Source organism: Balaenoptera borealis (assembly GCF_965194805.1).
Source record: "Balaenoptera borealis genome assembly, chromosome: 17".
Taxonomy (NCBI): domain Eukaryota; kingdom Metazoa; phylum Chordata; class Mammalia; order Artiodactyla; family Balaenopteridae; genus Balaenoptera; species Balaenoptera borealis.
This window is the reverse complement of record NC_138876.1, coordinates 77234510-77522867: the sequence shown is the minus strand read 5'-3', so window position 1 is coordinate 77522867 and position 288358 is coordinate 77234510. Positions and strand designations below refer to the sequence as shown.

The following is a 288358-nucleotide window of genomic DNA, read 5'->3' as shown; positions in this document are numbered from 1 at the left end:
GTACAATCAGGAAATTATCAAAAAAGTTAATTATACTGCCCAAGGTCATATGTCATAGGGGTCAGAGACCTGGAATTAAAGATGGGTTTTGAGATCCCATTCTTTGTTCGATCCACTACACTGTTTATCTTGATAATAGAATTTTCTATCTAGGGTAGTGGCAACTCTCGAGAATCTACTAGGAGTCCTGCAAGGACATGTGGAAGAAAGGAGAGTTCTTGACTGCGGAGCTCTCGCCTTCCAGTAGACAGAGCACAGGGAAGCCCTGTATGACAAGGGGAGCATATACTGAAAAGACCAACGAGCAGTATGACCCCCAGGTGCTGCAAGAACTCAGGAAAGGGGAAAATTACAGGCTGCATGAAGAAAAGCTTCACGCAGGAGATAGGACCTGACCAGGGCTTTGAAGAGTGAAGGTTTAAGTACGGAGAAGCAGAAGGAGGCATTCCAGGCAGGGACAGACAGCATGAGGAAAAGCTGAGAAGCAAGAATGAAAAAGCAACACACCGTTGGAGACAACAGTCATGTCCTGGCCCAAAGTCGAGGGACAGGAGGAAAATCACAGTGTTCATTCTATTGCTATGCTTCAAAACACACATACCTGTGTTATATATACTCTTTTGCATGCAAATGTTACACAATAAAACTTAAGATGATTCAGCAAGATATATTGAGGGACCAAGTAACAGCACCTTCTGGAGTTGCAGTGCCTGTAGCTTGAGGAGAGGGAGAGAAGATTTGGCCAAGATGGATTGGGGTCAAAAGGAAAACTGACTTGAATACAACAGGGAAACAATTACCAGTTCAGGATGATGGATACCATTGAGAAAAATAAAAAGTTCCATGTTACAAAATCATTTTCATATCTTTGCAAACATCAAAACACTCTTCCGTTCACTGATGGCAACAAACTGTATTTAGTGAATAATCCTGGGTAATCCTACACACTTCTCTGCTTCTTGCCCACACTGTAGTCACTGGCAGTGCCCATTAAATGGTGCCAAAACCAGGGAAGCTCTACGCAGGCACTAGGATGTATTTATGAGGCATCAACTTTCTTATCGCCAGCATGCCACTTCCCCACATCTTGTAGACACATCACCATCTAACACACAAAGTGATTTAAACTAGTCGGTGTTCCAGAGGCCAGAGATGATGCTTGTCTACTTCACCGCTATAGCTCTAGAGCCCAGGATTCGAACTGATAGAGTCACTCACTTAATATTTGTCAAATACACAAATGAAGAGAGAAAGGGAGGGAATGAAGGAGGGGACACTTACCCTCCACTTGCTTTTCCCAAGTATATCTTTTCATTTTTCTACTTAAGTCATTCAACCAATACTTCCTGAGTGCCCTTTATGTGCTAGTCACTGTTTTACATGCTGAAGATACAGCAGTGATCAAAACAGACACAAAAATCCCTGCCCCCATGGAACACTTTCCAATAAACGCACACTCGGGAAAAAGATCTTTTTCATCCCTGCAGAATGTGATTTCCTTGTAATAAGCTTTTATTTTAATTAAACAATGTGTCTGTGTTTATAAAAGGATTTTACTAGTTTCAAGTATTAAAAAAAATGTCCCAGGTTAATCAGATCTTCCTTAACTCTGGCAATTAAAAGCTGCCATAGATAATATTGATAATATTGCTCTGGTAACATAGTAACATAGACAACATTGTTGTTAACATAGATAACATTGTTGGTAACATAAATAATATGGCTCTGGTTTTGGAGTGGTGAGTTTGGGTAAAGGAATCAAAAAATAAATCCATTTTGTAATGATATTTTCATATTTTACATGGTTCCAATACAGAAATGATAACGTTAACTCTTTAAAATAATTAGAAATGACCTACAGTGGTTTCAGCCTAACAAGGCCAGGTGAAAACTAAGTTGCAGCCCTGATTTCCCCTTCCTGGAGGTGGTTCCTTTGTGCAGACCTCTGGTTTCTTTGCAGCAGAGATCGAGTGGGAGGGGTTTTGGAGGTGTGCTCAAGAACCTGATGCAATCCTTCAGCAATCACACTCAAACTCTTGTTTTCTTGATGAAAAGAAAAGGGATTCTTGGAAAAAGTGATTCAAAGTTATACATGGAGCCAGACTCCAACAAATGGCGCCACGTATAACCAGCATGCATCTACCAAAGGCCATTCAGAACTCTGGTTACAGATTTGCTTAACGATTCATGAAACGCCAAGACACGATTTCATGAATCTTATTTCTCTCTCCATTCCAAGGGATCCCTGTGCTGTCAAAGAGGACGACCCCCAAGAAAGAGCAAGTCTAGGAAGCAGAGTAGACAACATCCGCACCTATAATCCTCAGGCATCTCTTTATCTCACAATAGCACACGTGCGCTGATACCCTTTACCACCGGGGCTCCATAGCTTAACTTGGGCTTTTTCTTTAAACCGCTTTCTTCAAAATCCTAACTGGATTTTTATTCCTGGATTTGTTTTCCTTTTGCTAGATTACCAAGAAGAAAGTACTTTGCTCCCATATTTGTCTTAATTCCTAAGATAATTTTATTAGTAATCTAATAGATGAGTTTCAGTTCAAACAAAAGCACTCAGATAGGATCCCCATAGGATCCCCATATCTCCCATTAGAGAATTTTTTCCTGGAGGCATGAAGGATGAATGTTTAAAAGCTCACTCAATGCTAGTCAAAATAAATCCTAAAAAAAGGTACTTTAATCACATAGAAAGTCCGAATGGTTTTCTAACCAAAAACACATCCTGTACTCCTGCATCATATTATTCATCACACATCACAGCAAAGTTTGTAAATTAACGCTATAAATTCTATGATGACAGGGCACACCTGTCCTATCTCCATACCCCAAAACCTCTCCAACGCTGGGCACATGGTCCATGCTGAGCAAATTTATGTCCCAAGACTAACATTTTACTAATTTGTATTGAAATCATAATTCCAAGTAAAGAATATATGAATATGTAAATATATATACCACTCTGTATAAAAATGCAAATATATACATGTATAATGGAAGAGAAAATGAAGCTATTGTTCTGCTGGAAAAAGCAAACGGCACCTCATTTTTCAAACCTTTCGCTGTTTGACAAGGCTGCGGCAGTCTCTCAAGCATCCAAAAAAGGACAGTTTATTTTGTTAGATAGGATGGTTTGCAGAGAAGGCAGGGGAGGAGCATAGATCAAGCAAAAGCCAATGTTTCCTAGGACTCGGGTGACATAAGAACCTTCTCCATCAAGGAATGAAGAGGAAGACACCGATGGTTCCTCCTCCCTCCCATCTTTCATCAGGGGAGCAAGGGGATTTGTCTTGCAAGCCTCTTTGTTTCACCAATTAGCCCAGTGTTACTGTTGATGGGCAGGGGAGGTAGGTCCCTAACATAATGTTGCCAGATTTAGCAAATAACAGCACAAGAAGCTTGGATATATTTGCATTTTAGATAACTGTTCTTAAATCTATGTCCCAACTGTTCTATTTGGGAGTCCTATATTTTCTTCTGGCAATTCTACCCCCATAGCAGGGTAATTTCAATCCATACTTTCCAAGAAGGAACTTTCAAATTGATTTTAACCTTCCTAGAGTTCCTTTTCTTTCTTTTTATGCTACTCCTGTCACATTTTACCTGTCTCAGGACTGAATGACTGACTACACTGGGAATTTTTTTTAAATTTGATTATGTCATGATGACTTCCCAGATTTTCCAGAAAGAAAAGGGTCCACTCACTGGTCAGCATCGTCTTCCCGTGGGCTCAGGATAGTAGCTGCAGTTTCCCAAATACTGGCGTAAAGACAAACCCTGTTGACACTGTTTCTCACACTAGATCAAATAGACTTCCTGCCCCCAAAGAAGTCTGCATGGACTTGTGTCTTTTGACATAAAACTGTAGGAAGAATAAGAGGCAGCTGCTAGGCTTCAGGAAACCTGGACTTCACTCCTGGCTCTCACAATGACTCTCTGTAGAGACATCAAGCAAGACATTTCAAGATTTTTGTGGCCCCAGGCATTTCAACATCTGGGGACTGGTAGTTCCAGATAGATCGCCTAACTAAAAAGAATATTACAAGACTAAGATGAAAATTCTTTGAAAAAAAGTAAAAGCTTGAAAAATGGTAACATCACTTGTTTAGAAGATGCCTGCTTCTCAGAAGGACTTAGCATGGCATAGAAAATGTATAAATATAAACTCTTTTAAAATAAATCAATGTCTCATTTCCCTGGTGTTTTCAGAGAGTGTTCCACGTGAAGCCAAGACTTTAGAAAACTATGCCTGAATCTCACATCTCTGAGCATACTGAAAAAAATGTCTTGCATTTTCTTGATGATTCTAGGGCAACGTTAACAATATTGGTTATTGAGCTCTGTCCCACCAAACAAGAAACAAATGCACTAAAAATATTTATACTTTTGAGAGCTCCCAGGGCCACTGCAACAAGGAGGATGGTTTGCCTTGTCCTAAGTGGCCCCAGCTGCCTGCCAGCCTGCTGGCATTTCTCATCCAGACCTCAGGCCATGCTGTTTCACACCTTCTCCCTTACTTCACAAGCAATTTTACCACAAAAGGCACATATCTTATGACAAAGCATGAGGGATTTGCCACCCAGAGGCATTTTTCCTTACTTCTGTATTGCTGCCTATATTCCAAGGGGTTGAGATTGTCAGTTTCTGTAGGGCTCTGTTATATACCTTCATGTCATTCACAAGTCCTGTGTACATACAATATATTTAACAATCGTAGATATTTATTTCAAGTGTTGAATGTTTACTATACCTCCCAATACATTAAGAACTATTGTATGGGGCTTCCCTGGTGGCACAGTGGTTGAGAATCTGCTTGCTAATGCAGGGGACACGGGTTCGAGCCCTGGTCTGGGAAGATCCCACATGACGCGGAGCAACTGGGCCCGTGAGCCACAACTACTGAGCCTAAGCGTCTGGAGCCTCTGCTCCGCAACAAGAGAGGCCGCGACAGTGAGAGGCCCGCGCACCACGATGAAGAGTGGCCCCCGCTTGCTGCAACTAGAGAAAGCCCTAGCACAGAAACGAAGACCCAACATAGCAATCAATCAATCAATCAATCAATCTTTAAAAAAAAAAAAAGAACTATTGTATTTTTTTTTAAGATTTTTTTTTGATGTGGACCATTTTTAAAGTCTTTATTGAATTTGTTACAATATTGCTTCTGATTTACGTTTTGCTTGTTGGCTGCAAGGCAGGTGGGATCTTAACTCCCTGACTAGGGATTGAACCCACACCCCCTGCATTGGAAGGCGAGGTCTTAACCACTGGACTGCCAGGGAAATCCCTAGAACTACTGTATTATTTTTTAAATCAGATATCTATTATCAAAAAGTACTGAAATTTTATGCCTAACAGCTGCGAAACCATCCCAGTCAGCTGAATTATCATATTCCTTCATTGTGAGCACACCTGATAAACATTTTAATGTTTCTGAACATTAGGAGTTAAGTCTTACAATTGATATTCATGTTTAATGTGATAATGTTCCTTTGATTCCAGAAAAGCTGCTGTTAAGAATGATGCATCTTTAACTGAATTTGTAGAGTAAATAAAAAGAAAACTTTTTAGAGTTTTTCTAATAAAATTCGAAGAGGCTAAGAGGTGATACTGTCAGAAAAGAAGTAATATTACCGGTATTAATTTAGCCTTTAATCATCACACACACACACACACACACATATACACGCGCGCGCACACACACACACTTATACCATTATCTCCTCACTCCAAAGGCAAATATAACTTTGATATTTAACCTTCTATTCCATTTTTCCATTTTTGTATATATATATGAAATTTAAAATATCTGTTATTATATTGTTTTTTATAGAATGATATAATAATACTGCTGTGTAATTTGTCTGTATCACTCCACACTATGTTTTGAGAACTATCCAATATGTGTAGATAGAGTTCTGTAGTCATATATGTAGAAATAGTTCACTGCTTTTTTTTTTTTTTTTTTTTTTTAGTTCACTGCTTTTAACTTCAATATGACCTTATCACAACTTATCAGAGTTTATATATTCATTCCCCTACTGATGGAGATTTACTCTGCTTTAAATTTTTACTGCTACCAACCATCTTCCGTGAACATATTCGTGTCTCTTGAGCTCGTGTACCAAGTGTGCTGGACCCGCCTCTGATGACCATGAGAGCCGATGGTGCACATCTTTCCTACTCTGCCTTCAGTGATGTAATGTCAGTAGCTTAAATATGAGAATTTACATTATGGGAAATGGCAAACCTACAAATCAAACTCACAACTCCCTCCCCAACTGGAAAGACAGTCTGCCAGCACAGCACTGGATGTATACTTTCTGAGGTGGAATTGCCAAATATTCTGGAGTGCTTGTTTCCATTTTTTCTGGATGCAACCAAAGATGCTGTGCCACCATCTACTTCCACCAGACAGTATATGAAAGTATTGCTTCTAAAATATCTTTACCAAGGCTTGACATTGCCAGGTATGTTATTTGTGCCTACATGATAAATAAAAATTGGCCTCCCATTACTGGCTTCATCTGCATTTTCTCACTAGCCAGTGAAGTTGAGTATATTTTCATATACATAGGGAACATTTGGATTTCCTTGCCTTTTAATTGCTTTGCCCATTTTTAAATTGGCCAGCCTTTTTCTTATTGACTTATAGGAGTTCTTTACATTAGTCTGGAAAATTAATCTTTGTCTGTTACACAATTTGCAAATATCTTTTGTCAATCTATTGCTTGTCTTTTAACCTTGCTTATGGTGTTTGCCATGTACTAGCTATGTGACCTTGAGACAGTTACATACACTTATATATCTTATATTTTTTATCTGTAAAACTTAAACTATAATTGGTTAACCCATCTTATTGGTTGAGTCGATACATGTACATCGGTCAGTACATAGCAATTATTATTATTGTTGTTGTTCTTATTCTTGCTGTTATTATTACTATTATCATCATTACATTATTCTATGGAAGTTCTTGGTTTTCATACAGTTTTTTTTCCTTTACGGTTGTTTGTTGAAGAAATCTTTCCCAAATCCAAGAAGTGGGGGAGACAGACTACTCTATTTTCTTTTTGTACTTTTAGAATTTTTGTTTAGGTCACCTATACATTTGACTCTGCTTTCTTTCTTCCCTTTATTCTGAGCACCTAGCCAAAATTCCTGGAGCCAGTAGGTGCTCAACAGATGTTTACAGAAAGAAGACAGGGGGAGAGGGAGAGAGGAATTAGTATTCATTTTTATAAGTGATCCCGCTAAGAAACTCAAGGGGGAGAGAGATGAAGGACGAGCTAGAGGGATAAATTACTATTAACTATACTTACAACCTATTAAAATGGAAATTCCTTATTCCCTTGTCATATTTATGTCAAATCTTACAGAAGCTTTAAAAATTGATAACTTCCAAGACAAGCAAGGGCACTTGGTATCCAGGTCTTGAGATGTTTTATCTTATACATAATAATGAGCACTGCCTTTATTCCAGTGCTCATTCCAGATAATGTCTGTGTAATTCTTAGACCATAAACTGTCCCTCCCTGAATCATGTTCGTTTTCTACCTAATCCTGGGATTCATCAGAAATCCAATTCAAATTTACAGTTGAAAAGCAGAATGGGAGAACATACTGGCCCTCCAGCCGCTGCTATTTCATTCCCCAGAGGCCCCTCCGCTGACAGGTATGGCCCATGTGGAGGAGCATAGAACTAGTACCCAAAATCCTCAAACCTAGAAGTTCCATACTAAGTCGTGTCTATAGACTGCAGAGTAAATACTAGTATCATCACTAGCAACTGGGGAGTCTTCATTCTCAAAAGTTTGGCAACCAGAAAACTACATGATGGGCAATAGGAAAGATGGACTTCCATATGTTTACCTGGAGCCAAAAATTTCAAGTTCATGCCAAGCTGGGACACGGAGAAGTTCACAATCAGGTGATTTTAACCTACTGGTACCTTCTATTGGCACAGCTGCTTTTATTCCATCATCAACCAAATAAGTTATTCAAATGTTAAATTTCTTGGTATTAGGGGTTTTATCTTTTTCTAATAACATTTCCGCATTCCCATGAGTTAGGCAATGCACACTTCTAATGCCCAGCTTACCACGTTGCGCTAAACTAAAATGATCTGATTTACAGGTAGCCCTTCAAATTACTAGTCTTTCTTACCACCAGAATTTTTGTGATTGGACATTGTTGTGCCTAGAACACTTTTTTTTTGGCACCAATTTGGGTTTTCGTACACCAGCTCCTTAACACACAGTTCAAGCCACCGTGCAGGACAGAATCTCTCAGAAAACATTTGCACTTTTGCAAGATTACTACCTTGATCAGTCAGCAGGCTGAGATGCAATTTCCGGAATATTGCTTTGAAGTTTATAAGAATGGATGGAAATGAAGAAAATAAAAGTGATGAAACTATGGAAAAGATAATTGTGACAAGCGTGAAATTACTATCATGCTGAAATTAAAATACAGAAAACCTAAATTGGATGCTCATGTGTCTTAAACTGGCCATTTACGTATTCAGTTTTCAATAGAAAAATAAATGTAAATGTGTAGAAAATGTCAGAAATATATATAGGGAATTGTGTTCCCTATACATATAAAAGGTGCTATGTAATTATGGATTTGAAGAAAGTATTATATATACAACTGGAAGATAGCATTCTGACTGCATTTGTCCCCTGCTCCTTATGAGGGGAGGTCTGCTTAATGGGTCTTTATACCCCAGAGCCAAGTACAGTGCTGTCTCCAATAGACACTCAAGAGACGTGTGTTGAACCAACTCACTAACTGTGTATGATTTACTTCTATTTACTCCTAGGCCACTCTCATTATATAAAAACTCTAAGTCCTTCTTAGTGGTTAGAGTTTTCCTTTGTTTCTGTCCATCCCCAAGAAAGCTCTCCCCGCTAAACTCCATGGATAATCCCCACCAAGATAAGCCACTTGTATGGTCCAGACAGATGCTGATTCATATGTAAGCGCCAAGATTCAGCCTTACACTATTCCCACTTCTAGCTCAACTATTTCACTAACCAGCCATCTCAGTGACAAAATTAATGGATGCAGTTTTTACATATGTACAAAGTGACTCCATTTCAATGAAGTGCAGTCCTTCTGTCTCTTTTGTGCAAGATTTTCACTGGTGCCAGTGAGAGCTTAGCAAGAGGAAGCCTGAAGGGGTTGATCCATTGTTGGAGGATGGAGAGGAAGGAGCATTTTATGAAAGTGGGGATCATTATAATGCTTCCCACTAGAACATTTTTAGTGCTCACATTTCAAGCTTTATACAGCCGACCCCCCTGATTTGGCGATATCCCAGACCCGAGGCCCAATAAGGTCCTTGGTGCTTCCTGAGGCTTCTCAAGCAATGAGGCAGGCAGCGCTTTCTCTTTTTTGATCACCATCAAAAGAATAAATTATGAAACAATAGACAATCCTGCTTCATTTAAAACATATGAACCACTTCACAATAGCATTGCCATCTTTTGGGTCAAATGGAACAGCTGTTTGAAGGCATAGCATTAGACCTTAAAACTTACCAATCTAACTTTTAATGATTTAACCTAATAAAATACACACTTCACACTAAGTGCAGGCTGTCTATTTCAATGAAGTTATAAAGTCGCCTTACAAATATGGTCTTAGAAGAATCTATTTCTTTGTGATATTGTGACAAGTTCTTTCAGATTGTCAAAAACCTTGCTAAATAAATATATTTTCTTAAAGCAAACTGATCTTCATCTTTAAATAACAGTGGACAGAGACTCACTATAAACATAACCCTACTCTGAATGCTTATGGGGCTGTATTCTCATCCTGTAAAGTTTTTCTCCATTGTGAAGTTACCTGTTCAATCATAACCTTGGTTTATCATCTTTACTGTGTATTTTTGCTGCTATCGCTGGGCTGAGCAATTTCCGTCAGTCAGTGCAACAAAGGCCAAATTTATCTTTTGTTCCTGAAGTTTCATTTATTCTGCAACCTCAAAAAAACAAATGACGAATTTCGCTTTACCCTTGCTGTTAAGCTAGTGGTTAGCAATTTCTAACAACTTAAAAAGAGGTTGAAACCCATGGTTTCAAATTCAGATTAATAGATGGTTATTTAAGCCACAAAGGAAATAATGCCATCAGGATATTCTTGCAGTTAGGAGAGAGCCTGCTTCTAATCAGTAATCCTGTACACCTAAACATTTTCTGAGAAGTACATTTATAGATGTATTTTTGAACTTCCTGTGTGTCTTGCTATGAGAAGAAAAACATCCCTAAAAGTACAATTCTTCAAAAAAGAAAAGGACAAGAGAGCTGGTGATACACATGGTGTACATGACCCTCCAAGACTCCCTTTTAGGTAGAAGTTAGCAATATTGTGTCACACTTGATCTGGCAAAATTGGAAGTCACAAAATCTAATGTGTCAGCAAAGATACCTGACAAGAACACAAAAAAGATGTGTGGTGTGTGTGAACATAATAAAAGAAACTACAGCCTATTGGTAAAATTTTACACTAGGGGATTCGATGACCAAAAGTTACTAAGTTTTAATCAGTTAATATTTTTTGAGTACCTACTTTACATGAAAAATTGATCTAGACACCATAAGACATACAAGAGAAGGAATTTACTGAGACCCACCTTCAAGGAGCTTATCACTCAGTTGTGCCAAAAAGACCAACACATAGGAAGATGACAGCTCTAAGAGGCAGAATATAAATGACCAAGAAGTGGCAGAGGCGATAAGTGCTGTGCATCAGAGGATCACTTTGGGCCAAGGAGGTCAGTAAATATTCCAAGAAGAGGGAGTGACAAGTGACCCTGGGCCTTGTCCGTCAGAAGCTAATCCTTTACATTCTAGTATGTACCCTTGGGTAAAGTCCTTGCTCATGAATATGATTTTTTTTTTTAATCAATTAATAGGCTACTCATTTCACATGTCTTCAATGTCTCCCTCTTCCTTTTGTAGGGGCCAAGTGAAAATCTCATTCAATAAAACACAGTATTGATACTTCTGAAAAGATGTTGAAATAATAATCATAGTGCCTATTCTGAGCTAATCCAACAACAAATATAAGAAAAGCAACAAAGTTTGACTGTTTTAACAACCATGACTACTTTTTCAAAATAATAAACCAACCAAGATTCCATTCAAATGTTTCCCTCCTGAGGTAAAGAGCAAAAGATCAGGAAATAAGTGAAGATACTCTCATTAGTAGAATACAGTTGTCACCACTCATCTGCGAGGGCTACGTTCCAAGACCCCCAGTGGATGCCTGAAACCACAGATAGTACCAAACTGTATATATACTATGTTTTTTCCTATACATACATAACTAGGATAAAGTTTAATTTATAATTAGGCACAGTAAGAAATTAATAATAGTAACTAATAATGAAATAGAACAACTATAACAATATACTATTAAAAAGTTATGTGAATGTGATCTCTCTCCCTCTGTCTCTCTCTTTCTCTCAAAAATATCTTATCATACTAATTTAATGCTTTTTCCATCTTAACTAAGCACTTATCCCACATTGTGGTCATACCTTTTGCAGTTTGAGGCATAACAGCAAAACTAGCGCAAATTTCTTTTTCCTTCTTCACAACTTCATGGATAGAAGATTCATTCTTATTATAGATCTTAACCACCTCAGCATACAATTTTTTTCCTTTTGTTATTAATTCAAGAGCTTTCATCTTTTCACTTAAAGGAAGCCCTTTACGGCTTCTCTTTGCCATATTTGAACTGCCGGCGTCACTGCTCTTGCATTTGGGGGCCATTATTGAGTAAAATCAGGGTCACTTGAACACAAGCACTGAGATACCACGACTGCCGATCTGATAACCCGGACAGCCTCTACGTGACTTGCAGGCGGGATACACCCGACAAGGGATGACCCACATCCCCAGCAGCACGATATTTCATCAGGCTACTGAGAACGGCATGTAATTTCAAACTGATGGATTGTTTACATCTGGAGTTTTCCAGTTAATATTTTTGGATCACGGTTGATCATGTGCAACTGAAACTACAGAAAACGAAACTGCAGATAAGGGGGTTCAACTGTAGTGCTTGAGATACACCTGAGCAGGACGTCCCTGGTGGTCTAGTGGTTAAGAATCCACCTTCCAATACAGGGGACGCTGGTTCGATCCCTGATCGGGGAAGTAAGATCCCACATGCTGTGGCGCAGCTAAGTCCGTGCGCCGCGACTACTGAGCGCAAGCACTCTAGAGCCCGCGAGCCACAGCTAGAGAGAAGCCCACGCGCCACAACGAAGAGCCCGTGCACCACAACGAAGGATCCCACATGCCACTATGAGGATCCCCCATGCTGCAACTGAGACCTGATGCAGCCAAATAAATAAACAAATATTAAAAAAAAAAAAAAGATGACACCCAAGCACAACCAAGTCAACTGCCAGCTGAGGACACAAGCAGATGATGGGGGGAGGGGAATGGGGTAATCTAACCACCAAATAATAGAGATACTAGGGGAAACAGAGTCAGCAGCACTAAAACCATACTCAAGGAAATAAAGTTCAACTGCGTAGAAAGAAAATCCCAGTAGAGACATTATTAACAAACCATCAATTCTATGAGAATAGTGCAGGTTTTGAGAGAACAAATGACATGAACAATTAGCTAGACATAATTCTAAAAACAAACAAATAAAGCAAGGCCAATGAGGGAAAAATCACTGTCAATGAAATGTCTGGAGTACTGGATGTCAGTACAAAGAAGGAATAAATTAGGTCCAAATGTCACATCATACGCCATAATACATTCTAAGTGAGTTAAAGTGTAAAACACACACTAAAACTATGTATGTCAGAAAAAAATAGAAAGATGTGTAAAATGACACGGGTAAATGTTTTAAAAAGAAAGCAACGAAATTCCCAAACTGACAACATAACTAATAAAAGTTTCATATTCTGAATATATACAGAACTGGTACAAATAATGCCAGTGCTCACATTTCACTGGAGGCAGGAAAGAAATATAAATCAAATAAATTTCAGTTACCACGACACAGCTGTGAGACCAACCATAATAAAAAGAAATAATAAGAGTCAATGTTAAAGACAAAAACTCTGCAGGAAAGGAAAGATATTCACAGTAAACCACTTGACTTAACGTCAAGCAATATTTACAAAGTCATAACACACAACGTCTACTGACACGAGCACGGGGGAACATGGGGGTGAGGGGTGTACAAAACCTAAGTCTGTGCAGTAGTTAATTTTTAAAATTACTGCTAAAGAAATAGCAATTTAAGCATTTTTTTAAAAAAATAATATGGACCTAATTACCTGAAGAAACAGACAAAAAGTGTGGAAAGTCACAGCTCTGTTGGCCAAACTTCTGGAGTAGAAATAGTAGAACAGAAGACTGCTGTTTTCTATAAGCCTTCCTTTTTTTTTTTTTTTAATAAATTTGTTCATTTATTTATTAATTTTTGGCTGCGTTGGGTCTTCGTTGCTGCGCGGGCTTTCTTTAGTTGCGGCGAGCGGGGGCTACTCTTCGTTGCAGTGCGCGGGCTTCTCATTGTGGTGGCTTCTCTTGCTGCAGAGCATGGGCTCTAGGCATGCGGGCTTCAGGAGTTGTGGCACGTGGGCTCAGTAGTTGTGGCGCACGGGCTTAGTTGCTCCGTGGCATGTGGGATCTTCCCAGACCAGGGCTCGAACCCGTGTCCCCTGCATTGGCAGGCGGATTCTTAACCACTGCACTACCAGGGAAGTCCCTCTATAAGCCTTTTAATACTACACTCCCTTCTGTTACAATGCTTGCTTTGAGAATCAAATTTTTTCTAGCACAAGTAATTAGTTATTTAATTTGAGAACAATTTGAGCATAATGCAAATTTCCCATTTCCTTATGTGTGATTTTTGTCTGTAAGAAGCACTAGAAATACTGCACCCAGCTAAACTGGGTAGGAAAACACGAAACACATATACTCCCGTCAGTTATGTACCAGCTAACTCCATGTACCAGGTAAACAAGACACACACATCCACATCCCTAGTTATGTACACACATTACTCATGAAGATGAGCAGCAATAAATACGTCCAACTGTTTCTTCTTTGTCACACCAACATTGACAATTTTAGTGTTTTTTAAAACTGTGCTTAATGTATTAAAAATATTATTTCTAAATTATTATCTGTCAAATTCATGCATATCATTCATGAAGTATTTGAGTGTCACGTCCCTAATCCCATTTTTGCCCTGTGGTGTTTATTTGTTGCTTTGTTTGCTTGGTTTTTAATTAATAGACTTTATTTTTTAGAGCAATTTTACGTTTACAGAAAAACTGAGCAAAAAGCACAGAGTCCCAAACACACAACTGCCCTATTATTAGCATCTAATGTAAGTGTGGTATGCTTGTCACATTTGATGAGCCAGCATTGGTACATTATTATTAACTGAAGTCCATAGTTCACTCTTTGTGTTGTATATTCTATGGGTTTTGACAGATGTATAATGACATGTATCCCCCATTACAGTGTCATACAGAATAGTTTCATTGCTCTAAAAATCCCCTGAGCTCCACGTATTCATTCCTGCCTCCCCCGAGCCCCTAGCAACCACTAATCTCTTTACTGTCTCCAGAGTTTTGCCATTTACAGAATGCTATATAGTTGGATTCATACAGTGTGTAGCTTTTTCGGATTATACTCTTTCACTTAGCATTTAAGATTCTGCCATGTATTTCTGTGACTTGGTAGCTCATTTCATTTTACTGCTGAATGATACTCCATGGCATGAATGTACCACAGTTTGTTTATCCATTCACCTACTGAAGGACATCTTGGTAGCTTGCAAGTTTGGGTAATTATGAATAAAGCTGCTATAAATATTTGTGTGCAGGTTTTCTTTGTGGGTGGACATAAATTTTCAGTTCATTTGAGTGCAATTAACTTTTCAACTCAAGGAGCACTATTGCTGTATCACGTGGTAAGAGCACGTTTAATTTTGTAAGAAACGGCCAGACTGCCTTCCAAAGTGGCTATACCACTTTGCATTCCCCTCAGAAGTAAATGAGAGTTCCTGTTGCTCCACACCCTCGCCAGCATTGGATGCTGTCAGTGTTTTGGATTTTAGGCATTCTCATTGGCATGTAGTAGTATCTTGTTGTTTTAATTCCAATTCCCTAATAACATACGATGTTGAGCATCTTTTCATATGCTTATTTGCTATCTGTATATCTTCTTTGGTGAGGTGTCTGTTCAGATCTTTTGCCCATTTTTTAACTGGGTTGCTTCTTTTCTTATTGTTGAGTTTTAAGAATTCTTTGTATATTTTTGTGAAATCTGGCTTGTCTTTTCATTCTCTCAACAGCGTCTTTCACAGAGCAGAAATTTTTAATTTTAGTAAAGTCCAACTTACCATTTTTTTCTTTAGTGGGTCATGTTTTTTATCACACAGTTTTGCACAATGCAGTGATTTTTAGGAATTCACAGAGTGCGTGATAGCCATTGACCACATTTATCCTTTTCAACCGTTCATTTATTTGACCACATAATTCATTTTGAATAAAGCCCCCAAAATAATTGGTACAGAGGTACTAAGAAGCATAACTTATGGTGAAAAATTGGAAACTTAATGCCAGAGAGTTGAGATTTGATAAGTAAATACAAGAGAATATTACCAATATGAAATATGAATATGGTGTTAAAGATGGTTAGCATGTCAACATTCTTTACATACGAAAAGAAGTTCATGGAAATGTTAAGCAAAGAAAGTAGCATTCAAAATATCAATCGTACATTAATTTCAACTAAGAAAAAATGTAATTTAATAAAATTAAAATAAAAATAAATAAAAATCCAGTAATATGTATTAGTTAGAAAAAGTAGCACTTGCTGCCGTAAAACAAATCCCCGAATCTCATTTTTACTGTGAGATTTTTCATTCATGCAAAGTTGAATATAAATATTCCAGGGAAGCATCAGCTAAGGGACCAGCCTCCTTCCATGTGTGGTTCTACACATCCCCCAGGCCATGGAGCCCTTGGCCAATTCCTTCCTCTGCACTTGGCGGGGAGGCGGGGGAAGAGTGCGAGGGGCCACACAGGAGGTTTTGACTGGCTGGCTTGAAAGGCTGAACAGACTCCCACACACGTGGCCACACAGGAGGTTTTGACTGGCTGGCTTGAAAGGCTGAACAGACTCCCACCCACGTGGCCACACCCACCTGAGGGCAGGCTGGGAGAAGTGGTCCAGCTGTGTGCCCAGGACACAGAGGAACGCTTTTGTGCCTGCACAGACCTCTCTGCACTTAACAAAATTAGACTATGGTTTTCTTAGGCTCCTTTCTCCTTTCCGTTTTGCTCAAATCTGTGATAATATGTAAGTATCCCTTATTATCTTTACCTATTTAGTTCCTGGGTCCAGATTATGAGAGTTCAGATACACTTACCCAAGTCTATTGGATTCCGGTGTTCAGACAGGAAGGGTTTTGAGAGTTAGGATTTATTCATTCTGTAAGAGAAGAAAATTGAAATTTACAGTCTCTATCTCATCCCCATCCTTCATTTCAGGTAATACCTCCTAAATCAACTCAGTATTGCCGTCCTACTTTAAAATTTTACAGTAAGATTACACGTTTTGCTAAAGAAACAGTGTGTAACAATTCTTTCTGTGATTCCTCATTCTTAACCTAAATCTTTTTTTTTAAAGATAAAGCAAAAAGAGTCATGTACCAAAATGTTCATTGCAGCTCTATTTACAATAGCCAGGACATGGAAGCAACCTAAGTGTCCATCATTGGATGAATGGATAAAGAAGATGTGGCACATATATACAATGGAATATTACTCAGCCATAAAAAGAAATGGAGGTATTTGTAGTGAGGTGGATGGAGTTAGAGTCTGTCATACAGAGTGAAGTAAGTCAGAAAGAGAAAAACAAATACAGTATGCTAACACATATATATGGAATCTAAGGAAAAAAAAAAAAAGGTCATGAAGAACCTAGTGGCAAGACGAGAATAAAGACACAGACCTACTAGAGAATGGACTTGAGGATATGGGGAGGGGGAGTGGTGAGATGTGACAGGGTGAGAGAGTGGCATGGACATATATACACTACCAAATGTAAAATAGATAGCTAGTGGGAAGCAGCCGCATAGCACAGGGAGATCAGCTCGGTGCTTTGTGACCACCTAGAGGGGTGGGATAGGGAGGGTGGGAGGGAGGGAGATGCAAGAGGGAAGAGATATGGGAACATATGTATATGTATAACTGATTCACTTTGTTATAAAGCAGAAACTAACACACCATTGTAAAGCAATCATACTCCAATAAAAATGTTTAAAAAAAAAAAATTTCAAAGATTTTCTTCTAAGTACCACACAATGACTCTAGGTCTTCTAACCTACATATTAAGAACCAGTGTTGGTTATTTATCAGTGGCATTCAGCAGGGTCAATTCTTGTAGAAGTGTTTTGTATTAACATAGATATTTTTATATGATATAAGGATCTGTAAGCATGCTACATTTGGGAAATAAAACAGCTTTATCGTAATCATTTCTAAATCTTTTTTTATTTCCATGATCACTTTTAACATTATTCTCCAGTTACTATTTAATTTTGACAAAAGTTTCGTAAAGTGTTTAAAAATTTTACAGAGTAGGTCTATTATTATGATCTTAAAAAAAATATTTTATCTACTTGCTTGCTGATTTTTCCAAAAGATTTTCACTATTAACTTGTCAAGTTGTATAAAATGTTCCATACAGGCTCTTAACAAATATTTATATTTAATCTATGTTTAACTTAGAATAGTATTTTCATGTTTACTATATTTAATCTCTATAATTATGTGTCTTCCTTTATTTTTCCCAATAAGGTTTTACTGTATTTCTTTAATATATATTTTATGTTAAAAGATAAATCACTATCCATTTATGCAAAGCTTTTGTTGCTGTTATTACATAACATATTGACATTTTATTTTCTGTTTAACTCTATGTCATTAATGTATGTATGAAATTGATTTTTTAAAAAATTATGCTAAAATCTTGCAACTCTGGTGAAATTTCAGTTTTTGGTTTGATGTCCTTGATTTTCTGTATAATTATACAATTAGTAAATGTTGACCTTCTAAAAAGATATCCAGAGACCTTATTTGAGGCTCTCCTTCAAATAACTTCTTATACAGTATTTTTACAGTTTCAGTAAAATAAAAAGTTCAATCTATATCAACTCTTAGTCTTCTAACTAAATGGATTAATTAAAACTGAAACTATTTATAAAATTAACTGAATTAAATAAACTGTAACAGATTGGAAGTCATGTCTGAGGTAATTAGATTTGGAGTCTGATTTTATAGACATTAAAAGAACAAATTAACAATCGATTGATACCCTAAGTAAATATATTAAATGTAACATAATAAATTTTATAAATGTACTCTTTGTATATAACATTAAAATTTTACTACAGTGGCAAAGAATATTTCTAAAATGAATCCTAAGGGGAGAATTGCAGTTAGTTACTAGATCAGTAACTATTTTGAATGTTATAATATCACCACCTACTGGAGAAATAGGATAGGAAAATTTCTCATTTTGGAAATCCTCATCAATAGCATTATTTATTCAATTTAGACATTCCTAAATTCACATTTTTTAAGGTCTCAAGATCCTAACCCTATTCTTTACACACACGAGGAAATAGACACAGAAGGGCTAAACAGTTCAATGATTTGCCCCAATCACGCTACTAATTATACAAAAGATAATGATATGAGACCAATTACATATATATAACTATTCTCCAGGTCTCCTAGTTCTCAGTCCCGTGATCTGAGTTCTATAACTTGGTCTTCCAGCATGACAGGCACCACGTTCATTGTCAGCGTCCATTACAATAATGGCTAAAACACTCTTGAAGTAAAAGCAAAGTTGGTTTTCCTATCAAACGTATTTATCATAATTTCCTTTTTTTTTTTTTTTTTTTTTTACTGACTCATAGAACAATTAAGAGCTAAATCTCTCTGAAGTTCTTATGTTATCTCCTACAGGTGACTGTTGACTGAATTATTTAGTATGAGCAATCTAATTTCTCATTTCTCCCTTTTATTTTCTCACCTATAATTAAAGAAAGAAAAGACACAGCACTTTCCATCTCTCAGATCAACCATTTAAAAAGACTGTTGGAAACCGGGTGGGAAAACAGGCCCCCCCTTAAACTGTGAGAGTGTAAATTGGTGCCAACGTTTGCTGGTAATTTCAAAGCTCACCCGTCCCCCCTCATGCGTGCCTTCACTTTCCGGGTCAACTGCAGTCCAAAAATACTAAATAAACTATTCATCAGTTTTAAATTGAAAGCCGTTTTGATTAACATTATGAAATCTCACGCTGCTCCGTCTTATGCAGGAGCCCCAACAGTCAACATCGTCTACACCTGACATCCAACCACCAACAGCATCACAGCTCAATGATTCTCCTTCTGATGTACTGGCAGAAGGTTGGTAGTAGCCCAACGCTACGTCACTATGCCTATGGTCACTCACTTCACTTCATCTCATCATGTAGGCATTTTATCACCTCACATCATCACAAGAAGAGGGGTGAATACAGGACGATAAGATATTTTGAGAGAGAAAGACCATATTCGCATAACTTGTATTACAGTGCATTGTTATAATTGTTCTATTTTATTATTAGTTATAATTTTACATTGTTATTGTTAATTCTTTACTCTGCCTAATTTATAAACTAAACTTTATCATCAGTACGTATGTATAAGATAAAGCACACTGTATACGGGGTTTGGTACTATCTGTGGTTTCAGACATCCTCTGAGGGTCTTGGAATGTATCCCCTGTGGGTAAGGGGAGACTACTGCATCCATCAAAAATTTAAATCACATAGTTTTTGATGACACAATTCCACTCCTAGGGATTTATAATGATATTTCTACACAAATAATCATTGCAGCATTATTGGTGATAGCAAAAATGAAATAAATTTGGAAACAACCTATATGTTATTAATAGGAGACTGACAAAATAAATTATAGGGCACTGATACAGCTATACCATATGGAACATTGTGCAGCCACTTTTTAAAATAACATAGTTCTATGCATACTTATAAGAAAAGATAACTAGAGATTGGTTCAAGATGGCGGAGTAGAAGGACATGTTCTCACTCCCTCTTTCGAGAACACCGGAATCACAACTAACTGCTGAACGATCATTGACTGGAAGACACAGGAACTCAGCAAAAGATACCCCACATGCAAAGACAAAGGAGAAGCCACAATGAGACGGTAGGAGGGGCAAAATCACAATAAAATCAAATACCATAACTGCTGGGTGGATGACTCACAAACTGGAGAACACTTATACCACAGAAGTCCACCCACTGGAGTGAAAGTTCTGAGCCACACGTCAGGCTTCTGAACCTGGACGTCCGGCAACGGCAGGAGGAATTCCTAGATAATCAGACTTTGAAGGCTAGTGGGATTTGATTACAGGACTTCAACAGGACTGGGGAAAACAGAGAGTCTACTCTTGGAGGGCACACACAAAGTAGTGTGCACATTGGGATCCAGGGAAAGGAGCAGTGACCCCATAGGAGACTGAACCAGACCTACCTGCTAGTGTTGGAGGGTCTCCTGCAGAGGCAGGAAGTGGCTGTGCCTCACCATGAGGACAAGGACACTGGCAGCAGAAGTTCTGGGAAGTACTCCTTGGCATGAGCCCTCCCACAGTCTGCCATTAGCCCCGCCAAAGAGCCCGGGTAGGCTCCAGTGCTGGGTCGCCTCAGGCCAAACAAACAACAGGGAGGGAACCCAGCCCCAGCCATCAGCGGACAAGTGGACTAAAGTTTTACTGAGCTCTGCCCACTAGAGCAACAGCCAGCTCTACCCACCACCAGTTCCTCCCATCAGGAAACTTCCACAAGCCTCTTAAATAGCCTCATCCACCAGAGGGCAGACAGCAGAAGCAAGAAGAACTACAGTCCTGAAGCCTGTGGAACAAAAACCACATTCACAGAAAGACAGACAAGATGAAAAGGCAGAGGGCTATGTACCAGATGAAGGAACAAGATAAAACCCCAGAAAAACAACTAAATGAAGTGGAGATAGGCAACCTTCCAGAAAAGGAATTCAGAATAGTGATAGTGAAGATGATCCAGGACCTCGGAAAAAGAATGGAGGCAAAGATCGAGAAGATGCAAGAAATGTTTAACAAAGATCTAGAAGAATTAAAGAACAAACAAACAGAGATGAACAATACAATAACTGAAATGAAAAATACACTAGAAGGAATCAATAGCAGAATAACTGAGGCAGAAGAATGGAAAAGTGACCTGGAAGACAGAATGGTGGAATTCACTGCTGTGGAACAGACTAAAGAAAAAAGAATGAAAAGAAATTAACACAGACTAAGAGACCTCTGGGACAACATTAAATGCGACAACATTAAATGCGACAACATTCACATTATAGGGGTCCCAGAAGGAGAAGAGAGAGAGAAAGGACCCGAGAAAATATTTGAGGAGATTATAGTTGAAAACTTCCCTAACATCGGAAAGGAAATAGCCACCCAAGTCCAGGAAGCACAGAGAGTCCCATACAGGATAAACCAAAGGAGAAACATGCCGAGACACATAGCAATCAGACTGGCAAAAATTAAAGACAAAGAAAAATTATTGAAAGCAGCAAGGGAAAAACGACAAATAACATACAAGGGAACTCCCATAAGGTTAACAGCTGATTTCTCAGCAGAAACTCTACAAGTCAGAAGGGAGTGGCATGATATACTTAAAGTGATGAAAGGGATGAACCTACAACCAAGATTACTCTACCCGGCAAGGATCTCATTCAGATTCGATGGAGAAATCAAAAGCTTTACAGACAAGCAAAAGCTAAGAGAACTCAGCACCAACAAACAAGCTCTACAACAAATGCTAAAGGAACTTCTCTAAGTGGGAAACACAAGAAAAGAACAGGACCTACAAAAACAAACCCAAAACAATTAAGAAAATGGTCATAGGAACATACATATTGAAAATTACCTTAAACGTGAATGGATTAAATGCTCCAACCAAAAGACACAGGCTTGCTGAATGGATACAGAAACAAGACCCATGTATTTGCTGTCTACAAGAGACTCACTTCAGACCTAGGGACACATACAGACTGAAAGTGAGGGGATGGAAAAAATATTTCATGCAAATGGTAATCAAAAGAAAGCTGGAGTAGCTATACTCATATCAGATAAAATAGACTTTAAAATAAAGAATGTTACAAGAGACAAGGAAGGACACTACATAATGATCAAGGGATCTATCCAAGAAGAAGATATAACAATTATAAATATATATGCACCCAACATAGGAGCACCTCAATACATAAGGCAACTGCTAACAGCTCTAAAAGAGGAAACTGACAGTAACACAATAATAGTGGGGGACTTCAACACCTCACACCAATGGACAGATCATCTAAACAGAAAATTAATAAGGAAACGCAAGCTTTAAATGACACAATAGACCAGATAGATTTAGATATTTATAGGACATTCCATCCAAAAACCGCAGATTACAGTTTCTTCTCAAGTGCGCATGGAACATTCTCCAGGATAGATCAAATCTTGGGTCACAAATCAGGCCTCAGTAAATTTAAGAAAACTGAAATCATATCAAGCATCTTTTCTGACCACAACGCTATGAGATTAGAAATCAATTACAGGGAAAAAAAGGTAAAAAGCACAAACACATGGAGGCTAAGCAATACGTTACTAAATAACCAAGAGATCACTGAAGAAATCAAAGAGGAAATAAAAAATATCTAGAGACAAATGACAATGAAAACACAACAATCCAAAACCTATGGGATGCAGCAAAAGCAATTCTAAGAGGGAAGTTTATAGCTATACAAGCCTACCTCAAGAAAAAAAAAAATCTTAAGTAAACAATCTAACGTTACACCTAAAGGAACTAGAGAAAGAACAAACAAAACCCAAAGTTAGCAGAAGGAAAGAAATCATAAAGATCAGATAAGAAAAAAATGAAAAAGAAATGAAGGAAACTGTAGCAAAGATCAATAAAACTAAAAGCTGGTTCTTTGAGAAGATAAACGAAATCAATAAACCATTAGCCAGACTCATCAAGAAAAAAATGGAAGAGACTCAAATCAATAGAATTAGAAATGAAAAAGGAGAAGTAACAACTGACACTGCAGAAATACAAAAGATCATGAGAGATTACTACAAGCAACTATATGCCAATAAAATGGACAACCTGGAAGAAATGGACAAATTCTTAGAAAGGTATAACCTTCCAAGACTGAACCAGGAAGAAACAGAAAATATGAACAGACCAATCACAAGTAATGAAATTGAAACTGTGATTAAAAATCTTCCAACAAACAAAAGTCCAGGACCAGATGGCTTCACAGGTGAATTCTATCAAACATTTAGAGAAGAGCTAACACCCATCCTTCTCAAACTCTTCCAAAAAACTGCAGAGGAAGGAAAACTCCCAAACTCGTTCTACAAGGCCAACATCACCCTGATACCAAAACCAGACAAAGATACTACAAAAAAAGAAAATTACAGACCAATATCATTGATGAATATAGATGCAAAAATCCTCAATAAAATATTAGCAAACAGAATCCAACAACACATTAAAAGGATCATACACCATGATCAAGTGGGATTTATCCCAGGGATGCAAGGATTCTTCAATACGCAAATCAATCAACATGATACACCATATTAACAAATTGAAGAATAAAAACCATATGATCATCTCAATAGATGCAGAAAAAGCTTTTGACAAAATTCAACACCCATTTATGATAAAAACTCTCCAGGAAGTGGGCATAGAGGGAACCTACCTCAACATAATAAAGGCCATATACAACAAACCCACAGTAAACATCATTCTCAATGGTGAAAAACTGAAAGCATTTCCTCTAAGATCAGGAACAAGACAAGGATGTCCACTCTCACCACTATTATTCAACATAGTTTTGGAAGTCCTAGCCACAGCAATCAGAGAAGAAAAAGAAATAAAAGGAATACAAATTGGAAAAGAAGAGGTAAAACTGTCACTGTTTGCAGATGGCATGATACTATACATAGAGAATCCTAAAGATGCCACCAGAAAACTACTAGAGCTAATCAGTGAATTTGGTAAAGTTGCAGGATACAAAATTAATGCTCAGAAATCTCTTGCATTCCTATACACTAATGATGAAAAATCTGAAAGAGAAATTAAGGAAACACTCCCATTTACCACTGCAACAAAAAGAATAAAATACCTAGGCATAAACCTACCTAGGGAGACAAAAGACCTGTATGCAGAAAACTATAAGACACTGATGAAAGAAATTAAAGATGATACCAACAGATGGAGAGATATACCATGTTCTTGGCTTGGAAGAATCAATATTGTGAAAATGACTATACTACCCAAAGCAATCAACAGATTCAAATGCAGTCCCTATCAAATTACCAATGGCATTTTTTACAGAACTAGAACAAAAAATCTTAAAATTTGTATGGAGACAAAAAAGACCCTGAATAGCCAAAGCATTTTTGAGGGAAAAAAATGGAGCTGGAGGAATCAGACTCCCTGACTTCAGACTATACTACAAAGCTACAGTCATCAAGACAATATGGTATTGGCACAAAAACAGAAATATAGATCAATGGAACAAGATAGAAAGCCCAGAGATAAACCCACGCACCTATGGTCAACTAATCTATGACAAAGGAGGCAAGGATATACAATGGAGAAAAGACAGCCTCTTCAATAAGTGGTGCTGGGAAAACTGGACAGCTACATGTAAAAGAATGAAATTAGAACACTCCCTAACACCATACACAAAAATAAACTCAAAATGGATTAGAGACCTAAATGTAAGACCGGGCACTATAAAACTCTTAGAGGAAAACATAGGAAGAATACTCTTTGACATAAATCACAGCAAGATATTTTTTGATTCACCTCCTAGAGTAATGGAAACAAAAACAAAAATAAACAAATGGGACCTAATGAAATTTCAAAGCTTTTGCACAGCAAAGGAAACCATAAACAAGAAGAAAAGACAACCCTCAGAATGGGAGAAAATATTTGCAAATGCATCAGCAGACAAAGGATTAATCTCCAAAATATATAAACAGCTCATGCAGCTCAATATTAAAAAAACAAACAACCCAATCCAAAAATGGGCAGAAGACCTAAATAGACATTTCTCCAAAGAGGACATACAGATGGCCAAGAAGCACATGAAAAGCTGCTCAACATCACTAATTATTAGAGAAATGCAAATCAAAACTACGGTGAGGTATCACCTCACACCAGTTAGAATGGGCATCATCAGAAAATCTACAAACAACAAATGCTGGAGAGGGTGTGGAGAAAAGGGAACCCTCTTGCACTGTTGGTGGGAATGTAAATTGATACAGCCAGTATGGAGGTTTCTTAAAAAACTAAACATAGAATTACCATATGATCCAGCAATCCCACTACTGGGCATATACCCAGAGAAAACCATAATTCAAAAAGAGACATGCACCCCAATGTTCACTGCAGCACTATTTACAATAGCCAGGTCATGGAAGCAACCTAAATGCCCATCGACAGACAAATGGATAAAGAAGATGTGGTACATATATACAATGGAATATTACTCAGTCATAAAAAGGAACGCAATTGGGTCATTTGTAGAGATGTGGATGCATCTAGAGATTGTCATACAGAGTGAAGTAAGGCAGAAAGAGAAAAACAAATATCGTATATTAATGCATATATGTGGAATGTAGAAAATGGTACAGATGAACCGGTTTGCAGGGCAGAAATTGAGACACAGACGTAGAGAACAAACGTATGGACACCAAGGGGTGAAGTGGAGGGGGTGGTGGTTGTGGGATAAATTGGGAGATTGGGATTGACATGTATACACTGACGTGTATAAAATGGATGACTAATAAGAACATGCTGTATAAAAAATAAATTTAAAAAAAAGAAAAGATAACTAAATTTTCTGTTTAAAGAAAAAGGGCCAGTTTTTGCATTATATGTGTACTATCATTCCACTCGTGTAAACATGTAGACTTTTATAAATGTTTATAATACAAAATATATTAATGTATGGTTTTACATAAATATAATTTTATAAATATATATGCTAAATGTATGTTATATATGTATACACATGAACAAATACATGCATTTGCTTATGCATAGAAAGTTCTCAAGGCGATGTATTACATATTTTTCAAGTTATGACTCACATAGCAAAAAAATTGTCCTATACTCTGAGATAAACTAGAGAGGATTTAGAAGCATCTATGTGGAAGTTGGTAAAAAAAAAAATCATGATGTCTTCTTTATAGTACAAAATTATTATAAAATCTATACAGTATTTGGAATGACATTAAATACTAAATTTAAGCTTCAAAAAGTATTTTCAAATATTTAATGTATTTCTAAGTTTTTTCTTGCTAATACAATTTTTTAATACATGACTTCATACTTGAAATATCTACATGCAATCCCTGATCAAGACCTTTAAAAATGACTGAAGCTAATTCTTGATGACCATCATTGATAAAAAACATATTTGCACTAATATACAATAAAATTTTTATTGCTTTACAACTGTGCACAAATTTTAACATAAATGAAAGTCTGTTTTCAATTTTAATGTCTTTTTCTTTTCTTTCATTGATAAGTGTAATGACAGAATTTCTTTGGTGACATGAATGGATTTCCAACTTAAACATTTCCGTAACAAGTATTTCACAATCTAAATAATCTCAAGTTTGCAGAAAAGTGTGGGCCTTGTTAGAGCAATCATCCTCAAAGTGCTTTGGATGCCCCTAAGAGGGCATGTCGGCCCCAGGCAGGCAGAATTATATATGTGGTGTACTGGGTTGAATAATGTCCCCCCAAAATTCATGTCCACCCTGAACCTCAGAATGTGACTTTATTTGGAATAAGGGTCTTTGCAGATGTAATTAATGTGAGGTTCAAGATAAGATCATCCTGGATTAGGTGGTCCCACAATCCAGTGAGAGTATCCTTAGAAGAGACAGAAAAGGAGAGGACACAGGGACACAGAGAAGAAGGTGATGTGAGTACAAAGGCAGGGATTGGAGTGATGCATCTACAAGGCAAGGGACAGAGAGGACGGAGGGCCACTGTCGGAAGCTGGGAGAGAGGCGGGGAGTGGATTCTCCCTCAGGGCCGCCGGAAGGAACAACCCTGGGGACACCTTGATTTCTGGGCTCCAGAACCATGAGAATACATTTCTGTGATCGTAGGCCACTCAATTTGCAGTAATTTGTCATGGCAGCCCTGCGACACTGATGTATACGGGTGCCCACCGAGTGCCCCCCACTGGGATGGGACGGCACCTGGCCAGGCTGCCCCCCAGCTCTCTGAGCTCCGGGGAGGATGGGATGCTGAGAAAAGCAGCCTGGAGGACTGAGAGCTGGACTCCCCCCCCCCGGGAGCTGGGGCTGTAGAGGAGGAAGCTCCCTTCCCTCGAGGTGAACCAAGACTGCAGTTTCAAGATGGAAAGTCCATGGGATTCAGCTGTGACTCAGCACCGCCCAGGCCTGAGCCGATCGACCTACGCCCCCAGCAGCAGTTCAGAAAGCGCCCTGTCACAGCACTGTAAATCAGCTCTACTCCAATTTTTTAAATAAATAAATAAGAAAAAAAGGGAAAAAAAAAAAGAAAGAAAGAAAACACCCTGCGAGTGAACACTTGGAGGACCACCGAGGAAAACAAGGTCCTCGCTTCACACTCCTGTTACGGTGCCAGTAAAACATCTCACACTCAAGAATGAAGAAAGCAATCAGACCTTTTCAGAGACACCAGCATCTTCAACAGAGAAAAGTGTGTGAATTTCAAGAAAATGTTAAACACACAGTGAATGTGAAGAAAGGATATATTTGAAAAATACCTTCAAGAGTATCAGTGCATGACAATCTCAGTCACTTGAAACTGGTCAGACCGTGGGCTCCAAAATGACTTTGTGTGAGAATCTTCCCAAACAAGGAGTAATTAATGAAGAAGTAGAACAGCTGGTACCTCAGGCGTTGCAGTCAGGTATTCTGAGGAAACAAGAGACTCAGCCTTACTCACTTGATAGACCCCTGTGGGTTAGATGATAAATGCTACATCATAACAGAAAGGAAGATGAAGTTATAGGTGTTTAATTCATAATTGTTTCTCCAGAAGATCTTTGAGAATGACAGTTTAATTAAAAGATACTTACACATTTTAAAGGGAAGATATAAACCTGGGGCTTAGAGAAGGGTATCAATTTAGGGCACTCTGTAATATAAGTATAAACTAAGTTCTAAAATGAAATTTTGGTATCTGGGGTAAACTTGCCCTCTCCCCAAATTGACAGTTAAAGAAATGTAGGGGAAATTATATGTTTAAAAAATAATTTGGACAATACTGGAAGTCAGTTTTAATACACTGCTTTGTTCTTGTGGTAAAAAGTTTTATGTTAAATATTAAAAAATAGTCCAATCTGGTGAATGTCTAAACCTAAACTGGTCCACAAGTGTCTGCCTTGCTTCTAAGTTTACAACCCTTGTTTCCATTCCTTCACTGTGTTTTTCCATCTGGATGGTCTAGCAGGTAATTAAACTCCTCTGCCCAAAACTGTAGTAGTAGTAGTAGCAGTAATAATAATAATATACATGGAGACAAAATTGGGGGCCACAGCATGAGCCAAAAGCCTTCGCCTGCCCACCCACCCCTGCTCTGCATATCCTGCATGAGGCCCTTTGGAAACAACTGCTGCAAATGTCACATCAGCAATTCTCTCTCTTTCTTTTACTAAACTCAACTTTATATTCCACATAAAAAATAACCACAATGATGTATTTAACCTTCTCTTACTGTATATTTTATGTAACACTTGTATCCCTGAGAATTCCACCTTCTTTTGTTCAACAAAGATTGAGAGGAAGCTGGAGCCGGAATCTCAAGTTACAGCTCAAGTCTGTGGGCTGGTGCTCCCTCTGATGGACATTTTTCACATTACACGTGCTTTTTTGTTTGGGGGTGTTTTTTGTGCTGTTTTTTTTTTTTAACGCAGGAGCACTTCATTTGCAGGCCAAGAAACATCTCGTAAAGCCAAGAACAATCAGGAAGTCACCTCAAATGATCCCTGAATGATCCAAAACACACGAATCTTATTTAGCTGACTGTGTTCACCAGAGTTCTTGTCAGGGAACTTGTTTAACAGAGGTGGCTTGAAAATAACTTGGAGTGGCAGATAAACTGCAAGGGACTGATCAGCAATAATTGTTTTTTAAAATGTTTGTTCTGATTGATAAAGGATGGGGAGTTTGCATTTGGGAACTGGAGGGAGAAATTGCACCCTCACCCTGGGGACAGGGTAGCATGGTAGACCAGAGGCCACAGAAAATACACGCGAAGTAAGGAGAGTTCGCTTTGAGCAATCTAAGATGCTGAGCCCCGACCCGGACCCTCCAAATCTTCAGCAAAGAAGACTGGTCGGCCTCTCGCGGAAAACAGTAAAGAAGCTGAATTCTATGTCCTGGGTGATTTGGGGGGCGGAGCGGGGCAGGAGCCTGCGAGACACAGACCCAGAGTCTGAAGGGACAGGTGAATGTAGAAACCCAGTGATCCAGGAGAAGCACACCGTGGTCCTTCACTGGAGGGCTGCGTAAATTCACAAAGCTCAAACATCTCCGAGTCAACACGACAGCAGTGGTTGAAAAGAGACAGAAGCAGGGCTTCCCTGGTGGCGCAGTGGTTGAGAATCCGCCTGCCGATGCAGGGGACACGGGTTCGAGCCCTGGTCTGGGAGGATCCCACATGCCGCGGAGCAACTGGGCCCGTGAGCCACAACTGCTGAGCCTGCGCATCTGGAACCTGTGCTCCGCAACAAGAGAGGCCGCGATAGTGAGAGGCCCGCGCACCGCGATGAAGAGTGGCCCCCGCTCGCCGCAACTGGAGAAAGCCCTCGCACAGAAACGAAGACCCAACACAGCCAAAAATAAATAAATAAGTTAATTAATTAATTAATTAATTAATAAAAAAGAAAAGTAGGTAAACATATATATTAAAAAAAAAAGAGAAAAGCAGAGCTACAGGTCAGTGTTTCCCAGCAAGGTAAGCACAGGAAGTAGCGACATGTGTGTAGCTGGCTGACAGAGGTGCAAGGCCTCTGGCCACCCCAGAGCTTGGGTTGTTTCCCAAGAGTTCAGAGGTGTCAGTACCTCAACACCTGTGTGGCCTCCCGAGGGCCCGCGGAGGAGGCCCTGCTGTAGGTAGGCTGCATATGGGCTGCGGAAGTGCCCAAGACTGGTCAACAGGAGTGCCAACCACCCCCAGACAAGGCCAAGGTCTCAGGCCTGCACCTGGTCCTCCACGACAGCTAAGATCGATCCCTCTGGTCCTCCTGTCCTGCGTCGTCAGGTCATACTGGAATCTAGGCCTCTATTGAACGCTCCCTGGCTAGCCTCCGCAGAGCTGCTAAATTCTGTGCATTTGCTCAACTGTTCTATTTTTAGGCGCAGGTGAACAGAGCTTCACTGCTGCCATTTTGGTGGCTGTTACTCTTTATTTTTATCCTTGCTCTACCTGGTGATGTTTCCCTGTCTATATACTTCACTAACAAACAAAGACAGTAACACATTACAGAGCTGAGAACCAGGAAGGAAGCAGGAAGGGGGAAATGCCTGTGAAGGGCAGAGCCCGTGTATGAGTGATGCTCTGTTCACACACTTCTGAAGCCACCGTCTGAGAACAGGTCTAACTTCTCTTACTGCGATGACACAGGGAAGACCTCGGTGGCTTTAGACATAAAAAGAACAGCTTTGGGGGAATCGTGTAGTGATTACTACACTACTGCATTTTCTTAGTTACACTTCTGAGTCCACTGTACTGTATCTGTTACAATTTCAGAATGAAGTGAAAGGGACTGTTTACTCCCAGGACCAGTGCTTTAGAACCAGTGCAGGAAAGCCTTGAATGCTTCCCTGCTCTTAACTTGTGAATCACACTGAAATAGTCATTCGTGTGATCACATCTCCAGCTCTCCTGCATCCCCCAAGTCCTGGACAGTCAGGCAGGGCCTCCGGATTCGCTGTGGCCAAGGACACATGAATGGGGGCATCACATGCCAGGTCCAGTCAAAAGCTTTAAGACCTGAGCATGATTTGCCAAATGTCCTTCCCCCTGTGTGACAGCAGAGGTTGTCCCAGAAGGTAGAGGTGGCATCAGTCTGGGTCTCTGAGCGAAGCTAACATGAGACAGAGACCGTCCCCATCGACTCATTGTCACCCCGTGGTCTGTAAGCATCACTGAGACGTGTGGACACTTTGTCACCAGAGCAGTGCCTTTCCTGACTGATGCGTACACACACGCTAATTGTACATATAGAAGAACCCCCATATCAATGGGTATTTTATCTTACACATAGTCATAAGAACTTAGATTATCTAATACTCAAGATTACAATAAAATAAAAGGTTGTTACTTCTATAGTAACACCGCGATGAAGAGTGGCCCCCGCTCGCCGCAACTAGAGAAAAATAAAAGGTTGTTACTTCTATAGGTAGATCTAATATTTGTCTTTAAAAGGAACAGCTGGGGGGGAAAAAAAGAAACAGCTGGTAGATAAAGAGAATACAGTTGACCCTTGAACAACACAGCTTGAACTGCCCAGGACTGAACTTAGACGTGCATTTTTTTCAGTAAATATGTACTACAGTACTACACAATCTATGGTTGGTGCTCAGATTCAGAACCACAGATACAGAGAGCTGACTGTAAACTTCTGGCAGGTTTTCGACTATGCGGAGGGTCGGCGCCCCAGCTCCCATGTTGTTCAAGCATCAATTATACATATAAACATAAAAAGCAGAGGAGAAGCAATGATATGATCAGGAGTTATTATCAGAGGGCCACCAGCCCCATCTACCACAGTCGTCTCCAAGGTGATCAGTGATGTCAACGTGCTGCTCCTGGACCATCTGAACCCAAAACCTCCCATCAGCAAGACCTGTAGAGGTGACTTTACTTCTGTATTCTTTTATGTCAACCACAAATATTTAGATTCCAGAATATGTAAATGTCCAGTCATGCTTTTTGGAGATAATTTTTAGAAGATGCTCAACTTTGGGAACAGAAAAGAAAAGCAAATCGAATGACAGAAAAATAGAGGCCTTTACAATAAACCGAAGGAAACGTAACAGACATACACTTAGAGCTTCAATGTGCACCTTCCTGACATTCTTGAGGAGAGGGGAGGGTGAGGTTAAGTCAAAGAGGCCGGCAGCATCTGCTTTGCATAAAGTCATTGTGGCATTTAGAAAAAATCTTTTTATGTTTCTACAGAGTTGAAGCCTTCCTGAATACATTTAGTTGAAAAGATTGGATCCTGGGCTAAGAGTAAGTCTGGGAAGTGAATTTACAACTCTGTAGATGGTGAGAGATCCAGAGAGACAAGTCCGGAGGATCTCATGGTACCTGTCTACACAGCAAGGGAAACTGAGGTCCAGGACTGGGGAGACAGCTCTGTGATCTGTAATTTGAAAACTTTCCATAAAGAAAAGTCTAACCCCAAATGCCTTAACTAATAAGTTCTACTCAAATTTAAAGAAGAAAAAACCACCAGCGTAGGAGAAACTCCTCCATGGAATTTTAAAAAGTGGGAATACTTCTCCATACACTCAGTGAGGTCAGAATAAATTTGATCCCCAAACTTAACAAGGACATTACAAGAAAGAAATTATAGGCTAATATCATTCATGAACATAAATGCAAAATTCCAAACAATATTAGCAAATTGAGGTTCCATTTCCAGCAGTGACAGAATAGGTTGTATCAGACTGATCTCCTCCTAATAATAGTTAGAATTTCTGGACACAAGCATGACCAAACACAGGCGGATGTCATAGGCGATCTCAGCCTTAAAAGAGGGGAAGCGGGCTGGGTTGATCTAAATTTACTGACTACTCACCTAACGGCTCCACTACCTGTGTTGCACGCAGGAAATGGAGCTCAAGTAGAAAGGGACAGGTTCATCGGGCCAAGGATTCAGAGGTCAGAGTTCGGGGCTGGGAATTAAGAGGAGGAATCCTAGCAAAGAGGTAGCCAGAGGAAGGGGTCCCCAAATCTGTGCAAAACTCCTCTCAAATCCTTGACTAGCTCCCTAACTGTGCAGACCTAAGGTGAGAGTCCAAGAAACAGAGCAGAAAGCAGCAGAAGGTGGAGCCTAAACAAGCTGGGCAGAGATTTCAGCATCTTTCTCTTCTTGAGAGGCAGCGTTTGGAGTTCAAGTCATGCCAAATGAGAGGGAATTGGTAAACACTTTGGGTTTTCCACTGAGTACCAGAAGAGTCACCATACAATAAAGGGCCACATTTAAAACTAATGGCTATGTCTTAGGGCTTACTGCCTACAACAAAAAAAACAACACTTTTCAGAGAAAGATGAAAGAATTCAGAGCTCCTATAATGTATCCTTTACAATATTCAATATACAAATTAAAAATATTAGCTATACAAAGAAGCAAGAAAATGTGACCCGAAATTTCTAAAAAGTTAAAAAGTAGTTATTATAAACAGGCCCTGCAATGACCAGATGTTAGAATCAGCAGTCAGGGATTCTTAAATAAATAAAAGAAATATGCTAAAGAATCTATAGGAAAAGAGAGATCTAATGGGTGAAGAGGTTTGGAATTTCAGAGAGAAACGGACATTCTACAAGTAAAGCGATGGAGAGTTCCGGTCCAAGATGGCAACATGGGAGGTTCCTGAATTCACCTCCTCCCATGGACACCTCGAATCTGCAGCTCCACACAGAACAATTCCCTCTGAAAGAAATGCAAAAACTAGCTGGACAACTCCTCCACATCAGGCAAATGAGAAAAAAATCCACATCAAAACGGGTAGGAAAGGTTGAAACTTTCATCATAAACCCCACCTCCGGTGCAGTGACATACAGTCAGGAGGGAACTCAACTCCCAGCTTCTCCCTGAGGAGCAAGGGGTTTTGACCCAACATTCAGTGCCCTAGCTTTTAAAACGTCCACCTAAGGGATGGGCCCCCAAAACACCTAGCTCTAAAAGCCAACAGGGCTTAGGGTCCGTGAAACCTACAAAGCTAAAGCAAAGAAAGAAAGAGTTGTTAATGGGCTTGTGAGGACTCCTCATGGCTGCCCCCCAGTGCTAAGTGCGGAAGCAGCAGACAGAAATGCCCACCTCCTAGTTTTTATCTAAAAGAGGTCTCTTTGCGTTCCTTAAAATCTGCAGCCTGAGGGGCAGGCCCCTAATTTAGCACATGCCTAGGGGCCACCTGCTGCCCCCCAGGGAGACTGGGGGGTTTGGTAGGAGCCATCTCCACCAACTCCCTACGTCTGCCTCCAAGTCACAGTTTTCTCCCTGGAAGGAGCCTGTACGCACATCTGATGCCCGGCTTTTGCGGATGCAACCCAGGAGATGCACCCCTTGATCGCCTGGCTCTGGTGGCCAGTGGGGCTTGCATTTGTAGGCCCTATCAGACCGTAGCAAACAAAGAAACAGCTCCTAATTGGCTGTCACCCCAGGGCTCAGGGCAGAGAGAGCAGACAGAAATGCCCATCTCCCAGGCTTTTCCCAGAAGGAGGTCTACTTGCAGACTTTCAATTATAAGATAAGGTCTGAGGATCTAATGTAAAATATGATGACTGTAGTTGACTGTGTTGCATAATTGAAATTTGAGACTTGAAGTTCTGCTTTAAGAGAGTAGAAGTTAACTGTTCTCACCAAAAAAAAAAAGGAAATATGCGAGGTGATGGGTATGTTAAGTAACCAGATGGGGGGATCCTTTCACAAGGTGCACATATATCAAATCCTCACACTGTACACTTTAAATCTATTACAATTTTATTTCAATTAAAAGAAAAAGAATTTGTACCACATCAGTGCAATGAGGGTGAAGAAGAGATATTTTGGAGGAGAAATCAAAAGATTTGGTAAACAATAAACTGTGAGGTTAAAGGAAAAAGAGGAATTAAAAATGACTCTGGGGACTTTCCTGGTGGCACAGCGGTTAAGAATCCACCTGCCAATGCAGGGGACACGGGTTCGAGCCCTGGTCCAGGAGAATCCCACAAGCCACGGAGCAACTAAGCCCGTGCGCCACAATTACTGAGCCTGCGCTCTAGAGCCCGTGAGTCACAACTACTGAGCCCATGTGCCACAACTACTGAAGCCCGCGCGCCTAGAGCCCGTGCTCCGCAACAAGAGAAGCCACCGCAATGAGAAGCCCGCGCACCGCAACGAAGAGTAGCCCCCACTCGCCGCAACTAGAGAAAGGCCGTGCGCAACAACAAAGACCCAACGCAGCCAAAAATAAATAAATTAATAAATAAAAAAGACTGATTTGTAAGAATGGTAAGAAACTATAGAATGAATAAGTTCCATGATTCTCGAACCCCCTCAACCATTTTGAGAATATAAAATAGTAAGAAATGCAGGGGAAGTGAGGTACTTGTGATCATTTCTTTGAAGAAGAATGGGAAGAGGTACTATAGCTTCCATCACAAGCTAAAAAGAGAGGGACTGCCTGTCATGAATGTCACCAATGTCGGCTGATACTTTCATTCAAGTTAAGATGTGAGTGAAACAACACAATATACATAGTAACTCAATGACATGACACGAGCAACTACTTCTTTCCTGTATCAGTCATTCATTTTCAAATACTGAAAGAATGCCCCTTTTTCTTCCCTTTTGCTATTCCCAATACAGCAGCTACAGACACAGCACACTTTTAAGTCTTAACTGACTTGTAAACATTTTCTCCACCACATTCTTAAATTCAGAGTAGGCAATGAACAAAACAATAAATCAAGGTCTTAAGTGTGGCATTTGCCAATTTCTGAGTTGTGAATACTCCCACCATGGTGAATTTCAAGCTACCAACATGTTGTCACTGAATGTGGAGTTGGGAAGAGGTGTACCATAGCATGCCATTACATGGTATTTCCACCATGTAGATACAATAGATGTATAGATAATAATAAAATATATTTAGAATAGGTAATAGATAATAAAATGTATGGCATAATTATAAAATGTATTTAAATAATTTGGAAATGATTTTTAGTATTTATTACATTGGTTTTTAATATGATTTCATTGCAAGCTTATGTAACTTAATTTTTTCTTTTTTTTACTTTTTTATTGAAGTATAGTTGATTTACAATATTGTGTTAGTTTCAGGTGTACAGCAAAGTGATTCGGTCATACATATACGTATGTATATAGCTATATCCTTTTTTTAAAACTTCTTTTCCACTGTAGGTTATTACAAGATAGTGAATATAGTTCCCTATGCTATACAGTAAATTCCTGTTGCTTATGTATATGGTAGTGTGTATCTGTTAATCCCATACTCCTAATTTATCCTTTCCCCCTTCCCCTCAATTTTTAATAATGGCTGTGTTTAACAACTACCTGTAAAATTCCTGAATATTTAACCACAGGCTCTCCCGAGCCACGATAACCCACCTCCTGCACACCTCTGACTTTAAGTACATTGAAAGCACAGCTTTACTGTCCTAGCTGTCATTCTCAAACTGCTAAAATGTGGATTTTCCTCTCTATGAAATTCCTAGTAAACTTGGTACAGCAATCTCTTCTCTTAATCCAGTGGACACATTCCAGTCCTAATTTTTTTTTTTTTTTTTTGCCATACGCGAGGCTTGTGGGATCTTAATTCCCCGACCAGGGGTTGAACCCAGGCCCACGGCAGTGAAAACACTGAATCCTAACCACTAGCCCACCAGGGAATCCTAACCTTGATTATCCATAGGAAACGACACTGTTGGTCTCCTGCTTGAAACCACCATGTCGCTGGTTTGTCCAGTCTCTTGCCTTCACCCTCCCTCTCTGACTATTCCCTAGGTCTAGTCTGAATGTTCTCCTTTCCCCACTGAGCCCTTCAGTGTTGGTTTTTCTGAGTATTCTCCGTCCTCACATCTTATCACATCTCACACTGACCCAGGAAGCCTCATCTACCCTGTTATCGCTCATGGGCAGTCATCATCAAACCTATATCTCCAAACCAAGATTCTCTCACCTCCTTATATCTAGACCCACATTTGCAATTGCTCTGTGATGTATTTTCCCTCTAGTGCCCCACATAAATTTCAAATTCAAAATGTCGTAACACTCTCTTCCCTTGTGATTGGATGACGATACTTAGTGTTACGTTTGGAGTCCTTTCTCTTTGTGTGTGTGTTTATCTATTGCAGAGTGCTGGTTCCCATGAGGTTTATATACAGCAACCTATAAATATACAGGATTATTTCAAGTTGATGATCTCCTAAATGACCTCTTTTATTATATTTTGTATCTATACCATTTGATGGATGTTCGCTAAACCTACTGGGGTAAACATTTCATGATGTATGTAAGTCAAATCATTATGCTGTACCCCTTAAACTTATATAGTGCTGTATGTCAGTTATAGCTCAATAAAACTGGAAGGAAATAAAGCTAAACGAAACCACAGAATGTCCACAACAAACTCATTTCTGTCTTTTCAAGTCTGCTTCTCCCTTTCAACTCAATAATTTATAGGAGGCACCATTTGCCAAATCACCTAACCAAAACCCTGAATGTCATTCTTTATTCCTCCTTCTTTCATATATTCCCCATGTAAGACTTCAGCACCAATTGGCTCTGGTCCTAATATCTCTACCAATTATTGCTTCTCTCTTTACCCACTGTCACTGATAAAACTTTATTCCTGGGAATTCCCTGGTGGTCCACTGGTTAGGACTTGGTGCTTTCACTGCCATGGGCCTAGGTTCAATCCCTGGCTGGGGAACTAAGGTTCCGCAAGCTGCACAGCAAAGGCGAAAGAAAAAAAAAAAACTTTAATCCTAATCACCCCACATTGTTGTAATAACCTTCTAATTTTGTAACTCTGATTCATCTTACACACTAATGCCTCTGTTATCTTTCTAAATTACAAATCACTTAATGGCTCCCAATTGCCTTAGACCAGTGGTTCTCAACCATGGCTGCACAACAGAATTACCTGGGGAGGGTTTTTTTCAACTAATTTTATAAATGTATGATTTACATATAATAAAGTACACCCATTTTAAGTATATAGCTCAATGTGTTTTTAACACATACATACACACACACACAAAGTGTGTAATTATCACCATCAATAACGATATACAACATTTTCATCACTTCAAAAAGTTCCCACATATCCTTTTTCAAATTCCCCAAGCTTATCCTTCCCCCAAAGAGTTGACTCTAAGCAACCGCTGTCAGTAAAGATAAGTTTTGCCTGCTCTAGAATCTCATATAAACTGAATCAGACAATATTTACTCTTTGACATCTGGCTTCTTTTACTCAAGATAATGTCTTTGAGATTCAGCCATGGTGTGTGAATCAGTAATTTCTTCCTTTTTACTGTTGAGTAGTATTCTGTGGTATGAATTTCTCGAAATGTTATCCATTCATTTGTTGATGGATATTTGGATTGTTTCCAGTTTGGGGCTATTATGAATAAAGCTTCTATGAACATTTGGGTACAAATATTTTTGTAAACATATGTTTTCATTCCTCTTGGGTCAGTATTTAGGAGTGTTATTGCTGGATCTTATTATAACTGAATATTTAACTTTAGAAGAAACTGTCTACTTTCCAAAGTAGCTGTACCATTCTCCATTCCCACCAGCATTGTAGGAGAGTTCCAGGCAGAAAGCCAGGACAAACATAGCTCATTTTGCTTGTTTCCCTTCTCTGGCATAGCACAGATCTGTACTGCCTGTAGTTCAATGTCTGAAAATAATCGTTTCACATATTTTGTCTAGTTTTTTCATTGTTGGGAGTGGAAGGGCAAATCCAGTACCAGGTACACTGTCATGGCCAGAAGCAAAGTCCACGTGGGGAGCGGCTTATAAAAACATGATGCTTGAGTGCAACCCCATACTAATTAAATCTGAGTTCCTGCAGTGAGAGGATGGGAGGGGAGTTCTAATGTGCATCAGCCTTGAGAATCACTGGCCTGGAGCGTAATATTCAATCTCTTCACTAAGGCAAGACCGTTCAGCATCTGTCCTAAGCCTACATCTCCAGTCTAGATCCGCACCCACACTCTCCAACCCCCGACCATCTTTCGTCATTTCTCCTAAGGTTCAGCCATGCAGTACTTTATCAGGATAAACATGGTATTTCAAATCCTTGTCATTCCCTGTGGTCCCTTTTGGTCCAAAGTTTACCAGGGGTACTTATCCTTCAAGATTCCGCCAAAATGCCTTTGGCTTTATGGGTTATAAAGAAGAGCCAGGGATTTCTAGGGCAGAATGTTGTACTCAAAAGAATATCTGGACAACCAACAAATGCGAGGCTTAGGATCTGGTACCACCATTTACAACAGGGTGAGTTTAGTCGTTATTTGTCATCTGCTTTCCTCAGGTATAACACGGTAATAACCATACTTACCTGGCAGAGATTACACATACAATCGAACGCACCTGGCATGGCGCACATATCAGGTGCCGACAGAATACTCCCCTTCACACCCCACATTCCACGCATAACGTTTCCTGCAAAGCTCTACTGCAAATGGCACTTTATTATCTGTTTATACCTCTCTTTCGGGCTTCCCTGGTGGCGCAGTGGTTCAGAATCTGCCTGCCAATGCAGGGGACGCGGGTTCGAGCCCTGGTCTGGGAAGATCCCACATGCCGCGGAGCAACTAGGCCCGTGAGCCACAACTACTGAGCCTGCGCGTCTGGAGCCTGTGCTCCGCAACAAGAGAGGCCGCGATAGTGAGAGGCCCGCGCACCGCGATGAAGAGTGGCCCCAGCTTGCCACAGCTGGAGAAAGCCCTCGCACAGAAACGAAGACACAACATAGCAATCAATCAATTAAAAAAAAAAAAAAAAAGACTCCTTATACCTCTCCCTCTCCCAAAAGATTGTGAGTTTTATAATGACCAGGACTACTTCTTTTTACCTTTGCATCCGGGGGCATAAAAGTGCTTGGGATAAGACAGGAGTTTGAATAAATCTCAGATGAATTTAGAAGTCTCTAGTTCTGATCGCAAAGAAAGTTTACAGGGTTCTTCCTCCTCAACATCAATTCACGCTTTGGGGGCGACGTACCCCCCAGTCCTTGGCAGGGAAATGAGAGAATGTGACCGAGACTGGAAAAGGACGGTGGCACTTTTCATCAGATGAAACATCCAGAGGACGTTTTCACTGTGGGGTTAAAAGAACACGCAAGTCCGAGCTGCCCTCCGGGGCGGCGCCCAGCAGCCTCCGGGTTTACGCAGAGGCTTCTTGGCGGGGAAATTCTGAGCCAACTTCCTTTAAGGAAAGAAGCGGGACCGCACAGGTAGGCGGGCGCCGGAAGAAGGGCGCGCCGGGGCTGGGGGAGGCGGGGGCTTGCAGGGACCGCCCCGCCCCGCGGTTGCCAGGCAACCGGCCCCGGAAGTCGCGGGAGACGCTGCGGCGGCGGCGGCGGCGGCGGCGGCGGCGGCGGCGGCGGCGGCGGCGGCGGCGGCGGCGGCGGCGGCGGCGGTGCCGGGAGCGGGTGAAAGATGGCGGAGGGCGGCGGCGGCAGCGAGGCGGGAGAGGAGGGGCCGAGGGCGGCGGGGCCGCGGCCCCCGAGCGCGCGGGACTTGCAGGTGCGGCGAGCGGCGGGGCGGGGGCGCGGCGTCGGGGACGGCGCGGCCGGGGGCGTGTGGAACCGCCCTGGCCGCGGCCGAGCTTCCCCAGACCGGCCCGGGGACCGAACTGTGATTCCGGCGCCGCGGGTCCGCCCCAGGCGGCACGCCGGGCATTGGCGTCGGTGGAAACAAGTGTCCGAGCCCGGCTGTCAGTGGTGCCCCTGCCTCGTTTCCCCTCCACCCCACTTGCAGTTTAAGAAGCAGCTGCTGATGTCGAATGGCGTTTGGGAGGTTAGGGGTCAGTTGAGTGCTTCGCCGGTTGATGCTCTGGTCAGACTCACTGCAGAAGCTCTGCGGTGGCCGTGGGGAAATCGAGTCACAGCGTGGGCTGGTTTGATCTTGTTTGTCTTGCATGCTGTTTGTGGCTCGATTACTTAACGTGTAAAAAGGGTTCCTTTTTATCAGATAACTTTTCCCTTTTAAAGGGGTGAACTAAAAAGTATTTCATCCTACGGCTTGCGCAGCCTAGTTGTAACAGCTTAGAGTCTAGAAAACATTGCGCATAAGAAACAGAGAAATAAAACTTCGTAATGAAACAGGACATTGACATTAGTTAGCTAAATACCAGCGCACCAAATCTTGCTCCGTCAGATGCTTCACACTACTCATTTTAGAGGGTTGTTTTTTTTTTAACTCTCTTTGTAACATCATTGATAAAATTCAAAAAGTAAACATCTGTAGGGAGCTATAATTAAAAATAAATGACACTCAATCCACAAGCCTTGATAGAAAAGTTCTATTACTTCATTGTTACACCTTAATTCTGTTTCTTTGAACAAACATATATTGACCACCTGCCATGTAACATACTGCTAAGCTCAGGAATGCAGAGATAAATAGGACCTCAAATCCACAGTTGGTGCTGGACACTGTTGAAGGGCATAGAAGTATAAAAGACATTTCTACCTATTTTTTGCAGAAATAAGATACGCATATATTTAACAGAACATTTTGAGATGGAGTATGAATTAGTGCCAAAATAAGCAGTGCATAAAATGACAAATTTGGAGAATGGAGAGGTGGGTGTCAGGTTAGGAGATGAACTCAATGTAGAAGAGTTCCAGTGTTCGTAAGTCAGTTCAGTAGCAGTAAACAGAATCAAGGGGCAGGAAGGTCTCATCCACCTCGTATTTTCTGTTGAAGACCGGTATCACTACGAGGCAGCGTGGACTGTCAGGGAAAAAATGGAGTTTCTGGTCAGAACAACTTCGGTTTGCATCTTGACCCTGACACTTAGTAGTTATGTGAATATCGGAAAAATGTCTTAACCTCTCTGATCCTCAGTGTCTTTATCTGTAAACTGGAGGTGATGGTGGTGTCAAGGATGAAATAAAGAAATGTCTATAAAGTGTCTGTTCAGTCCCGTATTATCCTGGATCAGACTTGCTTAGTAAATATTTGGTTCTTTTTCCCTTAAAGGAGAAAAATACTATAACTTTCACTGGTTAGTCCATGCTAATGCTATTAAACTTAAAACTATGTGACTTAATATCCTTTCTCTAATTTAAATCTATTTCTTCTTTTTATTTGAAAAATGAGAACAGCTTGGTTAATGATCACCTGATACTTGACAAATTTATACTTCATCCACTGGATTAAGATATGATAAATTGTTGGAGATATTGTGGTAGATGTCGCCAATTGTGAGAATTCCTTCCCTTCCACCATCAATTAGAAAATAGGGGTTTTGGGGTTGTTTTTTTTTTCCATCCCCTGTCTACCTTCTGGTAGGTAGGTTCAAGTAGATAACTAATTTTTTATGAATGTGATTTGGAATATCAAATACACTAAGTATTCATAGTGTTTCCCTTAGAATTTAATAAGAATGTGAAGAATTTGCAAAGAAACCTGAAAACAACCAAGTGATGGCATATGAAGAAACAGAGTATGTATCAAAGATTTAAAAGAATTGGATAATGTTGTCTCCCCAGCTGGTTTCTTGGTTATTGATTATTTGGGGGATTATTTTATTGTTTAATCTAGCCATGCTTATTTTAAGAGTTACCCATTTGGTTCAGTTTTCAGTAGGTACTCCTTAACTTTCCTGACAACTCGCTCTAAGAGCCTTTCACAGTATAATTGGAAATAGCAAAAGTACCACTAAGTGCCCATTTCTTAGCTGCCACGCAGTGTAGGGTTTGCCGGCATCTACATTAGGAGAGAGTCCCTCATTCACCGCAAGAGGAAAGGTGGATCGTCGTCTCCCAGAAAGCCTCCCAGCACCGTGAGCCTCTGACTCACAAATTCAGAAATCTCCCATGGATCTCATACTGAGAGTAGATCTTAGGTCCTTTCCTCCTCCAAAATTGGGAACATTCAGTGGGAAAGTTTGGGATAGGATTGTTAGTGACAGTACTCACCCCCAAAACCTCAGTGTTCATCAGTGTTTGTGAACATTTTCAGAGCCCTTTGTCTCTTCTCATGCCCCTCAGTCCATCCACACAACGGCGTTAACAGTTAAGGCATTTGATCCTATGCTTCTGTCCCAGGTTTCCTCCAGAATGATATCAGAAGAAAAAGATTTCTGTTTTTCTTTCTTTGTTTCCATATAGGTTGGAGTTGAGGAGAACTGGGGCTAATAACTTCAGTACTTCCTAGGGTTCCGAGTGGGCTTTGGATGGGGCAAAGAGGGGAGTTCCGTCAGTAAGAAAAGTGTACAGATGTCTGGCACTGTGTTGCACTTGTCACAGGTACCCTCGTCCTATTGATGTCAGTGTCCCGTATCGTTGGTTCTCAGTTTTAACATACATCAGTCACCTGGAAGACTTGTTTAAGCATGGACACCGGACCCCAGCCCTGAGTTTCTAAGTCACTTGGTCTAGGTTGGGGTTTGAGCATCTGCCGTTTTCAAGGGTCCCCAGGTGGTGCTGATGTTGCTATTCTAGATTGAAACATCTGTGTTATCCCTCCTGGCAGTTGTCCCTCTAAGACTGGGAATTCCAGTACTTTTCATCCTTTGCTATGTATTTGATGTTCTCACCCACAATTTCAGGTTCTTTTCTCACATTCTTCACATTTCAAATTCTAGAGGAAAGATTATCAGGGCTTACATACTTTATTCTCTCTGTGTAATTGAAATATCTTCATAATCTAGTTGTTTAGCTCATGGAAGTCTGTCCTGATAATTCACCGTGCATCTTTACTTCACAATGCACACATTTTTATCTCTTTATTTGACGGAGATTTTGTTGTTGTTTTCTACTGGTTTTAACCAGTGCATCAGTTAATGTTCTCTTCTGATGTGGTGTCATTTGCTATGTCAAATAATATACATTAACTTTGTTTAAAATATTTGCTTATGAACTTATGCCATATGATGTTTCAGGTACATCATGGATCCTGGCATTAATTCCCTCTAAATATCATTCATTTTCCTCTAAGTTAATGATGTACTGGTGATAACTTGGACCTTTCAGCTCGGTGGACTCCCTGCTGTAATGTAATTTTCTCCATATTCCTATATTGTTAATATATATTCCACATTACATGGAGTCAAAAGGCATTGTTTGCATTATTCATTTATTTTATAGAAGAAGATTATTTGATTGACAGGGTTTATTCAAACCTTCTTAAAACAAAAAATAAGGTACAAAACTATAGCAAATATAATCTCAGTTTTTAAATCTATAACATTATCTATTTGTGTCTCTTTATGATTCATGTTGAGTTGTAGTCTACGTAATTCAACAAGAATTTGTTGGGTGCTTATCATGTGCTATGTTAGAAACAATTTGGGAAACCTAAATTATAGTAGGGGGGATGAAATAGTAAGAAAAGTACACAAGTGATGACAATGTAATGTTTAATATAAATGTGCTATAAGGATTTGGAAAAGAAATACCACTTTAGTTAAGAAAATTAGAAAAGGCTTCATGAAGGATGCCTGAAATGGGCCTCTGACATACAGATAACATTTTCATTGATGGGAATAGGAATAGCATAAAAGTAATTCATAGAGCAATATTATCAGCTCATGAGGGAATCCATAAAGGAATACGGTTTTGAAGAAATTTCAGGGAGGTAAAAACTTCTGAAAACTTTGGGCCCAAGTAGTCAGAGTGTCTGTCTGTCTCTGTCTCTGTCTCTCTCGTTTGTTTTGTGGTGGGTTTTTTGTTTTGTTTTGTTTTCTCCTTTTGGAGAGGATAAGTAGGAAAAGACCGTAGAAGATATATAGATAACACTGCAGGAAGAAAAGAAACCTTGGGGGAAATGAAACACTGACACAATCATTGCTGAGCATTTCTTAATAATATCTTCTGGTAATGGAGCACTTGCCTTGTGCTTCACATACATTATATAATACCTCTAAGGGATTTTTTTAATAGGCATTAAAAGATGAGGGAACTAAGGCTCAGAGAAGTTAAATAATTTGCCCAAGCTCACACAGTAAGAGCCTAAGTTAGGATTTTAATAAGTCTTTTAGGCTACACAGCACTTTTATAATTAGGATTTCCTGCAAAATTTCCATGTTAAAAATATGAAAGTTGACATATGTGTATGGGGTGGAAGTAAAAAATTAGGTGGGAAAAATAAAGACTTTCATTTTTGTTTTCTTGTGTGCATATTTTAAAGGTTGATTAATGGAATCTTCAGAGAATTAACTTTGCCCCAGTTCCCTATTTTTTTTTTTCCTACTGAGGAAAGAATCCCTGGAGATAGTTTTCATATTTCTCATGTTTCTAGAAGGGGAACTTCATCTGGGTTTTGGGGGAATTTGGGGATTTTTTTTGTCTTTTTTTTTTAAATTTTCCAAAGATTATGGTCATGCCAATTATAAATAGCCACAAGGGGCGTAAAGGAAAGTTTTTGAGTTGTCCAAGGAAGTCAGAAGTGGGAACAAAATTACTTATATGATAATGAAATATTTTGATAACTTCTTAAAATTCCAGTTTCAAAAACCATGCTTTATTTCATTTTGAACATGTCCAGCCATATATCTATAAAGCATAATTTGGTAATATTGCTTTCTAAAAGTTTTATAAACTGTATATATCATTCATTGAAAAGAAGCTCCTTTTCCTAAACTTGATGAAATTTATATGTCTGGTAAACTTTTAAGTAGAATAATTTTGGAATTGTTTTATGTACTCAGATTTTGAAAACTTGAACAGCTAAGTGAAATATTTTTATGGGATCTGATGAGAGCAAACTGACATTAGCGTGAAACATCTTCGAGTATTTTTAAAAGAATTGTAGGTCCAACTTTGAAAATGATCTGTTACCAAATAGTTTTTGAAACTGTTGAATAGTTCATTGAAAGTAATTAAACAATTATGGTAACTTTAATTTATTCTACTATATGTGGCATTTTGGTTCGTTTTATAAATGAGAGATGCAGTGGTTTTATTTTGGAAGGGAGTTATCTTCTGAAGCGGCAGCCTTCATTTTTCATTAGACATCTTTACTACTCAATTACAAGTTAATTTTCTACTCATAACTTGTCATTGTGTAGAAGGGTTTATTTCTAGTGTTTTTATACTTTATAACAAATCTGTTATTCTGTAGTTGGCCTTGGCAGAATTATATGAAGATGAAGTGAAATGTAAAGCTTCCAAATCTGATAGACCTCACGCTACAGCCTTTAAAAGCCCACGAACACCACCTCAAAGGTAAGTTTTGTTTTGTTTTTTAAACTTGTATCCCTTTTTAGTTCACTAATCCCACATTATTTTAAATGGCCCTGGGAATTTATTTTTAACTATAACTTCTTAAAATAAATGTTTTTTAGATACTATTTCTGAAACTTTAATAGTCAGAAAGCCAGAAGAAACTTATGGGAAAATTATATTAAATACTTAATATTTTGATAGACATCACATAGCATAGTATACTGAATAGTATTTTTCTTGGGCACCGTGGTTCTTTTTTGAGTCATTGGACTCATTGAGGATCTGATGAAAGCTATACCCCCTCTCCCCCAGAACAAGACTTATGTACAATTCTGTCAGTCGTTTTTAAGGGTTTTTGTGTTTCTTAAAGCCCATCCATGGAGCCCCTCTGTGTCTTCTGTCCTTCACTTAAGAATCTATAACTTCAGGAATCTGTCTTTCCTTCTGTTGGGTGACGACCCATCTAATAGTGATCTTCTAGGTAGTATTTGCTATTGTTAAAATCCCTGAACTATAAAAACCACCAACAGTGAAGTTTTAAGAGATGAGAACCAGGTATATTTTATTGTCATGAGTTTTCTTGTTTCCAGGAATGTTTTCCTTAATGTCCTTTTAGTACTGAAAATCTCATTACTGGGGAGAAACTTGAATTTTCCCATTATATCTCATTTTCAGAAAGTCTGTTCTTTTATCAAAAGTTGAAAAATTCACTGGCAGTTATTCTTTCTTTTTTGTTTGTCACTAGTCTACCTTCTTTCTTTCTGTAGGGGAGGTAAAATGACATCCCTTTCTGGACCTGAATGGAAAGAAAGAATAATATTTATAATTTTCACCCCAACTTTTTATTTTACAAATTTTAAAATCCATAGATAATCAAAGATAAGGACAATGAACATATGCTGTGTCTGCTCCGGTATTCACCAGTTGTTAACATGTTATATACAGCAGTACATTGGTGCACACGCTGTCTTTTACTCAACCATCTGGAAGTAAATTGCAGCCATCATAGCACTTCATCCATAGCGGCTTCAGCCTGCACCCCCTAAGAAGAAGCCCACACTCCTTTATAACCTTGATAACACATCACACCTTAGAAAATGAACACTAATTGCATCAATCATTTAAGCCGTAGTCTACAGTCAGATACTCTTAGAGCCTTTCGGGTTTAGGATCCAGCCAAGGACCTTGCATTCCACTGATGATGCCTGTTTGGTATCTGAATCCAGAGCATTTTTCCCAACCTTTCTGTTGTCTGCTTTTAGCTCATCTATATAATCTAAAGCTTATTACATTGACTTTGAAGAGCCGGGGCCAGATGTCTTTTAAAATGTCCCACATTCAAGGTCATTGTTTCCTCACGATTAGATTCTTGTTAAACGTATTTGTTAAGAACACTAGTTAGTGATGTTTTCTGCTGTGTATTATATCACATCAGGAGCCATATGGTTTCAGGTTTTCCCACTATTGGTGCTATGTTCACTTGGTTAAGGTGCTGACCACCACACCACTCCATCGGAAGGTACAGTTTTTCCTTTATAATCTGCAGGTTGGTATCTTGGCACTGTTTGAATATCCTTCCCTTTCATTTAATTCTTATTTAATATGTATGTTTATGTATGTGTGTATGCCTATATACACATACATAGACATATATATATAATATATATAGAAAATATTATATATTTTAACTGCTTCCTTAATCTATACAGCCTCTGAAATTTTGAAAGCGCTCAAAATAATGTACCAAAGTTTTACTCATTAACTATTTGGCCACTGTTCCCCAGTTTGAACAGATTTTGAATGACTTAATTTGTTGGTATAACAAATCAAAATATTTGACTTCTTAAAACAAGGTTAGTGTATTAATATTTTCCTTGCTATTCGAATATAATCCTTAAGATACTTCAATGAGTGGTTTTTTTCTCTTTTATGCTATCTGAAACAGTGTTGCCGTTAACAGTTATAATTTGATAATGCAATTTTTAAGGACTTTGTGCCTCAGGTTTGATTTCTAGAATTATTTACATATCCAAAGAGAGGAGCTGCCTTAAATATATTGGTTGATGCTTTTACTGTGTTTAATCTGCTTAAAATACAATGTGAAGCAAATTATTGGCAATGTTTTCTTCTTGCGAAGTGTGATATTTTCGAATACTAAGTATGCAGTTCTCTTGACTACATATTCAGCATTGACATCTGCCGGGTTTCATTGCATGTCTACCGCTTTACCTGGTACAGAAGACAGTCTTAATTAATGGTCCACCTTCTTGGACAACGTTAGATATCAAAACATTCATCTGTTCATTGTCATTTTAAGCCAGTATGTTTTCACTGTGTACATAACGTGAAACTTAAGTACTCTAGACGTCGTGTGATCTATTTTTAATTTACAAGAGGAGGGGCAGGATCTACAGAAAAACTCACAGAAGTTAGCCTGACACCTGCTTTTACATATTCATCCACAAAAGCTTCTCTGTCACAAATAGAACTTTAAAAATGTGAGTCTCCTTGTTCAAAAATGTAAGAACTTAAAAAACATGTCCCCTACAAGTCATGAGACACTAGTATGGTTTTGAGAATTCAATAAGTGTATAAGATGTCTAGCACAGTGTTGGTACCTAGCTGGGCCTTAAAAGATTATTAGGATGTGGATGAGCACAGAAGACAAGGAACGAGATAGGCCCAGAAGAAAAAATAATAAAGATGCCAAGAGCGAGCCAGAAGGGAGCAGCAGAGCTTGAGTAGACTCGTGGCAGGTGAGGCTGGGTGGGCGGGGTGCTGCCGTGTGCGCTTCGTGGACGGGGGGCCTCGGCGTTCACCCAGAGCCCCTGTCCGGGAGGGGCCGCGAGCTTGGTTTGACGCTTTGTATGACTGTCTTGAAATTCTCAGTACACCCTGAGCAAGGAGACTCCTACTTCATTTTGCCGCCGGCCCACACGTTGAGCATCCAGCCCTGATGCAGCCACATCGCGGCCAGCCTTGCCGGCCGGGGAGGACTGCTCTTGTGCGCAAGGCAGGGGGAAGCCAGTGTAGGTTGTTCACTGTAGCTTTTACCGTAAAAACTATAGTAGAGCGATAAAGCTTTGATTCTAGACAGAGACACTCCTCAGTTTTCTATCTTTTTTTCCTCTCTGTTCTGATAAGGTTTTGCCCGTGGACAAGTTTTTTTTAATTCCCTAAGCTTCAGTTTTCTAATTTGGAAAGTGGGGATAATGCCATTGTTATGAGGATTAAATGAGCAGTTGATAACAGTTATTATTATTATACTTTTGGGAAAGTAGGTCTGGCAGTACCATATAAGGTAAATTGTAATGGGAAGAACAAGATAAGGAGACAAATCAAGAAGAAGACAGCTGCAGTAATCCAAAGAATGTGGTCATAAAATTTGAGGTTAGGATGGTGTCAGTGGAATGGAGCAGAAAGGGGTGAAATTGGTGTGGGATACTTCCAAAGAATTTATTGTAGAAACGTGATGACGTGGAATATAGAGAGTGAGTGAACGGGAAAGAGGGAAGACTGAAAGCTTCTTAATCTGGTATCCAGGGAAAATGTGATCGTTAATGGGAAGAGATGAACCGGATTCAAGTAGGTGCTTTTCAGTTCAGCACCGGGCCGTTAAGTAAGAAGGTCTAAAGACATGTATTTGAGAGTCCTCTGTATAGAGGAGGTTGCTATCTATGGGAGTGGACAAACGTTGATGATCAGATGAATTTAAATAGAGAAGGAGAGTCAAGTATGTAGGTATACTTATAAAAGAGGAGAAGGATGGGTTGTGGAAAACAATAAAACTTCTAGAAGAAAATAGACCCTGAGGTAGGCAAAGATTTCTTATACCGGTAATAAAAAATCAGTGACTGTAAAGAAGTTAGTAAATCTTTTCCTAAGTCAGATTTTTCCTGTAAGGTCTTTCTGACCAAGGCTGAGAAAAAGGAACTCTATCGTTGTACTTTGCCAGATTAGGGACAGGAGACAGGAGGGAAGGGGCTACAACAGGAGTAGCTGCAGCAGGAAGCTTTGCTTCCCTTTCCCCTTCCCCGCTCCCCTTCCCTCCCTTCCCTTCCCTTCCTTTCCTTTCTCAGTGCTGCCATTTAAGGCATCTGCTATCAAGCGCCTTCTAACACTGACCCCTGACCCCTGTCGTAAGAGCCCGCCGTGGCAGCGTTCGGCCTTGCTTGTCTGTACCGGGCCCTCTGAGCATCAGCTGGGCAGGAAGGCTTCCGTAGGCCCCTGCTCTGGGTGACTTAGTCCTCAGTGTACTTGACCAGAGCACTAGCAGCTTGGAGCCCACCCCAACCCCCTCTCAGTAGCTGTGAGCTGGCCTTGTTAGTGGCGTTCTGCTGGTGTCCACTGTTCTCCGTGTAGATCTTTCTTCCACTTGCAGTGACTTGAGAGCTGGGCTGCCCTTCCCTTTGCTGCTTAGTTCTGCGTATACGAATTTCGGGAAAGTCCCGAACGTGACTTCTATTCCTAGACTCCAGTGCTGATATAATTTTCCCGCTTTGTTTTGTGAGTCAGTTCAGTGCAAATTGGGAACTGAATTGGAGGGTATGGGTAGTCAAGGATATGAGCTTTGATTGTCACCTTATTCTGGAAGTCTCCATGTTGATATTTCATTGGTTATATTTTCTGATATTCTTGATTGTAAAAAATCTTGAAAGATAAAATAGGGTACTAATTTATGCGAAGGAAATGTTTATATTCCCTAGGACCACTATGAAATAGAAAAGAAAGGAGAAATTATTCACTACATAGTTAACACTGAGAAAATTGTTTGTGGTCTAAGTTATTTACCTTTAACACAGGGAGGTTATAACTTTTCAATCAGAACTCTCTGAGGAGTAAACTGTATGTGTAGCCCTGTGGTCTAGATGTAGATATTTACAGCATCTAAATATAGAAGTCTCTTCACTGACCAGGTCCTACTGAATGTGGATTCCTCGGGGGAAGAGGCTTAGCTTCTGGTTGTCAGCTGTCAAAGAGATGCGTGTGATAGATAAGCAGTTACAGAGGGTAAGTGAGGAAGAAACAAACTAGTTAGTTCTCAGGCGGGATGCTGAACTTGCTACCAGAATCTCTGCAAACTACTGATACTACTTAATTCCTTAATCCCGTTTTTTAAAATTAAATATTTCCACAAAGGCCTTAGAAATGGCTCTCTTTAAATAAAAGTCATTTCCTAAGACTGTGTAGCTTTTTGCCTTAAAGCAGTTTATGTTTGTATTCTGTTTTTATTCATGAACTGTAATGTTTAAAGGTTCTATTCAAGTGAACATGAATGCAGTGGATTACATATAGTTCGACCTTCAACTGGGAAAATTGTGAATGAGCTTTTCAAAGAGGCAAGGGACCATGGGGCTGTCCCTCTGAATGAAGCCACAAGAGCTTCGGGTGATGACAAATCTAAGGTAAGGGCTGAATTTTTAAAACTAAATATGCTATTGGGACTTCCCTGGTGGTCCAATGGTTGACTCCAAGCGTCCACTGCAGGGGGCGTGGTCAGGGAACTAAGTTCCCACATGCCACCCAGCGCTGCCAAGCAATAAAATAAATAACTAAATAATAAAAGATAAAAGCAATGTAACATTAAAGTTTAAAAAAAAAACTAAATTTGCTGTTTATATATTTGATCTCCTAAAGATTTCTATATTAGTTGCAAACATTGTTTTTCTAACTGTATATTTGTTTCAAATATTTGCTTTATTTTTATAAGTCTATATAATGTTTCTACAAATGGTCAAAAGTTGAGGCGGTTTCTTAACATTTCTATGAAACTTCTCTGTTTACCTTTTTATCTTGAAATAATTATAGAGTCACAGTAATTTGCCAAAGAATGCAGAGAGGTCTTACGCACCTTTCACCCAGTTTCCCCCAGCGGTTGTTACATAATTATAGTTCAGTGGCAAAGGAGGAATTTGACCTTGGTGCAGGGTTTGTGTGTAGGTCTGTGCCATTTTATCACAGGTGCAGATTTGCGTGGTGACCTCCTCCATCTGGATGCTGTCCATCATCACGACAGTCTCCTCTTGGTGGCCCCCTTTAGAGTCACTGCCACCGCCCCCGCCCTCAGTAGACCTCTGGCCACCACTAATCTGTTCTCCATCTCTGTAATTTTGTAATATCGAGAATGTCATACAAATGGAATCGTACAGTATGTGACCTTTTAGGAGTAGCTTTTTTTCACTCTGCTTAAGCCCTTGAGATCCATCAGTTATCGAGTGTATCTGAGTGTATCAGTAGATCCTTCTTTATTCCTGAGTAGCGCTCATGGTGTGGATGTACCACCGTTTGTTAACTCTTCACTTACTGAGGGAAATTTTAGGTGTTTCTAGTTTTGGGCCATTAGAAATATAGCTACTGGGACTTCCCTGGTGGCGCGGTGGTCAGGACTCCGTGCTCCCAATGCAGGGGGCCCGGGTTCAGTCCCTGGCTAGGAACTAGATCCCACATGCATGCCGCAACTAAGAGATCGCATGCCTCAACTAAGGAGCTGGCGAGCCGCAACTAAGGAGCCCACCTGCCACAACTGAGACCCGGCACAACTAATGAAATGAATAGAAAGAAAGAGAGAGAGAGAGAAAAGGAAGGAAGGAAGGAAGACATATAGCTAGTGTGAGCAGTTGTGTTTTTGTATGTAAATTAGTTTTTATTTCTTTAGGATAAATGCCCAGGAGTGCAGCTGCCTGGTCGAAGGGTAGGTGTATGTTTAGGTTTTTAAGAAGCTGCCAAACCGTTTTCCACCGTGTGTGAGGGATCTGGTTTCTCCGCGTCCTCGCCAGCATTTGGTAACATCACTGTTGACAATTTTAGCCATTTTGATAGGTGTGTAGTGATAACTCACTGTGGTTTAGATTTGCGTTTTCTTAATGGCTACTCAATCGTGTTCAGTTGCATTTTCCTAATGGCTAGTGATAGTGAACATCTTTTCATGTGCTTATTTGCCATTATCTTTATTATCCTCTTCAGTAAACTGACTTTTGCCCATTTTCTAATTGGATTGTTTGTTTTGTTACTGTTGACTTTTGAGAGTTCTGTATATATTTTAATAGGTATGAGTCCTTGGTCAGATATATGGTCTGCGGATAGTTTCTCCTGGACTGTAGCTTGTCTTTTCATCCTCTTACCAGGATTTGTCACGGGGCAAAAGTTTTCATTTTGATAAAGTCCAGTTTATCCTTTTTTTTTCCTTTTATGTATTTGATATCTTGTCTAAGAACTCTTCATCTAACTGTAGGTCCCGAAGATTTTCTTTCATGTTATCTAGAACATTTTTTATCGTTTTTCTTTTTACGTTTAAACTTATGATTCATTTTGAGTTAATTTTCTATAAGGTTTACATCGAGGTTCATTATTCTCCTTGTGGAGGTCCAAGTGCTTCACCGTTGTGTGTTGAAAGGCTCTCCTTTCTCCACTAAGTTCTTTTTGTGCCTTAAATTCCTATAAAACTTTTATACAGCTTTTATAACTATGTCAGCTGGCAGAGTACTGGTATATCAAAGAAGACTTCAAGTATCTTTTTATGTATAATTGTCATACATTCTTATAATTATCATTTCCCAACCTGAGTTCCCTCATCAGAATCATTTGGGAGGTTTTCTAAACCAGCATGTGGCCTCAGGGATTATGGCTCAGGAGGTGTCCAGTGTGCCTAGGGGGCCTGTCTGGTACTTGTGAGAGTCTTCCGCTGCTCAGAACCGCTTTTGTTAAACGAAACTTAACTTTTAGTTTTCATTTCGTTCTTTACCCACAGTGTGAAATTCTCTTTCAGTTAAGTCTCAGGTAATTTTGGTTCTTGCAAGTTCTCCAATTCTGTAAGAAAAATATAGGATTGATACAATTTAGTCTATAGAAGGGAAAGCAATGTGATGATTAATAGCTCATTTATGATACGAATGGTGATTAAAACAAACAGCAGTTTTACCTCATAAGCTATCTTACCTGAAAAATAGAAGAGCTTGTAATTAGTATAACAAAACAAAAAGTACAGTCTAGTTGATTTGTTACAGTTGAATCAAAGCAGCTTGTAAGTATGGAGCTTTTCTTCAGGGTGATTTATACTCATTTATAAAATTCTTCCTTTCTCTATGAAACTCTTATTTACTTTGTGAAATATTCAAGAACTATAATTATTATAAGACTTGTCATAAAATATTAAAGGTGGGTTTTTAAAGTCTGTTTCTACTTGAAAATATTATTTCAGTGTATAAATGCATTTCTTAGTTTAAGGTTGGCCTAAGTTATTTCAGCTTCTGAGTCACTAATGTTTTTGTGGGAAGAAACATAATTTCTTACTAGAGTATACCTCTCTGTAATATAAGACCTTTATTTTAATATAAAAATTTCCTGGAAAATATAAACCAGTTTGGCTAATTATAATTGATATACTTTTAAAATATATTATCACACATTATCATACCATTTTGCTTGATAAGCCTCAGTGAATTTTTAGCTCATTTGCTATGTGTGTGTTTTAGTCTTTTACAGGTGGAGGGTACAGATTGGGTAATTCCTTTTGTAAGCGGTCTGAATACATCTATGGAGAAACTCAGTTGCAAGATGTACGTACAGAAAGAAAATGAAAAATTGTAGATTTTTGCCTCTAGTTACTACCGTCTGTTATAAAATTAAAAATTGATAATATAATCTCTTTTTGTTCTGTTATTTTTTGAAGCATGGATTAAGAAGACTTAAAATTATATGTAAGTTTTCATACTTAAATTTTGTATTTTATATCTCAGTTGTGCCTTGCACTTAGAGATACGTAACTATTTGTTGAAAGAATGTATGACTCACTGTCAAAATGAGCTTACATATATGTTATAATAACTATTATAAATGACATACCATCATGATATAGAATTAGCTGAGTTATAAACATAGAAATGCCTAAAGTCATTCTTTGTTTTCACCTTTTGAAATTTTGGAGTTATGTTTCATTTTAAACATGTATAGTTTAGCCTTAGAGGGTCTCTGGAGGTTCTGTCTGGCCCCCTGGCATAAATAGTTTAGCTCTGCGGCAGAGAAGAAGACGGGTAGACCAGCAATCCACTACTGGGCATTTACCCTGAGAAAACCATAATTCAAAAAGAGTCATGTACCACAATGTTCATTGCAGCTCTATTTACAATAGCCAGGACATGGAAGCAACCTAAGTGTCCATCAACACATGAATGGATAAAGAAGATGTGGCACATATATACAATGGAATATTACTCAGCCATAAAAAGAAACGAAATTGAGTTATTTGTAGTGAGGTAGATGGACCTAGAGTCTGTCATACAGAGTGAAGTAAGTCAGAAAGAGAAAAACAAATACTGAATGCTAACACATATATATGGAATCTAAGGGGAAAAAATGGTTCTGAAGAACCTAGGGGCAGGACAGGAATAAAGACGCAGACGTAGAGAATGGACTTGAGGACACGGGGAGGGGGAAGGGTAAGCTGGGACGAAGTGAGAGAGTGGCATGGACGTATATACACTACCAAATGTAAAATAAATAGCTAGTGGGAAGCAGCCGCATAGCACAGGGAGGTCAGCTCGGTGCTTTGTGACCACCTAGAGGGGTGGGATAGGGAGGGCGGGAGGGAGACACAAGAGGGAGGGGATACGGGGATATATGTATACGTATAACTGATTCACTTTGTTATACAGCAGAAACTAACACCACTGTAAAGCAATTATACCCAATAAAGATGTTAAAAAGAAAAGAAGGTAGAGATGATGGGGAAGGGTGGGTGTGGAGGGGCAGCTGGATGCTCTCAGGACTTTGGTCTTCTCACTGAACCGGAAATAATTGTACTTCAAGGCCAGGGTCCAGCGATGGGACCTTTGCTATTTCAGCCATTGTCAGTTCATTAAGCTAAGTATAGATCTCACACGTGGCTTCGTTTATATCTTTATTTCAGCTGAATAAAGAATAGTACAAATAAAGTAAATCATAAATATCACATTTGAAAGTTAAAATTGTTTAATGCAGACGCGTTCTTGTATTTTTTTCCTACGCCCAAAAGGTTCAGATCTTGCTTAAACTGTGGAGCAATGGTTTCAGCTTAGACGATGGAGAATTGAGACCTTACAGTGACCCAACAAATGCTCAGTTTCTGGAGTCCGTTAAGAGAGGGTAAGATGTGTTACTTGGATTCTATTTGTTACTGAGGGTGGAACTTCTTTTTCTTGTAAACAGAACGCCGTTCAGTAGTGCTCTACTGGTTTTTAAGAGTGAGATACTGGAATATATTCTGTAAGTGGTTGCTGGGGGGAAGGGTATTTTTAAGTATATAAAGGACATGTTGCTATCTGTAAGCCAGTGGTTCTTAACTTGGTGGGGGGGAGCAGTGGTCATTGGTCCCTTTCAAAATCCAGTGAAGCTGTGGTCCCAATTCTGAGCAGAGGTATCGTAATGTAATAAATCAGTGAATTGATTAGCAGGTAGCTGCTCATCCACTAAGCCACTGTCCTGCTTACTGTTGACAGGGTGACTCATTGCATGTATGCCTGAATTTCAGCACCTTACATTAGAAAGCTTTTAAAGTGGCATTACTGCTGGCAGAAGATTTCAGAAGGTTAGTTTGAAGTTACACCTTGTGAAAGTAAACCAGATTTACAGTGCTCCGACCCATCTAAAGAACATCATAACTCACCAGGCCTTCTGGCTAAAGGATGAGGGATCAAGTGATTTTGTTACGATTATGTAAAGCTTTTCTGCATTGTGCTTTCACTAGCTGACAGTGTGATCATCCCTAAGTAGAAATACAACTGAAGAAAGGCGTCAGGCTGGTCATGAACTGGGAGGTGTAAGTAGCAGTGAAGGGGCTGGAGCAGGAGGTTACACTCCATCCAGGAATTGAAGGTGGGGCTTTTCCAAGTGATGAAATCTGTCCAAGGAGAGTGGCTGAAGTGGAGTGGAGATGGGAACTCATCGGAGTTGAGGTGGTCAAGGAACTCTAAAGGAAAGGCATTTTAGAACTAATGAGCATGGATTTTGTATTTGAATTCTACGAAGGTAATGTCAGAATACCAAAGAAAAGCAAGAAGTGCTGTAAGCGGGAGGGAGGTCACGGAGAAAGGTGGGAAGCTGACCCGGGAGGCAGTGTGTGCTGGTGGTAAACAGAAGGGTAAGAGTTGAAGTCAGTGCTGTGGACTTGGAGACCTGCAGAGTCACTGGGCAGAGCTTGGGAGCCACTGGGTGGGGGAAGTGCTCGTCTGCTGAGTAAAGGTCAACATGACTGCTGAAATGACGCTTGCTTCCAGATGGAAGAAGAAAAGAACATGATGATGAATGTGCTATAACATAGATCAAAACTAATTTATTATTAAATGAAAATACTCGACGGACGTTGTAGGCTAGTGGTCAGTCATGGTATACTAAGAGGATTTTTTTCATTTGAGCTACACCATATCCTCAAGTACAAATTATGATCAAGAACAATTTTAGAAAAGACCCCTTGAAAAAAATGATTGTCAGATAGTGGTTGTCAGCTGCATAATCATTGTCCCTTTTTTGTAACAGATATTTTGTAACACTATCTTCACCATCCTCAAAGAAGAATTTATAGATAACATAATCTATGCATGTTATTTCTAAAAACATTCATATAAAATTTATCTTAAATATCGTGAGGAAGTAAAGGAAGGTAATTTATCATAAAACTAAACATATTTCAACGTCTAATGCCTAGGTATGATTACACCAGAAGACATAACAGAGTAGACAGATAGACTGACCTAGACTGCACCTGTGTGCAGTCTAGCACTTTTCATGTAGATGCGACACACAAAAAACAGAATAATGAGGTGTGTGACTTTGGCAACTTAATTACTATAAGTGGCATTGCAGTCAGGCACTTGGTACAGTTCCAAACAAAGCAAAGTGCAATGTTCCTTCTGTTTATATGGCAGATGAGTTCCTGAAAAGTTCAAAGCATATTTATACAATACCAAAAAAAAAAAAAAATTTTTTTTTTGCTTATATGTAAGATAGAGCCTAAGCCTTAGGTTTTAGGCTCAGGTGTTATAAACAGCCTTGTCATCCATGTGACCCCCTGGTGGGGCCCTCAGTGGTTCTGTGGAACCCCCGACAAGTCTTCATCGTGTAAGTTGAGACCCCGAGACAGAGCATCTCCTGCCCCGATCCTGACCCTAAAGGAGGGCAGCATGCATGAATCACATGACAATCAAAATCACCCCTGTCAAATTTCCAAACTTCCTCCAGGGTGTTTAGAAATAAATATCCACATTAACTGTTATGTCCTCATCGGGATTTTCTAATGCCGACTTAGGTGTAAATTGCCGCCCTACAATCTGGCCTTCTGTCAGAAGCACTCCAGCCTCCCTGTGACAACAAAATCCCTATGTTGAGAATCACTAAGGAATAACGTGATGCACCTTTAAGAAAGAAATATCTACTAGAACTAGTCAATCATCACGGAAATTTTTAAATTATAAATTAAGCAAAAATTGCTGTTTTCAAGTTCACAACTTAACTATCACAATCTCAACAGTGTAGACTCATTTTTCGAAAAGTTTACTAAAACATTTTTCCTTTTTTAAAATTTTTATTTTATTTTTATACAATTTTTAAAGGTTACCTTCCATTCACAGTTACTCCAAAATATTGCCTATATTCCCTGTGTTGTACAATACCTCCTTGTAGCCTGTCTTACATCTAATAGTTTGTACCTCCCACTCCCCTAGCTCAATATTCCCCCCCACCCCACTGGTAACTGCTAGTTTGTTCTGTGTATCTGTGAGTCTGCTTCTTTTTTTGTTGTTATATTCACTAGATTGTTGTATTTTTTTAGATTACACATGTAAGTGATATCATACAGTATTTGTCTTTCTCTGACTTACTTCATTTAGCATAATGCCCTCTAAGTCCATGCGTATTGCTGCAAATGGCAAAATTTTATTCTTTTTTATGGCTGAAGAGTATTCCATTGTATATATGTACCACATCTTCTTTATCCATTCATCTGTTGATGGACACTGAGGTTGCTTCCATATCTTGGCAATTGTAAATAATGCTGCTGTGAACCTTGGGGTGGATGCATCTTTTGGAATTAGTGCTTTTGTGTTTTTTTGGATATATACTCAAGAGTGGAATTGCTGGGTCATTTGGTAGCTCTATTTTTAGTTTTTTGAGAAACCTCCATACTGTTTTCCACAGTGGCTGCACCAATTTACATTCCCACCAACAGTGTACAGGGGTTCTCTTTTCTTCACATCCTCGCCAACGTTTGTTATTTGTGTTCTTTTTGATTAATGCCATTCTGACAGGTGTGAGGTGGTATCTCACTGTGGTTTTTCTTCTTTTAAGAGAGATTCCCCCGGAGCTTCAGCACCTGGTTCACAGAGGCCACGTGAATCTGGATATGGAGGATCATCAGGATCAAGAATACGTAAAACCTAGACTGAGGTTCAAGGCTTTTAGTGGAGAAGGACAGAAACTTGGGAGGTAAAACCCTAAAATGCGAAAAGTACTTGTCTTTGTTCAACATGAATTTTCTTTGAGAATAAGAAAAGCAAATTAACCTGGAAAGTAAAAACTAAAATATAAACTATGAAGACCTTGCTGATGGAATTAGATGTGCCAATCTGGTGATAACATTAGTAGGTGATACTTAGATAGCAGTTACCACATTCCCGGCCCTCAAAGCACTTTTACAGTCATTACCTCATTTCATCTTTACAACTGCTCCTTGACGTAGATCCTGTTAATCACTCCATTTGCAGATGCAGCAGTTTGCCCAGGGTGATTGAGCGAGGAAGTGGTTAGCGTGTGAGCTTCAAACTGGGCACTCTGGCCCCCGAGTCTGTGCTTTTTACCACTGTGCCATCCTGCCTCTTTCTGATTACGATTACGTGGGTTCACAGGGGGAATTGTTGATAAAACAGTAGGTATCTTAGATCACAGCTGTAAGCATCTCTGTCTGCCGTAGGTAATTGTTAAGCTCTTGAAGCCAAAGCAATGTGCTTAAGTTGGTTATTTTCGATATATCTTAAGCAGCCAAACTCTTTCTTCAAGTTATGGACACACATAGAGAACTCCTCTTGTTGCAGGAAGAGGGAATTGTCTCAGACATTTCCAAAGAACCCTAAGACTTTGCCGAGCACAATTTAGAAACCAGTGTGCATGGTGTAATGTACGAGTGGACACCTTTACAATAGCTACGGCTTGCCTCTTCATAAAGCTTGTTACGTGTGCTGGTAAACATGACCCTCCATTTGTCCACACGTTACTGCAGGTGGCATGTTGAATTGCGGTCTTAGCCATGTTTCCAAGATACCCTTTTGTGCACCCTTTGTTCCTTTTCACGTGATTCCTTCCCTTCCGAGTTCTTTTCAGTTGCCTTGTGCACACCGGTTCTCTCTTCCCCTCTCATTTCTCAACATAGGAAAGAATTCAGTATCAGCTCTCTGCACCTGCCTTTCATTTCTCAAGTCTCCCTTTCTGCATCCTTTTCTCCGATTAGAGGCTGATTTCTGAGACATGTAGAGAATACAGGAACACGTGTTGACCTGGCTTTTTTAAGGACAGGTCTACTTGGAAATTTTCTCCCTCATCTCTCTTTACTTTCAACACAGTCAGGCTTCTCCTGAATTGTCCTATTTCTTCCCTCCTTTTTTTTTTTATAGCTACGACCCCCAGATATTTTTTTAATATTTTCTAGCACTTCTCATTTTTTACTTAATATTTATTGAGATTATGATTTTTAATTAAAACACAGGTTAAATGCCCAGTCATCTCTTTGTTTCATATACTTTCTTTTTCTATTATTTAAGTGTATGACCAAGAATTAAAGTTAGAATGCATATCTTTGTTAGTAGAAGTACAGTTGACCCTTGAAAAACACGGGGGTTCGGGGCGCCGACCCTCCAAGCGGTCGAAACTCCTCTTATAATTGGCTCTCTGTATCCACGATTCCCCATCCTCGGATCGTGTAGTACTCTATATTATAGATCATGTAATAGTGTTTGCTGTTGAAGAAAATCCACGCATAAGTGGACCTGCCCAGTTCAAACCTGTGTTTTTCAAGGGTCAGTTGTATAGTAAACCTAGAATTGAAATTGAAGAAGGTTGCCTAAAGGGAAGATAGCTAAGAAGACCCAGTGATTATAATTGGCAGTTTGAACTCATGAAAATAACGATTTATCATCTGATTGATTATATATCTTACAAAGGCCAGCCTTTTTACTTATAAGGGAAATAACTAGAGAAAATGACATTTAAAAAAGGAGAAAATGATGAAGGAAGAATGGCAAAGATAAGTGGTGATAATGCTGTGTTCATCATTAGCCATATTGGTCAGGGTTTTTGATTATAGAAAACAGAATCCATTTGCTAGATTAAATGGTAAGGGTTTTCTTACAGAGCCTTGAATAATTTATAGAATTTCTGGAAGAGATAGCAAACCAAGCTTCCCTTAGATGGGAGAAGCAAACAGAACTTTCTAGAGAAAACACCTCCTGTGCCCCATCGGTTGCTCAGAGCCTGTGGAGCTGGGGCCCAGAGCTAGGACACCCCATCGTGACTGCACTGGGAGAGTCAGATGCCTCCAGGACCCTGGGGACCAGAAGAGCTGCATCATCTCCACGCCACGGTCTTAACTTTCACCGTACAAGTATGTATTTGTTTGCTTGATGGAAGGGTGAAATCCTACAAAATCCTAGCTACAAGGGAGTCTGAGAAATGTAGTCTTCAGAATTTCCAGCTTCTCATACATGGGAAATTTACACAGGAGATGAGCGTGGTGGTGTGAGCCTGTATGATGTACGTGGATCCAGGTGCGGAATAGTTGGCTATGTATATTCTAAGAAGGTGAAGGGTTGCATAGAGCATTTTAGAGGGCTTCAGGTCAAGAAATATATTAAAACATAAAAGTTCTAACAGTCAGCCTTTTTCTATTCAGAAAGTAACTTTCTAAAATGGCTTATTTCCCAAGAGTTTCAGACAACTATTTACTGAACAGAGAAGTAATTAAAAAGAAGCAAATGAAACAGAATGAGAAATGATTCCATTGTCTTCCATAGTTGGCAGTCTAATTGCAAACAGAACTTTACATAGATGGAAATTGACTTAATTATTTGTAGACCACAATAAAATGGGGTAAACCTAAATGCGATAGAAATATTACCCAGTACCTTCACGTAATATTATAGGAGCAAGCAAACCGTAGATGTAAAACTACAAATTTTTGTAGTAGAACAATACAATTATTTAATAAAAATGAGCTTGGTGAGCCAGGTAGAGCTAGAAAACCTCAGAATCATTTTTGACGGGCAGGGCTAGCATTTCTGACAGACATTCACGGTAGGCTTTTGAGCTGGCGTGTATGATGATACAGATCGTGATTTGAAGTAAATCTCCCTCTGCGTCAGGACAGTCGCCGCCTGTCTGGCACACTGTGCATCCAGAAGCTTCCGTTTGCCGTTTGGCCCGAGCCCGGCCACTGCACCAGAGGTGTGCCTTCGCCTTGGTCCCTGGACCCTGGAGGGCCCTCTTCTCTAACGTCTCACAGCCCCTTCCTTCCTGCCTCCGCTTCGTTCTCGGGCCAGCGGTTCTGCGGCCCCTTGCCTGACTGCACAGCCACTGGATCTGTCTGCCGTGCGCGGTCACTGCCGCCGGGGGCGCCCGCGCGCCCGTGCTGGACAGGCGGGCCGCCCCTCTCCCGCCCCCGGACGGCCGAGCCCGCACGTTCCCGGCTTTCCCACAGCGCCCGTGCTACCCCCGCCCCTCACTCGCAGCAGCTCTGCTGGCAAAACAGAGCCGGACGAGAATCAGCTTTCTTAATACATGCCTCTTAGCCTCTGAGTTTATTACATCCATCCTCACCACCCTCTTTCAAGTCCGAAGAAGATGGGTCTGACGGAACCACTCCGCTTACAAGCTACATCCTTTCCTCCAGTTTGCCTAGAAAGCTTGTTTCATCAATTAACTTTCTTCTTTTCCTTTTTAAAAAATTTTTCTTTTTAATGTAAATTCTTGAAGCATACATACAATGTATTAAAAATGTCACTATGGCTTGATAAATTGAATGATGAGGAGAAAGTTTGAAATAACATGCAGCCGTGAGTTTGAGAGCTAAATGTTAAAGTTAATATGACTTTTTTTTTTTCATTATTCCAAATTTTTTTTTATTTCAAATTCATTGAAAGAAATAAAATTATATTTAAAAAAATGGAGTGATCTCACCAACCGAGGAAAGCCAGGGACAAAAAGAACAGGTTAAGTACTTTTTCCTGAGAGGCAGATCTAACAGCTATAGAATGGTCTTTCTTCCTTCCTAGCTTTTGTCAACACACTGACCAGCTTGTTCACTGCCTGTCTCTGTCACTCTGAGGGTATCTTTCAATCTCTGGGACTCAGTTTTCCTTTCCTGTAAAATGGTGTGGTTGGCCTTAATTATCTCGAAAGGCCATTCCAGCCCTCAACTATTATTCCATGTAATTTCACGTTGACACACACACATCCTACAAAGAAATGCATGAAAGCTTTTCTTCCCTAGAGCCCCTGCCCTGTACTTTATTTTTATGTTTTAAGAAGTAGCTTACCTGGGAGTTCCCCAGTGGTCTGATGGTTAGGATTGCGGCCTTTCACTGACGTGGCCCGAGTTCAATCCCTGGTCAGGGAACTGAGATCCTGCAAGCCACTCGGCCCAGCCAACAAAAAAAAAAGGAAGAAGTAAAGAAGTAGCTTACCTGGTCAGAATCTGTAGAAAGCATTAAAGTACAGAAGCAGCAATACGAGGCAACTTGATGTCGTGGGAAGAACCTGGGAGGAACCTGAGCTTTCTCATCTGTCGGTGGGGTAACAGGGGTAACTTTTCCTCCCCTCGTTGTTGTTAGGGTAATAGTTACAATGCTAATAGCTAACTTGGAGGCAGTGCCAACCATATAAAAGCACTGTTTGACGTGCTTATATGTCTAATTAATTGAAACAGTGCTACTGTTGTCTCTCTTTTACAAATAGACATCAAATCTTAATCCTCTCTCAGTCATCCTAAGGGATTCTTTGATCGTCTTTGATGTTGATTCTCTCAAATACTGAGACTTAGATGGCTCCCTATAAATGACCTTCTTTTGAAAAACATAAAATAAATATATATTTATTAGTATAAAAGTCCTATGAGCGTTTGTGCTTTAGTCTAGTGTAAACCTAGCTCATCGTGACTCCAATTCCCACCCACCAACTTCCTCAGCGTATCTGGCAAAGTGGGAAAATTAACTGGCACTTACTGCCAACACTTCGCCTTTCCTTGGGCACAAAGAGGTTAAGTGACTTGCCCAGAGTCACACGTCTAGTAAGTGGCAGAGTCAGTCCCGGAGTCGGGCCCCTGTATCCGTGCTGTTGCCCACTAAGCAACAGTGCCTCCCTCGCTCCAGGATCTAAATGAAATAGCAAATGCTGCAGCGGCTGTGCTGGTGGTGGTGATGACAGTGTGTAGACCTGGTTATAAGGGTGCAGAGGGAGAGGGAAGAGGCCCTCTGTGCTCACTGACTCCCGTCCACGCTTTGGGTTTCGTCCCCCTCCCTGTGTGAGGGACGCTGGACTGTTGCAGAGTAACCCACCTTGGCGGTGCAGCTGTTTCAGTCCTCAGTTCCCAACTTGAAAGGAAATCCCTTAATACTACCTGAGCAGTGACTGCAGATCATCATTTTCTCCTCTTCCATCTCTTTATCATACACACTCTGAAATTAGTTCTAAAATATGTGTCAGGAAGTAGCTAAGGAAAGGCGAAGTGTTAGCAGTAAGTACCAGTTAATTTTCCCACTTTGCCAGATATGCTGAGAAAGTTTTTGGGTGGGGATTGGAGTCACGATGAGCTAGGTTTACACCAGACTAAAGCACAAACGCTCATAGGACTTTTATACTAATAAATATATATTTATTTTATGTTTTTCAAAAGACACTCATTTATAGGGAGCCATCTAAGTCCCAGTATTTGAGAGAATCAACATCAAGACTATCAAAGAATCCCGCAGGATGACTGAAAGAGGATTAAGATTTGATGCCTCTGAAGAATTTCTAAATTTCTTTTCATTTGTTTTAATTGCTTAATCAAAAGAGCACTCTATTTTTGAGATTCGCTTTCGGCTTACAATGATGGGTCATCCTGCTAGCGTTAGAAGGCACCGTGGTCACTAGTAACCAAGGTCCAGTGGTAAGAGATTGTATCACACAAGGTTCATTATAAATTCATCACCATATATTAAATTTCATTTCTCACTCACACTTAGGAACTACTCTTTTGTAAAGCAGTAACTACTTAAAGCAGATTTTTAAAGTAATATCAACGAAGTTTACGTTAATAGCTTAGTGCTTATGATATGTACAAATGTGGCTGATATCTCTTGAAACACTGTTCCAAGCACTATATGAAGGACTTACTATAACAGACCTACATGACATATTATTGTTTCCCCCCCATTTTATAAATGATAGAACTGGGATTCAGAGAGATTAATTTAGGTACTCGAGTTCACACAATTGACAAAGCTGGGATCTGAAACCAAGTCTGTCTGTGCTCATGGTCAGTCCTGGACGTTAACTCCAAGTTGCTCAGGTTTCTGACTGAAGACCATTGTGCTGAAGAGTCTCATGAAATGTCAAAGGGATTGGGGAGGAAGGAATACAGAGTTAGGCTTTCAAAAGAGGCTGGATAAACTAAATCAGAATCATAGGACCCAAAGTAATTTTAATATAGTGAAAGAAGTTGGAAGAAGAATAGGAGACCCCGAGGAAGCCGTGTTCTCACTGGGGCAGAAGCCATGGCGGGATGACTGGAGGTCAGGTGAAAGTCTGAGTGGTTGTTCTACTGTCTTCAGGTTGTCGTGCATCTTACGTATTCAGATTTACATTCTGATTCTTTAGTTCTTCTTTCTTAGCCTCACACCTGAAATAGTCAGTACGCCTTCCTCCCCAGAAGAAGAGGAGAAGTCACTACTTAATGCAGTTGTTCTTATTGATGATTCCGTGCCAACGACCAAAATTCAGATCAGGTTAGCAGACGGGAGCCGTTTGATACAAAGATTCAATAGTACACACAGGTAAGCTTGGGGTGACTTATCTTTGTAAAACTGGATGCAGCTTGAGTCATGAAGAATACGAAATTCTTTACATTTACTTTTGAAGTAAGTTTTTGACAGAAAACAAAAACTTTAAAAGAATAATAGCTGTGTGTGAGAAGTGAAACATTTAGTACTTAAACATCCTCTGTAAACTGTCCCAATACTAGTGCAAATGCAGATACCACTCAAAAATAAAGAAAATTGTTAAAAGCTGTGGTTTTGCACCCTTGCTAAAACCATGAGAAGTTGAATCAGATTTGATTTGCTTTAGTACAACCTGATTTGGACTTTACTCCTTTAAAAATTTATGATAACCCTGATTAGGATTAACTTTCTACATAGCAAATTCTTTATAACATAAATTTATAGTGTAAATAAAGTTTAATTGTGCTCTTATCAAGCACTTCAAATAAACAGTTTTAAATGTCATTTTAACATTCATTGTACATTTGTTGTGCTAATAAGATATTATTTTTATTTGTTCATTGTATCCCTCTAAGAGATACATTTATGATCTTAGTTGAGCTACTGTATATATGTGAGCGTAATTTTTTTCATTATTTTTATAACTTACACTTTTCATAGTTATAGACTCACACTGACACAGGCTCATCTGAGGTACCTTTTTCTGGGTCATGTGCTGCTAAGATATTTTATACTCTGAAAAAATAGGCCCTGTAGTGTAGTAACATTGTTGACATTTCTCTGATGCATAACTCACCTAAAGATTGTGTCTGTTTACAGTGAGAGTAAATGTCAGGTGCGCTCCAAAGTTAATCCTCACGTTTTACCATAAAGCCAAGGTAAATCCATCCATTGAAATTAAATTAAAGAAGGTTACAACACATTTAAATAAGGATAGGAATTGTGTGATTTTTTTTTTATTATCTAGTTTTAGCTAAAAGCTTAATTGACAATAAAACCTTTGTATCACAAATTATTTTTATCTTATTTCTTCAGGATCCTGGATGTTCGGGACTTTATTGTACAGTCCCGTCCTGAATTTGCAACTCTTGACTTTATTCTTGTGACTTCATTTCCAAACAAAGAGCTAACAGATGAAAGCCTGACACTACAAGAAGCAGATATTCTTAACACTGTGATACTCCAGCAACTAAAATGATATTCCTCCTACCCATGCAAGTAGCATGTAGGAACGATAATGTGCCATATTAGTGAGGAAAACACTTAGACTGTAAAAAGTTATTTTTATTATTTATACAGATAAATTTTGGTTTTATTCTTATTCTGTCTTCCAGCGTTAGTCTAGGCAAATTTGGACTAGGAATAGATCTTGAGAAATATGTTGGAGGTTTTAGCTGCAAGGGCTGGCTTCTGTTGATAGCTTTTAAATATTCAGGCAAACCAATTTGATACATGATCAGCGTTAATGCAACAACATTTGTTTTCAGAGAAAATGAACAAAACCCCATTTTGATAAATGCATTTGGTAAAATCTGCACTAAAGTTTCTTGATGCTGCATTGATCAACAGCCATTAAGAAATCTTCTGATCAAATACTTTGAAAATTTTTCTGTAATGTATACTGAAAAGTATCTGTATCTGATTTTGAAATACTTTGATCATACGATAATTATTTCTCCTATTAAGATTTTACACATCCTTTTTCCTTGCTGATTTAGCTGTTTACTCATGTCAGAAAATACAGTTTAGCCTTGTATTTTACAGGACTCTGACCATCCTAAACTAGAAACAAAGACAAAGGTCAGCAGTTCCTGAGATGTGTCCACCAGCACTTTAGCTAACTCCAGTCCCTCGCAGAGCCTGCCGTGATCACATTCATTTATTCATCCGACGCGTTGTTCCAGAGGACCCACTACATACACTAAACACTGTTCTAAGTGTTCGACCCAGAATGTAGTTTACTGCAAGACAAAATGAGTGTAGACATACAGGAATGTGAATTCTGTCAGCCAGGCTGGATCTGAAGAGTTACCAGCGTAAATGTCTGCGTTTCTCCTGACGCCAGCTATTTCCTGAGTAAGGGAGGCTACAGCAGGATGGGAGAAAAGCTTTTCCTTCTTCCCAGACACCATTTCATCTTTGGTCACCCCTCCTGGTTAGTCTTTTATTGTCGTCTTTTATTGCTGCTGTAACAAATTACTACAAATTTAGTGGCTTAAAACAGCCTAGGTTTCTTCTATAGGTGAGATGTCTCACGTGGGTCTCACTGGGCTAAAGTCAGGTGTCAACAAGGCAGCATTCCCTGGGGAGGCTCTAGGGGGAGAAACGTTTCCTTGCCTTTCCAACTTCGAGAGGCCACCTGCATTCCTTGGCCTGTGGCCCTCTTCCATCTTCACAACCAGCAATACTGTATGTCTCTGGCTCCAGTGTCATCACATCTCCTTGAGAACAGCCGGGAAAGAGTCTCTGCTTCTAAGGACCCGTGTGATTAGATTGGTCTGCCAGATAATCCAGGATGACCTCCCCATCATAAGGTCCACAGTAACCTTAACCAAATCCTTGAAATCCCTTTTGTCATGTAAGGTGACATATCACCGGTTCCTTCTGCAGGCACCAGGGGTGGTCTCTTCTTTGCCTCTTCCAACTTGTAGAGGCGGATGGCATCCCTTCCCTTATGGCTGTATCCCTCCACGTCTCTGCTTCTGTCCTTACATCATTTACTTCCGACTTTGATTCTCCTGCTTTCTTCTTACAAGCACCCTAGTGCTTACATTTGGTTCACACAGATAATCCAGGATAATCTCCTCATCTGAAGTATGAGTGAGCATCTGGGTGTGTGTCCTGGGACACAGTTTCTCTCCATCTGTGAACCTAGAAACCCAGGTATCTGCTCCCAAATATAAGGGTAAGACAGGCATAGAATAATCGTTATAAACCTTCCTGTTCAAAAAAATAGAAACTGGAAGGGGAAAAGGAGCCAGCAGTGCCAAGCAATTTAGAAGTTCAGCCAGGCACGCTCCGTTAGGTTTCGGGGCCTGGGAATAATCTCCTGTGGCTCACAGCAGCGGCCCATAGACGTGTGACTTTCCCTCAGGGTCTTTCCTTATACATGAGAGGTAGCAGGTGTTTGCAGCTGAGTAGTTTTATCAGCTTGTTTCTTGCCTGTGGAATCGTGGGAGGTTCAGCCACCTTTTTTCATTTCATTCTGTCTCTGTCCCTTTTAGTTTAAGACGGCAATGTCTGTGGGTCTTCTGTGCATGTTACAGAAGTTGCTCCATTAGACCAGAGGCTCCTCCCCAGAGCTTTCCTAGATAATCCAGCTCTCTTTTTGGCCTTTTCTGAGATGGCTGAGGGGCTCTGTGAGTCACACTCTTAATCTCTTTAAAGAGCCTTTGATGTGACCTTTTTTTTTTAAATCTTTCTCAGGTATTAGCAAAAAGTTATAGGCCACAATCTCATGTCTTTCCTTAGAGCCATCTTTCCTGACAGTGAATCTCTTAATGTCTTTGCCGTTCGCTCGGGTAAACTAAGAATTTCCAAGTCATCAAGTCCTGTTTCCTTCTTTTTTACCATTCCTTCCCTCAATTTATCTGCTTCCTCTCACGTTTTACCGTCATCAGTAGGGAGGAAGCAGGCTGCGCCTTCCCCGCCTTGCTTGGAAGTCTTTTCAGCTCGGTGTCCCGAGTCTCCCTCAGGCCTCTTGCTTTCCACGCGGCTGCAGCCAAGCCTCCTGCCGCCGTGTCCCCGGCATCTCGTTTCCTTCCGCTTCCCGCAGCGCGCTCCGCGTCCCCTCCTGAGCCCTCCCTGGCCGCGCCTCTCGGGTCCCTGTCGCTGGTAGGCGTGTCCTCGCAGCAGCCGCACGCACCCCTTGCCTCCTCGGAGCCGTCCGCGTCCACGTGTCTGCCGCAGGGCTCAAGGCAGCCTCGGCTCTCTCTGTCGCGCTCCTAAAACCTCTCCCAGCCTCTAGCCGCTGCCCAGGCGCAGAGCCACCTCCGCACTTGTAGGTCTTTGTTGCAGCAGCGCTCACTTCAGGGTGTCTAGAAAAGCCCACTGTGCCTCCTCACTGCCACTTGACTGGAATGTGCCAGTAGGAGCTTTGGACGTGACCTTTCTCTGGGGCTCCCATCGCTTCCAGGAGCTGAACTTACCCGTGTGAGGGGCGGATAGTGGCAGGGCTGCCAGACCTGCCCACCGCGCAAGTGTTGATCTCACCACCACAGAGAAAACTCGTTCTCGGTGTCGTAATCCAGAAGAAGAAGCGTAGTCCTAAGTCTTCTCCTCAGCATGGGAAGCTCTGTTCCTTTCCACTAACTGAAAACAACCTGGAGAATATACAAATGACAATTCAAAAAGTCAGCCTCTGTTCAGAAAGGTTACCAGGGATAAACTACATTTTCAAGGAGCAAAATCGTATTCCTGCAGAAATAATCTATTGAAACAAATTAACATTTCAAATAAACGGGCATTGCCCTGTTTTGGATTAACAAAATGGAGAAAACAATTAACCAGACCCTGTAAAATTATTTGAAACGTTATCCTTGTAGTTTCTTTTTAGTCAATTAGATGGAGTGCCTGTAGACACACATACAAAAACGACTGCCATTTCTGTATATAATGGTTCCAAAATAGATTCACATCTGGAGGGCGGATCAAACATCCAGAGGGATGAACAGTACTTTCGTGTGTTCTACAAAGTGTTTTGCTTCATTTAGAGTTTTCCTGAATTCTTTGTACTGTTGCAGTCGCTGTAACTTTTAAAATTTATAATCCTCTCAGAAGAGATTGTGTGACGTCAATTGTTTTGCATGACGTGTGTGTAAGGACGTTTTCACTTACCAATAAAGAATGTTTTCACTGAAAGTCATTGAAAATCCTTTTCAGAATGTCCTTTGATTTGCAGTTTTATTTGAGTGGCCTAGTGGAGTATTGTAAGGGTAACATTTCCCGTGGTACGTCTTTCTGACGGGCAGAGGGATCTGAGCTGTAGCGATGTGATCTGTTTCCATTACTGGTTCTGTTTTTATTCCACCAAAATAAAGGGGCAAATTTTTCTTCACTTCGGCCACACTGGATCTCTTGAAAACCTTGTCACGACATGTGTTGTTGATAAAGTGCCTCATGTTTTCCATTAAGAGTTTTTGTCCCTGATCAGCAATGCACATAAATACATATGTGTCCAGTGTTGTCATAAAGGCTAAGAAACACTTTCTATAATCCTCTATCTAATTTTTTTTAAATAAGGATATGCCCTGTCAGTTTTGTTTTTTGTTTTTTTAAGTATTAGTTTAATTATTTATTTATGGCTGTGTTGGGTCTTCGTTTCTGTGCGAGGGCTTTCTCCAGTTGCGGCAAGCGGGGGCCACTCTTCATCGCAGTGCGGGGGCAACTCACTGTCGCGGCCTCTCTTGTTGAGGAGCACAGGCTCCAGATGCGCAGGCTCAGTAACTGTGGCTCACGGGCCCAGTTGCTCTGCGGCATGTGGGATCTTCCCGGACTAGGGCTCGAACCCGTGTCCCCTGCATTGGCAGGCAGATTCTCAACCACTGCGCCACCAGGGAAGCCCTATCTAATTTTAAAGTATCTTTTAACTCCAAGTAAATGTCTTGTAAAAGGAGCCCCATTGCATATGTATAACAGTGTGCGTGGTGTTTGTACAGCACATATAAATTACTCATGTGGCCCAGAACTAACAGCTAGCTATATAGTCTACTTAGCTTATACTTAACAATTTGGCCTCTTTAGAATTTAGAGCTATGACCTAAGTTTCTGAAAAAATAGGAGGGCGGGGAGCTTTTTTTAGAAACTTTGAACTTGATGATTTATTTTCTTTTAGATAAATGTTTCTATATTGTTAAAAACAAGACTGTAGCCCAAAATGGAGCCCCTAAATGCCAAGGCCCACATCACCAAACCCTGACTTGACTTAATTACAGTGTGGGCTCTCCCAGAAATGGAATCTTAAACCAGTCAATCGATAATCTGATCAGCACTAATTAGGTCATCTGTCTGATAAACCCTTGCCACCCCCTAAAGGAAAGTGACCTTTGCCATAACCAACCTGCTTTTCTGCCGGTGTATCTTTCTGTTCCCACCCTCTTCTGCCTAAAAAAGTCTCAGCTTGAACAGCTACTGGGAGCTCGTTTCTATTTGCTAGATTGGCTGCTGCCCATTCGTGAATTGTTCAATAAATTCAGCAAGATGTTTAAAATTTATTCATTTGAATTTTTTGTTTTTTCACACTATGAAGCAAGAGACTTGCAGAATCATTCTGGGGAGCTGCAACCTTACAACTTCCTGAGTCCTGACTAGGTGATCTCAGATGGCTTCTTAGGCTGCTCAGAGGAAAGCTACAGTAGGAAAGGTGGAAATAAGTCCATTCTGTTGAGTATATCACAACATTTCTTGCCTTTTTTGGAGATAATTACCAACTTATTAGCATGGACTTAGAGACGTCATACAATCAGCAATACAATCATTTTTCAATTGGCTCCTGTGGACTGAAAAAAAAATGCACAACATGAGAGTTACGAGTTAAGTTTTATTTGGGGCAAAATGAGGACTATAGCCCTGGAGACAGCGTCTCAGATAGCTCTGAGGAACTGCTCCAAGGAGATGGGGGAAGGTCAGCGCTGTATAGGATTTTAGTGAACGGCGGACATGCAGTCCAGCACACGTGTTGCCAGAGGCTTGCTGGTAGTCACGAGGAACAGATGTCACCGTTAGTGGTTCTAGTGCTCTTCTAGATATGGGGAGATGCAAGAATTGGAGCTCATAAAATCTTCTCTTGAAAATATCTAACTATCTGAAGCCCTGTTCTGCCAGTTTTTCCCGGAGCACAGAGGTCTCACTCCTGATCTCCACCCTGAACTCCTTTCAGGGGGCGTTGAAGGTCAGTAGCTGCGCTGGCTACTGACTTCATCCTTGTAGAGCCAGGTGGCGAGCGACAAGTTTTAGTTGGCGCTTCTCTTGAATGAAGTTATGTGTGTTAATTAGGCACCAACAAAAGAGGTCCATGAGATTAAAGGCAACTGCCTTTTTTCCTCCAAAAATTCTCTTCTGCCCTTTACCTTCTTGAGTGTAAACTCTCTTAGCCCTGCTGTTTATTTGTGTAGATGTCAACACAGACGTATGTACAACAGTGACTTTCCTTGCTCTAACCCTGGGGATAGAAGAGTACTTAAAATGAGTGGCTGTCCTTTGATTTTATGCCTCTGTGTCTGCTTTTTGGTTTGTATTTTCCTTGTCTGCATAGGGCACCTTTCAGTGTCCTTTTTAGAACATTGTTAATTGTAAAAGGTCCGACATGGTAGTTTCTGTAGTTAACATTTTTCCCGCTTTGTTTTTCATTTTTGTCCCTGTGGGAAAGGCTTGTTTCTTCTGTTGTCAACAGATTTTATCATTTTTAATCATAGGATCAAGAATGGTAGAAAGTATAAGTTTTAGTTTTCTATCAGAATCTATGTTGATTAGGAAGTAGCAACAATAAATACTACAAATACTCAGAACATCAGTAGGCTTGGAAGTGAAAGCACGAACATAGCTGATACAAGTGGGCGGTCCTGCCCCCAGCCTGGGATTTTTAACTGGGTCTGGGCTTTTGAGCACAGGAGGGCATAGGATGAAGTAACATCTTCTAGAAAGAAATGTTCATCCTTCCTACAGATCAATGTCAGATTTAACGTCCCCTGAGCTGAAGAGATCACTCTTATGAATGTAGTGAACTTATATGCAAATAAAAGTTTCATATATGCATGTTATAAATACATGATAATAACACCAAGGCTGAGAGGTGGGTTTTGTTTCCCTTGAAAACCTATTATAAATGTTTGTAATGGAAGTAAATGTTACTGTTTTTTGAGGGTTTTTAAAATTTATTTATTTTTGGCTGCATTGGGTCTTGGTTGCTGCGTGCGGGCTTTCTCTAGTTGCGGCGAGCGGGGGCTACCCTTCCCTTCGTTGTGGTGCGCGGGCTTCTCACTGTGGTGGCTTCTCTTGTTGCGGAGCACGGGCTCTAGGCACGTGGGCTTCAGTAGTCGTGGCACGTGGGCTCAGTAGTTGTGGCTCGCGGGCTCTAGAGCTCAGGCTCAGTAGTTGTGGCGCACGGGCTTAGTTGCTCTGCGGCATGTGGGATCTTCCCGGACCAGGGCTCGAACCCGTATACCCTGCATTGGCAGACGGAGTCTTAGCCACTGCGCCACCAGGGAGGTCCCAAATGTTACTGTTTGAAACACTGTGTACAAAGGTGTTCTACGGCTATTCAAACTAATCTGACTTTCCATTCTTTAACAGGAAGCATGTGTGTGGTTCATTTGCGATAAAGATACATGTGTTGGCGATCGCTGCTTGGGTTCAGCATTTATCGAGGGCTCACTCAGAGCAGAATCCTGTGTTTGGCGGGCAGCGTGTCACTTGCGGTCAGTGTCACTCTGACCCCAGCCTGGATGTGATTTCTCCGGAGAGCCCCCCGCCCCCCAGCCCCACTCATGCTTTGGTCTAACATCCTCCCTTGTCCACAGCTCTCAGTCCCACTACCCTGTTTACTACAGCGTTCGCAATACCAACATTTCCTTGTCCATTTATTTGATTTTATCCCTACATCCTAATGTTCAGGCACTCTTTCCTGTTCCCCCTGACAATTATAAAACTAAAACAATTTGGTGATGAGTTTGATGTCCTTTATCCAAGAGAAAACCATCCACGGAGTGGGGAGTACAGGGTCCTACAAGCAGTGAGGGAGGTTTGGGGGCAAGAGTGAGTTCACAGAGCTCAGAAGAGGCAACCTGGAAACAGGGCCTGACTGGCTAGGAGGCGGGGGTTTCCTTACGAGGCTGGCAGGGCCCATTTTCTAGGGTGAGGTGAGCTCACTAAAGCTGAATTGGAGGATTGTGATTGGTGGGTGTTAGGATTCCTTGTCAGGTGTTTCCCAGAAATGCAGGCTGGATGAGGTTTAGATCTGTGGCATGGGCAAGCCCCTGGGACGGCCTCCATTATTACGTGGGTCTCCCTAAACGAATTAACTTTATCACCCCAGATTCTCAGAATGTGAGTTTGTGAGAGCAGGGTTGTTTTTAACCTATTGCTGTGTCCTTAGGGCCTAAAACAATAACCTGGATATAGGAGTCACTCAGTAAGTGGTCCATAAGTAACAAATCAGTGAATTAAGATTAGGACCCTCTGAACGTTGGAAGAATATTTGCATTTACGTTTTAAAAAGGAGATTCCAAATAGTGCCAGTAGAGTCGATACTGGTGACAGAAAACATTTGTATATTTTGTTTGGGTTTAAAGGAAGGAGAAGGAGAAAAGTGATCTAGAAGTGGTGGCCTCGACTCATCCCAAGAGTGGAAGCACCTGTATCTGTGAGCAGTGGTCCAGGCGTTTCCCCAGGTAGAACTGGGGCGAAGAGGGCTGAAGAATGTGCTCCGGAGAAGCCTGCAGGAGGTGAGATGCCTGGGACTGTCTGAAAGCCAGTAGCAGGGCCTGTGATTCTAGTTTAGAGATAAGGAAGAACACTGCTCTATAAAGACGTGGTAGAAACCCCTCAGTGGGCTCAGTTCTTTTTTCTTTTTTATTTTTTGATGGTTACTTCTTTAATATGATAAAATGTATTTCAACCCAAAAGCCAGCATTTTTTAAGGACATATACTGGAAAGATGTCCACTATCACCACTATGTTTTTAATCAATTCATATTTATATTTTAATAATTAGCAATGAAAGGACTTACATTTTGGCATTCTGAGTTACAAAGGAATGGAGAAAATAACCCCCCTTAAAATGAAACTGACTAAGGTTAAAGACGTTTTGCAACTTTTTCAGGAAGGAGAATATAAATATAAACAATCCTTTTAAATGTTCTTCAAGGTGAGTTTTTCCTAGAAAAAAATAACATGGGACCATGGAAGGCCACTACTAGCTGTTGCTCGGGGCAAGTCAAAGGAACAAAGATGGCCTTGTGGCCACATCGCCAATATATTTTTTCTTTTGAATTTTATTTTATTTATTTTTTTATACAGCAGGTTCTTCTTAGTTATCCATTTTATATATATTTGTGTCTATGTATCAATCCCAATCTCAGTGGGCTCTGTTCTATTTGCTTACTCTAAGTACGGTTGTTCTTATAGATTTGATCTTCATGTCAGAGTTAAAATATTGCTAGTCTTATAATAGTCTTTAATTTATTAATAGCACATAATTTATTTAAAATGTTTAGCCCTTGATATTTTATTTTTGAATGTAATACCCCATCCTCATTTGTTACTTTAATACTGATACCCCAAAATGTGAAAGTTGATTTAATGAAATTTAATCACAATAAATTGGGAGTGTGCTAAAATATATGGCAACACTCTGGTTAACTGAAAAGCTGCAGAAACTCAGATGACACTAAAGGCCATAACCACACATTGCTTGTGCCTTTGAAATCAGACTAGTTTGTGGAGCTGTTGACTTTGGCTACGCTCTCAATTTGGCTGAACTTATAAAGAAAACTCACTAGTCATTATATATTGTTCTTGTTCTCCAGATTAACCCCATTACCCAATCTTCCACGCAAGCAAAGAAGGCAGAAATGACCTGGAGTTACAGATTTCCAAATAACCTTTATAAACAGAAAAGGATGATCTCTGCAAACATGTATGAGTTTCAATGTTCTTCTTGAAATTATTTCACAGAAAGAATGATTTTATAAAATTCTCTTAATTTTGATACTCCTGAATAGCACACTTTTAGGTAGGTTAAAATACTCAACCAGTACTTATTTAATTTGCATGTTTCTCTTTTTTAACATAAGTACAAAATCTTAAGTATTTATATTTGACATGAGAAATGGCACTAAAGCTTATAATGGTAAGTGAAGTAGGTTCTCTATGTGCAGTCCTGGAAATAAGAAATGACTTTTAACAAGGAATGGTATCCATAGGCATCTTAAACCTTTGGTTTTAGATGTAATGAAAACAGCAAAAAGGCTAGATTTGATTCCAAGTCACACCCGTGCCTCGGTGAGTGTGCGGCACCCAATTCATCTGATCTCATCTCCCCAGGTGCAAAGGACCATGGGGCGATTCACAAACTGTATTTTTTCTTCCTCTAAATTATTTTTTAAAATAAGAGGATCTCCCTTAATCTATTAATGAAAATAAAATTGTAAGAGATGTTTGCATTTCTAGAGGTTTTTATATTTTATGACAAGTTTTTGTTTTATACCTACAAATTGATCCCCTAACTCCACTTTTAAGTGGATTGTTGTCCAATCGAGGCTAAGATTTTACCTAAATAATTGCATTTAAGTGTATGCAAAAGTGTGAGTATTCAGCACTTTAAGTAATTTTCAGCATATGAAGTAATATTCTAAAGGATATTGAGCTAATATGGTAACTCTTAGTTTCGCCACCAGAAACATCCTCAGGTGAAATGTTAATTTATGATGATTTGGTAATTTTGGTTCCATTTAGCTCTTGTGTGGAGTACTCTAATGCAGTTCAATGTTTTGTTATATTTTTCCTCAATGTTTGCCGTCTTCCTAGCAATTTTGTTACATCAAGACTGATGTAACAGAAAAAGCAGACTATTTGAAAGGGTCTGACACTTTCTAAAAGAATATTATGTCTTTATTTTAAACTGGAGATATAAATATCAAATTCTTTTTTGTATTGATCTAGTACAAGAATCTAGTATTCTTATACAACTATAAGCCAGAATATCTTGAAAGAAATCCAAAAAGATTAATAAACTTAGAACTCTGAAAAGTTCTTAAAGCAGCCTTTCAAAAATCTAATGTATTAAAACATGGGGGAGCGGGGGCAGAGAGACAACGTTTGCTACAGTAGGTATCATTGCCTAGCAGCATTTAACGATATCAAAAATGCTATTGTTGATTACAATTTAACTTCTTTCACGAGGTGACTCCAATCTTAAAATTAACAGCCCAGGATGTCAGAGGAGAAAGAACTGCATTTCTTCCCACCAATGGAGAGGAGCCACATGGGGTCAAGGAGTGAGTGAAGAAAAAAAATTTTTCATATGTCATCATCTGGCAATAAATGTCTAAGGCCACAGGCCCTGTTAACCTTTACAAAGATCAAGGTGTTACTGATAGTAAAACAGAACCTTTTAGTTGCCTTTGAGAAGGTAACATTAGGACATCCGTGTGCGAGATGTTGGCTACTTATTCCTCCACCAGACGGCGTGCGGGCCCTGTAAAAGAATCTCATCATTATCTTTCCCTCAGCTGGTTGGTCTGTTGGTTTATTTACTGATGTATAGTTGCCTTAAAATATTGTATTAGTTTCAGGTGTACAACATAGTGATTTGATATTTTAATAAAATAAAGAGAGGATGAAAGTTAGTTGTTAAAATAAAAACTAGGAATTATGCCAACATCAGTATCATTTAGCACTGTTTTTTTCTGACCTTTTGCAGTATAGATAAGGAATACTTGGCTAAATATAATTAGCATCTTTAGAAATGTAACAGTGTTGAATCGTAAAAATATTGCTCGTGTCAATGTATTGGGCCTTGGGTTATTCAGTGCAAGATTGCCCATTACACGTGGCCCAGATGTCCATCACTGGTATCTTACCCACTGACCATTCTCCCTGGAAAGCATTTAAAATGCCCCGCTAAGGTCTCAACTCTTGATAAGACACTCTCTGTTTTAATGCACTGCCATAAACTGACTTCTTAACTCTTTTCCTGTGTTAATTTTATCTGCAGTCACCAGCTCTCACCACGGTAAATTCTATTTTGATCTTTGCCTTTCCCTCTTACAAAACTGTGCGTGCACGTTCACAATCCGCAAGGCCACTAGCAGAGACGTGAGTAGCAGAATCGTAAATGAAAATGGAGAGAATTGGCATAAAGGTGGACGTCCTAAATTCCTCATCACGCCTCCACCGCAAACTCTGTGAGTCCCAATTTTCTCATCTCCAGAACCAGGAGATCAGAACACCATCCTTCAGTTCTTAATTCTGATTCTTTTCCACAAAATTAAGCACTGACCAACATAACATGCCTACAGATGTTACGATGGAAGTGAAGATGGACAAATGATGCCAAAAACGGAAACCAACAAGTAAATCCAGAGAAAATATAACGTGTTGTTTATTCTCTTCCTTTTGGATTGCTTTTCTGGGACTGTCTACTGGTAAGAGAATTTGAGAATTCTTATTAAAAACATTTTAGTCTAATAATATCTGTGGAAGCATTAAGCAACAGGTTAAAGACAGTGAAAGTTTTGCCGGCCAATACAATTTTCCTGGGCCTAATGCTTAATAGCCTTTAAAAAAAAATTGTTAGAATCTAACGGCATAGACCTGTTCAACAAAAATTATGGTTCCTTCATAGGACACTATTCAGTCTTTTGAAAAATGTCTAGTAAAATAATGATGTGAAAAAATTTACGATAAGAAAAAAGCTGTTAGAAAAGATTTGCCACGGGATTACAGTGTAGTTGAGGGGTGGAGGGGGGGCACTGCTTACCATTTCTAGCCCAAATTTTGGTCTCTCGTATTATTCCCGACTAAAAATAGCCAGAGCCCCTTGAAGAAATGGTTGACTCCAGGTTAGGGAAAGGGAAATACAAGGTGAGCCCAGGTTATCTGGGGACTAAAAGTAAAGAAGCTTTCAAAGACCAATGGGGTCATGTCGAAAGGGCCCAAAAGCCAGATTGATGTAGTTCTGACCGGCCTAATTTGACACCATTTGAGCCAAATTATCAAGATCGTAGACCTGTTTGTCTTCTATTCTACATTTTTAAAACTCTCTTCTTTGTTCCTCGCTGTTTTAAGCTTTTGCTTGATTTCATTATTTCCACTCATGATTCTTTCGACCTCTCTGTATACTAGGAGCACTCAGTGTGAAATTATCCCTTGTTATCTCTGTGCTGTTGAGTACTTTGATTACATAATTATCCACTTCTCTTAGGTCTTTGGTCACTAAAAAATTCAACAATCTGTGCCATGTTGTCACTTTGTGACTCAGTCTTCACTTAGGACAATATCTGTTTTTCTTGACTCTTCATAATCTGCTTCAGTGTTTATTTCCTAAAATAACACTCCTTCCCTCCCTCCCTTCCTCCTTCCCTCCCTCCCTCCCTTCCTCCTTCCCTCCCTCCCTTCCTTCCTTCCTTCCTTCTTCCTCCTTTCTTCCCTCCCTCCCTCCTTCCCTCCCTCCCTTCCTGCTTCCCTCCCTCCCTCCTTCCCTTCCTTCCTTCCTTCCCTCCTACTCTCTCCCGCTTTGCCTCTCCCTCCCCCTCTCTCTCTCTCATTAGAGATAACAGGGAGAACGCCTTTTCTCCCTGCATGTTCCTGCACTTTGGATGTCTCCACGTCTCCTGTATCTCGCTCTTCGGTGGAGTCTGAGCCAAGGTTGCCCCTGACGTGCTCTGCTGACCCCTGAGCTGCTTCCGTGCCCACCCTCCAATTCTCCAGTTCCCGCTCTGACCTCTGTCACCCTCACTTGTCAGAAACAGCTGTGCTAAGGTCTTCCTTAACCTCCTCCTTCTAAACTAAATCCAGAATCCTCATTGTGATTGTTAATGCTCAAATTTTTCAGCTGCTCGTGATTAGCATCTGATCTCACCTGTAACTATTTACATTTAACCGTCTTTCTTACTTTTCCAGTAATTTATTGAACTCTCACATTTAATTGCAGCCTACTTGTCCCTTATTTGCACATAATGAATTCTTTCCCATGTTTTCATCATATGTACTTTCCAATTCCTACAATTTCTGTAAAAAAGAACAGAAGCATTCTATTTTCTGGAGCAAATTCACCCAAGAAGACTGACTCTGTTGAAGAACCAATGTTGAAAGATAAAATGAAAATGACAATAGGGCAAAGGTCATTTGTTCCTTTTAAATCTCCTGCCTGTCTCCTTAGGGATCTGAATATACGGATCAATAAACAGAGTCACTAATATACAGACAACGAGCTTTTTAGAGCAGAAGTCAGCAGAGGTCCTCCCCACCCCCAGGGTAAGTAAGTATGCTTCCCAGCAGTTCCAGGGGTCCTTGTCACCTTCGTGTAGCCTGGTGGAATAAACATTGCCCTGGAGCCAGATCTCAGTTTAATCCCTGAGTGGCCCTGGAAAAGTGACTCAGAGCTCTCATGTCTTCATCTATACAATTAAATGCACGGTTTAATCTTAACATCTCCCAAAGGTGAGAAAATTAAAAGTTGTGTCAGGATTCCTACCTATTTGTTAACTACCCGCTTCCCAAAGAGAGAGAGAAATACAGGCAAAGAAGTACTTCTCCCAGTAGTAGCTATGGTTTCCCTTCCTTCTGAGTTCTGGAGGAAATTGGCTCTAACTTCCATTCTGTGTCCGTGAAGTAAGAATCCCTTGCCCCAAGCTCCTTGCTTCCATTTAACTAGTTGGATTTATGAACAGTCACCTGACTGCCCCTCATGTGAGGTTCCTGTCCTGTACTACATTGACACCGATGTCAAATTAGACAGTGGCTTCCTCACCCACCCAAACCTCCCAAAAAGCAAAGCTCAGCAAAAACAGAGCTCCCCACACAAGGCCTTCTTTTTTCGGCAGCTGACACTAATAAAAGGAGATCACAGGGAAAGGAGAATGAAATATTACAGCAACACAAGCAACTTCAGTCGAACACTCAACAATTCTATCTTCGAAACTCCTTTCCCCGTCATCCCTAGGGGTTTTTTCTTTGGCCACCTTGTTCCATGCTGCACCCCCAGGCTGAGGCCATCAGGCCAGCTACGTGCTCCCTGTTTGGAGGTCAGTGCTCCCTGGAACTCTAAATTCTCTCTCCAGTAAGTGGAGCCAGTTACCTCTTCTCTCTCATCCTAAGCTTAGCCCCTCAGCTGGACCTGTGGAGGTCCTCTGCAGGAAACGGTGGGCAGCTTATTCAGTCGGATTTGACTTCCTTAGAAGTTGTGAACAGCATGCTCCCCATCATTACATAATGGTTTGGGTTCTCATGAAAGTGTGGCTATAGTATCTCAGTTTATTTATTTATTTTTTAACGCCATTTACCTAGAGTTCATAGAGCTAAGAATAGAGAGCTACCTCAGCGTAAACGTAAGAAGTCAAGGCTTGACCATAAATGGTCAAGGCTACGTGCAAGTGCAGTTTGGGTTCGGTGTTCCCAAAGAGCTGTAGTGCTTAAAAAAAAAGGCCTTACTAAATACTGTTCAAGGTCTCCTGTTATCAGTAAATGGCCTTGATCTTGGCTATTGGGTTCAGAGTTGAGCAGTCTCCATCTATAACGTCCCGACTCCTGTTGATTTTGGAGGTTTTACAGTTCAGGGCCAACGCTTGCCATCTCTGAGCTTTCTAACCTACACGCAAATGCACGCTCCACCTCTACTGTGATTTCTCTGTCCTTCATAGATATAGTTATGAGTTTACCTCTTTGTGTCAACCTATTATTTATAAGCTTTGAAAAGTGTGCCATGTCAAGGTGAACCAAAACAAAGAGAAGAAAATAATTCTAAATTAATGAACACATCTCAATAGAACCAACTTTGCATCCTCCTGCTTTATTTGCGATCGGTTTTTTTTTTTTAATTAATTAATTTATTTATTTATTTTTGGCTGTGTTGGGTCTTCGTTTCTGTGCGAGGGCTTTCTCCAGTTGTGGCAAGCAGGGGCCACTCTTCATCGCGGTGCGCGGGCCTCTCACTATCGTGGCCTCTCTTGTTGCGGAGCCCAGGCTCCAGACGCGCAGGCTCAGTTATTGTGGCTCACGGGCCCAGCTGCTCCACGGCATGTGGGATCCTCCCAGACCAGGGCTCGAACCCGTGTCCCCTGCATTAGCAGGCAGATTCTCAACCACTGCGCCACCAGGGAAGCCCGAGATAGGTATTTTTAAACACTTGTGGCACCTAGTGTGTGGCCCATCTAAGATGAACCCGGTGTGAACCGGAGGCTGGCGCGTGGAGAAAGTTCTTTCTTTCTTTGCGCTTCGGTTAAGCAGCAAACAAAAACAGCATCTCCCCTGATTTCATTCAGGTGCTTGAACCAGCTTTCCAATTAAGTTTTCATAGATTAACATCATGGCAATGGGCTCACCGGATTACATGTTTGAATTTGTGTATTTCTCAAATGTCTGTGTCTCCTATGTGTTTCCACAGGAGCTGGGTGGTGTACAGAGGCAGCATGGCTTAGAGGAGAGAAAGTGACTATAACCTGAATTCTAGTCTTTATTCCCCACTTACCATCAGTGAGACCTTAGACGAATCACTTCCCTCCTGCAAAATGTTATACAACATAATAACTTTATGTTGCATCTACCATCTATTGATTTAAGGCTTCCTTGCTTTGCTCATTACTACCTGTAAAGTAGGGATTATACCTTTTAGTTGTTCTAACATTTGTTTGTCATAAGGGCTCTGTACTTTTTAAATAATCTGGAATTTGATGAAAAACAAAGTCACACTCTTGGTAGCTGTCATGATCTTATTGTCATCCCCCAAACTCCTCTCAACATATGATCATAATAATCACAAGATGACTCAGAAGCCTGCTTATTTCTCCCAAAACAGGAAATCAGTGTTGATCAGTTCTTGGAAGATTATTTCAACTTTCAAATGCTTTCAAGATTTCTTGAGGATTGTGACCATAATGGAAAGAGATAAAATATAGATGTAACATATTAGTCATTTATGCCCTTAGTTAAGTATTATTTGAAATTTCTTTGGATGAATTAACTTACATTTAGCTTAGGTTAACTCCATCCATGCTTTTCTCCCCATTTTGCTAGCTTTGTCAGAAAAGTCTGAATTTTTTTTTTCCTGTTCTAGTTTCGAACTCTAGACAAAATTCTCCAGAAGTCAGTTTGGTTTATGCATATCCAAGCTCACAGATGGACTTAACTGGTTGTACGCAGAAAGCAGGATTTCTGAGAGCAAAACTTCTTCTAACCCAGCATTTTTTAATGAGCATCACTTCTAATCAGACAAATCCCGGAGCCCACCCAGACCAAAGGGAGGGAAAATCAACCCTACTTCGCAAAGACTGGAATATCACTTTTAGTCTGCCATATTTCATTTTCCAGAAACATCCATCTCAAACATTTTTACCTAAAGTGTCATTTCAAAAGGTCAAAATGGATTCTAAGAGTGACAGAGGCACTATTTGACCTAAGATACAGAGAACTTTTTCTTTGTTTTTGAAATAAGTATACCCACATGTAATGTAATGTGTAATGATATAGCACAATGCCAATGACCTATTTGGGGGATTTATTGATATTTTCCTTGTTATATGGCTTCAGAAAATACCCACTCCAGGCTAGGATAAGTTATTTCAATAGAATTTGTGGCTAGGGAGAAGAAATCATTCTTACAAAAGCAATTAATATTAATATTTGTATTCAAAAGTAATACTGAACCCTAAAAATAATGTCTCAGGGTCTGGTAGTTGTGCTTTATCTACCTTAATAAACAAGTAACACTTGTTCTTATTTTCAATCCAGTATCTCTCAATTAACATCTGAGGACCAGCTAATAGCAGCTAATCAGCTGCTAGTGAGTACACATCGCCTGTGGTATTCAAGGCTTTGCAGATAAACTCAGCTACAAAACAAGAACCTGAGCAAAACTGCTCCACCTTTTCAGACTATAGGTTACGCCACTTGCTTTGTCAGCTTTGGAATCAAGCCATTGACTGAGGTAACGATATCACATGAACAGACCCAGTGGATGGGAGCTTCCCAGCAGGTGTGCGTGAACAGATGACTGGAGGACAGAGAGGGCCAGCACCTGGTGAGTTGGTTGGGTCCTGGGACCATTGGAATCCCTAGACCAACGACCCCCAGCTTCAAGCAGGCCCTCCAGTTACCCCCGTGTGCCAAAATAGAATGATTTTCCATGTGTCCATGATGGGAGAAAAATAATGGATAATAAATACAAATTTTTAAGTATTTGGGGTGGAAGGTCATCTAGTCTAACATCTAGACTAATTTATCTAACAACAGCAAGGTTTCACAGCATTGATTTTACCAGCTGATTTTTTTTCTTGTGGTGGTAAGTACACATAAAATCTACCATCCTAACCATTTTTAAGTGCACAGTTCAGTAGTATTAAGGACATTCACACTGCTGTGCAGCCGATCTCCAGAACTCCTTTCATGTGACAAAACTGAAATTCTGTACCCCTTAAACAACAACAATTTCCCAATCCCCCTGCTCCAAGTCCCTGGCAACCACTGTTCTCCTTTCCATCTCTACAGATTAGACTAAGTACCTCATGTAAGTGGAGTCATACAGCATTTGTCTTTTTGTGACTGGCTTATTCACTTAGCTTAATGTCCTGAAGGTGCATGTGTGTTGTAGCAGGTGTCAGAGTTTCCTTCCTTTTCAAGACTGAATAATATCCCATTGGGTGCAGCTACCACATTTTGTTTAACCCATTGATGGTTCTGGATGTTTTTATCATTGATACAAACTTACTTGACCTTCTGGAACAAAATCAGGGTATCTAGAAGGCGTTCATTATGATCCACTTTCATTTACTATGCCTACAAATTAAATGCATCTGCTCATAAATCAGCCACAACATTTGATCTATTTGCCTTGAATGTTATGTACCCAAAATGGGGCAAAAACGATTAGAACTCTAGTCTGGGCCAAAGCACTTGTGTGTGACATTGAATGGAATACCTCTGATGCTTGGATTCATCACACGACTGTAGGCTCTTGGTTGCCAGGATTCAGCCGGAATCTCACGGAATCTAAAGAGAATCTAAGGTGTAGGAAGGGCTAAAGCTGCTGCTGTTCGGGTTCTGAGAATTTTGTCTTCCAGGACTCTTCGCGGTGAGATGTTGGCTTTTTCCATCCAGTCCAGCACTGCCTCTCATGTGAGGCCCTTCCCGTGAGAGGCGGAGTCTGTGCTCTGCCATTCTTGATGTTGAACCATCTTATTTTTCCTTCAGTACCATCTCTCTGTGGATAATGCGCTTAAATATATTGCCTACTATGTAAACTAACACAGAAAGTTCTCATTTATATCCCCAGAACACTCTGAAACCAAGGGTATTAAGCAAACCCTTGTAATAATAACTAAAACTTCTGTAAGGCTTCCTTAGGGCTATGCAGTGTTTTAGACACTCATTCACTCCTCATAGCAGCTCTATAAGGTTGGCGCTTTATTATCACCTTTTTAAAGATAAGGAAATTGAGGCACAGAGAGATCAAGATTATAAGGCAAGTAAGTAGAAGAGCGGAGAAGTGAATGCGGCATCCTGGTTCCAGAATCCAGGCTCCTGGCATCTGCGGTAGGCACCCTCTAAGATGGGCCCAATGAGCCCTGCCTTCTGGTATTCATGTCCTTGTGTGTGGGCTGAAATTTTTTTTTAATTCAGATATAGGTGAAGTACAATATTATATAAGTTACATGTGTACAACATAGCGATTCCCAATTTTTAAAGGTTATACCCGATTTATAGTTACTCTAAAATATTGGCTATATTCCCTGTGCTGTAAAATACATCCTTGTAGCTTATTTATTTTATACATAATAGTTTGTATCTCTTAATCCTCTACCCCTATCTTGCCCCTCCCCCTTTCCCTCTCCCCACTGGTAGCCACTAGTTTGTTGTCTGCACCTGTGAGTCTGTTTCCTTTTTGTTATATTCACTAGTTTGTTGTGTTTTTTAGATTCCACATATAAGTGATTTCATAGAGCTCTTTCTATCTGACTTATTTCACTTAGCATAATACCCTCCAAGTCTATCTATGTTGCTGCAAATGGCAAAGTTTCCATTCTTTTTTATGGCTGAGTAGTATTCCATTGTGTGTGTGTATGTGTGTGTGTGTGTGTGTGTGTGTGTGTGTATATATATATATATATGCTACATCTTCTTTATCCATTCATCTGTTGACAGACACTTAGGTTGCTTCCATACCTTGGCAATTGTAAATAATGCTGCTATGAACATTGGGGTGCATGTATCATTTTGAATTAGTGTTTTGGGGGTTTTTATGGATATATACCCAGGAGTGGAATTGCTGGGTCATATGGTAGTTTTATTTTTACTTTTTTGAGAAACCTCCACAGTGTTTTCCACAGTGGCTGCATCAATTTATATTCCCACCAACAGTGTACAAGGTTCCCTTTACTCCACGTCCTCGCCAGCATTTGTTATTTGTGGTCTTTCTGATAATGGCCATTATGACAGGTGTGAGATGATATCTCATTGTGGTTTTAATTTGCATTTCTCTGATGATTAACGATGTTGAGCATCTTTTCAGGTGCCTGTTGGCCATCTGTATGTCTTCTTTGGAAAAAAAGCCTATTGAAGTCTTCTGCCCATTTTTTAATTGAGTTGTTTGGGTTTTGATGTTGAGTTGTATGGACTGTTTATATATTTTGGATATTAACTCCTTATCGGTCATATCATTAGTAAATGTTTTCTCCCATTCAGTAGGTTGTCTTTTCTCTTTGTTGATGGTTTCCTTTGCTATGCAAAAGCTTTAAGTCTAATTAGGTCTCATTTGTTTATTTTTGCTTTTATTTCCTTTGCTTTAGGAGACAGATCCAAAAAAATATTGCTACAATTTATGTCAAAGAGTGTTCTGCCTATGTTTTCTTCTAGGAGTTTTATGGTTTCTGGTCTTACCTTTAGGTGTTTAACCCATTTTGAGTTTACTTTTGTATATGGTATGAGAAAATGTTCTAATTTCATTCTTTTACATGTAGCTTTCCAGTTTTCCCAGCACCACTTATTGAAGAGACTCGTTTCCCATTTTATATCCTTACCTCCTTTGTCATAAATTCTCCCTTCCTTCCTTCCTTCCTCCCTTCCTTTCTTCTTCATCTGTGTGTGAGTGTGTCTTTGTGTGCCTGCATATAGAAAACCCACTTGCAATCTTCTCATCTGGCACAAATACACATTCTGACCAGAAACTTTTTTCTTAGATTCCCACAAAATTATAAAATTATTTTCATCCGGGTTCAGTATCTTTTTTCCAATATTTTTCAGTTTAGCTTAGAAATACTGAGGAACTACACCCAACTTGTACATTTTATGAATAAATTTGAGCATAAGAACCTCTTTAACAAATTGGTCAATAAAAATAGAGGCCAAGCATGTATTTGATCTGTGAGTCAGCACCCTTTCTTCCTCAAGCTTTGGCCCTATCATCATGAGAGTGTTCCTTAGAATCCTCCTTTGAGGAGCCATCACAGTTTGGGACATTCAGGAAGGTCCAGATCATTTACTAATTTGTGGGTTTTGCCACGTGATATTTGTGCACAGGATTGAGACTCTCACCTCGCGAGTAGACACCTGATCGTCATCCCAACATCAGCATCTTAACTTACTTCTTTGTGGCAGGCATATTTTATGGAGGAGTTATATGTTACAGTGGTATTTATAAATTTAGGTGGTCTTAAAAATACATCTCTAAGTGCCGAGAGGCCGCTTAATCTGTTTGTTTTTATTTTGTTTCTTCTCAGAGCTCTTTGGCTTGCATCATTTTTAGTTTGCCATCTGGTTTCGAGTTACTTCATGATTTAAAAATACTTTTTCCCTGCCCTTATTTTATATAAATGCAAAGTATTACTTAACTCTGTGTGTGTGTGTGTGTGTGTGTGTGTGTGTGTGTGTGTGTGTGTGTGCGCGCGCGCGCATTTTAACCAGGCCCTATTTGGGCAAGAGTTCGGTTTTCTACGCTTACCAATCAGCCTTGCCACTGCCCTTAAACGACTTTAGATTCAAAGGCTACCTGACGTACCAAAGATACAGCGATGTTTACATCATTTCACCAGAGGTAACCAAGGTGAATACTTTGCAAACAACTATTGACCGTAGGTCCCCTGCCAAAGTTTCAAACACCATGAGACAGCATTGGAAGAGACCCAATGAGAGTTTTTAGTTTGGAGCACTGAGCCCCAAGGTTGTTTTGCAGGATTTATAATGGCACACAAAGGTTGATAAGGGCAAAAGAATTTTGATGAATTAAGCAAACAGCTTCCCAGAAACCAACCCCTTAGTGTTTTGTAAGTGAGCAGTCAGATAGAAGAGGCAACCATATTGTCCCTGAAACAGGGCCAGTGCCAAAGAGCGTTGTCTCCAGGCCTGACGGCATGATTTGGGGAAGACACCTTCACCCTTCTGGGACAGTGGCCACCCGTCTGCCACTTCATCCTCTAACATAGGCTGGAGTCTGTTCCTTCTGCGAGTAGAGGTGACACTTTAAATATCTCCCCACCCCCCCAAAAAAAGTACCATGTTATTTTAAATCCACCCTTAGGTATGTGTGGTGTTCGAATTAGATCCATCAGGGCTTCTGACATGATTGGACTAGACTCCGAACTCCTTGCGGGCAGGAACTGAGCCTTTTCATCTCTGTAAATCACCATTCCTGATGCCGTGGGTGGCGCAGGCTGAGCCCAGCAGCCCTTAACTCTTTCATGCATGAAAGATGGATACTGTGAGATGAGGAAGGGGCCACCAAAGATATGCTCACTTCATAATTTTGCTTTGCCTTGTTTTCAAGTGTCAGACTCGAATAATGTTGGGTTAGTCCAGCAGTTCAATAGGGGTCATTCTGGTTGCATGAATGCTATAGGCTCTGGGTAGTTACAATGTTTGTTATCTGTTAGCACCTAAGGGTCCCACCACCTGCATGTAAATACAAGGTACCAGGGGAGGCTGAGGCTTGGTCTGTGGTCCCTTTAGTCCTGCAATCACCTGCTTACCCAGTGGAAACGGGAGTGGGGAGGGGCCTGCATGTGTATAGGTGCTTATGCTCTGTTTCTCAGTCTTGGGCTGGAGTGAATGAAGGGGTAAGTTGACCACACAGCAACAAGGACCGGGATCAGACCAAATCCATGTTCTCACAGAAGAGCTAAGCTCCAAGCGCGAGAAAGGGCTGTTACCAGTGGTTCTCAGCCTCTGCTTTCTCATCCCAAGCAGACCAGCTGGGTCTCAGCGCTGTAAGCCTCTTTCCTCAGGAAGCAGTTGAGCAGGCGCCAGCCGCTTCCGGAATGTGCCCTCCTCGTACCTGCATCACGAACAGCTTGTCAGAGCATTCCTGAGAGAAGTTCTGGTAAATACGACTTTCCTCCCTCAATTGCATTGCAACCCTCAAGGGCTGGCTCCCAGGGCAGAGCTCAGCCAAGCCACCCCTAGTCTGACTTTGATTCTGATGAAGCTGCACACAACACGGGAGAGCAGGCTGAGGTCTAGGAAGCAAAACCTCGGATCAGCTGCTTGAGAAGTGGTCCAGGCTTTTGACGAGCAAGCTGTGGAAGGGACTGTGAGGGGTGAGTTAGCACGTGGGACGGGCTGGAATTTCAAATACAAAATCTTTTCGAAAGTAAATATCAAGGAAGATCTGAAGGGAAGTAAACCAGGAAAGAAAAATAAAAATAGTGAGGCAACGTCAGCGTTAGAAAGGCTGGGCTGTGCCAGCGTTTCAGTGACTTAGCATGATGCCGATTTCTTGCTCACGGAGGCAACCTCTAGGTGGCTTTTCTCCATCATGTGCTTGTCTCTAACGCACCACCTGAGGTCACCATGGCAAGAGGAAAGAGCACCGTGGATTTTGAAGAAGGTTTTTAAAGGCCAGGCTGGGAGTGTCCTACAGCACTGTGGCCTTGTGCTGCTGGCCAGAACCCAGACGTGTGGCCCCAACCTAACTGCAAGAGAAGCAGGACTTGATAGGAAGAGGATGATGAGATGGAATTGGATGAACCCATATCATTGTCTCTGCAGCAATCCGCCCTTCTGGTCACCTCAGAACAATTCCCTTCTTCTCCTCCATGGAGCGTCCTCAGCCCCTTCCTGAAGGATTCCCCCCCGCCCGACAGAGCCATCAGTCTCTGGCAGAGACCCCATCAAGTCAGAGGTGCTTCCTCTTGATCTGGAGACCCATGAACTAAAGAGCCATGCACTTGGCTGAGGGACCAGGGCGGGGAAGGGGCAGGGCAAGGGCAAGGAAACGCTCCCGTTCAGCATGGGGAAGGGTGGTGGGACACAGACAGTGGTCCCTGCTCTGGGGACATCCGGAAACTCCCCCGTGAGACGCAGTGAAGACCTTCCAGCACAGGGTGAGGCGGTCCTTGGCTCGTCCTGGGTCACGCTGTTTAAGAGGGATCCCTTGGCCATGGTTCTCCGCTCACCGTGCCTGAAATGGGCGCCGGGAGGGGAGTCCTCCTTGGGGCCTGCACAGCCATCTCAGCCAGCGTCCTGTTCACGACCTTGAAGATGGGATGAAAGTGCCCTTGATGGAGCCTGTGTGTGATGGCGTCGGCATTTAGGGCCCCAAAGGCAACAGTAAAATTCATGGGGATGAGAATCGAGGCCCCTAAGTCACCCCCTAATCCACACACACACACACACACACACACACACACACACAAGGAAGGGTGGTTGAGGCTGACCCGGGAGCCCTGCCCCTCTCCCCCTCCGGGTGAAAGCCCCCAGCTCTGTCCATCCCAGCCAGGGCTCCGTGGGCCCCCCCACCCCGGTCCATCTGGCCATGGGCAGCACTAGGGCCTCTCTAACTTTCTTCTTGCTTCTTCTCCTTTCTCTGCTTGTGTGAGCTGAACCACGTCCTCTCAAAATTCACACGTTGAAGCCCTAACCCCCAGTACCTCAGGTTGTGACTGTATTTGGAAATGGAGATTTTAAAGAGGTGAATAGGGTTAAATGAGGTCATGGGGTGGGGGAACCTAATCCAGTATGACTGGTTCCTTATAGGCACAGGATGTGACCACACAGAGGAAAGGCCACATGAGGACACAGAGAAGATGGCCGTCTGCAGGCCAAGGAGAGGCCTGAGGGGAAACCAGAGCTGCCCACGCCTGGATCTCGGACGTCCAGCCTCCAAGAGGTTAAGCCACCCAGTCTGTATTATTTTGTTGCAGCAGGTCTAGAAAATGAATACCCTAGTCTGTCCCATTTCTCAAATTCTTCTTTACGTCCCGTCCGCCTTCTCCCCTCCACCTCCCCACCATCAGTGACACAGCTAAATGAAAAGAAAAGAAAATGGATAAGCCTTGAGGTAAAATTAGAAATACCCTCCCAATACCCTCCTGCCTCTTGTTTTCCTCAGCTACGAGCTGAGTGAGTATCCCTAACTTGGAGACGCCGTGATTCCGAACCACCTCCTGTAAAAGCACCTCCTTCGAAAGCACTGAGATGACCCCCTCAGAATCGTCGTGTTCCATCTCCCATCCTCTTCTTGAGACATCTGTTTTCAAGGTAAATTAATACCATTTCCTAGTTGATTTGAAATATTCATCTTTCAACAGCATTTCCCCCTCTTTTCTCTTGCATTGAAAAATTATGCAGAGCAGAATGACTCATGTGATGTGATGGATTAAATTAGGTTTTGTGCATTTCTCTGGGAATTTAAGTCCCACTTCTAACATATTTTCTTCAATAAAATATGTTCAGAGTTCCAAACATTCTATTCACAAGTGCATATTTGGAACATACTGCTTATAAACTGGGACTGTCTAAACATAGTTGAACGAAAGAAGTCATAAATCTCGACTTATTTTTTGGCAATAAGCTTTTATCATTATGAGACAAGCAGCTTGACCTAATTATGATAAGAGTAGAAATCTAAGAGGTGGCTGGCATTACGGCTTCTTCCTCCCGCCTAGAAAACTGTACAACGTGTGGGTTACCTCACCAGGCCACGAGCAAAGGCCTGATTATAACCCAAAATAGGCCTAGCCCCTCAGCAGGCTGAACACCTCTGAAACTTCACTGAATAACAAAATAGAGTATTCATATGGCGCATTCAGTAAATTAATGACTGACACGGAGGACAAAAAGTTCTGTCCGATTCCCACCTGGCCTCTGCTCCACTTCTGTCTCTGATGCTGCTGGTGGGGCCCCCCGGCCCCTCTGACACCTCCACTGGATTTCAGCAAAAAGCAAACTGCCTTATCACACAGCGTGGGCCTGAGCGCAGGCCAGCTGTGTTCTCAGTTCTGTGCGTAACTCTTTCCCAATATTTTAATAGACGGGCGATCAATAGAGAGAAGCAGAAAGGTCTGCTCTCAAAGCAGCCAAATAAAGCATTTGCAGCTTGTTGGTGCCTGGGCTCAGAAAAGCAGAGACACTGGAGTACACACCACCTCCACACAAATCATTCCTTCCCTTCGTCACCATCTTCAAACGTGTGTGCTCCTACTATGTGTGAGACGCTGGCTAGGAGCTTCTGTGAGCTGTACAGTTGAGCAAAATAGAACTACTCTCCATGTGGGGCTGGCATTCCCTGGAATCACTCCCAAAAAGTGATGAAGCAAAGGTACTTATGGCCAAATTTCTGAGAAACTGCTGACTCTGCTTGATGGTCAAGTTTCCATGGCCAAAGCACTCCCAGGAGCACCTGCCCTCACTCGTCAGCAACATAGCCAGGTCCCTCACTCCCAGGGACAGCCCTTGATGACAGGCTGTGTTACCTGGAGCGCTGGATACTCAAGGGGATGCTGTCACCAAGCTCTCTGGACCTCCTCCCTAATCACATTCTCAGCGACACTCTAAGACAAACTCTGAAGAAAAATAGTTTCCTGTACATATTTCCATATATATATATATAGTTTTTAAACTATGGAAAACATTTATTAGAAAACAATGATAAAGTGATAATTGAGTGTTATGTGAGTTTATTTTCCAGGTTCATGCTTTGAGCTAATGACAGTCATCTTGAATTTTCCCAGTTTGGGGAAAGGAGAGAGCAGATCTAGTCATGGCTCTGCCATCACTTAACAATCGATGTCAATGACCTTGGGAGTGTCAGAGCCTCTAGAACTGCTGTTGGTCTGTAAGGCAAAAGGATGAAGTTAAGTTATTGCCATGGTCCTTCCTAATTTTATTACTAATTATGGAGAGAATGAGTTAAAGAAGCAGTCAGAAATAATGGTGAGATTGCCAACATGGACGTCAATTAGGTCAGTTTGGAGCACTGGGCTCTGTGTGAAGTTGGGGCAAGAATTTGACAAGCCGGCTGTACATTCAATGAGATTAGATACTGGAGACGTGCTTAGTACAGAGTAAGGACTTAAGTACGAAATGCATCGGCTGAACTGACCCGCAGAAGTCACTGACTCCGCTCTCTCTGGTTTGGATGGCGGGTTCCTTAATAGTAAATGTAAATGGGTTAATTTAGTGGATGCAGTATTTGCTGTGCAAACAGGAGGTTTCAGACCCAAGCCTGCCCTGTAACTTGCTGTGCAGCCTTCTTCACAAAATCACTTCTCCTTCACCAGATGTCAATTTCTAACTAAAATGAGAGCTTAAACTGGTGACTTTGAATCATCTACGGTGCTCTATGAAGCATCAGTGCCATGGTTTTGATGTCACTTTCTAGGTTTGAGCCTCTGACTTGGTATCAACTAAGGTGGATGGAGAAGGGGCTGGTGAGTATGGTGTTGGCATTTCATCCTCTATTAATGAGACTAAGGCCTTAATCCCAACTGCCTTGGAAATGTCTCACACTGATCCTGAGAGGAACAACGTGAGATTCCACAGTTAGCAAGTCCAAGATGTTGGTGAGTGGGAGGAAGACCTTCCTGTGCAAAGGGGAGCAGAGTTTAACACTGCGATACTGTACTGGATCGTGCTTAGAGTCTGTTGCAAGGTGTGTGTGTAGGGGGGTGGCACTCAGCATCCTGGCAACCCTGGACCAGTTGAGCATGGCAGCTGCAGTGTCCTCACGCTCTAGCCAGATGATGCTCCAACCCGTGGAGACATTAGGACAGAAATGACATCGTTGTTCACATGACCTATCTTCAATGACCTGAGTCAAGACAGTCTGCCACTGGGACTTGGGCAGCGTGGAGAACGCCAGCTCCAGAGTGGGGACCAAACAGCCTTGTATTGGAAGAAGATGCCATCTGGGGTTTTCAAGATGCCGTAGGACTTTCAAATCCCAATACTCTGCTACTCTGACACTTGCCAGCCCTGTCACCCTGGGTCAGAACTTACCCTGCCTGGAGTTCCCTTCCTCCCCTGTAATATAGGAGCAAGAGTACCAGGCACCTCACAGGACTCTTATGAGGATCAAGTGACATTTCACGTGTGAAGTGTGTGAGGCTGGACCTAGACCACAGTGACCCTGAATAAATTTAGCCATTAATATCTCTGTTAGGCTTATTTGATCTTTTTATTTTTTATTTATTTATTTATTTTTTAACATCTTTATTGGAGTATAATTGCTTTACAATGATGTGTTAGTTCCTGCTTTATAACAAAGTGAATCAGCTATACATATACATATATCCCCATATCTCCTCCCTCTTGTGTCTCCCTCCCGCCCTCCCTATCCCACCCCTCTAGGTGGTCACAAAGCACCGAGCTGATCTCCCTGTGCTATGCAGCTGCTTCCCACTAGCTATCTATTTTATGTTTGGTAGTGTATATATGTCCATGCCACTTTCTCACTTCATGCCAGCTGACCCTTCCCCCTCCCCTTGTCCTCAAGTCCATTCTCTATGTCTGCGTCTTTATTCCTGTCCTGCCCCTCGGTTCTTCAGAAGCTTTTTTTTTTTTTAGATTCCACATATATGTGTTAGCATATGGTATATGTTTTTCTCTTTCTGACTTGCTTCACTCTGTATGACAGACTCTAGGTCCATCTGCCACACTACAAATAACTCAATTTCGTTTCTTTTTATGGCTGAGTAATATTCCATTGTATATATGTGCCACATCTTCTTTATCCATTCATCTGTCGATGGACACTTAGGTTGCTTCCATGTTCTGGCTATTGTAAATAGAGCTGCAATGAACATTGTGGTACGTGACTCTTTTTGAATTATGGTTTTCTCAGGGTATATGCCCAATAGTGGGATTGCTGGGTCGTATAGTTCTATTTTTAGTTTTTTTAAGGAAGCTCCATACTGTTCTCCATAATGGTTGTATCAATTTACTTTCCTACCAACAGTGCAAGAGGGTTCCCTTTTCTCCACACCCTCTCCAGCATTTATTGTTTGTAGATTTTTTGATGATGGCCATTCTGACTGGTGTGAGGTGATACCTCATTGTAGTTTTGATTTGCATTTCTCTAGTGATCAGTGATGTTGAGCATCCTTTCATGTGTTTGTTGGCAATCTGTATATCTTCTTTGGAGAAATGTCTATTTAGGTCTTCTGCCCATTTTTGGATTGGGTTGTTTTTTTTTTTTTTTATATTGAGCTGCATGAGCTGCTTGCAAATTTTGGAGATTAATCCTTTGCCAGTTGCTTCATTTGCAAATATTTTCTCCCATTCTAAGGGCTGTCTTTTCATCTTGTTTATGGTTTCCTTGGCTGTGCAAAAGCTTTTAAGATTCATTAGGTCTCATTGGTTTATTTTTGTTTTTATTTCCATTTCTCTAGGAGGTGGGTCAAAAAGGATCTTGCTGTGATTTATGTCATAGAGTGTTCTGCCTATGTTTTCCTCTAAGAGTTTTAGAGTGTCTGGCATTACATTTAGGTCTTTAATCTATTGGGAGTTCACTTTTGTGTATGCTGTTAGGGAGTGTTCTAATTTCATTCTTTTACATGTAGCTGTCCAGTTTTCCCAGCACCACTTACTGAAGAGGCTGTCTTTTCTCCATTGTGTATTCTTGCCTCCTTTATCAAAGATAAGGTGACCATATGTGTGTGGGTTTATCTCTGGGCTTTCTATCCTGTTCCATTGATATATATTTCTGTTTTTGTGCCAGTGCCATACTGTCTTGATACTGTAGCTTTGTAGTATAGTCTAAAGTCCAGGAGCCTGATTCCTCCAGCTCCATTTTTCTTTCTCAATATTCCTTTGGCTATTCAGTGTCTTTTGTGTTTCCATACAAATTGTGAAATTTTTTGTTCTACTTCTGTGAAAAATGCCATTGGTAGTTTGATAGGGATTGCATTGAATCGGTAGATTGCTTTTGGTATTATAGTCATTTTTCACAATGTTGATTCTTCCAATCCAAGAACATGGTATATCTCTCCATCTGTTTGTATCGTCTTTAATTATATCATCAGTGTCTTATAGTTTTCTGCATACAGGTCTTTTGTCTCTTTATGTAGGTTTATTCCTAGGTATTTTATTCTTTTTGTTGCAATGGTAAATGGGAGTGTTTCCTGAATTTCTCTTTCAGATTTTTCATCATTAGTGTATAGGAATGCAAGAGATTTCTGTGCATTAATTTTGTATCCTGCTACTTTACCAAATTCATTGATAAGCTCCAGTAGTTTTCTGGTAGCATCATTAGGATTCTCTATGTATAGTATCATGTCATCTGCAAACAATGACAACTTTACTTCTTCTTTTCCGATTTGGATTCCTTTTATTTCTTTTTCTTCTCTGATTTCTGTGGCTAAAACTTCCAAAACTATGTTGAATAATAGTGGTGAGAGTGGACAACCTTGTCTTGTTCCTGATCTTAGAGGAAATGGTTTCAGTTTTTCACCATTGAGAACAATGTTGGCTGTGGGTTTGTCATATATGGCCTTTATTATGTTGAGGTAAGTTCTCTCTATGCCTACTTTCTGGAGAGTTTTTATCATAGGTGGGTGTTGAATTTTGTTGAAAGCTTTTTCTGCATCTATTGAGATGATCATATGGTTTTTATCCTTCAATTTGTTAATATGGTTTATCACACTGATTGATTTGCGTATATTGATGAATCCTTGCATTCCTGGGATAAACCCCACTTGATCATGGTTCTGATCTGATTCTTTTAATGTGCTCTTGGATTCTGTTTGCTAGTATTTTGTTGAGGATTTTTGCATCTGTGTTCATCAGTGATATTGGCCTGTAGTTTTCTTTCTTTGTGACATCTTTGTCTGGTTTTGGTATCAGGGTGATAGTGCCCTCATAGAATGAGTTTGGAAGTGTTCCTCCCTCTACTATATTTTGGAAGAGTTTGAGAAGGATAGTGTTAGCTCTTGTCTAAATGTTTGATAGAATTTGCCTGTGAAGCCATCTGGTCCTGGGCTTTTGTTTGTTGGAAGATTTTTAATCACAGTCTCAATTTCAGTGCTTGTGATTGGTCTGCTTATATTTTCTATTTCTTCCTGGTTCAGTCTCAGAAGGTGGTGCTTTTCTAAGAATTTGCCCATTTCTTCCAGGTTGTCCATTTTTTTGGCATATAGCTGCTTGTAGTAATCTCTCATGATCCTTTGTATTTCTGCAGTGTCAGTTGTTACTTCTCCTTTTTCATTTCTAATTCTGTTGATTTGAGACTTCTCCCTTTACTCCTGATGTGTCTGGCTAATGGTTTATCAATTATGTTTATCTTCTCAAAGAACCAGCCTTTAGTTTTATTGATCTTTGCTATTGTTTCCTTCATTTCTTTTTCATTCATTTCTGATCTGATCTTTATGATTTCTTTCCTTCTGCTAACTTTAGGGGTTTTTTTGTTCTTCTTTCTCTAATTGCTTTACATGTAAGGTTAGGTTGTTTATTTGAGATGTTTCTTGTTTCTTGAGGTAGGATAGTTTTGCTATAAACTTCCCTCTTAGAACTGCTTTTGCTGCATCCCATAGGTTTTGCCTCGTCGTGTTTTCATTGTCATTGTTTCTAGGTATTTTTTGATTTCCTCTTTGATTTCTTCAGTGATCTCTTGTTTAGTAGCATATTGTTTAGCCTTCATGTGTTTGTATTTTTTACAGCTTTTTTCCTGTAATTGATATCTAGTCTCATAGCACTGTGGTCAGAAAAGATACTTGATATGATTTCAGTTTTCTTAAATTTACCAAGGCTTGATTTGTGACCCAAGATATGATCTATCCTGGAGAATGTTCCATGAGCACTTGAGAAAAAAGTGTGTTCTGTTGTTTTTGGATGGAATGTCCTATAAATATCAATTAAGTCCATCTTGTATAATATATCATTTAAGGGTTGTGTTTCCTTATTTATTTTCATTTTGGATGATCTGTCCATTGGTGAAAGTGGGGTGTTAAAGTCCCCTACTATGATTGTGTTACTGTCGATTTCCCCTTTTATGGCTGTTAGCACTTGCCTTATGTATTGAGGTGCTCCTATGTTGGGTGCATAAATATTTACAATTGTTATATCTTTGTCTTGGATTGATCCCTTGATCATTATGTAGTGTCCTTCTTTGTCTTTTGTAATAGTCTTTATTTAAAGTCTATTTGGTCTGATATGAGAATTGCTACTCCAGCTTTCTTTGATTTCCATTTGCATGGAGTATCTTTTTCCATCCCCTCACTTTCAGTCTGTATGTGTCCCTAAGTCTGAAGTGGGTCTCTTGTAGACAGCATATATATGGGTCTTGTTTTTGTATCCATTCAGCCAGTCTATGTCTTTTGGTTGGAGCATTTAGTCCATTTACATTTAAGGTAATTATCTATACGTATGTTCCTATTACCATTTTCTTAATTGTTTTGGGTTTGTTATTGTAGTTCTTCTCCTTCTCTTGTGCTTGCTGCCTAGAGAAGTTCCTTTAGTATTTGTTGTAAAGCTGGTTTGGTGGTGCTGAATTCTCTTAGCTTTTGCTCGTCTGTAAAGCTTTTAATTTCTCCATCGAATCTGAATGAGATCCTTGCTGGGTAGAGTAATCTTGGTTGTAGATTTTTCCCTTTCATCACTTTAAATATGTCCTGCCACTCTCTTCTGGCTTGCAGCCTTTCTGCTGAAAGATCAGCTGTTAACTTTATGGGAGTTCCCTTGTATGTTATTTGTTGCTTTTCCCTTGCTGCTTTTAATTTTTTTTCTTTGTATTTAATTTTTGATAGTTTGATTAATATGTGTCTTGGCATGTTTCTCCTTGGATTTATGCTGTATGGAACTCTATGTGCTTCCTGGATTTTATTGACTATTTCCTTTCCCATATTAGGGAAGTTTTCAACTATAATCTCTTCAAATATTTTCTCAGTCCCTTTCTTTTTCTCTTCTTCTTCTGGGACCCCTATAATTTGAATGTTGGTGCATTTAATGTTGTCCCAGAAGTCTCTGAGACTGTCCTCAATTCTTTTCATTCTTTTTCTTTATTCTGCTCTGTGGTAGTTATGTCCACTATTTTATCTTCCAGGTCACTTATCCGTTCTTCTGACTCAGTTATTCTGTTATTGATTCCTTCTAGAGAATTTTTAATTTCATTTATTGTGTTGTTCATCATTGTTTGTTTGCTCTTTAGTTCTTGTAGGTCCTTGTTAAACGTTTCTTGTATTTTCTCCATTCTATTTCCAAGATTTTGGGTCATCTTTGCTTTCATTGCTCTGAACTTTTTTTCAGGTAGACTGCCTATTTCCTCTTCATTTGTTTGGTCTGGTGGCATTTTACATTGCTCCTTCATCTGCTGTGTGTTTCTCTGTCTTCTCATTTTGCTGAACTTACTGTGTTTGGGGTCTCCTTTTCGCAGGCTGCAGGATCGTAGTTCCCATTGTTTTTGGTGTCTGCCCCCAATGGCTAAGGTTAGTTCAGTGGGTTGTGTAGGCTTCCTGGTGGAGGGGGCTGGTGCCTGTGTTCTGGTGGATGAGGCTGGATCTTGTCTTTCTGGTGGGCAGGACCATGTCCAGTGGTGTGTTTTGGGGGTGTCTGTGGCCTTGTTATGATTTTAGGCAGCCTCTCTGCTGATGGGTGGTGTTGTGTTCCTGTCTTGCTAGTTGTTTGGCATAGGGTGTCCAGCACTTCAACCTGCTGGTCATTGAGTGGAGCTGGGTCTTAGTGTTGAGACGGAGATCTCTGGGAGAACTACTGCCATTTGATATTACGTGGAGCTGGGAGGTCTCTGGTGGACCAATGTCCTGATCTCAGCTCTCCCACCTCAGAGGCACAGGGCTGACACCCGGCCGGAGCACCAAGACCCTGTCAGCCACACAGCTCAGAAGAAAAGGGAGAGAAAAAGAAAGAAAGAAAAAATAAAATAAATTTAAAATAAAAAATTTTTAAAAATTTAAAAAATTAAAAAGTAAAAAAAAAAAAAGGTTCTGAAGAACCTAGGGGCAGGACAGGAAGAAAGATGCAGACGTAGAGAATGGACTTGAGAACACAGGGAGGGGGAAGGGTAAGCTGGGACAAAGTGAGAGAGTGGACATATATACACTACCAAATGTAAAATAGATAGCTAGTGGGAAGCAACCACATAGCACAGGGACATCAGCTCAGTGCTTTGTGTCCACCTAGAGTGGCGGGATAGGGAGGGTGGAAGGGAGACGCAAGAGGGAGGAGATATGGGGATATATGTATATGTATAGCTGATTCACTTTGTTATACAGCAGAAACTAACACATCATTGTAATGCAATTATACTCCAATAAAGATGTTAAAAAAAGAAAGAAGAAAGCAGCCAAACCAAAAAATAAATCTACCAATGATAACAAGAGCTTAAAAACTATACTAAAAAAAAGGACAGACAGAAACATAGGACAAATGGTAAAAGCAAAGCTATACAGAAAAAAATCACACAAATAAGTATACACATACACACTACCAAAAAGAGAAAAAGGAAAAAAAAAATATATCTATATATTAAAAAAAAAAAGGAAGAGAGCAACCAAATCAATAAACAAATCTACCAATGATAATAAACTCTAAATACTAAACTAAGATAAACATAAAACGAGAAACAAATTAGATGCAGAAAGCAAACCCCAAGTCTACAGCTGCTCCCAAAGTCCACCTCCTCAATTTGGGATGATTCGTTGTCTATTCAGGTATTCCACAGATGCAGGCACATCAAGTTGATTGTGGAGATTTAGTCCGCTGCTCCTGAGGCTGCTGGCAGAGATTTCCCTTTCTCTTCTTTGTTCGCACAGCTCCCGGGGTTAAGCTTTGGATTTGGCCCCTCCTCTGCGTGTAGGTCACCTGAGGACTTCTGTTCTTCGCTCAGACAGGACGGGGTTAAAGGAGCAGCTGCTTCGGGGGCTCTGGCTCACTCAGGCCGGGGGAGGGAGGGGTACGGAGGAGGCGGGGTGAGCCTGCGGCGTCAGAGGCGTCGTGACGTTGCACCAGCCCGAGGCGTGCCGTGCATTCTCCCAGGGAAGTTGGTCCTGGATCATGGGACCCTGGCCGTGGCGAGCTGCACAGGATCCCGGGAGGGGCGGTGTGGAGAGTGACCTGTGCTCGCGCACAGGCTTCTCGGTAGTGGCAGCAGCAGCCTTAGCGTCTCATGCCCGTGTCTGGGGTCCGCGCTGATTGCCGCGGCTCGCGCCCGTCTCTGGAGCTCGTTTAGGCGGCACTCTGAATCCCCTCTCCTCGCGCACCAGGAAACAAGGAGGTAAGAAAAAGTCTCTTGCCTCTTCGGCAGCTGCAGACTTTTTCCCGGACTCCCTCCCGGCTAGCCGTGGTGCACTAGCCCCTACAGGCTGTGTTCACGCCGCCAACCCCAGTCCTCTCCCTGGGATCCGACCGCAGCCCGAGCCTCAGCTCCCAGCCCCGCCCGCCCCGGCGGGGGAGCAGACAAGCCTCTCGGGCTGGTGAGTGCTGCTCGGCGCCGATCCTCCGTGCGGGAATCTCTCCGCTTTGCCCTCCGCACCCCTGTGGCTGCGCTCTCCTCCGTGGCTCCGAAGCTCCCCCCTCCGCCACCCACAGTCTCTGCCCGCGAAGGGGCTTCCTAGTGTGTGGACACCTTTCCTCCTTCACAGCTCCCTCCCACTGGTGCAGGTCCCGTCCCTATTCTTTTGTCTCTGTTATTTCTTTTTTCTTTCGCCCTACCCAGGTACGTGGGGAGTTTCTTGCCTTTTGGGAGGTCTGAGGTCTTCTGCCAGCGTTCAGTAGGTGTTCTGTAGGAGGTGTTCCACATGTAGATGTATTTCTGATTTATTTGTGGGGAGGAAGGTGATCTCCATGTCTCACTCCTCCGCCATCTTGAAGGTGTCTCCTAGGCTTATTTGACCTTACAACTGGTTACTATAATTTTTTTTTTTTAATTTTAGGCCCCTGTTTCAAATAAAGATCTTGGCTAAATGGGATGATTTAGCCTTCAAGAAAGTTCTAAATTAAGGTTGTTTCCCAAAAAAATTATATCTGGGTTTTGTTTTGATGTAGTCCCCTCACATGCTTTCTTTTTTAAAGTGAAAAAAAATCTCATATACTAGTGCATTTTTTAAAAGGTAATAAAATTATAGAACGAAATAGCCTGTGGGATTGCTCTACGACAGGAGTTGGCAAATGTTTTCTGTAAAGGCCCAGATAGTAAATATTGTTGGCTTTGCAACCACGTGGTCTTTGTTGCAACTACTCAGTCCTGCAACTGCACTGTAAGATCAGCCCTGGGCAAGAGCTCAAATAAAGGGGCACGCTGTGTCTCAAGAAAACTTCACTTATGGACATGGAAATCTGAGCTTCGTGTGATTTCTATATGTCATGAAAGATTATTCTTATTTTGATTCTTTTCCAACCAATAAACAATGTAAAAACCACTCTTAGCTTCCAATCTATACAAAAACAGGACACCTTTGGCCCACAGTGCTATGGACTAGTAACCCCTGCTGTATAAGAATAAAGATGTGGAAAGATGTGTGGACACATTCAGCAAGTGACAGGCACTTCCCTTTATTCTGCTTCACAGATGTTGCATTTTTTTTTACAGATTGAAGGTTTGTGTCAACCCTGCATCGATCAAGTGTATCAGCACCATTTTTCCAACAGCATTTTCTCACTTTGTGTCTCTGTGTCACATTTTGGTAATTCTTGCACTTTTCAGATTTTTTTCGTTATTATTATATTTGCTATGGTCGATCTGTGATCTTGGATGTTGCTATTGTAATCGTTTTAGAGCATCATGAACCATGCCCATATAAGACGGCAAAGTTAGTAAATGTGCGTGTTCTGACTGCCCCACCTACAGGCCGTTCTCCTCTCTCCCTGTCCTCGGGCCTCCCTATTCCCGAGACACAACAGTATTGAAATTAGGCCAATTAATAATCCCACAATGGCCTCTAAGTGTTCAAGTGAAAGGAGGAGTCCCACGTCTCTCATTTTAAATCAAAAGCTAGAAATGATGAAGCTTAGTGAGGAAGGCATGTCCAAGTTGAGATACGCTGAAAGCCAGGCCTCTGGTACCAGTTAGCCAAGATGTAAATGCAAAGGAAAAGTTCTTGAAGGAAATTAAAAGTGCTACTCCCTGGGACTTCCCTGGTGGCCCAGTGGTTAAGAATCCACCTGCTAATGCAGGCGACACGAGTTCGAGCCCTGATCCGGGAAGATCCCACATGCTGCGGAGCATCTAAGCCCGTGAGCCACAACTACAGGGCCTGTGCTCTAGAGCCCGTGAGACACAACTAGCCCACGTGCAGCAATGAAGACCCCACGCAGCCAAAAATAAATAAATAAATAAAGTGCTACTCCCATGAACACAGGAGCAGTAAGAGAGTGAAACAGCCTTATTGTTGATATGGAGAAAGTCTCAGGGGTCTGGACAGAAGATCAAACCAGCCACAACATTCCCTTAAGCTAAAGCCTAATCCAGAGCAAGGCCCTACCTCTCTTCAATACTATGAAGGTTGAGAGAGGTAAGGAAGCTGCAGAAGAAAAGTTTGGAGCCAGCAGAGGTTGGTTCATGAGGTTTAAGGAAAGAAGCCGTCTTCATAACATCAAAGTGCAAAGTGAAGCAGCAAGTGCTGATGTAGAAGCTGCAGCAAGTTATCCAGAAGATCTGGCTAAGATATTCATGATGGTGGCTACACTAAACAACAGATTTTCAATGTAGAAGAAACAGCCCTATATTGGAAGAAGATGCCATCTAGGAGTTTCCTAGCTAGAGAGGAGAAGTCAATGCCTGGCTTCAAAGCTTCGAAGGACAGTCTGACCCTCTTCTGTTAGGATGATGAGTTCTTCTTATGGATGAGCAAAGAAAGTGGTATCTTGGGATGGAATCTACTCCTGGCGAAGATACTGTGAAGGTTATTGAAGTGACAACAAAAAATTTAGAATATATACATTTAGTTGATATAGCAGTGGCAGGATTTGAGAGGACTGACTCCAATTTTCAAAGAAGTTGAAACCATCAGATGATTAGCACTTTTTAGCAATAAAGTATTTTTTAATTAAGGTATGTACTTTTTTTTTAGATATAATGCTATTGCACACTTAATAGACTAAAATATAGTGTAAAAACATAACTTTTATTTGCACTGGGAAACCAAAAAATTCATGTGACTTGCTTTATAGGGGAGATCTGGAACCAAACCTGCAATATCTCCAAGAGGTGCCTATATAAAACATATTAGTAAAGGAAACCACGTTAGAAATTTAGCTTAAAACAAATTTTCTGTAAAAGAATTTTGTTCATCTTGAGCCACATCTAAATAAGTTTAGTTTTCTTGGTATGAAAAATAACCTATGTAGGAGATAATTCCATGATAATATTATTAATAAATTTAGTTATTAATAAATTTAATAAATAGCAAGATTAAAAATCTTTAATGAATTTTATGAAGTGTGCAGATTTTTGAGTGAATAATTATTTTGCTTTTTCTAAGAAATGAATAATGAACAAAATTGTTGCAGCTTATCAGTAGGTAAATGCTTTAAACATTCGGAATATTTAAAAATTTAAAACATACAATTTCACACTTTTATTTCTGAAAGGTGAATCATTTCAACATTATCAAATGTTATAATATGTTCTTAGTATTTGTAGTACAAGGAAAAAGTTAAATATAATTTACATATAAATACATAGAGAAATATCAATAAAAATATTATAGCTGATAACTCCAGCACTTAAAATATTTTAAAAGAAATTATTCTTTTCATAGATGTATATTTAGTAATATCAGAAAAAAAAACTGCCTTTTCTGAAAAAAAAACTTCCAATTAATATGAAATCTAATGATAGACAAGATCATTGAAACCTGACACAGACATTAGAGTTTCCAGCAAAAATAAATTAAACCCTAAAGAGAATATATTAAAACCATCTTTAATGTTCTCAGGACATCAAGATCGTCATTTTAAAAGCCATGAATACTGGATATAAGGAAAGCTGAAAACATTTTCTTTTTATTAGAAGGCATGGATATAATCCTTTAAAATATCCTTTATAATATACATCTACACCCGTACGGCCCCATATCTGGTCAAAAAGTCATGCAGTTTCACTAAAACGTGAATGTGTATGTTTTGCATAACTGTTGGGTGGTTTTTATAAAAATAAAGCAGTTTCCTTAGGAAAAAAAAGAAATTTTGCCAATTGGAATATCTTCATTCTGGAAAAAAAAAAAAAAAAAAGACTTTTTCCTCTGAAAATAATGAAGTTCAGTCCGTGGCTATATGAACATTCACTGATGTATTGAAATGAAAACAAATAATTGTGCTTCTAGGAACTAGTTTTTTTTTCACTTGCAGGGTCTGAAATAGCCTCTGCAAACCATCAACAAGATGTTAAGATTCACAAGCAAGCGCTGGTGAACAGAACTGGACCTGCTGCATCCATTCTACCACCACTAAGCATGTCTGTCCAAAGGGACTGGTAAATGATGGTGCTCTGCAGTCTTGTAACAGCATCAGGGGTCCTCTTTTCCAAGCATATGTTCACAGATGTTTGAATTTATATCTAAACTCAATATCATTTAATGGTGGTAAAATGCCCAGGCCTGCACGGGACTGGTCCAAAGGGGGACATTGAACACAGCTCTCCACAAGCTCCAGTTCAAAATAGGAAAGCATCAGAATCAAAAACTGCTTGATTTCCTGGACAGCAAATAATCTTCCAGGACATATAGTTGCCCCTGACCCAAAGGGCATGTAGTAATACTTTAACTTGAGTCCATTACTATAGAAGGCGGTCTTTGTCTTCCCATTTTCATCAAGATAGCGATCATATTTAAATGTCTGCAATAAAGATACAAAGAAAACAAATGTATAAGCTGGTTTAAAAGGAATTTATCTCTTTCTTAACCTGGAAGTTCCAAAGAGTAATTTTCTTTTTTAATCCAATCTATGAGTAATTTAGCAAATACCCCACCTTGAATCAGAAAGTAATAAGAAGCTGGAACTTAAGGAGAACTGGTGGGAAAGAGAAACCTTTATACCTCCTATCCCGCCTGGGCAACTAGTTCCTCCCTCTGTTAGGCAGAACTAGAAAGAAGGATTCAAATCAGGAGCTAGAGGAGTCAGTATATTAGCCCCTAATTTCCTGGATTTGGGAGCAGGCACTTTTTAAAGAAGAAGAAGGGCAGCAGCTTTATTATCACAACTGCAGATATAATCTAGTAGAGATTATGTGATGACCAATACCAGGAATAAAGATTAAAATTTCAAGCTGTCATCCAAATTCTCCAAATTAGATAAATATTTGACATTAATAAAAGAGACAGTCCCTGTGGTTTCAATGATCAAATGAATTCTGCAATGGTAAATTTCTTCTTTATTTCAATCTGGGTAGACATCACCTGGATACTGAAATTTTTTTTTTTTTTTCTGGATTCTGAACTTTGATGAACAGTCACTTACCAAAGGGTCTGGGTAGATTTCTGGATCTAAATGCATTAACTGCGGATAAAGAGCTATGATGTCATCTTTGCGGATATTATAGGAACCATCCTGGAGGTGCAAAGTGAAATCCTCTTTAGCAGTCCGGATGTTGAGGGAAGCACTGGAAAGCCTCAGAGACTCCTTGATGATACTGTCTAAAGATTTTAAAAGGAAGAAAGGAGGAGAGGGAAGGGAGAAGGAAGAACAAAGTATTTATAAAGGCCACGTTATGCAGAGTCTGAAATACTTCCAGCAGCCTATAACACAAACCTAAAGAGACTGGGGGAAGCTGACCAGATAAAAATTTCTCAAACTTTTTCTGTGCTATGATCAATGATTCAGTTGTGTCTGAATGTATTTTTAATCTGATAATCTGAGTTAATAATCTTTTGGTAAAGATATGATCTTCTTGGTCATCAATGGGAGCTGGACTTTCATAATTTTATGGAAAAATAATCTTATTTCTACAAGACACTAGACATCTAATGCAACTGGAAAAAATCAGTAAATCACTTTCATGTGAATTATTCAAAGTTTATCACTTTTGAGATTTAATATACTAACACTTTTACATAGAAATAGTTTTCCAGATGTTTAATGCAGCTTCACTTCGGTGTTTACAAGAACCCAATTTTATCGTTACGCTATCTGATGTTGTGTGATTATGCCCTGCATTCTGGTAAGGGCATAAATGGACACAAAGAACACGCGGAGGATAGCTGAAATATAGGATGAGAAAGTCTCGCCTGACCTTCCGGTCTCTGTCCTTTTAATTGTCATGCGTTAAGTACTCGTCACATGACTGTGCATAAAATCATAGCATGTTAGCAATTTATTTCGCAAGTGAGAAAATAAGACCCCCAAAAGTGAAATGACACGTCCGTGGTTTCTACGGCAGGCGGAGTCCCACGTGGAGCCTGTGCTCCTTGCCGCCCTAGTCCCTTCCGCTGAGACACACTGCCCCTGAAAGCATACGTTGGCTTATTTCCTCTAGAGAAACATAACAAAAACAAAGAGAAAACCCTTTCTTACTCTAAAAATATGGTACTTTTGTATTTCTATAAAATCCACAGAAGCCAACATTTTTTCAATGAAATAACCTTCCGCCCCACCACCCAACCCATGCAGCTAATTGTGGTTTCATGATGGTACTTTTCCCCCTTTCATTTCATGAAAATGAGTAGCCCATTAACTATAAGATGACTGGTCAGAGCAGTAACAAATGAGGCAGAGCAGGGCAGCACAGAGAAGAGGTTGAAAGTGCAGAGTCAAGAGGTCCACGTTATTGCTGTCATTGGTTCCACCATCCAATCCCGGGCAGTGACGTAACCTCTAAGTGCCCATTTCCTCACTTGTTATACACAAATATTGAGTTGGCCAAAAAAGTTCGGGTTTTTCCGAACAAGTAAGTAAGTATGCAACAAGTAAGTGCGTGATGTGTACTGACAATTCCTGTTAGGAGGATGCAGCAAATGACATGTAACAACACAGCAAACACACCTAGCACGGGCATGTCATCCAGTTGTATCCGGTTCAAATAAATTGGATTGTCTTCAAAGCTAATTTTTTGACCAGCGTTCTCTAGCATTTTATTCACTTCTTCAGTGGCCGCTTTCATTGCCTCCGGGTTCCTATGAAAGGTTAAGAGAAAAGAAAAGATGTACAGAACAGCCTTTTCTCTACCAAAAGGTCTGCAAACGAATAGGCGGTTTCCCCTTCTTTTAACCAGGTGGTCAAGATACAGAGAAGGTGGGAAAGGGACATTCCCATTTATTTTTTACTCTATTTTATAGTTGTGTTTTAAGTCCTTGGATGTTAGCAAGAACTGTTGCCTTAAACGTGTCCCGTGGGCTTCCCTGGTGGTGCAGTGGTTGAGAATCCGCCTGCCAATGCAGGGGACACCTGTTCGAGCTCTGGTCCGGGAAGATCCCACATGCCGCAGAGCAACTAAGCCTGCGAGCCACAACTACTGAGCCCTCATGCTGCAACTACTGAAGCCTGCGTGCCTAGAGCTCGTGCTCCGCAGTAAGAGAAGCCACTGCAATGAGAAGCCTGTGCACCACAACGAAGAGTAGCCCCCGCTCGCCGCAACTAGAGAAAGCCTGCGCGCAGCAATGAAGACCCAATGCAGCCAAAAATAAATAAATAAAATAAATAAATTTATAAAAAATAAAAGGGTCCTGCTACATAGAAGTAAAACTTTGACCAGACTTTTATAAATAAATGTTTCTAATAAGGATTAAATGGTTAAATTAGTCATATGCATGGCAATTGAGAAAGAAAATTGCATCCAAGATAACAATTCTAAAGTACTGGCTAAAATGCCAAAGGAAATTTAAATTTACTCTTAACATGCATGTGATTCCACGTAGAACAGCTTTTCCATTTATATAATAATTTATTGTTCTAACACTTTGACTGGTGAAATGAATGCTACTTCACTTTAGTGCATTGACGTTTACTGGATCCTCAGTGCCATGGTAATGTAGCCATATAACATGATCACAGTAAACTGAGTCTCAGAAATGTTTGACTGGTAAGTCTTTGCGTGCTTATCGTGAAATGGCTACTATTACCTATAGGATAGAAAACTGATGTTGTAACCTCACTGTAAATATGTGAATTTATTCCAGAAAGAGCTTTCTCAAGTAAAAACTTCAGAAGGCATTTAAACTTTGAGAAAGATTAGTAATGGTTTTTTATATCTGAAATTGTTTAAAAAATATTTTTATATTAAAGACATAAAATTATCAGCCTTCAATGGAACTTTGGCATTCCCAATCCTATGGAATAATAATTTTGTGTCTATGTGACACAATTTTGTGTCTATGGGACACTCAACATCCAATTGAACTGGAATAGTTCAATAAACCATTTGAATGTCAAATTCCCAAAAGACTATCACTCTGGGAAGACATCACATTATGCAAAATATATGTTACATACAGGTTTTTTTTTAATATACAGTTTTAAAAGGCAAACTCTAGCTAAATCCCATCAATAATAATATATTATGATTCTTATTCACAGCTATCAGAGTTGGTCGAATAGTATGACAGCAATCACTAACAGTGAAAAAACAGTTAATGCACAGACGAATAAGATACAGGCACTGTTCTTTTCACTGACAAAACGTCAGCAATCACACAAGGATATTTTTATGATTATAAAGACCAAATTCATGGACTTTAGGAGGTGTCATGAAGAACAGCTTGTAGTTAAGAGCAAGGGCTCTGGTGCAGACAGCCTACATTGACCCTGTACCAGCACGTTCCTTTCCCTGGGACGGTCTCTGCTTCTACAAGATGTGTTTACCAGTCACAGCTGTTTTTGGAGGGTTGGATGAACTGATACATGTTAAACTTTTACAAGGGTAAATACCACATTCTTGATTGACAGCATGAGAAGGTACCACGTCTTTTTTTTATTTTAGTTAAAATGGTTGAATTTCTGCTTTCACCTAAAATGAAGAAATAAATGGATAATTTGCTAATTACCTAATCATCTGAAATAAGCTCCAGAAAGTCGCTGGAATGGTGTTTGCTTGCGAGGCCCAGAGGACAGCGAGGAGTGACTTGGCTTTCTCCGTGTCGTCCAAGGTGGAGAGCGTGTCGTTCAGAAACCTGACCAGTTCCGAGATGTGGTCTCTCTTTCTGAGTTTCTGGAGCCGCAAGCCCTCCGCCAGTTTCTCTCGGGCGTAGTGGCCCGTCTTGAACACGTGAATGGGGAAGCCTGCTACCAGGGCTGGAAAGATTTTGTCAAATTGCTTGAAGTGGTCCAGGTGATTTAGAATGAGTGCTTTTTGTGCATCTTGCCCTGTGAGATCTTTGCCAAAGAGCGTGAAATACCCAGCTTCGAACATCACTCGGTAGCAAAAGGCATACATCCCCTCTGACATCCAGGCGGGCGTCTTGGGCTTGGGAACCACCTGGGATCTCAGGACAAGTTGGAGGTTTTCCATCATGGCTTCTGTGAGGGAATTCAAGGCATCGCCCTGCAGAGTCTTGATGATAGTTTTACTTATGTTGTCGGTGGTATTTCCATCACTGGGGTCAATACTTCTGTGTCCAAATGCCTGACCGTAAATGAAATGTGTGAAAAAAGAAATTAAACCTGACCTAGGACTAGTAAATGTCTGAAACACAGATTAGATGCTTTCATGATTCTCTACTTGTTAAAAAAAAAAAAAGGAAAACCGGCCTTCCCACATGCAATTTCATAGCACTTTACAAACGGCCAAATCACGCCCTTCCTTCAAGGCCAAGTTTGAGTCCCAGATTATCAGTGACACTTCCCTCACAACCACTCTGGTCTTCTATTTCTTATTTTTCTTATGCTTCTGCATTTATTTGCACATAATTTGGTACTAATCAAGAATGTTTTTAATCATTAGTTCCCTTTTATATTCTTTGTAGATGCATCTTAACCAGACTTTAAGCTACTTAGTAGCAGAGACCAGTTCTAATATTTCTTCGCAGAGACTCACTTAATATTGATTAATTTTTTCTCTATAAAAGAGCCTCTTAGATCTCATCTAAGTGATGCCAAAATATCTGGTCAATTCCTTAACAAAATTAAACAATTGTGTGGCATGAGTGTGGTAAAACAATTGTTGAACGTTAAGTTTCCAACTTGCACTCTGGGTCTTGTGTAGAAATTGTTGACATGAGTGAGTTTGTACCTGTCTTATTCATACCATGCCATCCGGTTCAGTAAAACGTTTAATTTTTATTTCACCCTCATAAGCTGATTAAGAAATGACAAAGCTATACCGATTTTGACTTTTTAAATGATTAATACCAAGAGATTATGTCTAATTTGGTTTATTGTGTTTCTAAGAATCTCCATGTAAGGGTAACTCTCTTCAGCATCTCCGTCTTTACATCTGAGTATGTCAAAATGATTAAATAGATTGACATAGAAAAAGGTAGAAAATAAAAAAGCCGAATGCTATATAAATGCAAACCTGGTTACCTTTGCAGAAGCAGTGAAGTGAAATTTTTTCCAGTCAAAGTATTTTCCATGATACAGCACTTTATGGTATGACAAGGGATTGGTGATGAAGTGGACATAGTTTCCCATTAGTTTGCAGGTGAAAACATGACCATGTTTCCTTTGATTTGCTCTGAGGAACTCAAGAGGATTGGCACCAAACTGCAGAGCACAACCCAGGTACGGAATCAACCCATTCTCCAGAGGTGGTTCACCCATTTGCCTGTAAGACACAAAGAGATGGTAAATATGGAAAATTGCACATTGTTCTTTATTTGTATTTATTTACATTAAATTTTTTACCCCTGACTTCAAACTTCAAAACTCTATAGTTTATTGATACTTTTTTGGTTGGTGGGGCCCTGCTCCTTTACTAAAAGAATGAATTATATTAACCTAGTAACATGATACATCGGTGAAAATGATAGCTAAATCCATCCATCCATCCATGCATACATTCGGCAAACACTGAGTGTCTAATATGTGCTCCTCACTCTTCCCAATGATAAGGATAAAAGGATCAACCAGGCCAACAAGATTTTCCCTATCAGTGTAGAGATGAAACTACATTCTACTGTTTATATTTTTTCTAAGCATCGTTTGCCTAAGTATCTCAAAATGTTTCATCTGATTGTTTTCTCTAAAGATATAGAATCCTGAATGACAAAAAGGATTGCAGAATTGAAGTTTTCAAAATCTTCAAAGTTTAAATATATTATTGTTCTGTAATGATAGTTGCAGAGGGGAATCTTTGAGAAATTAGCACATTATAAAGTGAAATTGAGTAAGGTAAGTATTGACATGGTTATTGATTATAATTCAATGCTCTTTGATGCTATTTTAAATGTTTTTATTTAAGAATATAAACATTTAATTTCCAACATAAACCACTATCCCTCTTGGTAGAATAACATAGCATAAAATAATTCTTTTTATTTTCAGTTTGCAGATAAGTGGTTTAATTAAAACTAGAAACTACCAGTCCTGGTAGTTAATATTAAAATACCATAAAGGGCAAAAAAAAAAAAAAAAAAAACCTGTAAAAGGTAGACAGCACAGCAATGTACACAGTTGAAGATATGCTGTGGGTAATTCTGTCTTTGGGAGATTGACAAAGCAGTGAATATTTACATACCTCCCCCCCAATACTCTTTGAGGCAATCAGAAGTTAAATAAACTATGGCTATGTATCTAATTCTGTTTGTATTTCTTGAACCAATTATAAATGATACATACAAATAAAAGTGATGTCTCATACATTTAACAGTTTCCCAGTTCGCCATGGTTGATTATCATTAATAAGAAAATAGTAATAGAATGATCAATGCAGGCTCTATACTCTTTCCCAGCTTAGACTGAGTGTATACAATGCACAAGAACTAGCTGAAAAAAGAACATTTATTTAGTCAGAGCATCTATTTAATCCACATGATAGGAATTGCAGATCCACTTACCACTTATATCCTTACTAATACAGACTTTCTCTTTATATGCACACATAAACACACACAGAGATCTCATAAAATTTGTCAGTGATGTTTAACAAGTTTGTCCATTTTTACATTACCACTAGTATATGTCAATACTAAAAAGGAAACTTTGCCATTATATCTTTTGTGAGATATAATAAAAAAGATACTTTCAAAATTTTAAATTAAAATTTTTTACTTTAAAAAAATTAAGGAAGAAAATGCTAGCGTATGTAAGTACAGAAAACCAACTTTATGGTATAACAATGAAGGTAAAAGAACATTAAATGAATGAACAAAAATGCAATTTAAAAGTAAAGCTTTCCTTACCTTCTCCTCATTCCAAGGAGAAGCCACAAACAACAGCACGCTGCTATAACAATCCCCCAGATCAAAGAGGTGCTCATCATTTTGCAAATCTAATGCAAACTTCTGAGGAGGAGAGTCTGTGATGAGAAAGGTAAGGGTGTCACAACACAGACTCCAGCTAGACTTTTATATATGGTAAGATGCTTCACTTGAGTGATCAAAGCAAACAATTAACCATCCTATTAGGAAAAAAAAAATAACTGGCCTTGAACTAAGTCCACGGGTATCAGAAGAGGTTCCAAAACAATCAGAAACCTGCAATACTTGATAAGTTGAAGGTCTCTCAAACATATGTTGACTTAACATTCAGACCTGGGAATGACCGCTAATATTACAAATTTAGTATGCTTATAAAAAGAACAAGTAAACCTGTTCAGGATGAACATATGAAATAAAGAGGTAAAATATAATAATTTAAAGAAAAATAAGCGTAAGTTAGCATTAAGCTAGTGATTTGATCTTGTTACATTTAAGAAGAAATCAATTTAAATGATTCATGAGAAATACAGCAGTCAAGTTCAAAGGAAAGAGAACTGGGTGAAATGTTTTTGCTGCTTCATGTTTCAGCGCTTTTACAAAATCATAGGTAACATGTTACTTACCTAATATCCTCAAGAAAGCATCCCACGTAAATGCATCTTCCAATTAAACATAGTTTATTTTAAAACATCAAAATTTTATTAACCATTTTATTCTAATTGAAAATATGTTTACTAATTTTTCTCATTGTTAAAGGAATACAACTTCATTTCAAATAATTTAAGACTAACTGAAACATATCTTGGTAGAAAGTCAATTCATAATTTATCTCCTCAATGACTGCCCACTCAGAGGTAACAACTGTTAACTGTTTGGTATATATCCTTCCAAACTTTATTTCTATACACACTTATATAGTAATTGAGCACCTATTCTGTGCCAAGAACTCTTCAAAGGTATTCTGGCTACAGGTTTTAATAAGATGGATTTATTCCCTGCTCTAATGAAGACACTATTGCAGTAGAGAGACAGATAATAAAGTTTAAGACTTATGAATAAAATAAAACAAGGTATAGAGAGCTATCAGGGGATAAGAGCAAATGTAGGTATGCTGATGTGCTCCTCTGAGATCTGAATGACAGGAGGGGATTGGCCAACTCAAAACCAGAAGGAAGAGAGATTACCAAATGCAAAAGTCCTGAGTTAAGGATGAACTTGTTCTATCTAAGAACCAGAAGGGAGGTAGGATTGGTCAGAGCAGAATAAATGAGGGGAAACTTGGTTAAGATATAAGACCAGAAAACAGGCAAGAGCTGGGTCATATATAGGGACACCTGAGAGTAGGGAGAGAGATTTTGGAGGGCAGCAGATCAAAACACTATCTTCAGCTATACAGATTGCTGTGTTGTCAGGTTAACAATTGAACTTGAGCCAGAAGCTGGGGAGAAAAGTCAGGAGTGGAAATAGGTATCTCAAGTCATCAGCATTTGGATGGCATTTAGAGTCCAAAGACCTTATTAGATCACCTAGGGAGAAAATAAAGCCCAAGAAAAGAATAGAATTTAACACCAGACCCCAGAGCAGCCCATTTCTCGAGGTTAGTCAGAGAGCGGGTGAAGAGGAGACGGGTAAGGAAGGACCAGGAAGAAAACCGAGAGAATACAGTGTCACAGGAGGCAAGAGGAGGATGTACGTGAAGAAAGATGAGACATTTTCTGCATCACATGCTACTCGGAGGTCAAGGAAGATGACAAAGAAATGACCTCTGGATTTGACAACATGGAGATAGTTGGTGAGTCACACATAAACACGTGCAAAGATGGGGTTCTATTAAAGACTTTTTTATAGCACTAAAAAAATGTCTATCATGTTGTGGATGTTTCCCGTGACAATACATATGTATGGATTATATATGTATCTGTATAGATCTCTTCATTTTTTTCTGTGTGTATAGTCTTCCACTGACTAAATGTACTGTAATTTAGTTAACTGATTCCCTACTGGTGAGCATTTGGTTTGTTTCTGGTTTTTGGCTACAGAATCCATAGGTTCATTTCATCCTTTTTTGTCTCCTTAAACAGAGACCACAAATATTTTTTCATGGGTGATTTGTAATCATATTTGAATATCAATCATTGTGTGTCAGTAGGTAGACTTCTCAATCCATTTAGATATTTTTAGGGCATTGTGCCCACTAAATATACTTAGGCTGATGTGCTTTTTTGAATTACTATGTCTGAGTTCTATATGACTCATTAAAAGCAGAACCTTTCGGTGGCCTGTCACAGCAGGACACCACAGTCAGAGAAAACACCAATCCAAGAGCCAGACAGTTTAACCCTTTGGAGTCACCTCTCAAGCAAACAAATGGAAACAAACAAACAAGTGAAAAAAAGGGTACCTGGGACCTCTAGGAATTACCTGCAACTTCCCGTGCATCTATAATTTTGCCAAAATTAAAAGATTTTCAAAATGGTAAAGGAGAAGTACATTCACAACTCCAAGAAAATGTCCTTAAGCCTTGTCTTCCCCACCCCCTCTCAGAACACCACAAACGCCTTTCGAATATAGCCTGGATTCCCCTTACCCTCATGTATTCTTTCTACTCCTTCCCTCACTATCCCTCTTCCAGACAGCAAAAGCCCAGGATGCACACACACCCAGTTTTCTTTAGTGGGATGAGGAAAAGCAGAGGCATGAATATCCATATTCATATTTTTCTTGTTTACGTACGGCTTACGTCTTCCTTCTAGGGATGTCACTTCTCGTTACTGTCCCACGTCCACACATGGCTTCTGTCACACCCCTAACGTGCAGCCTCTAAGCTGATGAGTGGGGATTCGGATGCTGGTTACAGTTGTCACAACTATTAATAGCCTGCAAGGAAATACCTGCAAGGTCTCCTGGTGAGTCACGTGCATAGAGTTTCGCGCTTGGATTCTACGACATCTCAATGTGTTTAGCACAGTGATTGGTGAAATGTCAGGAAATAAACAAATGCCAGCTGAGTTGGAAAGTCATTTGCTTGCTTTTTTATTCTCGCCTATGTTTCAAACTGTGACGTTTTATTACACACACACATGCTGTGCACCTACTACGTGTATCAAGCACTGCGTCAACACTGGGAACACAGTAGGAAACAAGAAAGCTGTGAGCTCTGACCTGTGGGGTTTCCACAGCAGCAGGGGAAAAAGTATGTGCCCTGATACACAAGGAGTATGTTTTAGTTGCCAGAAGGCCTGGCATGAAGGGAGTTTATTTAAACACGCTAATCCCTCCGTAGTCTGTCAATTTCGTCTGTATTTGTAGAGTAGTGAAGGGTCCACACTGATGTGCAGAGTAAGAAGTTCTGGGCCTCAGAGAAAATAGGGCCCGAGTCCAACTCACCACCCCATGGGCAGATACATACAAAACATGGGAACTCAAACTAGAGGAACAGAACGTAGAAAGAACTGCTCAAGCTATCTGCTTGTGGAACCTGATGGCACGCAGGTGGTTTCTCTTCAGAAATGCAGTAAACATAGTTCACGTGTGTGTGATTGCTCTAAATAAAATGAGCTGTGAATATGGTCAAACAATTGAGTCAACCAGTTGTTTTCCTGAATTCACAAGTCAAACCAACTCAGCGGCGGAACGTAGATCACCTCAATTAATGCAAAACTTTGTGCTTTCCAGGAGCATCATGGGGCTCCCGTGGACCAAGGCTCCTCCCATGGACCCCGTGGATCAGGGCAGGTCAGAGGGAGAACGAAGTGGAAAGGGCTGGGGGGGGGGTCTTGTTATGGTTAATTTGAAGCTTTCATAACAAGCTCTTAGGAACTGTGTCTATTCACATGTCTTCAACTATTTTTTATGAAAAAACCAGCTTTTTTATGGCATATACAGAATATCTTATTCTCATTGTTTTGAATCTTAAACACATGGTGTCAAGGTTGTAAATGCCTAGTGTATCTAAATGTTTCCATTGAACAAATACAATTTCACAGGACTAGAGAATAAGAAGGTGGTTGATAAGTTCTATTTCAGAGAATCATAATTTTTACGTTAGTTTTGAGGTTTTCACTTTTTAAAGCTTCTGATATATATTTCCTACTTGAATAAAATAACCAACTCAGTTAGGCAGGGAAGGTATTTTAGCTATTTTAGAGAGGAAATAGAGGCATGAAGGTTTAGTGGCTAATGTCACATGGCTTGACATGGTTCAGGTGGTCAAGGGAGTGGAAGCTGGGATTAAACCAGGGTTTGCGTCTTGGCCCTGCCACTAAGTATACAGCTTAGCACAAGAGGCTGTCCTCCCCAAGTCTTTGCTTTGTTATCTGTAAAATGGGGATGACCACAGTGCACGACATAATATAGATGTTGAGATGCAATAAGGCCATGGTATAAAATGTTTCCCCGAGGGCTTGGCACAATCTATGGTCAAAAATGTTCTTTGTCATTCGTAAGTGGCAAATCCAGGACACAACCCCATATTTGAATCTCAGGGTCCCTCCGTTACAACTCAGAACCCCACAAGAAGTTCAGTGGAACCAACAGGCACCTGACTACAGATTTAGGAAAGAGTAAGCACACCATCTATATGTTCAAATATAAAGTTGATCCGTCAAACATGTTCTGAACACCAAGCATGTGAAAGGCGCTGTTAGGGAATGAGGGGGAGATGGATAGATCATTCAGCAAATATTTCATTCATTCATTCATTCATTCATGTTAACAGCACCCACTTGACATAAAGCACTTTTTAGGTGCTGGAGATACAGAGGTAGATAAGACAGGCAGACTCAAGGGGACACAGCCAATCAATAGGAGAACAAATCCACTATTTAATTTCTGATAAAGAAAGCATCATTTATATTATCAGAAAAGGTCAGGCAATGCGTCAGTGTTTGTGCCAAGATCTTCACATGCTTGCTCATGTAACCCACACGGTGGCACTAGGAGATGCACACACACAGTTGCCTCCCCTTACGGGTGGCTTCATGCTGTTAAGTTCTGGCTCCAAGCCCCTGCCATGCCATACCACGGGGGACTGCCTGTCCCCAAGGTAAAGCAGGCCTGGGGGCTAGACTCAAAGGCTAATGGTGGCTTTGCTGTTAAGGCTCACCTTAATCTGAGCCTTCTGGAGCTTATTCAGGAAGCTCAACTGGACAGAGAAAAGATATGAGGACAGTGGTCCTTGGACCCCCTGGGACCAGCCAAGCTCCCCAGGAGGGTGAGAGACCTCAGGGAGAGAGAGAAAGAATGAAGCCGCCAGTTGGGGGGGCAGGAGGGGGCTGCTGAGCCTTTATCCACTCTTTACTGGTTATAAATTGTGCTGCTACCAACATTCACGCTCAAGTTTTCATGCGAATATACGTTTCACATGTCCTGAGTGTAGAGCTAAGAGTGGGTTTGCTGGGTCATATGGTGACTCTAATGAAAGCGAGGGTAGTCGTCAGTGGGATCCACTAAACCGTAACTTGCTTAAGAAATAATGAACCGTAACGTGCCTTCCCTGATCAAGCTTGATTTAATTGTCTTCCAAGAGTCACGTAGCCTAAACAAGTTGCTTGCCCGAGTTGTTTTTCAGGAACTCGGACTCAGCTGTGTCCGGTCTGAGCTTGAGCCAGCTAAGACTGGTCAAGACCCCCGACCCTCCAACTGCGCGTGCTCAAGTGTCTGATCAGTGCCCTTTTGACCTCAGAGGGCCCAACTCTCCACTCCCAGAAGAGGCATCCCATGGAGAAGCACGTAGCTTAGTTGCACCTGCTCAGAACGAGGATTAACTCCCCTTTTCCTTATCCCCCAATCACCTTGCCCCACGCCTCCACGCTCGCTCCCCACGCCTCAGCTCATTCCATAAATAGCCCAAGCCTTGGCGGCTTTGGGGTAGGTGGAGTTGAGGTTTGGCTGTTTGGCTGTCTCGTGAATAAGCCCTTTCTCTGCTGCAAACCTCGGCGTCTGGGCGTTTGGCTTGCCGTGCTACGGGCGAATGAACCTGGTTCCGTGACACTAGGTTTTAATTTTTTCGGATAGACTGTTTCCCGAAGTGGCTGCACCATTTTACATTCCTACCAGCAAGGTAAGAGGGTTCCAGTTTCTCCATGTCCTTGTCAACGGTTACTTTTGTCTTTATGTTTTTAATGACAGCCATCCTAGTTGGTGTGAAATAATATCTCATTATGGGTTTGATTTGAATTTCCCTAATGACCAAAAATGTTAAGCATCTTTTTATGTGATTGTTGGCCCTTTGTAAATCTTTGGAGGATGTCTATTCGAATCCTGTGCTCATTCTTTAACTCAGTATTCGTCTTTTTGTTGTTCAGTTGTAAGAGTTCTTACCATATTCTGGATGCTATACCCTTATCAGATATGATTTTCAAATATCTACTCCTGTTCTGCAGGTTGTCTTTTTCACTTTCTTGCTCATATCTTTGGATGCACAAAGGTTTTCAATTTTGTTGAAGTCTCATTTACCTTTTTTTAAAAAAATTATTTATTTATTTATTTATTATTTATTTATTTATTTTTGGCTGTGTTGGGTCTTCGTTTCTGGGCGAGGGCTCTCTCTAGTTGTGGCGAGCGGGGGCCACTCTTCAACGCGGTGCGCGGGCCTCTCATTGACGCGGCCTTTCTTGTTGCGGAGCACAAGCTCCAGACGCGCAGGCTCAGTAGTTGTGGCTCACGGGCCCAGTTGCTCCGCGGCATGTGGGATCTTCCCAGACCAGGGCTCGAACCCGTGTCCCCTGCATTGGCAGGCAGATTCTCAACCACTGTGCCACCAGGGAAGCCCTACCTGTCTTTTTATTGTTTACTTTGTCTAAGGAGCATTGCCAAATCCAAGGTCATGAACACATAACATTTATGTTCTCTCCTAAAGAGTTTTATAGTTTTAGCTCTTATATTTAGGTATTTGATCCGTTTTGTGTTAACTTTTGTATATGGTATGAGGTTGGGGGTCCAACTTCACTGTTTTGTATGTGGATATTCAGTTGTCCAGCACTGTTTGTGGAAATGAATGTTCCACTGAAATCTCTTGGCACCCTTTTTGAAAAACCAATTGACTATACAGGTAAGGGTTTATTTCTAACCTCTTTTTTTCCCATTGACCTGTAGGTCTATCCCTATGCCAGCACCCCAGTCTTTTACTGTAGGCTTGTAGTCAGTTTGGAAATCAGGAAATGTGTGTCCTCCCGCCTTGTTCTTTTTGAAGATGTTTTGGATATTCTGTATCTCTTACATTTGCATATGAATTTTAGAACTAAGTTGTAAATTTCTGCAAAAAAAACATACTGGGATTTTGATAGGGATTGCATTCACTCTGATCAATTTGGAGAGTATTATCATCTTACCAATATTAAGTCTTCTGACCCATTAAAATGGGATGGTTTCCATTTATTTCGATCTTCTTTAAATTTCTTTCAATGATGTTTTGTAGTTTTCAGTTTACAAATCTTGCACTCTTTTTGTTAAGTTTATTCCTAAGTTATTTTATTCTTATTGAAGCTATTGACAAGGAATTTCTTCTCAGTTTCATTTACAGATTGTTCATTGCTAGTGTATAGAAATAAGCTGATTTGGGGGTGTTGATTTTGCATTTTCTGAACTTATTAGCTCTAAGAGGTTTTTTTTGGTGGGTTCTTTAGGCTTTTCAATGTACAAGATAATGTTTTCTGAAAATAAGAGTTTTCCTTTCAAATATGTATGTCATTTCTTTTTCTTGCCCTGCTGCCCTGAATATAACTTCCAGTACAGTGTTGAGTTGAAATGGTAAGAGCAGATGCACTTGTCTTGTTCCTGATCTAAGGGGAGAAGCTTTTAGTCTTCCACCATTAAGTATGATGTTGGCTGTGGATTTTTCACAGATACCCTTTATCATGTCAAGGAAGTGCCCTTCTATTTCTAGCTTTTTTAGTGTTTTTTTTTTTTTTTTTATCATGAAAGGGCGTTGGTCTTGGGACTCATCCTCTTTTATATGCATACTTTTTCTGCATCTATTGAGATAATCATGAGGTTTCTGTCCTTACTGTATTAATATGATGTATGTCATTAATTGATTTTTTGTACGTTGGACCACCTGTGCATTCCTGGGATAAATCACACTTAGTAATGGTGTATAATGCTTTTCATATGTTGCTATATGCAGTTTGCTAGTATTTTGTTGAGAGTTTTTACATCTCTCTTCGTAAGGAATATTGGTCTGTAGTTAATTTTACTTGTAATAACTTTATCCGATTTTGGTATCGGAATGAGAAAGTGATCTCTCCTAATTTGTGAAGAATTGGTGTTATTTCTTATTTAAATGTTTGGTAGAACTCCAGCAATGAAGCTCTCTGGTTCTGGGCATTTCTTTCCATGAATTTTTTAATTTCAACTTCAATATTTTTCTTGTTAAAGTTCTATTCAAATTTGTATTTCTTCCTGCATCAATTTAGATAGTTTGTGTCTTTCTGGAATGTGTCTATTTCATTTGGGTTATCTAATTTGCTTGCATACAATTGCTCTTATCATTCCATTATTTTTTTTTTATTTCTGTAATGTTGGTAGTAATGTCTCCTCTTCTGTTCTTCAATTTAGTAAATTGAGTCTCCTTTCTCTCTCTCTGTCAGTCTAGCTAAAGATTTTTCCGTTTTTTCCTTTTCAAAAGAACCAACTTTTGGTTTTGTTGACTGTATCTGTTTTTCTATTCTCAATTTCATTTATTTCTGCTCTGATATTTCCTTCTTGCTGCTTGATTTGGGTTTATCTTGCTCTTATTTTTCTAGGTTCTTAAGATGAAAGGTTATTAGTTTGAAATCTTTTTAATATATGCAATTATAAGTTTCTCTGTAAGCACTGCTTTTGCCACATTAATTTTGGTATTTTTTTTATTTCATTCATCTCAAAGTATCAATATTTTCTACTTTCCTTTGTGTTTTCTTCTTGATCCATTAGTTAAGAGTGTGTTGTTTAACTTCCACATATTTGTGAATTTCCCAAATCTCTTTGTTACTGAATTCTAATTTCATCCCATCATGATTAGAGAACATACTTTGTATGATTTCAAACCTTTAAATTTATTAAGACTTGTTTTCTCACCTAACATGTATCTGTCCCAGAGAATGTTCCACATAGACTTGAGAGGATGTTGTATTCAGCTGTTGTTGTGTGACATGTCCTATATGTTAGACACATCAAGTCTAGTTTGCTTATACTGTTGTTCAAGTCTTCTATCCCTGTTGGCCTCCTATCTAGTTGTTCTGTTATTGAAAGTTAGGCAATTCAACAAAAATAGAGGCTTTAATACCTATTTCTCTCTCCAGTTCCATCAGTTTTGCTTCATGTATTTTGGGGCTCTGTTGTTAAGTGAATATATACCTATAATTGTTATTTCTTGATGGATTAACCCTTTTATCATCCTAAAATGTCTCTAGCAATAATGTTTATCTTACATGTGCTTGATTTTTCTCCTATTCATGTGTATTTTAGGAAATATTAAACATGTTCCAACCATAGCACAAACCAGAAGGTAATATGAAGTTAAATTTTTGTTGTTTTAGAATTCATTTATTACTTTTTTCACGAATGTACATTTGTGCTAGAAATCTGATTCTGCGTCATGTTTTAAAAACTTAATCTTATATCTCCCTCTAGTGGACAGCCATGTACACTGACACTTCCTCTAGTTACAGAAACCAGGAGCAACCCCACCAAAACCTAGGCTTGTGGAGCCTCCATTCCGTTGTTGTAAGCCAAGGCACTGGTGTTCTCAGAACAAGGTGGCGGGCTTCCCTGGTGGCGCAGTGGTTGAGAATCTGCCTGCCAATGCTGGGGACACGGGTTCGAGCCCTGGTCTGGGAAGATCCCACATGCCACGGAGCAACTAGGCCCGTGAGCCACAACTACTGAGCCTGCGCATCTGGAGCCTGTGCTCTGCAACAAAAGAGGCCGCGACAGTGAGAGGCCTGCGCACCGCGATGAAGAGTGGCCCCCACTCACCACAACTAGAGAAGGCCCTCGCACAGAAACGAAGACCCAACACAGCCAAAAATAAATAAATAAGTAAATAACTTTATTTAAAAAAAACAAACAACAAAAAAAACAAGGTGGCAAGCCCAGGAAGGTGCAGGACCCTGGAGAAGCTCCGAACCCAGAGACACCAGGACCCGTCCACGTGAGCTTTTCTTTTTGTGTAGCATGCGGACAAAGATGAGGAACCCAGCAGCGGGTCAGGTTGCCAGTCACAGCTGCTGCTTGACTCATGCTGACCACACGGTGGTTTTGCCAGGCGGTGGTGCTGGATCTCTATGTAATGTGCTTCCCCTGTGACTGTCTTCAAGATTTTTCCCTTAACTTTGGTTCTCAGCAGTTTGGCAGTGATGTTTTTCGGGGGTTTTGTCCTTCTTGAATCTCTGGCTTGTGTTCTTTCATTGATTTTAGAAAATTCTTACCTGTTATATCTTCAAGGATTCTTCTGCCCCTTTCTCTTTTTCTGGGACTCCAATTACATGTATGTTAGTTTGTTATCCCACAGTTACTCTTTATTTTTTTTTCTCTTTGTGTTTGTTTGTGTGATTTCTACCAACTTATTTTCAAGTTCATTGATTCTTCTGTAGTTTCCAGGCTGCTAGTAAGCTTAAGAAATTCTTCATCTCTGATCCCATGTTTGTTTCTAGCATTTCCACTTGACTGTTTCATGGTTTCCATCTTTCTAATGAAATTCCCCGTCTGTTAATGCCCACTGTCCATTTATTCCACTAGATCTTTTAACATTTTAATCATCGTTATTTTAAATTCCCTGTCAGTTCTAACATCATGGTCATCTCTGAGTCTGGATCTGTTGAATGCTTTATTTCTTGAAGATGGTTTGATTTTTCTTACTTTTTGTAGAATCCATCTATGATGAGATTTAAGTTCATCGATGTTAGATAGCAGGGAATAAAAACTCATCGTGAGAGAATCTATACTGGGGACTGTGGTTCAATAGGAAGGCTTGAATGTTTCTGGTCAAGAGCTGACTCTGGTTGAATATATGACTGAGGCAGAAAATGGAAAGTCAGAATCGTGAGGGGAAACTGGAATTTCTCTGATTTGTGCAAGCTGGAGCATGCAACCAGGGCACATATCGCCAGGACCCTTGGAAGGCTGCATCCTAAGACAAAGAGTTAACAAGAAAAAAAATCGCTTAGACATTTAAACAAAAAAAATTTTTTTTTGTCTAGTATTTTAGGAGTTTTAGTGGAAAGGAGGAATTCTTCAAGAGGTTAGCAGTGAAGTTTCTCTGATAATTGTTGATGTGCTGTGTGCTCCCCAGATGATGGAAGGATGAAGGGTTTTCTTCCCTCACCTGAAACCAAATCAGGGGGTTTCAGAGAACTACTCCGGGAGCTTGTCATGTGCCCCCTGGCATTTGGACGACACAGCTAATAGACTTGCTGGAGCCACGAGAGTGAGAGGAGAGAGAGCTTCGTAGGAAGTAGCCTCTACCACCAGAATTGGACAAAGAGAGTCTCTAGTTTAGTCATCTTGAAAAGGACACACCCAAAAGGATGGTTCGGGGGAGACGAGGGAGATGGCTCCAGTAGGAAGGGTGCACGTGGGATGAAACTTCAGAAAGCAGGAGCTGAGGGCAGCTTACAAAAAAGGGCTTGCTGCTAGGAGGTCCCCCAAGGACAGGGGCGCTAAGACTATACCGAGCGGACCATCGGAGAAAGCACCGAAATAGATGTTGGAGGCCAGATGACAACCGCTCCAGCTTCTAAGCTCCACCCACAACTCTCCCTGCCTGGAGGGCGGGCGGGGGCAGAGGCTGTAGTAAACCTCAGACCTCCAGTGTGGGGGGTGGTCAAGGAGGAGACAGAAGACGTGCGAAGCCCCTCCCTTTCTCGCTGCAGGTTTCCAAGCTCAAGTCAGACATTATCAGGTGGAGGGGAGAGGCTTAAACTGCACCTAAAGAAAGCAAACTTTGAAAATAATCTGCGCCTAAAACAAGAGGAACTGTGGGATCTGCCCGCAACCCTCGGCTATTCAGGGAAAAACTGAGCTATTTTAAACTATCATCCCTAATAAACAGAGCTGCTTCAATAAGCCAGTTCAGTACATTTCTCTGGGTAATCATTTAATCTAAATTTCCAAGTGTGTTAATAGAGATGTACCTAGTGGGTTTTTTTTTTTTATAACATTAAAAATCTCTATGCCTGTACTTACATCTCTTTCTTGTTTCTACTGTTGTTTATATGTAACTTTCTTCTTGATCAGATTTATCTATTTTAGTGAGTTTTTCAAATAACAAACTTTGATATTGGTCAAATCTATGTTTTTGTTTCCTCATTTCTGCTTTTATATTGATTCCTTCTGTTTTTTGGGGGGTTATTTGATATACTTTGCCTGTCTTCCTGAATTATATGCCTAGTTCGTTTTCAATCTTTCTAGTTTTTTAATGTCTGTTTTTAAGGCTATATTTTCATTGAATACTATTTTAACACTGCTATTAAATTCTTAACCAAAGATTGCAGAAACACCCTTTTCCTTTTACAGTATTCAAGTAAATTTTTTTTCATAAGGCAGTGAGATTCAGAATGCCAAGAGACAGGCTTCAGATGAAATAGTTTTTCAAGACAGTCCCATTTATTTTTCACTTAAGATGATTAAGAAATTGAATATTCTCTGCTGTGATTTCCCAACCATCTTATATTTAGACTTCTCCAACATCGTTTCAGAGTTGTGTACAGTGAAGAAACTCCCCTTTTTATGTCTTTTTATGTCTTGGGAGAGACACAGAAGAGAGATCTTCACAGACCAACTCTGTGAAAGAGCCTGGTCATTGAATCCAGAAATAATTGGCAGTGATGATGTTTAACTTCATAACTTTTCAGTTTTTCTCTAGGAGTACCGAAAGACAGATTTCTTCAGTTTTCTGAAAGATGTGGTCCAAATCAGCAAGCAAGAGTGAATTTCCCTGACTTAGAGCAAGCTATAATCATTCAGCAACACATCTCATTTTTTCCCTCCTTTTGCTACAATTTATTTAAACTTCCTCTTGAGAAGGGCGTGGCCTCAAATTGTGTGGAACTCTGCTCTCCTAAGTGACAATTTATTTGGTCTACCCTTTTTTTTTCCCCAAATGAAGGAAGTATTGTGACATGGCAAATTGCCTAGTAAACCTTAGCTGGCGAGACACAATTTCTAAAGATTCCTTAGCCTAGTCTACTTTTTTCAGCATTTATTGATTGGAAATTGATGGATGTATTTAGGGCATAATGAATCCTTGCATTTGGCCATTAGCCAAGACGAAGTGCAAGAAAATAGCTGTTATCTGGTTCAGCTGCAACAGTGAAATAATGACATGCGAAGGCAGGGCTGTCATGCATGGGTGGCTTTACCCGGCTGCTTAGGGATCACCATCTATGAGTTCTAAACTGGTTACTAATTAGGCAATGTGTCCACCGTGTTTTTAAGGTTTGTTTAATGAATAACTTTATGGCCTCTCTATATCATATTGACTTTTTATACAGCAGTAGATAACATTATTTTATTTTGGTTTGAAGTGATAAAGATGATATAAATTTTAAGCTGGTGAGCCCAGTGATGTTATTTCTGGCTCTAATAGTTTTGATCCAAACATCAAATTCTCCTTTTGAGGTGTTTGATTTTCCTTCAGGCGATCAGGAGATATTTCCCATAGCCTCTCAGGCTGTGGCCTTCAAAGCAATATTGATAATTGATAATGACATTAATCGCTTTCATTAAATCATCATTCATCATTCTTTGGAACAATGTAAGAACTGCCCAGCATTTTCCCAAGCAGTAGTGGTACAGTATGGCCCCCACTGTCCCTGAAGCTTAGAGCAAGGCAGATATTTTTCAGAAGATGTGGTGACAGAAATGCCAGGGTTCCCAAACCGAGCCACTAAAATCTCCTGTAGGATTAGCCATGTAGAAAGGGAAACCATCAATCACCAGCATAAGTTAAAAATCGAAGACCTCTGGTTAGAAGAAAAAACAGAGAACTGATACTTCTGAGGATGTGGAAACTTCCTGGGCAGATTTCAGATCTTCACATACCATGGGACTCTGACATCATACCCTAGAACTGAGGCATAGCTTTCATCTCTTATTCATTATCTGGCTGTTATCAACTCTGCTTCCTGTGTGACATATATATTTAACATACCGTGACTCATTATGAAACACTACTTTCCAGTTTATCTGAACACGTTTCATCATTCCACAGGTTGTCTGTACCTGGTCCACTATAGCTATTGATTGGGCACAGGTGTTATGCTGGATAACTTAACCCACAAGGATAGCTAAATACTGGAAACTCGGACACATTGCACCGTGAGCTGGGCACAGCTGCACCCCTGCCCAGAGATTCCCGCAGTCCCTGCCCACCGCGCCTCTCCTCACCCACACCCCACCCTCCATCCGACCTCAGTCCCAGCCCATCCACTCCTACAGCCAGGTCAGGGTTTATTCCTTTCTATGCATTCTTATTCCGGGTTTGCCTGTTTCTCTAGTTCATGGAATTTTTAAGGATTGGCTGCAATGAAACGTCTCCACGTGGCATCCCTGTTACATACCACAAATACAAAGTTGAAAAAGAATTTCTTCACTCAGCGAATAGTTTGCCTTGCTGGTAGAAATTTATTTATACTCATTAACGCATATATGTGGAATCTAGAAAAATGGTATAACTGAACTTGTTTGCAGAGCAGAAATGGAGACACAGATGTAGAGAACAAACGTACGGATGCCAAGGGGGAAGAGGGGGTGGGATGGAGTGGGAGATTGGGATTGACGTATATACACTACTATGTATGAAATGGATGACCGATGAGAACCTACTGTGTGGCACAGGGAACTCTACTCAGGGCATTGTGGTGACCTGGATGGGAAGGAGAGCCAAGGAAGAGGGGTTATACTGTGTACGTGTGGCCGATTCACTTTGCTGTACAGCAGAAACTAACACGACATTGTAAAGCAACTATACTCCAATTAAAAAAAAAAAGTTTATACTCAAATATTGTTGGGTATATTCTGGTGTACCTTCTCACTCTGTTCACATTGCCAGTCATCCTAGATACTGCTTTAAAGTTGAATGTGTAGACACCAATTACCAACATTATTTGTTTCAGCGCATCGATTCCTCTTATCAGTTACTTCGAAGAAAAGTTTGATCACTTCTTTGTAGGTGGGTTTGCTCCCGTACAGCTCAGCCTCTTCCCACAGGTACCTCCTAAACGTATTACTGGGCATTTTTAATACGTAAGTAGAGTCCTTGGCTGCTTCTCCACATAGAGGCCACCGAATAAGGGGAGGCTGGTATACGCTCAGTCTTTCCTAAATATAAGGGTTTATCAGATAGTTAAAAGTCATGCCACCTCTCGGAGAGGGAAGAGTCTCTTCTAGATATGATACATGGAAGTCCAGCCTTGAAGAGTAGTTGCTATTATCAAGAACAAGAGGATCAGGAAAACATACTGGAAAAGGAAAATAAAGGATCAACTTAAAAGGTTGCCAGATCTCAAGTTATGTTTACCATACATTCTTTCATCTTTCATGTTCGGTATTACTTGACCATTAATTTTGCACTTTGTGGCTTAGTTCCTAGATAGTTCATTTGGACAAAGCGAAGTTTCCCTTTTTACCTATATCTTTTTGGCACATAATAAGTTGTGAATTCTTATTCCGGTTTATTCGGTAGATTGCTATCAAATTGTTTCCCTGGTTTATGTAAACAAAAATGTGTAAGACTAAGCAAGTAAAGTTTGATTCTAATCTGAATAATGAATGATAAAAATCAAGTCCATCAACTTTGTTAAAAATGGTTAGTAACTATCAGTGTTTGGTATGTGTTTTGTTTTTATGTTCAATTGATATAGAAAAATAATACACTAAGTAAGTTAATTTAAAACCCTTGTTTCTATTTTTTCTTTACCCAAGAGTTACAGTTGACCCTTGAACAACAAGGGTTTGAACCGTGTGGGTTCACCTATACGCAGATTCTTTTCAATAAATATACAAAAATATACATGGAGAACAAAGTGTGCAAGACTTGTATTGAAGTGGATAGCCTTATCCTTACATAGGCGTAAGGTAAGTGATATTTAATATTTTCGTACTGTTTTATAACTTTGCTTTCAAAGAATGACAGTACAGTATGCCTCTCTGTCATAATTGGAAGAACTGCATGTCAGCCTATCGTCACAAGTAAGTGTTCTTTTTTAAAGTGTAACAGTATTTCCAATACTGTATTATGAATATGACTGTAATTCTGTGTGCCATGAAATTTTTACAAAGATTCATTCATTAGTGTACAGGCTGAGCTACTGTGAAGCAATCGTACTGATTACATGAGGCTACAATAGAGCAGTCATATTGCTGCTGCTTCGTTATCAGTGCATGAATCGTTATACTTGTAAATATGAGTTTTTTTGTCATAATACAAAACACTGCACGTTATGTGTATCATCCAAGACTATTGATACAGGTACTGACAGATGATTCATTTTGTAAACAGAGGACGTAAACTTACTGTATCCATAAATACAGTACAGCACTGTAAATGTGTTTTCTCTTATGATTTTCTTAACACTTTCTTGTCTCTAGCTTTATTGTAAGAATACAGTATATAATACATATACAAAATAGGTATTAATCTACTGTTTATGTTATCGGTAAGGCTCCTGGTCAATAGGAGGCTATTAGTAGTTACGTTTTGGGGGTGTCAAAAGTTACACGTAGATTTTTGACTGAGTTGGGGGTCAGCACCGCTAAGCACCGCATTGTTCAAGGGTTAACTGTTTAAAAGGATGATTGTAAATCTTCAAAAGGAAACAGTGTGTTTATTTTGATTTATTATTATTGTTGTTGTGAATTTCCACATTTTCTGCATTGTGGTCAGAAAATGTGATCTTTTATGAATTCTGCTTTTAGGGCTCTGTTTAAAATTTTTCAGTGTGGCCTAATATATCAGTTTGGTGAGTACTCCATGTGGATTTCACAATAAAGTACTATATATTTTTACATGTTAAGAGTAGGTTCTAGCCAGCCAATGAATCTGCTTACCTGAATGTGTTTCTGCAGAAATTTAGAAAATGCTGGCAATTGGAAAGCCATGTTACGAGCCTTATAGACATTGAAGTCTTTAAGGTCCCTGAAAATGGCTATAAGACATTTTAATGGTGGGAAGCATTTTCATGAGATGTGCTGATTTTTTTAAAAGCTATATTATAACTAGTGCTAACAACTTAGTGGAGTTTCTCAATTTTAGTAAAATCACATATGTGTTTTTTTAGAAAAAAAGAAAAAAGAGTAGGTTCTATATCTCTTTTAATAAGAATTATTAATTAAACTAAATTTTTTTATATCCTTACTTTGACATTTTGATTTCTGAGTTATAATAAACTTTCCTACTATGGTTGAGGATTTGTCAATTTCTCCTCCTCCTTCTGTCAATTTTTGGTCACTGTATATTTGAAGCTGTGTTGATAGGTATATACAACTAGCCCTCAGTATCCATGGGTTTTGCAACTGTGGAATCAACTAGCCTGGATCGAAAATATTTGAAATAAAAATTCCAGAAAGTTCCAAAAGCAAAACTTGAATTTGCACACTGCCGTAGCATTTACATTGTATTTATAACTATTTACATAGCATTTATATTGTATCAGGTATTACAAGTAATCTGGAGATGATTTAAAGTATATGGGAGGATGTATGTAGATTATATGCAAATACTGTGCCATTTTATATGAGACTTGAGCATCTGCGGATTTTGGTATCCATGAGGGGTCCTTGAACCTGTCCCCAGTGGATACCCAGGGACAAATGAATAGGTTCATGATTAAGGAATGACTATCTCATTAATAAAAGCTTTTTGCCGTATAGTCTAATTAGTTTTATATTTATGTTGTTAACCTATCTTCTTTATATCAGTGTTTGCCTTGAATATCTTTTCCATTCTTACAATTTAAAATTTTTTAATGTGTGGTTTTTAAAGACCAAAGAGCTGAAATTTGTTTTTTATCACAGTATGAATGAGAGCTTCTGTCTTTTAATAGGATGAAACTATCCTTTTCATGTTTATTTTGGTTTCTCATATCTGTCCATTCTACTTTTTATTTGTCCATCCTACTTTTTATTTTCCAGTTATCACTTTATTTCTTATCCCCTTCCTACTTTTGTTGGCTTGAGGGTTTTTTCCCCCCCTCTATATTTAATTTTCATTCTCTTGTGGCATAGAAGATATATATGTATATATGCACATATATGTATTTGAAATTATGTCTACTTGAAATAATGTATATATAGTTGAAATTATATATAAGGAGAATATATGCACAGAAGCACACCTCCAGGATTATGTCCTAGTAGTTCTGTACTCCAATCCGTACACCTACAAGCAACCTGCTCTTTCAGATGTTCGCTTACTTTTAACAGCTAAAATATATATCTGTGTATTTATATATTAGCTATTAGGAATTAATGTTTCAATGTTAGCAGTGCTCTCTTCTTGTATTTACTTATTTGGGCTTGGAGTTGCTGTGAAATGTGCTTGCCTCCAAATCAGCTGTTCTGCCTATGTTTTGGGCTAACATTTCCTTCAGGCCTTTTTTCTGGTGGGGCAAAAAGCGGCTCGGCACCTGTGCACGTTGCCTAGGTGCTTCTGAGTGTCCCAGAGGAGGGTTCCGTTCCACTAGGACCTGCCTCGGTGAATTCCCAGCAGCAGCAGACAGCCTGCCGGTTGAGTCACAGGTGGCCGTGGGGAGCAGTGTCCAAGGCAGGAAGCTAAACAATCTCTGTTTTCATAGAGGCCACACGTGCTAGGGTGGTGTAGTAGCCAATGTGCACAGGCAACGTGCACAGATGCCGAGCTGCTTTTTGCCCCACCAGAAAAAAAATGCCTGAAGGAAATGTTAGCCCAAAACATAGGCAGAACAGCTGATTTGAAGGCAAGCACATTTCACAGCACCTCCAAGCCCAAATAAGTAAATACAAGAAGCAAGAGAGCACTGCTAACATTGGAAAGGGATTTTGCAGGTGCTGTTAAGTGAATGATCATGAGGTGGAAAGACTATTGTGTAATCCCAGGGTCCTTATAAGAGGGAGGGGAAAGGTAGGTGTGGTCACAGAAGCAGAGTTTGGAGGGATGCACGGTGAAGATGGAGGAAGGGCCCCTGAGCCAAGGAATGCGGGCATCCTCCCGAAGGGGAAGGAAATGACTTCTCCCCCAGAGCCTCCAGAAGGGATACAACTCTGCCAACACCTTGAGTTCAGCCCATAAAACCCATTTCTGACTTCTGACCTCCAGCACAGCAAGATAATAAATCTGTGCTGTCTTAAGTCACTAAGTTTGTCATACTTTGTTACAGCAGCAACAGGAAACTAAGGCAGGTGGCATCTTTCTCCAGCAGTAGTGATCTTTGGGTGTGGGTTACCTATTCTCCATGCCATCTTCAGTGAAAGGTGGTCCCAGCCAAACCGGCCAAAGCTCTTCAGGTAGACCTGCTTCCTCCTTCCCTGCCCTAGACTCAAGAGAACGGACAGGTGCTGGTCACCGCGCAGATGGGGCAGCGTGGAGGTTTGTGTGCACTTCTGTGGAACAGTGGTTTTGTGTCTTATTGGCTGCTGGAAATGCAGAATGGCCCAAGCATGGAACCGGGGCTGGTGAAAGATGAAATATTGTTCAGAAAGGTGGGGGAAACGAAGCAAGCAAAGAAGGGCCCTCTGCCCTGAGGGAACCATGCCTGCGAGCTGGGAGGAAGGCCTGGTCCTCCTGGCTCATTCCTCTGCTCTGGCTGGTCACCCGGGGACTCTTGGCCATGCGTCTACAGGGGAAGGAAATCTCTAGGATTACGTCCTTATAGTTCTGCACCCCAGCTCCTACATCTAGAAACAACAGGCTCTTTCAGATGGGTGGGTGCTTCCCAAGCACAAGGTACCTTCTGGAGACTGGGCCCATCCCAGGACCCGACCTCACAGGGCCCCAGATGTACCATCCCTTCTCCACTTCTCTCTCTGACTCAGTATCAGAGCTGGTCCCTCCTCTAACTTCACAGTAACTCTATTTGGGGGGCCCCATTTTCTATACCTAGCCCTGAAATTTTATCTAAGTCATCATTTTGATTCTAGAAGACTCCATAACTTCAAATCTTAGAGGATTAGAGTATAGCTTCCTCTCCTCCAAGAAGTCTCTGACTTCTTGAACTGGTTCTTCCTCCTCCTGTGTAAGAAAAATCTGCTTCAAGATGATTTTTCTGCCCCTGACTGTGACTGGAAATCAAGTGGCAATCTCTCTATACAAAGAGAAATGTTAAACAAATGTCGTTTTTGGCGGTGCACCCGTGACTGGGCTTGAATCCTCGTTGTGTGACTTACCATGAATTTTTATGACTAACTTTGCACATCATATTCATTATGTCTACTGACAGAAATCAAGTTTTACTTACCTTTGACAGTTTCTGGCGTATTAAAAATGCTCAATACACATTAAATATTTTGAAATAATACTGTGGCAAAGAATGCCAATTGCCTGTCAAGATCCATTCTCCCTTCTTCCTTAATATCAAAACCCCAGGAAATGTGCTTGGCTACAAGACGCTATTTCTTAGACCCTTCTGCAACTGGGTGTGGCCAGGGAGATATAATTTAAGTGGTCTCTGAAGCTTCTCAGAAGGCTTCTGTTGGGTAAGTGTGCCTCACATGGCATATTGATTATTTTGAATTAAAGTTACTTAGGAAATGGCCAACACAGGAGGAATACTCTGACCCTCCCTTCCGTCTCCCCAAAAGCAGGAAATATACTCTCATGTGAAAGGTGCTCTCCCTGCATATGGAGGTGGAAGGATGCCCTTGCCACCAAAGATCTGGATCTCAGGGCCGAGAAGCCTCTGTAAATAAACCTCGTTACTTCTGTAATTGACGACCCCAAGCCCAAATTGAGTTTACATTCTTCACTAATTGGGCACCCCAAATCTAAGCTTATTTGTCCTGTCAATTCCTCACAAATGTATTGTTTATTTGTCTAAAAAGTATAAAAGCTGCCTGCTTTGGCCACTTCTTAGGTCCCATTTCTATGAGGCCTCTGTGTGCACGATGAAAATTTTTCTTTTTCTCCTGTTAATCTGTCTTGTGCCAGTTTTATTGAGTCCAGCCACAAGACCTCGAGAGGGGCAGAGGGGGACATTTTCCATTCCCCAACACTTCATAAAAGGAGAGGGGCTTTTAGGCCCATCTGCTCTTCCTCTTCTTTCTGTCTGGGATGTGGATGTGATGGCTGGAGCACAGCAGGAATTTTGTATTATGAGATGATCTTAGTTCTGAATTGCTTTTATGTGAGAAAAAGTTAATGTCTATCTTATTTAAGCTACTTTATTTTAGGTTTCTGTTTACAGCTGAACACAATACTACTTAAATCAAGCCTTTTTTCTTTTTTTTTTTTTTTTTGGCTTGTAGAGCAAAAAAGAAAAGAAACATGGAGAGAGGATTGAGGAAACAGGATGCAAAAAACAAACCAAAACAGTGTTAAGATTCTAGGGGTGGTGTTTGCCCTAAAGTCTTTCAAAGGACAAAATGTACGGTTTGTTCTGCTATCACATGTGTTTTGGGAATGGGAATTAGCTCATACACAATTGATAAATGCGGGGTGATATCAGTGTAATGATGCTGATATGGGATTTCCAAAAGACCAGGAGCAAACTTTCTTCACAATTAAAAAGCAAGCCATAGCAATATGCAAACACCTTAAGAAAGAAATCCTACAGAGGTACCTTCCTTTAGTGAAAGCAGGGGCTGGCTTAGTGGTTTCGGGAACTGCTATGCATTTCCCAACATTAAGCTATCTGGTAAAGCCATGAAGACAAAGAAGGAAGTTGCAGAAGTATTTTTCTTGGTGTTAAAAAAAAAAAAAAAAAAAAAGATGAAGGCTCCTAAATCAGATTTCTAATTTTGAGAAATCTGGTCTCTTAGAAACAAATGCCCCTGTATCTCAAAGAGGAAAATGCAAGCCCCCAAGTTCAAAGGCTGCATAGGGCAGGCTCTAGTGGAGATTGACTGAGCTTTTTTTTTTTTTTTTTTAAATAATTGTTTGTTGTTTTTGTTGGTGCTCCTGTTATAAAGTTGGGCGGTGCGGTCTGCCCCAACCCTGTTTATCCCATATGCCCTGTTATTTTTAGTGTATGCTTTTGGAGAATGCAAAGCTTTAAATGAATGCACGTATGACTTTATAAAGAACTGGCTGTTCAAAAGAAACAGTAGGAGTAGCATCAGAGCAAAGTATAACCAAAAAAAGACTCCTCTTTCACATCTTAACGCTAATTCTTCAGTCAAGGTTGGCTTTCCAAACTGCCACTTTCCATGATTTTCTTTTCTTTTGTCATCGAGAATAAAATCTTGAAAAATGCAAAGCCTTAAACACTTTACCTTTCACGCTCCTTTTCTCAGGAAGCTACTAGAGGATGTAGCTCTTCCAAAGCCAGGAGGGTGTGTGAAGGAAGGGGGGTGGGGGTGCAGGAGTCCGGGATGCAGGAGACCAGGGGTGTAAGGACCAGGATGTTGGTGATGGAGAGGTCCCAGAAAACAGCTCTGAGGCTGACAGAGGAGTAAATTACTCAGATGGGGCTTGGGAAGGGAGGTCCCAGGGGAAATGGAGAGGCTGTGCAGATGGAAAAGTAACGCCGTAAGGTCTGTTGCAGCTCGATTGGGGAAACCAGGAAGAGTTAGCTGGAAGACCACTCGGAGCCAGTTCTAACTTGATTTAGAAACAAGAGATAGGACGGTACTTGCGCCTCCCACTGTGTAGAGCGGGTCACCCATCCTGCGTCGGCTCTTAGGATTTAAGAATGAAAAAAGCCATGTCATCTTGTTACTTCTCAAGAGTTCCAGTAACAACCCTGTTCTTCAAATAGGAGATTTACTTGTACTGCGCACGTGGAATACTTCCTGCTGCTGTGCTAGTGGCCAGGCACAGAGTGCGGCTCCGCCTCCCAGGATCCTGGTTGGAGGGCCCCATCTCTGCGCCTTCCCACGGGCGTAAAATTCTGATCGTTCCTGTGCTCTTCCTGAGTATCCTTATCCAGACCTTTGGCTTCAGATAACAGGGGTGCACCTCTGTCGCCAATTTCCCAAGTCCAGCCTAGATCTGCCACCTCAAAGTGTCCCCTGCTCATTTGATCCGCCTCTTTTACAGATATTAGGTTTATGGTCACATATGCCCCCTTGCAGAGGGTGGGCCTTCTTAGGGTCAGTCTCTGGAGAAGAGGCTAATTGGAGGAAATGAGACCCCCTAAAAACTGCCCAGGGTGATGGAAGGGAATTCTGGCCTTTACATTCTTTCTGGCCTTGCTTTGTTGCCTTTAATTGCCCAAGCCATCTGCTTCGTCCCTAGTGGTTTTGAGTTTCTTCATTGGTAATCTTTTTGAAGGCATTTTCAGTGACAGCAAGGAATCCAAATTTAAGTTAAAAATGTAACAGTTGGAGTTGCTAATAATGCAACTAGGTGACTGTTCTCAGGGTTGCCGTGGAGCTGAAGGGAACACTGAGCTGGCAAAGAAAACTGTCTCAACTTCTCTTCTCCCGGCAGCTGAAATATTCTACTGACATTGATTATTACAGAAATCTTAAGTTCTGAGTTGTTAAAAATGTGGCTCATAGAACCAGGAAAATACGGTAATTCCAGAATTCTAGAAAACTTTTTTGTTTCTTGGGACTTGTGCCAGGCGTCAAAGACCTTTTAAAGCATAGCCCCAGCCCTCAGGAAGTTTCTGTAAGATGAAGTAATGATTAATACAGAAGAAACCCCAGGGGAGAAAAGCAAAGACCACTGCTGATCACATGTAAAATATGGTAAGGGCTAATAACAAGAGCTGAAGGACAAGGGTGAGGTCCAAAGGTCAAATTAATACAATTGCCCTCTTATCCACACACACGGAACTAAATGAATGAAAGAGACTACTGTAATTTTCCACATGAATAGGGTTCAGGAGTTATGCATTTTCCTGGCTGTGTAAACACAGCTAATATGGTTGATTCTGAATATCTGGAACACTTTTGGCCACGTGTAACTTGGAACAGAACATTTGGCATCCTTTCTAAGGGTGTGTGTATTCACAACTTGGGAAGGAATCTCAACTAGAATTCCACAGTTAAAAGCAAATACAGTTTTTAACATACTGAAAGAGTTACTATCCTGTGTGGTAGAGAAACACCAGCCAATAAAAGATGGAACCCAGGGCAACACAAATGTCCATGTGGCACATGTCCTGTGGAATGTGGATGTATTCAGAGACTTCAGTGATTTTAAATTCTTAATGGAACCCAGATGCTCTTAAGTATTCCAGATATTATTAAAAATTAAACGGAATAAGAAGTGGCCACAAAATACTATAGTGTTGCTATAATAATTGTTTTGAACACTGATGTACAAAGAGCTGCCTCCTTTTACCAACATGGCTGTTTCAGACCTACACTAGTAAACTTTTTTTTTTTTTAGTAAACTTTTATGTATTATTAATTCCTTTTTAATATTTCTTGTTATAGAAATCCTGTACCAAGGGAGGTAAGATATATTTCAATTTCTTTCCTTCTAATTATTATCCATCATGGCCAATGCAAGAAGGTAGAAAATAGAACCTTGAAAATGACCCAATTGACAATTGAAGCTCCTTGTTTTCTGTTTTTGTTTTTTTTTTTTTAATTTTTATTTATTTATTTTTGGCTGTGTTGGGTCTTCATTTCTGTGCGAGGGCTTTCTCTAGTTGTGGCAAGTGGGGGCCACTCTTCATCGCGGTGCGCGGGCCTCTCACCATCGCGGCCTCTCTTGTTGCGGAGCACGGGCTCCAGACGCGCAGGCTCAGTAATTGTGGCTCACGGGCCTAGTTGCTCCGCGGCATGTGGGATCTTCCCAGACCAGGGCTCGAACCCGTGTCCCCTGCATTGGCAGGCAGATTCTCAACCACTGCGCCACCAGGGAAGCCCAAAGCTCCTTGTTTTTAAAGTCACATGTTATTTTACCTTTGCTTTAAAGTTTTTCAGCAGCCCCACAAAATATTTTGTGGTGGAAAGAAACTTCTAAATATCATAAAATTTGTTTTAATTTTTTAAGAAAGCAGAATTCAACATACACCTTTGAAAGGGGAGACAAATGCCATACGGTAAGTTAATTTAACTTATATTTGCAAGTTATGTTTGAACTTAATGGTATGTCAACCAACCATATTTGTATCAAATGTCAGAGACATGGCTCATGACTGTGATGGAATCTTTAGTACAGATGATCACTTCACTAGGGGCAAAATAATCTCTGATGAAAGAACTTTACAAATAGCTTTGTAAAAATGGTAAATACCTGGGGAAATGGTAACTTAGGACGAGAGACTATTATCGTTTACAGAGGAATGTTTCTATTATCAAATAACCAGCTACACTCAATCCAAACTTAAAAAGTAATATTTACTAAGGAATAATTACTCGCCTTTCACAAATGTCTAGGCTGTACAAAATGATTTGCTTCAATGTTCTTTTTAAACAGCGAGCAGCCCTTGTGCATTTAAAAAGTGATCGAGTTGACAATATCATTTACATTTTTTTTTCAGGAACATATTCCCTTTTAAGTGAGATTCTCTAGAAGGTACATAAACAAATTTGTTCCAGGAAAGTCAGCTGAGGAGTGTTTTGAGTGGCAGTTTCACTTCTGAACAAAGCACTGTTCATAACCTTGTTGATATAAAACCCTGAGGAGGGAAATGTATTCCGGAACAAAGGCTAACATCATAAGGAGTTTAGGGCAGTCTGGTTTGTCATGTGGCTGAGATTTTTAAAAGGAAGAGGAAGTTACATAATTCAGTAGATCAAGTGGTCTGCAAGGGTTTGACTATTTTTGGTCTTGATGGTGAAGTTAAATCTTCAGAGATAACAACACTACTAATTAAGATAGTGTTCATATTTCAGGAACCTTAAAAAGACAAAATCCTCAGTTCTGAAAATTGAATACAAATGCATTCGCCTCTTTACTCCTTCCCATAAGCAGCATTATCAACCAGAAAGATACCTAAGAGGCATCCTTTTAAGTAAAAGCACTGTACTTTAGGTTTCCACTGTACATGGAATATTAAAGAGATTTTTAATGTGCAGTAATATCTTTGGGTAGTCATACCCTACCATGGTAATTGTTAGCGTATATTCATATTTGTGGATCTATTTTTGTATCAGACCACTGAAAGTCCTAAAGAAAGTAACGTTCTGGGAAATAACTACATTTGAGCTGTAGCTAATATATTTATGATCACGGTTTGACTCTAAACCAATAATATTTTGATCTTACTATGTCTACATAAATATTATTCAAAGATGAGTCATGTAGAGTGATATGATTACATTTCTTGGTCAATTTTCCTCACTTTTTTTCACTGCTTTGTACTCTAATTTCTTATCATTAATTCACCTCCCCACTCCCAGAAGCAAGAATCCCTCTCAATGTTCAAATTATTACTCTTTGGGGAATTCCCTGGTGGTTCAGTGGTTAAGACTCCGTGCTTTCACTGCTGAGGGCGCGGGTTCCATCCCTGGTCAGGGAACTAAAATCTTGCAAGCTGTGTGGCATGGCCAAAAAAAACAAAACGAAAACAAGTTATTACTTTTTCTGGAGACATTCCTCCTAGAGCCTTCTATCACCCAGTCTCATGTGGGACTGCACAGCCATCATCCTAGAATCTCCCTTCAACATCGTCCTTTAACTCTTTAGGCCTCTCTCCAGTGCTCTGGCAACCTTCTCATCCCACTTTCCTTTCTTGTAGTGTTCTTACTAAGTGCAGCAAAGTGTACATTTCCTTTGTCATTTACTTCTTGACAGAGGGAACATGAGAGAGAAGCTTGTTGATATCAAAGTGTCTTCACTCTATCAAACTGGAATGACATAGTTTAGCCCAGTATAGACTTCCAGGTTAGACATCACTTTCCCTCATAATTTTGAAGGCATTGCTCCCTTGCTTTCTAGCTTCAGGCATTTCTGCTGAGAAGTCCAATCTATTCTGATTTGCAGTCATGGGTATATGGCCTGTTTCTTCTACCTGGGAACTTTTAGGATCTTCTCTTTAATGTTTAAAATTTCACATCTTCAAATTTGCCTTCCTTGAACTCTTAATTTTTGTTCCCTTGTATCTTTCCATAGTCCCTTGACCTTTTTTGTTTTTTAATTTATTTTACTGAAGTACAGTTGATTTATAATGTTCATTTCTACTGTCCAGCAAAGTGATTCAGTTATACATATATCTATTATTTTTCATATTCTTTTCCTTTATCACAGGATATTGAATATAGTTCCCTGTGCTATACAGTAGGACCTTGTTGTTTATCCATTCTCTATATGCCCTTGAGCTTTTTCTTAAACACCCATCACAACTCTATTTGTGTAATTATTATATTTTAAATTAATAGACTTTCTTAGAACAGTTTTAGGTTCTCAGAAAAATTGAGCAAATAGTACAGGGTTCTCAAGTACTCCCATCTCGCCACAGTTCACCCTTAATCTCTTGTGTTAGTGTTGTACATCTGTTACAAATGATGAACCCATGTTGATCCATTGTTGCACATCAGCGTTCACCCTTGGCATTGTACAGTGTGTTCCATTCTGTCAACAATTCTTTGACACCGCCTGGGTGTCCTACAATTTCATTCAATCTGGCCCTAGCTACCCAGAGTGAGTGTCAGATCCCACAGGTTAAGGACAAGGTCTCTAACAAGACTGTACCCACATCACACAGGAGCCACAGATGGCGTCCTCATGACGTCAGCACTTCTGTCCAACTTGGCTATGTATTCGGTGAGTCCCACAATGCACCTTCAAATCTGGTGCTTAGAGTGACCCACTGGAAGCACTATACTTTGGGTTACGGTTTTATTATAAAGCACACAAATGGCCAGATGAAGAGATACACAGGGCAAGGTCTGGAAGAGTCCCAAGCGCAGGAGCCTTGGTCTCTTGAGTTGGAGGTGCATCTCTCTCCTGGTACGTTGATATGTTCACTAATCAGGAAGCTCCATCGAGCACTGGTGTTCAGACTTTTTATTTGGGGTTTCATGACATAGGCGTGATTGAGTAAATTACTGGCCCCAAGATGAACTCACTCTTCAGCACCCTCCCCTTCCTGAAGGTTGGGGAGTGGGGCTGAAAGTACCAACCCTGTAATCTTGTGCTTGGTCTTTCTGGTGACCAGCCTCCATCATGAAGCTTTCTAGGGCCCCTATTCCCCCACCCACATTTCAGCCATGAGCCACCTCCTTAGCATAACAAGGACACACTGGCACTCGTGAAACTCCAAGGGTTTCTGAAAGACTAAATATATATATACATATATAATTATACCACGTATTGTCCGTAATGTCATGTATCTACCATTATAGTATCATACAGAATAGCTTCACCCTCCAAAAAAAAATCCCCTGGGCTTCACCGACCTTATCCTTCCCCGTATTTTCCAAACCCCTGGCAACCACTGATCTTTTTTGCTGCTGCTATCATTTTGCTTTTTTCCAGAACATCACATGGTTGGAATCATATAGGAGGTAGTCTTTTCAACTGGTTTCTTTCACACACAATATGCATTTAAGGTTCCTCCATGTCCTCCATGGCTTGGTAGTTCGTTTCATTTTATTGCTGAATAATATTCCATTTATGGATATACCATGGTTTATTTATCCATTTACCTATTGAAGGGATATCATGCTTGCTTCTAATTTTGGGCAATTATGAATAAAGCTGCTATGAATATTCCTGTGCAGGGTTTTATGTGGACATAAGTTTTAAGCTCATTTGAGCAAATATCCATGAGCATGATAATTGGTTCATATGTCAAGACTATGTTGAGCTTTGTAATTTCCAAATTGCCTTCCAAAGTGGTTGTACCATTTTGTGTTCCCATCAGCAATGAATGAGAGTTCCTTTCGCTCCATACCCTCGTTGGCATTTGGCATTTGGCATTGTCAGTGTTTTGGATTTTAGGTCTTCTAAAAGGTGTATAGTGGTATATTTCAAATTGTTGTTTTACTTTGCAGTTCCCTAATGTCATGCTGTTGAGCCTCTTTTCATGCACTCGTTTGCCAGCTATATATCTTCTTTGGTGAGATGTCTGTTCAGCTCTTTTGCCCAGTTTTAAATTGGGTTCTTATTGTTGAGGTTTAGATGTTCTTTGAATATTTTGGATGCAAGTCTTTGAGCAGATATGTATTTTGCAAATATTTTCTCCCAGTTTTGTGGCTAGTCTTTTCGTTCTCTAAACAGTGTCTTTCATAAAGAAGAATTTTTAAATTTTAATGAAGTCTAACTTGTCAGTTTTTTCTGTCATGGATTGTGCTTTTGATGTTGTATCTAAAAAGTTATCATCAAACCAGAGGTCACCTAGATTTCCTCCTATGTTACCTTCCAGAAATTTTATTGTTTTGAGTTATAAATTTAGGCCTATGATCTATTTCAAGTTAATTTTTGTGAAAGTGGTAAGTTCTGTGTCTAGATTCTTTTTTTTTAAAATTTTTTTTCTTTTGCATGGGGAGGTCCAGTTGTCCCAGTACCATTTGTTGAAAAGACTACCCTTTGTCTATTGAATACGTTTGCTCCTTTGTCAAAGATCCATTGAATGTATTTGTGAGAGTCTATTTCTGGGCTCTGTATTCTGTTCCATTGATCGATTTTTCTCGTCTTTTGCTGATACCCCACAGTCTTGATTACTGCAGCCTTTTTTTTTTTTTTTGGCTGCGTTGGGTCTTTGTTACGGTGCGCGGGCTTTCTCTAGTTGTGGTGAGCGGGGTCTACTCTTCGTTGCGGTGCGCGGGCTTCTCATTGCGGTGGCTTCTCTTGTTGCAGAGCATGGGTTCTAGGTGCGTGGGCTTCAGTAGTTGTGGCTCACGGGCTCAGTAGTTGTGGCTCTAGGGCGCAGGCACAGTAGTTGTGGCACACGGGCTCTGCAGCATGTGGGATCTTCCCAGACCAGGGCTCAAACCCATGTCCCCTGCATTGGCAGGCGGATTCTTAACTACTGCGCCACCAGGGAAGTCCCTACTGCAGCCTTATAGTAAGTTTGGATGTTGGGCACACACAGGCCCGTGACTTTGTTCTTCTTCTTCCAATTTGGGTTGGCTCTTCTGGGACTTTTGTCTTTCCATACAAACTTTCAAATCAGTTTGTTGATATCCAAAATATAACTTGCTGGGATTTTGACTGAGATTGTGTCAAATCTGTCAGGTTGGGAAAAACTGACATCTTGACAATAACAAGTCTTCCTATTCACGAACATGGACTATCTTTGCATTTATTTGTATCTTCTTTGATTTCTTTCATCAGAATCTTATAGTTTTTCTCATATAAATTTTGTACATATTTTGTTAGAGTTATACCTAAGTATTGTTTCATTTTTTTGTGCTAGTATCAGTGATATTGTGTCCTTAATCTCAAATTCCAATTGTTTATTGCTGTTATATAGGAAAGTGGTTGGCTTTTGTATGTTAACCTTGAATCCTGCAACCTTGCTATAATTGCTTATTAGTTTTAGGATTTTTTTTTTTTTTTTTTGGTCAATTCTTTGGGACTTTCTACATAACCATGTCACCTGTGAACAAAACCAGAAAACCAGTTTTGTTTCTTCCTTCCCATTGCAATTATTTTTTTTTTCCATTGCAATTATTTTTAAATGACTATCAGACCACAGACTCTCTGAGGGCAAAGTTTTCATCTTATCGTCATCTCTTATGCTCAGATTTTTATTTTACCATAGATTAAATTATTATGGCACTAAATAATTTAGCTAGAAATAAAATGCTTCTAAGTTAATGCTGTTTTGTCAAGTACTCTGTTACTCCATGGTAAGTACAGAAAACTTAGGCAAACTGTGCCTCAGTGTCTTTGCATGTTAAAGAAGATGTTGTATGTCTTTGATGTAAGGACCAAATAAGACTGCTCTATACATCAAGTTCTTAGGACAGTGCTTGGAACGTAGCCCTTAAGAAATAGTTTTTCAGTTTTTGTATTAGGATAAAGCTATTACTTTTGTGCACTACCACACATAACCTTCAACAACCAGCAAACTTCAGCTCAGACGAATAAAGAGTAATAAATGCCAAAGAAAAAAGTTGTAACGCAAAGAAGGCAGGAGTCGAGAAGGGTTAGCGGGAGGAATGTTGCAGAGCCCGTGGGTGTGGTGGAAGTTTAGAGCTGGCTGGGAAATCGGCGAACGGTAGGTTCTCAGGACTCTCGATGTGTCGGAGGTGATGGGGACTAACTGACCGTGAGTGCGGATGAACAGCAGTGAGCTGGCGGCACCCGGCCGTTAGGCAGGGAACTGTCTGGAGAGCGGAGCAGGTGGGCGGGAGCGGCGGGAGCGGCGGAGCAGGCGCACGCCTCGCCCCGCCCCCGCCCTGTTACCATGGGGAGCGGGTCACCTGACCGAGCGCGGAGACGGAAGGCGTGGGCGGAAGGCGCGGGCGGAAGGCGGGGACGCGCGGAGCGGGGGGGGGCGGTTCTCGGGCGCGCACCGTCCTCTTCTCTCTGAGTCTCGGAAGTCTGAGCCAGTGACCGGCGGCGGCTGCAGCGCGTGGGTCCCTGCGGCCTCGGTGAGCAGCCCTGGGGGGAACGGGGGACGCTCACGCGGCGTCTCGGGCGCGGGCGTGGGGCCCCGGGCCGCTGGGCGGAGGGCGTCTCGATGCCGCCTTCCCCTCCGTGGGCTCTGCTCCGCGCCCTTCCCGGCGCCCGGCCCACCCCGGGGCGAAAGTTTGGGCGAGCGGCGCCCTCCGAGCGCCCACGACCCTGCAGGTTTCGGGGTCCCGTCCGGGGGTGGAGGGCGAGCCTGGGGCCCGGCCGGGGGCGACGCCCGCCGTCCCCAGTCCCCGTCCGCCTCGACCCTTTTTGTTCGTGTCGGGTGAGCTCCCCGGGGCCGGTGAGGGGAGAGTCGCCGGCTGCGGGCCGTCCCGGTGCCGCGTCCCCGGGCTGGGCTGAGTCGCCTTCCTCGGTGGCCGCTTCGGAACGTCGGGACGTGGACGGAGGAAGGAGGTGTTGGGCGGGCGAAGCCTTGCGTTTCGGGAGGGGGAGGGGGAGAGGTGTTCGCGGGGCGCTGGCTTCTGGAGAAGTTGGAGGAAAGGGAGAAACGCCCCGGGCAGGGTGCGCTCAGCAGGAACGCTTCCTTGAGGGTCGCGATTCTGAGCTTTCGTTTCAGGATTCGCTTGTAACGAGGGGCAGGCGGAGGCATGTGGATATGGATGAAGTTTTCCCTTTTTACCAAAATGGATTCATTTAAGCAGGGAGGCTCCTAAGGTGCCAGTTTTTATCGGGAGATTTCTAGGTTTATCTGGTGTGTGTATATTAATCTGCACAGCCGTTCACGGTTATTTTTAATATTACGTACCTCTCTTAGGAAGTACGTTTGGTTTACGAAACTCACAACATCCAGTTGTTTCAAAGAAGAAGAAACAGTTGATTAAAAAGAAAAGTTACAGGGGAACCCAGCCGCAGCCTGGTTAGCTTTATCGCCAGTATATACAAATGATTAAATAAAATGTGTCCATTCTTTTAAGTTTTTCTCTTTGAGGTTGAGGGCAAACGGTAAAAATGTGGGTTTTTTCCATTTTCTCTGTTACCAACTTCGTTCTACAAAACTTCTGTTCTTTAAACGGTGTGTAAATATTATAGATCAGATAGTTTGTGCTGCAGAATAAAAATAAGGAAATAGAATGTCTTTTAATAGGTTCAGGAAAGAGTCATTCTATTATAATCCACATTTAATTTTGACACCATTAAATTATAGTTACGTTTGGTCATTATAAGAAAGGATATGAAAATCGTGACTAAAAGAGGAAGCATTTACTAACAGTTGGCGGTTGAGTGTACTATTCAGTAAACAGTTCCTTAAATTGAGCATGACTCAACTATTTTTTCTTTACTGTTTTTGTGGGATTTAGGTACTTATTTAGGTAGTAAATGCCATTAAGTTTCTAAAAAGAAAGATTCCCCCCCCCCAAATAACAACTGTTACATCTAGTCGTAGTTATAGTCACATTTATTCATTTTTTTCCAAGTGCTGCCAAGATTTTTTGCACATTTATTTAGTTTTTGAGGAGGTAAGCAGTTACAGGTTTCAACATTTAAGCCAAAAAAGGATATACAGTGTAAAGCTTCCTTCCTTCAAGGTCCTCTAGCCAACCATATTCTCTTCCTGTAGGAGCCAGCTGTTCGGCATTTCTTAGGTATCGTTCCGGGGATATTTTATACCTGTACAAACATATAAATATATTTCCCCCCCTTCTGTTGTTTTTCTCTTTTTTTTAATTGTGGTAAAGTACACGTAAATTTTACTGTCTTAACCATTGTTAAGTGTACAGTTCAGAGACGTTAAATACACTGACATTGGTGTGCAGTCATCACCACCGTCCATCCCCTTGAGTCTTTTCATCTTGTAACACTGAAATCTCTGCGCGTTAAACAGTAACGCCCCATTCTCTCCTCCCACCAGCCTCTGGCAACCATCGCTGTACTTTGTGTCTTTATGATTTTGATACTGCAAGTACCTCATGCCAGTGGGATCACAGTATTTGTCTTGCTTGTGTTTGGCTTATTTCGCTTTGCATGATGTCCTCAAGGTTCATCCATGTTGTATCAATAGTACATTGCAGAGTTTCCTTCCATGTTTAAGGCAGGATAAAGTTCCATTGTGTGTGCGCGTGCGTGTGCGCATATATATGTGTTGACATTTTGTTTATCCATTCATCTGTCGATAGACACTTGGGTTGCTTCCGCGTTTGAGGTGTTGCGAATAATGCTGCTGTGAATGTAGGTATACAAATACCTCTTCAGATCCAGATTTCGATTCTTTTGGGTGTATACTCAGTAATGGAATTGCTGGATCATACAGAATTCTATTTTTAATTATGGGGGTAACTGCCATACTGTGTGTTATAGCACCTGTACCGTTTTCCATTCCCGCCAACAGTGAATAAGGGTTCTGATTTCTCCACATCCTCGCCAACACTTGTTTTCCTTTTTTTGATAGTTGTCACTCTAGTGGGTGTGAGGTGGTATCTCATAGTTTTGATTTGCGTTTCCGTAATGATTAGTGATGTTGAGCATCCTTTCATGTGCTTATTGGCTGTTCCTCTATATTCTTTGGAGAAATGTCTATTCATGTTCTTTGCCTATTTTGGTTTTTTTGTTTTAGGAGTTCTCTAAATATTCTGGATATTAATTCCTTATCAGATATGATTTGCAAATATTTTCTCCCAGTGGGTTGCCTTTTTACGCTATTGATAGTGTCCTTTGATGCACAAATTTTTAAAAATTTTCATTAAGTCCAATATGTATTTTTTCTTTTGTGACCTGGGCCTTTGGTGTCATATCGAAGAAACCGTTGCCAAATCCAATGTCAGGAATGTTTTGTCCTATGTTTTCTTCTAAGAGTTTTATTGTTTTAGGTCTTACCTTTAGATCCTGGATCTATTTTGAGTTAACTTTTGTATATATTGTGTTAGGTAAGGGTCCACCTTCATTCTTTTGCATGTGGATATCCAGTTTTCCCAGCGCCATTTGTTGAAAAGACTGTCTTTTCCATTGAATGGTCTTGGCACCCTTGTCAAAAATCATTTGACCATGTATATGAGGGTTTATTTTAGGCTGTCTGTTCTATTCCATTGGTCTATGTTTGTCTTTATGCTAATACTATATCATTTTGATTGGTTTTTTAAATTTTTGGCTGCGCTGGGTCTTTGTTGCTGCACGTGGGCTTTCTCTAGTTGCAGTGAGCGGGGGCTACTCTTCGTTGCGGTGTGTGGGCTTCTCATTGCGGTGACTTCTCGTTGTGGAGCACGGGCTCTAGGTGCGCGGGCTTCAGTAGTTACCATTTTGAATACTCTAGCTTTATAGTAAATTTTGGAATCAGGAAGTGTGAGTTCTCCAGTTTTGTTTCTAAGATTGTTTTCAATTTCTTTCAGCAGTGTTTTGTGGTTTTCATTGTACAAGTTTTTTACCTTCTTGATTAGATTCGTTAAGTAGTCTGTTCTTTTTGATGCTATTGTAAATGGATTTGGTTTTGTGTTTTCCTTTTTAGATTGCTTGTTATTTACGTATAAAAATGCAACTGATTTTTGTGCATTAACTGTATCCTGTTACATTGCTGAATTTGTTTTTTAGTTTTAATGCTTTTTTGTGGAGTCTTTAAGGTTTTCTAAACCCTAAACATAAAAGGTCATATCTGAAAACAGAGATAATTTTACTTCTCTTCCAGTTTGTATGCCTTTTCTTTTTCTTGCTCTGGCTAGAACTTGCAGTACTGTGTTGAAGAATAGTGTTGAAAGTGGGCATGCTTGTCTTGTTCCTGACCTTAGTGGAAAAATATTCAGTCTTTCACCATTGAGTATGATGTTTGCTGTGGGTTTTGCATATATGGCTTTTATTATGTGGAAGTTGTTTTCTTCTACTCCTATTCTGTTGTGTGTTTTTATCATAAAGCGGTGTTGAATTTTGTCAAATGCTTTTCCTACATCAATTCAGATGATCTTGTGTTTTTTTCACTTCATTTTGTTGATATGTATTACTTTGAACAATTTTCATATGTTGAACCATCTTTGTATTCCAGAAATAAATCCCATTTGTTAAAAGGTGTCTAATCCTTTTAACATGCTGTTGAATTCTGTTTGTTAGTATTTTGTTGAGGATTGCATCAATGTTCATAAGGGGGTGTTGGTCTATAGTTTTCTTTCTTGTGTCTTTGTCTGGCTTTGGTATCAGGGTAATGCTGTCCTCATAGAATGAAAGAGTCCCCTTTTCAATTTTTTTGCAAAATTTTGAGAAGGATTGGTATTCTTTAAATGTTTAGTAGAGTTCACCAGTGAAGCTATCAGGTTCAGGGCTTTTCCTTGTTGAGAGATTTTTGATTCTGATTCAGTCTCTTTACTAGTTATGGGTCTATTTAGATTTTCTATTTCTTTCTGAGTTAGTCTTGATAGGTTTTGTGTTTCTAGGAATGTGTCCATTTCATCTAGTTTATCCAATTTTTTAGTGTACAGTTGATTATAGTGCTCTCTTGTAGAGAGACTTAATGTTTTATTTTTGTAGAAACTGATAGTATTCCCACTTTCATTTAACATGTTGAGTTTTCTCTTTTATTTCTTAGTCCATTTAGCTAAAGGTTTGTCAATTTTGTTGATCTTTTTAAAGAACCAAATTTAGTTTTCATTGATTTTTCTTTATTTTTTCTATTCTCTATTTTATTTATCTCTGTTCTAATCTCTGTTACTTCCTTACTTCTGCTAGCTTTGGGTTTAGTTTGTGTTTCTTTTTCTGGTTCCTTAAGTTCCCCCTTCCTTTTAACACAAATTTGAGCATACTTTATATACTGCACGAAATAATGCTTTGTTTTTTCCAGTTAATGATAATATTTTGGACCTCATTCACTATTTTGTGTATCTAGTACTTCCTCCTTTGTTTAAAGAGTTTTGCTATTACAGTTGGTGCTTCAGTGAATAAAATTTTACATTTGTTGCTTTTTGTATGTAGGTATATTTATAGACTAAAACCTGAAGTGGTATTGCTGGGTTGGAGGGTATCTGCATTTACAATTTTGGTAGATATTGCAAACTCACTCTTTGTGGAAATTATACTACTTTACAGTTTTACCAGTAATGTATGAGTGTTTCTCAAAGCCTCATTATCAGAGAGTGTTGTCCAGCTTTGGATTTTTGCCAGTTCAATAGGTGGGAAATGGAATCTTATGGGTAAAACGAAGTTATACTTAGAGTAGAGTTCATATGACCATATTTCTCAATTGCTTATCATCATAGTCTCCTGGGATATTTATTAAAAGAATAATTCTTACGTCCTTCCATGAAATCTGTGTCAGCTTGGTAAAGTATTTTTAACTAGTGCCCAAATAATTCTGATCTGGTGGTGAGCCAAGTTTGAGAAACACTGCCATGAAGACTGTTAGGACTTTATCAAAGTGTGTTGCTTGACACCATATATGAATCGTCTGGAATGCTTATGAATCCACAGTGTACTAGAAAACATGATCATTACTATTTATCTTCTGGGTCCAGTGGATATTTTTTATTTTTATTTTTTATAATTTAGGTCATTTTATGAATGACTTGCAGAAGTGAAAATAAAGGCATAGGGAAACACGGTTTTACTAGAAACAGAATTTTAATAACAACTTGAACGTAAGAAACCAAAAATTTTATTCTAAGTTTTCCTGGTTTTGAAGGTACATATAGCTGAAACGGGCAACATCTTTGAGTATAACTAATTGCTCATCAACTGTCATCGATACAGTTGGGAGATATCCTTTTTATAAATATTGTTCCAGATTTCAATTACATCTCTAATATATGTTAGCTTATAATTACTTTGTTTTTCTTCATGCACTTGGTTGTCAAAACACAATTTTAGATTTCATATCCATCTCTAATATTTTCTAACCTTACTGTTTGGTAATTTTTGTACTTGCGTTGTCAAAATGCAGTATTTTTGCAAACTTTCATGGTTCATGATTTTGCAGGGATGACCATCTAACTTACATTTGCAAAGAATTTTCATTTATACTTTTATAAATACCAATTAGAATAGTCAGTGCAACAGATTTTTAAAAATTTCTCTACATTGCTGTTTTCATCTGGTCACCTTTGTTTAAATACCTGCCTTCATTTGGCTACTTACAAACCAAATCAAGTAAGTTTTGCTGTATAGATATAAAAGAGGAAAGAAGATGGTAAATATCCTTTTAAACAGGATCTAGGGACTTGTTTCAAAATATTGCATGATAAAGTGCTTCCTTCGGAATGACTAACTGAAAAATCATATTTTTTTTATTAAGTACAGGCACATTGTTTACTCATTGATCTTTAAGTTTGAGGAATTTCAATTAGGATATCTTCATCTGAAAAGTCATAGTCTGAGGTTTGCTTATGATCAATTCCCTCATTATCATAAAAGTCTAGAGTACAGCTATTTGTTTCTTTGTATTCATCTCTGATTTGTTTAATAAATGTTTTCTTCCAGTTTATTCTCTGTGCCATCATGGGTGAAAAATGAAAAATCCCACATTTTCTACTGTGTTCAAAGAATACAGTTTAGAAAAAAGGCTACAAAGACTTTATACAAAGGCTCCAGACTTTATACATTTTTGGAAGAGGATGCAGTACTTTGGGCAACACATACTGAAGGATGACATAATGTATTCCTAGAATGAATAAGAATGATTCTACTTTTTGTTCCTATTGTCATTTTAGTTTTTTCTTCAACGTACTTGGGAATAATGGATGAATAATGATTAAGTAATTCCTAGATAAAGTAGCAAAACTTTCAAGATATGGGAAAAATAAGTTCACTAAGATTCCATAACAGATCTTAGATTCATAAAGGAGTCCAGTTGAACCCTTGTAATATTTGTAGGGTAGAGTGATTTTACTCTATTTAAAGATTTTTTTTTCCAGTTCATCCCTCTCTCCCTTTCTTTTATCTAAGAAAGAATAAAAGTCATGAAATAGAACTTCTGAAAAAAGAAAGTCAAAATTTTAAATTGTGTCCATTGGACGCTGATGGTATACAAAGGGTTAAAGGGCAGATTTCTGGACTCTACTCCAGACTTACTCTTTTAGTTTCTGGGACTAGGACTCAAGAATCTGTGTTATTAGCAAGATTTTCAGGTTATCCTTATGGACTTGAAGGCACAATGTTTTAGGACCTTAAGAAGGTTTTTACTTTACTATCATATGGAAGTACTTTAGGTTACTTCTCTGATAGAGCATTTCAGTTGTTTCCTGTGCTGTGAGGTGATATCTCACTGTGGTTTTGATTTGCATTTCCCTGATGATATTGAACACCATTTCATGTATCTGTTGACCATCTGTATGTCTTCTTTGGGAAGATGTCTGTTCAGCTCCTCTGCCCTTTTTTAAATTGGATTTTTTATTTCACTTTTTCATTGTGGAGTTATATGAGTTCTTTTTTTAGCTTGGCTGTTAACCCTTATCAGATACGTGATTTACAAATATTTTCTACCATTTCGTAGGTTGCCTTTTCAATTTATTGTTTCCTTTGCTGTACAGAACCTTTTTAGTTTGATGTAGTACCACTTGTTTATTTTTCTTCTGTTGCCTTTGCTTTTGGTGTTAAATCCAGATAGTCATCACCAAGACTAATGTCAAGTGGCTTATTGCCAACGTTTCCTTCTAGAAATTTTATGGTTTCAGGTCTTATGTTCAAGTTTTAATACATTTTGAGTTGATATTTGTGTATGGTGTGAGATAGGGGTCCGATTTCATTCTTTTCCATGTGGTTGTCCAGTTTTCCCATTTATTGAAGAGAATGTACTTTTCCCATTGTATATTTTTGACACCTTTGTCACAAATTAATTGACCATACATGCATGGGTTTGTTTTGGGGCTCTTTATTCTCTTCTGTTGGTCTATGTGTGTGTTTTTATGCAGTATCATACTGTTTCAATTACTATAGCTCTGTAATATAGTTCAAAGTGAAAGTGTGATGCTTCTAGCTTTGTTTTTTCCCTCAAGTTTGCTTTGACTATTTGGGGTTTTCTATGATTGCATACAAATTTTAGGGTCGTTTATTTTCATTCTTTTAAAAATGCCATTGGAACTTTGACAGAGATTGCATTAAATCTTTAGATTACTTTGGATAGTATGGACATTTTAACAGTATTAACTCCTCCAGTCCAGGAGCATGGAATATCTTTCCATTTATTTGTGTTGTCTTTCATTTCTTTCATCAATGTGCTATAGTTTCAGTGTACAGGTCTTTCACCTCCTTATTTAAATTTTTCTCTGATGCAATTGTAAATGGAATTGTTTTCTTAATTTCTGTTTCTGGTAGTTAATTGTTAGTGTATAGAAAGGCAGCAGATTTTTGTGTATTGGTTTTGTATCTTCCAGGTTTACTGAATTTATTAGTTCTAACAGTTTTTTGGTGATTCTTTCAGCTTTTGTACATATTAGTAACATTTTATCTGCAAATACTGACAATTTTACTTATTCTTTTCCAATTTGGGTGCCTTTCTTTCTTTCTTTGCCTAGTTGCTCTGGCTGGGACTTCCAAGAGTATCTTGAATAAAAGTGACAAGGTGGGCATCCTTGTCACTACATTTTTACATCCCCCACTCCTGTTTATACTTTTGATGTCACAGCTTACATCCTTTTATCTGTGTTTCTCTTAACAAATGAAATGGTTGTAGTTAGTTGTTTGTTTGTTTGTTTTTTAACTTTTGTTTTTTAACCTTTATTCTAGCTTTGTGATTAATCCACCACGTTTACAGCTTTAGGTTATTCTGAATTTTTTTTATATATTTACTTTTACCATTGGGATTTATACTTTATGTTTTCCTGTTACTAATTAGCACCTTTTTGTTTCAACTTAAATCTCTATAAAATTTCTTATAAGGCTGGTCTAGTGGTGAACTCTGTTAGCTTTTGCTTATCTGAGAAACTCTTTACCTTGCCTTCAAATCTGAAGGACAACTTTTCTGAGTGGAGTATCTTTTTTTTTTTTAAAGATTTTATTTTTGGCTGCGTTGGGTCTTCATTGCGGTACGCGGGCTTCTCCTTGCAGTGGCTTCTCTTGTTGTGGAACATGGGCTCTAGGTGCGTGGGCTTCAGTAGTTGTGGCACGTGGGCTCAGTAGTTGTGGCTTGCGAGCTCTAGAGCTCAGGCTCACTAGTTGTGGTGCGCGGGCTTAGTTGCTCCGCGGGATGTGGAACCTTCCCGGACCAGGGCTCAAACCCATGTTCCCTGCATTGGCAGGCGGATTCTTAACCACTGCGCCACCAGGGAAGTCCCCTGAGTGGAGCATTCTTGGCGGCAGTTTTTTTCTTTCAGCGCTTTGAGTTATATCATGCCACTCCCTTCTGGCCTGCGGTTTCTGCTGAAAAATCTGCTCATAGTCTCTTGGGAGTTCTCTTGTACATAACAAGTTGTTTTTCTCCTGTCACTTTTTAAGATTCTCTCTTCGTCGTGATATTTTAATTATAATACATATTGGTGTGGATATCTTCATCTCTTTTTTGGAACTCCCTGAACTTCCTGGCTCTGGATGTCTGTTTCCTTCCCAAAATTAGGGAAATTTTCAGTCATTGTTTCTTCTTTTTTATGTGAAGGAAACTTTCTTCACGTAAGTTTTCTGCCTCTTTCTCTCCTTTCCTTCAGAGAATGTTCTGATGCAAATGTTGGTTAGCATGTTGTCTCCTAAGTCTCTTAAGCTGCCTTCATTCTTTTTTCTTTTTGCTGCTCTGATCAGATGAGTTACACTGCCCTGTCTTCAGGTTCGTTTCTTCCTTTATTCTGCTTCGTCTGGTTTGCTGTTGAACTCCTCTATTGTGTTGTTTAGTTAAGTTGTTGTATTTTTTAGCCTTATGATTTCTACTTGGTGCCTCCTTATATTTTCGTTATCTTCTGAAATTCTTACTTTGTCTATCCCTTGTTCTTCTGAGCCTGGTGAGCATCTTTATGACTGTTATTTAAAACTCTTTATCAGGTAAATCACTTATATTAAGGTCTTTTTTACTGAGCTTTTATCTTGGGCTTTCGTTTGGATCATATTCTTCTGGTTCTTCATTTTCCTTGGCTCTCTCTGTTTAGATAAAACAGCCACCTCTCCCAGTCTTAAAGGACTGGCCTCATATAGATGAGCCTTCTCGTTCGACCCTGCACTAGCTCTTGGTTGTATCTCATAACCTTTCAGCTTTCCAAGCAGCCTCCTTTGTTGCTTTTGGCTCCCAATAGCTGAGGGTTGTCAAGGTCTGTCACTGGCCCGAAGGGGAGGATCGCGGTCAGCACCGAGATTCAGGCCGTTGGGAAGCCACACTCTCAGGCAGCAGTTTTAAAAGTACGTGAATTTACCTGTTTCAGGGGAAGATTGGGAAATAGGCATTTCTGTCTGCTCCCTCCGCACTGAGCCCTGGTAAGACTGCCAGTTAACTGTGGCTTTGTTTGCTACAGTCCTGTGGAACTGGTGAGTACAAGCCCCGCTGGCCACCGGGGCCAGGCTAGCCAGGGATGTCCCCTGTGGGCCGCAGACGTGTACGCTGGCACTAGGTCCTTCCTCAGAGACGCTGGCTGCCTCGGATGGGACAGATGGGGAGTGCACAGATGGTACCTGCTGGCCCTCCCAGTTTCTGGAGAGAATTATAGCCCCTGGGTGTGTGTTTAATTACAAGCCTGCTTGCTCTTCAGGCCCCAGCTTTGAAGATAAGGTAATCGACCTTTTTTATAGGGAGTCTGGGGTGCATTTCAGTCTGCTGTCTTTACACTGTGCCCTGGAGGAGAAGCTGTTAAGAACTGTTACCTCCGTAGGCCAGCTGGTGGGGCACCAACTTGTATGGGCCCCACAGTTAGACCATCGCTGGGCCGCACCTTGGTGCAGACAGAGCCAGGTGATGGCGCCGTTGTCCTCTGCACAGATGCGGTGCACTGTTGGCTTGGTGGTGGTGGAGGGGACTCAGGTAGGGTCTTCCTCGTACCTGAAGCTACCTTTGGGGTGAGCGTATCACACAGGTCCAGCCCCTTCCACGCAGCCGTCTTGACCGCCTCCCTCTCCTCGTCAGCAGGAGCGCTGTAGCCCTGTGGGGCCTGTGAGCGTACGCCCTGCTGGCAGCCAGAGCCAGGCGATCAAGGGGTTGTCCCCTGGGCGGCAGCTACAAAAACCGGAGCACCAGATGTGTTGCACTGTATTTTCTTTTTTTTTAAGATCAGTGGTTCTGCAGTCCTGACTTTTCATCATCTCAAGATTTTTTAAAAACAACTCAGACTAAACAAGCTGACAAACATTATTTTAACTTGAACGATCACACCATTTTTAAAAAGTGAGACCAGTTGTAGTGGGTGGTTTGAGAGAAGGAATGAGTCAGTCACTCAGAAAATGATGAGTACTGCCATTTTAGGTGATATTAACTGGATAACTTTACTAGCATGTTTTCTACTTTGTTAATCAGAGCATTGCTGCTAGAAAGCAAATTAACTAGGTGTTCCAAAATATCACATACAGTATTTGAATTTCAGAGTTTTTTGGTCTGTGCATATATTTAAAGACTAAGGAAGTTACCTTAACATTGCCCTGAGGAGGTAGAGGGTCAGATAGAAAACTTAATACTGAGGCAGAATAGTCAAATTTTTTTTGTCTTTAGTTCTGGAAGAACCCTGAAACTGTTCTAAGCACTGAGAACTCTCTTAGTAGTAATTGATTTGGGGGGTTATTTTCTAAAGGCCTGCACCACGGTGTGCAGAGGTGTTTAGTGAGGCATGAGATGCAAGGAGGTTGCCGGAAGCATAGAGTGGGCCAAGCCTGGGTTTAGGGGTCAGTGAAGAGCGCCAGTTCTTTCCAGGAATTAGACCAATGAAACAAAGTTGTTACTTTGTCAGGAATGTTGTGAGCAGACCGTTAGAGTAGATGGCAAAGGTGTTGTGTCTACTGATCTCAGGACCAGCGAGAGCTGTAAGCTCTCCCTTCTCACTGATTGCTCATCAGGTGAAGGGAAGGCCTGCAAAGAGAATTTTGTCTTTAGTTGGTACAGTCATAGTGTTTGATAGAGTTTTAAGTGAGAGTAAAATGGGAATTCTCACACTGATGTAATGGAATTATTTTCAGAGTTCTCTTAAATCTCATTATTGATAATTCTGAAATTCCAAACATAATTGAAAGGATTTTGAGAGTAGCTTTGTGGTTCTTCAAAAAGGGCTAAGTATTTTTTTTTTTAATATTTATTTATTTATTTGGTTGCACTGGTCTTAGTTGTGGCAGGCGGTCTTCCCAGTTGTGGCATGTGAACTCTTAGTTGCGGCATGCGTGTGGGATCTAGTTCCCCGACCAGGGATCGAACCCGGGCCCCCTGCATTGGGAGCGTGGAGCCTTATCCACTGCGCCACCAGGGAAGTCCCCAGGGCTAAGTATTTTTGACACTTAGCTTTAGGTCAAAGGTTTAAATATACTATACAAGTGAGTTAATGGAGTCCTTCAAGAAAAATAATACAAAAATTTATTGTTTTCCTGGAACGCTTTTTAACAGTGTTGTTCAAAGTAGTAGATTTGTTGGGAGTTCCCTGGTGGCTTAGTGGTTAGGATTCCAGGCTTTCATGGCCCTGGCCTGGATTTAATCCCTTTTCTGGGAACTGAGATCCCATAAGCTGCTCGACATGGCAAAAACAAAACAAAACAAAAAACCCCAAAAAACAAACAAAAAACACAAACCCAACAAAGTAGTAGACTTGCAAGGTGAGACAATCAGAACTTTACAATAAAAGTTAACCATGTCTTGTTTACTGTAATTTTGATACTATTGGCTAAAATATTTAATAAACATTTGTTTCCTATCAGGATAAGGTATTGTGTTAGATAAATAAAAAATTAAATGTGGGCCTTGATCTCAGGTAGCAGAGTTAAACATAAACTAGCTGTAATGAAAGGCAGAGTGAAACTGCTAAACTGAGAGAAGCAAATAATGTCAGACTGAAGTCATCAAAGGTGACCTCACAGAAGTCACCTTGACTAAGATTTTGATAGAAAAGTCCTGGGAGAATATTCCAGGAGGAAGACAAAGCTTTTATGAAGATGTGGAGACACCAAAACACTTGACCTGGGTAGGAAATGGCAAATCATTTGTGGCTGGAACGTTGTAATGTTTGGGAAGAAACTGGATGAAATGAGACCAAGAAATAGTTTGAAGTAAAAACATTGAGGAATCCTTTGTATTTTAGAAGAATGGTGAGATTTAATTAAGGTCAACATACTTAAAATGAACAAACTACATTTTTAAAAAAGTATAAGCTGGGGTGATATTTGTTATTTTTTTTTTAAATTTTGGAAAGCCCATTTCTTTTCTTGGCCTGAGTGTGTGGGTATGAGTGACCTCAGAGTTGTTGAGACAACTTCAGTTAATATTAGTTTGAAGAAAAGCTTCTATGGGGAAAAAAATTGAGAAAACTACTCAGTGAGTTTTGAAATGAGCCACTCATCCAGTTCATTTTTCATGAGGAAAAATGGGATCTTGTAGGTGACCAGTGGCAGAACCAAAAATAGAAATAGCACCTGGATTACTGGTCAACATTAGTTACAGTGAATTTAAAATGATTGTGTTTATGATGTCGATAAAATGGTTGAAAGTTTAAATAAAATGTGTTTAAGGAGAAAGCTTCTAGGGAAGTGATCTTTTGAGACACAAAAGGTACTTCATTTTGTTTCCCTGGATTAATAGAGTTAAGCCATGTTTGATTGTGCTTTCTCAAGAATTTGCATTTTATTCACAAACCTAGGTTCTATTTTCCTCTTCAAAACTTTATCAGGCTACTGCTATTCAGCATTTTATTGGAGGTTCTACCCCAGGGCAATTAGGCAAGAAAAAGAAATAACATGGGCAGAGGATTTAAATAGACATTTCTCCAAAGAAGATATACAAGTAGCCAATAGGCACATGAAAGACGCTCAACATTATTAGTCATTAGGGAAATACAGATCAAAACTACAATGAGATGCTGCTTCACATGCACTAGGATTGCTGTAATAAAAAAAACAGACGATAGTGAGTATGTACTATGCCGTTTTATGTAAGGGCCTTGAGCCTTCACAGATTTTAGTGTATGCGGGGGGGAGGAGCAGAGCTCTTAGAACCAGTGCCCTGCAGAGGCCGAGGGACAACCGCACTGGCCAAGATAGAGAGAAACTGGAACCCTCTCATGCGCTTGGTGGGAATGTAAAGTGGTGCAGTCACTTCAGAAACCAGTTCAGTTCCTCAAAAAGTTAGAGTATGCCCATATAAGCTGGCAGTTTTCCTCTGAGCTGTATACCAAGACAATGAAGCATTATATGTTTACACAGATTTGGACATGAATGCTCATTAGCATTATTAGCAGCATTGTTCCTAAGTCAGAAAGTGTAAAGCCACCCAAAATGTCATCGACTGATACCTAGACGTGTCATATCCATACAGTGGCATATTATTCAGCCATTAAAAAGGAGTGAAGTACTGGTACCTGCTACAGCATGAATGAACTTTGGAAGCATTATACTAAGTGAAAGAAACTAGACACAAAAGGCCACATGTCCTGTGATTCCAAGTTAAATGTCCAGAACAGGCAAATCGAGAGGCAGAAAGTAGATTCATACTTACTGGGAGCTGGAGGGACGGGAGAATGGGTGGGCATGGGGTTTCTCTCTGGGGTGATGGAAATGTTATAATATTAGATGATAGGGACGGTTGCACAACTCAGAATGTACTAAAAACTGTCGAATTGTATACTTCAGAAGAGTGAATTTTGTGGTATGTGAAGTGTATCAATTTCAAAAAACTGTCATTTAGCATCCAACTAGGAAACAGAAACCATATAGTAATTTGAACAGTGAAAGTTTAGTGTACAGAATTTTTAACGATACCATGATTGAAGAAACAGGGATTGGCCAGTCAGAAGTAAAGAGAACTTTAAAGAATACAGGAAGAGCACATTTAATAAGTGTCTGCTTACCCCAGGGCTGAGATAGAGTGCCCCAGGATCAGCTGTCCTCTTCCTGTGTCGGGATCCGGGCTTTGTTGGAGAGAGTGCAGTCGTCACTCAAAGGACGGTGAAGTTGCTGAGATACCAAACTTACTGGATAAGTCTCCCTTTTGGGTGCTGCACCTTGGAACTCGCTGCAAGCCACAGGAAGGGGTGCTAGGGAAAGCTACTCGTGAGGGATGCCTTGCTGGTGACACCATGCTGGGAACGTGCTCGGCAGAGTATTGGGGACGGTTGGGTGCCGCGCACTGCGGGAGCTGGGTGCTTAGGCTGCTCGGAGCTGGCGCCCGGCTGGAGCCGGACACTGGAACTTAGAAGAAAACACCCTTTCTGCTGCAGTGTACCTCCAGCTTCCTCTGCTGACAGAGCTCAGCATCTTGCCACTTGGCAGAAGAGCAGATAATTAGAGGGCCCATCTCCATTTTCACAGAGCAGCCAATTATGGGTGGATTTTGATTGGGAGGTAATAAATTGATATGTCAAACCCTGTACCAGTTTAGAATACATTCTGTTTTGTTGGGTTTAAAGGAAGTGTTCATCTCAGAACAGCTAAACAGAATTTTGGAGTGTATATCCCTGTAATTCTTTTAGAGAATTTTGTTTTAAATTACTACAAAAAGCAATTCATGGTCACTAAAAATCATTGAACAATATAAGAATGTTTAAAATATAAAAATGTCCCTCTTATCCCTCAGTCCCTTACCATCTATTTTATTCATTTCTCTTAAAGATAGAACTATTGTTAACAGTTGGTGTATATTGTTTTTTACATATACATATTTATGTAATATGTGTATATATATATTTTCCTAATAATAGAGGTTTTTTACATAGATAACACATATGAGCTGCTGTAGATTTTTGTTAGAAGGATGTAATAATACTTGCTCAGTTGCCAAGCCCTTGTGCAAGCTAGGTGAGTCACATAATCGTTCTCTTTGACTTTCTAAACTTCAGAAATGAAGGGACTTTGACTAAGGGAAGTTTAGGATCTGTAATGGATATAATTTGATCACAGAAGGGAGGGAGAGGTAGTTTGGCAGCCGTTCATCAGCCAGCAGTTTTTAGTATAGCTACACGCTCATATTTTTCCATGTGTTTTGCAAATTAAATGTCTCTTGTGTTAAACATTTATACACGCTTATGTGTATGTTGCTGGCTGCATGTACTGTTTAAATTTCAATAAAATCTGAATCATGGAATTTTTTTTTTTTTTTTTTTTAAGGAAAATCCTGCAAAAATGTCTCTGTACCCATCTCTTGAAGACCTGAAGGTAGACAAGGTGATTCAGGTATGTTTAAGTCCTTTAATTTAAGTACTTTTTTTTTTCCATGTACTCTGCCATACGTTCTGGTTATAGGTGAAGGGAAGCAAGAAACTTAAATAGTAGATGTATTTGTCCGTTTTTACACTTTATAAACTTTTCAATTTTTTCTAAAGTTTTTCTAACTAAAAAGTTAGAAAAGCTAGAGATTCTTCATTTCACTGTGGATTAATGGGTACAGGTTGTTATTTCTTTGAAACGGGACTTAAACTCTTCAAAGATAGCTTGGTTTTATAACTAAGGTTTAAATTAAATACATTTTTAAGTTGGTAAAATATACTCCAACTTCTTAGACGTTCATTGTCTTGTTTAAAATTCGTACGTTGTTCTTTTGGGTTTTCAGGTATGACCAGTCTTTAACATAATTGTCTTCTCTGAAGTTAAAAATCATAGAAATAAGGAGGTACATGCTGCTTTAGAAAGAGTAGTAGTGTAAATGCACAATGAAAGTGTAGTGATTTGTTTCTTTTTAAATGTAAGCAGCAGTTTACTTGTTCCTGCTCTAAGTGGCTGTATTAGTACAGTTTTTCTAATTTCATTAAGTCAGAAATTTTTGTATTCCTTTATGTAAGTATTAGCTTTGAAGATAGATGCTTCTGCTTAAGAAGAAAGTTTGTGATTGGGATCAATTCTTGCTCTTTTGTAAATTTTTATTTTTCTTTTTAACTAGAGATAATTGTATTTAATGAACCCATCGTGTTTCCAGTTTACTTTCAACTTGTTCTCTCAAAGTCAGAATTTTTTCAGCTGTTATTTGTTCTTCTAATTTGACAAGATAAATTGAACTCCCTGTTATACTTCTTTATTCCTAAAATCTTTTTGATATGATAAATGTGATGAAATTCTTTCATTTTGAGTTGTTTAGTACTTCAAAGCTTCTTCCCCTAAAGATCATTTTACTTGAGGTCTTGACCTCAGTTTACTCTAAATGAGATTTACTTCTTAACAATTATTTAATGAGCATAAAACGTTTATTAGAAACTTGTGAGAAGAATACAAGAATACAAGTGTTTTTTAGGCAAAATGTTGGCCCTTTTAGGGTGAAAAAAACCCCAGCAAAAATAGTAACAAATGTGTAGCTGAAATTGTTAGCTGTGTAGCAGTGATTGGATAAAAATGGGGGGGGGGGAGATCATGAGCACATGTTTTCCATCATAGCTCCCCTATGGATGGGTGGTTTGTAAAATCTCTGACATCTGTTCAGCTGCAAAGGCTTTGATGCCGGACTGTTTTAAGTGGACTGTTCGGTCATCTGAAATCTCTGTTTTTTTCTTTGGTATTTTGTCATTGTTTTTCTCATGGTTTTTATTTCCACAAAGTTCATCTGAACAGGCACTTTCTTTTTAAAAAGCTTTTATTTGAAATATTTACCCTTCAAGAATAACAGTTAAGCCATTAATATGATATCAGAGCACTAAGTGATAGGATTTGCAGATGGGTCTGAGAAAATGACTAATTTCCTTTACGTCCTTTTTTGTTAGTTTTTATGGAATTGAACTTTAAATTAACCATAGTAGACTTTGAGCAGAGGTTTCTTATTTTGAAAGCAGCAGAAAGAGAAGGAAACAGTTGATACTGGCAAATGTTGGATTGGAAAATAAAGAGGGCTACAATCTACATCAGGCTGACCTCTTTAAGGAGAAGCAAATTATATGGGTATTTCCATTAGAAGACTTTTTATGTCCTGAGCAGAAAGCTAGCTGCCTGGAGATGTAACAGCACGTAAGGAGGGGGACACACGGTTTTTAAATTCTCACTGGATTTAAAAAGATTCCTAACCCAGCCACTACAGTCTGGGGGCTGTTTTTGTCTTATTTTTTTCTTCATTTTCTATGGTAGGTGATACTTGGGTTTTTGTTTTTGAGATGCCTCTGTGAAGGTAGTGTTCATTTTCTCATCTTCTGGCCTTTTATACCACAGCAAAACTAAATTGCAGCAGGGAACTGGCGGTTCGTGTTTTGTAAACTGTTTTGCAGTAACCATCGGGCTTGTGGCTTTCAGTGTCATACGTGTCAGTGTCATTGTGTTCAGTGTCCCTGAACCTCCCTGTCTGCTCTGAGTCTTTAACGGGAGCCTGTGGTTGCCACAGCTGTGCAGAACAAGCTGGTCAGAAACCGTGATTTCATCCGTTTCCTGTCACAGTGAGCAGAGATTGACACGGGTAGCTCCACGAGCGTGGTGGCCCCACGTGCTTTCTGTAACGGCAGAAACAACACGCCCTGGCGTGACTGCACGCTCCGTGGGACACCCCCTGCCTCCAGACACCATCCCCCCCCACCCTTTTTTTTAAAAATAGTTTGAGATTTCAAGAATGTGTGAAATGATGTGCTACATTTAATGGCTTATAGTCCTTAAGCCCTTTTTGTACCATCTTTCTTTTGTTTTTACTACAGAATATATAGTAAGTAAATATATAACTTTGCTTGCAGAGAGCTTTTTATATATGTTCTTACTTCAGTATTCCTTGGATGAGAACAATAGCAGTGAATGAAAGAATAGAAAATAATAGATCAGTGTAAACAAGGATCAACTTTTTAAAATTAGTAAATTCTATTTTTTCAGAGCAGTTTTAGGTTCACAGCAAAATTGAATGGAGGGTAGTTTCCATGCCAGTGGCCCCTCCCTGTACACCCCCCCCCGACTCCCCCTACACGGCACATACAGTGCCCCCCTGCCCCACTGCCAGCGTCCTCACCACAACGGTGTATTTGTGACAGTTGATTAAGCTGCCCTGACACAGTGTTGCCACCCCAAGTCCAGAGTTACACTTGACGTTCACTCTTGAGGTTGTTCACTCTGTTGCTTTGGACAGATGTGTGGTGACGTATGGCCACTATTGTAGTGTCATGTAGAATATTTTCACTGCCCTCAGTCCTCTGTGCTCTGTCCACTCCCCCCTCCTTTTCCAGAATGTCCTGTAGCTGGAATCGTACAGTATGGAGCCTTTTCAGAGTGGTGTCTTTTGCTTAGTGATGTGTGTGCATTCAAGATTCCTCCATGTCTTTTCACGGCAAGCTCATTTCTTTTTAGTGCTGAACAGTATTTTTTTTCTTAGAGATTAGCCAAGAAGCAATCCACTGGCCACTAGCTCCTTTTAGCTGATAGTTGGTGAAAGAATTTTCATAATTCAGCCTACTTTGAGTCTGGATATATTTATAATTATAAAAACTTTCATGCTGTATTTTATTTCAGTTTAGATTGTGACAAATTATGAAACAATACATATTAAAGAATGACTCAATAACAAGCATATCAGAACATTTACAATCCAGAGAGTGAAGTACCTTCAGTGGTTTTGTAGACTTTCCTTATTTAATTAAGCTTCCATCTCTCCAAGCATCTTTGGGAGTACTCTTAGCGTTGATTTCAGGGCTAGGTTGATATGTAGGTATAAACTTCATTACTTAATCGACATATGTCTGACTAAGTAAAAAATGATATTAGAGATGGATCTTACAGCTTACTGCCAACCAATGACATGTGTCTATTTTAGAAAGTCACATGTATCTGTAAAGGAAAAAGGAGTTCCTTCAGTGGAATACTTAAAACGACACAGGCTGCAAAGGCGGCCCTGGGAGGAGTTCCTGCGTGCTTGCGCATGAGTCGTACTGATAAGTGTACGCACTGTCAAAGTTTCCGCAAGTTTGACAGTTATAAATTACATAACTTTACCGTCATTTTTATGTCAGTGATAAATACAGTATGTGTTTTGCATACTTTGTAATATTTATGTATTTAATATAACATAATCCCCTCTCATACTTGCTAAAATGTAGATAAAGATTGTTTTAGTGGGATATGCTAAAATGGCAAAATAAATATAAGTAACTTAATAAATATTTAAATTTTAGGTGTTTTTCTGATATATGACGTTTTATATAAATACGGTTAAGCTTTTTTCATATGTAAATAAATACTTAGACTAATTAGCAAAAGAATAATGAAAATGTAACATGTGTAACCTTCATTTTATAATGCATTTAGAAAATATTAATTTGCAGTAGCACTGAAATATTGATTATATTATATGTAGAATGGTGCTAAGTCAAGTTTTATATGATAGTGTTAAATATTTATAATATGAAATACACTTTTGATTTGTGGATTTTCTTTGAAAAATATATTGCTGAAAGTGTTTGAAATTAAAATTTCTTGAATAAAACTAAAGTGTTTTAGTTTCTTTTTGGAATTACTGGATTTAACTTACAAATTATATAAGAAGTTTAAGTATCTGTATAGCATTGTTGTTAGAATTTTCTTTTCTTTTTCAGGCTCAAACTGCCTTTTCTGCAAACCCTGCCAACCCAGCAATTCTATCTGAAGCTTCTGCTCCCATCTCTCAAGATGGAAGTAGGTTTATACTTTGGGTTCATTCTCCTTGAACAGAGATACTTGTTAAGCCTTCTTTTGCTGAAATAGGGAATCCAAGATTTTTTTTTTTTTTTTTTAACATATACAGCATGAAATGGTGGTTAAAGCTCTAATAGTAAGAAGAAAAAAAATGTTCATTTCAAAAAATAACCCTTTAATCAAGAAACTGAACTGTGAATATGAAGGTGTGTTTTATGACTTAATGAAAATTAAGTTAAATGGAACTCGCTGGCTGAACTGTCCTGTCTTTGCAGGGCTCGGGGGTTGGTAGAGTTGAAATTTCCAACCACCTCCTTTTGAGGGAACTTCCCAAATCCTGGAATCTCTCCCCGGGTTCCATATCCTTCTTCCTGGTCCCTTTTCCTTCTAAGTTTATAGTGATTCAGGACAGAACCCTTAAATAACATGACTTAAGATACAAAAGGAGTGTTAAATGGGTTTTTATGGCCTGTCATCTTATAACATTGTTTCTTTTAGAAAATTCATTTTAAGTCACAAAGCATGTCAAAAAGAGCTTTTGGAAATAGTACCGGACTTTACTACTCAGTTAAATACTGTTAGTATTTAAATGTACTGTTTCCAAGATTTCATTGATATGTGGTTAACATTCTTAAAATATGACACTAAATAAATTTACAAGCTTTCAGTTTGTTTTTTTGTAGTTCAGAAGAATCATTTCATAGCTGTGTTTACTGAATGAATTTAAAAAGTAGCTGACTGGACAGTGTACATTTTGGTCAGTTGTTCTTAAGTGGAGAATCAGTGGTATGTTTACAAAATTCCTAATCAAATAGGTTTAAGAAAAAGGAAAGGCAAGGCAATTTGGAAAAATTATTTCTACTCTTGAGTATTGTGAAATCTGAGGTTTCAGTTCAAATGTCTTATTTTACTTTCATCTTTAACTTTTTCTGTACTTTACATTTCTAATTGTCATTACAGAGAGAGTGTGATTTTCCAAATTGCTAATTTAAATCCATCTTAGATTTTATAAGTTAAATGTAATTTTTTAACACAAGTAAAAGTCCATAATAACAGTTTTTGAATATTCTACCAATGTTTTTTCTTTATTCATTTATTCGTTTATATTAGATCTCTATCCTAAACTGTATCCGGAGCTCTCTCAGTACATGGGCCTGAGTTTAAATGAAGAAGAAATACGTGCAAATATGGCCATGGTCCCTGGAGCACCAAGTCAGGGGGTATGTATAGTGTGATTTTGAATTATATAAAATCATACTTTACACATAGATATAAGCTAACTCGTCTTTGTGGCTAACTCACAGATTTATAACTTTAGCATTGACGTCTTCTCAGGAATTTTAGATCGCCTTCTGGGTATCACTTTTTATGTAGTCTACTTATGTGCTGTGACCGCTTTTCTAATTTATTAGGAGTTAAAGACTCAGGTGCCTCTGACTGGTCCATTCTCCTTCATCTTCTGCATTTGGTCAGTTAAAGACCTAGTGATTCTGTTTCTACTGTGTTTCTTCTATTCATGTAATCCATTCCAGTCCTGGTATAACCCTATTCAGGGTTTCTATACTTGTAACCTAGATTATTATAGTAGTCTCTGACTTTTCCTCTAGTAACTTCTTATATCAAACAGTACTAGGCTGCCGCTAGACTCATCATTCTGAAGTATAGGTCTGTCATACCTTCTTTTTGCTCATAATCTTCTAACATTAAGTCTAAAGCTCCTTGTAATTAGACACCAAATTCTCAGCTTAAATACAGTGTATCTCAGTCTTTTGGTAAGATTATTGCGATAAGACCATAGTACTTTATAGCACTTGTCATAATTATAGGTAAATGCTTAACTTCGTGAAGATGGGGTCCATGTCTGTGTTGTTGCCATGACCCCAGTGCTTAACACAGTACCTGGCTTTTATTTATTCACCAAATATTTATTAAAAACTTACTTACATCAGTCAGGACAGTTGAGACAATAGAAACCACACTAGATTTTTCAACAGAGATAACTTAAGAAATCAGACAGGTTGAAGAATTTAAAAAAGCAAAAGTGGAACACAGATGTAATTGCAGAAAGTAGCTGCTTCTCCTAGGCCTGGGGCTACACAGGGTGGAGGTTGGACTTATCAGAGCTGACAAGCATGGTGGAAGGACCTCGGAGCGGGGGACCCTGGCTGTGGGTACTGGTGCCTCTGAGGGGTTGTACCAGGGAGGCTGGTCCTGGGAGTGTCAGTAAAATCTGGAGAATGGAATCAACTGCTGTCAGCAGCGTTAAGGGCGGCTAGACCCAGGCAGTGCTGCCAGGAGCAGGGGCAGGCAGGAGGGACGAGACACTTGCCCTCTTGCACGTGTGCTGGGTGCTAACCAGAAACCCCTGACGGAGGAGTATCATTTGCACGGTCAGGCCCCAGCCTCACCAGCTCGGGTGGGTGTGGAGCTGACAGTAGCTTATACCTGGTGCTGCCCGCTCCTCTGACCATTCAGTATATCCACACACTTCCTTATAGTTTCCCCTTAAAAGATGCAGTTCTTCCTAAGATTGAGGTTCAGCAAATATTTTCTATTAAAGGAACCATGGTAAGTGTTTTAGGCTTTGCTAGCCACATATGTCAGTACAGACAGAACTCGAAGGCCTTCAGGCAGAAGTGAACTTGGCAGACCTGAGAGACAAGGCCTAGGTGATGGGCAGACAAGGCAGAACATGGTAGCAGATGGCATTGGAGGGGTAGTCAGGGCCAGGTGGTCTGCAGCCTCGTAGACCATGGTAAGGGATTGTGGGAGTGACATAATCTGATTTATTTAAAAAAGGTTTCTGTGCTTGCTGTGTGGCGAATGAATAGAGGGCAAGATGGAAACAGGGAGACTATCTGGAAGGTTATTGTAGCTGCCCTTGGCAGGAGGGGGCAGAGGTCACGTGGTGTTGATCATGCGGTCTTAGTAAGAACACTAAGCAAGTGCTTAACAAAACTTGCTGGAAAGAATGAAGATTTCTTTTCCAAAAGTAAAGCTGCTCCTTTTTTTGTCCTATATTTCAGCTAAACTAAATAATTCATTTGCTGAAGTTTTTCTTTTTCTATCCTGTTACCTAATTTTCCTGTGCTCTTATAGCTGTAATCATTGACTTTTTGTAATTCTTCAAAAGTTATGTTTTCTGGTATTGTGTTCTAATTTGTAGTACAGCTCTGTGTGTGTGTTACTCCGATAGACCATCAACTTTAGAATATGGTATCATAATTACCATGAATTCTGAACGAAAGAATTTGCAGTCTGTGGTATGTGTGTAACTGAGGTTCCTCTTTCCCTGTCGTTGCTGCTCTGAGCATCAGTTATTAGGTAGATCAGAGCTTTTTATGACAGATTCCAATTAAGAAGCCTTGGGAATAAATAAGCTCTTCCCTCACTGTCTCTGGTAGAGGAAAGGGTCCACTTAAAACAATAAACCGATTTTGGTCAAGAAAACTTGAAAAAAATGAGGAACTTGAAACAATGGTACCTGACAGAGTCCCTAGTATAGCTATTCTAGGGCAGTTTGGTGTGTCTGTACAGTTGGTTAATCCGTAGATGTTTATCACTGGGGACGAGAAATACCATTTGACTGTCTTGTGTGTGTCAGCACTTGTATAACATGCACTTTTAATCCTCCCAGTGGAGCTGTAAGTTTTCCCCTTTTATAGAAACTCTGAAAGCATAAGTAGATTGTTGAAGATCAGGCCATATAAAAGAACCCTCTGGAAAATGCTGAGTGAATTTCAAAAGTATGATATGGCCTTTATAACGTTCAAGGATAATATATTTGAGTTGAAGACAAGCCAAAGTACACATGAAATAAATGCCAGTGAATGCATGAGGCAGCAGACATAGAGTCTCTTGGAGACATATATGTGGGAATAAGTTACCTGAAGAATTAGTTTAAAAAAAAAAAGTCATTTTTGCAAAAAATCAAATTTTATCTGAAGGAAATAATTTTCAGATTATATTTTGGGAAACCACAACTGAATATATTCAAGTAAATTATCATTTTAGATTTTTTCAGGGAGAATGTTTCTAAATATTGACAGGTTGTGTATGTTTCTGCCAGCAGTTGGTAGCAAGAGCTTCCAGTATGAACTATATGGTGGCTCCTGTAACTGGTAATGATACTGGAATCCGCAGAGCAGAAATTAAGCAAGGGATTCGCGAAGTCATTCTGTGTAAGGATCAAGATGGAAAAATTGGGCTCAGGCTTAAATCCATAGATAATGTAAGTATTTTTTACTATTTATTTGAATTTGTCTAAATAGTTATTAAGTGATCAACGTTAGAATAATTTAAAATGTAGATGCTTTAATTAATTTTAATGGTGCTCTGTGATCGAGAATATTTTAAATCTGACTTTGCACTTGGAGATGCCGCCCTGCTCTGAAGAGGCAAGAGTTGGGACTTCCAGCCATTACCTTGAATGAAATTTTTTTTTCTTTTTTGAGTCCTTTTCTTAGATAAAGTTTACTAGTCTGTGTGTAAACATAACATAGTTTATACAAGTAGAATTCTGGCATTGAAATAGGGCAACACATGTGGAAGTTAAGGGAAGACTGACCAGTGAGAATCAGTGGTCTTATGATGTGTGTTTTTAAACTAAATGAAGATCATATAACTTGTTGTAATGTGGTTTTACAGGTTTGTTATTTCCATCCTTCAGTTTGGGTTTAATGAGGCATTTTCTAGGCAACAGTGACTTTCAAAAGTACTTTAGAGCTACTTTTGCCTCTCACCTTACCAGATTGAAGAAATTAAACCCGGTTACTCTGAGGAAGCATTTAGGGAATGTTGAGGATGTGTGCTGAGTCTTTACGCTGATTTGTGGGTTTATGCATTATTTATTGGATTCCTTTTCAGTCTTCGGTCGTTAGCTCAGTGTGACCATCTTTGCACATAGAAAAGGATGGTGTGGCCCATGGCGGAAGGTGGCTGAGGGCATTGTGTCTGTCTTTTGCACACTCGTGGCTTGTGCAAGACACACGAGTGTGCTGCTCTGGGAAGCTCGGGCTTCTCTGCTCTCCCTTCCTGTGCGGTGAATCGAGTACAGTGCTGGCCCTTCCTCTGTCCTGAGGAGGAGCCCACACTCGTCACAGCCCGGCCCCCACAGCACTTACCCTTGCAGTGGGCTTGTCCACTTGGCTGAAGCTCGCTGGTCCAGCCACTTTGCTGGGTGCCGCCTAGTTTTCAGGCACTGCCCTAAAGTCTAAGACATGCGACATCATGTCTGACCCAGCTTAAGATGGGAGAAAGGATCTAGCCTTATAAATGCTTTCGTATTGATATTTTACCATGCTTCCTTTTCCTTTATGCTTACTTATATTGTGCTCAACATCTGAGATTGAGAGTTTACATAAGTAAAAATATCCCTGTGGGTTTAGTTCTCAGTTAATTGTACTTGAGTTTTCTGTATTTACTTCATAGTAGATTCTTTTAAGAACTGGAATGGTATTGAATGTGCCCACCTTTTTAGGCTGTTAAATCTAATCGTAGTGATTATGCATAATTTAGCAAGTGGGTAAAGGAGTTCTTCAGCTCAAAAGGTAGAGTTCTGACCTTAGACTATCATTTTTTAAACTGTAAGAGAAATCACACAACTTCTAACACTTTACTCCCTTTCCCCCTAAATAATGATCAGGTGCTAATACCTGTTTGGTATTCTATCAAACTCATAGATGCTTACATTTATTATAGTAATCTGACTTTCTTTTCCTTAGTCTTTTTATTCCAAGATGGAGGGGGGGTGATGGAGGTTGGTCGGGGGGGTCATTATTTGAGGTAGAAATTACCACTGAGATCTCACTTTCTTACCTATTTCTTAGGGTACTGCCGTGATAAAATTTTCGATTTCTTTCTTGGGGATGACGACACATTCTCATGTAACTTTTGGTTTTTTTTAATAGGGTAGATTCCTAACCAGTTGGTTCCCAATTTTCCAGCATTTTTGAACATGTGACGGCGGTGAATGACGGTGATTTTCTTGTTCTCTAGGGTGTATTTGTTCAGCTGGTCCAGGCAAATTCTCCATCCTCGTTGGTCGGCCTGCGATTCGGGGACCAGGTGCTCCAGATCAACGGGGAGAACTGTGCCGGCTGGAGCTCCGACCGAGCACATAAGGTGCTCAAACAGGCTTTTGGAGAGAAGATTACTATGACCATTCGTGACAGGTGAGCTGACCAAACAGTTCACGGGGAAACTCAAGACAAGTTTTCCTTTTCTTGGGCTTCTAAGATTCTGTGAAAGTAATATTTTGTTGCAGAAAATGATCAAGTGTTACTGATTAGCCTTACACTCTTGCAGTTGTGCGGTGCAGATTTTTCTTACATAGTTTGACTTTTTAAAAATGGCATTCTGGTTTAGCATACACCTTATTTCAGAGCTTATAGAAATTGGTCCTCTAAGAAGTTACTCTCCTTTCTTAATCTGTTTCTCTGGAAACTAGAGAAGGCGGCTGGAAAGGAAACTGAGCAGCAGGCGTCTCAGCCTTGCTTTCCCGTCTCCTGCTCAGGGTCGACGCGTGGCGCGGGCCCTGCAGCGCTCCGCGGGGCCTGCGGCTTCAGAAAACCCAGCCTGGCCTTCTGGGTGGGTGAGGCTCTAGTTGTCAGGTGGGAGGATGGAACGCTCTCTTTAGCTTGTTTATTGATAATGGAAACATTCAGCACATGTACTGCGGGCCTCCTTCCCAGCCACATGGGTGTTGAGGGCAGACCTGTATCCCATTGTTAGCTTTGGGGTTTTTATTCATCTTAGTTAAACTTGTTTTATCTACCTGTGTGTTTCCATTTCTCACACATGGTAGGTGTTGAGTAAACGTGTTGTAGACGAATGCCACTTTTGTTTTACATCTAAGGAAAATTTCAAAAAGTAACTTGGACTAACACGAAGACAGGACTGTTGTGAAGTTTATAACATGCAGTTCGTATTTTGTCATGAAACCTGTGCAGTCACGTGGCAGCAGAGTCGCAGAGTGGGCAGGTGCAGCTGGCGGGCGGCGCACGCAAGCCGACGGCCGCCTTTCTGAAGCTCCTTTTCTTCTAAGGGGCTGGGGAGCTTCCGTCTGACTGCTTCTGTGGTTCTTCTAAAACAGCAAAAATATCTTCTATAAAGTTTTCAAAATCAAGATGTGAGAAATATTTTGAAGGTTCTAAATAAAATAAGTATTTCCTAAGAAAAATTAAGCTCCAGGAAATACTAAGAAGTTAAAAAAGATAAAAATTCATTTTCAAGACTGATTTTTGTTCAAACCTATCTTCATGTTAAATTACAGTGAGGACTGTAATTTCAAGGAAAGAGCATATTGATAAACTGCATGAAGCGTTAAGTCTTTGATGCTTATAAGAAGGAAATGGTAAGTTAGGCAAACCATGATGGAGAGAATTTCTTAAAAAGTCATCTTTTGCACTAAGATGTACAAAATCCGTGCCATACATACTAAGTAGCTCTTATCGGAAACAGTGAGTTTATTGTAACAAAGTATCCAGTATGTCAGAATGGAAATCCATGAAAATGCTTACTTTGGAATTAAAATTTTAATTGAAGCCATTATGTTTACAGGCCCTTTGAACGGACAATTACCATGCATAAGGACAGTACTGGACATGTTGGCTTTGTCTTTAAAAATGGGAAAATCACATCCATAGTGAAAGACAGTTCTGCAGCTAGAAACGGTCTTCTCACGGAACACAGCATCTGTGAGGTCAACGGACAGAATGTCATTGGACTGAAGGTCAGGAGCAGAACTTCGGACTCACTCTGCTGCAGTTTTATTTTAGCAAGCAGCATCTTTTTCATTTGTCTATTTCACTGGTGCTGTTATTGACCAAAATGTAGAAATTCAGTGGGGTCCTGGGCTCTGGCTGTGCTCTGTGCTGGCCGTGCTCTCAGGCTGGGGCTCCCACCTGGAATTGTGGCTTCTGTAGCAGGGAGGCTAGGCTAGATCTCTGAAGTCCCTCGACTAGAACCGTGGAGACCTGAGCATTGAAGATTTTGAGGACACTCTGGATGAATGATTGCTTTTTTCAATCCAGGAGTTGTGGGAAATGCGTGATAGTTCATGTTCAGATTAGTACTTCATTCTTATGGTTTATTCCCTCCACATATTCCTAAATAGAACTATTTTGAGGTCTAAAGGTTTTCATTAAGACCTGCTCGTTTCATTAACCTGGGTTAAGAATACACAGTTAGCCGAGGGGCTGTGGTAATATTGTATATGGGGACAATGATTTAATCGTAAGTAATGAAAAGAATGATTTGTTGGCTAATATTTTCAACTCAGTTTACTTAACAGTTTTGTTACCGCTGATGAAATTGTGATTCTGTTGAATTAAAACTTGTCAAAGAAACTAGAAAAACTATAAATACCAAGGGTCAGGATTTTAGAGACATTAATTGGCAAAACCTGAAAGGACATATATATATATTTTTTTTTACCAAGAATAACTTAGTTTTGTATGTATTTAAATAAAGCCTCAGTAGAACTAATTTTCATTGTATGTTTTCAACAGGACTCTCAAATCGCAGACATACTGTCAACAGCTGGGAATGTAGTTACTATTACAATCATGCCTGCTTTTATATTTGAACATATTATTAAACGGTAAGTAGACAAATTCTTCAACCTGATGCTACGTTCATGTGACTTCATAGAAGCACTATGCTTCTTGTAATTCTCAAACCTTTGGGGTTTTTTTACCTAACAGATGACGTTGGCATTATCTAGAAATTTGAAGTAAATTATTTAAATCAGAGGAGTTGGTTGGTAAGGATGACCCCTCACAAATTCCCAAGTATGAAATAAAATCCACTTCCTAAATTTTGATGTTTCCTAGTAGAAAAAGGTACACAGCAGAGGTGGGCAGGCTCTCATCTCAGTTTTCAGTGAAATCGTAGTTGTGGTCTGCCTGCAGCTCCTCCGCTCAGTAGACACCTACTTGCGGTTCACGAAGAATTCTTGCATGTGGGGTGTTGGAGGAACAGTTTTTTTTTTGGCTGCGTTGGGTCTTTGTTGCTGCACGCAGGCTTTCTCTAGTTGCAGCGAGCGGGGGCTATGCTTCATTGCAGTGCGTGGGCTTCTCACTGCAGTGGCTTCTCTTGTCGTGGAGCACAGGCTCTAGGCACGGGCTTCAGTAGTTGTGGCTCGTGGGCTCAGTAGTTGTGGCACACGGCCTTAGTTGCTCGGCAGCATGTAGGATCTTCCCGGACCAGGGCTCAAACCCATGTCCCTGCACTGGCAGGCGGATTCTTAACCACTGCACCACCAGGGCAGCCCTGGGGGAACAGTCTTGATTCCCGGGAGCATCTCAGGAGGCGGCAGAGCGTGTGGGGTGTGCTGTCCGTCCTCAGGAACGGGGACTGGACAGCTGAGGAGGGAGAACAGAAAGGGGGCGCCAGGGCTGTCTGCCCAGCAGCTTTTACACGCTGGCTTGGCTAAGCCAGCGTAGAATTCTTCTTTCAGAATCTACCTTGCATGTGGAAATAGAATTTAAAATACTAAAAACATACCACCTGTAATGAAGTTGGTTTCAGCTTCTGGGTAGAATGCAGCTAGCCGCTCTTTGGGGTCTTGGCGGGGAGAGTTCTCAGGACTGATCCTGCAAGAGCTCACTTTTCTTAAATCAGTAATAGCTCCCGCCCACTTCCCGCCAACAATAGTGGCATTGTCGTTTTCTGTCTTTCTTTTTAACCATCCAGCTTTAATATACAAAGATACAAGGACTTTTCTGTATCTTATCTAACTTTACTAGCCAGGATGCAGATAGCTTTTCACACTGGGTATTTTGCCAACAAACAACTAGATTACCTGAGACCCTTAGATCTGAACTCATTAAAAAAAAACAAAAACCTTCCCCCGCATTCCCACTTGATGCTAACGGTGCCGAGTTTGGATTGGAGTTTTCTGGGAACCCAAACCTCAGTATTTAATAAAAGTGACTCTCTTGTAGGATGGCACCAAGCATTATGAAAAGCTTGATGGATCACACCATTCCTGAGGTTTAGAAGTCACGGCACAGTGGAAACTTGACTGAAGTTCTCCCGTTTACGTCTCCGGCAACTTACCTTTGTATTATGCACATGAAGCTTTCTAGGAGCCAGCAAGCGTATGCTGCATGAGGACCTTCCTGTCTTACAGTAGGGCTGGGAATCTTACTGTTTGATCTGATATCTTGTTCAGACTTCAAGATAGTTATAGCCTTATCCTGATTTTACAGTTGAAAGACTTACTTTCATAGACTAGTGTCTTTACTGGAAACCAGATGCTTTTACACCCGTGTCATTAGGATGACTGATAGAGGCTCCACTTTGTTGGAGCCAGTCACCTTCAGTCCTGGGTATCAGGTAGTGCTGTTCATATCACTTTAGTTCTATGGTATAGGTGCATTTTTACTGTTACCATAGTACATTTAGAATGATTACCTTTTTCTTTCTTTCTGTTTGTATAAAACACCGATTCAGTAACACTGGTTTCATTCCGTGTAAGCATTATTATACAGTGTATGTAGGCTGCAAGGGACTGACTGTATTGACTATCATTACATTTTAACTACCTTTACTTCATAGGCTTGGACTGTCGCCGTAACAAACAATGTTAAGCATCTAGAATAAAAGCCAAACTATTGCTGCCTTTCTGAAACCCCAAATGCAGTTCTCTGTTAAATTGAAACGGACACTAGCCAGAGCAGTGTAACGGTACATACAGCTGCTTAGTTGCATTTGAGATTTTCTAGTCCTTGTGTAATGGAAACTTTTCCTCTAAGTTACTGGTATCACTTTCTGAGAAATGAATCATTATATATTTAACGTAAAAATTCTTGTACTAAATAGGATAAACTTTGACTTCTTTTTCATGTGTAGATTAAGTGGGATAATACCTGGTTTTGGCACTTACATGTAACCTAGCTGCTTTGGGACGTCTTAGAATGCTATCCTGTTAATTTGTTCCATTTCCTGACCCCTCCCTGCAAACAGAATGACAGTGACACATCATCCTGATTTGTTTTTCCTTCTCTTTGGTTTATGCCTATTCTATTTTAATTAAAAATGTATAAATAAAGTTAGATTTTAGTCTGTCTGTTATTGCATCATTGGAAACACGAGGCCTGTGGGAGACAGTCATCTCCCAGAGCAGCCGACACCCGGGGGGCCTGAGTGTCGGGAGAAGCGCTTCCAGCCGGGAAGCCCAGACACTAAGGCTGAGCCGCAAGACCTCACCAAGCCTATTGATTCCCCGCAGGCACCCAGGCTGAGTCACATTAACATTCACGATACACCAGGGTTTTTCAACAGGGTAGAAGATCTTACATCGCATCCTTTCTGTGGTTCAGAGGTCGTCAGTGCTGCTGCTTCACAGCTTACTTACCTCCTGTGAAATTCAGAAAAGCCACGCAAGGCACGTTTCTCAGTTTGACTCTCCCTCGTTCTCTGGACTTCAGTCTGAAGACAGTTCCAGAAGCACAGGATGATGGTCACGATGCTCGGTATGGTTTTCTAGAAGGATCAGTACTCGAAGGACCCAGTACTTTGTTAATAAATCATTTAAATGAGAAAATGGAAACTGCTTTCATTACAGAAAAATATTTTTAATGTCTTAGAAAAGATGAGCATTTAATAGCTATAACAAAATGAACCGTTCCCATACACAGTAAACTGTTACAAGAACTGCTAATCCTTGCCCAGGTTCTTAGAATCTGGGGCCAGTCGGTTATAGAAAGCAACCACTCCATGGAGACACACATCCCAAAACCCAGTGGGCAGCAGTTGTGTCGATGAGGAAGACATAATAGAGTGACTCGGCAGCAGAGAATACTCACATTTTCTTGGAAAGTCCTTAAATTGTTCGGTGCTTTTGGGAAGCTTCCCCAGCTGGTTTAGTATCTCTTAGCTGCGCTCTTTGCCACCCAAACTTGTCTACTGACCATCGTCATCCTGGGATGACCACCTGCCTTACAAATGTTAACGTTCTTCTCCCCAAGTACTGCCACATCTTCATCTGCCTTAGAGGATGACAACTAATGGCTTTCGGTGAAGTCACCATGATTTAGAAAGTTTAAAACCACAAATTTCTCATGTGGTAAGACTTCTAATTACTATAATTGCACATTCACCAGTTCATTTAAAAGTTTGGTTTAAAAATGCATTACACAGAGTTCAATAACATTCGAGGGAAAGGCACTTAACACTGCAATTTCCAGAACATAATCTGTCTGTCTTCCCCTCCCGTGATCACACGGCTGCACTGTTCGTTCATCCACATACACGTCACGGCACCTGCGGGAAGAGATGCGTGCTTAGGGGGTGAGCGGGCCAGGAGGTACCACGTGGTCTCGTCCTGTAACACAATCTTTGCAGGAACTCAGAGTAACTACTCAGTACAGGGAACTAGGGAGGAATAAGAAACTATCTGAAGGTAAAGCTAAAGCAACTGGGAATTGCAGAACAGAATACAAATATTATATACACCTGTGACAAAAGTCAGGCAGCAGATGAGGAAGCAGGGAATTGGTGTGAGTTTGCCGGTTTACTTCCATTTCTATCAGGAGTCAAAGTGTTATTTAAAGCTCGTGAGCTGGGGAAGAAAGGCACAGACAAGTCACTTTAATGTATAATGTTACGAAGACATAACCACACACAACAGTGACAGAGGGAAGAGAGTGAAGGTGGGCAGTCAGTAGATACTTAGAACCATAGCCATTACAAGAATTAACCATAATCCTCCAAGTGCTCGAGAGGAGAGGAAGACGTGCAAATGTGAGCAGATTGAGAAACCAACGGGCACGAGGACGCATGCAGCAGCGCACCCTTCGGTAACATGAGACACCTCCAGAAACCCAGCTGCAGAGCCCTCCCAGGAGGAGGCCAGGAGGGGGGTCTGGGGGAGGAAGGCTTCGTGTCCACTGTAATTCATTACTTTTGTACTGTTTCCATTACTTTTGTATTGTTTCTTTCTACCGTGTGCATGTATTAAAAGCACATACAGCTTTTACTTGGCTTTTAATTCTCCATGTGGAAGTTAAAAACTTCCATTCTGGAGTCGAATGTCTCTCAACCGAAGAGATGCAGATGGCCTGGCCAGCCAGGATCTGGAGGGGAACGTCCCCGGCACAGAGCACACACGGGGAGTTTTCTCCTTGAGAAGGGCACGTCCGCTGGTGGGAAAAGCAGGTTTGGTGGACGCAGGTCAGCGGCAGACAGCTTACCTGTGTGGCCCTGGATTCTCTCCCTGATCTTCCCCCCGAGGAGGTCCCAGACAAGCAGCTCACCGGACTGACTCCCGGATAAAACAGAATTTCCGTCCCAGAGAAAGCACCTGCAAGAAGGATTCAGAAATCATCCTTTCATCGTTGGTCATGAAGGAAGGGCCAAAGCAGGCCCTGCGCCGTGATCGTGAGCCTGTCCATAAATGACTTCACCACGAGTAACTCGAGAAAGTGCACCTCTGGGGCTCGTCCGAAGTCAGAGAAGAGATGAGCATTCCCGTCTGCACATCGACGACATTCAAACAGCCGTCTTCTCCTGCGCTGAGGACGTGGCGACTGTCTGTAACACAATACAGAACGTGGATACGGGTTACAGCTGCAGAAGTGTGGTTTAGATTAATCTGAGATTTTACTTCTGAATCCAGGGGCCAAATGTTTGCTTGAGCTACAGCTACTTGTTGTATTGAACCAATGATGACTAGCCTCTCCCTGAGATGCTTCTGTTTTTAAGACACTGGGCTGATGACCCTTTGATGTGAATTCATTTACACCTTATAAATTAATTTCTCCAGTGAGGTGAGGAATTAAGAACAGTACCTGATACTGCTTTTCTAATGGATACAAATACCACATATACCGTATTTTACCACGAAGCAGCCTTACCACCCATAGGCAAAACCTCTTTTATCAGCAAACAGTGGTTTTCTTTTTATATGCTTATTATATATTTCAAAATAATAATTCCAGTTCCCCTGGTGTTATCCGTATTGAAAAGGCTAATAGTACCTGGGCTGAAAGCAGTGTCACATACAGTCCCTGAGTGACATGGAATCTGGTGCAATATGGTAGCTGCAGTGAGGTCCCAGATAGTCACTGTGCCTTCTTTGGTGCCTGAAACCAGCAGTGTGCTTGCAGCGCTTAAACTGATTGTATCGACCTAGAGAAGAAAACAGACGGTGCTCCATGTAGAATCGTGGTCGTTCAGCTGTGTTTCCCCAGTCCATTCTTTCAACACCACCTACTGAGTGATACTTCATTTAAAAGTGAAATTCTTCATATGCCAGCAAATACAATGAAGTATTGCTGGGGTAAATGTAACACTGTTTTAAAAAGAGCCTAAAATGGACAGTCTCAGAATGATAACTCCGTGAGTAATAAGCGGTAGCAGGGTGCCAGACTGCTGGAAGCACAGCAGCTCCATGACCATCTGGGGGAGGTGGGCATCTCTCAGGGTTATGCTCGTGTGCCCTTCTTGAACTACATAGTAGATAACAGGTCTCAACCCCAGTCAGTCTGCTGACCATGCGGATTAGGCACCAGTTCACACCCGCAGAGGAAAGGCAGTACCGCAGGCCAGGGCAGGAGATGCAGCCGTGACCTCGTGGAGACGGAGCGAGGGAAGAGGACGCGGTGCCAGCCTTGTCCTGCGCCCGCTGCACGCACCGTGCGGACAGGTCGGTGTCCTCACCCTAGACAGAGGCCCCCTTTCCACCCTTGGTGTCAGAAAACATCTCTAGTTGCCCAGATAGTGTGAGGATGCCCAGGTGTTCAACGTCGTGCTCAGACACTGGTCTTTTGGAAGTCTAGCTGGACGGTAGCTAATTCTCAAAGAAACAGCAAACTGGAGGAAAAAAGAAGACTGGGAAGCCCAAAGAGTCAGCTCCAAGAAAAGAGCTGAGACTTTGCCTGTGCTCTCCTCCGATGAGCAAAATAAGCAAAGCAAAAGATCATGAACACACAGGTGAAGCCAAGAACCTCCACCACCCCGGACGGTTCAGCTGGGCTCCCGTGCAGCTCTGTTGCCGGTACTCACGCTGACGTCGTGCTCCAGCTCGGCCAGCAGGTCAAACTGGTGTCTCCTGGAGCCTGGCGTCTCTGCAGGAACCCCGGACCACACCTAGGACGGGACACATTGCAGAAGGTAGTTGCAAACACTTACTATAAAAGCATTTCTAACATGTGCAGGAAAAACTCTCCTGACTGACCAACTCCCCAGCTGCCAACAAAATGAAGTGTCGTGAGGCCCGGTCCCTCTGCCACATGCCTGAGCTTTTATTCCCGCCACCACGTGCTTCCCGAGAGTCCGCTGTACCCGTGTCTGCTTCCATCTCTTGGCACTTGCTGCTGTGACTCAAGTATTGTGTGAACTAAAGAAATCAGAGTGCGGAAGTGCTGTGTCTGTTAAGGTTTTGAGAAGACTCAAAAAGGCAAGGCACCAAAAAAATTTACTGAAATCACGCGTAGGCAAGAAAACGTAACCTACAAGAATGCCCCCCTCAGGGGCGGGGGCACAGAAATGATGAAAACCTCTTGAAGGAATTCTAATGGTTTTAGGTTCTTGCTTTCTGTTTATATAAATGCAAATTGGAAACCAGAGATGGTGAATACTGCTGTGGTTTATGCAATAAAGTGGCGCAGCATTCCGAAGAAAAGGCCAAGTATGGTCCTACGCCAATAACGGTGAAGGACTGTGTGTTTCTGTGTCTGACTTTACATACAGTGTCTTGCCTTTCAGCGATTCTCCGCTTCAACTTGGTATTTAATGACCAACTGCTAAGCTCCGCAGCTGCGTGAGGTGAGGGGGGCTGCTGTGCGTTTCCCTCCACGTCCGCTGTCTGATGCGCCACCCAACCCCCAGTGGGACACACAGGACAAACTCAGGAAGACGTCCTCTTACATTACGACGTGTACACACTGAACAAACAGAGGCAATAACCTTCCACATCCTTTTATGTCACTCACACTTTGTGAAAAAGTGACCGAACACACCAACAGCAGGGAGCTGAATGGCTTATAATATTTGTATTATCCAAACATTTTAATTTAGAACTTGTATATAAACCTTTACAGTAGAGTCCCACGACGCAGAATACAGCCTGTTGTCATGCCAACAGATCTTACTAACGGCATCATCATGTCCCATTAATGTGTCTTGGTGTCTTCCAAATGCGATGGAATAAAAATAGCTAACATAAAAGATAATGAGAACTATTAAGACAGCATTCCAGCTTAATGTTAAGACTCTGAAATACATTTTCAAGAAACTTTAGATCATTTAATTCTATACTTATTAAGGCCCACTGGAATTACAAATTACTTGTTACCAAATACTCAAAATGTGAATTTAAAACTAGAAATTTCCAGGTCTGGCTCATCTGTGTTTTCACCTCAATTTAAAAACTTCAAGAAAAATAGAGTCCGACTGGAGAAATTAGTAGATTCAGATGATCACATCCAAATCCAGCTGTCCTCATCTGTCCCTTTTGAAAACAACGGGAGATCCGCCCTCTCCTGCTTCACGTGCACACAGGGAGCTGCACTGCGTGTGGAACCGCGAAGGGGCCCGCACAGATACATACACGTTGTTATCCCACGAAGAGCTTACGACGGTGGCATCTCCTGGTAAAAGTAAACACGATGATAAAGCCTGAAATACAAATGATCCGACGTTAATAATTTACAAAAATTAGTGAATCCTTAATGGGGTAAAACTGTCTTACAAGTTCCCCCCAAAATTAATGCTCAAATTCCATTTATGTTGGCCTTCCTCATATTCATGAAGTTTCTTTTCATCTGGCTAATTCCAGATGCCTAGTTTCTTCCCAAATGTAGGAAAGTCAAAGGGTGTCGAGTGCATGAGGACCTAGCCTGACGGTCCTCACTGCCCTGGGCTGAGGGACCCCTACTTACATCAGAATGAGTCGTGAGGGGTGCAGGTGGGGACTGTCCTCAAGAATCGAAACACTGGCTCTGGGTTACAGACTCAGGTGGGGAAGGAAAGCTTCCAAAAGTCTTTAGGGAATTCCAAAATCTTTCAGATGCTTTACATTAACAACAAAATGTATTTTTTCAGAAGAACTGATTTTCTAGTATTAGGTATCCTATCAACTCAGAAATGCATTAAGTTATGTAAGCAGCACATAGACATTTAGTCTGACAGTTCCAAAAAAGGCAAGATTTACTAAGGAGAATTCTACTTTTTCGGTTACAAATAAAACCACAATAACGTGAGAAAGAGGCAACCTGAAAAAATTTCTAATTTAATTTAGAAGGAATCTATCTAAGGCATTCTGAACAGAAATAAACCGGATTGTTTGGGAAGAAACAAACTGTCATATATGCGTGTATATAAAACAAACTGCTACATGAAATGCCACCATAACACTGATGTAAAATTAAAATGAACTCACCATATTTGAAAATGATATACTTCTTTGTAGCATCTTGGATTCTTTGGAAAACATTTTCAAGGTGGAATCTAATTTAATAATGACAAAGCAAACATATAAGAAGGATTTCCTGACCCTTACAGATGACCAGCACACGCAGAGGTAACAGGCGAGGTGACCGAGGGCCACGTCCCCAACGAGGACGCTACGGTCTGTGGAATTCTATGATCTGCGGCTCCACAACAAGGAGGTCAACTTAGAGCCATGGCTGAAGGCAGAATTAAGCCTAATTACTGACACAAGCTAAAGAGGAAGAAAAGAGCAATTTTAATATTAAAGAAAAAAAGATTTGGGCAATGTAAGTTTTTCTTTTTCACATAGCCCAATTATGGTGTGATATCCTTGTGATGCATGACCATTTACGGAAGAGAAGCATTAACTTTCTAAATAATAATAAACTAGGGATTACAATGTCCAAGCTCTTAATTTCCTTGCCTAACAGAAGCTTTTAGAAGTGCATCAAGGTAAACCTCTTAAACGACAAGACTGCAAATTACAGTGTGCTCCAAACATCCCATATTTGCATTATGTAACATTACATTTCCTAATTTGAAAACATACAGCATGATAAATAAAAGGCCAGATGAGCTTTAAATAATGTCTTCTGTATAGTAAAATCTAATATTTCCACCTAATTTTTGCCAACACCAACACGCAGACGTGCACTGGGGCGTCCTACAGAAAACGGTCAGCCAGCCTGGTGTGTAAAGCTGCTTTTCTCAAAATCAGAGGTTCCCTCTCGTACTAGAGGTAATCACGTCAGAGGCTGCTGAGAGCTGGTCCCCCAGGTGATGGGGTCACCCGTGGGGTCGTCCATAAGCCTGGACACACACTGCACCTCTGAGAAAGAACTGTACTATGGGGTGATCAGCAGGGTGTACGTAAGTCAGTGATGCAGGTGTAGATAAAAATGCATATAGAGGGGCTTCCCCGGTGGCGCAGTGGTTGAGAGTCTGCCTGCCAATGCAGGGGACACGGGTTCGAGCCCCGGTCTGGGAAGATCCCACATGCTGCGGAGTGGCTGGGCCCATGAGCCACAATTACTGAGCCTGTGCGTCTGGAGCCTGGGCTCTGCAACGGGAGAGCCTGCGATGGTGAGAGGCCCGCGCACCGCGATGAGGAGTGGCCCCCGCTTGCCACAACTGGAGAAAGCCCTCACACAGAAACGAAGACCCAACACAGCCATAAATAAATAAATAAAAATTAAAAAAAAAATGCATATAGATCAGTAACATGAGTTACTAACAGTGAAGAAACAAACAGAAAAAAACCCCAAAAGCTTTTGACTGAAAAGAACCCCCCCATGCCCCCTTATTTGGCAAGTTCACAAAGAAGTGCTACGCTTAATAAGCCTCAGAGGGTTAAAGCCCTGATGCTCGTAAAACTCACGGTTTACAAGGTCAGACCAGTACAGGGAACTGAGGGATTTAACAAACCGTGACAGACAAATCCAGCCAAGAATGCCGGCTTTGCTAAAAGGTCAGGGTCTCGTCTCGGGCGGTAACGCTGGCGGGAACCCTGGCAAAGCGCGACCGCTCCCTCACGTCATAGCATCATCGTCTTGGGGACCCTGGAGTGGCCCCGTGTGTACGCTGCACGCGAACCTACTTTGGTCCACAGTGGGATCATTTTCTGTGCTTTGTGGAAAACTCTTGTTTTATGAAATCTGAGATCATATTTGAAAGAGAAAGGAAGGACGCTATGGATGTGAAGCCACGATCCCAGAATCTGAGAGCAGTAACTCTGATTTACCCGGAGCTGTGTAGTTGGACAGCACCTTTCCTTGACTTAATGGATGAAAGAGAATTTCCTATGATGACGACCAAAGCGCCAGTAGCCAGCCGCTCACAGCCAGGTACGAACTCTGTCCAAACCAGGTGTCGTAAAGCCCAAGCAGGGCAGCTAAGCTACTCACTTCTCATCTCCGCTGCCCCCAGCGCGCCTGTCAGCACGCTTCAAACAGGACGGGGACGAGATAAACCATGACTTACGGTGTAGACGGCCAGGAAAGGCAGCGCTGTGGCTGCCGGCAGAGGCTTGACGCTTAGCCCTTTTGTAGGATCAAAACAGTGAAGTCCCAGTGTGTCATCAAGCTATAGTTACCAGTCCTATCAACCCGCCACTGCAGGGCTTCTGCGTGATTTTGATAACGTATAAAACGTGTAAGACATGAACAATGTGTGAATTAGATTTCGAGCTAAATCCTCCAGTCAACACCCAGAAGCACACAGCGAGTGACGAACGTGAAAAGCCGACAGCACGTGTGCCCTGTGCCGGCGACGCCCCGTGGGTGGCTCGGCCCTCGGGGCGGGAAAGGTCCCAGCACACGCTCTTGCCGCCCCAAATTCTGGGAAACCTTATCAGCAACAGAGAGGCATTTTTCATTATTGTTTTTGGCGAATCACAGTGGCATGTTACGCAATACACCACGAACTAACTGCTCAAAATTTATTTCACGTGGAGGCGGCACATGAAGGTACAGTCCTGCACCGAGTCAGGAAACTTGGACATTTATGATTCCAGGTAACCCCCCTTTCAGGTAGGAAAACCTACCTTGTGAGGTTGTGAAGACAGACGACCCGCTGCGAGAGACTGCTATTCCCGTGACTGCCCTGTTGGAAAACAAGGTTCCATAAATTACCACGTGCTAGGACACCGGTCTCCTTCAAGGCCTTGATTGAATTTAATTCAGCCCAAGTTTCTGCCATCGTTTTCGTCACAGCTCGTTCTGCTGGACCTGTCCCACCTTCCACCAGGCGTTAGCAAGTCATGGCTCGGCAACTCCTAATTCTGTCCTGGCAACGCCTGCGGCCAGAAAACACCCCGACCCTTAGCTCCCGGGCCGCCCTGCGCGAAGGCCGCCCCACGTCTGCCCCTGGATAACCAGTAACGCTAGGTGACCGCCCCCCAAGCCACTGACGCCCTCGAGCAGTCACTGCACTCGCTTCATGACTCAGCATCTGGCCAATGACGATGTCACCGTCTGGTCCTGAGACAGGCTGAGACCGGGGACCCTTTGCCACAGCGCCTGCACCTGGACAAACGTCTCCTCCAGCAACAGATACAGAGAAACCGTGAAACTATAAGGGACTGAAAATAACTGCGTGCATGTGCAGCTGGGGCAAATTATGGGCAGCAAGATACAAAAAGACCAAAACACCCAACTGCCACTTCTGAAGAGCACTGCCCGTGCCCCCTGCACTCAGCACCACCCAAGGGGTGGGCACGCCACCTAAGCCCCACCTCCGGCCGACCCCTGGACACACCCCGCCCTCACCCCAAAGAGGGACCCAGCTCGCCACTGCCTCATGGGCCCAGCAAGGGAACCTGCTGTTTGTTCTCACTCCCCTCCCCGCCGCGGCAGCAGGAGCCCCAGTAAAGCCTTGCCTGAATCTCCTGTCTGGCCTCTTATCAATTTCTAATGATTAAGGAGGCCAAGGACCCTGACTGGTATCAGTCCCGGCATGTCCTCTTAAAGGTTCACTCATGTCTTCACTGCCTCGGGTGACAAGGCCCCTTTCTACGTGCCGTTTAGAGAAGGTGACAAAGGAAAGCTGTTGTTATAACGAATAAGGTGGGACTGTGGGTTGCTTTGCAGGAGGCTGTGCTCTGATTTGGAGCCATCGATCGGAAGGGGACCAGCCCGTTCCGTTCCACCCATGGTCAAGTGTACGTAATATCAAACGTCAGACAGGACGTCGGTGGCCCTGCAGCAGAACAGTGGGCCTCGTCCCTGGCCCTGAGTTTTCTTTTCTGGAACAGGATGGGTCAGCAAGGTCAGTGCTTCCCCAGCCTTCCCACCAAAGTCCATCACCATCCCTGCAGACAGGGGACCAGGGACACTCATGACCCCCCTAGGGCCAACAGCAAGCCTGATTTTGGGGAAGAAAAGGTTTGTTAGTTTGTTTTTTTCATAGATCTTTATTAGAGTATAATTGCTTCACAATACTGTGTTAGTTTCTGTTGCACAACAAAGTGAATCAGCCATATATATACATATATCCCCATATCCCCTCCCTCTTACGTCTCCCTCCCACCCTCCCTATCCCACCCCTCTAGGTCATCACAAAGCACTGAGCTGATCTCCCTGTGCTATGCGGCTGCTTCCCACCAGCCATCTATTTTACATTCGGTAGTGTATATACATAGATGCTACTCTCACTTCACCCCAGCTTCGCCCTCCCACCCCCATGTCCTCAAGTCCATTCTCTACGTCTGTGTCTTTATTCCTGCCCTGCAACTAGGTTCATCAGAACCTTTTTTTTAGATTCCATATGTACGTGTTAGCATACAGTATTTGTTTTTCTCTTTCTGACTTACCTCACTCTGTATGACAGAGTCTAGGTCCATCCACCTCACTACAAATAACTCAATTTCATTTCTTTTTATGGCTGAGTAATATTCCATTGTATGTATGTGCCACATCTTCTTTATCCATTGATCTGTCGATGGACACTTAGGTTGCTTCCATGTCCCGGCTATTGTAAACAGTGCTGCAATGAACTTTGCAATGTTCTCTCTGTGTGTGTATACACACACATTTGTTACCATGTTTTAAAAAAGATACATTTTCCCTGACAATATCAGTAAATGCAACACGTGGGTGAGACATATCCTGTTCCTCCCGAACGTTCCCACCATCAAGGACTGGAGGGGCCGTGTACTTCTCTGAGAGGCACACAGCTGCCTGCTGTCTGCAGACCCCATCCCGTGCTCTAGAGTGACCGACAGCAGAAATGACACACATCCATTTTGTGCCAAGCTTTCCCGTGCCACACTGACCCCTGGTGGCTGATCACTACTATGGACGGTTTAGGGGGATAAAAACCAATCAAGACCCCCAGGCCAAGACCCTGGCATGTGCGCAGCCGCGGCCGAGACGCTCTTACTCTTTGTGGATTTTGTGCTGCTCGTGGAGCTGCAGTCGCGTGATGTTACTCCAGGCCAGTGTTCTGCTTTCTTCCGTCAGGTCTTCAAAAGACTCTTCACCTGGAGAGACTACGTTAAATTGCGGCTCAGTCAGTCAGCTAAATTTCTAACCAGTGTCGGAGATGACAAGCGTCAGAGGCACAAGATTTTCTATTAAAATCAAATAACCAAGAAAGCAAAACGCCCACTGAAACAGAACTGCTTTGAAAGGTACTTGTTAGGTAGCTCCATGTTAGTCAAGGGGAAGAATGAGGTGCACAATGGAAATAAAATAACAATCATTTGGAGAAAGATTAAAAAGTATCTTTGAATACTGCAGGTCTTTGTATACTTTTATCAACGTTTGCAGAGTTTTCACTCTGCCCCTAAATTGGGAACTTCAGGAAATATGACACTGAGTAACCATTTCCTTGTCAGCAATCTTTGTAAAAACCTGACAGCTCCCTAAGAACACTGCCGTTTGCTTCTGGTTTCCAGACAAAGAAAGAAGAGATGAAACCAGTTCCTATCACGCTCCTGGACAGGACTAGCTAAGCAGTCCCTTCACTTCTGTTTTAAGAAAGGCTGGAACAATTTCCCTTTTAAGATAATCCTCGTGGATGGGCCTGGTGACTAAGCAGAGCACGGGTTTAAGGGCATCACGAGATAATCTGCAGTCTTCATGACTTAACCTGCGGGGCTTTATCACCAGAGAAGCGCCGCCGCCAGCCCTGGGCCGCCTGACTGTGAGGAGCCCCGCTGTGTGGCCCGAGAAGCCTGGACGCTCCTGGGACAGAGCGCAGGACGGGAGAACATGAGAAACCAAGCGACTCTGCTCCCGAGGTTCCGTACTGTGTCAGACTCCTGGGAGCCTGGGGGTCTGAGGCTGTCTTATGTGAAGTGTAAAACGTGGGCAACTGGATGAAGGGAGCATCTTCTCCTCCCTTTCCAAATACCAGACGTGAGAACAGAGTCAAGTTCATTTTAGCACCTGGCATAGACACTCTGTAAATGTCTGTCAAATGACTGAATAAGAAAACAGAATCAAATGAAGAAAACAGAGCACCCCGAATTCAAGATGTGTGTGTTGGGGTGGAAGAGGAGAGTCAGGACGCTGGAAGTCATTCCTGGGAAAGAGCAGGAACGAGCAGGGCTACAGCAGTCACGGCCAGGGCGGATCAACAAGAACACAAGAATGGCTAAGAACCAAACACCAGCTGGGCAAACCTCAGAAAAGAAAGAACATAACAACAACAATGAAAAATACTGCCAAGTATCATTAAATTACCAGAAAGTAAAAGTGATTTGATTTCCTTTAAGGTCAAAAGTTAAACAAAACAACAAACAAAAAAACAGAAAAGATTTGCTTGTTTGCAGGAGAAATGCAGTGAGACAGTAAAACAGATCCTCTCTAAGCTGCCCAGGGTTCATGATTGGTCTTCTCTCCAGAATCCTCAGAAATGTCTTAATCAGAAAAGAGAAACAGAAGGTGCTCACACGGTTTATTCTCTTTTCAAAATTTACCTGGAGAATCTGCCGTGGAAGCATTATAACTGGAGGGCTGGAACAAGCGTTTAAACTTTGGGGTGATCCTTCGAGGATGCGGTGTCACAAAGAGCTGCTTTGGCGTCTGCCCGAACTCCAGGATCTGAGTGAGCATGGCTACCTTCTCGTCAGGATCCTCAGTGCTTGAGGACAGAATACAAACCATGTGGTGACCTCCAGGCGCAAGCTCCTTGATCTGTAGCACTTGAAATTTGTGCATTCAACAGGAGAGAGATTAACCCTCAAACAGCAACAGACACTACGGCTGGGACTGTCTAGACCGTAACACACATCTTTTATTTCTGAGGCTCAGTAATTTACATAGTGGTGAAAGCAAGCTGTAATTCACTGTAACATTTCCATACCTTAATATCATCAAATAACTGCACTAATCATTTAGACAAAGAGGTCATTTGTACTCAAGTAGAAACTTCTTACTGACATATAAATACCTGTTCAAGTCGACGCCTCCTTCGTAGGTCAGGGGATGAAACACTGAAAAAAAGAAATGTAAAACACTATTGAAAGATGTACTGTTTTGTTATAATATACACTCTGTTTATTTAAAAAACTCAACAATTTTAAACGTTTATTCAAAGAAACTGATTTTCACTTTGCGAAACAGTCTAATAATATCCAGCTTGGGTCAACATCAAGCTGAACTATCATCTGTTCTGAGCAGCGATGTGACCGGCGGTGAGACGGTCTGCCACCTCAGTACCTCCCGGTCAGCGTGCCTCTGCCCGGGGAGCACAGAGCACCCTGTGCGGCGTGTGAGCGCTCAGGCCCACACCCATCCCCGTCGCCAGCGCCGACAAGCCCGGCGGAGGAAGAACGGGCCCCGGAGAGGAGAGGGCTACGGCGGGCTTCTCTCCGCTCCGTCACAAAGACACTCTGGGGCCTTCGTGGGAACCAAGGCCACTGTTCCATCCTACTCCGACTGAGCTTTAGTAAAAGTGATGGAATGGGATGGAGAGTACAAGCTAAAATTAGAAGGCTCTAGCAAAAGACCTCTTGGGACCACGGCGAAGCGGGTATTTTTAGACAAAAGCACTTTCTCCCCCGCCTTTTATTCAGTATCTAATCTGGGGTCGCTGAGCCAGGAGGCACTGTCTGCCGAGACAAGATGCTTCTGCTAAGGAAATAAGCTGCTCTGAGCTCAGTTTGGGGGTTGCTTTTGTTTCCATCAAACGCTAAATGGAGTTTCAGTGACTGTTACACACCATTGTGGGCTCCAACAGCATCCCTCCCCTTCTGCTTGTAGCCAAACACGAGATCGATCCACTCGTGAAGGTGCTCTGACACGTAATCGCTTTCCAGGGCGTCTCTGCTCTTCTGGAGAAAGTCCTCGGGACCTAGCAGGTTAGACTCGATCAAAACACCCCAAGTCGCCACTTTACTTTCTCTCATTCCTTTCATCTATCCATATGCAGACAGAGCTTCTGGGACAGGCAAGAGGGACATATTTCTTAATGAGTCTCCCCCCAATCATATAAGATATAAATTTTGGGGGTGGGCGGAGAGGCGAAAACCATTTTTACGACACTTAGCTCTCTCGAATGCATAATAATGGTTTTACATCATAGACTCATAGAATACTTACAATTTGGAAGAAGACTTTACCATCTCATTTAGATAGAGGATTATACTGTTATTTTGAAAAATCTAAGCAACTAAATAATAATACTGCAATTGCACGACTAAGTAGAGAATTTCTATAATTCAGTACTTCCAAGGTGGTACTCACTCCGTGCCCAAGGGGGGAGTTCTACGTCATCAACCATTTGCCCTCCTTGTCTCTTTCCCAAATCCAGCTTCAGACTATTGACTAAAAAGCTGACATCATCACCATAGAATTCCGGAATCAGCTGAAAGTTTCAGGGGAAGAAAAAAAAAAAAAAGAACAGTAACAAACATTTTTTAAAGCAGTTACAAACCACAAGCCCAGTGAATCATCGGCTTGGTAACTGCTTACCTCTTTAAAATCAGTTGCACCATCCAAACAGTTTTTCCACGTTTCTGCAATACTAAATACGAAAAAAAAAATTCAACTGATTTTAAATCTAGGGTATGGAAACAGCAACAGCAGCACTTTCTAGGCTCCTGGGTGCTATTCTACACTTTACCTAAATTACATCATCTCTCTCATTAATTCATAATCCCCAATATTCACATGAGCTACCCCACCAGAGAACCTCATGTGAATACTGTGGATTCACAGAAGAGAAAACTCTGGGCCCACATAGGGAGTGAGCAAGGAGTCGGGATATGGACCCGGGGGGATGGCCCCAAGTCCAGGCCGGGGACCTCCCCCATACATGGCCTCATCGAAGGGCCACTCGGGGCAGGTGCTTAAACATGAAAAATCAGCAGTTATTTTAAGGGCTCATTGCAAAAAGGGATTATAAACACACATGTGCAGAGCTTAGAAAAAGATTGGAAAGACACAGACCAAAAGATGAACAATGAGTGTTATCTCAGTGTGGTCAGGTGCCACATGAAATTTATTTTCTTCTTCATATTCTGATTTTTTGGGGTAAGAAAAGATTACTTTTATAATAAAAAAAAATATTTAAACACTCACAGGGATTGTATTCAATTCATAGCAAGATTATTTAGAATAATGAAATGTTGGAAACAGCCTAGGTGTCCAACCATAGAGAAATAGTTAAATTAGTTAAAATAAACTATGGCATATGTTAGGATGTGATACATTAATTAAAAAAAAAAATCACCGTTTTGAAGAACATCCAATAATATGGGGAAAACTTCAAGATCTAACAAAAGGCTATAAAATACAAAAGGGAGGACAAAAAAACTGTATTTAAAATATGTTCTCCATCACTGATCATTAGAGAAATGCAAATCAAAACTACAATGAGGTATCACCTCACACCAGTCAGAATGGCCATCATCAAAATATCTATAAACAATAAATGCTGGAGAGGGTGTGGAGAAAAGGGAACCCTCTTGCACTGTTGGTGGGAATGTAAATTGATACAGCCACTATAGATAACAGTGTGGAGGCTCCTTAAAAAACTAAAAATAGAACTACCATATGACCCAGCAATCCCACTACTGGGCATATACCCTGAGAAAACCATAATTCAAAAAGAGTCATGTACCACAATGCTCACTGCAGCTCTATTTACAATAGCTAGGACATGGAAGCAACCTAAGTGTCCATCGACAGATGAATAAAGAAGATGTGGCACATAAGTACAATGGAATATTACTCAGCCATAAAAAGAAATGAAATTGAGTTATTTGTAGTGAGCTGGATGGACCTAGAGTCTGTCATACAGAGTGAAGTCAGTCAGAAAGAGAAAAACAAATACCGAATGTTAACACATATATATGGAATCTAAAAAAAAAAAAATCGTTCTGAAGAACCTAGGGGCAGGACAGGAATAAAGACGCAGATGTAGAGAATGGACTTGAGGACATGGGCAGGGGGAAGGGTGAGCTGGGATGAAGTGAGAGAGCGGCATGTATATATATACAGTACCAAATGTAAAATAGCTAGCTAGTAGGAAGCAGCCACATAGCACAGGGAGATCAGCTCGGTGCTTTGTGACCACCTAGAGGGGTGGGATAGGGAGGGTGGGAGGGAGACACAAGAGGGAGGAGATATGGGGATATATGTATATGTATAGCTGATTCACTGTTATACAGCAGCAACTAACACACCATTGTAAAGCAGTTATACTCCAATAAAGATGTTAAAAATATATATATAATAAACAATTGAACAAATATCAAAAAGAAAAAAAAAGATGTTAAAAAATAAAATATGTTCTCACATTTACACACACACAACGACTACACAAAGCCTGAGAGGAATAGATACAACAATTACTGTAGGGCTTCCCTGGTGGCGCAGTGGTTGAGAATCTGCCTGCCAATGCGAGGGACACGGGTTCGAGCCCCGGTCTGGGAAGATCCTACATGCCGCGGAGCGACTGGGCCCGTGAGCCACAATTACTGAGCCTGCGCGTCTGGAGCCTGTGCTCCGCAACAAGAGAGGCCGCGATAGTGAGAGGCCCGCACACCGCGATGAAGAATGGCCCCCACTTGCTGCAACTGGAGAAAGCCTTCACACAGAAACGAAGACCCAACACAGCCATAAATAAATAAATAAATAAAATATTAAAAAAAAAAAACAAAAAACAATTACTGTAGTGTTTTTTTTCATTTCCTTCCATTTTTGTTTATATCTGGTTTTTTTAAATAAATGCATTGTACATGCATAATGAGAAAGTTTAAAAAGTGGTAAGTGAGGCATTTATGCCAAACCTGTTGAACATTCTGTCTGCGTTGTCGAACCTTCCGTTCTGCAGACACAGCATATACTCTGGTGCTAGAGGGGAAAAAAATCAGAGTTAAGCAAGATCACAGAACCACTGAAGAGTCCACGTGAAGTAACATTTCCCTGGGAGTGACGGTGAGGAGGTCTTACCAATCCTGACCAGATAAAACAGCACGTAGCCCGGGGAGGAGTAGTGGCTGCCGTACATGAACTTGGGTTCCGGCATCTCCTGGTAGCGTGTCTACAACACAGGGAGAAAAAGTCCTGCTGAGTGCTGGCTGTGAAGACAATAACCGACTCCAGTAGTAAAAGCCTAAGGAAATCATGGCCTGGACACATTCTAGCCCCTAATTTCTCTCCTAAAGAGGAAAAGGAGAAGATAAAAAAGAGGGGGGAGAATCTGAGTAAACACAGCATTCTTGAGACAAGTATCTTGGTTTTCTTGGCCTCATGGTTACAAAGTCTGTCGGGGCAGGACTGAAAAGAAGAAATTTTATGCATCTCTTGTGCAGTTCACCAGAGAGCACCTTCGTGAAAATAAATGGGTCAACCTGTGATCGGCTCAGCTTCCTACCTCCTGAATTGTAAGCAAAAATGCAGATGGTGAGCAGCTAAATTCACAGGGGAAGGAAGGCAGCAGGCAGAGAGCAGAGGGAGAGAGAATACGCTCAGAAACTTCGGTCTCTCCAGGTATACTTCCCCTAAGTCTTGAAGAAACGAGTTCCAGGTACTATAAAAACACAGGGGAAGGGGGTTCAATCCCTGGTCAGGGAACTAAGATCCCACGTGCTGTGCGGTGTGGCCACAAAGTAAATAAATAAATTTTTAAAAACCAACAAAAACAATCAAACAAAACACATGCCAAGGCTCCCGGGTTGCTTAGACACCAGGAATCCCTGAGTCCACGTACCAGCAGCCTCTCCAGACGTTCCTTGTTGAGGGCCCCTACTGGCTTACTGAGATCCCGGAAGGTTCCTGGATTTGACAGATCTATAAAAGAAATAAATTTTTAAAAATTACTTAAAATAAATAAAGCAAACAAGCTTACACTTAATAACATTATCTCCCTGAACGAATTCACATGCACACATTTATTTCCAAACAATAAATAGCTTTTTAAAAATTGAGACAGATCCATTAGAATTAATATTTCCGATGATTATTAATATAGCTGTAAAGGTTAGAATTTGAAGACCTACTGATAAAAAAAAAACTATATTCCAAGTAAAACAACAACGAAAAATAAACAAATTTCAAAAGCCATTATTCTACCAAAATTTACTTTTTAAGTTTGAATTATAGTGAATATTATTATTCTGTGATAATAGCATAATTTGAGAACTGGTGACCTGAATATTATCAGATAAATAAATTATATTCCTAGAAAATCTGTTACCTCTTTCAACTACAAGGGTGCAATCAGTGAACTGTCAAAAGTAATTTAGTGTTCACAGTATCTAATTTTAAGATATGACAAAATAAAATTGCAGTACAATCACATTTTTGGTAAAATAATTTGAGAAAGAAGTATATATACCACAAAGTTAAAATGGTTCTCTCTCGGTAATGTAATTATTGATGAGTCTTATTTCCTTCTTTGAGTATTTCAGTACTTTCTAAGTGTTCTTTAATGAACAGCTGTTACGTTTGGTAATCACATTTTTTAATGTGAATTGAAAAATAATATGGTAACCTGAGGCGCAATTTTCAAAGTGAAAACTTAAGTATTTGAAAACATAGTACTTATTGGTAGCAGTGGTAACACTGGCTGAAGATCCCATGCATGTCTTCTGGGTGTGGCTTTCAAGAAGTATGTGAGTAGTTTTTTTTAGAACTAAAAAAAATTCAGAGACAGTAGAGAAAACATATAGAACACACGTAATTCCCATGCCACCCATCCAGTATCGTGGCATGGAGACGGGCCATCCCGAGTAATGAAATCAAACGGGTTCTCCTCTGCTCACGAATCACAGCGTGGTTCTAGGAGGGAACGTGTTCTTTGCTCGGAAAGCCCGGCTCTGGGGCACGCACCCAGCTCGGAGCTGCTGTAGTCGGAGACGATCCAGGGGAACACGGGGTACTGGGAGAGGTCGTTGCAGCTGCGGTCGGCCAGCGTGTTGAGGTGCAGCAGGTACTGGTAGTTGGACAGGAGCCCGCGCTGCCACTGCAGCGTGTAGCCCTCGGCCGTGCGCTCCGCCACGTGGTGCTCTGGGGGGACAGGTGAGGACAGGCCCGGGTCACACTGAGCTCCACGTGTGCGGGCAACGGTCACTCAGCATGTGAAGGCGCTACAGAGGCTTTCAGCGTAGACCCTTCAACCCATCTTTGAAAAGTACATTTTACAAAAAGAAAAGTAGGCTACAGTTTGTTTTCACCAAAGAGTTGTTCTGTCAAGTATGAATGAGCATCTCCAAGATCCAGGAGGGAAATTATTAAACGTATGATGTAAAACATCTCATATCTACTAAATATATGATACAAAACATATCACATCTATGAAATATATGATATAAAACAAATATGAAAGTATGGAGCAAATACATAAATATGACATGGTAATATATGTAACATTTACAATATTTATATATAGTCTACAATATGTACTAACAAAGAATCCTTCCAAACGTGCTCAAGTTTTAATGCCTTTAAGAAGCCATGACCATTTGTAAAAGCTCATTTCCTCCATGTCTTATGAAAAGTAAAACGAAACAATCTTTTAGTTTTCTTTCAGATCTGGAAGCGGGGTACTACGGCTAATTTGTCACTGACTACGTATTATTTATGCAAGTGAGGAATAAGGAAAAGAATAGAAACTGCTGAAGGAGAAAACAGGTATCTGTCAGATTTCTCAAACTAGAAGGACCAGAAGGACCCCCCAGAAATAACCTCAGGAAAGAAGGAACCACAGATGGTGTGGCACCAATGATAACGTTCCTGTAAAATGAGTCAACTGCTCTATTTTGTTTAGAAAATCCTACTTTCAGCTTTGTACTGGCTGCATCAAGCTTATCTAACTCATTTGCGGATTCAATATTTATTCTTATATACTTTGCCAAGTTTCTTCTCTAATCAGCTACCAGGAAAGGGCTTAAAAACTCGAAACAATTATCCTCTGATTTTCCACTCTCAGAACGTCTCAGAGAAAAGTCTGAACAATCTCAGGAATAAACTCAGAGAGAACAGACGCTTCACAGAAGCAGACCTTTTAGGCCATGGCAAGTTTTTTGACTTGAGATTTTAGGACTCACCATGAAAGTTGAGTTTTTTGTTGTCATCTTGTTATAGTTAGAAAAATTAAATGAAAAAAATTAAATCAGGAGGCAGGAGATAACAGTAAACTTATACCAAAGCTATACTTAAGCATTAAGTTAAACTGAATAACTTAGTGAGAGAAGAAAAAAAATATGAACTCTAAACCTACTGTAAAATATGTTCTTTATTGAAAATAAACTATTCCTCCTTGAGAGAAAACTTCTTTTCTAAGGGAGTAACTCACTATATGTCTCATAAATGGTTTCACTGCACACGGGAACAGCAAACTAAGATGGTATTAATAAAATCCCAAAATTGATTTTTAAAAATCATTCCATTCTAGTCATCTGGCCATTTTGAAAACAAGAATAATTTAATTCAACCATACAACTTAATGTTTATGCTTGAAAAGAAAAGTACAGGTGTTCTCTCTGATAAAAGTGGGAAAATTCACATTTCCCATGGAAGACTGAGGAAATATTAGTTATAAGCAAACTGAGTCCCACAGTACCATACTGAGCATAGAAGGTTCATGTGTTGCTTTTGTACCGTTTTCCAGCTTTGCGATTAAGACCACAATTAATGATCACAGACACATGACTGGGTAACTCACTGTCTCACATGAAGAAACTGAGTCCTGGTTTTCATGAACTAACATAAGACAGGACTGGACATAAAAATAATTAGGTGGATTCTTATATAATCCATTCAACTTGGGGGTTGTTAAGATACAAAAAAACATTCAAATATATTTACCAAAAGTTTTTAAAACACAGGATTGGAGTGAACTATTACCAAACTTCATTTGTATTTCCCTTGATCTTCAATATGCCATTCTGCTAACTCTAGTTACTGGTGAGAAGAAATAAGCAGAACCACAGAGAGGCGATTCTAGATACAGCACTATTCTCCTCTTACTTCCCATCCCAGTTACGCGGGAGTTGAACTACCTTCACATGAACACATATAATGAAGAGTGAGCACCAAACCTAGGTAAGTAGCAATGTAAAAATAGAGGTCATCTCGGTCTTGACGTTCATAGAACTTCAGGTAGATGTCGGAACACAGATCATCTTCTGTGCAAAACACTTCCAAGCCCTACAAAAATCCAGAAAGAGAAGAATAAAACAAACGGCATCTCAATGTGAGTGACACAGGTACAAAAGCCTTTCAACTAAACACTAGCATTTTTTATTTGTAGGTCTTGTATGCATATTCCCCAGCAATAAATTTGATTTATAAGGACAAGACGTGTGTCTCAGCTAAACTTTACAAAATCCCTTTTGGCCTTGAGGATCTTTATTGATGACAGCATTTGTGAGTTTATTATGTCGAAATTCAAAATTAGCTGATACGTGTCTTCACCTATCTTCTTCAGAGACAAAGGTTTAGCTTTCTTTTACAAATTACATCATAATTATGTCAACTTAACAAACTGATAATTGAATAACTCATTTAATTAGTAGGATGCAGTTATTTTAAGAAAACTATGAGCTGCGTGAATGTTGTGAGGGTGAAGCCGAGACGGGACAGGAATAGACAGAGAAAGGGTGAAAGCGCAGCGCTGTCCTAGGTTCAGATACAGGCTTCCAGCGTTACTAGTGAGGGAACTGAGGGAGTGAACTCCCGGAGTCTCAATTCCTGTGTAAAACAGGGTATCATCTACCTCACAGGGATTGCGCTGACAAACGAATATTGTACATAAATTGCCCAGTAGGCAGAAGGTACTTAATCAATGCCAATTTCTTCTTTTTCTGACTGCATCTCTATACCCAAAGAAGGAGGAGATTTTTAGTAGACTCTGTTTCCCTAATCCTCTGTTGGCACTGGAAATGGAGAATCGCCTTTTACGTAAAATAGGCAGGAAAACAGTTAAATTTCATAAATACAAAACACCAAAATGAGATGCTTAAATATCCACAATGCTCTTGTAATGCCACCAACTTACTGGTTAATCTTTGAAGGAGAACAAATAGATTTATATCGAGGTCAACCTAAAATCCCTTGGAGTCACACCTTCCGTGGTGACTGGTTTCTACAGTAAGCGTGTGAGACTCACAGAAGTGTGGACACGGGCTTATTCAGGAGAATGGCGGGGAGGGCCACCCAGGTGACTGAAATGGTTATTTTATCCATTCCTCCCTCTCAGCAAGCCTGAAGGCTGAATTAATACAAGTTAACCGTGAGGATACTACAGTTCCACTGAGAGCTGTTGTCGCAGCTTCCAGACTCTGCTCGGAGACCTCGCTGCTGCAACTGGGTGACAGCAAGGATCACTGGACCAGTTCTGCGTCCATTATTCCCACACAAACCCAGGAGGACCCCGAGAACTCGGGAGGGAGAAACTCAAGGGCACTTGAGCCCGCCTGCTCTTGGAGCCAAAGCCTTTTTCCCACCAGCCCTCCCCCTACAGAAAGAGTCGCTCCTTCATAAACTTCCAGCGCAGCCAAAAGAAGGGGCGGCGGGCCTCAGGGCCCCTCTGCTCACACACAAACACCCGCGACTTTCAGACGAGCCCGAGGTGGGTGCAGGCCAGTAAACCACTGGCCAAACCGAAGATAAGACAGTCATCCTCTAGAGGGGGTGCTCCCCTCGAACTCACCAGAGGCATGAGACCGTGTCTCCTCTTGTAAATGCGGCGGATGTCGTGGAGTGTTATCTGGACCATGGGTTTCTTTAAAAGTAGAAAGACAATCTCAAACGTCAAGATTCTGACACAATTAGAAGCTGCCCTTCAGCTGCCCCACCTTAACTTCCTGACGGGTCACACCTGAACACCTGGAAAGTAAGCCCTGAGAACAGGGCATGCCTCACTTTACACGCCGGTCTGCCCTTTTCACTAGCTTTGTGACCGTGGACCACCCCCCCGCCGGTACCCCCCCAGGATGATAATGCAGGCATCTGGCTTTCAGGTTTCTGCAGGGTTGCTGAGAAGTAAGAAATATTAAAGGGTTGGTGTAGACCTCCTCTCAGGAATTTTCCTATTTTTACAGACCTACGGTTTGCTCACAACTGACATACAGCTTTTTTTTTTTTTAGAATCCTGTCTTTTAGCTCCTTAAACTACAGTGTAAAAAGGCTCATAAACAGCTATAGTATAAAGCAGGGCCTCTAAACTTTATAAGGAGGAAAATTTTCTCGCTTCTCTGGAGCCTTAAAATGCTAGTGAGAGAGGAACAAGGTCATAAAAGGTACTGAGATTGGCTAAAAGGCGACAGGTCCACCCTCCTCCCCCCAAGTAAGAGGGAGGGAGAGCCTGCAGACGCAGGGTGTGTAGCCGTGGAAGCTGCCTGAAGACTGGCCAAGGCCCCCAGCCCAGACCCGGGACCCTGAAGCTGTGGCTTATACTCAGATATTGTTGCTCAAGTATTGACCCAAGCCACAGCAACAGCGTTGGTCCAGCCAATTGATGACGCCACAAAGAATGCCACCAGCAACGTGTACTGTGTCCACTGGAGGGCCCGGCGCGTGTGCCCCACCACCTGGTGGACAGAATTGTTATAGCATCACCTTTCACTAAGGAAAGTGTTCACGTTTCAGTGACACGTAATGACGGACCAGCCTGGAGAATTTCTTCCATGGCAGAAAACACTCCTGTTCTTGAAGCTACCTGCCAAACGGTCCAACTGCACCAGCACAGCACTAGGGTTTCTGTTCCTTCAATGAACCACTCTGAAAAGGGTCCGTATCTAGATAAAGCCGCCAGTGTTTACAAGTTTTAGTGCAGAAATCTGAATTCATCTTTACTGTCTGGCCTCGTGAGTCTAAAGCCATCGTGCAAGAGGAGATGTTTCCAGCGTCACAGCAGCAGGAGTGCAGCTGCCCACTGACAGCAGTGCCACATGCAGCTCTGCACGGGCTGGAGAGGCCACTTCTTACTGCTCCTCTGGGACAGGTGCAGACCTACTGATTTGGTTTGTAATTAAGGGAAAACAAGAAATACAACTTAGGTGTACATATAAGTACACAGAAAACATCCATCTCTTCTTAACCTTAGTATATTTCACTGCTCTCTTGCAGAAGTGCTTCCGAGTAGAAAAGTATGAACCTCTCAAGACCCTTTACTAAAATCGGAAGAGGCGGGGTTTCTTTTCCCCCGAAGTAACAGAAAGTAAGTCAGAAGAGCTCAAACACGGGTGAGGGTGCATCACGATTACACGGGAAGCCTGTTAAATACCAGATGCTGGGTGGGGACGGGGGGTAATTCTGACCCTCCCCCAAATGTGAGAACACTCTAACTGTCAAGTCAAGTTCACAGGAAAGAGAGCTTGAAGACGCAAACGGGAATACCCGAGGAGCCCTCCGCTGGCCTGCAGACTACTTACCGGGTACCCATTGAGAGGCTGGAAATACAGGGTGGTGTCAGTGATGCACGCGTGGCCGGGATTCGTCACCAGAGGTGTCACCATTTCTGCTTTGCATTCCATGTGCAGCTTTTCAGAAACACTTTGGAATCTGAGAATATGTTTTTTCCAGCAAAAGCAAGAATTATCAGAAATCGATCTACTTCCTAGATTTAACTTTATCTGAGGGAGCTACAAAGTGACTCTGCAGAACAGGTGTCTAAACACTGCATCTGATACAAGAAAACTGGTGATACAAATCAGTCGCCTAAATAAAACTGACTTTCTTTTCAATGGTATAATGAATACTTGATTTTTTTTAAAAGCAGATGAGGTTATGTATCAAAGAAGAGAAGACAGACAAGTAAACAATACCAAACAACCCTGTTATTGGTACTCTTCACTCCTTCCCAAATAAGTGGGCCTTGAAACTATTCCTACATTAACATAATTTTCTACTTTTGTGTCATTAAGACCTATTTTATTGTCATAGAAACTGTTTTGGCATGGGTAGCACTTACTTCACACCACATTCTATAAGGCTATGAGTACATAATTACAATTACTTGCATGTCCGTTCCAACGTATAGTCTTTTGTGGATCTACTGCAGTAAAACCAGTCAAAGGTGATCACCACTCCCTCCTAAATTATGTTAACTCATCAAAAAAGTCCATTTTCGTTCTGCTTTACTAATTTAAAAAAAAAATAAAAGGGAAACAACCAAATCATCAAGAGTTTAAGGCAATTACTTAGTTAAATAACTGAGCTAAAAATAAGTCTCCTCTGGGACTTCCCTGGTGGCGCAGTGGTTGGGAAACTGCCTGCCAATGCAGGGGACACGGGTTCGATCCCTGGTCCAGGAAGATCCCACATGCCGTGGAGCAACTAAGCCCGTGAGCCACGACTACTGACCCTGTGCTCTAGAGCCCGTGAGCCACAACTACTGAGCCTGTGCGCCACAACTACTGAAGCCCACATGCCTAGAGCTTGTGCTCCACAACAAGAGAAGCCACCGCAATGAGAAGCCCGCACACCACAACAAAGAGTAGCCCCCGCTTGCAGCAACTAGAGAAAGCCCACGTGCAGCAAGGAAGACCCAATGCAGTCAAAAAAAAAAAAAAAAAAGTCTCCTCTATAAGTAGTAGAACAAAAGCAGGGCTTCCCTGGTGGCGCAGTGGTTAAGAATCCGCCTGCCAATGCAGGGGACACGGGTTCGAGCCCTGGTCCGGGAAGATCCCACATGCCGTGGAGCAACTAAGCCCGTGTGCCACAACTACTGAGCCTGCGTGCCACAACTACTGAGCCCGTGAACCACAACTACTGAGCCTGCGAGCCACAACTACTGAAGCCCGTGTGCCTAGAGCCCGTGCTCCGCAACAAGAGAAGCCACCGTAGTGAGAAGCCCACCACCAAAACGAAGAGTAGCCCCCGCTCGCCGCAACCAGAGAAAGCCTGTGCACAGCAGTGAAGACCCAACGCAGCCAAAAATAAATAAATAAAATAAATAAACTTATTTAAAAAAACAAACACAAAATCACACAGGAGCAGGCTTCCTCTTCCAGTTTGGACGTGAAGGAGACCTCACAGCTCTCATCCCAACCACAAAACCTGCCAGATGAGCTACACAATCCTTGCTATGTTTAGAAACCCATCAGAAAGCTCAGATGCAGAGAAACCTAAATGAAGGGACCAACAGTTGAGTGGCAGGAGGAGGAGCAATCTTTCATAGGGGGTAAGGGCTGCAGGATGAAGGGAGACGCCAGAGAGCGGGAGTCAGGCCTGGAGGGCAGAGGTGCTCCGTGGCGGAGAGCTGGAGGCTCAGCTGTAAAGCACAGGGGTATCTCCAAACCCTTCCAGGGCCCCGACCCCAAGCCCCGCTGAGGACCGTCCTGCTCACTCCCGCCGTGGGCCTGGGCATGGGGGCCTGGATTTAACCCAGCTCCACTCATTACACTGACAGAGCCCCCAGGGCAAGCAGCGGGCAGGATGGGGGTGGTGGGCATGACCACCTCTGGAGGCAAATATTCCTTAGGTCAGTCTCTACAGTTCCTTTAAAACAAACTTCCCAGCACACAAAAAATTACAAGAAACACAAAGAAGTGAGTAAATATGACCCGCACTCATGAGAGAGAAGATTCCATGGAAGAGGACCTGGCCGTCGGATCCATCAGAGGGAGACATTAAGGTAACTGTAATAAATGTGCTAAAAGATCTAGAAGAAAAGACGGAAAACACATGTGAAAGGAAGGAAAACTTCATCTGAGAAGCAGAAACTAGGAAAAAGAACTGAAAGGAAATGCTAGAAATGAAAATCTGGGTGAGAGGAAATGAAGAATGACTTAAACAAGCTTAACAGACTGGGCATGGCAGAGGAAAAGTCCAATGCAGCTGAAAACAAGGCCGATAAAAAACGTCCTAACTGAAACAAGACAAAAGGAGAATAATAATAATGATTTAAAAAAACACAGAACAGAGTGTCTGAGATCTAAGCGAAACTATAAAACATACTAACATGAGTGTAACTCAAGTCACAAGAGGAGAGACAGGAGACGGGGCTGAAGAAACACTGAGTGGAGAGTGGTGGAAACTGTCTCATATAAGACACCAGTTCACAGACTCCGTTACCCAGAACCCCCCAGCAGGACAGGCGCAGAGAGACTACACCTTAATGCACAGTAACAACAGGACAAATGATGCGACTTTTCACAGGAAACAATGGACAGCAACATAAAACGGAACGAAAACCGTTCAAGTAGTGAAAGAAAACCCTGTGAACCTAGTATTTTATCTCCAGCAAAAACACCCTTCAAAAATGAGGGTAAGATAGAGGTATTTTCAGACAAAGCTGGGAGAATCCATCCTGACCAGATATGCACCATAAGAAGTGCTATAGGAAGTTCTTTGGGCTTAAGAGAAATGACACCAGATGCAACACTGGTTCTGCAGGAAGGAAAGACAAGCATCAGGAAACATAAGTATTCAAATATCCAAGTAAATAGAAAAGAATTATTTCTCAGTATTTTAATTTATGTACCTATAAATGCATGTATCTCAATGTTTGGGATTGACAGGTACACACTGCTATATTTAAAATAGATAACCAACAAGAACCTACTGTAAAAAAAAAAAAAAAAAAAAAAGTAAAAAAAAATTCTTTAAAAACCTAAAATAAGAACACCATATCATGGGTTTTATAGTATATGTAGAAATTTAATATAAAACCACAGATCACAAAGGGCAGGAGGGGTTATGTGGAAACACACTGCTCTAAGGCTCTTGAACGACCGTAAAGGAGTGTAATATACTCTTACCTGAAGGTACACTATGTACAAGGTGCATATCGTGAGCTCCAGAGTGACCACTAAGAATGACACCAAGCACTACAGCTAAAAAGTAGAAAACTTAAAAATACCGGATTTACCCAAAAGAAGGCAAGAAAGGAGGATCAGAGAAACAAAGAACAAATGAAATGCTAGGAAACAAATACTAAGATAGTGGGTTTAAAAACCAACTATATCCATAATTACATAATTATAAATGAGTTAAACAATCCAATTAACAAGCAGAGACTTTCGGACTGTATAAAAAGACTCAACTATATAAAGTGTGTTTTTTGGAAATGGAATAAGACACAGACAAGTTAAAAGTAAAAAGGATAGAAAAAGATATAGCATGCAATCACAACATGTAAGAAAACTGGTGTCTTATAAATGTATGTAAACCTAATAACAGAGTCTGCCAGTACACAAGGCATAAATTGACAGAAATACAGGGGAAAATAAACAATTCCACAATCATCACTGGTAATTTTAACACCCTTCTCTCAGTAATTGACAGAGCAAGTCAACAAAAAGTCGGTAAAGTACAGATGATCTGAACAACCATCAGCCAACTGGCCCTAAATGACGTGTACAGAGCACTACACTCCACAACTTCAGAGCACACGTTCCTTTCACGGGCCTGGAAACCTTTGTCAGGACTGACTGTACACAAAGCCATACAACAGATCTCAACAAACTTCAAAAGACTGAACCAGGACTTCCCTAGTGGCGCAGTGGTTAAGAATCCGCCTGCCAATGCAGGGGACATGGGTTCGAGCCCTGGTCCAGGACGATCCCACATGCCACAGAGCAACTCTGCCCGTGCGCCACAACTACTGAGCCTGCGCTCTAGAGCCTGTGAGCCACAACTACTGAGCCTGTGCTCTAGAGCCCGCGAGCCACAACTACTGAAGCCCACGAGCCACAACTACTGAAGCCCGTGCACCTAGAGCCCATGCTCTGCGACAAGAGAAGCCACCGCAATGAGAAGCCCGCACACCGCAACGAAGAGTAGACCTCGCTCGCCGCAAGTAGAGAAAGCCCGTGTGCAGCAACGAACACCCAACGCAGCCAAAAATAAATAAATAAAATAAATAAATTTATTAAAAAAAAAAAAAAAAAGACTGAGCCATATACTCTCTGAACCAAGAGAGTATTAGATTAGAAATCAATAACAATACAACAGTAACAAGACCCCAAATACATAGAAGATAAACAACATACTTCTAAATAACCCAAAGAAAAAACCCAATGGGTCAAAGAAGAAATGACAAAGGAAATTATGAAATATTTCATATGAATGATAATAAAAACATATCAAAATCTGAGGGATGCAGCTGAGCAGTGCTTAGAGGTAAATTTACGTTCTAGTCCTACTTATAAAAGAAGGTCTAAAATCAGTGATCTAAACTTTGTAGGAAGCTGGAAAGAGAACAAGTTAAACCCAAAGTAAGCTGAAGGAAGGAAATCATAAGCGTGGAAATCAATTTTATATAAAATGATTTTTATATAAAAATAGAGAAAAATCAATAAAGTCAAAAGTTGGATCTTTAAAAAGGTTAATAAAATTGGCAAACCTCTGGCAATACTGATAAAGAAAAAACATAAAGCATCAACGTAAGGAACGAAAGAGGGACCATAACTGCAGATCCTACTGACGTTCAGAGGACATTTACAACTTGATGCCAGCATCTGACAACTTGGATGAACTGGACAAAGGTTTTGAAAAATGCAGCTTGCCAAAATAGATACAAGAAGAAACAGACAACCTAACTAGTCCTATGTGTCAAGCAAATAGATTGACCAAGTAAGAACACGTCAGGCCTACATGGCTTCACCAGTAAATGTGTTTAAAAATTTAAGCAAGAAATACAATCCTACACAAACTCTTTCGGGAAACAGAAGATAAAGGGATGTTTCTAAACTCATGTTATGTGGCTAGCATAACCCTGACGGCAAAACCTCACAAATACACTAGGATTTACAGAGCAATATCCATAAACAGAGATGCAAAAATCCTTTACAAAATACTAGCAAAGCAAATCCAGCAATATGTAAAAAGAACAATACATCATAAGCAAGTTGGATTTATCCCATGAATACAAGGTTGTTTTAACACTGAAAAAACAACATAATTCACAATATTAACAGAATTAGAGAAAAAAGAGATCATCTCAATAAATGCACAAAAAGTACTTAACAAAATTCTAAACCTATTTTTGAAAATACTCTCAGCAAACCAGGAATAAAAAGAAACTTCCTCACTCTGATAAAGGGCATCTATGAAAAACCTACAGCTGGCATCATTCTTTAATGGTGAAACATTAAACCCTTTTCCTGTAAGATCAAGAACAAGGCAAGAATGTCTGCTCCCACTGCGTCTATTAATCAAACTGTGCAATGAGGCAAGAAGTAGAAATAAAAGCCACAAGTATTTCTGTGAAACTGTCATTATTCACAGATTAAATAATTATGGATATAGAAAACTCTATGGAATCTACCAAACAATCTGCTAGGACTAATGAGTAAATTCTGAATTTGGAGAAGTCACAGGATACAAGGTCATTGTTTCTAAAAAAACAAAAAAATAAAGAACAACAACAAAAAACTACTTCTATATACCAGTAACAAATAATTGGAAAATAAAATTTCAATAGCATCAAAAAAATAAAAAATCTAGGATTACAGTCAACAAATCTAGGATTACAGCATCCACCCCCACTAAACATATAATAATGGGGGAACTGGATGAGGGGAAAAGAACTCTTTGCACTGTCTTTACATCTTTTCTTTAAATCTGAATTAGTCCAAAGTATTTTAAAGAGGACATTTTGGGGTACAAATGGGGAAACCTGAATATGGAGCTATAAATTACCCGGCATACAGAATATTGCTACTTGAGTGTTATAACAGTATGGAGGAAAGTCAGAGAACTTTCTTGTGAGAGATACATGTTGAAGTAGTTACGGGGGAAGTGTCAGGAAGTCTTGCAGTGTCATTTCAAATGGTTCAGGGAAAAGTTGTATGCATATATTTTATACGTATCACACAAACGTACATACATATGCACATCAGCTATACATGTATACATACATATAACATATATATAGACATATATGCATTATTTATACATGTACACACACACACACACACAAACACACACACAGCAAGCAGGACCATGAGCATGTAAGAACCGAAGCAAATTCAGCAAAATGTTGACAAATTAACGCTTGGTGACTCATAGGGTATCTGTGTTCACTATATTATCTTTCAACTTGTGAGGACTTGAACTTTTTCAGAATGAACAATAGGGAAAAATAAATATAGTTTCAATAAAAAAGCATTTCCTTGGAAGTATGATGAAAATTTATCTCAGCAAAAATTTACCTTCTTTCTTTTAGAGGAAGTATACAATCCTGAAATATCTCACTTCACGCTGCAAAAAAGTCTTCCTCAAATTCTTCAGCCTAACGCTTTGGAGACTGGATAAATCAAAAGTTTCATAGTGAACCATTTTTAAAATTCATGTCATGCTGAAGCCCAGGATTAAAGTCTAAATTGCTACTTAGAAAAATAACGCATTCTAAGTAGGTCAAAAGAAACTAATTGTTATTACTCCTTTTCCTTCCTAAGATGGAAGCTATTCTTTCCTCCCAACATTTAACTAATATATTCTACAAGTACAAAAATGAAAAGAAAATTAATGCTATATAGGTGAAACAGAAAAAGAAGTAAACAAACATAAACACAGAAAACACGTTATTGGCCAGATGGCTTTTCTGGCAAATTCTTTAACATTTTAAAATGTAGTGTAAGGGTCACAAATCTCACAAAGGTAGCAATAAAACAGAATATTACAAACGAATCTCATTTATACACATAAGCTTCTAGCAAAAGCCTAGCACATAATAATCCATAAATGAATCTATTCAACCAATACTTTCTACTCTGTCCTAGGCCTGAGGATTCCAAATACAAAAATCTAAAAATAAATATTAAAATAAAAATGATATCTAGTGACTAGAGACTGAAACAATCGCTACATAAGATTTTGTACATATTAGAGAATCTATATGTAAAGTTAATGGAATGGATCACAACGTTTAGCAGGGTTGCTGAAGACAAAACGAATACACAAAAATCTACTACATTCTAAGTATCAACAATAAAATGAAACATTTTAGGATATCATTTACAACACCATCAAAAATATGAAGTACTTGGAATAAATCTAGCACAAGAGAAGAAAGAAGTTTATAAAGAGAAATCATAAAGAAGACTTAAATAAATGGAAAGATTCACTGCAATCACAGTCAAAATCCCAGCAGGCTTTTCCTTTATGAAACTTGACAAGCTGATTCTAAATTTATACAGAAGTGCGTAAGACCAAGAACAGTGAAGACATAAGTTAAGAAGGGAAATATGGTGCAGGACCCTGCACTGCCTGATATTAGGAGTTGTTCTAAAGCTACAGTAATTCATACAGTGGTACTGCAGATGGAGATACAGACAAATAGCCCAAATCTACTTAATAGAAGGAAATCTACTTAAAATAAGGCAAGAAACAAATAAGAGAACAGGTTAATATTAAAGTATACTTACTTGCAGAAAATATATTGGATACTTAGAAAAGCCAAAGAAGCCCAAAAACAAACAAACAAAAAACCCAACACACCCCAAAACTAAAAACCGAAACAAAACTCCATTAGATCAGTAAGAATGCGGTCTCTAGGTCCCTGCAGGACACCTTAGGAAGGTACCTAACACAGCCTGACGGGACGGGAAAGACTTTCCAGAACAACTGCCAGCTCAGCTGAAATGAGAAGCGTAAGGAAGAGTTGGGCAGGTGCAGAAGAGGCAGGAGGCTGAGTGTTCTGAGCAGAGGCTCAGAGGCAGGAGGCCGTAAGGCGCCTCGGGAATCGCACAGAATGAAGAGATTCAGAGCAGAGCACTCGAGAGCCACCGGCGGCCGGACCGGTGACAAAGGCTAAACCAGAGCGCCCCGTGTGCAGGTGAGGTTAAGACTTTACCCTGAAGGCAATGGAGGTCTGGAAGAGTTTCAAACAGACAAGTGGTATAAAGAAATAAGTTCTTTAGAAAGAATGTATTTTAAAAGTACATTCCACACAGTGAGGAAAACGGGATTGGAGCAGGGAAGGCTGGAGTTGGGGACAAGCTAAACGCTGTCACTGTGATCTTAGTGGCAGGGGCTGGTGGCCTGAACGGAGGCACTAACATGTGAAAAGACAGAAGCTCGTAGACCGGGAAGATGGGGGAGAGCATCTGGCACCAGGCCTTTCTGACGGACAGGTGCCAGCTGGGAGAAGTGGCAAGGAGGCCCCTGGCGCTGCTCTGGCACTGACGCCGGGGCCATTCCCCCGAACAAGCAGGCTTGGGGTGAGGCAGGTGGTAACACCCACCATCGGTTCTGGACACACTGAATGAGGCACGAGGTGACGATGCCACTGCTTTTGTCATCAGGAAACAAAATCACTGAAAACTTACCTGTTTTTGTCAAATGATGTCCTAGCCAAACGGGACTGCAAAATGGCTGTAATCTTTAAAACAGAATCATTTAAAAAGTATGGATATAAGGATTTATAAGTGACATATCAATACACGTTCATTCACAATAAAGATACAGATCTTTAGAAACTCTTACCATAGCGGTTTGGTCTCCAAGTTTGTCCAGACAGGATGCTCTGTGAAGCTACGATTATATAAATATACATGAATTTATTTTTTCTCTCAGATGCTTTGAAGATACTTCCTTAGAAACAAACACAACCACCATTCTGTTACTTAGTAACAGGTAAGAATGACTCCGATATATCTATGGCTTCTTCCTAATGTACAGTTTTCAAGTTCAACATATTCAAGTAAATCTGTTTCAGATTTATAAAAAAGGTTATGGTTTTGGTAAGACACATGAGTATGAAATTCTTTAAAATAAAGTTTATGCCTCAGTTTGCCAGTGAATGTCTGAGAAAAGCCCTGGCTTACCTGAAGCAATGTCTCCACGACATCTTCCACCTTCCCTGAAACATCCAACTCGAAGACATATTCCATTGTGCCCTGAAAAAGAGGGAGACCAAGCACGTCAGCACCCATCACTTTAAGACATTTGCAGCCCCCTGCTGACCTGTGCAGGGACCTGCCTGGCGTGTCCTCCCGCAGCCCGCACGGAATGAGGGCCCCGGGGGAGCAGTCTGTTGGGTTTACTGCTATATTTACTATTTCCTTCCTTCTGCTAATTTTGGGCTTAGTTTGCTCTTCTTTTTCTGGTTCCTTGAGGTGTATAGTTAGGTTTTTTAATTTGAGATCTTTAAGGTAAGTGTTTAACACTAAACTTCCCTCCTAGGACTGCTTTTGCTGCATCTTTTCAGTTTTGGTATGTTCTGTTTTCGTTTTGATCATCTTGAGGTTTTTTGGGTTTTGTTCTTTTACTTCTTTATTGGATTATAATTGCTTTACAATGTTGTGTTAGTTTCGACTGTACAACAAGGTGAATCAGCTACATGTATACCTATATCCCCTCCCTCTTGAGTCTAATTTCTTTTTATTTCTTTGAGCCATTGACTGTTCAAGAGTGTTAATTTCCACGTCCATGTGCGTTTTCCTGCTGCTATGGATTTCTGGTTTCACTCCTCGGTGGTTGTAATCTTAGACTTGTTGACTGGTTTTGTGACCTGTCCTGGAGAAGGTCCCGTGTGCACGTGAGAAGAGTGTGTGTCCTGCCACTGTTGGGCAGGATGTTCTGTGTGTGTCTGTGAGGTCCATCTGGTTAGTGCTGGTCGATTCCTCCGTTTCCTGAGTGACCTTCTGTCTGCATGATCTACCCATTACTGAAGGTGGGGCACGGACGGAAGTCTCCTCTGTCCTGTGCTGCTGTCAGTCTCTCCTTTCAGTCCTGTCAGTGCTGGCTTCACACACTCAGGTGCTCTGAGGCTGGGTGTGCAAGTGCTGTGATGGTTAATTTTATGTGTCACAAGCTGCACTCTTCTCTCTCCCCTGAGGGTGAGTCTGCTGGGCTGTATCTGCCTGTGTCGCTGGTGCCCGGTCCCCCGGAGCAGCTGCACAATGTCCAGCTCTTTCCTGTTTTCAGGGGTCCCCAGGCATCTAGAGCATTAGGGGTCCTGTCAGAGGTCCAGGACAGGTGAGACAGAAGCCAGACCCTCAGGCAGCTGCCCCCAAAAGCCAGAACATTGGACCTATGGTCCCGTCTTGTCTTTCCCTCCCCAGGGAGAAGATGGGAGCTGGGAGTGCCCTCCAATCACGTGGCACAGTGCCGGGGGAGGGACTATGGTGAAAGGATGCTACAATGTTCCCACAGCTTCAGTGTGGCTCATTTCATGCTCACCTGGGGCGCAGGGCACTCTTAACTGGTTTCTGGATTTCTCACAAAGGGAACTGAGTCAGTCTCTCTGTAAGAGGAACAAGGGTCTGGGGCTTCCTAGTCTACCAAGTCTCATCATCATGGTCGAAGTCACAACCCCGCCCCTTTAAACCAGAGAATCCTTTGGTGTCCTAATTCACAAGAGCTTTTCTTTGCTTCAGAAAACCTTACTCATTTCCTTTTGTGTAACTTTTCAGCAGCTTTGCACTTCAGGTGGGTGACAGGAGAGCCTCTGCAGGGAGAGCACACCAGGCAGCGGTTCTCAACGTGGGGGGCGGGGGGGGGGCGTTCCACCACCCCTGCGGGGCACTTGGCAGTGTGTGGTGCCACACAACAAAGGGGAGCAGTGCAGAGGGGGCACTCCGTGGGTGGGAACAGCCTGTCATATAAGGGGCAGCCCCTCACAATGAAGAACCGTCCTTCCCAAGGTGCCAATAGCACCGCCTGTGAGTGACGAGATCTCCGTATCCTCCGTTTCTGAGTGACTGGCGCATGCAGACGTTTCTTGTACATAAAACTCAGAGGGGGCTGCACGTGGCTGGCGCGGCCCCCCAAGCTGCTGCCGAGAACCCGCAGGCTGGCCTGTGGCCGGAACTGCCATGCAGCCTGTCGGACGTCTGCTCAGAGAGGGTGGCTCCTCCTAATTCACAGGTGTCGTTTAGAGCACTAGTCCCATCTCTAGGTCTCGTAAAAACTCTCCTGCTAGGAGTTATCGCTTTACTGCACACTAAGCTGCAGCATAAAGCATTAATTAAAGCACAGAGTGGTTGGATGTAACGTCTAGTTACAAGTCCTGTGTTCACGGCCCCTCAGAGCTTCTACCCAATCAGCAGCATTTATAAATTATTACTGAGCTCTTAAATAAGGGTAATTTTATAGCCTATAAGTATTTCTCAAACATTTAAAAGAAGTTCTCAGTGATATCCAGTAAATAATCTTTTAAATGATGCATATTCTGATTTCAACTTTTAACCTAATAATTTGAGTTTTTCTCCTAATAGACACACCTATTTTGAAGTTAAAAAGTTAATTGAAATCTCTTGGACTAAAGTCTATCATTCCCTTGGGTAATTCTGTTATAACTGCTAGGTAACAAGCTTTTAAATACCCATTATATTGCTTTAAAGAATTTAACAGAGGGCTTCCCTGGTGGCACAGTGGTTGAGAATCTGCCTGCCAATGCAGGGGACACGGGTTCGAGCCCTGGTCCGGGAAGATCCCACATGCCACGGAGCAGCTGGGCCCGTGAGCCACAATTACTGAGCCTGCGCGTCTGGAGCCTGTGCTCCGCAACAAGAGAGACCGCGATAGTGACAGGCCCGCGCACCGCGATGAGGAATGGCCCCCACTTGCCGCAACTGGAGGAAGCCCTCGCACAGAAACGAAGACCCAATACAGCCATAAGTAAATAAATAAATAAATAAAAATAAAATTTAAAAAAAAAAAAAGAAGTTAACAGAGACACACAATCTTATTGCTCAAAATCACTATGTAAATTGCTGGGGATAAATGAAAAGCTTTACTTACCCTTTCTATTTTATATGGTGCAACAATGTTGTGTTCTTTAATGAAATATACCTGAGAAAGACAAATCAATACTTGTAAAATAATTAAACACTATCATAGTAATGAGTTACTGTTAATTAGGATGTTATGAATCAAATTTAAATCATTGTTACATAATCTGTTTCCAAAAGCACTTGCATTAATATTAGTATGGCTTTAAAGTTCTGATGTTAAAATAACAAACATTAAATTAAAAACAGATTCATCAAGGCAACAAGGTAGCAACCACTGCTGGATAAATACAATGTCTAAGATGTCTTATGAACGTCATCACTTGTACCCAGTAACCAGACAAGTGAAGGAAGCTAATCTAAGGCTGATTTTCTAAGAAATGAGTAAAACAAAGTCACTGTGGTATGAAATCCATTCATCAACATAAAGAAAACTCTCTTCTCTAGACAGACAGACAGACAGACAGACAGACAGACAGACAGACACACACACACACACACACACACACACACACACACACACACTCACTCCTCTTTATTCTATCAGCAAAAGAATATTTGGAAGCAAAACTCTAAAAGTCTAAAGAACCATAACATATTTCTGAAACACTGTGACCTGGTAAGTAATCAAAAAACACAAAAGTTGTGTTTATTTGGTTGTGTGCTTAACCCAGGAAGCTTAATACTTGAAAGAGTAGCTTATATCTAGTCACGCCTTGATGTAAAGCTGATTTTGAGTTTATTTGATACGAGACCTCTTATACAAACTATTGAAAGGAGGTGGAAGGATTTGGGGGCTTTATTCCTAAGTTTATTAAAATTATACTAAAATGTATGTTTTTATAATGGAAACCATACTTTCAACTGAAAAAGTACCTACTCCTTTCAAGATATGGACTTTCTAGAATAAAGCGACAGTGTAGAACGATACTCTAGAAATAATGAGAACAGAGGCGTGGACCAGAATCGTCAATAGTGGGGTTCCTTCCCCAGACAGATGGCCATAACTGCTTTCATATCTGCCAGTCACAACAACATGAGGTCAAAGACAGCCTCTGAATTGTTTTCTTCCCTAAAATTATTAGAATCATGAAAGGCAGACTTAGAAAATCACCTAATCTGACATCTCCCAGGCTTCGTAAAATAATTTTCAATATGCCTTAAAAAGAGCCATGAACAAGAGGGCTGAGTGACCCAAAAACCACCGGAGGCTCTCTGCTCCCAACCATTCACCCCTTGAGAATCTCAGCGCTTCGCGTCCAGTCCTAGCGTAAAGAAACCTCTGCCTCTTTGTTTCCCACAGCTTCTCCCGTGCGTGCTCGATCACAGAATGATCCTTTTCTTTGAACACTTCAAGGAGCTGGGGCTCTGCAGAGAGTGGAGCCAGCGCTGACCTCCTCTACCTTTCATTTTCAAGGTGAGGAAGGTGAGATTCACAGCAAGGAGGCAGTGGTAATGAGCTCTACTCCTCTCTCATCCGTAAGTTTCTAAAGATCTACAGATGAATTAAGTACAGCTAACCCTTGAACAACATGGGTTTGAACTGCATGGGTCCACTTACATGTGCATTGTTTTCAGTAAATATATTGGAAAAGTTTGTGGAGATTTGGGACAATTTGAAAGAAGATGAACTGTGTAGCCTAGAAATATCAGAAACATTAAGAAATTGTTATGTCATGAGTGCATAAGATATATGTAGATACTATTCTATCATATCATTTACAACCATAAAACACACAGAAATCTATTATAAAAAGTTAAAACTTATCAAAACTTATGCACACGCTAACAGACCGTACATGGATGGCACCAATCTTAGTCGAGAGAAATGTAAATAACTGTAAAGATGCAGTATGAAATCACAGCTGCATACGTTCACCGTAGTTCACACTGTACCACGGTCATAACTTCATAGTCGCCTCCTGTGATACTGCACTGAGGTCAAGTGTTGAGAGTAACCTCAGAAGGCCGCGGGACGCTATTCACCTCTGCGTAAGCAGCAGTGAAGCGGGCATCGCAGTAAAAAGTGATCCCTCCTGGTTCTTGTGTATTTTTCATCATGTTTAGTATAAGATCGTTAACCTGGAATAACACCATGTGACCCACACGAAGTGCCACTAGTGATGCTGGCAGTGATTCCGAGAAGCAAAGTCATGACGTTACGAGAAAAAGTTGAATTACTTGATATGTGTACCATTGATTGAGGTGAGGTCAGCAGCTGCGGTTGCCAACGTTTCAAGATAAATGAATCCAGTGTAAACAGCATTGTAAAAAGGAAAAGGAAATTCATGAAGCCATCAGGCAGCTACCCAGCAGGCGGAGAACCTGGCACTTTCCGTGAACTACCTTTTTATCACGTATTGAAAATGCAGCTTTTATGTGGGTGCAGGGTGGCTGCGTGATGACTAATATGAAGTCATCATATGACAACTTAAAGCAAAAGGAAGGTGAAGGATCTAAAGCTGGAAAACTTAATGTCAGCAAAGGATGGTTTGATAATTTTGGAAAGAGATTTCGCTTTGAAAATGTCAAGATAACAGGAGAAGCAGCTTCTGCCAACCAGGAGGCGGCAGACGAGCTCCCAGACACCATTAAGAAAATCACTGAGGAGAAAGGATATCTGCCTGATCAGGTCTGAATGCAGATGAAAGTGCCCTCTTCTGGGAAAAAAGAAAAAAAATCCACAAAGGACGTTCATTACTAAGGAAGAGACGTGAGGACCAGGATCTAAGGCAGGAAGGGATAGGCTAATTCTGCTGTTTTGTGCAAATGCAATGGGGTCGGTGACCAGGACCGCCCTGATCTGTAAAGCTGCTGACCCCCAGCCTTGAAGGGAAGAGGGAACCCCAGCTGCCAGTCTTCTGGTTGGACAACAAGAAGGTCTGGACAACAAGAACCCTTTTTCTGGATTGGTCCCATCGATGCTTTGTCCCTGAAGTCAGGAAGTATTCTGCCAGTACGGGACTGCCCTTTAATGTTCTTTTAACTGGACAATACCCCTGGCCACCTAGAGCCCCATGAGTTCAACACCAAAGGTGTCAAAGTGGTCTACTTGCCCCCAAACCCAGCATCTCTAACTCAGCCTCTAGATCGGGGTCCTAAGAACCTTTAAGGCTTATTACGTATGGTACTCTGTGCAAAGGACTGTCAACGCTGTGGAAGAGAACATCATGAGAGTCTGGAAGGATTACACCATTGAAGATGCCATGGTTGTTATAGAAAAAGCCATGAAAGCCATCAAGCCAAAAACAATACATTCCTGCTGGAGAGAACTGTGTCCAGGTGCTGTGCATGACTTTACAGGATTTACAACAGAGCCTATCAAGGAAATCATGAATCAGATTATGGATATGGCAAAAAAAGGTAGGGGGTTGAAACGTTTCAAGATATGGATCTTGGAGAAATTCAAGAACTAATGGACCCCATACCCGAGGAATTAACAGAAGACGACCAGATGGAGATGAGAGCTTCCAAACCAGCTCCAGATGATGAGGAAGAAGATGTAGAAGAAGCAGTGCCAGGAAACAAACTGACATGAGACCACCTAGCAGAAGTCTCTGATTTTTGAGACTGCTTTTTGACTTCTTTTATGACATGGACCCTTCTATGACACAGGCACTGAAACTAAAGCAAACGGTGGAAGAAGGATCGGTACCATATAGCAACATTTTTAGAGAAATAAAAAAGCAGAAAAGTCAACCGGAAATCATGATGTATTTCCATAAAGTTAAACTGAATGTGTCTGCCTCTCCTGCCCCGCCCCCGTCCCCCCTCCCTCTCTGCCACCTGAGACAGCAAGACCAACCCCCCCCTCCTCGTCCTGCTCAATGTGAAGACAGACGACAGGAATGAAGACCTCTGTGAGGCTCCACTTCCACTAATGACTAGTAAACAGTCATCCTGCCGTGCAGTTAATAAACTCACCTGTTGTGTGTGTGTGTGTCTTCATGTGAGCATCTAATAACCACGTGGAAGAAGCGTAGGATACATTTCTGTGTTCATCACTGTCATCACCACCTAAGTATTCACAGTGTAGAACATCGTGTGCGAGACTTGTAGTGGACTTGAAGTCCACTTGAAGTGGACAGCCTATCCTTGCATAGGCATAAGGGGAGTGATTTTAATATAAGATTAATCATGTGTTAGTTTTCTGGTTTTATAACTTTGCTTTCAAAGAATTACATTACTGTTCAGATGTCTCTTTCTCTATCATCTCTATCATCACGGGTTTTTAAAAAAAAAAAAAATGTAACCATGTTTGGCGCTTCCCTGGTGGCGCAGTGGTTAAAAATCCGCCTGCCAATGCAGGGGACATGGGTTCGAGCCCTGGTCTGGGAAGATCCCACGTGCCGCGGAGCAACTAAGCCCGTGCGCCACAACTACTGAGCCTGTGCTCTAAAGCCCGCGAACCACAACTACTGAGCCCGTGAGCCACAATTACTGAAGCCCGCGCGCCTAGAGCCCATGCTCTGCAACAAGAGAAGCCACCGCAACGAGAAGCCCACACACCTCAATGAAGGGTAGCCCCCGCTCACCGCAACTAGAGAAAGCCCGCGCGCAGCAACAAAGACCCAACACAGCCAAAAATAAATAAATAAAATAAATTTTTTTTTAAAATTTGAAAAATAAAATGTAACCATGTTTCCCATACTGAATTATGAATCTGATACAACACTGTGTGCCATAACACTTTTATAATGATTCACTCAATAGTGTACAGGCTGGGCTACTGGGAAGCAATCGTATTGATGACACAGGCTACGATAAAGCAATCATCCTGCCGCTTCTTCATTATCAGTGCATGAATCATACTTGTGAATAACACATTTCTTTTTCACATTATCTTTTCATTTTTGATGTCTAATGTTAGTAACACATCTAACATCTACAGTGTTTTGTATCACATTAAGGCAATATTGATGTAGGTATTGACAGACATGATTCATCTTCTAAACAGATGACAAACTTACAGTATGGATAACTACAGTACACACTGCAAATGCATTTTCTCTTCCTTATGATTTTCTTAATAACATTTTCTTCTCTCTAACTTATTGTATTGTAAAAATACAGTATATAATACATATACAAAATATGTGTTATCAACTGTCTATGTCATCAGTAAGGCAACAGTAGGCTATTCGTAGTAAGTTTGGGGGGAGTCAAAAGTTATATATAAATTTCCACCTGTGTGTGTGTGGGCGTGGGGGTCAGTGCCCCAAACTCCCACTTTGTTCAAGGGTCAGTTGTGTATGACAGGAGCAAAAACGTGTAACTTATCTCCGTATTGCCAGTGTTCACACAGTACTGGGTGCACAAATCTATACTGAGTAAATGTGAAATGAAGAAAAGGTCATGACCCCAAGCATTATACTATAATTAGACAAGGCTACACATCCTGAGCCGTGGCCTTGGCTGTCCCCATGAGTCCATCTGAGCTCATTGAAGTGGGGGGCGCCGGCCTCCCACCTTCCAACTGCAGTCCTTTATCTCAACCCACACAGCCTGCAGGCACCACACGCTTAATGAACATTAAGGAGCTCATCAGGGATCACATCTTTTAAAACATATAGTTCTCAATGACTAAATTTAAAAGAATTTAAACATCATTTCCTGTGGTCTTCATTTGAGATTTCTACAAATAATTTCATTGTGCTTAAAAAAAATGTGTATATATATGTATGTATATACACACACACACACACACACACACACACACATATGTATGTATTTATTCATTTAAATGTTCATTCAGGTTAGAAAAAAATGTTTACTAGGTGCTTCTTACCTGACTGAAAATGAGTGAGATCCCCCCGGATATTGCCCTAAAATGCAGATAAAAGTTATTAAATATATGTAATTTTTTGGTAGAAGTAAAATTACACAGTTGTGACAATGACGTACTTTGCGAAGTGTCTACTGGCTCCATTTTCTCCATGTTTTCCTATTTTTATACAATCTCTTAAAGGAATCTGGATAAAATTGAGAGAGAAATATTATAAAAATAAGCCAAGGTAAAATATATACAAAAAATAGGACTGTTTCTGTTCACATTTAAAATGCATTTACCTTAATGATGGGCTGGGATATTGCATCCGGTTCAAAAATAACTGATTTTGAACATATTTTTAAGGAGCCTCTGATTTTCCTAGAGATGAAAGTACAAAAGGTTATTACTAATGAACGTAACAAAAGTCACAAAAGAATCATAATACATTTTAACTAGAATGTAGATGACTAAAGTATCAACTAATAAAAGATCAACAAAGAGAAGGGTATGAAAGGTTGGAAAATATAGGAAAAATATTTTCCTCATCTCCTGCTCCCTAGAAGTTAAAGAATCTGCATGTGTTGTAATACGGTCTCACTGGCTGAGCGCTGTCGCATGTATTTTATTCGCATTACTTCATCTGGTCCTCACAGCTACTGTAAAAGGGAAACAGTTTTCTGATCCTTAAGAAACGCTGATTCCATCCTGTCTGTGGTAAATTCTTTTGACTTTTAATTTCCTATATCTTAAAGAACTATTCAGAAAGCAATACTAAGTATCTAACGTTGATTAGGTAGGGGATTTTTTTTTTTCTTATTTATAATCATGCAAGAATAACAAGAGCTTGAATTTAGAACACAAAATGCTTTTACCGGTGATTCTGGGGTACATAGGAATTCCGGGAAAAACTGGTTCTATGATAATAAGCTATTTTAAAGACTATCTGCCTACTATTGTAATATCAAATAAATCAGTTATTGGCTTCATCATTTTCCTCCTTTCTTGGGACATTTATAAGGCTCCAGTGAGTTTTGGGAAAAAGCCTGCCTGAGCATGTTAGAGGCCAATGTGCCACACTTGCCTGAAGCCAATAAAAATCTACACACTTGATTGTCTTTTATTGACTAGATGACTTTTATCAATTGATCAAACCAAGGCAATAACTTATTATGTAATCAAAACACAGGTTAAGAAATGCTGGAATATCATCTTATAAAAAAATCACCTTAAGATTAGTTTCCAAGAGTACATTTCATCTACAAGTGAAGCTCTAAGGATCTTATGTTTTTTAAAATCACTTGTATGACATCTGGACTTTTTCTCCAGTCATTCCTCAGTGTCCTAGTGAACGCTTCTTACTCTGGCCATTCCAGGGTCTCTTTACTGAAGCAATTATTTTACTTATACTCTAGAAAGACCAACTTGCTCTTCCTGCTTCTGTACCCACCCCCCACCCCCACGCCCCCCTCGGCCAAGTCAATTCTTCTTCTATCAAAGAAATCTCCCATCCTTCTTGGCTTACAAATACGCCAATGGCGTTCTAACCCACAGGATAAAGTCCCATCACAATCTGAGAAAGGCCTACCTCTGTGTACGTAGATAATATGTACCCAGTGAACAAGAAGGCTCTTCATGCTGAAGGTCATGATTTAGCCTGCAATTCTTCTTCCTCAAAAGCTCTTTTAAATTTTGATTTTGTATCATTTCTTTCCATGCTGTTATCTGCATTTACTTTCCTAACACCCTAAATTCCCTAATAATAACTTAAGAAAAGTACTTTTATAGCAATTGCTACACAAATACAAACAGAAAAGAAAATTCCCAAGTATCAATCACCTAGTTTCTGTAGTTGTTAACATGCAGTCATTCTTGTTTTGTGTACAACACCCCAGAACCCTGCTGGATTTTAGATAAATTCCCAGACATCCTATACTTCATTTATGTATACTTTAACATGAATCTCTGAAGATAAGCTCTTTCAATAAATGACTTATCATTGTCGCACCTAAAAAAATTAATAATTCCTTAATGTCATCAAGGATACAGCCAGGTTTCACATTTTTCTATTTCATAAGTGTGTTCTTATAGTTGGTTTGTTCAAATTGGAACACAAAGTCCATATTACATTTAGTTGACATGTCTCTCAATATCTCTTAATCTAAGGCAACTTTCATTTTCCCGCATTACGAACTTTGCTAAACACATCTCTGTGGTATTCCTCTATCCCATTTCCTTTATATAATTGGTAAGATTAAAAGACTTAACCAGCTGGGGTTTGATTTTCTGGTAAGGGTTCGTCTGAGGCAGTGCACATGTACTTCCCTCATATCAGGAGGCCGCAGTGGGTTCAGGTAATGCCTATCTTGATACGTGCATTAAAAAATTTCTCAGCAGCTTTTCATCTGCTGGTTTAGCAGCCATTGAAGATTCTGTCTACATCAGGGGTTGGCAAACTTCTTCTATAAAGAGCCAGATAGTAAATATTTTCGACTTTGCAGGCCATTTGGTCTCTGTCACTATTCAGTTCTACTTCCGTGTTGCAGGAGAGCAACCACACACAATATGTAAACAAGTGGGTGTTCCAATAAAACTTTATTTACAAAAACAAGTAGCAGGCCAGATCTGACCACAGTCTGTCGACCCCTGATATAGATCCATTATTCACTAGGGGTTGAAATTTTTAACATTCCCTCTGTGTTATTATCTAGAATTCATCAACAAAGAGCAGCTTTAATTATCTGTGATTTGGTTACCCTAAAGTACAATTTGTACAAGGAAAGCAGGAAAAATGCTTGATTCTTTATCTTTATCAAGTTTTAGAAAAATGAGTTGGTGTCCTAGTATTCTTCAGAGGTAACTGATATACATATATATATACACACACACATATATGAAATAATATATTTATATTACATATACGTCATTATGAACTCATGGATTTGAGCCCTTCTGACACATTTCAATCCACTGCCCTCAGTATTCTTTTCTGGTGTTCAATCTGTCCCATTTTTTGCCCAGCTCTTCAGGGTGGCCTTGTGCCCTTTTAATTCACATGCAGTCATTTTTGATACCTTCCTTACTTTCCAGTCTGACAAGATGGTCCAGGCTCACCTCCCACATTTCCTCCCCTGATTTAGACTCAGACACTTCTCCAAAGAGCCCTCGTTCCTTTTAGTGGAGAGTAGCATTCAGAGTAGCTCACTGCTACTGCGTTCTAACTAGGCCTTTTCAGAGATCCGAAAATCTTCCTTACCTTTCACTCTGACTGCCCTTGTGCTGAATATGATTAGCTGTATGCTGTTCAAAGTAGTACTCCTCCAAGTTAAGCAGGAGCAAGGAAAATCTAAATTTGGGAAAAAGAAAAAAAAAAAACGCATGTTTATTGTATTTTTTTTTTAAGTATAAGAAAGCAGAATATTTCAAGCATGTGTTCCCAAAGTGCTTTTCCATCCATTACATCAACAAACACTTATTAAGTGTATATTATATGCCAGGCCCCCTTCTCTATCAAGACAGACCTGCCCAGCTATGCCAAAAATAAAATAAATAAAATTGTTTACCAGGTGGATTTATTATTCCTTTACAGAAACTCCAAATTTCATGAAATAAAACCATGTGTAAAACAGATAGCTGGTGGGAACCTGCTCTGTGATGACCTAGATGGGTGGGATGGGGGTGGGTGCGAGGGAGGTCCAAGAGGGAGGGGATGTATGTATACATACAGCTGATTCACTTCACTGTACAGCAGAAACTAACACACCATTGTAAAGCAATTATACTCCAATAAAACAACAACAACAACAAAACTTACTGTTGCCCGAACAGAGCTCGGAGCTTTCCCACCTACAGAGTGTTCATCCTTTGTTCCCCATGACTACACACGAGGCTTCCCCACCCCCTCTTCCCCACCACACACCATTCTCCACTGTCATGGCTCGTGGGTGGGTGAGTTTCTCTTGCTACTCCCACAAGACCAGTGCCTCTGAGAGGCAGATCTTTAGATATTCCTGTTATAACCAATCTAAGGCTTTGTACACAACAGGTATTTAATAGATAAAACAAGTAAGCTGAACCAAATGGGAATGAAAATCAGTTCTTTTTAAAGCTTTAAGTACTTTAAACTTTTAAAAACAAAATAAAGTAACAGAAAAAGTATTAATTTAGTTGCATGGCCACAGAAACAAATATATGGCAAAGAACTGAAAACAACTGTTTTGTTTGTTTTGTGGTAAGGACCAGGAAACATCAAAGGCATCCAGAGTTACGGGGATAAGTTTTCATGAAAAGTGTGGTACTTGAGGTGCGTCTTCAAGTTCCGGTGTCTTAGAGGAAGACATCTAGATTAAATACAGCAGAATAAACATAAATGTTTATTTCTGCTCCCTCTGGAAAAACACTACAATATAAACAAAAATATTTTTTAAATAGTAACCCCCCCCCAAAAAAAATAGTAAAACCCACAGACTAAAGGAAATTGGAGAGACATAAAAGCAGATGAGAGATACCAATAAATTTGTGAGACACAGAAAGCAGATGGGGGGAATCAGCAGTGATCAGAAGCCAGAAGAGCAGATGCCTCCAGAAAAAGTACCAACCAGGAGAAAACCAAAAGTTCTACAACTGCAGGTATCAGGTACCAAGAAGGTAGGGATGAAGCCTAGGGGGATGGCTGAAAGTCCAAATGAGGCCAGCAGCCAAGATACCTCCCCTGATGGTTCTCCCTACACATGGTTTTTCAATACCAAAATTAAACAAGAGACTCCAAACTAGGCATCAAGCACAGTGGAGAGCAGCACTATTGCATGAAAAGATAGTGATTAAACAGAAAGCAGGAAGACATATAACACTCCAAGCAGCAGACTGTGGGTTATTTTTGGAAAAAACTAAATAGCCCTAGAGAAAAGACCTATGGATACTAACATTTCAAAGAACCTTCTACAACATCATCCCACACTGAAGCCCAACAGAAAAGGCCTACCCACAGTGACACAGAATTACATGCTTCACCCTTAAATATGAATGGACACCCCAAGATCACCAGCCTCTAATGTGAAAGAACTAGACCAAACAAGCAGAAGAACACAGCTTGAAAGACTAGAGACAATGAACAGAAGAAAAGGTCAAAAGACTATAATTAATATCCTTACAAAGAAGAAATTATATCCATGAAACAAGATACTGCTTGCTTTAAAACAAACTGAACCAACAGAAAAATAACTCATAAATTAAAAATGATGACAGCGGGAACTAGCTTTACCATCAAAACAGGCAATTTTTATTGGCCTGTTCTACATTTTAAAATCCATGAACAAGAATTAGTCATAGGCTAAACTGCCAGAGCTCAGTGTAAAATGCTCACTATTAATACTTATTCTGAATTTCAGTGCAACCACAAAAGTTCAGATTGGTAGGAGCGTCCTTTGATGCCCGAGATAATTTCCAAGAAGGTATAAATCAGAGAGATACTAAGTACCTTGGCCCTTACTTTTAGCTTGTATATTAATAAGTTGAAACCTTTTGCTTGGGCTGGAGCTATGCAACCCTCTCTCCTCCTTCTTCCTCTCCCCACTCCTCCTCTTAGAGAGAGGGTAAAATAAGTATTCGTCAATAAGACAATGGCATAATTTTGTTGCTATAAAAATAGCCTTCATAGACAACCAGCTCTTCCATATAATTTTTAAGATATAATCCTATTTTTAATACTGTTAAAATGTCCATACCAGCCAAAGCCATCTACAGATCCAATGTAATCCCTACCAAAATCTCAACGGCATTTACTGCAGAAATAGAAAAAAAAAAAAATCCTAAAATTCATACAGAATCAGAAAGTCAAAACAATCAAGAATGAAAAACAAAGCTGGAAGCCTCACAGGTCCTATATCAAAAGATATTACAAAGCTACAGTATTAAAACAGTGTGGTACTGGCATAAAGACAGACATATAGACCAAAGGAACAGAATGGAGAGCTCAGAACTAAACTCTCATAACTCTGGATCTTTTTGACAAGAGATTCAAAGCCACACAATGGGGAAAGGACAGTCTCTTCAACAAATGATGTTAGGAAATCTGGATATTCACATGCAAAAGAATGATGCTGAACCCTTCATACTATATATAAAAATTAACTCACAATGGACTAAAGACCTAATTTTAAGACCAGAAACTATAAAACTCCCAGAAGAAAACATAAGGTGAAAGCTTCATGTCACTGGATTTGGCAATGATTTCTTGGATATGACACCAAAAGCACAGGCAACAAAAGCAAAAATAGATAAACGTGACTACATCAGATTTAAAAACTTCTATGCAGCAAAGAAAACAGTCAACAAACTGAGAAGGCAACCTATAAAACTGAAGAAAATATTTGCAAACCATATCTATAAGGATTTAATATCTAGAATATATAAAGGACTCCTACAACTCCTCAAAAACAACAAAAATTAACCCAATTAAAAAATGGGCAAATGACTTGAATAGGCACTTCTCCAGAGAAGAAGATATGCACATGGCCAGGAAGTGTATGAAAAAGACACTGAACATCACTAATCATCTGGAAAATGCAAATCAAAACATCATACACTATTAAAAAAATAACAAACATTGGCGAGGATGTGAAGAAATTGCAGGTGGAATTGTAAAATGATGCAGCTGCTATGGAAAACAGTACAGAGGTGCCTCAAAAAATTAAGAATAGAACTACCATATTCAGGTTCCCTCCGGTAGGCCTATGACCTCTATCCTCCATCATAGCCTCACGGATTCACATATCTCTCATTACCTGCTTCTTTAGCTATTCTTTTTAGCCCTTTCAAGTCACCTAATTGCTCCAGCAACCAGGACATTTTTATTGACTCTTGTTCATTAAAAGGCTTGGCTTCCAATGCTCCATGCCTAGAGCCAGAATCAAAACTACAATGAGGTATCACCTCACACCAGTCAGAGTGGCCATCATCAAAAAGTCCACAAACAATAAATACTGGAAGAGGGTGTAGAGAAAAGGGAACCCTCCTACACTGTTGGTGAGAATGTAAACTGGTATAGCCACTATGGAAAACAGTATGGAGGTTCCCTAAAAAAACTAAAAATAGAACTACCATATGATCCAGCAATCCCACTCCTGGGCATATATCCGGAGAAAACCATAATTTGTTGTTTTTCTTTTTTTTTAAATAAACAAATTTATTTATTTATTTATTTATTTTTGGCTGCATTGGGTCTTTGTTGTTGTGCACGGGCTTTCTCTAGTTGCGGCGAGCGGGGTCTACTCTTCATTGCAGCACGCAGGCTTACTGCGGTGGCTTCTCTTGTTGCAGAGCACGGGCTCTAGGCTCGCGGGCTTCAGTAGTTGTGGCACGTGGGCTCAGTAGTTGTGGCTCGTGGGCTCTAGAGCACAGGCTCAGTAGTTGTGGCACACGGGCTTAGTTGCTCTGCGGCATGTGGGATCTTCCCGGACCAGGCATCAAACCTGTGTCCCCTGCATTGGCAGGTGGATTCTTAACTGCTGCACCACCAGGGAAGTCCCAAAAACCATAATTTGAAAAGATACATACAACCCCAATGTTCACTGCAGCACTATTTACAATAGCCAAGACATGGAAGCAATCTAAATGTCCATCGACAGAGGAATGGATAAATATGATGAGGTACATATGTACAATGGAATGTTACTCGGCCATAAAAAAAAATGAAATAATGTCATTTGCAGCAACATGGATGGACCCAGAGATTATCATACTCAGTGAAGTAAGTCAGAGAAAGACATATCATATATCACTCATATGTGGAATCTAATTTTAAAAAATGATATAAATGAATTTATTTACAAAACATAAACAGACTCACAGATTTTGAAAACAACCTTACCAAAGGGGAAAAGGTTGTGGGGGAGGGATGAATCAGGAGCTTGGGATTAACATATACACACTACTATACAGAAAATAGATAACCAACAAGCAACTACTATACAGCACAGGGAACTCTACTCAATATTCTGTAATAACCTATATGGGAAAAGAATCTGAAAAGGAATGAATATATCTTTATGTATAACTGAATCACTTAGCTGTACACCTGAAACTAATACAACATTGTAAATCAACTATACTCCAACAAAATTTTGAAAATAAAATAAAAATAGAAGGCACTTCCCTGGTGATCCGGTAGTTAAAACTCCGCTTTCCAAATGCAGGGGGGCCGGGTTCGATCCCTTGTCAGGGAACTAGATCCCGCATGCCACAACTAAAGATCCTGCATGCCACAACGAAGACCCAGTGCAGCCAAATAAATAAATATTTTTAGAAATAAATAAATAAATAAAAATAGAACTACCATGTGACCCAAAAGTCCCACTTACAAATATATATCCAAAAGAACTGAAAACATACTATCAAAGAGATGTTTGCATATCCATGTTCACGGCAGCATCATTCACAGTAGCCAAGAGGTAGAAGCAACTTCAATGTGCGCTGATGGATAGATGGATAAAGAAAATGTGGCATATACACAGAATGGAATATGAGCCTTAAAAAAAGAAGGAAAACCTGTCACATGCTACAACACACATGAACCTTGAAGGCATTACTCTAGGTGAAGTAGGTCAGTCACAAAAAGACAAACACCACATCATTCCACTTACATGAAGTATCTAAAGTAGTTAAACTCTTACTAAGAGAAAAGAGAATGGTGGTTGCCAGGAGCTGGGGGGAGGCAGAAAGGCGAGTTGTTCAGTGGGGACAGAGGTTCAGTTTTGCAAGATGAAAAGGTTCTAGAGATCTGTCTGTCGCACAACAATGTGAACATACGTAACACTACTGTACTGTGACTTAAAAATGGCTAAAATAGTAAATCTTAGGTGTGTGTGTTTTTAAGTTTCTTTTTGGATTTTTAAAAATTTTATTTAAGTATCTTATGTGTTTTTTATGCCAATAAAAATATAATCACATCAGCTATTGTACGACCAAAGTCATTATTTTGGTAAATGAATTATATCCTCCTTAATTTACCAATATGCCTATTTTGTAAGTAATGTAAAACACATGATAAAGGGATATAACCAAATCATATTATTCAAAGCCAAAGGATTAAGAAACTTTTCTGAGTTTATTTTTTTCTTTTTACTTAAGTATTCAGTTATACCTGCTTGAAAATTTTTGTATGTAAAAAGCATTACAGTAAAGTTTCATGGTGTTCTGAACAATGATTTTCAAAGTGCATTCCATGGAGTAAAAGGTTCCAAGCTTTAAAAAAAAATAAAAATAAAAACACTTTTATAATTTTATGATCTCCCTCATTAGTGGTGTATCAGACTGTAAATTATCTCTTTAGGAGACTTGGGGCCCTGCTCCTGGGTATTTCTTAGTTTACTCCATCTTTACAGAGGTGTAGTGACATTTTCTTTAGATAAACTGACTCATTCCGCAATTTAACTTTCCTGAAAAAGATGCTGTCCCATCCTCATGTCACCTAAATTGCAAAGCATACTGTTCAACACTTAACCAACAACGTAAAACAAGTTCACTCCAGGCAGCCCTCAGAGTTAACCCTGCATTCACGGCTACCCAACAATTATTCAACAGCCTGTTGATAAACAGTATTTATAATGGAGCCAGAAGATTTTGCTAGTCAATCATTTCTCTAGTTGGAGATGTAAAAGCACAGATGTAGCTTCACTGTGCTGAGGAGGATTGTGAGACCACAGGAAGTGCCAGGACACCTTAGTGACATGTGCACGGCGGCAGAAAGGGCCCGAGTGGCCTGTATCTGCATCTCTCCTCTGAACACCCCACTATCCTTGGATTAAGCTAGACTGTAGGGCCCCCACTACCTAGAGAGCTGGTTGAACTAAACTGGGCATTTTTGGTAAGCTTCTTAAAATGGCCTCTGAAACAAGGAATGAATTAAGAAAACGTTTAAGAGACAAGAACACTGTCCTGTGACCCACTGTTAGAAATGTGCCCCCAAGAATACATTTGACAGCAACCTCTGAATAGTCAAACAAACCTTACCTAACTATACGAACATCAATTTCTCCTTTCTCAATTCTGCTAGTAAGACATCACAAAACCAAACCTTATTCTCTACCAGAGTTCAGCTGAACTAAATCTACTGCATTTTCCTGACCTACCAGTCAGAACTCTGTCAAAAAAGATCAGATTAGCATGAGATGACTTCATACTGAATTCATGCTGGAGACGGATGACAACTTCCTCTTCTAGCCGTTTATAAAAATCTGTCTGATCTAGAATTAGCACTAAACCTACTTATGCACATATGCTCTTTCTGCACCTTTCCAAGTTCCTACATCATGGAAACATGCTGTGGTTCCAAACTCAAACTCTCCCAGGGGTTTACACCAGGAGACCTAGGCACATGGGTGCCCTCTGCATCTTTACCCATCTTCTGAAAGTCTAGCCTGTCACTTTCAGTCTGATGGTATTATTAATAGAATACAAAATAAGAGCCACTTCCTCTGTCATGAGTAATATTTTACACTGCTGGGCTGGGCCTAGGCAGGAGCCTAGTTTTACACACAACTTCAGGAGACTTAAAAAATATATATATATATTTTAATCTGTAGCATCGTTTAAAGCCAGCACTCCTCTGGGGCTTTAACTTTCTTGATGCTAATTTATAGGACTGTGACATCCTCTTAATCTGTCCTTGGTTGTTGCCCTTCTTGTTTTATATATTTTTTTTTAAAAATTATAAGCTCAGAGGAACACTACGTGTACCACCATTCTATGTTTATTTGCTTGTCTGATTTTTTGTAACTCTTCACCAAAGACCATTTGGATTGGACGTTCTGAATTATATTTCTGACAGTTTGACAAACTTCCTAGGTCAATATCCTTTTCAGAACTGTCCAGTAATGATCCTGTTTTTTTCCCCTTCCTTGAAACTTACAATATCTACCTTCTGAAAAATTTAGTTTCTATGCATGTCAATCCTTCTTAATCCCCCTGGGCTTCAACAATAAATAACTTGATACGACTGCCTTTTCTGATGGTTTCTGTCATTGCTACTTGGTTAATTACTCTTTAATATTCAGAATTTTGAAAAGTTTTCAAGTTCTCTGCCTTAAAATAATTTAAAACTTCAACAAGGGAAGGCAAGGAACGGGAATTAGATCTCATCAAGCTTTGGCTAGGTAAGGTCTCTCATTTTCTGTGTTGCCACTTCCTGTTTTCAATCTCCATCAGGTACACATCCACCATTTTTTTCCACCCACTTAGGTGGCCTGTAACAAATGAACACAACTATGTTATCTCTGTTCCTCTTTCCAATAAGTCCTCTGGGTTTTTCCATGTGGTTCATGGACTCCCCCTGCAGACGCAGATCTTCTTGGCCTTCAGAGCCCACTGCCTCACCTCCTAATGGGTCTCCCCTTTCTGAATAGGTCTACAGCTTTTTAGCGCTCGATTCTGATCTTGAGTCCCATCCCATCAAGCTTCAGTGACACCTAAAACACATATTAATCCCCTTTTGTAATAAAACTTGACTCACTTTATTATCCATGTTCTATGCATTTTTGCATAGAGACATCTGAGTGATAAAATATTATTTCTAGTCCCTGAACCAATTGTTTCCTCATGTAAATTACTGGCCCTTCCCCCCCGGAGCAGCATTTCGTGCCCGCTGTCCCCCAGCGTGACCAATTTCACTATTTCATCTGGCCTTCTGATCCCTTCCCTTGGGAGTAGGTTTAAAACTCTATCAGACCCTAGGAAATTACATTCTCCTTTGACTATGTGAGATGCAGTTACTTCCGGGCCAAGATGGTTCAGATATCGAAATCCCTTTCACTGACACCATCCATAAAGCCAGTCGTTTTCTATTTTCAAGTCTCAACAACCTGTGAGAACAAATGGCCAAAGTATCACCTATGCTCTCAAAGTCTTTCAATTTCTTCACCAAGGGTCACAGCCCCAGGAAGGATGCTTCCATGAGCCTTCCCTACACTATCCAGAAGATAAAGGTGGAAGACAGTTTGAAGGAACACACAACAAGAAATCTAGGTGAATGCTTAATTACTGTAATCTACAACAGTGCTTCTCGAACTTTAAGCACCTGGGGATCTTGTTAAAATGCAGATTATGGGGGACTTCCCTGGTGGTCCAGTGGTTAAGACTCTGTGCTCCCAATGCAGGGGGTGTGGATTCGATCCCTGGTCGGTGAACTAAGATCCCACATGCTGTGTGGTGCAGCCAAAATAAAAGAAAAAAATCAAATTAAAAAAGAAGACAAAAAAAAAAAAAAAAGCAGATTCTGATGCGGAAGATCTGAGTGGAGCCTGAAATTCTGTATTTTCTAACAACTTCCCGGGCAGAGCTGATGGGATGGCCCATGGACCACACTTAGTAACAAGGTACTAATGTCGCCATAAACCAGGCGTGGAGCATTCCTGAATCATTCTAAGTTTCAGATATACCGTAAAAATAAGCACTGGCCTAGGATTTAAAACAGAAGCAGCATGCTGTGGCAGAAAAGGGGCTGGACTGGATCAGAGGACATTTGCTCTAGGCTTAGTGCAGCCATGTCTTGGCTTTTTGACTTTTAGTCAAACCACTTTGCTTACTCAGGCCTCCAGCTATAAAGCGAGGGGAGGGAGCTATAGATTAGATTACCTCAAAAGTCCTTTCTTAACCAGTGGGTTTATAGATTAAATAAACCTGGTCTTAAAGAAATCAGCAGGAATTCCATTTCCGGCATCATGGCAGATTAGATGCCCAAAGAAACAATCTCGATACAGATCCTCTAAAACTGCTGGATAAATTGCTAAAGATTTCAAATGCTTGGCTGAGGTGATGGAAAAGTAAGGGAAAGTCTTAGAAGAGAGAAACAAAAGTCAGCAGGCACTGGAGCAGTCTTTTCCCAGCTCTGAGTAACAGAGCCTGAATTCAGGAGGGGACAGTCATGGGGGGAGGGGGAGGGAGTAGAAAAAGCTAGGATCCCTAAAATAACACCCTTTGAGGGTGGAAATAAAAAACCACCCACCCTACCTTCCCTAGAGGGATATGGTAGGACCTTGGCTCTGGGCTGGGGACAAAAGAAGTTTCCTTTAGCGTCTGAAACCACAAGCCTGCCTTGACACACATTTGGGGCTAGAATTCACACTACCTTTTTAGCCCAATAAAACTCAAAACAAACCACTGTGGTCTCTCCCCCAACCCCAGGCAGATATACATGCAAACACTTTCTGGAAAAATACACTTTAAACCCAGATCTCCAAGAATTCCCGAAAATAACCCAAGGAACAAAAGGCCACAATCCAAAATAATAAATCAAGTGAGGAAGTAAGATTACTGAATGGAGGTCAGTACAAGTAGCAAACTACTCAATGAAACCTATAAAGGCTACAGATAATTATTTTCTGTATCTGATCATTACAAGGATAAGTTTAAAGGCAACTAGAAGAAAAAAATTAGTAAACTGTAAGATGGATTTAAATAAGCCACAATGCAGCACAGAAAAAATCAAGATAAGTATTAAACAGTCATTTTGAGATATTAAAAGAATGGGGAGGGCTTCCCTGGTGGCGCAGTGGTTGAGAATCTGCCTGCCGATGCAGGGGACACGGGTTTGAGCCCTGGTCCGGGAAGATCCCACATGCCACGGAGCAACTGGGCCCGTGAGCCACAACTACTGAGCCTGCGCGTCTGGAGCCTGTGCTCCGCAACAAGAGAGGCCGCGATAATGAGAGGCCCGCGCACCGCGATGAAGAGTGGCCCCCACTTGCCACAACTAGAGAAAGCCCTCGCACAGAAACGAAGACCCAACACAGCCAAAAATAAATAAATAAATAAATAAAAATTTTAAAAAAATAAAAAAAAAAAGCAAGCCACTAGTGTGAAAAAAAAAAATGCAGTTTAAAAAAAAAAAAAAAAAAAAGAGAATAGGGAGAAGCAATATTCCAAGAGCTAAAGGCTTGGCTACAAATTTTCCAAAACTATTCCAGCTTTAGGAACCCCATCCAGGAGAGATGAATAGAAGGAAATGTCTACATAGACAAACAGCAAAACACTACAAAGAAGAGATCTTAAAAAGCAGCCAGAGAAAAGGCAGATTCCTTACAAATAGCAATGAGACGAATGACAGGGGTTTGTTGCAGGCTGGTCTCCCAGAACGGAAGGTGGCCGCCCACAAAGCTCCAGAGACCTGCCCTGACCTGTGTTAAAGGCAACAGTCTGGGTCAACAAGATTGAACCCCTGGGACTTCCCTGGCGGCGCAGTGGATAAGACTCCGTGCTCCCAGTGCAGGGGGCCCGGGTTCGATCCTTGGTCAGGGAACTAGATCCCGCATGCATGCCGCAACTAAGAGTTCACGTGCCACGACTAAGGAGCCCGCCTGCCGCAACTAAGGAGCCCGCCTGCTGCAGCTAAGACCCAGCGCAACCAAATAAATAAATAAATACATAAATATTAAAAAACTAAACGAAAAAACAAGGTTGGACCCCAGTACCTTAATCATGCCCGAGGAAGTGTTGGCAGCTCCATAACCATGAACACAGACACGTGAACCTGCCCGGCCATATTACGCAGACTCAAGTGCAACACTTAGACAGCCCCCAGTCAAGCCAGGGAAGGGAGCAGTCCTACCCACAGCCACAAATGTGGCACTGGGCCTGGCGAGCAAGGTTCCATCACAGCGTACCTCCGCTGTGTCCCAGCCCTGGGTCACCCCATGGGGTCCAGGCTTCTCCTGGAGTCTGCAGCCTGACCCTGCCAGGGAGCTAAGAGCCACACCAGGAGGGCACAGCGCATCTGTTACTGACCTCTCTCTCCTGTGTTGAGTCTCCCCCACCACTGTTGCTCCAGCAAAAGCCTGATGCATATTCCTGGCCATTTGCCTTCGTTTGCAGAATCTTCAAAAGGCTGAGAGAAGTATACATCCAGCAAAACCGATTTTCAAAACAAGGGCAATATAGGGACATGTTCAGACAGACAAAAACAAACAGAGTTTACTGTCATCAGACCCTCATCAGGGGAACTTCTAAAGGACATTCTTCAGGAAAGAGAAAATTCTGTAGGGAAGATATTATATGCAAGAAGGAATGCCAAGACAATGGTAAATATGCATGTAAACTATACAAGCATTAACTAAACAATTATAATGTCTAAGTTGTAGGCTTAAAATATATTGAAAATACTGGACAATAACAGACTATAATTTAAGATGGGCCAACAGGAATTAAGTGTTCCAAGGTCCCAATATTGTTAGGAAGGACGGTAAGGAGAATGAGTAGCCTCAGACCTTAAGTTAAATATAAATGTTAAAATTTCGAGGGTAAGCACTAGAAAAACAGAAACAATATATAACTTCCACACTCTTCAGGAAAAATGAAAGGGAACAAGGGGATCTTAGTTAATCCAAACAAAGGAAAAATAAGACAAAATTAAAGGACAAAATAAAAAAGTAAAAATGATTCCAAATAAATTGGTAATATTAACAAATGTAAATGGACTAATCTGTCAAGACAAGAAGTATCAGAACAAATTAATAAAAAGTCCAACTACAAACTATTTATAAGAAATAAGCCTAAAATCTAAGGACAAGAAAAGGTGGAAGTAAAAGAATGAAAAATTATATATAATGCAAATAACCAAAATAAAACTAATATAGTTATATTAATATCAGACAAAATGGAAAAAAAAATCATTACTAGGAATAAGGAGGTCATTATCCATGGATGAAAGATTCAATCTGCTAAGAAGACATCAATTCTAAGCTTAAATAGACTTAATAACATCCCCTGAAAATAGTTACAGCAGAAATTACTAGAAATACAAGGTGAAGTTAGCACCATGAACCCTCTCTCAATCAGAAAAATTTCATTCAAGATCTAAACAACCAACAAGCTTAACATAATAGATATATATACAGAATCCTGTACCAATATTAATATATATCTATTTTCCACCTCACATCAAACATTTGTGAAGACTACATACTAAGTCATAATACAAAATTTCAAAGTATTAGTATTATACAGACCCCATTCACTGAACACACGTTAAAAAATTTTAAAAAAACAAAAAGATAATTTTCAAAAATCTATGAGTTGGAAATGTTAAATATCTGATGAGTAAAAGATGAAATCACAGTGGCATTTAGGAAAAAACCAAGCGATGAATTCCTTAAATGCCCATTCCCATTTTATATCACATTTGAAAAACCATACAGCAAACACACTCAAAATCCATTTATGGGAGATTCCGGTGTCTTCTTAAATGGTAGCCATTTTGGAAGACGCTAATTTGAGACAGTAATAAGGGAATAAGGTGATAGGCTAGTAACGGATTTTGGGTAAAGCCAGTATAAATGCTAAGTCAATCAAAAAATTAGCAACATTTATTTCCACTTTCACTGTTTTTCTGTTATGTAAGAAAAATAACTATGATGTAAAGAAGTAGGATTTATGTCGACTTCTCTCAGCCCATCAGCAGTCCTGACTAACTGAGCGCTGATTCTGCAGTTTATCTCCATTTTCGACACCTGGCAAATCCCAGAGAGGTATTAAAGGAATAGGATGACCAGTCTTAGAAACGAAAGATTAAACCAGAGTCTAACAAATCACTTTGCCATCTCAGCAAGTATTTTCAGTATAACAAATACAGAATCAATTGACAAAATAAACCTATTAAGTAAAAGATATTTAATATCAGCCAAGAAATTTAATATCAGCATAAGCAAGAGAATTATCCACACATGGAATGTTTGAAGCAAAGTTGAAGTCTAAGGAATGCCTGTAAAACGATTAATGTAATATGTGAGCCCAACACAGAAGTCATAATCATCATGTTTTATCCTGGAATGACAGCTTACAAGCCACAGCTAAGTAATTTGTTCTGTGACACTGTAGAGAGAAAACTGACTCTCTTCCAGTGGGGACATGCCTCGACTATCTCAATTTCTAGATCATCCAAAAAGAAAACAGCTGTGGTTCCACCACACCACTCCTAGATGTGAAGGTAAAAAAATATACAACAATTAGCTTACTCCTAAATCTTAAAATAGAAATATCTTAAATAGCAGCTGTTTGTAGAATATCCTCATATGCTAGCCCACTGTACACATCTGCCATTCCCAACAATTCCAAGGGAAGCTGTATGAATTGTCTTTTTAGATTTTTTTGGATTTATCTTTACACCTGCAATGGACATTTTAGAACACCAGTAAGATCAATATGGTTCCTTCCATCTAAGTCTTAAGCAGGATAACAGTGTACTTAATCTGAATAGCCAAGTACCTCTTGTTTTCTAATACTGAAAACTACCCAAAGCATTTCTTTATAGCATCACCAATAAATGATACCACTGTATAGTTGTTTAAATCAGAAACCTGAGAGTAGAACTGCTATGTTTAGCAAGTAAAAATACAGGACACCTAGTTAAATTGGAATTTCAGATAAATTACAAACATTTTTTTAGTATAAGTATGTACCAAATATCACACGGGACATACTTATATAAGAGGTTACTCACTGTTCATCTGAAATTCAAGTTTAACTGGGCATCCTGTATTTTACCTGAGAACTCCAAGCTGGGATTCTTCCTCTATTACCTTCTACATGCAGCCCACTCGGCCAAGGCCTATCAATGCTACTTCCTAAAAACATCTAAAACCCATCCACATGGGCTTCCCTGGTGGCGCAGTAGTTAAGAATCCGCCTGCCAATGCAGGGGACACGGGTTCGAGCCCTGGTCCAGGAAGATCCCACATGCCACGGAGCAACTAAGCCCGTGTGCCACAACTACTGAGCCTGCGCTCTAGAGCCCGCAAGCCACAACTACTGAGCCTGCATGCCACAACTACTGAAGCCTGCGCGCCTACAGCCTGTGCTCCGCAACAAGAGAAGCCACCACAGTGAGAAGCCCGCACACCACAACGAAGAGTAGCCCCCGCTCGCTGCAACTAGAGAAAGCCCGCGTGCAGCAACGAAGACCCAACACAGACAAAAATAAATAAATAAATAAAAAATAAAATCCATCCATTTTTCTCCATTTCTTCTGCCACCACCTTGGTCTAAGCCACCAATCTAAGAATCTCCCAACAGCCTCTCTGCTTCTACTTTTGTAGAAATATCACTTATTCTAAATATATCAGCATTTATTTCTGTTAGTATGAAGTTGGTACTAACTTCAAGTTTCTCCTTTCTGGGTCATTATTGGGTAGCAGTAGAAATCTCAAATCTCTAAAGCAGTGTTGAGAGGGACCAATGAAACTGCAACTCCGAAGAAGTGAGGCTTTCATGGTGACCTCTGAAACAGTTCCAAGGAAAGTAACAGTTCTCTTGGGTATGCCGGAGGCAATGACCTCTGTCCATCATTTTGCTAAATGGTGTTTATTGCCACAAAGAGATAAGCTAGGGGAAAAAAACCTGTGCAGCCACGGTAAACTTGGGGCTCAATAAAGTTGGTTTAAAATACTCTCATCTTGGGACTTCCCTGGTGGTCCAGTGGTCAAGAATCCGTCTTGCAATGCAGGGGACGTGGGTTCGATCCCTGGTCAGGGAACTAAGATCCCACATGCTGCGGCGCTACTGAGCCCTTGCACCACAAGAGAGCCCATGCGCCTTAACTACAGAGCTCACGCGCTCCGGAGCCCACGCGCCACAAGTAGAGAGAAGCCCGCGCGCTGCAACAAATAGCCCACTGCAAGGAAAGATCCCATGTGCTGCAACTAAGACCCAATGCAGCCAAAAAAAAAAACCAAATAAATATTAAAAAAAATAAAATACTCTTGTCTTTCAGAAAGAATTCTAAGATTTAGAAAGAGACTGCTTGATTGTGAGACATATTCCTGTCATTTAAACTGCTATTCTAGGGACACCATCCTGGTTAGTGTAACCATCAACCCAAGGTTGCAAAGCCACGGGGCAGGGCATTAGAGAATTTGGTTAGTCAGGAAGTAGGACTCAAATAAAAATATGTGGCACTGACTTTTTCAGATTACCGATGCTTAAGAACAGTTGCTGCCTCCTGACTGATGAATAATTATTTTGTCGTGAGAGCTACAGTCATCCCTGAGTGCTGCTAGCCTGTCACGCTGCCCGATCAATGGATACCAACAAAGCAGCTTATACAGAAATGCCAGTGCAGACTTTAAGATCTGTGTGACGCTGCAGAGCTGTACAAGCTAACCAAATTAAACACAAATTACTGTCGTAGAAATAACTGGCAGGTCTAAAGAAAGCAGGATTCCCTGTATATCAAAAAGCCATAGAATTGTTACAAATGACTCTTAGATCATAGAACATGATGGCAATTCAAGTGTTTCAAAGTTCTTACAATGTAAATTTGAACATTCATCTATTTAATACAGAACACCAAGTCTTAATGTTGTTGGTACTGAACAAAGAAACTATTCATGCTCTTTCCACATGAAACAAGCATTACAAATGAAGTCCCAACAGCCTCTTACAAGAGTGAGTTACTTTATTCAGAATCCAGTTATCATTACTCAATAAACAAGCCTGTCTGTGGATAAAGCCTAATCACGCTACCAAAATCGTTCTTGGAAGCCCTATCCAAGATACGTTTTTTTGGTATATCTTCTTCTCTACAGTGGAAAATGAAATTTCAGGGTATGGATATCCTGGCAGAGGCCAACATTAGAGATGAGAAAAAGGTATGAATGTTTGCACCGGGGTCCAGTCAATCCCCATACAAAGAAGTGTGGGCGCTGCAAGATCGCACAAGCTTTAAAGTCTGCCCTTGTATCTCATGTATAATCTGCTTCGTTGGTCCCCACTGATCACACAACATCAGGACGGGCTGGCAGCATTCCGATAAACTGGCTCCCACATCCAAAATTCTCTGTAAAATGACTCATTCCCAGCTCCTTTTGGCACCTGGGACTACAGACCCAAGGACCAGCAAGCTGTTTCACTAGAAATGCACTGGACGTCTACTTGGAAAAGTGAGCTTTCTCATAAGGGACTTCCCTTGGAGGCTGAGGATCAGAAACTCTTGAACCATAACTGCTTCGAGGCCATTTCAGCCTTTGCTCGTGGGACCCAAATCCTCACCGGGATGCCGGTGATCATGACTGTCGTGCCTCAGCGCTCAGGAGTTCAGAGCCTTCACATGCACTTACAGTAAGGTCCACTGCTCGGCAGACAACCTCTGGCAGGTTGGACCTGGGCTTTTCTCAGAATCAGGCCTCCCGCAGAGGCTCTCTCCCAGCCCAGGAGGGCAGGGATCTGCCCAGGCATTTGCTTGAGGGCTGAAGTCGGCGGTAACAAGACGCGGTGATGGGGGGCACCTGCGTCTACCCCGCAGGCGGGACGTCCCCGAGCCGCGCGGTGCCGCCCGAGAGTACAAGCCGGCGGCATGGGGCCGAGCGCTGGGACCCGGCGCCGGGGGTCTGGGGGTGGGCGTCGGGGGTCCGCCGAGCCCACTTACACCCCACGCCCCCCCCCAACCCGCGCGCGGCCCCTTCCGGGTGAGCCGCACCGCGACGGCGGGACCCGCGTGGCCGGCCGGGCTCCGCCTGCGCTCGGCTCCGCCGCGGGGTGGGCCCCGGTCCGGCTCGCGCTCCTGCCCCCGCGGCCTCGGGCCCCCAGCGGGCCTGGCCTCTGCCCGCGGCTCGGCCCTTCCCCGGGGCCGGACGCTCACCTCTCCTTGGAGTAGAGCTGCAGCTGCTGCTCGCGCGGCTTCTTCCGGATAAACGCCATGGAGAGAGGGAGGGAGGGCGGCGCGGGCGGGGCGCGCGGCTCCGGCTCCGGCTCGGACTCCTCCGCCGCTCCGCTGCGCCGCCAGCCGAGGAGGTCGGGGAGCCGCGGAGGCGGGCCCGGCAGCAGGCCTGCGAGGCCCGGCCGGGAAAGCGCGCCTGCGGCCTGGCGTCCCGAGCGGCGGCGCTGGCGGCCCGGAGCCCACGCTGCGCCCGGCGTCCGGCAGCGCTCACCGCCGCATCCTCTCGGCGTGGGGACTCGGGGCGCCGTGACTCAGGCCGGAGGAGGGGCGCGCAGTCACCCGAGGCGCCCCGAGCTCAGCCGCCGGGTGCCCGGTACCCAGAGGCCGGCCTAGGGTCGCTCCTTAGGCCCCAAACGTCCGCCGCTTCACCAGCCACCCCGCAGCTCCGTTTCGCTACTTTACGCTTGAAGACGGAAGCCGGCCCGTAATCTCTGCCAATTTGTTGGCCACAGGGGTTCCGAATAACATTTGGGCCTTTCATCTCTTGGTAATTGAAATAATTAGTCACATGACTTTCTCTTTTTCTTAACAGCTTTATGTAACTCACATGCCAAATAATTCAGCTATTTATAGTGTACCGTTCAATGGTGTTTAGTATATTCACATATATGTTCAATTATCATTACCGTTGAAACTAAGCAGGACCCGCGGGGCTGGAGGATCCTGGGTACCAAAGCCTTGTGCTCCTTGTTTTTTGTTTGAAGAAAAAGGCTTTGGTCTCCTAGGCCTTCCCTGAGTTGCAAAGGGCAGATTCAAACAGCTACTAATCAGGGAAGTGAGGGAAGGCAGAAACAAAGGAAAAGCAGTCAAACAATAGTGCTTCTACAAAGCAAACTCCTAGTTCCTCCTCAAGGGAAACACATAATCTATCTCTGAGCTCAGAATCCTGTAGGAACTAAGGCCCCCAACCAGGTGGAGGATGGTAACTTCAGGCTGAGCCCAGGATTCCTGGAGCTCCGCCCTGTGACCTCCACCAACCAATCAGATAAGTCACACACCCTTCCTTGCTCACCCCAAATTTCGCCTGTAAAAACTCTTCCCTGGAAACCATCCAGGGAGTTCAGGTCTTTTGAGCACGGGCCACCGGTTCTTCTCGGCTGGCCCCTGCAGTTAGCCTTTCTCTGCTCCAGACTCTGACGTTTTCAGTTTGCTCGGCCTTACTGTGCGTCAGGCCCGCGAACTTGGGTTTGTCAGCACAGTTTTGGAACATTTGCACCACCTGAAGAAACCCACCCACCAATACCCTTTAGTTATCCCTGCAAGCCTCCCAACCCCATCAAACACTAGTCAACTTAGTCTCTAGGAATTTGCCTATTCTGGACATCTCCTAAAATGGAATTATAGATTATATAGCCTTTTATGTCTGGCTTCTTTCATTTAGCATAATGTCTTCAAGGTTCCTCTCAATACTGTAAACAGAGAGGGTTAGGGGGTCCACAGAGAAAGGGAACCAGGCATGGCTTTCTTGACATAAGCATTTTGTGATCTAAGCCTGGACACAATGCTTGTCCTTGAACCGGTCTCAGTAATAATGAACTTAAGAGAATAAAAGGACAAACTTATCAGGCAGGAGAAGCAACAACAGCAAAGATAACAAATCAGTTGTAAAGACTCCCAGTTCTATTTCAATGGTAAAGACTAGCCTAAAACACTGCCTTGAGCTGTTTTGCAGAATTTAAATCCCGTCTCCGGTGCCCAACCACCAGATCAAGTGGAATCTAAGGGATGATGATGGTGACCTTTTCTGACCCTCGAGTTCAATCAACTAAAGTTTGGACTCTGCCTACTGCCCAAGCCCCTTCATGAATATGCATGTACCCATAGCACAGGACTTCCCTAATTTTGTTGTTTGGAGAGACACTGCTCTAGGAAACACTCGCAGTGTTCTTATTCACTGCAAGTCATAATAAACCCTTTCTTCTCCCAGTCTTTGGCTTGGTTGTGTCTTTTGCCTCTACACCCACCAAGAGGTGAATCCAGTTTTTGGGTAACAGTAAGTCATTCCTTTTTATGGCTGAATAATACTCCATTGTATGGATTTACCACATTTTGTTTATCCATTCAGCAGTTGATGAACACTTCAGTTTGTTTACACCATTTGGCTATTATGAGTAATACTATGAACATTCATGTACAAGTTTTTGTATGGACATAATGTTTTCATTTCTGTTGACTACATACCTAGGAGTTCCATTTCCACCAGCAGTGTATAAGGATTCCAATTTCTTCACATTCTCAGCAACACTTGTTATTATCTGACTTTTTGATTATAGCTATCCTAGTGGATGTGAGTTATGACTCCTTAATATATCCTAACAATGAGCCTGTGGTTGTTCACCTTTGAGGGGTTCTTAAATAACAAACTTTGAGTTGTATATATGCTGACACATACCTAATATTGTATTACAGACCAGGTTCTGAAGGGTTAAATTTTTAAAGCTTCAAGGTCAATGTGTATTTCAGCTCTCTAGTATGTGGAAAACAATATGCATAAGGTGGCCACCATTACAATTTTTTTGGAATGAATAAAGGTACATGGGTGCCCTGTGACCTGGATTGAGTCTAATTGAAACCGTGGACCTCATATTAGGACTTGAACCCATGGGCCAGGACTGGAACCCAGCCAAAACCCAAATTGGGACTTGAACCCACGGTCTTTTAATTGAGATCACACACCTGGTCTCAGGACTTAATGAAGCTCAGGTTCTTTATGTCTCATCACAGAAAGAGTTCAGTGAGTGGCAAAGTGATGTGTAAGAAGTTGATTTATTCAGAGAGATACACCCTCCACAGACAGAGTGTGGGCCATCTCAGAAGGCGAGAGGGCCCGAAATACAGGCTGGGTAATTTCATAGGCTAATGAGTGGGAGGATTTTTCCAACTATTTGGGGGAAGGGGTGGGGTTTTCCAGGAATTGGGCCACTGCCCACTTTTCAACCTTTTATGGTCGGCCTCAGAACTGTCATGGTGCTGGTGGGTGTGTCATTTAGCTTGCTAATGTATTACAATGAGCATATGAGGCTCAAGGTCCACTGGAAGTTGAATCTTCTGCCTAGTTGGACCTAGTTGGTTCTCACCAATTTTTGTCATGTCCTATGGCTATGTCATTCTTTTAAAGGTTGTGTCCTGCCCCCTTTCCTCCTGTTTTGTAATGACCAAGTGCTACACAGAATCTATACTGTAAAAAGATGTTGGCAACATTAGCCCAATGTTCCTATAGGAAATTGTGATGTAGTCGGGTAGCCAAGACCAACATGAGCAGGTACATGATGAAATAAGATAATAAAATTTGCCAAGAGGTACAACATGATAACTTTCTATATGAGAAGTACTACAATAGATGCTATGAGTTCGGAAGAGAGAATTCATCTTGGCTGGAATAAGGCAAGAAAACAGCATGCAAGTTTTCTTCATTTAGTTAAACAGTAAAGGATGATGTGACCCTGCTGGGTGGAGAGTGACGATTCTCTCCCTGACCGAACTCTAGCCACGCCCCTCTGAGCTTTCTTCTCAACTAGGCCTCAGCCTTGGCCTAGAAAAACTACAGACCCTCAGCACAAATGATTTTGCCCACCACCCTCCCGCCACATCAAAAGACTTGTACAAACACTAACAGCTTTTTTTAAACAACTATCTTTTTTTTTTTTTTTTGGCTGCATTGGGTCTTCGTTGCTGCGCGCAGGCTTTCTCTAATTGCGGCAAGCGGGGGCAGGCTTCTCATTGTGGTGGCTTCTCTTGCTGCGGAGCACAGGCTCTAGGCACACAGGCTTCAGTAGTTGTGGCATGTGGGCTCAGTAGTTGTGCCTCATGGGCTCTAGAGTGCAGGCTCAGTAGTTGTGGTGCATGGGCTTAGTTGCTCTGCGGCATGTGGGATCTTCCCAGACCAGGGCTCGAACCTGTGTCCCCTGCATTGGCAGATTGATTCTTAACCACTGCACCACCAGGGAAGTCCCAACACTAACAGTTTCTGACAGCTCAAGGCCTCATCCCTAAGATGACCCCAAACCCCCTTAAGTGCCTGCCTGAGAAAGCTCAAGGCTGCCCAAAGAATTTACTGTTTGTTATAGCCAACACCTGACATGGGCCCCGACTGCTGTTTCTTAGGGCATTTACTAAAAAGGACATACAGCTGTGAATTCTTTCTCTGAACCCTTGAGATGTATTTGTATCTCTTACAACCCAGGAGAGCCTTTCTCAAGGACTTGAACGCCATTCCTTTGAAATACAATCATCAGGAAGGACAGGGCTTCTGTCTCCTGGTCTCCGCGCTAAGCTAACTGCCAGCCAGCAGATGGAGACACGGCATTTACACCCCCTTTTTGTGATTTTGCACTTCCCAGCCTTATCTTCGACAAGAGAAGGGGAGGAAACTCACTCAAAGGGATTTTCTTGAACAACAGCTCAGAAGGATACGCCTCTGCTGTCACAGGGTGTGTGTTTGTGGAGAACTAAGGGAGAACTTAGGCGGGAGCTCCCTCACCCTCCCACCCCAAATCACCAGCCCCCGGCATCTGCTCCCTTCTCCTCATTCCTGCTCTTTCGAAGTATATTTGCTCCCATCAAAGGCAAACTTCTCCTTCCCACTCAACACAGCCTTTGTAATTATCCTTTCTCTCCTCCCTCTTTCTCTCTCTTGCTTTGTCTATTTCTCCCTCACTTTTGAGCCATTCCCACTGAATATAAATATAGTTTTCTTTTTTTTAAATGTATTTTTATTTATTTGGTTGCACCGGGTCTTAGTTGCGGCATGCGGGATCTAGTTCCCTGACCAGGGATTGAAACCGGGCCCCCTGAATTGGGAGCATGGAGTCTTAACCACTGGACCGCCAGGGAGGTCCCTAAATATAGTTTTCAAAAAATGTTCCCTTTATCCCACATCTCCCTCCATCTCCCCATTCTCAGCGAAACTTCTTGAAACATCTGCCTCCCATGCTGTCTCCATTTTCTCTCCCTGCCTGGTCATCGATCCATCCCACTTGGACTTCTGGTTCCACTCTGATGCTTCTTGTCAGTTCACCACACTCACTGGTCACTTCTCCACCCTCGATCTTCTGAACGCTCTGCAGAATTCAGTGCAGTTGAACATGGCCTTCAACACAGCTCCTCGTCGGAGCTCTTCCCCCTTTACTTCCGAGACCCCACAGTTTCCTTGCTTTCCTCCTACCTTGCTTCTTCCTCTTTCTCAGTCTCCTTGGTTGCTTTCTCTCCTGCATAACTTCTTAATGTTGAGTCCCTGTACTCACTGTACAGGTCATTCCAACGAGTGCCGTGATTGGGTGGCGGGCGAGGGGAGGATAACATCTTCTGTTTGTGTGTGTGTGAATTAAATTTAGTAGCAAATTTCCATGGTTTTCTCACATGGATATCTACCAGGGGAGACATGGGGGAAAAAATCTCAGGATATACAGCCAAGTAAAAGTTTTTAGTGGAGGCTGATTGAGAGGTTACTTTGAAATGGATGTCCCTCAGGAAATAGAAGTTTTAGGACATTGGACTTCCACTGAAGCTGAGGAAAACCTTGAGCCAGTCTTACCTTGACCTTGAGTTGCTGTCAACCATAGTTTGAGGTAATAATACCTACCTCAAATGAAGGTGATTGTGAAACCGCATAACTCAGATTGGGACTTGAACCCACTGTCTTTTATATTGAGATCACACACCTGGTTTCAGGACTTAATGAAACTCAGGTTCTTTATGTCTCATCACAGAAAGAATTCAGTGAGTGGCAAGATGATAGGTAAGAAGTGGATTTATTGAGAGAGATACACCCTCCACAGACAGAGTGTGGGCCATTTTGGAAGGTGAGATGCCCCGAAATATAGGCTGGGTAATTTCACAGGCTAATGAGTGGGAGGATTCTTCCAACTATTTTGGAGAAGGGGCAGAGATTTCCATGAATTGGGTCACTGCCCACTTTTTGGCCTTTTATGGTCGGACTCAGAACTGTCATGGTGCCCATGGGTGTGTCATTTAGCTGATGTATTGCAATGAGCGTATAATGAGGATCAAGGTCTATTGGAAGTTCAGTCTTCTGCCATCTAGGGCCTAGTTGGTTCTAACCAGTTTTTCTTGTGTCCTCAACAGCTATGTCATTCTTTTAAAGGTTGTGCCCTGCCCCCTTCCCTCCTGTTTCAATTGCACATCGCAGGAGATACAGTAAGCTCTGGGAGAGACCTTATCCCTTCCTCCCGGCCCCCTGATTCTCATCCCCATAAAACTCAGAGGTTTGTTCTCTTGAAACAATTTCCATTCAGAGCTGTTTTGCATACACAAAACACATCTTTGAGCTCTTGATAATGTTGTTATTTTCACTTCACAGACTAAGCTCTAAAAACGTTAAAGAGCTTTGTACTCATCAGTCTTTAAAAATTGCACCTGGGGGCTTCCCTGGTGGTGCAGTGGTTGAGAGTCCGCCTGCCAATGCAGGGGACACGGGTTCGAGCCCTGGTCTGGGAAGATCCCACATGCTGCGGAGCAACTAGGCCCGTGAGCCACAACTACTGAGCCTGTGTGTCTGGAGCCTGTGCTCCACAACAAGAGAGGCCGCGACAGTGAGAGGCCCACGCACCGCGATGAGGAGTGGCCCCCGCTCGCCGCAACTGGAGAAAGCCCTCGCACAGTAACGAAGACCCAGCACAGCCAAAAATAAATTAATTAATTAATTTTTTTTTAAATTGCATCTGGTTGCAGATGAGGATATGCAAATTTATGTACCTCCCATTTGCAAGGTATCACTTGTCAGAGTAAACAAGAACATTGTTTTTACTGTATTCTGTTTGCAAAATAAATATTTTTCACTAGTGTGTATCTGCTTAAGTTAATTTTTAAAATCTTATGAAGACATAAATATTTACCTATCACCCTTTCTTAAGTTAGAAGCGGTAGCATACATTTTTTTACCTAGAAAAAATGCCTATTTTTTACCTAGAAAAGAAAGGGCAATCTCCATTCTCTTATGTATGTTATGAGTTCCTTCCATGAGGCCTTTGAGCCTGTGTTCTCTCTGCCTAAGTTGCCTGTTTACCTTTCTCCCACCATTTCTCCCTGTTGAAATCCTACCCATACTTTAAGTTGCCACTCAAGACTTTGAAGTCTTCCCCGATGCACCCAAGGGGAGTTCATCTCACATGCATTCACTCAGTACGTTTATTTCACACCTGTATACATCAGGCAAGGTGGTGGCCACTAGGCAGTGACTTCACAAATCTCACAGTCAGGTGGGGACTTTAGCAGTGATCCCATTCCACCTTATTAGGGTATGTCTCCACATTAGGTTGGAATCTTTGGGGACCAGGAACAGTGAGTTGTTGGTCATTGTAGCCACATTGCCACTCACCACAGCGTTGTGCACTTATGATGCTCAATAAATATTTGTTAATATTGTACCTTTTTTTTGTCACCACTCTGTTATGATTTGTTGCACTATAAGTAATAGAAAACTCAGTCAACAAGTGGAGTTCATTTTCTCATTATTGGTATTGTTTGAATAGCTTAGTCATCTGATGACTTTTCTCTTAGTCCTGTAGTCTTTTGGTCACAAGATCACCGCTTCATCACCACGATCAACCTGGCTTCTGAGCTCAAATAAGGAGGAAAGACAGTCAGCCTTGCTTGTTCCTTTTGCCAGGCAATCAAAAGCACTCCCAGAAACACACTCCAGACTCCCACTTACGTCTCATCAGCCAGAACTGTTATATTGGCAAGCCCATAGCAGCAGTGAAGACTAAGAAAAACAAGTATTTAAAATTTGCAGGCATGGGACTTCCCTGGTGGTCCAGTGGTTAAGAATCCGCCTTCCAGTGCAGGGGACGCGGGTTCGATCCCTGGTCGGGGAACTGAGATCCCACCTGCCGCGGGGCAACTAAGCCCACGGGCCACAACTACAGAGAAACCAGTGCACTGCAACGAAAGATCCCACATGCTTCAACTAAGACCCGACGCAGCCAAAAATAAGATAAATAAATAAATAAATAATAAAATTTGCCGGCAGGATAGTGGAAAGCATACAGGAAGAAGTGGGTAGGGAATGTTCTTGGGTCACCCGACCAGCAATGTGTACCCCATTACTAACATAAAAACAGCCAACAACTGGACATTGATGGCTCTTCTTAAGGAAGATCACTTTTTTTTTTTTAATTTTTATTTATTTATTTATTTATTTTTGGCTGTGTTGGGTCTTCGTTTCTGTGTGAGGGCTTTCTCTAGTTGCGGCAAGTGGGGGCCTCTCACTATCGTGGCCTCTCTTGTTGCGGAGCACAGGCTCCAGACACGCAGGCTCAGTAGTTGTGGCTCACGGGCCTAGTTGCTCCGCGGCATGTGGGATCTTCCCAGACCAGGGCTCGAACCCGTGTCCCCTGCATTGGCAGGCAGATTCTCAACCACTGTACCACCAGGGAAGCCCAGGAAGATCACTCTTTGAGACTTTTATTTTCTTCTTTATTTTCTCTTCAATAAAAATTTATTGACTGTTTACTGTATGCCAGGAAATGTTCTAGGTGCTGGAGACACAGTTGTGAATAAAGTAAAGTCTTACCCTTATGGAACTTACATTCTGATGAGATTGACAGATTTAAAGAGCAAGTGATATAAATTCAGGCAGGGATAAGTACCAAGAAGAAAAATAGAGCAGAGTAAGGGACAGTGAAGTGACAGTGAAGGGGGTAGGCACTGCTTTAGATAAGGGGGTCATCGAAGCCCCTTCTGATGACTGATAGTTGAACTGGTAAATGAATGAAGTCAGAGACTTACATGTGAAGACCTTGGGCAAAGGCATTCCAGACAGAGGAATAGAAAGTGCAGCAGCCCTGAGACAAGAGCTGTAGCAGCTGGAGCCCCTGAGGGAGGGACTGAGGCAACAAGGGGCCAGAAGGCATGTGGCCAGGGAGGGTGCTAGATGATTCATCATTATTATTATTATTATTATTGTCATTGTTAGTAATGTGTGACAGAAGCCACTGCAGGATTAAGAGCAGGAGAGTGACATGATCTGATTTAAATTTTAAAATCTGACTACAGTGTAACTAGCCTGATGGAAGCTCAGAACATAAACGGACAGCTTTAAAAGTGCGATGGGAACAGTTACCAGCTCTTTTCCTTTTCATTTCTTGCTTAAATAACAGAGAGAATGTTCAGCTTAGGTACCTGGAAATCAGAGGTATAATGGGCTTCAGGGTTCCTTGAGCCAGTGGCTTAACAATGTCATCGAAGACAGTTTCCCTCCATCTATGTTAGACCTTCAGCATCATTTAACTGGATTGGAAGTCTAATTCTCTTCCACACAGGGCTGATGGGTATTTGCTGGTAGCAAACTAGCTGCGCACTTTCTCCCTCAGGGCGAGAGGTCACGGGTAGCCCAATGTGCATAGCAACAGACCAGGGTTGCTCTTGACCAGACCCCTTAGGTCATGGCTACCCTTTGTATGTCAAAGACTTTGTCGAAGGAAATGGAATCGTCCATGGGATTTAGACGGAGGCCATCTCTATAGTTGAAGGTGGGAGTCAGCTTTCCCCAGAGCATATGGGCTAAGTGAAGAAGGGGAGGAAAAACAAGCGAAAATGTGCATGTGAGAAGGACCAGGTTGTGAGGCAGCAATGAGGTGCTAGGCGGGCACCACGGGCACCACTTGTGTTTCCTCACCGTAAGCAATGTGGGGCGCACCCCTTCTCCCTTTCTTGCCTGTCAAGGCTTTTGATTTAGTGCTGAGCTTACTGGAGGATGAAGACCTCACATTTTCTCAGACAATTCTTACAAACTAGATTAAAAAAAATTTTAATGACTTTCCCATGTAGATAATATTGTTTCTGAAGCGCTGATTCTTACGTCCAGTTGCAAAATCACCGTGTGCGTCAGGAACTACATACGCCCATGCTTGCATCAGTGTCCCCTCCCCGGGTAATGACAGCTGTCCAAGGGCACCTGTCAGCTGTCACCTGCACAGTTCATTCTCCCTGCGTGAGTAAAGATGACGGTAACTGCTAGAACCACTCCTCATTTAGGATCTTCTCCCTTGTACTTTGTAAATCCAGGAACTTTTTACCAGGCACGTTACCCACCGGAGATTAGAACAGATTAGATTAGATTAGATTAGAAGGTAAGCAGGAAATGATAAATAAAACAGTGATTAAAGATATACATTATCTCCTCTCAAATACAGAAATGTCAACTTCATTAATAAATACATGAAAATTAAAACAAAATGCAGACTTCCCTGGTGGCGCAGTGGTTAAGAATCCGCCTGCCAATGCAGGGAACATGGGTTCAAGCCCTGATCTAGGAAGATCCCACATGCCGTGGAGCAGCTAAGCCCGTGTGCCACAACTACTGAGCCTGCGTTCTAGAGTCCAGGAGTCACAACTACTGAGACCATGTGCCACAACTGATGAAGCCTGCACGCCTAGAGCCCATGCTCCACAACAAGAAAAGCCCGTGCACCGCAACTAGAGAAAGCCCGCATGCAGCAACAAAGACCCAATGCAACCAAAAATAAAATAAATTTAAAAATAAATAAAGTAATTAATTTTTTAAAATCCATATTAATATTTTCTTAGTCATTTTAGGCCTACCACTGAGGATTCCTCATGTTCTTCCATAAAGAGTCCAGGCTCACAAATTCCCACCCCCGCTTCCATCTAGCCTCTCCAGGACTAAGTAGTTCTGCCTCAGGATCAACTGGGGGCTTGTTAGAAACACAGATTGCTGGGCCCACCCTGAAGTTTCTGATCTAGTAGATCTGAGGTGGGATCTGGCATTCTGCATTTCTATTAAGCTCCCAGGTAATACTGATGCTGGTCTTGTGACCGCTCTTTGAGAAACACTGCTTTAGAACAACAAATTCCTTTCCAGTCTTAAAGAGAGCACTTCCACTCCCTTCCATTCATCCTAGTGTCAGCAAATACGCAAACCCTGGGGTGCTCACATGTTACTGCAACTGCAAGCACTTATCAGCACGTTTTCCCCAACAAATACAGCTCCCCTTCTCAAAGGAATTGTGTGCCAGGTTTAAAGGAAAGATGCCATTTTTCCCGCACTGTGTTGCCCCATCATCATAATTGTCAATATTACTGCCATCTGAATTTATGATGTGATTACTTTGTAGAAAACACTACGCTTAGTACTTTGCATTCATTTATTCTTCAATCCTGTTGGGAGCTAATTCTCCATGAATCTCTCACATTTCTCCATGTTAGGCATCATCAGTCAATTTGTTCAGAAGTATTTCCATTCCAGGAGAGTAAAGATCGAGAGCATCCTCTCCCTGGAGACATCCAGGAGAGTAACGATGAAGACCTCACCCTCCCTGCCCCAGGGAAGACTTGCTAACATCTCAGGATAATTAATGTAACAGTCCTCTCCAGAGCACAGAGTGGCCAGGTTTGCCAGCAGCCTCTGGGTGCGGTTGGGGGTTTCTGAAGCTCTCGGTATTCCGGAGCTGTGACGCAGGACCACTGTGCACCCACGTCCACTGGGCCTCTTCATTTCTCCCATGTGACTTCAGGGGCAAGGAGACTGATGCTGACTCGAAGCTCATGCTGCCTGCTGCGCCGTAAGTAACACACTATCCAAATCCACGTGGGCGCATTGTCCCCATACCAGCCAAATCTAGGGACATTTGCCAAGCCTATCTAGCAGCTGTCACCGGCCACTCCTGAGGAACTGCTTGACTTCCTGGCAAATCTCTAAGATTGCTCTGTTATTTCCATTCTTTGGAAGAGAACAACTGAAGCTTTAGGCAGTTTAATAACATGTCCAATGGTAAGTGACAATGTCAATTACTAAGTGACAAGTGACAAGATTTGATCTCATGTCTGCCTGACTAGAGTCTACTTTCTTTGCAATTGTACATTTCTAGTAGCAATTCTGAGGCCTTTAAAAAAACTAAGAATCAGAAGTCCTCATTCCTGTAGTAAAGCTCTAAGTAACCTCACAGGAAGAAAACAAATTTTTCCACTCCTGTCAATACACCCGAGGGGAGCCCCAAAGAGTGAGAGCTGCTCCTGGACAATCTTCCCTGAGAGCAGTGGCTTCAAAGGGAAGAAGGTGGGAGGGGGAAGGGCAAACTCATGTTTCTGACATCATCTTAAAGTTTGCTTTTCCTCTGTTTCTCTTAGTAATTTATAATATTTGTAAATCTGTACAAATATTGTAAATCTGTAAATCTGTATTTCAATCAGGTTTATCAAGGTACAGTTTACATACAACAACACTGCTCAATTTTAAGTGCGCCACGCGATGCGTTTTGACAAACGTGTACAGTCCCGTGACCTCCACCTTGCTTGTGGTACAGATATTTCCATCACCCTAAAATGTTTCCCTGTGCCCTGTTGTAAGTAAGCCCCGTGTCCTTTCCTGGTTCCTGGCAACCACTGATCTGCTTTCTGTCTATTGATTTCCCTTTTCTAGACTTTCATATAAATGGAATTATGACGTATGTAGTAACTCCTGTCTGACTTCCTTCCCTCAGCACAGTGTTCTTGAGATTCATCCGTGTGGTCACCTGGACTACTGGTTCATTCTTTTCTTTTTTTCCTGAACAGTAATCCTTGTGTGAATACACCACAATTTGTTTATCTCTTCAACAGTTGATGGAAATCTGGGATGTGTTCAGTGTTTTGGGCTATTATGAATAAAGCTGCTATTAACATTTTTGAGTACAAGTCTTTGCCGGAATATATATTTTCTCCCACGTCCTGGGGGCTATCTCCTGGAGGTTCCCAGGGTAAAACCCAGCTCTTAGCATGGCATATGATACTTTTTAAGAGCCTTTCTCTATCTTTCCCACTGTATCTCTAAATATTTTCTGACACAAAGTTTGTAGTCCATTCATTCATTAATCCAACATCTGTGCACCCAAACAATGCGAAGGGCTGGGGATAAATACGAACAAAGCAGAGACAATCCCAGTCCTTACAGAGCATCTAGTGGGTAAAACTGACTATAAACAAACAAACATATAAAATGATTGCAGGGAATTCCCCGGCGGTCCAGTGGTTAGGACTCCGTGCTTTCACTGCCGAGGGCCCAAGTTCAATCCCTGTTTGGGGAACTAAGATCCCACAAGCCACGTGGCACGGCCAAAAAAAAAAAAAAAACAGTGATTGCAGATCATGAGTGCTACAAAAGAAACAAGAGATGAGATGACACTAGCTAGCTGTCATAGGGCAGAGGAAAATGTGGTTGGAGGTGAGAAGATCATAGAACAACAGACTGGGAGGTCGGCTGGGTCAGCCGTGTGGGTGCAGATGTCATCAAGAGTAATGATTAGGAGGGTAGGAAAGAGGAACTCGGTGAGCCCAGAGCCAAAGCCTTTCATGAAGCAGGTGGATTCCCAAGATGTCATTAGATGATAAACCCTGATGTCACTAACTTCTAAGGAATTCTGGTTTTTGAAGGAGGGAGGAAAAGAAATGATTTGAATGCAGCAAAATGGAGCAAGGAAGATGCTTATCTCTTGGTCTTAAGGTACTTGGGTGTAAGAACCCAGGATTACACAGGACAAAGGACAAAGAGTTTGGGAGGATAGGGGAGAATGGCGAGGAGTTGGGATTCAGAGTGAGTGTCCTGTGTCAATGGCTTGAGAAGTTTGGGCTACTAATGATAACAGGAGTAAATAGAAGATAAATGGGAGGATGGGTGGGAAAATTGTAGTTTTGGGTCCTGAATATATGGTTCCATGGCTTCTGCTTTCTCCAAGATTCAGAAGCCTGACAGGGGTGCTTTGACTGGCAGTCTGCACATGCTTGTCCCCACACTCAGGCCTTTGCAAAGCTGTTTTGACTCAGTCATTTCCCTGTGCTCTGACTTCCCGTTCACGATTCAAGTCAAATTTCACTTCCTCTTTGAGCTCCCCCATCACCGTTTTTACCGACCCGCAGCCTGAGTGAGACAGAGCAGACTCGGAAGCTCCAGCCTCACAGCCTCCCGTTCAGAGGCTAGGTTTAGCTCACACTATAACGTAATTATCGGTCTACATTCCTGTTCACCTAACTCTCACAACAGCCCTTTCAGGACAGAGATCATGTCACTCATTTCTGATTTGTAGCAATCATAGCAATTCACAAGTGTCTGTCCCATGCACACCTTATCAACGAAAGTTGACTGAAAGAATAAGAAATTCAACTCCAGCGGTCTATTACCTGCTTCGTGAGGTCATTTATTTACTTATCTATTGTTTATTGTACTTATCGTATACAAGATAAGTACAATAAATTGTACTTACCTTGTTCAAGTTTATTGTACTTATCTTGTTCAAGTTTCAGCCGGTGCTCCTTCCTTTAGTATTTTGAGCTTAGCTAACAAATCCATCTCATCTTACTCACATGCTTTAGAATTGTGTGTGCTGTGTGTGTGAGCCTATATCCCGACAAACTGAAGCGTCCACACTTCGCAGCTTGTTCTTCCAATGAACCTTCTCTCTTCCATCATTTCAGTCACATCAGTTGCCCTTCTCCACCCTAATAAGTATAGACTCCCTTTGTTTCATTATTCGAAAAGCACTACTTGCTTCACCCTACTTTTGTTTCTTAATCTCTTCACTAGGGCTTAAGATCAACTTGGAAAGCTGACTGAAAACAGGCCTGGCTGTCATTGTTTGAATGAGTGGAAAATATCACTCTACACAAGGCCTTAACATTCAAGAGATTTTAACTGAAAAGTAGACTAGATTTCTGATCACTGAGTGTTGTGTTGCTTGCCATATTTAATATAATCATTTATTTAAAGGGCATTGACAAATGACAGGTGTAAATGGATTACCTGTTTCTGGATACATAAAGAGTGTGGAAATTAGAACACAGTCATGGTTAGGACAATACAAAACATCCAAATCTACTTTAGCACAGATTAATGAATAAGATATTTGGTGAAGACTACGCAGATATGGCATACTGTTTTTTAAATGATATCAATTGCTTTTGAAAACAATGAAGCCTCCTCAGACTGCTGCCAATAATCGTGGAAGGCAAAAGAATAGCTCCCCAAAGATGTCCACACTTTAATCTTCAAAACCTGTGAATATTTACCTTACATGGAAAAAGAAATTTTGAAGATGTGATTAAATTAAGGGCCTTGAGATGGCAGGATTTTCCTGGATTATCTGCATGTGCCCAATCTAATCACATGGGTCCTTTCCTAGCTGTGGTCAGAGGGAGATGTGACCATGAGATGGCAGTGGGAGAAGCACTCAAGGCATGCTTGGTGGCTTTGAAGACAGAGGCCGTGAGCCAGGGCATGTAGGCGGCCTCTATAAATTGGAAAAGGCAAAAAACCAGATTCTCCCCCAGAGCCTCCAGAAGGGAACACGGCTCTGCTGACACCTTGGTTTTAGCTCTGTGAGACCCTACACAATGGTAAGATAATAAATTGTGTTGTTGGAAGCCACTGAGTTTATGGTAGTTTGACAAAGCAGCCATAGGAAACTAAAACTTGATAGTATTGTAAAAGTGATAGAACTGCTTTCCAGAAGGAAAAAAAAAAAAAACAGTGAAAACTTGGCTAAGAGTTGTATCTAATTTAGATGGAAATGAGGAAAGTAACCTTGGAACATGAATTACTTGTGATTATTTTTTTTCTAGACAGGTCCAATGACTACTTAAAACAAAATAGAGAAAAAGACAACATGATATGCACCAAACTGCTCACCGTGTTGTCTTAGTTAGTGGCATTGTGGGTACAGCAGTCCCCCCTTATCTGTAGTTTCGCTTTCTGTGGTTTCAATTACCCACGGTCGACCTCAGTCTGAAAATATTAAATGGAAAATTCCAGAAATAAACAATACATAAGTTTTAAATTGTGCACCGTTCTGAGTAGCGTGATGAAATCTCCACCCCACGCAGGGTCCCAGCCATAGATGTCATCTGCTCCTGACTGCTGACCCAAAGCAGATGGTCCTCCTTCTGACTTAGCGTCAGAAGGTCAGTAGGAGCCTAACACTAGGTCACAGTGCCTGCGTCACTCACCTCGCTCCATCTCTTCACATAGACATTTTATCATCTCACATCGTCACAAGAAGAAAGGTGAGTACAGTACAATAAGATATTTTGAGAGAGAGAGAGAGAGAGAGAGAGATCACATTCACACAACTTTTATTACAGTATGTTGTTCGAATTGTTCTATTTTATTATGAGTTACTGTTGTTAATCTCTTACTGTGGCTAATTTATAAACTAAACTTTATCATAGGTATGTATGTATAGGAAAAAACAGTACACATGGAGTTTGGTCCTACACGTGTCAGGCATCCACTGACAGTCTTGGAACATATTCCCTGCAGATAAGGGGGGGACACTGTGTGCGTGTGTATATACACACACACACACACACACACACACACACACACATATATATAGCCCCTATCTATTTATCTATATACTTGTTTAGTTTTTTTATTTTTCTACAACAAATATATATCACTTTGTATATTAACAAAATATTTGGCCAAAAACAAATGGAAGTGAGCAAAAGGAGAAATGATTTGTTGCAAAAAGATCTGGTTCAAAGGTCACTCATACCAAAAATCATGACCCAAGAGCAAGTTTTCCACTCAGTAAGAAATTCTCTTTCTGGGCTTCCCTGGTGGCGCAGTGGTTAAGAATCTGCCTGCCAATGCAGGGGACACGGGTTCGAGCCCTGGTCTGGGAAGATCCCACATGCCGCGGAGCAGCTGGGCCCGTGAGCCACAACTACTGAGCCTCCGCGTCTGGAGCCTGTGCTCCGCAACAAGAGAGGCCACGATAGTGAGAGGCCCGTGCACCGCGATGAAGAGTGGCCCCCGCTTGCCGCAACTAGAGAAAGCCCTCACACAGAAACGAAGACCCAACACAGCCAAAAATAAATAAATAAATTAAAAAAAAAAAAAAAAAGAAATTCTCTTTCTAAATACTCTAAGGTAGCAACATACACACACGTGCGCACACACACACACACACATCTGTGAATCAAAAATTAGAATTTTTAGGGACTTCCCTGGTGGAGCAGTGGCTAAGAATCTGCCTGCCAATGCAGGGGACACGGGTTCGAGCCCTGGTCTGGGAAGATCCCACATGCCGCAGAGCAACTAAGCCCGTGCGCCACAACTACTGAGCCTGCGCTCTAGAGCCCGCGAGCCACAACTACTGAGCCCGTGTGCCACAACTACTGAAGCCCGCACACCTAGAGCCCGTGCTCCGCAACAAGAGAAGCCACCACAATGAGAAGCCCACGCACTGCAACGAAGAGTAGCCCCCACTCGCTGCAACTAGAGAAAGCCCGCGCGCAGCAATGAAGACCCAACACAGCCAATAAATACATTACTTAATTAATTTTTTTTAAATTTAGAATATTTAAAAACCTTCATATACCGCCATGAGCTTGATAGTTTCCTAATATTCAAAAGAATGTTATTGATGAAATCAGTGAGGATATTAGCAACTGTGATTTTTTTGTTAACATAGTAATAATGAAATTTGTCAACATTTGGAAGTTACAAAATCATATGTGGGTGAAAGATCCATTCAGAGTAGGAGACAGATTGATGGGTTTTCATGTAACAGAGGAAGAAAAGCTCACTGATATGGCTTTGGTTTCCCCATTCAACCAACCTTTAAGAAGTTACCACTTGTTGAGTTCCAGTGTTGTACCAAAGAAGAAAATCCAATTATCAATACATGAGAAGGTTATTAAATACTCCTCCCTTTTCTAATTACATATCCCTGTGAGATCAGATTTTCTCCATATACTTCAGTCACAATGAGATATCACAACGGATTAAATGCACAAGCATATTGTGGGACTCCATTAAGCCAGACATTAAAGAAATAGTCAAAATATGAAACAATGCTATTCTTCTAATCAATTTTACTCCAAAAACATGTTTTTATGCAAATATTCATTTTAACAGGCAGTGGGTTTATTACAGTCATTTTATTTTTTTTTAATTTTTTAAATAAACTTATTTATTTATTTTTGGCTGCATTGGGTCTTCATTGCTGTGTGCGGGCTTTCTCTAGTTGCGGCGAGTGGCGGCTACTCTTCGTTGAGGTGCGCGGGCTTCTCGTTGCGGTGGCTTCTCTTGTTGCGGAGCACGGGCTCTAGGCACGTGGGCTCAGTAGTTGTGGCTTGCAGGCTCTAGAGTGCAGGCTCAGTCAGTAGTTGTGGCGCATGGGCTTAGTTGCTCCATGGCATGTGGGATCTTCCCGGACCAGGGCTGGAACCCATGTCCCCTGCATTGGCAGGCGGATTCTTAACCACTGCACCACCAGGGAAGCCTCTATAGTCTATTTAAAATATTTTAAAAACATCTCGCTATTTATTTCTAATATGGTAAATATTAGTAGATATAACCTCCCATAAACAAAAGTTCTCAATAGTTTTTAAGAGAGTAATGGGTTTGGGAGAGGAAGTTTGAGAACGGCTAAGTAAACAAAGCCATCAGGAAGTTCTAGAATCTGACAGCTTCTGAAAGAGAGATTGCAAAATTTGTTAGCCAGAAATGTCTTGTTTATTTGACACACCTGTCATTTCAGGAAGGGTTAAAAATATAAAGGTTCTAAGAATAGTTCCAGTTATCCACACAACTGCTAAGATTTCTGGTTGTTGTGATAAACTGAACTGTAAACGAATTACTTTAATATAAAAGAGATTTTCCTATCCTATATGTAATAAAAAGTGCAAAAGTATGACAGACATTTTGATCCTTTGCTACGGGGGAAAATGGTACTTTATTAAAAGAAAGGAGGGAAAAAAATGAATGGAAATTGATACCAGAAGGTAAGAGTTTTGGAGCCATTCTAGAGAAAATAGCCACTAAGAAACTTTGTGATAACCAGAATTATAGACCCTGAAAAGACTGGACTTTCTAACTTGACTGAAGGGATATTTGAAACAAAAAGAGTAATATGGCAGCTAAAATAAAACCTCAAGTTTAAGAAACATTCTCTATTCCTGTAGTTTTTATAAAGTATACCATCAATGCAAATAACCAGGGAAAACATATTTTTTATCCATACAATTTCTCAGCTGCCATGTCACTGACTAGCTGGGTCATGGTCATGGCCATGGTGACACATAACAGCCCTTGAACTGATGATCTGCCATGTGAGTAGTTCACATATGGAGAACTGGGAATTCATTTCATGTAATTTAATTTTCCCTCTCTACCCAGCAGGGAAAATGTCTCAGATATTTTCCAGAGTAAATGATCATGTTCCCCTGATTATGATTCTAGGGATACAGTATTTTAATGTTAGTTAATTGAGCCAATGATTGCTTCATCACTCGGGCTCCACTACGTACACGCAGGAGCTAAATGGGCTGTAACGCAGCACTGGCCCGAAAGGGCTGCTGAAGAACTCCATTGCTCCACACCATCCCACCACAGGGATAACGACTTGATGGTGATCCAGATGGACGGCTAGAACTCACCGATGTCACTGTACCACTGGCCGTTCTTTTTACTGCTCATTCACTTAAGTCCTGTCACAGCACATCTACTGTCTCATAAGTTAGCAGCTGTTTTTTGTTTTTTGTTTTTGGCTGCGCCGCGCAGCAATATAGGATCTTAGTTCCCCGACCAGGTATCAAACGCGCGCGCCCTGCATTGGAAGCGTGGAGCTTTAACCACTAGACTGCCAGGGAAGTCCCCATAAGTTAGCAGTTTAGAAAAAAATATAAAAGCTTTTTTTTTTTAATTGGATTAAGGGTCTACTCTGAGTGAGAAGCTATAGATGAAAAATCATATGATTTAATAATAACTGCATAACAATCGTTATAGTGTTGGGTTACAGTTAATTTTAGGACACAAATGTAGAAGGCGTTTGTGGGTTTTTTGGCAAGCAGCATCCCTTGCCTCTTTCCCATAGAACACTCATTCCCTTTTGAGGACTATCTGACCTCCCACTGAATTTAATCTGGGGGAATTTCTTGTTAGACAGATGTTCCTGCCTCACCACGCCAGTGGTTGGGTACATAACCCAAACTTGACGCACCTTCCAGTCAATTTAAATCTTGAATAGAGTGGCAGAAACTGAGGGTGACTTAAGTGATTTCTTCTAGAGGAACAAACTAGAAAAAGCTGTTCTTGCTGCCATTTCCTTCCTGTTGCTCCAGTCAGTGGTCCCTGGCGCTACCTGGGCTCCGACCATAAAACCCTGCTTCTCCAGCCACTGAGTCTCTCAACTCCTGATATCTGTCCACAAAACTTCCTTTTTGATCAAGTTAACCAGAGCCTAAACACCCAGTTTTTGGCTTGCAACCAAAGCACACCCGTATAAGCAAGTGTCCATACACGTATTACCTTTAAACCTGCTAAGAGGAGTTGTAATATCACGCTGCCTAAAGAGCATTAGCCTTAGTCGTGCGCAAGAGAGTGCTGGCGTAAATCCCTCAAACCTCGGTCAATTAAAACACCTCAAGCATCCATGAGAACAAAAGAACTGAACGCAAGAATCACTGCAGAATATGTACTCCGCCCCAGGCATTGTGCGAGACCCTAGGCCAGACATGGGAGATATGGAGATGAGAACAAAATGATTGCTTGTCTTCAGAGAACGTATAATCTAGCGGAGGAAATAGACATGTACACAATTAAATAGAACCCACGCGGTAAGTGCCACAACGGAGGGCGCGGGGCAGAAGCAGCAGCAATTTCCTTCTGCCACGTAGTTCAAGAAGGAGTTAGGTCTTAAATTGGATTTCTCCAAGCAGAGAGGGCAAGGAAGGTATTTCAGGGAGATTGAAACAGACAGATGATGAGAGACCGTGCCCTGACTGGGGAACAGGGGTCGTCCTCGGCGGCGAAGGCGGAGCACAGGGGGCGCGAGCCGGCGGGGCGTGGGCGCAGGAGGGAGGGCGGGTCTCGCTTTTGCCCGACTGGCGGTGCAGAGCCTGCACGCACTTTGGGATTGGAAAGGAGAGCCCGCATTCCAGCAGCAGAGGCAGAGGTTAAACATCCCAGGTGCAGCGAGTTACGTACGTCATGGCAACTGCGGTCCCTGCTGAAAAGACTGGGCACGCAGCCCTCGGAGGTCAGGGTGTGATGGAAACCGACCCGTGTGCGCGTGGCGCGCTCACGTCCCCAGTGCGGGGATCCTTCCCTAAGGAAACGCTGTCGGAGGCTCGACCTGAAACACCGACTGTCCCGCCGTCTTGTGTGGCCCGCGAGGAGCCTGGGGCGGGAGGGGGACTGAAGTGAAGGAAGCCGGAGTCGCAGGAGCACAGAGTTGTGAGGGAATCTGTGGCAAAAGGCTGTGGCCCCGAGTTCAGAAGACCCTCAGCTTTAGACTCGGACCGTCTCTCCAGCTGAAGCTGTGCCTACAGTCACAGTATGTGAGTGTTTAAAGCACTGGCGTATTAAGTAAACACTGTAAAACATACCATAGTTTTTCACTCCCCGTTTTATCTTTCTGGGGGTTTCTTTTCCATCACAGCCTCTAAAATTCTACGTGGTGGGGGTCCCTGGCTCCTCAGGTTCTGCTGGTGAGACTGAGTCGGGCCACACGGGCCTTGCTGGCTGTGGAAGGACTGGACTCGTCTTCCCAGGGCGGTGGAAACCTCAGAGGGGTTCCGTCCACACCTGAGAAGCGCTGTGCCCGTTTTCCCACATTTATCAGCTCCTTCTGCTTTTCGCCGCTGCCTGGCAAGGAGGGTATGTTTAGCCTTATTTTGCAAAAGGGGAGACCAAGGCTAAGAAGAGGCTAAATAATTTCCCCAGGTCACACTGCTAGGAAGTGTTTAAGCCGGCTGTTTAATAGGGACCTAACTGCCACACTCAAGCCCTCTCCACTGCCTCGTGGCCACCCCGCTGCCCTGCAGAATTGTAAGAAATACTGGGCAACGCTGGGAAGCACGGGAGTGTTATGGGCTGAACTGCATCCCCCTCAAATACATATGTTGGAGATCTAACTCTCAGTAGCTCAGATGTGATCATATTTGGAGATGTGGTCTCTAGTTAAAACGAGGTATGTAGGGTGGGCCCTAATCCAATATGACCAGTGTCCTGATGAAAAGAGGAAATTTGGGCACAGACATGTACACGTGAAGACACAGGTAGAAGGCAGCCATCAGAAGCACAGGAGAGAGGCCTTAGAAGAAAACAAACCTGCAGACACCTTGATCTTGGACTTCTGGCCTCCAGAACTGTGAAAAAGTCTATTGATATTTCTGATGGTTAAGCTATCTGCCTGTGGTGCTTTGTTATGACAGCCTCTAGCAAGCAAACCAGCACAGGGAGTTTGTTACCTTTTTTGTACTTCTCTGCGGTTACTTTGTGGCTGATACTGTTCTCTTTCCACAGATGCCCATGTTCCTGGCAGATCTCCTAATACGATATTCCACCAGCTACAGTCAGAGCTTTGTACACCTGGCCTCTCCCCATAATTAAAAATTATCATCAGGTTAATCTTCAAAGCCTTGCCTTCCTATCATATGATGGTGCATAGCAAAAGATTAAGCCGTTTAAGCTAAATCCTGGCAATAATCAATATTAGCCCTCCAAGTTGAGGTAAAGCCTTTACTCAAAGATGTTAAGAATGCTACAACATAATTAAAGCTCTTAAGGTGGGATATAAGTCTTAAGAATTTCAGGTACCAGGAGTTAATCAGGAGAGAGATTTCTGAGTAAAGGAAACTTTCAGCATCTTTCGAATCATCCTCCAAAGCTCATGCAAAAGGCTGACTCCACTAAAAGGAATATTTTGGCAGATGGAGGGGTTGAGAAGCTCGTGAAAATGTACTCTCATGGCTTGTTTGGCTTCACTAATTGGATCAATATTTCTTGTGTATTTTTTTCTCTTAAAAAATAAAACCAAATACGGTACTAACCCAATGCCTTTAGAAACCTGTATTTTGTCTTCTGGAGACTTTTTAGTGTTATAATTCCCTCAACCACTCTGTAATTCTTTATTAAGTTTTAATGTGGTGTTTAAACTCTCCATCTGTAGACAATATATTATTTCCCCCTCTTTGCCAGCAGGTGTAGTATTTCCCAGTAGTCTGTTTTAGGGCTCCTTCTGGTGGTTTAAAGCTATTATGACACATCCATCTGTAGCATCTGCATCCATTCCATCTCACGGTGATTGCTAAGACCTGCTCACCAAAACAATAATAGAAGTTATGTGGGCAATAGATTGCAGCAGAATGATGCTCAGCTTTACAAATTACGAATAATTACTCAACTTGTGACTGTCAGGAAAAGGACAGGACAGTTTTGGGGAGGCAGGTTACAACCACTCTAGCAAATGGCTCTTCTTCCACCTGGAACTATAAAACATTCTGAAGGATGCATTTTGTATTTCTATTGCTTGCTGAATTTGGCTAATTTTCAGTCTGGGGTGAAGGTAGAGAAAGTGCTTTGGCTTTATGTTATGTCTGCTCATATTAAGGTCTCTTAGAGTGGGGCAATATGACTAATTATGAGCTCCTTCCAAGACTTTTTATTACTTGGTGATGAATCGTTAGAAGAAAGAGTTCAGTGACTTGTGTTCACATTGCTCTTTTGCCTTACGATCTAGGTCTCTGTGCCTTTCTTTTTATTTACTATTTGTCTTTTATTGTGGTAAAAACACATTAAATTTACCATCTTAGCCTTTTTAAAGTGTGCAGTTTCTGTGCCTTTCTGACTTTTTTTTTTCCTCTCCGTCTGATCATGCCCTTTTCCTTGTTACTTATAACACTTAAGTACTGATATAGAAATGAAATAAAACATATAAGGATTACAATGATAAATTGGCCCGCATTATGATGTGACCAGAAAACCTTGTGAAAAACTTTCAAAAACAGCAAAAAACCAAGCCTAGATGTATATCAAAATGAGTGTTCTTTTCAAAGTCACAACCTTGGGAAATTAAACACTTACTAGAAAGACTTTATCTAAAATTCTGGCTTTTACTTCAGAGAATATTGAATGTGAGTTATGTCTTCCTTGCTGCAGAACCATCCATCTTCAGAAATAGGTTTGGTTTTCAGAAACTGACAGAAGAGATATGGTTAATAACATAGATGAGCAAAGCTGAATCATATCTAGTTGGGTCAAAAATAAACCTCAACTTAAGGAGATGTGTTTTCCTATATAACTTGTAAATGGATTTTCCAGGCAGTTCCCAAAGAGGAAATTTTAAAATGTCTTGGGAAATAGCAGCATTTTTTGGAATAAAGAAAAAAAAGATGTCGAGCTATTTAGAGGTGACAAAGCACTTCAACTTTATTTTTTCATTTAACCATAACAAAGCAGAAAAGTAGATGAAAGGGATATTATTATTATTATTATTATTATTATTATTATTATTATTATTATTGTCCCCAGCATGTGGATGAGAAAATAGAGACTTGTGGAGGTCCAGTGTCTGGTACAAGGTGCTGTAGTCGTCCACTGTGGGAGTGATTAATCTGGACATGGGACAGCAAATCCCATGTTCTTTCAGCTCCACCACGACTCTACAGTGACTAGCTGTTCAGGGACATTATTTGAGATATAGCTCATGGTATTTTTGCTTTATGAAAAAAATCAGATAACTCTTATCATAAACCTATATATTTGTCACATTTAAAAACTATCTGATGAATGGGAAGGAAGTCTGGAAGAATATTTGTCCAACTCGTTAACAGTTGAATGGTAACATGATATTATTTTCTTCTTGAAACAACATGTATGTATGTATTGATAATCAGAAAAAAGGTGTTATCTATAAAATCAATTTCAAAAGAACTAATTGCAGAGTTCACAATTCATGGTTTCTTTTTTATTATTAAGATTTTATTTTTTTAGAGCAGTTTAAGTTCACAGCAAAATTGAGGGGAAGGTTCAGAGATTTCCCATATGCCCCCTGCCCCACACCTATACAGCCTCCCCCGTTATCAACATCCTGCACCACAGTGGGGTATCTGCTACAACTGATAAGCCTACCTTGATACATCATAATCACCCAAGGTCCATAGTTTAAATTATGGTTCACTCTTAGTGTTGTACATTCTATGGGTTTGGACGAGTGTATAGTGACATATACCCATCATATATGTAAGATGATGATATCAGAGTATTTTCACTGCCCTTAAAATCCCCTGTGTTCTGCCCACCCCCAGAAACCACTGATCTTTTGACTGTCTCCATAGTTTTGCCTTTTCCAGAATGTCACAGAGTTGGAATCATACAGTGTACATCCTTTCCAGATTGGCTTCTTTCACTTAGTGACACACATTTAAGGTTCCTCCATGTCTATTATTGGCTTGGTAGGTCACTTCTTTTTACTGCTGAATAATATTCCATTGTCTGAATGTACCACAGTTTATCCACTCACCTACTGAAGGACATGGTGGTTGCTTGCAAGTTTGGGCAGCTATGAATAAAGCTGCTGTAAATAACCACGCGCAGGTTCCTGTTGCTCTATATCCTCAGCAGCACTGATTTGTCAGTGCTCCAGGTTGTGGTCATTCTAATAGCTGTACAGTCGTATCTCATTGTTCTTTAAATTTACATTTCCTTGAATTTGTATTTTCTTTAAATAAATTTTCAGAAGAGGAGGAGTTTTTTTTTTTTTTAATAGATAAATTCTTGAAAATGTATATAGGAAGAAATTATTCTAAACTCCTAACTGAATAAGAACACATATGGCGGGGTTGGACTTTTTTTTAGTGATCTTTGATGTATTTGTTTAACAACCTCTTTGAAAGTCTAATGAAAATTGTGAACTCTTTCATCTGGAATATGTACATGATTTCAGAATTTTGCCTATAGTTAATTTGTGGGCGATCTAAGCACCATCCGTAGGCCATATATTACCTATTCCTGTTTTGTTTTTGTTTTTTTTTCTGAGAATTTTCTTTACAACTATCAAAAGTTTATTTTTTGGGCTTCCCTGGTGGCACAGTGGTTGAGAATCTGCCTGCCGATGCGGGGGACGCGGGTTCGAGCCCTGGTCTGGGAGGATCCCACGTGCCGCGGAGCAACTGGGCCCGTGAGCCACAACTACTGAGCCTGCGCGTCTGGAGCCTGTGCTCCGCAACAAGAGAGGCCGCGATAGTGACAGGCCCGCACACCGCGATGAAGAGTGGCCCCCACTCGCCGCAACTGGAGAAAGCCCTCACACAGAAATGAGGACCCAACACAGCCAAAAATAAACATAATAAATAAATGATAAATAAAAATTTTTTTAAAAAAAGTTTATTTTTTATGTATTAGATTTATAACATCTTAATTGGTAAAATTAAATTAATATCTTCTCTATAAATAGAGAAAATATTTCTTTATTAGCATAGAGATATTATTTTTTATCGTCTCTCTGTGCATAAGTACCTGAATGGGTTAAGGTCTCCTTAAGAACATTATTCAGTCTATGGACTAAATTTCCTCCCTTTCCCTTCCCTGACTCCCTTCCCTCCATCTCTTTCCAGAAAGGATTTAAGGCAGTTTACAAACATGCACTAGATAAAGCAAAAGTAAAGATAATTAAGTGAGTAAATTTGGGCAAAGAGAGACTCAGCATAGTGCAAGTGAATTGAAATAATGTCTGCTTGGATGATCTAGAAGTGGACCACCTCTTGGACTCTGAGATGATGACACCGAGAAGGAAATGTGGTGTCTCAGGTAAGTCAGTGATCATAAGAGAAGACTTAATCACAGCTTAGGAGAAGCACGTTTATTTTTGGCATTAAGTCCAGAGAAAATGTTTTTATGGCGGTTCTTATCAGGAGGACAGGAGCAGTGGACTGAACGATATCTTTTAAAATATCCATACTGTAAACAGAGTAATGAATTACTCAGGGCTGCTTCTTATAGAGAAGATCTCAATAGAGATCCATCACAGTTCAGTGAGCAACTTTCTGGGTAGGGAGCCTAAGGAATGTGGCCCCTGTAACCAACACTAGGACACTCTGACCTTAGTCCAACAATATGAGTAGAGGAAGGGTTAGATTGTCTGTCCTTCGGCAATCTTCCACAAAGATAGCTTTTCTCAATGACTTTTTTTTTTTCCTCAATGACTTTTGATAAATATTTTTAAAAGCTCTATCAGGATAATACATGCATATAGTAAAGTACTGTGAAATAAAATTCATATTTATGGCAAGACAAGAAAAATTTAAACATAAAAAATTTTCTCTGCCCTTTGGCCTCCTCTCTTCCCACTTCTATGCACTGTGTATCTACATAATGCATTGACCAAACCTGCCCCATCGGCAGAAATACCTGCTTAACCATAAAGAGCAACATTCTTCGAACATCAACAGGACAAGTCCTTAGAAGATAACATTCCTACTTGATCATGTAAGGGGCCAGATCTGGATTGTGTAAACTGTCAATAATACATCATTTAATGTACAGCCCTCTGTTTCAAAAAACTTATATAACCATACCTTGACTTCTAACGGGCGCAACAGTTCTCGAAGCTTTCTGAGATTCTGTTCTGTTTCTGAGTTTTAATCCTCAATTTGGCTTGAATAAAATTTTCCATTTCCTTCTTAAATGGACTGACTAATCCTTCGTTGACAGTATCCAATAGCAGATAACAGCTTTGACACAAGCAACAACCTCCCCCTGGTGCTCCCCACCCTCTAGACTCATTCCGCAGAGGCATTTATTACACTATGCTTATTTCTTCTAGTGGTTACTTTCAGAACACTAAGTAAAATTTCTTGATTTATAAATTTTAGATAAAATCTAAATTTTAATTTTAGGTTGAGCTGAGCTATACTACTCATCTCTGATTGACAACTATTTTCAGTTCTTCTAAAAACTTACACTAATAAAACTCTATCTCATATTTCATCTGCATGAAATAAAACTCTATTTCATCTTCATCTGCATATAAGATGAAGATACTGGCACGTCTAAATTTCTTCCCCCTTACTTGCCTTCCTTTGTAAATTATACTTTTATTTTCACATTGTAAATATTGCTAATGTTTGCTACCATTGTATTATATTCTGTAACCTTGCCTTCTTCATATGCTGAATTACTTCTGATAAGCAGTTACCTTATTATGGTTACTAAATTATTATTTACTTTTAGACCAAGTGGTATGCTAGGATTATATTTCCTTTTTGGTGGGTCCATAAAAATCATACTACATTTGAATTTGCTAATTTGGACCATAGTGTTTTTTTTACAGCATTTGGTTTTGCCTAGAGTTTCTAATAAACTTTTATTTCTTGTTCACAAAATAGTAGTATTGATATCCTCGTATCCTCATATTTTCACATTCTTGCAGTTGTGCTACCTGTTGTGTGGGGCCCTTTTGCTTGGGGTCCCCTTTCTCAGTGGGGAGTCCTCCCCATGCTTTGTCCTCTGCCCCCATCTGGGTCATGTGTCCTCTGGAGCTGCTGAACTGTGTCACCTTTGGGTTTGTCTTCACTGCTCAACCTCTCAATGGTTAACCAAACCTTACATCTTTCTCTTTCTTCTATTTTCTTTAATCTTCCAAGTAACGTCCTAAGAAAGGGTATGAAGGAGTTAAATTTTCTAAGTCTTTCTTTGAATGGCTCAATATGTCTTTATTCTGCCCCCACATATGATTGATCATTTGTCTGGGTACAGCATTTAGGTTAAAACTCACTTTATGTGAAAACGTTGAGGGCCGTGCTCCATCATCCTCTCACAGCCATTGTTCTTGATGAGAAGTCTGGCATCAGTTTGATCCTTGAGTTTTTGTAGGTAACCTGTTCATTCTCTCTGGCAGCTTTTAGGAAATTCTCTTTATCCTGATGATCTAAATTTCATAGCAATGTGTGTAAATGTTTTCCCCACTCATTCCATGGTCCTGTTCAATTGGTAGGTCCTGTCCTTCTGGACTTATTATTCAGATGTTGAACCTAAAGAAATGATCCTTTTTCTTGTATTTTCTCTCCTATTTTGTAGTCTTCTTTGTTCTACTTCCTGGGATATTTTCTCAACTTTATTTACCAACTTTCCATATTCGATTGATCCTTTGTGCCTCTTTTCTCTCATTCTCTATTTTTGAGGGGATATCTTTACCCACTTATTATGCTTTACAAACTCTGCTTTTACTATTAACATTAAAGATTTTTTCCCAAGAGCTCTTACTTGGCTTCCTGATTATTCTCTTTCATGGCACACTGTTCTGTTTTTGTGTGGTTATAATATCTCAGTTCTTCCTGAGTATACTAAAAATACATTTAAAAAAATCTATTTTCTTTTTTAAAATAAATTTATTTATTTATTTATTTATTTATTGGCTGTGTTGGGTCTTTGTTGCTGCACGGGCTTTCTCTAGTTGTGGCGAGTGGGGGCTATTCTTTGTTGTGGTGCACGGGCTTCTCATTGCGGTGGCTTCTCTTGTTGCAGAGTACAGGCTCTAGGTGCGCGGGCTTCAGTAGTTGTGGCTTGCGGGCTCTAGAGCACAGGCTCAGTAGTTGTGGCACATGGGCTTAGTTGCTCCACGGCATGTGGGATCTTCCTGGACCAGGGCTCGAACCTGTGTCCCCTGCATTGGCAGGCGGATTCTTAACCACTATGCCACCAGGGAAGTCCCCTCTTTCTATTTTCTGAATTTTCTGTTTTCTCTTTCTTTATGTCTTTATGACTTTTATGCTGCTGGGTTTTCTCCTATTCTTAGTGATTTATGATTGACATTCCTATTTAAGAGAAAGCTTAGGGAGCCCCAAATGCCACAACGAGATCAGGTGTGATCTCTCTAGGCAACCAAAACCCACACTAGAAGCTATAAAGCTCTCCAGGGAACATTCACATCTTTAGTAAATAGTCCTCTGGATTTTTTCTTTCCCCAGAATTAAATGCTAGATTTCCTGATTACTTTGAGTGGTTAGGCAGGCTGAGGAACTGAGGGGTATATCCTTTGTGTACCCAGACCTTTAATAGATTCCCTGCTTTCAGCCCCACTTGTTGCTCCTGCCCTCTGTCAGATCTTCTGACTCTGAGCCTGGAGAATCATACACGTTCCCAAAGGCAGACGGCTCCCATCTCTTGTGCAGCACCCTTGGAGCACATTCCTGACGGTTGTCCCTTTTGCTGTGTTTCATCTGACAATACATTCCACCCACTTAATTTTTTTAAATATTTATTTATCTGGCTGCACCAGGTCTTCACTGCAGCACTCGGGATCTTCGTTGCTGCATGCAGGCTCTTAGTTGTGGCATGTGGGATCTAGTTCCCTGACCAGGGATGGAACCTGGGCCCCCTGCATTGAGAGTGTGGAGTCTTAACCACTGGACCACCAGGGAAGTCCCTACACCCACTTTACATGGTCCGCCAATTTGTTGAAATCTCTCATATGCTGTTGATACTTCTCACTGGCACTGCTATTATAAGATATTCTTTTAATGTATTTCTATAATTTTACTTCATTGGGAGGAATAGAAGAGTTTCCTTCCATAAGTACTCAATGGCAGTCAGCTTCAGGTTATGCTCTGTTATGCACTCAACTGTGTCACCTCAAAAGTCATAGGTTGAAACCTTAGTTCCAAATGCGACTATATTTGGAAATAGAACCTTTAAGGAAGTAATTAAGGTTAACTAAAGTCATAAGGGTGGGGCCCTAATCCAGTAGGATTGGTGTCCTTGTAAGAGGAAGAGAAACCAGGAATGCACATGCAGAGAAAAGACAATGTGAGAATAAATAAGAAGTTGACCATCTTCAGGCCAAGGAGAGAGGCCTTAGGAAAAACCAAACCTGGCAACGCCTTGTTCTTGGATTTACCACCTCCAGGACTGTGAGCAATAAGTGTCCATTTAATCCACCTAGTCAGCGGTATTTTGTCACAGCAGCCTCAGCTGACTCACACTCGCCCTAAGACTAGGGCCCACGGTACAGACAGTCCACATTACCAGTAAGTGCTGGGCTTACTATTTCAGCTGACACATTCCCAGGAAAGTGAGGAGTCTAAGAAAGACACTTTATGGAAGAGAAGGCCATTCTAATGCTACATGGCAGTGGACTAAGGGAATTCTCAAGGCTGGCTCCAGACATTCATTTCTTAAGAAATGGTTTGGGGACTTCCCTGGTGGTCCAGTGGGTAAGACTCCACACTCCCAATGCAGGGGGCCCGGGTTCCATCCCTGGTCGGGGAACTAGATCCCTCATGCATGCCACAACTAAAGATCCTGCATGCTGCAACTAAAGATCCTGCATGCCGCAACTAAGATCCTGCATGCTGCAACGAAGACCCGGCGCAGCCAAAATAAATAAATAAATAAATAAATAATATTTTTTAAAAAAAGAAAGAAATGGTTTGGGCTGTAGGTGATTTTATACATATATATATACACACACGTGTATGCACACACATATACATACATATATGTATGTATGTATTAGTAATGGGAAGGCTTTTCTAAAAATTATGCTAAAGACATAACTCAATGGAGAAGAGTGATCAATGTGATCACATAAAAAGGTAAAAGTTCTATACAGAAAAAAATTGCCTTGATAAACAAGTTCCGACTGTATAGCACAGGGAACTATATTCAATATCCTGTGATAAGCCATAATGGAAAAGAATATGAAAAAGAATATATGTATAACCAAATCACTTTGCTGTACAGTAGAAATTAACACAACATTGTAAATCAACTGTACTTCAATAAAATAATTTTTTTTTAATTGCCTTAGGCAAACAAGAGTTGAAAAGCTGGGGAAAATATCTGGGCAAGACATTTAAGAGACATGGGCTCAGGGCTTCCCTGGTGGCGCAGTGGTTGAGAATCCGCCTGCCAATGCAGGGGACACGGGTTCAAGCCCTGGTCTGGGAAGATCCCACATGCCGTGGAGCAACTAGGCCTGTGAGCCACAGTTACTGAGCCTGCGCGTCTGGAGCCTGTGCTCCGCAACAAGAGAGGCCACGATAGTGAGAGGCCTGCGCACCGCAATGAAGAGTGGCCCCCACTTGCCACAACTAGAGAAAGCCCTCGCACAGAAATGAAGACCCAACACAGCCATAAATAAATAAATAAAAATAAACCCGAAGTTTAAAAAAAAAAAAAAAATTTGAGCTTTTAAAAAAAAAAAAGAGAGACATGGGCTCAATGGTCACTAGTCAAATAATTTTTTAGTGAAAAAGGTAAATATCATAAGAGAAAACAATAGAAATCAAAAGATAAGAACAAGCAACTCATAAAAAAAAGAAATATAAACGTACAAAAATAGATTAAAAAAGTATCACTGGTTTAGTATACCTGTACCCAAATAACACCACCTGGAATAGAACTGATCATAATGCTTCCTGTCTTGGAATTATTCCCCACTTGCTCTTTGTATGTATGAAACAGCCATTGTCTGTGGTGCACTTCCGGCTAATAAAAGCTAGCAGCAGCACGAATCATGCTCTCTGCGCCATGAGCTTTGGCGCAATATGCTGCGCTCTAAACGAGCAAGTGCTCTCCCAAATTAAATCTACTCTGCTAAATGCGGTATTTATTGCTTGGCCTCTAAGATATTTATTTTGTGTTTGGAAATAATTTATACTTATAATGGCTGAAAAACGTATGCATGTTGTAGTGTTGAATTATGCAAACAATCAAAGTTAGAGCACCACCCTGGATGCTAAGATGGAAATTTCACAACAGTTGCTTAAAGTATTTTTTAGAAAGTGTTAAGGATATAGAATGTGTGGTAGCCAACTTCTTAGATGGGTTAGTTTCCTGTGGCTGTTATTAAAAAAAAAAAAAATACTGCAAACTTGGTGGCTTAAAACAGAAATGTATGTGTTCATAGTTCTGGAGGCCAGAAGTCTGAAATATATCACTAGGTCAAAGTCAAGGTGTTGGCAGGGCCATGCTTCCTTTGGAGGCTCTTGGGGAGAATACACTCCTGGCCTCTTCCAGTTTCTAGTGGTTCCTGGCTTTCTTTGGCTTGGGGCCACATTTTCAAATCTGTCTCTGCTCCATATTTACATTACCTTCTCCTCTGTATGTCTGTGAAAATTCCCTCTGCCACTCTCTCATAAGGACATTTGTGATGGCATTTAGTATTGTCATCCACTTGGAATGTGCAGAATAGCTTTCCCATCTCAGGATTCTTAACTTAATCACATCTGCAAAGACTCTGCCATACGAGATAACATTCACAGGTTCCAGGAAACAGGGCTTGCTAACTTTTGGTGGGGGACAAGATTCTGACACCAATCACTATGTGTGGTTTCTTCCTGCACCACCAAGCAATTCTCAGACACCAGCTGGGTGTCCTACAATTCAACTCAGTTCTGCAACTATGGACCTAGAGGTAGCGTCAGATCCCATAGGTTAAGAGCTCAGTCGTACAAGATTCCCTCCCCCGCCACTGCCCCAACTTCAGAGGCTATTTGCAAATCCTCGTTGTCACCTGTGCTTCTGACCAACTAGTTATTGATTGAGAGTTCCAACAACCCCTTCCTTGGGTTCAATTAATTTGCTAGAGTGCTTCACAGAACTCAGAGAAACATTTTACCTATTAGATCACCAGTTTATTATAAAAGGATTTAACTCATGAATGGCCAGATGTAAGAGATGCATAGGGCAAGATACGGAGAAAGGAGTGTGGAGCTTCGATGCTTTCTGAGCAGGCCACTCTCCCCACAAATCCATGTGTTCACCACCCGGAGGCTCTCCGAACCCTGTCCTTTGGGGTTTTTGTGGAGGCTTCGTTACATAGGTGTGATTGATTAAATCACTGGCCACTGGTAACTGAACTCGATCTTCTGCCCCTGTCCCCTCCCTGGAGGTGGGGAGGTGCGGTGAGACTGAAAATTCCAATCCTCTAATCCCGTGGTTGTTTCCTCTGGTGACCAGCCCTCACCCTTAGGTTACTTTGGGGCTTTCCAAAGGTCACTGCACGAACATAACCAAAGACGCCTTTATGGCTCTTCTTAGGAAGTTCCAAGGGTTTTAGGAGCTCTGTGCCAGGAATAGGGATAAAGACCAAATATACGTTCTGATTATAAATCACAGTTCATGGGCAGGGGCACGATTCTTTCTGCTACAATGGCCCCAATAATCCCTGTCTCCTGGTGCTCACAGCCTTGTCTAGTTCTCTCGCATATTGACTAGAGTTGGGCTACGTGACCAATAGCATAGAGCAGAAGTGATGATGTCCCTTCTGAGATTAGGTTATAAAAGACTGCAGCTTCCATCTCAGGTGTCCTCTCTCTCCCCAACCCCAAACCCCACCCACAATCACTCATCATTCTGGAGGAATCGAGCTGCCAGGTCTTGAAGACAATCAGACAGCACGAGGGAGAGGCCCACATGGTGAGGAAATAGAACTTCCAGCCAACAGTCAGGGAGGAACTGTGGATTCCAGCTTTAACACATGAGCGAGCCTCCTTGGAAACGGACCTTCCAGCCCCGGTTAAGGCTTCAGACCACTGCATCCCAAGCCGACTGCTTGACTGCAACTTCATGAGAGACCCTGAGACAGGACCACCCAAACTGCTCCCGCATTCCTGACCCTCAGAAACCATGAGATAATAAATGCTGTTTTAAGCCACTAAAATTTGAGGTTAATTTGTCAAGCAGCAATAGATAACTAATACAGAAAGAGTAGATTGGTGTGCAGCTAGGGATTGGTGGAAATCCACTGATATTGTGAGGGGCCTCATAAATATCCCTGCAGTCTGTATTACTGTCCAAAAATTGTACAAAAGATAGAACAGTTATCATAGGAAACCTGCCATGATAACATGGAATTTTAAACAACAAAAAGAACAATTGCCGGGCTTCCCTGGTGGTGCAATGGTTAAGAATCCACCTGCCAATGCAGGGGACACGGGTTTGAGCCCTGGTCTGGGAAGATCCCACATGCCGCAGAGCAACTAAGCCCGTGTGCCACAATTACTGAGCTTGCACTCTAGAGCCCACGAGCCACAACTACTGAGCCCACGTGCCACAACTACTGGAGCCCACGGGCCGTAGAGCCTGTGCTCTGCAACAAGAGAAGCCACTGCAATCAGAAGCCTGTGCACCGCAATGAAGAGTAGCCCCCGCTCACCGCAACTAGAGAAAGCCCACACGCAGCAACGAAGACCCAACACAGCCAAAAATAAATAAAATTAATTAAAAAAAATTTCTTCAAAAAAAAAAGAACAGTTGCCAATATACAATGCTGGGACTGTTGTCAGGCGGACCATGCTGTGATGACTCTGTGTTTTCCTGACTTCATTTGTGCTCCTATTTTCTGGAAGGCATCCCTTGAATGAGTATACATGTAATCTAAAAAATGCAAGTTTAAACAAAAATGGATACTACGTTTTACCTTTTTAATTTGTAAAGAAGAACACAAGTTAATACTTGATCTTGATTGTATTCTGGTGAGAGTACAAACCAGTGCACTACTTCTCCAGGGCAATTTGGTAAATGTATAAAAGCTTAAAAATATGCTGTATTATACTTTAATTTTTCTTAATAATCAAGATTCAGCTTATTTAATATAGCATCGTTTGTATGCTTGAAATAATTTAAAAATAAAAATAATCTAAATATCCAAACATAAGGGCTTGATTAAATACTTTGTGACATATTGTATTTAATGTTATAAATTTCCCTCTAAGCACTAATTTCACTGCGTTCCCCCAAATTTTGATGTCATATTTTCATTTTCTCTTAGTTCAAAATACTCCAAAATTTCTCTTGAGATTTTGACTCATAGGTTATTTAGAAGTGTGTTTATTTGAGGATTTTTAAAGCTTTTTGTTATTCATATCTAGCTTAACTCTATTGTGGTCTAAAGTTATATTTTATATGATGTTTTGAAATTAATTAATTTTAATTAATTAATTTTTGGCTGCCTTGGGTCTTCGTTGCTGCACGCAGGCTTTCTCTGGTTGTAGCCAGTCGGGGCTACTCTTCATTGCAGCGCGTGGGCTTCTCATTGTGGGGGCTTCTCTTGTTGCGGAGCATGGGCTCTAGGCACGTGGGCTTCAGTAGTTGTGGCACACAGGTTCAGTAGTTGTGGCTCGTGGGCTCTAGAGCACAGGCTCAATAGTCGTGGCGCACAGACTTAGTTGCTCCATGGCATGTGGGCTCTTCCTGGACCAGGGATCAAACCCATGTCCCCTGCATTGGCAGGCGGATTCTTAACCACTGCAACACCATGGAAGTCCCTTATATGATTTTTATATCTTAAATTTGCTGAGGTGTGTTTTATGACCAAAATGTGGTCGATATTGCGGAATGTCCCAGGTGAACTTGAGAAAAAATTGTATTTTGTTTAATGGATTATCCTGTCAATTAGAGCAATTTGATCAATAGTGCCGTTAGATTATCTGTATTGTTAATAATTTCTGCTTCCTTGACCTATGGATTATTGGCAGAGGGGTGCTGAAGTCTCCAACTATAACACTGGCTTTGTCTATTTCTTCTTTTTAAAAAGAATCAGTCTTTACCTTGTGTATTTTGATACTCTTGTTAGGCACATACATGTTTAGGTTTAGGATTATTATAACTTCTTGGATAATCATATAACCTCTGTAGCATTATGTAATGCTCCTTTATATTTAAGATAATTTTCCTCATTCTGAAGTTTTGCATTTTTTTTGTATATTTCCTCTTTTATGCCTTCTCAATTTTTAATGAAAATTTTTTATATAATCCCATTTTATCTTCTTAGTATATCAATTACACTTCTTTTTTAACATTTTCTTAATGGCTATCCTAGAGTTTGAAAGATACATTTTAAATTAATCTGAGTTCACTTTCAAATAACACTACTCTGCTTCATGTGTGGTACAGGTATCTTATGACAGAATTCTGAACTCCCCACTTTGACATTTCTATCATGCATTTCACTTATCCATATGGTCGAATGACCCAATTATTGTTACTATCATTACTTTAAACAGTTATATTTTATATCAAATAAGAATAAGGAAAATAAAATACTTTATTTCTCCTCCAGGACTCAGCCTTTCTTTGTGTGTATACAAGTTTCCAACCTATGTCATTTTCCTTCTGTCTGAAGAATTTATCTTAACATTTCTTGAACGGCACGTCTGCAAGCAATGAATTCCTACAGTTTTTGTTTGTCTAAGAAAGCCTTTATTTCTCCTTCACTTTTTTTTTTTTTGGCTGCGGCACATGGCTTGTGGGATCTTAGTTCCCCGACCAGAGATAGAACCTGGGCCCCCTGTAGTGGAAGCGCAGAGTCCTAACCACTGGACCGCCAGGGAATTCCGTCTCCTTCACTTTTGAAGGATAATTTCTCCGAATATAAAATTCTGGGTTGGTGGTTTGTTTTTCTTTTTTTAATACTTTAAATATTTCACTCCACTCTCCTCTTGTTTCATGGTTTTGGACAAGAAGTCTGATGTAATTCTTATCCTTGCTCCTTTACAGGCAAGTTACTTTGTTTTTCTTTCTGGCTTCTTTCAAGATTTTATTTAAAATTTTTTCCCGTAGTTTAAATATAATGTGTTGAGGTGTTTTTGTTTTTATATTTGCTCTGCTTGGTGTTTTCTGAGCTTCCTGGATTTGTAGTTTGGTCTTAGTGAACAATTTTGGAAAAAATTTGAGTCATTTTTACTTTAAATGTTTCTCCTGCTCCTTTCTGTCTTCTCCTTCTAGTATTCCCATTATATGTTACAACTCTTGAAATTTCCTACAGTTTTTGGATGTTTTGTTCTTTCTTTTTTCTTTTGGAATTTCAGTTTGGGAAGCTTCTAGTGACTTATCTTTAAGCTCACTGATTCTGTCTTCAGCCATGTTATGTCTACTGATGAGTCCACCAAGAGCATTTTTCATTTGTCGCAGGGTTTTTGCTTTCTAGCCTATCCTTTTGTTTCTTTCTTGAAGTTTCCATGTCTCTGCTTACATTACTCATCTCTTCTTGCATGTTGTCCACTTTTTCCATTAGAACTCTTAGCATATTATCATAGTTATTTAAAATTCCCAGTCTGGTAATTCCAAAATTTCTACCATATCTAAATCTGGTTCTGATGTTTATCCTCTCTCTTTAGACTGTGTTTTTGCCTTTTATCATGCCTTGTAATTTTTTAAAAAATCTAGACATGATGTACTGGATAAAAGGAATTGAGGTAAAGAGGCCCTTAGTGTGAGGATTTATGTCAATCTGGTTAGGAGTTGGGCTGTGTTTAATGTCTATCGTAGGTATAGGCGCCAGAGGTTTAAAATTCCTCTAGCATCCTAATTTTTGTCTTCTTTCTTGACTTTGGGCTTTCCTATGTACTCCTTCCTGGAGACTCTGTGTCTTTCAGCTCTTTTAGCCGCAACTCACTGTTATTATAATAGAGCCATGTCAGTGTGGTGGTAAGGTATGGGGGAAGGGGTAGAATTCTATCATCTCAGTTTATTTATTTATTTATTTTAAATGATTTTCTCTTTAATTTTTCAGGCCCTTTTAAATTTATTTATTTATAATTTTTTTGGCTGCATTGGGTCTTCATTGCTGTGCACGGGCTTTCTCTAGTTGCAGCGAGTGGGGGCTACTCTTCGTTGCAGTGTGTGGGCTTCTCATTGCGGTGGCTTCTCTTGTTATGGAGCACGGGCTCTAGGTGCATGGGCTTCAGTAGTTGTGGCACGTGGGCGCAGTAGTTGTGGCACATGGGCTTAGTTGCTCCATGGCATATGGGATCTTCCTGGACCAGGGATCAAACCTGTGTCCCCTGCATTGGCAGGTGGATTTTTAATCACTGTGCCACCAGGGAAGTCCCCCTGCGGACTCTTCTTTACCTTTATGTGAACAGGAAGGCTAGAGGGGACTGGAAAGTCAAGCTAAAAGTACCCCTGGCAGCCTCCCACCACCCCCCACCACCCACCACCCACCTAGTGCTCAGTTCCTGTAGAGAATGTGTCTCTCAGAGAGAAGCTTACCATTGTCCCCACCCTTATCTTAGCTCCAGAGCCCTGACTTAGAGATTTTATCTGAAATGGAAAAGCAGGCTGTAAAACAGATAGCTTCTAATCTTTTCTTAAAGGAATTGATTCCATATACAATAGAGTATGGAGAAAGTCAAGTCTAGGGGTGACCTCAAAAAGAGTAGAGATTATGATGAAAAACAACTGGAGCAGATTCAAGATACAGATACAGGCTAAGCTGTAGGTTGGCCAGGTTGCCAAAGAAAATTAGGGAATAAGTCAGCTGGCAGAAGCCCGAGCTTGTATTATGAACTAAATGTTTGTGTTTCTCCAACATTTATTCAAAGTGACTGTGAACATAATCAACTCTGTGCCTCCCTGAGGAAAAATATCAGAAGCTTATACTCTGGGAGGGGAAACAGACTTCTCTAAAATAATCCAGCCAGTCACTAAACAAATAAACAAGCATATATCAACAACAGACCTCAGAGAGGGGTGGCCAGTATGCAGAGTTGCTATAATATGTTATATAATATCCAGTTTGCAACAAAAATTTATGAGGTATAAAAAGGAACAGAAAAGCAGGACCCAAAAAGTAGGCAACAGAAACTTCCTGTGAGAGTAACCAGATGTTGGATTTATCAAAGTTTTTAAAATAGCTCTTATAAACATGTACACAGAATTAAAGGACACCATGATTAAAGAAATAAAGGAAGATATGATGACAATGATGCACCAAATAGAGAACAGCAATAAAGAAATAGAAAGTATAAAAAAGAACCAAATGAAGTTGGAAAATAAAATAACTGAAATAAAATATTCACTAGATGCCATATGCTCCAGAAATTGTGCTCCTTAGTATTTATCCAAATGAGTTGAAAATTTATATCCATACAAACACCTGTACACAAATGTTTATAGCAGCTTTATTCATAATTATTCATAATTTTGTTCAGAATTCAAAACTTGGATGCAACCAAGATGTCCTTCAGTAGGTGAATAGTTGAGCAAACTATGATATTTCATACAACTAAATATTATTTAGCAATAAAAAGAAATGGGCTATCAAGCCATGTAAAGATATGGAAGATCTTAAATGAGCATTGCAAAGAGAATAAAGCCAATTTGAAAAGACTATATACTGTATGATTACAAATATGTGATATTCTGCAGAAGACAAAACTTTAGAGATGATAAAAGATGAGTGGTTACTAAAGGTTTAGCAGGACAGGGGCAGGGAATACATGGTGGAGCAAAAGGAAGTTTTAGGATAGTGAAGCTATTCTGCATCATACTATAATGATGGATGCATGACTTTATACATTTCTCAAAAACCATAGAATGTATAACACAAAGAGTGAAACTTAGTGTATACTATAAAATTTAGTTAAGAATAATGTTTCAGTATTGACTCATCAATTATAATCAACTGATTCATCAACGATAGAGAAAGTTATAGGAAACAAGATTGAAACAAATCTAAGAGGACTTTTCCTAAAATAAAATATTTTAAATTAAAAAAATAATAGAGTGTGTTACAGGAGAAAGCATACATGGGAACTCACTGTACTTTCTGTTCAGTTTTTCTGTAACTCTAAAAATATTTTTCAAAAAAGTCTATTCATTAAGAAGTATTCAATAGAGGGGCTCACGAGTATATTTGAACTGACAGAAGGAAAAATTAAGTGAACTTGAAGATAGAGATTATTCAAGCTGAAGAACAGAGAGAATAAAGAATGAAGAAAAATAAAGACAGTATCAGAGAAATGTGCAACACCATCAAGAGCACCAATTTATGCAAAATTGGAGAGGAGAGAAAGAAAGGAGGAAAATATTCAACGAAATAATGGCCGAAAACTTCTCAAATACAATTGAAAGTCAAAAAACCTACACATCCAGCTAAAAAACTCCACGTAGGATTAAATGCAAAGCTATCCACTAACAGATACATTACAGTAAAAAATGCTGAAAGTCAAAGTTAAGGCAAAATCTTGAAAGCAGCAACAGAAAAATAGCTCATTATTTGCAAAGGGTCCCAATAAGATTAACAACTGACTTATCAGCAGAAACACTGGGGGCAGAAAACAAAGGAATAATATATTTAAAGTGCTGAACGAAAATAAAACAACTATCGACCAGAAGTTCTATATCTGGCAAAGCTATATTTCAAAAATGAGGATGAAATAAAGACTTTACAAGTAAAAAAATAAATAAATAAATAAGAGATTTGTTGTTAGTAGACCTGCCTTACCAAAAATACAACAGGAAATTCTTCAGGCTGAAAGCAAGTTACACCAGATGGTAATTTAAATCCACCCCCCAAAATAAAAAGCACTGGTAAAGGTAATTACATTACTATAAAAGATAATAAAAATGAACACTTTTCCTCCTTTCTTCTGTTAATTGATTCAAAAAGCAATTATATAAAATAATATGTATATAATACATTCTTGGGCCTGTAACATATACAAATGCAACACTTGTGTAATATATTTGCCAGAACAGCACAAAGGAGGTGAGTGGGACAAAGCTGTGGTGGGCTAAGGAAATAACTACAGATGCTAAAGTAATTAACAGTGTATTATTCCATTGCAACATTAATAGGTGTAACATGTATAACAGTAATATCACAAAAAAAGTGGAAAAGGGAAAGGAGTAACATTTCTATATATTACGGGAATTAAGCATATATAAACCAAAGCTGCCTTCTACCAAAAGTTTAAAGAATTAATGCCAACGATTAATAATATATGCGTATTCAAAATAGATAGTAGTCTTTTACATACACAGAAAAACACATGTAAGGCTAAGTGTTGAAAGCGGTTACCCTTGTTGGTGAGATTATATTAAAAATTTTCTCGTTCTATACATCAATGCTGTCTACCATAAATATCTATCAATTTTGTATTGGGAAAGATATTTAAAAATGATTTTGTTTCTGCTATAACACAATCAAAATCCCAGAGACTGTGGCTGCAGCATTTTATCTTGAAAAATTCTCAAAGAAATTCTAAGCAAGAATCTAAACTTTCATAAAGCAACAATCTCAGGGACTTCCCTGGAGGTCCAGTGGTTAAGACTCTGCCTTCCAATGCAGGGGGTGCGGGTTTGATCCTTGGTTAGGGAACTAGGATCCCACATGCCGTGGGGTGTGGCCAAAAAATTTTTTTAAAAAACTCAGTAAAAGACTCACAGAATATGTAATTTTGAATAATATAACCTAGCGTGCCCTTCAAGATTAACTGGCTAGAAAATCCTGGTAAAAAAGAAAGGGTACTTTATTGAATAGGGCAGTAAGCTTTAAGCCCATTAAATGTTAAACAATATTTATGAAAACACAACTTTCACTTTGAAATAGTTTATCTGAATACTTTCTTTTTAGTAGCAATTAGATTGTTTAAAGCCACTCCTAGATTGGAACAATAAGACCTTGCTCTCTGTGTCTGGGCACTTATCTTTTTTCTAAGTGAAAGTGTTAGGTGAAGAGTGAAGGGAGTAATGTATCTAGTTCATTCAAAAATGTCATTAAATCTTTTTTAAAAATTTTTATTGAAATATAGTTCATTTACAATGTTGTGTTAGTTTCAGGTGTACAGCAAAGTGATTCAGTTATGCATATATACATTCTTTTTAGATTATTCTCCATTACAGGTTATTACAACAAAAAATGTCATTAAATCCATAAAGGATATTCAAAAGAGCAAAGAAAACACTGTGCATTCATATACTATAAATAGAAATGTAAGGTAGCTGTGGTGAGTATGTGGGAGAAGTATAGATATTTATATAATAGACTTATTTACAAAGCTCTCAAATGCTGTTTCATTCATATATATTTTAGATATATTATGCCAGAGTAAGGATATAGTTACCTAAAGTCACCCCCCGCATGTCATCAATTTTTTTCCTTTCTGTTGCCTATTCCAAACATGGGAAAATATTTATAGCCTGTAACTGAAAGTGTTTTTTATCATATCAGTGTAGTAGTGCTTCCTTTTGCTCTTAGGTGCCTCAGTTGATACAAGAATTTATAAGGTCACCTGATCTGTAAGAATATGATTTAGTGTCACAGTTTGAAATATCATATTTTTATGGATTTAAAATTATTTTACACATTTCTCTGTATGTATATTAAATGTGAACTTTTCAAATGGGTAGAAATGCAGATGGGCCCAGTAAGTACAGAAATCAGGAAGTAATTCAGTAACATTATAGGTAGCATTTATTAAATACCTACTATGGACCCAGCATTACGAGGTACTTTGCATGTACCTTCTCTTTTAATCCACACAGTAAGCTAATAAAGCAGGAACCTTAGGCTCAGAGAGTTTATATACCTTGTTTAACATAAACACACACTCGGTAAGTTACAGTTAGGCTTGAACCAGGTGTGTCCATCTCCAAAGTCTAGGGGTTTTCCCTAATACCTCAGGGGAATGAAAGGATACCTTTCTGATCATCTCATAGGCCTGGCTAATTTATGGGTATACTCCTTGCACTAATGTTGGACAGTAAGTTAGGCTTTAGCATCAAATATGGATTTATGCTACTTACTACGTGTATAATTTTGGGAAAGTCAGTTAAGTGTACCCGTTTCCTCATCTGAGAGTAGGGTAGAATACTACTGACTTCACTAGGTTGGTGTGAAGAGTAAAGGTAATTGCTACATGTAAAGTCTTGGCACTGCTAAGAAATTGTTGGCTCTTATTGTAATAATGAGAAGACTGTCCTATTGAATCCACAAAATAAGATCCCACCGCTGTGGTCATACTGGGTATCCCTTGAGGAGAGATGAAATTCCTATTGTGAGCCATCTTTGGAATTAGAATATCCTGGCCAGGAAGTGAGGCCTTGTAGGCTGACTGTAAACTGGGGTAAGTCACATTCGCTTCTTTGAGTATCTCTCTCAGGCTTGGACTCTGGGGCATCTCTATGTCATTGAGGACATTCTTGTTTGGTGCAGAAACAATGGCTTCTTCCTCATGGAAGAAGCTGTGTTCTAAGCAAAGAGGCACATGTACAAAGGCAAGAAGGCAGTCATGCTGGAGACCTCAAGTACCCAACGTCTTGTGCCTGGAGGTTCCCGGAGCAGAGTGACCACATCGAAAAGGTCATTGTAAGTTTCACTCAGAGCTGTAATTTCCTCAGGACTTTAAAACTGACCGCATGTTTCAGTCTGGTCTCAGCTCTGCCGTGGGAAATTAACGAGAGGCTCTGCATTCATGCTCTGGCTGGAATGGGAAAAGGCAAGAGAAAATGCCATGGTTTAACAGTTGCAATTGTTATATGGTACAAAATTCTTTTCAACATGTATCTGTGGTTTATTGAAATGGGTAGTTAAATGTGTTAGGTTGGTTTCCAACTCAAAATTTGCTCCTGACACTGACACTGAAGTGAACCTATGCTTTCTGTTTCGTTCCATTCATTCATTCATTCATTCATTCACTTATTTAACAAAAATAAAGGTACCACCAATTATAAACCAGGGCTTTTTCCAAGTGTTGGGGACGTAAAGCTGATCCCTGCCCCATAGAAAACAGACACACAATAAGGAAGCTGGATATCTGAATAAGTTACAACAGTTTTAAAATGGGGCAAGAAAAAAATTCTTTGAGACTCTAGTAGTGATAATTCTCTAGGATAAATACAGAACTACAAACAATAGGATTCCTTCAAATAGGAACAGGTTAGATATTGGACACACCCCAAAAGACAAATGACCAATGTAACAACCCTAGGGGAAGATCCTAATAATATTCCCATTTGACTTATGAACAACTGAGGTAAAGGGAAGTTAACTAATTCGTACCTGACCACACAACTAGTGAGTGGCAGAACATGGATTTTAATCCACCTATGTCTGACTCAACTCCTCTGCTAGACTAAAAATGACTGCTATTACCAACTTACTTGTGCGTAGTTTGATTGTTATTTGGAAAAAAGCTAATTTAGATGGTGCCTCAATTATAAAAAAAAGATCCCTGATTGTAGGACTGTACCTAGTATTAACTAATATAGGTATTTTTAAAATTATCATTTCAGATGGCATTAAGTATAATTTTAAATAAGATGGGTAACTTATTTAGGAATATCTGGCATGTTGGGCAACTTTAAGATGGTCCTGTTGACCTTACCTCTTGGTATTTATGCCATTGTGTAATCTCCTCCTCTTTAGGGCTGGTTCTGGTACCTCACTTCTAACAAACAGAATACAGCAAAAGTGATTCTTGATATAAAGAATTGAATCAATCAATCGAGCAATCAACCAATCATCAATCAATCAAGGAGAAGAAACAGCTCTTCCTCACAGTAGAATTCCAACTAATAAGTTTAAAAGAAAAGTGGGAAATAGAGAATCACATTAGGCAAACACCATAGTGACAAATATTATGGACAAGACCACTGCTGGATGCTAAATTGATGGGCAAAAGTTTGAGGAGAAATAGGCCTAGTCTCAAATTATCTCTGCCAAAGATATTACCCATTTCAGTGAGAAAGAGAGTAACTACAGTGGAAAACCCAGCCGACATCCACCTAACCAAGTGCTCAAGGCAAACGTAACTGGTGATAAGACATTACTTTGGAATTTAAAAACAAAATATGAAACACAAATCATTAAAAGAGACTATAATAAAATTAAGAATGTTTACTTATCAAGACAATTTAGAAGGAGAGTAAAAAGGCAAGTCAAAGTAGAAGAAGAAATCTACTCATATATAAATGACAAAGATCATGCCCAGAATATGTAAAGTGCTCCAAAAACCAGCATGAAAAAGACAACCCACTGAAAAAAAGGAAAAAGACTTGAACAGGCTCTTCAAAAAAGAGAAATCACAATGGCCATAAAGCATATGAAAACATTCTTAACCACATCGATAATCAGGGAAACACCAACTAAAACCAAAACGAAATACCATGACCTCACAGCAGCGTTGTTTAAAATAAATAAAAAAGAGATCTAACAATAACTTTGGTCAGGATATGGACCACCAGGAGGTTTCAGATTGCTGGTGGAAGTGTAAATTTATACAGCATCTCTAGAAAACCTGCTGGCATTTAGTTAGTAAAATTGAAGATATGCATCCCCAAAGACCGAGCAATTCTACTCTTATGTTTACACCCTTCCCATACAACTTCAGAATTTTATGCTGAGAAGCACCAAAACACATGTATGAACATGTTCAAAGCAGAATTATTCATAATATCCTCAAATTGGAAGCACCCAGATGTCCACTGAAAGCAGAATGGTTAAATAACTCATGCAATGGAATATTATATAGCAACACAAGTGGGCTCACTATATACCTTTCAATGTAGATCAATCTTAAAAATCTGTGGTTCAGGGGAAGAAGCCAGTCACTTACACACACACCACATACCTTGTGATTTTATTTAGGCGAAAACGAAAATATTTCATTTAGGACTATTCAGTTTGAAGCTAAATTATAAACAAAAGGGAAGGGGCAACCTGGGGCCTTTGGGGGTCCAGAAAATGTTCTATTTCATAACGTAGGTAGTGGTTACATAAATATTTTATAATAACTTGTTAAATTATACATTTACTTAAAAAAGAATATGATATCCATGCAGCCATTTTCTGGGCAAATGATACTTTCTTAGTGCCACAAAAATATTTAATAAATGATGCAGTGTGTTTAAGTACTTAATTTTTTTTTTAAATTAATTAATTTATTTATTTATTTATTTTTGGCTGCGTTGGGTCTTCGTTGCTGCGCGCGGGCTTTCTCTAGTTTCAGCGAGCGGGGGTTACTCTTGGTTGCGGTGCACTGGCTTCTCATTGCGGTGGCTTTTCTTGTTGTGGAGCACGGGCTCTAGGCACGCGGGCTTCAGTAGTTGTGGCACAGGGGCTCAGTAGTTGTGGCTCACGGGCTTAGTTGCTCCGCGGCATGTGGGATCTTCCCGGACCAGGGCTCGAACCCGTGTCCCCTGCATTGGCAGGCGGATTCTTAACCACTGCGCCACCAGGGAAGCCCAGTACTTAATTTTTAGAATCATGAATATTTAGATTTTTCTGAACTTTTGATAGTCATATATTTTTTTACCATAAGTGCTGTAGACAGAAAGATTCCTCACAAAATTTGTTGACAATGACAATCTGTTTTATCAAATTTTGCAGAAAATGTGAGCCAATTTCTTTTATTATAACCATATGTAATGTGAAACTAAAAGTCAAGATTTTCCTTAATTTACTCCATTTTCAGTAAATGCCTCCAGGCATAAGAGGGGGATGAAGTGTCTACAAGTCAAGTTGTAATGAAAACATTCAGAAATGATACTTCTTCAACTCGTCCACTTGATGGCACTAAACTAACATAGAATGTGGGCTAATTCTTCATAGACGTTTGAGGCACTGATGTGTTTTCAATATGTTGTCATAATCTTAGACCTTATGAATTCTAAAGGTCTTTTTTGGCTTAGAGCTTTGGATATATTCAGTAGGAAAAAAAAGGATTAAAAATTCTTAAAGAATTAAAGCTGGTTTTGAGTGCT

At 40.8% G+C, this 288358-nt stretch overlaps 4 protein-coding genes and 2 long non-coding RNA genes across 17 annotated transcripts; 4 read left to right on the top strand and 2 right to left on the bottom strand.

The window, feature by feature from the left end:
* Window positions 1-40566: 40566 nt before the first annotated feature.
* On the top strand, window positions 40567-76842 carry UBXN2B (UBX domain protein 2B). Of its 5 annotated transcripts, none has more exons than XM_082364689.1 (9): window positions 40567-40697; window positions 46245-46348; window positions 51603-51753; window positions 53004-53039; window positions 54820-54903; window positions 56358-56467; window positions 59663-59800; window positions 74629-74753; window positions 75627-76842. In XM_082364689.1, exons 1-9 carry the CDS (start codon window positions 40611-40613, stop codon window positions 75650-75652), a joined length of 861 nt encoding a protein of 286 aa, XP_082220815.1. In that variant the 5' UTR covers window positions 40567-40610; the 3' UTR covers window positions 75653-76842. The 5 variants fall into 5 exon arrangements, 4 of the variants coding, with proteins under 4 accessions (XP_082220815.1, XP_082220813.1, XP_082220814.1 ...); XM_082364687.1 differs by lacking the exons at window positions 74629-74753; window positions 75627-76842 and adding exons at window positions 66232-66393; window positions 67375-71226; XM_082364688.1 differs by lacking the exons at window positions 53004-53039; window positions 74629-74753; window positions 75627-76842 and adding exons at window positions 66232-66393; window positions 67375-71226.
* Window positions 76843-105229: 28387 nt separating this feature from the next.
* CYP7A1 (cytochrome P450 family 7 subfamily A member 1) lies at window positions 105230-114559 on the bottom strand. Its single transcript, XM_082364683.1, has 6 exons — window positions 114477-114559; window positions 112660-112900; window positions 111183-111760; window positions 109186-109316; window positions 107665-107840; window positions 105230-107043 (listed from the first exon to the last, which is right to left on the bottom strand). Exons 1-6 carry the CDS (start codon window positions 114554-114556, stop codon window positions 106744-106746), a joined length of 1506 nt encoding a protein of 501 aa, XP_082220809.1. The 5' UTR covers window positions 114557-114559; the 3' UTR covers window positions 105230-106743.
* Window positions 114523-145102, top strand: LOC309615287. The gene is made up of 4 exons (XR_014236701.1): window positions 114523-114606; window positions 117248-130550; window positions 135034-135143; window positions 136899-145102. It is a non-coding gene; the product is annotated as an uncharacterized lncRNA (long non-coding RNA).
* A 788-nt stretch (window positions 145103-145890) lies between these two features.
* SDCBP (syndecan binding protein) lies at window positions 145891-177718 on the top strand. 2 transcript variants are annotated; one of them, XM_082364685.1, is made up of 9 exons: window positions 145891-146051; window positions 162196-162261; window positions 166566-166644; window positions 167755-167864; window positions 170714-170875; window positions 172642-172817; window positions 174205-174376; window positions 175155-175246; window positions 176592-177718. In XM_082364685.1, exons 2-9 carry the CDS (start codon window positions 162211-162213, stop codon window positions 176644-176646), a joined length of 897 nt encoding a protein of 298 aa, XP_082220811.1. In that variant the 5' UTR covers window positions 145891-146051; window positions 162196-162210; the 3' UTR covers window positions 176647-177718. The 2 variants fall into 2 exon arrangements, with proteins under 2 accessions (XP_082220811.1, XP_082220810.1); XM_082364684.1 differs by lacking the exon at window positions 145891-146051 and having other exon boundaries at window positions 170717-170875.
* Window positions 177719-178205: 487 nt separating this feature from the next.
* On the bottom strand, window positions 178206-241490 carry NSMAF (neutral sphingomyelinase activation associated factor). 7 transcript variants are annotated; one of them, XM_082364679.1, is made up of 32 exons: window positions 241051-241490; window positions 223687-223776; window positions 220733-220811; window positions 220568-220635; window positions 220452-220488; window positions 214674-214724; window positions 211754-211825; window positions 211413-211460; window positions 211256-211308; window positions 202412-202541; window positions 201834-201989; window positions 200689-200760; window positions 199076-199184; window positions 196866-197042; window positions 195745-195824; window positions 194985-195075; window positions 194822-194885; window positions 192501-192552; window positions 192273-192393; window positions 191749-191880; window positions 190978-191020; window positions 190505-190668; window positions 188962-189061; window positions 186626-186684; window positions 184034-184101; window positions 183203-183270; window positions 182686-182809; window positions 181657-181740; window positions 180630-180780; window positions 180081-180183; window positions 179844-179953; window positions 178206-178914 (listed from the first exon to the last, which is right to left on the bottom strand). In XM_082364679.1, the coding sequence occupies exons 1-32, from the start codon at window positions 241107-241109 to the stop codon at window positions 178820-178822; spliced, it is 2910 nt and encodes a 969-aa protein (XP_082220805.1). In that variant the 5' UTR covers window positions 241110-241490; the 3' UTR covers window positions 178206-178819. The 7 variants fall into 7 exon arrangements, with proteins under 7 accessions (XP_082220805.1, XP_082220799.1, XP_082220800.1 ...); XM_082364673.1 differs by lacking the exon at window positions 201834-201989 and adding an exon at window positions 235206-235305 and having other exon boundaries at window positions 188962-189070; window positions 241051-241158; XM_082364674.1 differs by lacking the exon at window positions 201834-201989 and adding an exon at window positions 235206-235305 and having other exon boundaries at window positions 241051-241158.
* Window positions 241491-241502: 12 nt separating this feature from the next.
* LOC309615291 lies at window positions 241503-243054 on the top strand. The gene is made up of 2 exons (XR_014236706.1): window positions 241503-241615; window positions 242801-243054. It is a non-coding gene; the product is annotated as an uncharacterized lncRNA (long non-coding RNA).
* Window positions 243055-288358: the final 45304 nt, after the last annotated feature.

Excerpts from the sequence above, each read along its gene's own strand:
- UBXN2B (XM_082364686.1), top strand. The coding sequence starts at position 40,611 with ATGGCGGAGGGCGGCGGCGGCAGCGAGGCGGGAGAGGAGGGGCCGAGG. Across the intron at positions 40,698-46,244 it reads CGAGCGCGCGGGACTTGCAG|TTGGCCTTGGCAGAATTATA; the intron begins GTGCGGCGAGCG and ends GTTATTCTGTAG. Across the intron at positions 56,468-59,662 it reads CTGGAGTCCGTTAAGAGAGG|AGAGATTCCCCCGGAGCTTC; the intron begins GTAAGATGTGTT and ends TCTTCTTTTAAG.
- CYP7A1 (XM_082364683.1), bottom strand. The coding sequence starts at position 114,556 with ATGATGAGCACCTCTTTGATCTGGGGGATTGTTATAGCAGCGTGCTGT. Across the intron at positions 112,901-114,476 it reads CTCCTTGGAATGAGGAGAAG|GCAAATGGGTGAACCACCTC; the intron begins GTAAGGAAAGCT and ends TGTGTCTTACAG. Across the intron at positions 107,841-109,185 it reads GGATGACATGCCCGTGCTAG|ACAGTATCATCAAGGAGTCT; the intron begins GTGTGTTTGCTG and ends TAAAATCTTTAG.
- SDCBP (XM_082364685.1), top strand. The coding sequence starts at position 162,211 with ATGTCTCTGTACCCATCTCTTGAAGACCTGAAGGTAGACAAGGTGATT. Across the intron at positions 167,865-170,713 it reads CTGGAGCACCAAGTCAGGGG|CAGTTGGTAGCAAGAGCTTC; the intron begins GTATGTATAGTG and ends TGTTTCTGCCAG. Across the intron at positions 172,818-174,204 it reads ACTATGACCATTCGTGACAG|GCCCTTTGAACGGACAATTA; the intron begins GTGAGCTGACCA and ends TTATGTTTACAG.
- NSMAF (XM_082364679.1), bottom strand. The coding sequence starts at position 241,109 with ATGGCGTTTATCCGGAAGAAGCCGCGCGAGCAGCAGCTGCAGCTCTAC. Across the intron at positions 197,043-199,075 it reads TTACATTGCTACTTACCTAG|AGCACCACGTGGCGGAGCGC; the intron begins GTTTGGTGCTCA and ends CTGTCCCCCCAG. Across the intron at positions 181,741-182,685 it reads CGTGGGACTCTACTGTAAAG|GTGTGGTCCGGGGTTCCTGC; the intron begins GTTTATATACAA and ends GTCCCGTCCTAG.